Below are 285,546 nucleotides of genomic sequence, written 5' to 3'. Positions count from 1 at the left end.
GACACAGAGGGAGGACAATGTGATGAGACATCAAGAGACGAAGGCCATGTGAAGATGGAGGCAGAGACTGCAGTAAACCATCTACAAGCCAAGGAGCGCCAAGGACTGCCAGCAACCGCCAGAAGTTAGGAGACAGGCTTGGAAGGGTCCGCCCCTGGAGACTTCAGATGAAACCAGCCCGGCCGACACCTTGATCTTGGACTTCTGGCCTCCAGAACTGTGGGAAAATAGATTTCTGTTGTTTAAACCACCCAATTTGTATCATTTGTTATGGCAGCCACAGGAAACGAATACACAAGTTAAACAGATCCACTCCGATTTCTCGGAATTGGACACAAAATCAGATGTGACCTTGTGGTCTAAGCAGAGGGATGACAGCAGGCTACCCCCTCCCTTCCACGCTCTCCCCTGGGGCAACAGGGACCTCAGGAATCCCTGGGGGGGGGGGGCGGCGCGGAGCTGGCTGCAGGAGAATCTCCCATCCATCACCAAACGAGGCATGTCAAGAGTGTCAGGACAGGACAGGAAACCACTGTCTGGCAGGAGAAGCTCCCAGACTCCTTTAATGCTTAAACACCAGCATTTGGGTTCCACTGGGAAAGAAAACAAAAAGACTCTGATGAAGACAGTAGGGAAAAGGACAATACAATAGCATTGGGTGGACAGTTTCCATTTTCCCCACTGTCTCTGTTGCCAGTCCAACATGTTGGAACCCCTCATTTGTTACTGGGTGACTGCCTGCACAGCAATAAATCCACCTGTACCAACCCATAAATCTGCCAAAGGCAGGAGATGATTCTTAGTCATGTAAGCCTGTGCTCAGACTTCAGCCGGCTCAGCGGCCAGGTCCATTGGAGCCACTGGACAACAGCATAAAGGAGAGTCTCAGGCAACCTAACATGCCTGCCCTGAGGTCCACACAACTGGGTTTGGGTTTCTAAAACCAGCTCAGAGGGAGTGTCCAGATTTTCTCCAGAGAGGAGAGTATGTAATTTTAATTAAGATTATTGTTTCTTCCTTTTTAATTAATGTTTATAACATTGTTTTAAAAGTCAGTGTTGCAAGGTTTGTGTTTGTCACCACACCCCTTCCCACCTCCCATTCCCTTCCCCTTGAGTTACTTACTTTCAAGTCTCTTAACTGTTTTATTTTTTATTCTATACCTCCACATTTTTAACTAACATGATTACCATATTATTTCTTTTTTTTTTTCCATTTTAGCACACTTACACCACCACCCACCACATGCTCTCAGCCTCTTCCATCCTACCCACCATCTTCATAATTTACTTATATCATAATCTTTGGCCAAACCAATGTTTAGGGTTGGCATTATCATGACTCCATAAATGTCACAACTCAGCCACTTATGACACTAAGATTACTTTTTCTTTTCTTGTGCAACATTTTGTTTTTCCTGGAGTTAACTATTGCCTCAATTTTTTTATATACTACAGACCAGTAATTCCCCCAACTTTATCTGACAAACCTGAAAAACTCCTCTCAGCAAAATCACACACATCAGGTAATCATTCACATTTTGTTTTGTTTTGTTGTTGTTTGTTTTTCCAGTGGAGACATCCTTTCTGGAGCTCTCTGTCTTCCCGTTTGTACCTGGACGGTTGACCTCTTGGCTTGTGGCACAGCTCTCCTCCTGAGAGTTCCCTTCAACTTCAGTGAGAATCTCTTTGTATTTTTCTGTGCTACATACAGTGTGTCCTGTGTCCCATGTCTTTCTCTTTCTGGGTTTACTTTCTTGCTCAAGTGAAGCACATCCTCCAGTAGCTTCCTGAGAAAGAATGCATGTGAGGTACAATTTTTAAATCTTAAAAATCTTACATATTTTTAAACATCTTTATTCCACCCTTTGATTGACAGTTTGTATAGATAAAGAATTCCAGATAAAACTTTTTTTTTTAGAATTTTGAAGGCATTGCTTCATTATTTTCTGCTTTCTAATATTATTATTGAGAAATTCTGATACTTTGAATTTATCCCATTGTTTTTCCTCTATAAATATTAAGGATTTTTTAAATCCCCAGTGTTTTGAAATTTCAAGATGATGTACCTTGTTTCATGTTTTGTTGGGAAACTTGGTTCGCTCTTTCAATCAGGAAAGTTATGTCGTGCAGTTCCAGCAAATTTTTTTGTATTATTTCTTTGGTAACTTTTTCTTCTTTCTGCTCTTCCTTGAGTCACCAAGTCCAGAGCCTGTCTGGTTTAATTTCTCTGCAGTGTATGCATCCTAAGTTCTCTTCAATGGAGGTGGGACAGTTGTCTGTCTCTGTGGGATGGGGGAGGAAACCTTAGGGTCTAAGTGTTTCTTATGACATACGCTCTGTGTTTCAGTTCTACAGTGTTCAGCTAGCCCCTCACTCCAACCTTGGTGCCTCCAATTCTTCAGCCATTCTGGAGTTTTGCACGTCAGTTGCATGTGTAGGTTGGTGATCATTTTGGCAGGTAGTCTTGCTTCACTTTTCACTGGTCTGCAGTGCCAGTGCATCACTTACAGATTACATTTGGCTGCATGTAGCAGAACCCCATTCAATGGCTCAACTGAACAGCATTTTAATGTTCTTACCCAAACATCCAGGGCTAGGACAGCAGCCTGTGATGTTATCACGTCCCAGTTTCCTTCTGTGTTTCTGCTCTGCCATCCTCATCACGTGGCTTTCATCCTCATGGTCACAAAATAGCCACTCCACTCCAGCCTCAGGTCCACATTCCAAGAGACAGAAGGAGGGAAAAAAAAGAAAAGATGGTGGAGAAGGAGTGGCTCCGATGTAGGAATGCTATTTTCCCAGGATCTCCAGCAGACTTCCACTTACACAGGACCACATGGATCCCCTTAGGGACAGGGGCTCTGGGAAACAAGGCAATTGGGAGCATGATGGCCCCAGCCAAAACTGGGGTTCTGTCAGCAAAAAGAAGGGAGAAAAGATACTGGGGAGGCCACTGGCATTGTCTGTGCATCGAAATTTTCATGGACATCTCTGCCTGCTGTTTTTTCCTCTTCTACTCCCTTTGTTCTTGTGAGTTGACTTCTTACTGTTGCCGTGCTGGTGTTCTGGAGGATTTTTTTAAAGGATCTGATAAAGGTATATCTTCAATCTACCATGTTTAATCTGAAGTCCCTTGAAGAGCTCCCAGAAAAGATCAAGGGCCATTGAGCTAACTTTTTTCCTTATAAATGGGGGTACTTTATATTTTGCGTTGAGGAGAAAGAGAAATCTTTCTCAGTTGCTTTGGGGTTTATTCTTCTTCTCTGTACATTGCAAGGAAGAGAGCCACCTGCAGAGGTGAGTGTGAGTTCTCAACCCAGCTGTGCTGCTACTGAGCAACGTCAGGCAGGTCACATAACCTCTCTGGTGATGACTTTCTTCTTGATCTTTAAAATGAAGAGATTGGGTCAGAAGAGCATTTCCCATCAAATACTCCAGCAGGGAAAAAAAAAAAAGGTATTGCCAAAAAAGATGAATGGATACTGAGGAATCCCAGAGGCCCACATAAAGATGCTTGGTCATTAGAGGAATGCAAATTAAACCACAATGAGACACTACTACAGTCCACTAGAATGGGTATAATAACAATAACAACAACAATAATACACAATACCAAGTGCTGGTGAGGTTGCAGAGCAAATGAACTTTGCATAAATCACTGATAAGAAGGCGTAATAGTATAGCCACTTTGGAAAACAGGTTGGCAATTTCTTATGAAGTTAAACATAGACTCACCAAAGGACCCAGCAATTCTAATTTTAGATCCCCAAGAAATAAAAACTAATGTTTACACCAAAACTTGTATACAAATGTTTATGGCAGCTTTATTCACAATCACCCCAAACTGGAGACCACCCAAAGGTCCATCAGCGGGTAGACAGATAAACAAATTAGGGTAACACCAACAATGGATATTATTCAGCAGTGACAAGGAAGAATCTACAGACATATACATGCAACAACATGGATACAGTGAGAATGTATTATGCTGCATGAAAGAGCCACACATAGCAGCCCCATCCTGGAAGATTCCACTGAGATGACATTCTGGAAATTCATTCAGCAGAGACTGGAACCAATCACTGGTTGCCAGGGGCTGGGGCAGAAGCAGGAGATTGACTGTAAAGGGGTAGGGGGCACTTTGGGGTGGTAGATATGTTCTGGATTGCAGTGGTGGTGACACAATGGTGTGATTAGGCAAAACTCGTAGAACTGAGTTTTACTCTATGCCAGCTGTATCCCAATAAACCTGACTTTTAAAAATAAGTTGAAGTCAAATACACCTGGAGAAATGCTGCACCCATACTCCTGTTTACTGAGTCCCTGAGCAGGTGAGCAGTCAAGGCCTTGAGCAGTCCTGCAGGGCATTTAACCGAGAGGATTCAGCCTCCAAACCTTTTTCCAAGTGACATGCTTGACAAACGTCAAGATAGATGATCTCAAACCCCTGGCACAGACAGTCTGTGATCTTCAGGAGGTTTGGGCCACGCCCTCTCTGGAGGCGGCTCCGGGCAGCGGTCACCCAGCTTGGCATTTATGTTTCTTTGCGGAAGGCGGTCTCCTCTACCACCTTCACGGGCTGACTCAGGTCTTCTCCAGCCCAGGAAACGAGGAAGGAGGTCAGGATACCTGTGGGTCCACACCCTCAGGGAAAGGGCAGCTCCCACTGGGGAGGGATGCTGAGCCCCTGCCTGGGTACATCGCCGCCCCATCCTCGGAGTCTGATGCCAGCCAGGGACCATGACCACCATCACGAAGGTGAACGCTGGTAAGCCACTTACTCGTGGGCTCAGACTGTGTCCATTTCACAAGACCCCTTGAAGGAGGTGTGCGTGGTCTCCGCGTGCAGCACGGGGCTGCAAAGCCAGGACTCAGCACGTTTCCTTTAGACCCTCACCCTTGCCGTCAGGCTTCTGAGGGGGTCAGAGCCCGGTACCAGACAGGCCAGGACCGTCCTTCCCAAGGTTTGGGCCACCCGCCATGTGGGATCAGAGCAGGGCAGGATCCAAACCCCCTGTCCACTTCCCAATTCAACAGCCTTCCAGGTGTTTCCCAAGCACAGTTAGGGAGGTGACTCAGCCCACGCAGGGGATGCTCACACAGACGCAAGCTGCAAAGGAAAGTGCCAGAGCGCCTGGGCACTTTTCCTTCTCTGGCCTCACTGGACTGCTGTCGGGGAGGCCCTGCCCCCACCGCCCCACGAGGAGGCTGCCCCCAGGCCTCCTGCAGGCCAGTCCAACTGCTAAAATTAGTCCCAACCTGCAGCCACAATCCAGCGTGACAGAATCAAGCCAGAATCACATTTTCCACACCAGGCATCAGCACAGGGTGACAATGGAGATCACTGTGACTTCCCCCATCTTCCCTGTGCAGCCTTCCATAGACAAAGGGAAGCTTTCCAAACTGGACGGCAGCCCCTGGAGCTCACACCATGGCTCCAAACGCTTTCCAAAGGCAGGTCGGGCAGGACCATGGTGGCAACTAAGACCTGAGAGAGGAGCTAACTTCATACTTTTTTTCAAATGCCGTGACATTTATATCCATGCTTTTCTTATTTCTGAGAAAACCAAGCCAGTGACGATATGGATAAAATAAGTCTATAAGCTTGGTCTACAAAGGGATTCTTTCTTTTGCAAGACAAGTTCTTAGCAAGCAAACCTTTTGAGCTTTGAAAATACACTCAGTTTCTCAAAATCTTGATGGGCGTGCAACTATTTCATAAAGGAGAACAGATAACAGGTATAATACAAGCCCCTGATCAAGGTAGTATTTGCAAAGCTTATTTCCCCCACTTCTGGTGAATTAACTCCCTGTATTGTTTCCTAGGGCTGCCTTAATAAAGTACCACAAACTGGGGGCTTAAACGACAGAGATTTATTTTCTCAGGTCTAGAGACTAGAACTCCGAGATCAAGGTGTCAGCAGGGCCACGCTCCCTCTGAAGGCTCCAGGGGAGGGTCCTTCCTCGCCTCTTCCAGCTTCTGGTGTTTGCCAGCATCCTTGGCGTCCCTTGGCTGGTAGATGCATCACCCAGTCACACCGTAACCGAAAGCGGGGTCCAGCTGCTTGCCGCTTAAAAGCCAATAAAGAAGCAAGTGGTGGAAAGGAAAGTTTGCTTTATTTTGGATGCCGGCAACTGGTTGGGGGGGTGAGAGGGTGGACTCCTGTCCAAAGGCCGACTCCATCCCGACCCCGCCACCAGCTGACAATCAGGGGGCAAGAGTTTTATAGACGGAGGGAGGGGGCTGCATGAACAAACAGCACAGCCAGCTCTGACCGTCATCTTGAAACTGGTCATCGGTGGTCTGACCAGCGTCATCCTGATTGTTTTGGGTACAGTGAGTCTTCAGTTCCAGGGTCGGTTTGTTCCCATTTCCTCGAGGCCAGTTCTCGGAATTGCGGCAGCTGACGTCATGGCTACAGCCTGGTCATCACGTAGTTAACTTCTCCCAGCCTGTGGAGGTTTCAGTATAAGACAGCTCCCAGGACATGGCTCAGAATATCATCTATAGCCCTTGAGAAGGAGCTAAAAGTCCTTGACTTTGCTTAGTGACTAAACTTTTATGGTTTTGTCCTGTTTGACTGCTTTTCTTTGCTTCTGCATTTTCTCACTTCTCTAATTAACCTTACTCTTTGGCTAAAGTTTTTCCGCAGGCAAAAGGCAGGCAGAGAACATGGGGGGAGGGCGGGGGGAGTGGGGGTAGGACCATAGGGTCCCACTGCATTTCATCACGGCCGCCTTCTCCCCATGTCTTCACACCGTCTCCCTCCATTCGTGTCTGTCTCTGTCTAAATTTCCCCTTTTTATAAGGATACCAGTCATATCGGGTTAGGGCCTCACACTGATGCCTCGTTTTCATTTGATCACCTCTGTAAAGACCCTGTATCCCGATGAGATCACATTCTAAGATACAGGGGTTAAGAACCCCAGCACATCTTTTGGGGGTCACATAATTGAACCCCTAGCACTGCCTGTTTCGTCCTGGAGGAGCAGGGGGGAGGAGGAGGAGGGAGATGCGGGAAGATGCAGTGGGTGGGAGGGGTAGGAGGGAAAGCCCAGCCCGCTCCAGGAACGCCAGCTTCGTGCTGGGCCGACAACAAAGGCAGTAAAATGCAAAGCCAGGGCACAAAACCCTGACGGTGCCGAAGCTGAAGTGGTGAGAGTGATGTACCTGTGGGGGCACCGACGGCTTTTTGCGACTTGTCTAGAAAGCGATTGGGGTCTAACCTCGGTCCAGTCTGGGTCAAGTTCCTGGTGGGGCAGCAGGTCATGGACCCAGGAAGAGCATCTGGCTCCTCGGGCACAGTTCTGGGGAGACCCCTGCAGGTGGAAAGCCGGTGACCTTCCCAGGGGGCAAGCAGCATTCGTTCAAGGTTAAAGGTGGCAAGTGCCTGACTCTGACGGCTGAGCATGCCATGTTTACCGCCTGTGATGAAGCGGGTCCTTTCAGCAGCACCGCCCACGTTTTACAATCCAGGAGGCTGCCGGCCAGGTCTCGGGCTTCAGAGCCATGGGCCTCTCTGAGGTTAGGAAGCCTCAACCCTAAAAACTGGTACCAGGGAAAACACGCACAAGCAAGGCCGAAGGGGCCCGTCCGTCCTCCCTGTGCTCGTGTGACTCAGGAAGCATGATTATGCATTGAGTGCCTTTGTTCAGGAGCAGCCTTGAGATGGCAGGGGTCTCAGCCTGCTGGACACTCGTTAGAAATGGTGACATCTGAGCGTCAACACGACACCATCAGTTCCCGAAACTGGGCTCAGAGGGGTCACAGCTGATCCAGCCTCACGGACAATCTTGCCTCTTCCAGGCTCCTGACCCGTGTCCTGTGTCCTCCTGGAAGGCTGGCCAGGAGCAGCTGTCCACACCTGGTTCCCTCATGCAGGGCCTGGGAGGGGACCCGTGTGCAGGCGCTGTTAGGAGGGGACCCCAGGGAGCGCCAACGATGGGGTGAGGGAGGGTGAAACAGGCGGAGGAAAAACGATTCAAGACACAAGTGGAGTGGGTCAAAGTGGGCGCGGGCCTCAGAGTTGTCAGGCAGCAGCCTTACCCGTCCATCCCCGGCTCCCACAGTCGAGGGGTCACTCCTGCAACTCCAGGGGGGACCTGCACACCAGGTGGGCTCCTTGAGGAGAAGCCGGGCGCAGACAGTGAACAGGGAGCTGCAGCTGGGGCCCCCGCGGACCTGCTCGCACAGCGGCAGCTGGGATCGGGGGACGGGGCGCAAGAGGCACTGGGCACACCGGGCGCCCACGACGGCTCTTGCAGGCAGGGGTGGAGGTGGCAATGAGCTGGGTGGGCCTGGCCCGCCCCCTGCAGCGCAGTCCCAGCCTCCTGGGAACCGGGCCTCAGCCAGCAGGGGAGGCCACAGGGAGCAGGTGAAGGCAGGGAGGGGAGTGGGGTGGCCGCCTTGTCCCAGCTGACTCATCAAAGCAGGAGACACCCCTCCCTGAAGCCACGAAGGACCCGGGCCTGTGCCCCACTGTCACCAGCTGACCCCCAGCTGGCAGTGGGGGGCTTCCTGCCTGGTCCTCCCAAATGAGTGCCCACTGGATATGTGGTGACCGAAAATGCCCGTTTATTTCGCACCTGCTACGTGCCCAGGGCTCCTCCCACGGTATTTCATTGATGGTCCCGCATCCCTGCAGGGCGGGTAAGTGGGGGCCCCAGCTTCAGAGGAGGACACTCGGTTCAGAAGGGGTGGCATCTCAGCAAAACCCACACAGTGGGTACGAGGCAGGGCCGGTTCAGAACGCAGGGCTGTCCCGGGCTGTCCCTTCCCTCCACGCTCCCGGCCCAGCGCCGACTTGGTTTTATGTGCCTTGTCGACACCCTGCCAGGACACAGGCAGAGGGAGCACACCGTGGGAAAGCTTGTGAGGGCCCTGCCATGGTGTGTGTGTGTGTGAGTGTGTGTGCGCGCGCGTGTGTGTGTGCACGCACGCATGTAGTGGGGCGAGGGAAAACCGCATATTCTCAGAACCACCTGCTGTGCTTTGGTTCTCATTCAAACCTCCACAGGCACGAAGATCTCACAGACAGCCATGCCGGCCTCCCCAGCCATCAGACACTGCAGCATGTGCGGGTGTGACCATGACCCAAAGTTCAAGTTCTTGTCCATGAATAAGAATGTTCACGGCGCGGCCCGAGCCTCATGTCCCTGGTGTGTCTGATGCCTCCCAACACCTGGGTATGTGGGGCAGCCTCTCCCCAGACCTTAGCAAACTGGTGGCAGCCTCGGGTTAGGAAAACAGGAGGGAGCCCAGCCATAAAGCCACTGAAATCCTCCCCAAGTGCGGGTCTTGAAGCTTCTCTGCGGCCCTCTGCCCCGCAGAGTTTCAGTGGGAAATCACGGTTCCTAAGTGCACAATTCTGGAATAGTCAAGTACACTATAGAACTCTGTACTCTGGGGTATTACAACTTCTGAAAGTTACACACTCAGAGAAAGCGTGGGGGGCAGCGCACAGGACCCTGGCCTTCTGCCGCGCGGGCTCACGCTGCATCTGTCCCGGAGCCACCGGCCTCTCACCTCGGGGCTGAGTCCCACATGCCACACCTCCCAGGCTGCCTGATCAGCTGTCTGGGCTCACACAAGGAGAGACACTGGCTGTAGCTGGAGGGCGGAGGAAGGGAGAAGCATTCGCTCTAAAGCACACTCCATGGGCTCAGCTCCAGCCCCGCCCAACAGGCCTCTGTTCTAGCTTTTCCCTGGCAACACCCCTCCCTTCTCTCCAGCCAGGGGAGGGAAGGGGAGGGGGATGGTGCTCCCTGAGATGCTGGTCTCTGGGCTGTCTCTCCATCTAGGCTTGCCAGATTTAGGGGAGAAAAACAAAAGCAGGATGCCCGGTCAAACTTGAACTTGAATGTCAGATAAACAAATATTGCATAGGATATACTTGTACCCCCAAATTATTTGTTGTTTATCTAGAATTCACATTTAACTGGGTGTTCTGAACCTGACCACCCGCCCCCATGGGCTGTCAGCTCTTCTATCCTCATGCAATCAATTCTCCACCTTAAACATACCATGTTTTAAACATTTAGAGAGGTTTCTGCATACCTAGTGGGATGCTGACTGAGTTATGCTCAGGAAAAAAACCTAGATAGAAATACACTAAATTGTTAATAGCCCTTATCTCTGGTTAGTGGGCTTACTGGTGGTTTTTATTTTCTTGTTTATACTTTTCTGTATCTTCTAATTTTTTTCAACCCCTGTCTATTTCCCAGAAACTATTTTAATGATTCCACTAACAATTGCTCTCTCCTCCTTGGCCCCTGAGTCCAAAAGGGCAGCTTCTGCAGGTATGGGGGAGGGGATGGAGTGGACTTTGGCAGCTGTGTGTCCCGGGCCACATGAATAATTAACCCTCAAGAGGGAATCTCAGGGGTCTGACGACGGTCTGAGCACCCACAGAGATGGAGCTGTGATGAGAACAGGGATTGGAAAAAGCAGTTTGGGTGCAGTTCCCAAACTGGGCACTTGCGGATGAGGGGACTGTGCAGGTGGCAGCCCTGCCCGGTGCCCCCGTCACTCAAGCAGAGGCTGCTGACCACCAGGAAACGAGGAGCACTCAGGATGTTCGGGGGTGAAGTGGGCTGAGCTGCACCAGCCGAGGCGCACGTGTGCGGCAGGGACACGACTAACATCGGTTGCAGAAGAATATTCCCTGACCAAGTGTCCCCATCTTCCCAAAAGAAAAACGGAGATCACAAGATGGGTTGTGGATTACGACCGCATTTTTATTTTTTTAAAGGAAAAGGGTACGCATTCATCTGCTTAGAAAAGAATCTGCAAGGCTATAAACAAAATGTGGACTTGGCCTTTCTGGGTGCCTCACAGACTGGCCGCGGGAAATGAGGAGCTCAGCAGCCCCGCACCCGAGCCATGGGGCTGGGGGTGGGGGGCGAGGGGGCCTTCTAGGGCACTGCCTTCACACAAAACCCATCCCTCTGCATCTTCTAGCAAAATGCTCCTTCCACAGTTTGGGACATTCATCATTTTAATCCGTGCTTCTGCTATAAATCTCTTTATTGCTCTGTAGTCTGATACATCCTCTATTACTTACAATGCTTGACAGGCATCCCACAGAAATCATCGAAAGGAATGATGTGTTTTTCACTTGTTGGCCAAAGTCAGTTGATAAAATGAGAATTGCATATTTGTTATTCACTTCGCAAATTCAGGGAGTTGATCCAGATGTCATAGGATTAATTTTTCACTTATTTCTATATTAACCTTATAATTGCAAAAAAAAAAAAAATTGTATACTGTTGCTTTAATTCAATAAAAGACCTTAAAAAAAAAAAAAAAAAAAAGAGCAGGTGGCCCTGAAGCTCCCGCTAGGTCCTGGCCACTGGCTAACTCCCGTGGGCACCTCCTTCCGGACTGTGCCAGGAAAAGTGCTGGGCAGGATCTCAGAGCCCAGCCCTCACTCATTCCTCAGGGCCTGGTAGGGGAAGCCCTGACGGATTCAGGTCTTGCTGGGGTGTCCACTCGTGAGAAGGGGTTAGCCTCGCCCCTTGGGAACTGCTTGGACCAAAAGTGAGTGTGTGCATGTGTGTGTGTGTGTGTGCGCACATGGGGGTGGAAGGGGACACAGGCTGTCCACTGCAGAGACCGGACCCTTCAGGAAGCCCCCTGCTCCCTGTTCCCTTTTCTTTAAAGTGCTTGAGTCCGGCAGTGGCAGTGGGACTCTGTCTGGTCAGTGGTCAGGAAGGTGAAGTCCCCAAGGGCTTCTGGACAAGGTAATAAAAGAGCTGTGAGAATAGAAGCCCTTTGCTGCCTGCCCCTCCCTGCATTGTCTGTTGTCCTAGGAGTGTGTGATGACTGGAGCCCCTGCAGCCATCTTGTCACTGTGGGGAAAGCCAAGAAAATCTCTTCAACTCAGTGCCCTCCCTCCACAGTTCATGAGACAATTGAAAGTATTGCTATCAACTGTACTTCAATTTTAAAAATACACAAAAAAGTTTTTTTTTAAAAGAAAGTGTTTCTTTTGCCTCTGAGAGTTAGGGATTCTATTATTTATGGCCAAAAGCACTAGAGTCATACTGCTGACAGACAAATAAATGGCCAGGAGGCCAGCTTAGTCATTCTGGGTAGAATTTAGCTGACACCTGGCCTAACACCTACATACACAGATGCTATAAATGAAAACTTTGCCCCTTGACATTTCCTCAACTCCCCATTCCCACAAGACCATAAACTTCTGTTTGTGAAATGATTCCCAGTTGCCCTGGGGACCAGGACACCTGCAGTGGAGGCGGATTGTCCAGTGCGGTTGAAGGTTCAGTCTGGGGGTAGGGAGTAGGAAGGCAGATTCACCTGGCCCTTCTCTTTAATGGCCTAATTGTTATTATTCTCACACAATAGTCACTAATTCTTTCCCTAAGGTCTGGGACAAAGGCCCTTTTCATGTTGTCACAGGTCCTTTCTTTCTGACTCCTAGGTGTGCCTAGCAGGCATCTCCAAGGGCAGAAGTGGGCACTGGCTTAGCACCCCTAGGACAGCAAGGAGGGGGCCAAGGGGAAGCCTGCCCCCAACCTCACGCTCCACAGGACCGGACCTCGGCAGCAGGTCTGGAGGTGTAAAGCTTCTATTTATAGAACTCTCCAACCTGCCTGCCGACCTTCAAGCCATGAAGCAGGCAGGCAGGTGGGCAGAAACACTTATGAGGCACCCACTGAATACATCGTTCACCCAGCTGCTCCCGGAGCAGGAGAAGGTCTTGTAACATCTCCTGGATTAACTAACAAGCAAGCATAGACTTGGCTTCATCTAACCCCTTGTTCTTTCATTCAGTACATGTATAGAGCATCTTCCATGGGCCATTTCTCTGCTCGCAGGTGGAGGTGCCCATGGTGGGCAGAATAAAGCCCGCTCTCCCCCCCCGCCCCCCCACCAGGGATGGTGATCCTGGTCCTGGGACATGTGAGTGTTAATTTATCTGGTAACAGGGAATCTGCAGCTGTGCTTCAGTTAAGGATCTTTGAGCTGGGAGATTATCCTGGATTATCCGGGTTGGCCCACTGTCATCCCAGGGGAGGACAGTCAGAGGAGGAGACCTTTGGGGAAGCCAAAGAGGGAGGGATGCGATGGCCGGCTTTGAGGATGGAGGAAGAGGCCACAGGCCAAGGAAGATGGGCAGCTTCTAGAAGCTGGAAAAGGCAGGGAAAGAATTCTCCCCTAGGATTTACAGAAGGAACCGGTCCTGCTGCCACATGATTTTATCCCAGCCGGGCCCACATCAGACTTCTGACCTGCAGTACTGTGAGCTGATAAATGCGTGCTGTCTTAAGCCACTGAGCCCGCGCTGACATGTTACAGCAGCCTCGGGGAGTCCGCCCGGCCGCCCTCTCACTCCCGCTCCGTCCCCGGCTCCCGCCCTGGCCTGGCCCTCCTCCTTGCGCCTGACACCTTCCTCCTGCCACCTTCGACCTCCAGACTCTTCTCTCCCGATACGGCCTCTGAGCACGATGGTCCACTTTTAGGCCTAGGAGGGACCTTACAGGCCCCAACTGTAACTACCTGGATTTACAGCTGAGGACCCAGAGGCCAGGACAGGGAACTCAGTAGAGCCCGAAGGCCTTCATTTCCTCAAGTGCACACAAACACAAGGCTGCCTTCAAGAAAACCCAGCCCAGGAAATGAGGCTGCACTCGTGTCCCGAAAGGAGGCCTTTCCCCGCTGGGGAACACCCCTTCCCCACTGGTCACTCCTCAGGAGTAAAGACCAGGCTACTCACATCTTCAGGACCTGAATGCCACCCGCTCTCTGCAAGGGGCTGGTGGGCCTGACGCCTGTCCATCCACACCCACTGGACAAATGGCCTGACCCTGCTCCCCTCACTGGCTCTGAGCCCAGCAAGCCACAGCAGGACGTGTCTCTCCATGAAATACAGCCCTGGGGCGGGGGCGGGGACGGGGGCGGGGATGGGGGCAGTGGCGGGGACGGGGGCGAGGACGGGAGCCGGTGGGGGCGGGCAGCAGTTATCCTCCTTGCGTGGGCTGCGCAGAAAAGGGCCACGTGGACTTAGGGCGTTAACCCTCTACCCCCGCCATAGCCCACGTAGTTTGTTAGTTGAGGAGAGAACGGGCGTGGGGTTGGGGCTGCGGCCCCGCCTGCAAAAGCACAACTTTGTCATTGCGGAGGCTTCCTTTCAGCCAAACCTAATCCATCAAGACAAGTCATGCTCTTTATCTAAATGGTATTTTAAAATTTTAGGTTGTGTTGACTTTACAAGTTTGCTTTGCTTTTATGACTCTGTGAGAGCTATAAGTAAAGTAGCTTAAATCTGCATTGGTAGTTTGCAGGAATAGCTTTCCTCTCACCCAGTCTTCATGCTACCCGAGAGTATGAGTTAACCAGAGCTGCTGTAACAAAGCACATTTATTCTCTCACTGTTCTGGAGGCTGGAAGTCTGAGGTCAAGTGTCACAGAGCCGGTTCACTCTGGGGTCTCTGAGGCAGGGTCTGTCCCAGGCCCCTGTCCAGCTTCTGCTGGTGGCCGACAGGCCTTGGTGCTCCCTGGCCTGTAGACACACCACCCCATCTCTGCCTCCATCACGTGGCTTTCCTCCTGGGTGTCTGTCTCCGTGCTCCTCTTCTGGGTGACTAATCCCCCTTTGCCTCTGTCTCCTAAGGACACCAGTCGGCGGATCTAGGACCCACCCCAAATCCAGGATGATCCTTAAATGAATTACATCTGCAAAGCCCCTATTTCCACATAGGTCACACCCATAGGTACCGAGGTGCAGGACTTGGACATACTTTGGAGGGGACGCTGTTCAAGGCAGTACACCGAGGTCGAGAAGTAATGCTCCAGCCCAACCCGCCATCTTTCAGAAGCAGGAACAGGGCCAGGGAAGGTAGCGCGGGGGGCCTGGCACCGACCAGCTGTCCTCAGACCTCACCCCTGCAGCTGTTGCCCACGCGACTGCTTGGTGCCTCCTCCTCACAGGACTGTAGAATCCGTGTCTTCTGTTGGTCCAGGGATGTCCCTCTTGAGGGCAGGCCTGTGGCCTGAAGCTCTGGGCAGAGGGGCAAGAACAGCAGCATCAGAGACCAGGGTCGGGTCCTGGCTCTGCCCCTTTTTGATGTCATTCAACCTCTTTGCCACCGAGGCTCTGAGGGCTCCCCTTGGGAGTGTATAAACATGTCTGCTGGTCTTGGCTGTGGCCACAATCCACGAACATGTGTCCTCTGTCTCTACAAGTTCAGAAAACAGCAGTTAGCAGTTCACCCGGGACCTAGAAGCTGGAGGCCAGCCATCCCCATGAGGATGGAGTCGAGAACGTCAGGCCCGAGGCTGCACGCAGCCCATTTGTAGAATTGGCAGCTAAGGGCCGGGGGGGAGGGGGCCCACATCCCAGACAGAATGTGTCCCGGGAGCTGCTGTGTCCACAGCTCAGCTAAGCTCAGTTCACGGCGGGGAGGGCAGTGGGGCTGGTTATCAAGCAGCCATGATTTTTTTAAACAGCTTTACTGAGATACAACTCACACACCATACAATTCACCCCTTCCAAGTGTTCCACGTAGTGGCTTTTGGTACCTTCCCAGAGTTGTGCGACCATCCCCACGCTCAACTTTAGAGCGTTTCCATCACTTCCGAAAGAAACACTCTACCCATTCACTAACACCCTGCAATTCCCCCCCAGCCCCTAGCAACCAAAAATCTACTTTGTTTTTCTATGGACATGCCCGTTCTGGACATTTCATGTGAATGAGATCGTGTAACACATGTTCTTCTCACGCCCTCCTTTTCCTCCTTGCCACCCCCAACCCTTCACTGCTACCTACGCCCATCTGCCTGGCACCTGCCGGAAAGAAAATGACTCCTTTCTTGATGGGGTGGGGCACCTGTTACGAGTGGTACCTGTTACCTGTTCTTTGGTGGTTTGGAGGAGAGGTGTCTGGGGAGACGCCCTCAGCGGTTCCTTCAGTGCAGACACGCGGGAAAGTACCACAGGCAACGAAGGGCATCCTCCTACGGGGTCCATGCGGGGACCCGACACTCCTGGACGTGGGGTGCGGAGGCTTCGTGGAGAAGGCGGCCAGGACTGGGTGGAGGAGGGGGAGGGCGGGCAGCAGGACCAGCCAGGAAGCCCCTGGGGGAGGGGACAGGTGTGTGAGTGGGGCCGCTGGACCCTCAGGGGCCGGGAGGGAGGTCCAGGATGGTGACCGGAAGTGGGGCTGGACAAAGGCTAGAGTCTACCTCCACCCCGGGCGCTTTGCCACTGTGTCCTGTCCCAGCTCCCACTGGGGGCTGCAGCCTCTGCAGACAGGGGCCCTGTCTCCTCCGATTCTGTCACCCTCACGCCTCCCCCAGAGTCCTTGGCCCCGAAGTGGCAGCCAAAGACAAGAAACAAGCAACTCACCAGGCGGGAGAGAATCCTGTTCCCCTCATTTCATGGCTGGTGTTGCAAATGGCAAAGCATGTTGTCTTTGTAACGCAAGAAATGTAACCCCTTTTCTAATAGAATTATGACATCTGTGGGTTGCAGTAAAACTTATGGAATAAACTTACTTGGGAGAAATCCAAATTCTGAAGTATATAAAAATAATTTTTTGGGCGGGGCGAGGGATAAATTAAGAGTTTGGGATTAGCAGATACACACTGCTATATATAAAATAATAAGGACCTACTGTATAGCACAAAGAACTACATTCAATATCTTGTAATAATATCTTGTATAATGAAAAAGAATCTGAAAAATAACACACATATATAAAACTGAATCACTTTGCTGTACATCTGAAACTAACACAACATTGTAAATCAACTCTACTTCAATAAAACAAAAAACAAATTAAAAAATTTTAAAGTTTTATACTTTTCAAACAACCAAGAATTACTAGGAAGATGTTATATAAGTAGGGTTGCCAGATAACATATAGGGAACCCAGTTAAGGGTGAATTTCAGATAAACAACAATTTTTTTTATCATAAGTAGTCATAAATAATAAAGTACAAGTATAAATTATAAATATCCATAAGTTATTTATCAATTTTTGTAAGTCTCATGCAATATTTGGGGTATACTTATGCTAAAATTATGAATCATTTTTAAAATTTCAAATAAAATGTTAGTAAAATTGAGAAATGTAAATTTTAATAAAAAATTAATAAACTGTGTTACAGCTAACTTTTTAGCGTAAGGATGTCTCATGCAATATTTGGGATACACTTTCACTAGAAAATGATCTTGGGCCATAGGTTTGCCTCTCTGGGGCCTCGGTCTTTCCACGGCTAAGGTGTCAGTGCCGTCACCCACACCCCCATCCCCATTTAGTCAGGACCCTCCTCATCCCCTGGCTGTGGCCACAGTGGCCTCGGTTTGAACCAACAGGGTCAGGGCAGTCGGCCCCTGGCTGTGACGCTCTGACTCAGGCAGGCCAGGAAGCTTCCCTCCGAGGGGCAGTGGGTACGCAGGGAGCCCTTCCCCGGGGCTGAAGGTGGAGGGAGAGCCGGGCTGTGAGTGAGGACGATGGGGAGGCCACCCAGGAAGGCGTGTTCAGGTAGGTCGACATGATGATTTCCTGTGGCAGGTCCCAACGGGCCATCTCTGGCTTTGATGAATGAAGGAAAAATGTGCCCGGATCAGCAGAAGCGGGTTCCTGTGACTCGGCAACCTCAGCGGCCATGTGGTTGTCTGTATTAACCTCTTCCCTCCTGATGTTTCATCTCCAGAGAGGAAGCGCGCTCCAGGCCCCAGCGGCACTGCCAACCCACCCTGCGTCCCTTGGGAAGCCAGCACCTTCGGTTCTGTGGGTTTACCTGGGTGCCAGGTGGGGGCACTGATGTTCACCCAACGGAAGGGGGCTCCGTGGGAGCCTGGTGACGCTGTGCAGCCCTCAGCACCCAGAGCCGCTGGTAAGGGTGGGGGGAATGCGATGGCTAATTTCATGCGTCAGCTTGGTTGCACCGCGGTGCCCAGACATTTGGTCCAACATTACTCTTGATGTTACTGCGAGGGTGTTTTCGTATTTTTACATTTTTATTTATTTATTTTATTTAAAAATTTTTTTTGGCCTCACTGTGAGGCTTGCGAGATCTGACCAGGGATCAAACCTGTGCCCCCTGCAGCGGAGGCACGGACCCTAACCACTGGACCGCCAGGGAATTCCCACGAGGGTGTTTTCGGATGAGATGGGCATTTAAACTGGTGGACTTGGAGGAAGCAGATTGCCCTTTGTAATGTGGGTGGGCCTCACCCAATCAGTTGAAGAACTTAATAGAACAAAAGGCTGTCCTTCCCTGAAGAAGAGGGCTGCTGCAGCAGATGACCTTCAGACTTGAGCTGGGTCTCCAGCTTGGTGGCCCACCCCACAGGATTGGGACTTCCCAGCCTCCATAACTGCATGAGCCAATTCCTTACGATAAATTTCTTAATTTACGTATCTCCACATCCTATTGTTCTGTTTCTCTGGACAGACCTGACGAACGCAGGGCGCATCAGGCCTGCTCCCTCCCCCAAGACCAGGAGGAGAGGACAAGCATCAGATACGCAGCTCCCCATCCTCGGCCAGGGCTGGGAGAAGCCTTTTGGAGGGGGCCAGATTTGGGCCAAGTAACCCAGCAGAGCCCACAGAACTCTCCCAGCCCCTCCTGCATGTGCCAGCCCCACCCCTCTGTCCTCGACACCACCACGCCACGGCCAGGGCGTGGAGATCATTACTGCCGCCGCCGGTAATCACCAGGAAACTCCACCCGGCCCTGCACCCACACAGCGCTCCAGACCACCCAGGCCTCCTCCGACTTCTTGGGAGTATCTTTGTTTTGCCATTTTAGAAGCGCTCCTACAAAGGTGTGGTTCTGGGGGCCCAAGTCTGAGCTGCCGCCTCCCCAGGAAGATGTGTCCTGTGAGTGGAGACTCCAGTCACGCAGGGGGTCCTGTCGTGGAGATTTCCTCGGGGAGCGAGCCCAGCCAGCCACGAAGGAAACGGTGGAGGACAGGGTGGGGGGCGGGGACACCTGGACAGCCACCCTGGCCTGAAGCCCATCTCGCCAGCCCACGAGGCCTGGTCCTAATGGCTCATCCTATCTGTTGGGAAGAGCCCAGGCCGGGCCAGGATACTCCCTCCTGATTCCCAATGCTGGGGCCACAGGAGGGGGTGTTCTGAGCCACTGCTCAGCTGACTCCAAAAAGGGGCCAGAATTCACTCTGAAGGCAGCACAGGCTGCTTCCCGCAGCCCCTGTTTCCGGCCAGCATCCAAGTCCCTCCCAGCGTCCCAGCCCATGACACACCCCGGCTCATTGTCTGCACCCGCAGGGGCTTTCCTGGTCTCCCTGACCTCCCAGTACCGTCACCCAGCGGCCACCTGAGGGCTGACTCCTCAGGCTGGGGACCTCTGGGCCTGTGGGCTTGGTGGCACTGCCCTTTGTGACCCAGAGGACAAGAGATGGCCCAGGCTGCTTGGTGGGAATGTGGTCTGTGCAAACGATGTAGGAAGTGAAGGCGTGAAAGATGGACTGAACAGATGCTTTAGTCCAACATCTTCACGCTGCCCAGCTTCATGATACCTATAAGAGCGGCACGGCAAATCATAAAACAAGACGGAAATCAGCTTCATGATACCTATAAAAGCGGCACGGCAAATCATAAAACAAGACGGAAATCAGGGTAAAATATGGGCGCTCCGGGCACCACCCACCTCGTTAGCGGGACTCTAAGAGGAACTTGGACAAGCAGCCCTTTGCTGGCATTACTTCGGGTCCCGGCAGCCGTGAACTTGCTTCTGTTGAGGGACCTTTTTTTTTTTTTTTTTAATTTATTGAGGTGAACACGCACAACATAAAATTAGCCATTTTACGGTCATCGATTGGAAGCATCCAGTACATCCGCAGTGTTGTGCTACCCCAGCGTTTCCCGCCCTCCAAAGGAAGACCCTGGACCACTAAGCAGTTTTTCCCCAGCCCCTCCCCCCAGGCCTGACCACCACATCCGGGACATTTCCTATCAATGGAATCATGCAATACGTGACCTATGGTGTCTGTCATCTTTCACCAAGTGTAGTGACTTAGAGGTTCATCCACGTGGTAGCAGACATCCGCCCTTCCTCCCTTGTTATGGCTGGATAACGTTCCATTGTGTGGAGATGCTCCATTGGGTGGATCCCGGCATCCGTTGCTGGATACTTGGGCTGTTTCCCCCTTTGCTGGTTGTGAACGTGCTGCTCTGAGCGTGGGTGTACTTGCACTTCTCTGAGTCCCTGTTTGCAACTCTTTGGGTATATACCACCGATGGTTCTTCATAGTTCATGGACCTTTGGACCCTCAGTTTTCAGGTGTCACAGCTTGACCAAGAGCACGCAGTCAGGAGCAGGAGGCCAGGCCTGGGACCCAGGTTTCCGGCTCTCTCCCAGCAGAGGTGAGGCCGCCATGGTGTAAAGGAAGGGAAGGGAAGGTGCATCCACTCGCCTTAGCAGGTTCGGCAACACCCATCAGGCCAGGCCGCAGGTGGTGTTCTCGGCGGTGGGGCCCACGTTGCTGCCACCACCCACCAGGCCACGTGAACTAACCAGGTTGGTCCGCATGCTGGGGCGGCTAGAGGAAACCTGGTTAGGGCCGCAGAGAGCGATCGAGGTTCAGCCTCCCACAGACAGAGGGAAATCCTGAGTCTGGGTGGAGGAAGGGAGGGGAGCGGGAGGAACAGGTTCACGAACGAAGCCTGACCCAGTGACTCGGCGCCAAGTAAACACTGGTTATTCCCACTCGGGCTAAAGGAACGAGAAGGAAAGTTCCCTGGTAACGCCACCTTCCCAAGAAGCCACCGTGAGCCTTTGAGGGTGGGTTTGCATAGAAAGGAAAATCTGTGTGGACTAATTACAAAGTCGGTGTGTCAAATCTAAATCAACGGAGCAAGTCTTTGAGGTCGATTGGGTGGGCATCACGTATGTGCATCTTCCTTTCTCCCTCGTGAAAGCCGGGAGGTTCTCAGCTCCTAATTCAGGCACTGGCACTTGGGAAGTACTGAAGAACGCTTGTTGAATTGATGTTGAAAGTCAAGGCAGCTGCCCTAAAAAATGAAAGCAGAGCCCCTAGATTTCTGCAATTTGGGATCCTTCAGAGAGACGGGTCTCTGCCGTGACACCCTGCCTTTTGCTCTTTCCCAAGCCCCAGGGGCCCCTCTCATCAGAAAACCAAGTGTAGGCAGCGTTTTCAGACTCTTTCATGTTAGCTTGTGTGTTTTTAAAATCAAATCAGTAAAAATACACAGTGTAAAAAGTAAAAAGCTCAAGACAAGGAAACAGAAAACAGCCGTCCCCTGCCCTAGTGGTCGCCCACCACCCGGATCCAGCTCTCACACGGCGGGGCAACCACGTTCAAATCTTTAGTGTTCACCCCATCACACGTGTTTACTGCTGCTTGTCTGCTTTTTCTGTTTGATTTTAGGTCTTCATTTCTGACTGTGGAAGATGAAGATTTAGCCCTTTCATAACAGCCCCACCCATACCCACAGCCACCCAAGGTAGTTATGTCACCATCCACAATGAAATCAGAATTCAATATATATCCCTAAGAACCTCAGGTAATGGGATTATCAGATAATAGGTTTAAACGGGCATGTTTAAAATGATTATAGATGTAAAACAAGGAAATGAACACAGGTACTACTGAAAAAAAGAACAGGACATAGAAGGAATGAAGTAAAACTTTTAGAAATAAAAAATATAGTGAGTGGAATAAAAATGTCAATGGATAAATTAACTACAGATTAGACACAGCCCCACTATCACAAAGTCAGCTCCACTCAGCAGCGAGAAGATACAGCTCCTATTCAGGGGTCAGTCATGCAGACGGTAGCACAGGGAGATAAAAAGATGGAAATACAAACCGAAAGTTGAGAATTAAAGGAGAAAATTCACAGAGAAAATTCTAGATTGAAAAACCACCTTCCTTAGAGTGTTGACAGCATTGTTCTCTTGTCTTCTAGCTTGTCTTTTGTTATCTAGCAGTCCAATGTCATCTGATTTAGAATCCACCCCCCAGCCCCCGGAAGCTTCTAGGACCACCTCTTCATCCCCATCCTGACTTTCCAGAGTGCTGTGCTTTGGATGGCTGTCCACCCACACACTGCTCTGCACCGTGTGATGGGACTTCTCTAGCTGAGGGTCATGTCCTTTACTTTGGGTATGTTTGCCTCCTTCTCTATTTCTGGAACTCCTATCATTGGGATGTTGGGCCTCCTGGAATGATTCTGACCATCTTTCCTTCTTTTAAGACTTTCATTTCTCCCATCACATTTTTAAAATTTTCAGTTTCTGTTCTTTAAATGTTTACACACACACACACCTGTTCTGGTTTCCATTTATTTAAAATCTTCTGTTTTCGGAACTTCCCTGGTGGTCCAATGGTTAAGACTTCGCCTTCCAATGCAGGGCGTGCAGCTTCAATTCCTGGTCAGGGAGCTAAGATCCCACATGCCTTGCAGCCAAAAAACCAAATCATAAAACAGAAGTAATATTGTAACAAATTCAATAAAGACTTTAAAAATGGTCCACATCAAAAAAAATCTTAAAAAAAAAAATCTTCCATTTACTCTCTGAGATGATTGTAGATTTTTAAGTTTTCTCTCCATACTTTGTTTTCTGTGATTGTTTTCTCTGCTTGTTGGGCTGGTTGGGGGTGGTGTCTTTGTCTTTCTTGTGAGGGGCTCACTGTTTATCTTCCTGACACGAGTTAGTAAGTGATGTTTGGAAGCCCTGTGTGCGTGGGCCGGGTTTATCAATGAGCAGGTTTCTCTGCAGGATGATGGAGGGTGGGGACCTTTAACTGTCAGGGCCATAGATCTTTTCCTGCCTAGAGGTGCTGGGTGCTGAGAGAAGGGAGAGAGGCTAGAGGGGTGGGGGAGGTGCCATTCTCACCTGCGAGTATAGAGAATTGGCCTAATTTCCTCTCATTGAGTTCCTTCCCCCAACACCACTCGGGATACACCGGGGGTCACTGGGTCCAGGCATACCTGGTTCAGACGTGTCCCGTCTTTGATGGAGCAGGGGCAGGGCTGGGAGGGGTCTGCGTCTAAGGGCCCCCAGGAGGATGTTGAGCAGTCCTTGTTCCTGTCTATGCCCTTCAGAATCTGGTACCTTCACCCCTGAAGACTGACGTTTTTAATGTCAGATCAACACATTCAGTTGGCTTTGTTCCCGGAGGCACAGGGAGAGGCTGAGGGGCAGGGAGATGTCTCCTGTCCTGGGAAGCTGGTTGGTTAATTAGCAGGGCTCTCTCCCCACAGCCACCCAGGAAAGACCAAAGGAAAAGGAGGTCCCGTGGCCACAGCCCACGGAGGAGGCAGCAGTGTCCCCAAGAGCCAGCTTTCTCCCGAGCGGGGGCCACCTCCCCACCGACCACACTCACCGTCCCCGCCAGGTGCCATTTCACCTGGGGCTCGCTTTTCCAGTGGCCCAACCAGCCCAGGCAGTGACTCAGGGAGGAAGGAAGGAGGGAGACCTCATTTTCTTTGGTTGCCACAGAGGGACCACAGCTTGAGGAAACCTCCAGGCTCTGAGCCAAGCGGCAGCATCCAACTCAGACACGTGTCATAAAAAGTGGGTGTCCTCCCCCAGCACCCTGGACCCCCACACTCTGGGGCAGCACCCCGCAGACTCTGAGGAGCACCTTACTGGAGCTACATACAACTCTTCATTTATTCTTTTCCCTACACGTACTCGCAGGTGTGAAATGACCAGCAGGGGTGCCCCCTGCCCTGGCCCGTCTTGTCTCCCGTTGCACTGTTTCCTCATCCTCATCCAGCAGCCAAACGTTTTTCTTTTTTTTTTAATTCGAGCTTACTTCTTGTAGTGCAAACATCTTTATTATAGATGTTAGCACTTTCCAACAGCCAGGGAGGCAACTTACTCTTTGTGTAACCCCTTCATTACCGTGGTGCACAGCAGTTACCTGGGGGGCTCTGGAATGCTCTTCCCTCCCGCAGCCCCCCAGCGGCAGTCACCTGAGCAAGGGCATTGTTCCGTTACTCGGTGGCTTCGTCCCCTTCAATCAGGTGGGCACCCTCTTAGGTCCGGCTTGGCTTGGGGAGGGCAGGGGTCCTGGCTCTGTACCTCCCCTTCCAGGGAAAGTTCAGGAGCTAGAGATGACTCCTCTTCCCTCCAGAGGTGGTAGCCACCTCACGGAGCCTGGGAACAGGGGCTCTTCCCCCACTTCTGATGCATCTAGTGGGTGACTCCAAGATTCGCTCTCTGACCCACCCACTGTGGCTTGGAAGCCACTGGGTACTGTCTCCACGGCCTGGCTGATGGTGGTCCTTCCAGGACACCCCTGCCCTTCTCCCGGGGTTCTGAGAGGGGCCTGGATCAGGGACCCCTCTGTCCGATTCCTGAGAAGATGCCCAGACACACATTCCACATGCAGCTCAGGTCCCCAGGTGGTTCCAGCTCTTCTGAGGGCTCTCTGTGGGGGTCCCTGTGTGATGACACCTGTGGCTGTCACTATGCAGCCTCTAATCCACCTTTTCCAGCAGAAGTGTCCTGATTTTCCTCTAGGAAACTGCCACCCCCATGTTCCGGGGTGAGATTGACCAGCCTGACCCAGCCTGCCAACCAGAACGTTCTCTTCCCCTGGCTACCACAACTGGTCTCAGGAATGGCACTACCAGGCAGAGAGGCCACCATATTACAGCAATTCTGAGATGCCATGAATGATAAAATGTACCGTTACCTAAAGCACCTCCAAAAGAGAAAAAAATGCTGCCAACTTCAATTGTAAGATGCCATCTACTCTCTCAGGGCTGTTAAAATGTGGGGAGAAAAAAAAGTGTCTAAGTTTCTATGAATGATGTGTATTTGGGGGTTGGGAAGGGGCAGATACTGGGGGAAAGAAGCTCTCTTTCTACTGGGATCCTCGAACTGAGGTTGTTTAAGCTTGGAGATGCCAGGGCCTTTTTTTTTTTTTTTGCAAGGGGCCTGCCTGCCCCTTAATGAAACCAACACTGGGGAAGGGTGACACTTGTGAACACCTGGATCCAGCCATTCCTGACACTGGCCCATGAAGCAGTATATTTTTCTTTGCCAAGGGGGCCCAAAGCTATGACTAGCACCACTGCGTGGGACACTGCCCACCCGGTGCCTCTCCTCACTCAACAGTCACCATCAGGGCCACTGTCCCCTGATCACGATGTTAGTGCATGGACACAACAGAATGCCTGGAGCTCCAGCACCTGAGAAGGTCATGCAGGTCCTTGTGTGGCAGATCCTGACCCCCTGACCTCATAGGATAATTGTAAAGGAAAGGAGGAGGAGAAAGAGGAAGAGAGGGAGATAAGGATGGGAGGAGAGAGAAGGAGGGAGGGAGGAATGGAAGGTGGGAGGAAGGGCAGAAGGGAAAAAGGGGAGGGGAGGAGGGGAGGCCGAGTGGGGAGGAAAACTGGTCCAGGGTTAAGAGTCAGTTTTCCATAAGCGGGCCACCAAAGCGTAAGCTTAGGGGCAAGGACTGCTGAATGTCAGCGTCTGCAAATGCCCACTTTCTCTCTGCTGCCGTATCCACAGGAGGCCTTAATCACACTGCCTGCCTCACCCAAGACGCTGGACAGTGAAATACCTCCAGCAAACAAAGGCCCCGGAGAACTGGAACCCGGTACCGAGGCCTGGAAGACGGTGACTCTTGGCGAGTCAGTGGTGGGGGGGAAGGGCTCAAGTGGGAAGCCAGTTGTCTGCGGAGGGAGCCCTCCATACCCAGACACGTGTGCTGGCGGCCGTCTCGGGAACGCACCAGGAGCTGGCTGGCTGCCGGCCCCTGCCCAACGGGGATTCAGAAGGAATCTGCACCCGCCCACAATGTCCTAACCCTTGTTGGACACGGAGTCACGAAACAGAAGGGACACACCAGTCACGGTCAGGTGTCCGACCTCTCTGCTCTTGAGCGTGGCTGCAGGTGTGTCTCTAACAGCGACGTGGTGACAAGAGAGTCATGCAGCACCTGAGCCCAGGGGACCACATCCCCGAGGCCGGGGTTGAGACCTCTGCGACTATGTGCTGGGTGGGTCCCGTCCTGGTGATCCTGGTTGGTAACAAGGGAATGTTTGGTGCGGTGTCGCCCCTGGTTCTGACCTCATTCCCAGGCTGCGGGAAGGACTGCAGTGAGCGGGGTCACTGTGGACCTGGATGCCAGCGCTGGAGGGCACTGCCCTGGACATCCACTTGCTCCAGCTAAGAACCACTTCTCTTCCAGAACCTACCATCTCCACTTCCCAGAGCTGCTGAAGAAAAGGCTGGCAGGCCTTTCTGCTTTTGCCCCGGGCCAGGCCCCAGGGGGCACCATCTGGGGGTGTCCCAAGGGACCCTCAGCCCCAGGGCAACAGCAGAGCATCTGGAGATCAAGACTCACTCTTGTTTCCTCCCAAGAAGAGGCATTTTTTTTTTTTTCTAAAGCAGAAAATCTACGAAACATTCATGCAGTCCTCAAACCAGAAGATGCTCCTAAAATAAAAAGCATGGAACAGGGATCAGAGAAAAATGGGGGAAAGGCCCGACTCTTACGGGAAGCAAAGAAGGAAAAATGTAATGTTGTTCAACTATCTCAAGACAGGAAGGGAAGTGAAGAAGGTACACACTGGAAGAAAAGGAAACTTAAGCCAAACGGCAGAGGCTTAGTAAGTGAAAGTTCCTGCGTCTTGACTCCTGGCACAAAAGGATTTTTGAAAGAATCCTCGTTCCACGGACCAGGGAGCTCTCAGCTGGTGCACTGCTGGGCACAGGCAGGGAGGGACCTGCTGGCTCAGGCGGCGAGAAGGGACAGAGGCTGAGGGGGACAGCCAGCACAGCGGGGAGATTTGTTACACACATGGGGACGGGGCAAATGGGCACAATATACTGAGGACGATGGGGACCAACCTCCTCACTGTCAGAGGAAGCAGATACAAGTACGGAGAAGCTGGGATATACCCTGTGGTGTTGGGCCATAACTGAAGGCATCGATGTGAAATCATGGTTCTCCAGAAGATATGGGGACATGTATGTGTATATACATGTATGTTACACACACACGCTTTTCCCAGATCTGTCTCCTGAGGGACAAGAGGCCATGACACTCCAGGAACAATGAGCACATCTAATGCCCAGATCTTGGCTTCTAAATACCATTCTTCACTGAAGGAAACTGGTTGCCTTGGAGAAATGGCTGCTTCTGAGGCTGCGGTGAAGGAAGTACAAGATGTGCCTGGACCACCTCATTGTGTCAGAAAGCAAGAAGTGCTCGAAGACTGATGCGGATGCATCAAAGGGACACAAGAGCCAGTGTGAACTGGCCAAATCAGGGATAATCCCAACATCAAAATAAATGATAATAATCGGTCAAATAGGAATTCGTGAGCACATGATACAAATAAAAAAATTAAAAGGTAAGCTGTACTTCATACACAGTGTCACGTCTGTGGTATTTCTGCCAAAAATGCTTAGCCACCACTGTAAAGCAATTATACTCCAATAAAGATGTTAAAAAAAAAAAAAATGCTTAGCCTAGGTCAAATCCAGAAGAGACCTAAGACAAACCTAAGCTGAGGACAGTCCACGAAATTACTGGCTGTACCTCCCCGAAGGCAAGGTCATGAAAGACGAGACTGAGAAACGAGGGCTGAAGCCTGAAGAGTCTTAACGACTCAACACAGCGAGATCCTGTGCCAGGATGGAATGGAGCCCTGATACTGTGGTTGGCAGGTTTTTTTCCTATAAAGGACACTCTGGGGACAATCAGTAAACCCTTGAAAAGGATTTGTCGATTAGATGATAGCATTGTATCAATGTTCATTTCTTGATTTTGATAGATACACTGTGGTTACCTAGTGGCTACAGTCCTTGTTTTTAGGAAATACACACTGAAGTATTTAGGGGTCATGAGGCATATTTTCTGCAACCTACTCAGACAGATGGATGGATGGACAGATGGACAGGTGGATGGAGAGACGGATGGGGGGATGGATGGATGGATAAGTGCATGGGGGACGAAGAGATGAATGGATGAGTGGGTTGGGGGATGGATGGATGAACGGCTAGGTGGGGAACAAAGAGGTGAATGCATGAGGGGGTTGAGGGATGGATGGGTGGGTAGATCAGAAAGAAAAGGGAATGAGGAGGCAAGAGAGTTAAATGTAAACAAATGGAAAATCTACGAAGGGGACACCAGGGTTCTATGTACTATTCTTACAACTTTTCTATAATTTAAAATTATTTCAAAATGTAAAGTTAAGGGGAATTCCCTGACGGTCCAGTGGTTAGGATTCTGTGCTTCCACCACAGGGAGCATGGGTTCAATCCCTGGTCGGGGAACTAAGACCCCGCATGCCACACGGCATGGCCAAAAAAAAAAAAAACTTACAAAGAAAGAAAAACGATGGTGTTGGGAGCTTCTTCCCTAACGGTTCACACATGCGGAAGGAAGGTCCCGGGCTAAGGAGGCAGGAAGCCCGGGTCCACCCTTCCACCTCCTCCATACCCACCCCAGATCATGGGTAAATTCAGGGCACACAGATTGCCCTTCCAAAGGGCATCTCCACACCACACGTGACTGCCTCAAAATCTGGTTTTCAGAAATCAGATTATTCGAGCTCATGTATATGAAAATGTAGTCTCATCGGCTTCAAAAAGGTCGGAAGAGAACTTAGCTTTATTGACATCAAACAGAAGTTTTTTCTTCCACATGTTCTACATACAACAGTAGCACAACACATTAAAAGCACAAGGCATATTAAAACATAGCCAGTTCTAAGCAGTCCGGATATTTCCTGTCACAGAAAAGAAGTATCCTGCCCACAGATTCACATTAACATACATGGTACATTAACATCAATCTCTGTTTCATACACCAGTCCAAAGGGCATGTTTGCATACAGGGTCGGGTCCTGGAGCAAACTGACTCTAATAATAATATTGGCAGGCGGGTGCATGTGGGACACAGGTGACAACGAAAGAATGGGTTTTTACATCCAAGACCGTGAGGCTGTCTCCTGGAGCCGACTCAGGGGGGTCACACCCCAAAAGCTGAGGCCCCTGCACAGAGTAGCCGTTTGTAAAGCAGGTCAGAAACCCCCTTGGAGACCCTAAAACAGCATCACTCGGCACAAACCGCCACCCTGCCAGACTGACGGCTGAAAAGAAAACGGTGAGGAAGGTGGTTCATCTAACTAGGTAACACGGTTCTGAGTCCAAAACCGAGGCTGTCAGTTAATTTTTCTTGACTTTTAGACACTTGACTCTAAAGTTCAAACATTTTCTGCAACAAGAAATGAACTAGGGCAGGGAGCACTCATGCATACGTGTGTGGCCAGCCATGAGGACTGAGTGATGGACAAATCTGGGTATGAAAGGGCTGGTAAGATGACTGTTCTTGCTTTAAAAACCAACCTACCAGTTCACACTCGTGGCGCAGAAAGCAGACTATCCAATGAGATGAAAGTTGTTAACAGATCTGAAGCGACAGCTGACACTGTTTGTCTATTGAAGATATTCTTCCGTAGAACAAGGGTTCCACGAAAGACTTCTGGAACAGGCTTCTCTGCCTGCCGCTGCAAATGGAGAGAGAAGACACCGCTCCTCCCGCACGCCCGCCTTCCCAGCCGCAGGTGGCTCCGCTCACGATGGGGGGCTCACGGCCCTGTCACCGAGGGACCGACGGCAGGAGCGAGGGGTGCAACCAAATGCCTCCGACCCACTGTCCCTCTGACACCGGGCGCACCCGTGGGCAGTGGTCGCGCACGCTCCGATCAACCGCATCGGGATGGTGGGCAGGCGACGCCCAAGCAGACACTGGAGCAAATCCGGAGTCAGCGGCCACCCGCCTCCCGACGGCCCACTCGGTCGGCATCCCGCAGGCCGCAGACGGGGCGAGCGGAGCACGCGCGGGGACCGGAACACCGCGGGGGCCCCGGCTCCGGGGGCGGCAGGCTAGGTCTTGCTCCGCCGGAGGAGCGCGGCGGAGGGGCCGGGGCCGCCCTGGAACTTGAGGCTCTGCAGGTTGACGTGGGCCCCGTGTCTGAGCAGCGCCTCCACCGTCTTGGCGTGCCGGCCCCGGGCGGCCAGGTGCAGCGCGCTGAGCCCCTGCTCGTCAGACAGGTCACGCACGTCGGCGCTGACCAGCTCCTCCACCACCTCCGAGTGCCCGCCGGCGGCGGCCAGGTGCAGCGCCGTCTGGTGGCGGGGCCCCCGGGCCAGCACATCGGCCCGCTCCTCCACCAGCAGCTTGACGGTCGCCAGGTGCCCAGCGCGGGAGGCCAGGTGCAGCGCGGTGCAGCCCTCGGCCGTCACGGCCTCCCTGCGGGCGCCCCGGTGCAGGAGCAGCCTGGCGGTGCTCGTGTGCCCCGTCTCCGCAGCCACGTGCAGGGGCGTCTGCGCCAGCAGGCCGCAGACGTTGACGTCGGAGTGCAGGTCGATGAGGACGCGGGCCACGCGGTAGTGCCCGCGCTGGGCGGCCAGGTGCAGGGGCGTCCTCCCGTCCAGCGTCTGCGCGTCCACGCTCACCCCCGGCTGCTTGGCCAGCAGCTTGACGATGGGCAGGTGGCCCTGCCAGGCGGCGTAGTGCAGCGGCACCCAGGCGTCCTTCCCCGGCAGGCCCGCGTCCACGCCGCGGCGCAGCAGGATACGCACGATGCTCTCCTGGCCGTGCTGGCAGGCCACGTGCATGGGCGTCCGGCCCTCGCAGTCTGCCTCGTGCACGGAGGCGTTCTTCTCCAGCAGCAGCCGCGTGCTGCCCTCGTCCCCGTTCTGGGCCGCGAAGTGCAGGGCCGTCCACTGGTCCTCGTCCGCGGCGTTGACGCTGATCTTGCGGGCCAGCAGGAGCTCCACGACGCCGCGCACCCTCTTCTCCACGGCCAGGTGGAGCGGGGTGGAGCCCTTCCTGTTGGCGAGGTCGGGGTTGGCGTTGTTAAGCAGCAGCCACTTGACGCAGTCCTCCTGCCCGGCCTGCACGGCCAGGTGCAGCAGGCTGGCGCCCCCGTCCAGGACCAGGTCGACGTCCTGGGGCTGCAGGATCTTCATCAACCTGCTGGTGTCCCCGTTCACGATGGCATCCACGAGCTTCTTCTTCTGGACGTCGGTGGCGCCGAGATCTGCGGGGAGAGCAGGTGCAGGGGTCACGTGGGGCTGCCTCCCCAGGCCCGGCCGGTGTTTTCTACGTGGCCCCCAACTCCCCGTGGCCTCCAGGCCGCTTTTTATCTGAAATCGCTTAAGCGCTGTGCTGTCCATGCTGGTTTAGTTTAAGATCGAGTGGGGAGACCTCGGGCAGGGCAATGAATGTCTCCAAAGCGCTCTTTTGTCAACGTACAAAGTAAAAATCATTCTACCCATCCGGTAGGGTCGTGATTGGATAAAGGATGTAAAACCCAGGCCCCTGCTGGTGCTCAGAAAGGGCAGCACAGATCAGGCAGCAGCCCCCAACCCGCCGGAGAGCTGGCAGCTCCTACCCCAGGCCACCCCTCCAGGGCCCACCACCTGCTCCCAGCCCAACCTCCAAACCATGCCTCTTGTCTCAGCACCACCACGGAGGATGCTTTCTAGAATAATCCTTAAAGGACTGAGTCTCCCATCTTAGAAGGACTGTTATTCGCGATGTAAAGGTTAGATTTAACATAAAAATCCTATTACATTGTCGAGTTCCGATTTAAATGAAACAAGACGCCCTCACGTGAAACATTTTCAAGGGGCCCTGCGTAGGAGGAGGGGGCGTAGGGTGTATTAAGAAAACGGAATCAGCCCAATGGGGACTTAGTGGTTTAACGCTGGCTTCTGAGATGGGCCAGTGACTGATCCTCTCTAAGCATGAAGATGTCACTTGAGGGCATCAGGCCCCGAGAGAAAGTTCTACATCTCTCTCCGTGGGAGGCGGGTGCTTCTTTCTTTTCAGCCTCATCGCCGGCTGCTAAGCTCCAGCCCAGCCAGGCCTTCCCCACCTCTGCGGCTCTGTAAGGAGTTTCCTCAACCCTAAGTGCCCCCTTTCATCCCAAATATTCCACTCTAAAAGTTCCAGGAGGTCCACGGCATCTAGGAAAAGTCCTCATTCCAGGAGGAACTCCCCGATTCCCCAGGAAAAACAAGCTCCCCTTCCTCCTGGGGTCTGCACCCTTCCCACGCCCCTCTGGCCACCCCTGCACTGTAGCCCTGAGCACGAGCATGCATATTTTCCTCATGGAAAGGAAACCTCACCCGTCATCCTCACAGGCAGCAACAAGGGGGCTGCAGCGGGCACCAGCCCCCCACCCGAGGGCCAGCACCTGGGACAGGGCAAGGGCAGGGGAAAGCACCTTCTAGACAGAAAACCCAAGGTATATAAACAGGACCAGGGAGTTACAACCCCCAAGGACAGCTCGCCCATCAACATGCACGGCTACGGTAAATGGGAGCCCACGAATAAGAAAGAAGGGGGCTGTTTTCCCAGCACCGTCTGGGAAAGGGGGTACAGGGCTGACGTTACACGAGAGAGAGGTCTCCAGGGAGAGGGGTTCCATACATCCACTGGGCTCCCTGATGCAACTCGAGTCCTTCAACCTGCAAGCCGGAGGTCAGCCCCTGCACGCCGTGTTGGCACGGGCGAGACCCTCCCGCACAGCCAGGGCTGTGACTCACCCCTCTTACACCTAAGTGACACCCGCTCGGCCCACGTGCATCTCTGCATTTGCACTGACGCCCAAACCCAATCAGTGAAGGGCTGCAGAAAACACAGGAGAGCTACTGTGAGGTCAGGAAGCCGGACGCCTGATCCTTTTCAGCAGCTCACACTCTGCCCGGCCCCCTGGCCCCCCGGCCCCCCGTTAAGCTCATTATTTCCCAGGGACGGGTCCTCCACTCACCGCCCGCTGAAGGCTCCCGCTCGAAAGACAAGGACAGCGACCCTCTGGAGGAGAAGGCAGAATCCACCGAGGACACCCCGGAGAGCCTCTTGCCGCTGCTCGCCGACGGAAGTCTGGATTCGGAGGAGCTGCGGCTGAGCTCTTCCGGGCCCTCGAGGGTCTGGGAGATGCCCGAGTCTAGCTGGGACAGCAGCTCGGAGAGGCTGTAGTCGTTGTCAAAGGTCGGGGCAGAGGCTCGCTTGAGCGGGGTGGCCACGGGCGCCTGCAGAGACAGCAGACGGAGGGGCTGAGGCTCCGTGCGGGACCTGACGGGGCGGGCGGAGGAGGTGGGCAACACGTGGGTCCCCCGTGAGCCATGCAGGGAACTTAACTCCCGTTACCATGGTTCTAGGGGGCCCAGAGACCCTGCGCTGGGTCCACCCGGCGGGAGGACATGGTAAGAAAAGACGACGACGGGGACGGAACACCCGTCACCATGTGGGGCCCCGTCTGCGCAGTGACGTGGCCCCGAGTTATCCGGACGAGATGTGAATAAGCTGCAGGAGGTGAAGCCTGTGTGCTGGCCGTGTTCACCCAGGACAGGTCAGCGCTGATACGAAACGGAGGAAGGAGATGGGACGGGGTCCTAACAACCTGCCACCCTCCCCGGAGCTGTGCGAGTCTAGCTGGGGGGTCGCATGTGTACAAGCGTGGGGGGCAGGGGCCGAGCTACAGGGACAGCACGGCACTCCAACCCAACCCACCCTAACGGGCCCTTCCGAGGGCACTCTCCTGCCCGGCCGCGAGAAAGGCAGCTGGTGGTGAGGAGTTAGAATCTGCAGGTGACACGTGATCCTTCCCGGTTCCCGCCCACTTGTCCCCAAATCCTCCCTCTCCTCGGGAACTGCTAAGCTGCTCCGACCCAGTGGCCTGGTGCACTGAGTCACACCCATGCGCTGCGCCTTTCTTCCCCTCTTGGCCGGAGGGAGGGGGGACCAGGTCGCCTTCCCTGCCCCTTTGCCCTCTGACCTCATGCACACGCCCCTTCCTGCTCAGACAGTAGACACACCATAATTGCTTACTTATCTCCCGGCCTTACAGCACAGCCTGGGACGATAACACCAGATAACACCCAAGAAAGTCAGTTTAGCACGCTCCACTTTACAAGTGGTGAAGGTATTTATTTAGTGAGCATAGTTAGAATTTATCACATCTTACCTAACCTGTGTGGCACTCATAAAACAAAATGTTTACAGGCAGTTAGAAAGTGGCCAGATCCCCAACCTCGAGGTGCAAAAAGACAGCCAGACCCCCGAGCCCAGACCCCCACCCCAATCTGGCCTAGCAGGGGCCTTCAGCTCCCCTGCTTCAAAGAGCATCCAGCCGACAGCTACTTAACGTCAAGCGTGGGCCCACTCTGCCCTTTCCTAACCACAGACAGGCGATGGGGACGGGTCACTGTCAGGCAGGAAATCAGTCTGAGGCCAGCGCGCCATGGACCTGCCCCTTGCAGGCTTCCGAGGCCAGCTCACCAAGGCAGCAAGCTCGAGGCCGACCAGCTAGGGACAGGGGCAGGGGGACGGCCCAAGCCTCAGAACAGGGGGCGAGTGGTCCAGGCTGGCAGGGCATTTGCAGAAAAGAGAGACTCAACCCCCGAAGCCAAGTTAGGGGAAACCAGGCCCCCGGGAGGGTCCCCATTACCTCGGCCTCGGCCTCAGGGGGGTTTCTCACATCTGGGTCTTGAGTCGTCTCTTTCACCTCATCATCAGGTTTTTCACACAGGTCCTCGGTTTCAGAAGTGATTTCTTTTGGGGAGAAAACACAGAAGGATATACCGCCTCGACACTGACTTACACAAATGCTCTACTTCCACGTGTCACCTCGGGCTGGGACAGGGCAGGCAGCACCTGCAGCGTCCAGTCTCTTGACCGGTCAGCACTGCGGCCTCCCAGGCTGCTGGCCCCGGCCAAGCTCACGGCAACCCCGCAGGGGCCCCCATCGGCAACCACACGCAGGGTCTGGCCAGACCCCAAGCAGGAGCCACCGAGGCCCCGTTTCCCCAAGAAGCCAGGCCCGCCAGAGCGCGTACCCCGACGGCCCGGCGGCCAGCTCCTGGCGGGAGGCTCCCACTTCATTCACGCTGGTTTCCCCATAGGTTTTAAACGTCGTGATCAATTCCAACTGCGTCAGGATCACCCTCCTAGCCAAAGGACACAGCCGTTCCCCAGGGACAAGGCCCCATGAGAAATGCAAAGAGAGCCGCAGGTCAGCGGTCACATCGTCCCTAAAAGATGCATTGCTGCATCTGAGCCTGCAACACCAAGAGCAGGCTCCTGCGGGCCACAGCAGGCCACAGCCGGGGGCGGCCAGCTGGAGCTGACCACGCGGTTCCAGCCACCTCACCCCAGCCACAGGCAGGGGCCACAGGCGGGGGCCACAGGCGGGCACAGCCTGCGGGTGCCGGGCTCGCCCTGGTGCTCCTGTCTCTGGACAGCCTCCCCTGTCCTGGCCGTCGACTCTGTCACCTGGGACAGTGGCACGACCCTCAAGCAGCCAATGCTCCGGGAACCCTCTGGGGGCACTCACCTTGGAAGCTGGGCCGCTCCCGGGGGTCCCCGTGCCAGCACCTCTGCATGAGGCGCAGGAGGCTCTCGCAGGCGCGAGGCCTGGGTCTGCAGACAGGCGGCAGCTCGGGGCGGTGGCCCTTCACCACCTTCACCATGATGTGCAGGATGTTTTTCTCATCTGCAAAGGGAAGGTGCACAAGTCAGGGCAGCTCGTGGGGCTGAGGCAGGATTTCTTATCTTCGGGAGGAGTGACAACCGTGGGAAAGTTTGGGGCACGTCACCACCACCCACCCAGGAGACACTGTATTTCCTTTGCAAAGCACAGAGCATTCTTTAATCCTTAACCTTGCAGGGCACATCTGTCCTCTGTTTTCCAGGTTTTAGAAACTATCTGTGATCTACCAAATGGAATCACTGCCTTGTATCACAGAGCAGATCTTTCTGGGCATCGAACTCAAAGGAAAACCAAGTTCAAAGGAGAAAAATATCAAACGAGATAGGTTCCAAAGGGGTCCATGCCCACCAAAGGGAAGAACACTGATAAATCATGGAGTCACATCGCCCAGCCCCAAGTGGCCCAAATTGCCCTGCAGTGACGAAAAAGTCCTCCTGAATTTCTACCCCAAAGCGCAGGCCCCCGGCGGGCCAGGCAATGAGCCGGCCCGAGCGACAGGGCACCTGGCCACGCTGAAAAGAATCCAGACCACGGCCCTCCACCGAGGAGGAGACGGCAGGGAGACAGGGTAACGACGTACAGACAAAACCCTGCAAAAGACCTGGGGGCCACATGCTGACTCTGATCTGCATTCTTAGATCTTTTTGGTCAGACCAGAAAAGAGTGAGTAGCCCAGGTACTGGACTTTTCCAATAAACCAAGTCATGGTACTGAAACCTCGGGGCCGGAAATCAGCACAGTGGGTGCCTGGCAGGGGGAGGAAACCCACAGCTCTCGGGCCGGTTTGCTAACCCGGGGAGCAAACACCCAACAATTCTGGAGGCTGGTTGCCCCACAATAGGAATACACTTCACATGACCGAACTGTACACTTCAAAATGGTTCAGATGGTCATTTTTATGTGATGTGTATTTTACAATCAAAAATTAGAAAATTAAAAAAATATGTATCTGGAAATCACTACAACAGACAAACCTACAGAGACAGAAAGTAGATTAGTGGTCATCAGGGGCTGGAGTGGGCGGATGAGAGTGACTGCCTAACCAGCTCGGGGTTTCCTTTTGGGGTGATGGAATATTCTAGAACCAGACGGTGGTGACGATTGTACAGCACTGTGAATGCACTTAATGACACAATGTACAGTTTAAATGGTTAAAATGATAAATTTTATGTTATGTGTATTATATCGCACACACAAAAGAATGAGCTAGTACCTCACAAGAGTCACTGAACAGACCCCATCAGATCCGTGCCTCTCCCTGTATGTGAGCTGCACGTCAGAGCGCCTTGTCGGCATATACGAAAGCCTGCGATGAGGTGGGCCGTGGGTCTCTGTGCGGACCTGCTGGGCAGGACAAGGCAGCCCTGCTCCCCACCAGACGGCCCGCCAGCACCACGGCCCAGAGCGGCCCCGACTGTGATTCGCAGGCACTTCTGACACAGAGAAAGGACCACAGAGCACGCCCTCCACTGCTCGGGGAGAGGCAGTTGCATCACCCCTAGACACGTCCACTCACCTGCAAACGGTTTCTTCTGTGTGAGCACGCCCCAGATCACGATGGCAAAGCTGGAAGGGAAAAGGCACATCAGTGTCTGCGTGCCAGAGCCTCACGTAAAGCCAGAGGCCCCAAACACAGCAACAAGCTCGAGGAAAACCACCCCAGAGTCTTCGAGAGACTCAGAGAGAGAGAGGGGACACCAAGGTATTTTTCATGCATTTTTTTAAATGGGCAAATACTCTTATTGTGGAACAAGGCATGTGGAAAGCTCAAATGTCAGACAACAGACGAAACTCCACCAACTGAACTATGAGTGCAAACAGCAGGAGGGCTTCCTGAAAGGAACGCCACCCTGTCTCCGGACCATCAGCTCGTGGGGAGAACGGCGGGGTCCGCTTCACTCACACCATCTTCTTGCAAACACTGGGCCTCAAAATACCGACTACAGCTCTGGGCGTCTCGAGCCCACTGATGTCATCTGAGTGCATGGAAAAGATGAGGGGGCACTGGCCCTTTTTGGTTGTTAGAAATTATATATACTCGTGTGTAATATATATGTGTGTGTGTGTGTATGTATGTGTGTGTGTTACCTTTATATAATTTATATATTAATTATATATATATGATTACTCTGGATATACCCCAAAAGAGCTCAATCTGGTAAAATTTTTTAAAAAAACAGAACCAGAAGTCCAAGCATTGAGCTACCAGCCTGCACTGGGTTAAGAGCAGCTGTTTCCTGAAACGCCAAGAAGTCCCCATTGAAAATTAACTGAAATCTACAAGTTCAAAAGTTGAAACTCTCAACTCTGAAATAAACAGAGAATCTTATTCTCCCCAAACCCTCCAGGCAGGTGCCCAGCGCCCGGCGCACCACTCCCTGACAGACGTCCAGCTCAAAGCCCAGCAAAGCACATGCACCGGTGGCTACGGTCAAACCAGTCAGCCAGGACTCCAGGCGGTGTCCGTGACCCAAAGGCAGGGCTCAGGGTGACAGTCACATCGTGTGAGACAAGAACCACAGTGAGGGGCTTAAGTGCCTGCTGGCACCCGCCCTCCTGCTCTCCTTCTCCGAGAAGTCTGAGTGATTAAGACCTTTACCATATGGAAAAGGAAGGCGCCAAATGATTCACGACTGTTCTCTAGCACAGAAATCCCCGGTGCCAGTTTGTGAACAGCCTCTAGGGTGTCTGTGCTCCTGTCACGCGTAAGTGACGTTCAGAAGTGTGAGTTCTGGGCCACGGGGGACTGGATTCTGGAGCCTGAATCCACACGCAGACAGACACATAGACCACTTGGAGCAGCAGGTTCTCTCAGCAGACAAGCTATAGAGCCCGTGTTTCCTACATCCTACAAACACCAAAGCTTTCGTGGTGTGGGAGCTGCCGATCCGGTTGCATAACCGGCTCTAACTGACACCGACCATTAACGTTCTCCATCCGGGGCCAGCAGCGCTCACAGCAGAGAACTCCCGCTTGCAAGAAAGCCCTGGGGTAGCCCGTACCCTCCGCCTAAAAGCCCTTTCATTTGGACTGAACCTCTTATCTGGCGGCACCGAGGAGCCCCTGGCAAAGCCCCCCTTCAGAGCACGAGGAATCCAGGTGCAGAGCCCCTGGCGGCCTGGGGCTGCACGCCTGACACACACCTGTACACGTCGTGCTTGGTGTCGAAGAGCCGGCTCTTCTCCCGGATGCGCTCAGGAGGAAGGTAGGCGATGGTGCCGAAAAGGCCGTCCATGCTGAGGTCGTGCGAGTGGGACAGCCCGTTGCACTTGGCCAGCCCGAAGTCGGAGATCTGCAACGCAGCGGCGGGAAGGAGCTCGTCAAGCTTGGCTGGCAGCTTGCTGAGAGAGGCAGCCGGGGCTGCTGCTTTGGGACGTTTTATTAGCATGCCCTCCCCCCCGAACCCTGGCAACATCGGGAGACGGCGGAGACGGCGCGGTGCCCCGACCTGGCTGAGCAGCCACGTTCAGGAATCAGCACCACGGCTCTCACATCACCTGCGCTCCCCGGCGCAGGTGGGAAGGCCCAGCCAGCCTGGGAAGAACCAAGCCTGAAACCATTAGGAGCTTGATGGACAGGGGAAAAGATTACACTTGAAGGAAGGAATTCACTGGGAGAGGGAAGGCAAGGGAGGGGGCAGCCCTCAGAGGCAAAGCAGTTATGCAATCACACAGCTGGGCCGGCGGGCAAGCGGCAGCTGGTTCTTCAAAGGGAAATGCGCCTTCAGAAGCCCTTTAAAGGGAGCAAAACACACCCTGCCAACCTCAGCGGGGCCTTCTGTCCTCCACCTGGAACGTTCTAGGAACAGACACTCGCTGGCTCCAAACACAGCACCCAAACGACAGGTGTGACATACATCCCCTCTGCTGCAGGGCCCACCGGCCCAAGGGGCACCGGGACCCGGCAGCTCGGGCCCCATACACCTCTACCTCCGCGTCTCCTTAGGCCAAGGCGTCCTGAAGGCTCAGGGGAACCCACAAGGGGGAAGTCACTGCGGGGCGCCCGCCCTCCCCCCTGCAACCCGGGGTGTGAATCCAGAGCCCTCAGAGGTGGTGAAACGCTGTGTGGGATTAGGCCACACTCTCTGGCATTAAAGGACTCAGGATCCACGTGGGAAAACAGCCCCTTCAAAATTCTCCTCCGAGGCGCGTGGGTTTTTCTAAGCCTTCCAATTAACTCTGGGCTCCCCTCAAACACACCTCTGGAGTGAGGGGAAATGCAGCTGAGTCAGGCCCTTAGTTCTGGGCTCACCTGCCCACAAGGTGAGCCAGGGGCCTGGCGTCATCACCGCTGAGCAGGGCGAGTTTAGGACTGGGGACTCGCTCCTTCAAGGGGTCTCTGACCACATCTGCGGTGGGGGGGGGGGGGTATGGGCAGAAAGCCTGCGACACTGGACCTGGCCCCCCACTTCTGCAGTCAGGCTCTGCCCAGGGTGGGGCGTGGGTCCACACGAGTGAGGTCGGCCTGGCCATTTCGGGGTCCCCAGCAGCGGTCCGTTCTCTGACCTCCAAGAAACTTTCCACTCAGGAAAGGGAAATGCCAGTTCCCCAGAACGAACCCATCACCCCGACCCTGCAGCTCGGGACCGGGCACAGAGCAACGCAAGGTAACAGGTGGACGAGCGGGAAAGTTCCAGTACCAAACTCCCAGCAGCGTGGACGTGTCAGATTCAGGACTGCGGACGGACGGGGATGCGGGGATCCTGGCACCTGGTGCCCCACCCCCACGTTGGCAGCCTTTTCTTCTTATTTCTGCTGTTTTCAGGTACAGCCAGCTGCTTCAAGATACACACTTGATGAAAAGAAAATAAGCCTAAATTCTACGTAAAAGCTCCGGCATCAAAAGGCAAACTCAGAAATGAGAATTCTCTGATGGCCACCGACCCTCCGGCCCACGGGATTTCTCCACCCACCCTTTCTCACCTGTCCTGCCCAGGAAGGGCCTGCCTCGTCTGCCCCCGGGTTCCCGGACAGTGGGACAGTGGGACAGTGTGGCAATCCCTGAGAACAGCAAGCGCCCTATAATTTACAAACGAACCCGCACTTAGCGCCCGCCTCGGTACTGCCCGGAGCCAGTGCTCACAGGGGCCCCCGAGACATGGCCCTTCCCCTGCCAGGCCCAGCTGGATGAGACTAACAGAGACTAACAAAGGGCCGGGTCAGGGCTGTGCCACCTTGGAGTGAAAGGCCATTCTGGACCACAGAGAACAGGACCCTGGGTATCCCTCTGAATACAGCCTGGTCTGGGCAAAGTGGGCCCCAAGTATAGCTTGAGATTTTAAATCGAGTTATTCCATTACCAACTTGAAATGGGTTTACTACTGACGCTAAAATTAATATTTTAGTAGTGATATTTATCATACTTAATATTAACCTCACGTATTAATTTAATATTAAAGTGTCTTGAATACACTTTCCAAAAACAGGTGGTTGCTGTGAAATTTTCAGTTCCAATCATCCTACGTATGGACAAAAAATGTAGCCTCCAGGGACCAAGGGAAGGGGGTGGAGTGACAACTTAGGATCTTATTTCAAGATTCCAGATTAAAGTTGTATCGCTAAAAATAACCATCAACTAAAAACTGCCCAGAAACCCAGCGGCCGACCTAGAAGCTCAGATGAGGCTCCCGCTGAGCTGCTCCTGAGGATGAAAGAAACACCTCCTGTGAATATATTTTCTGCTTGTTTGGGGCTGTGCAGGGTGACTGCCCACCTGGTTAAGGAGCCACAGGGCTTCCCTGGTGGCACAGTGGTTAGGAATCTGTCTGCCAACGCAGGGGACACGGGCTCGAGCCCTGGCCCGGGAAGATCCCACATGCCGTGGAGCAACTAAGCCCGTGCGCCACAACCACTGAGCCTGCGCTCTAGAGCCCGCGCGCCACCACTACTGAGCCCGTGAGCCACAACTACTGAAGCCCGTGCGTCTAGAGCCCGTGCTCTGCATCAAGAGAAGCCACTGCAATGAGAAGTCCCCGCTCGCCACAACTAGAGAAAGCCCGTGTGCAGCAGCAATGAAGACCTAATGCAGCCATAAATCAATCTATCTATCTATCTATCTATCTATTTATTTTAAAAAAAAGGAGTCACAGAAGTGCATTCCCGACCTTGGGAAAGAGGGGCCGGTGGCCTGGCCACCTCCTCGGAGCTGCAGTGTCCCCTCCCTTCCTGTCAGTGGAGACTGCTCCCAGCCACCCCAGGTCCTTATTAACAAGCCACTTGGTCCTTTAAGGAATGTTCACCCACTTCCTAGAACTGCCACGAAGTGCCAGGCCTGCCAAGCCAGGGGTTGACAAGCGGAGGAGGAAGAAAGCGCTCAAAGCGAGGGGCCCCGGGAGCCAACGCAGAAACGACCGCAAGGACATCAGCCCCGGGCGCCAGCGAGCGGCACTCAGCGCCCTACTGGGCGAGCGCTAGGTCCTACTGTGTACCCAGCACCGGGGACCATCCCTGGATGAAGGTCAACATCCCGGCGTGGACAGGCCAGGAGGAGACTATGTACTGGCCACTCCCAGCACCCAGAGCACCAGCCCTCGCCGAGCGCGCCCACAGGCCAGGCGAGGAGCCCCCCAGCCACAGGGCCACCACCCCACCTGCCAGGGACGGAGCGCGCGAGGGCTGTGCTGCCGAGCAGGACGTCACCGCGGTCCTCAAAGGGCGGGCCTCCTGCCCCAAACATCCCACATGGCTGTTAGGAGAGCGGCCCGGACGGTGGGAAGGGAGTGAGCTGAGATACAGGCCCAGCTGGGCCAACTGCACTCCGGGACTCTGAAAGGACCACTCAAAGGGATGGGGTGCAATCAGCGGGGTCTCCCTAAGAAAGGCACGTTCTATTACAATGGCATCTCAGCATCCTTAAAGACGAGTGGAAGGTCTTCGCACACCTTGTACCCTAATCCAACTATGCCTCCTGCTTCCCCTGCCCCTAAAAACCCAGAACTCTCCGTGACTTTTCTTGGGTTGCTTCCTCCTCCTAAAGGCCCTCCTGCAGGTGCCCCCACTCCTGACTGGTCCTCTCCGAAGACCAGTCCCATCCAGTGGTGACACCCTCACCCGAGCTGGAGTTCCAGTGACTCCTCTCCCACTGCACCCCAGGGGCTGTCGGGACACCTACCGCCCGCTACCCCCTGTGCCCTCGTGCGCCACTGCGTGCCACCCGTGACGTCTGTGAGCATCTCACGTACGGCAGTGGGTCGGGTGGGAGCCCAAGGGCTCCAGGGCCGCAGAAGCTGGTTCTAACCTCTGCTCAGCCACCTACAGCTGGACAACACTGGCCCTCGATTTAACCCCTCTGAAGGGGCCACCGTCCACTCAGAACCTCCCCTGGCAGACGGGGCAGCTCCCGCAGACAGGGCCTTTGCACACAGTGGGGACCCCTCCTCACCCCCCTTTGCTTGTGCTCATTCAAGTTTGAGATCAAAGGTTTCACTCTGACTTGGTGCCCACGGACCCCATGCTCCTAGTCACAACTCTGTGACATTCGTGGGGGGCAGAGTCCACATGTGAAGCCAGCACCCCAACCGGAAGGAAACAGGACTGCAGGGGTGCTAGAACTCAGGAAGGCTGGGAACCACCCACTTGTTGTTTGTTTCCTCAATTTCCCCGCTTCACTTTAGCGGGAGGGTACTTCCAGCTTCTGATAAAATCTTATTATCGAAGGACACCGCCTTAAGGACACCTTGTCGTTAGTGTCCGACGTGGAAACCGATTCCCCCACTGGCCACAGGCTGGCTCCGCCGGAGTGCTGTGCCTGCCGCAGAGTCGGGGTGCAGGGGGGTGGGAAAGGATGCTGAGGGGCCGGAGGGGACCCCAGCCACGGCGTGTGGCCCTTCCTGATCCGCCCTCCTGAGGGACAGGGTGACCTCGGCAGGCAGGCGAGCCTAGAACCCACGTCACTGAGTGGGAAACCCACGGCTAGTGCCCCCCACGGTGCGACACGATGGCCCTCCAAGGGAGAGACATCTTCAAAGAAACACAAACCTACCACCCTAACAAGGGCCAATTCCAAGGGGACGGCACCTGATTGTAGTGATATTATCCCTCGTGCTTTTCTGCTTTATAAACTTATCAAAAAAAGAAGATCGGAACTCACAGGCCTTGAAGAAAGAGAACAGAATGCGTCCCTCCAGGGCCTCTCTCCACAACACGCCGCAGCCCCCATTTCCAAGCACCCCGAGGCTCCCATCACCCTGAGCCCGGGAACCACCAAGGGGAAACAGGCTGACCCAGCCTCACAGGGAGACGGCCGAGCCGAGGTCCGCTTTCCAATCTGATTTTGTACGATGGCCAATAAATCCACAGTCTCTTTTTCCAGGGTGCCCAGAACCTAGCGTCCTGATCCAGGATCTGGGGGAGTGACCCTTGTTCACAAGAGTCCATTTTCCAGTTACACACCTGTGGCGTTTACACCAGCCACACATGGCAAGACTGGGGATCCTGGTGCCGAGAGGGCCTCTGCTTTGCATTCTTTCCCGCAAGGGAACCACGTCCTCTTCGGCCCTCTCGCTGGCCCTGAGGGTCCAGCCCCGCGGCCCCCCACCCAGGGCATCCATCACTCCGGCCACCTGGCCCCCTCAGGTCCCTACCTTGACGTGGTAGTGGGCGTCCAGCAGGATGTTGGCGGGCTTGAGGTCCAGGTGGAGGAGAGGCGGGGACATGCAGTGCAGGAAGTTCATGCCCACGGCCGCCTCGTGGATGATGCGGAAGCGCAGGTCCCAGGGCAGCGGCTCGGAGGCCAGCAGCTTCTCCAGGGAGCCCGTCTCCATGTACTCCATGACCAGGCCCACGGGCTCCTGGCAGATGCCGTACACGGGCAGGATGTAACGGAACTTGGCCATCTCCATCTTCTTGGCTTCCTCCAAAAGTTCCATGCGCTCCCTGGAAAAGTTCAAAGACGTGAGGAATGTGGGCGCAGCGGTCACCTGGCCACAGGCACTGTGGCCAGGAGATAAGCAGCTCCACACGGCTGAGAAAATCACTAAAACGCACGTACATGTATGTACAAGTGCACGTATGTGCGCGTGCGCACGCGTACACACACACACACGGAGCTCACGTTAATGTCACACAATTAAATTCTAGGCCTTCCCACGTCTTCAGTCCATGGTTATTCAAACGCATCTACGCATCGTGGGGTTGTTGTAAGCGGGGAGGAGAGAGATCGCAATCATTATCTGAAAACCCTCAGGAAGCACTGAGCCAATGCAGGCTCTGAGCTTCAGATGAGGAGGCGGACATGGACAATCCCTTCTCTTGGGATGATGGAAGGGACGTTAAGGTTTGACCAAAAGCTTTAACGAATTATCCATCCAAAGAGCCCAGCCCCCTTCTTTGTGAAGCCCATCCCTCTAGCTGGCCCCATCATTCCTGAACCCTAACCCCGCACTGAAATTAACGGAGCGCTGGTCTAAAGCAGGGTCTGCAGACCGCTGCCCAAGAGCCACCTTCTTTTAAAACCATTATTTAAACTGTAGTAAAATGTACGTAACACACTACCTATCGCCGTAACCGTTCACAAGTGTGCAATGCACGGACATCCCATCCGTTCACGACGTTGTGCAACCAACACCACGCACTCCATCCAGAACTCTGTCATCATCCCAACAAACACTCTGCACCCACTCAACAGGAACCCTCCTTGCAGCCCCCGCTCCCAACCTCTCTTCCACTTTCCGTCTATGAATTTGCCTGCTCTAGGGATCTCACGTAAGTGGAATCCTGTAACATCCGTCCTTTAGTAACTGGCTAATTTCACTCATCATATGTTGTCCAGGTCCATCCACGCTGTAGCACACACCAAAACGTCACTCCTCTTATGGCTGAATATTATTCCATTGTATGAACATACCGCACTGTGTTTATCCGCTCCTCTGTTGATGGACAAGACACTTGGGTCGTTTTCACCTTCCGGTTACTGTGACTAATGTTGTACATTTATACACACAGGTGTTCAAGTCCCTGCTTTCAACTCTTTTGGATATGCACCGAGGCAGAGAGTTGCCTGGTCACGTGGTACCTCGGTGTTAAACCTTTTCAGCAACTGCCAAACTGCTGTCCACAGCCAGCCCCTGTTTTGTAAAGAAGCTCCGACTGGATGGCAGTCTCACCCATCCAGGTCCAGCGGGACGGAGGCTGTCTCCGCACTCGCGGCAGAGATGCGTAGCTGCAACGCAGACCCCGTGGCCTGCAGAGCCTGAAAGGTCTACTCTCTGCCCTTCACAGAAAGCCTGCAACCCCTGGTCTAAGGTCACTTCCTGGTGCAGCCTTTACAGACGAGCATCCACGGCCTTGGTCGGTGTCAGCGTGATGGGTCCAAGTCTCAGAGTGCACTCAGGAGAAGAGGCCAAATTCCACAAGGACAGGGTCTGGTCTGTTCTCAAACACGGCCACCGTAGAAAGCACCCAGGGAGCTGGCTGAAACGCAGGGCTCCGCTCCTGGAGAACGGGCTCTGGGTGGGTGCCAAGAACCTGCTTTCTAGGAAGCTCCTAAAGGAACAGTCTAGAACCACACAGCCTATGGGAGCTGGGAACTGAGGCAGGAAGCAGCCGAGGCGGCCTCAGGGACACCCCCCGCCCGAGAATGCAGATTCCCACACAAGCCCCCCAGCCCATGACCCAGGACAGCTCCGTTCCCCCCACAGGGGCTCTTCCGGAGCTTGGGTGCACCTGCCACCCCACCTGCCCAGCCTGCTGCAGAATCAGCAACTACCACAGAAAAGAGTCTTTCTTACTGATCTGACCTCCTCTCTGAGACCGCAGCTCACTCCCAGGCTTCCTTTACAGGTACGAAAACACTTCCCAGGGAGGAGGCGACCTGCAAGGAGGAACCACGCCGCACTGTTTACCAAGGTCTGCGGCACCCAGCTCTGCCTGTGGTGGGCTCAGCTGGACAGGACCACAGCGCCCCTGCCCACCCGTCCAGCCCCTGCATATGGGAGGGGAGCTCCCCATCCCGCCCTCCCCCAGGAGAACACTGGCCAAGGCGGGTGTCTCAGGGAGAGGATCCCTAGGTGCAGACCAGTGGTTCTCCCCTGGGGGCGACTTTGCCTCCAGGAGACATCGGGCACCGCGGCTGGCATCCAGCGGGTAGAGGCCAGGAGCGCCACCCTGTACCTTGCAGTGCACAGGACAGCCCCCCGGGCAAATACTTACCCAGCCCCAAATGCCAAGAGTTAAGCCTGACAACCACTGGAACAGAGCTCACGCATTTTCAGCCAAATTTAAAATAAACCACTAAAGGGACTTCCCTGGCGGTCCAGTGGTTAAGACTCCGCACTTCCACTCCAGGGGGTGCCGGTTCGATTCCTGCTTGAGGAGCTAGGATCCCTCAGGCCCATGCCGTGCGGCCAAAAAAAATTTTTGTAAATAAACCACTACAGTCTGGAATCACCCACCTAAGTACTCCCAGCAATTACTTTAATTTTAATCTGCATCCAATTAAAAATCACTTATTAACAAGTATTTACTGAGCATCCTCTACATGTTAGAACTGAGGACAAAAGAGACCCCTTCCCTGCGCCTTCAGGATATTTACCTTCTAGGGGAGAAGATGGAAAATCACCCCTAAAAAAAGAAGTGTAGTTGAAAATCCAAGTTCTTTGAAGGGGAAGTACAGGGACCTGGGGATGTTTAATAAAGGGAGTCCCTAACTCGGGTGGGCAAAGGGCAGCAGCGAGGGCTCGTAAGGTCGGTCCCATTCCTGCACCGGAGCCCCAGGCTGGGAGCAGCAGGGGCAGAGCGGCCACGAGGCACTCAGGGTGCACACCGGGGCCCTGGCTGCCAGAAGTGTAGAGAGAGGAGGCTGGTGGATGCAGGGCCCATTTTCGAGGGAGAAGCATTAAGGCCTGGTGACCGACTGGATGTGGAGAAGAGGGAGGTAGCAAGGATGACCTAGATGTCTACTGGGAATCACTGGGCGGCTCCCCATTTACGGAATCCGCAGGAGCGGGGCAGGCAGGGGGCAAGGGGATCAAGACTTTGGTTCTGAACAGGCTCAAGGAGCAAAAGAATCCCCCTGGCCTCAGGAAAGAGTGCGAGAGGTATCAGGAGTGAATCATGACGTGACTATAGAACAAAACTGAGCTTAGCATGACGTGCTCTCTTAGCACTCTGGTCAAAGAGCCAATGAATGCAAAACACGATGTCCACAAGAGCCCCCGTGGGGGTCCCCGGGCCGGGCTGAACAGTGGGTTCAGGTGCCTGGCCCAGGCCGGCCAGCGCCGGCTGCAGCCACAGTGCTTGCTGGGTTCCAGGATGACATGGAGGCAGACCCCAGCGCTGTGCCCGGTCCCGAGGGACACATGAAAAAGGAAAGGGCTGCATCAAGCAACATTTCAAAAAAAGGTAGTCATTTAAGGAGAGAAAACGGCACCCTTGGGGCCATCTCCTTTCTCCTCCCCGGGGAAGACCTCACGTCACCTACACTAACCAGTTCAACCACACTCCTAACACTCTCTCCCGAGCTGTCGCGGTGGGGATCAGTACCGCTGCCCGCTCTGTTTCCTATTTTAAGAATCAGTTTTGCAACCTGTCTGGTTCCACTGCTTTTATTCTCTTTTAAAGTGACCAGCGCGCCAGCGCTCCCCACCAGCGTGAGTCCGGCACACGGCGCCCACGCGGCCCTGGCACGGGTCCGGCCGCAGGACGGACAGAGACCTGCTTCCGCCAGGAGACCACGGGAGGGTCCCTCCAGGCCCGCAGGCTTCCAGGCACTACGGGTTCCGGAGTTACAGGCCGGCCACTCACAAGGATGGCTTTCTTCCGCTTTCAGCAGACATTCTGAGAGGCAGCCGGACCCACAGCTGCGGAGGATGTCGATTCCACTGAAGCTGAAGGTCTCGTTAAGTGAGGCTCCATTCGCCCAAAGGGCTACATAGGTCGGAGCCAGGTGACTCCTGACAGCTGAGCTCACTGGACTCAGAAGAGCCGCTGGCGGGAGAGCCCCGCCCCGGTGCACCGAGGTCAGCAGGTTCGCGGCTCTCTCCCCTGCCCCGGGCCCTCCCCACCGCACTGAGAGCCCATTTACCTTAGTTTAAAAACAGGGGGGCAAGCCACTGCAGCTGTCTGCTCCAGAAAGCTGGCCACAGCCGCAATGTTCTCAGACAGCCCGCACCCTTTCCGAATGCAATACCAGGAAGCTCGGCCCACGGACCACACATCCCAGGAGGAAGGCCAGCTATCCTGGAAGACAAGGCCTTGTTTCTAGGACAAATCACCTTCTCCGTGACAGCCCGATCAGAAATGCCTAAGAGCCGAGGACCCCGCCGTGGCTGCACCCCTGGGGTGAGGAAGGAGGTACCGGGATCACCCAGCAGGGGGTTCCAGGGGATTCCCCCCCCCCAGGGAGCCCCTCACTCAGGCCTGGGGAATGGGTTGGCCGGGCCTCCTAACCGCCCTCTTTGGTCGCGTTCAGAAGGGTTGGCACAAAAAATGTTCATCCCGTTTACATTCCAGTAACCACTGAGCCGAAATCCAAGCCTCCCCATCCTCTAGGCCTTTTTTCAGCTGCCCCCAGGATACCCCCCAGTACCCACTCCCCCCAACTCCCCACCCGGCAGCGTCAGCAATTCCACAAGCCTGGGCTGGGCCCTCTCCGGGCGCTGCTGGAGAAGACGGGAAAGTGCTTCTCACCCAGAATGAAACCACCACTGTGTCAATTATTTTTTTAAATATATTTTCCTCGAAGCGGTGTTTCCGGTTTATGCCGACGACAGCACAAAGGAACTGGAGGTGGATTACTGTGATGACTATTATCACTTTAGCACCGGAGAGATTTTCAAACCAGTCCCAGAGCCCAGGTGCGGGAGGGGGGCCGGGGGGCTTCAGGAGCCCAGCCTCCTCACGGCCGCACCACCATCATCAAATCCCATTCCACCCGGTGACGAGCGACGTTCCAGGCCACCCGAGTCCACGGACATCAGTCTTCATTAATACAACCTAAGAATGGTGACGTGCTAAAAGCGTGTCTACGATTAGGCACAATTCAGTAGGGCTGGCGTCATACTTCTCCTCTGTAATCATTCCCATCACACCTCCTTTCTCCCATTTGGGGAAGGGTTGCTAATTCCGTTTCCCAGCAGGAATGGGGAGAGCATCCCTGCCCCACCCCTCTTGGTCCGAGATGGAAAATCTAGGCATTAACAGGACCAAGTCGGGGTTCAGTTTGTTAAAGATACTTTCTCAACAGCACTTGCATCCATTCAATTTTTCTTCTCAACTGAGGCTGGCCAAAGCATACGTCCCCCACCCCAGGGAGGGCGTCGGGGTAGGGAGAGATAGGAGAAATCTCACCAGACTGATTATTTCTAAAGGACACTTTCTGGAGAAGCGGTGGGGTTCTCCTCCAGGCTCAGTCACAAATTCCAAAGACATCCAGCGGGCGAGGGAAGCTTTCTGGAGGCATGTACCTCGGAAGGGGGAGGAAACGGGCCCTGAGACAGGCCTGCTGAAAGAGGAGCAGCAGGAAACTACGGGAAGAGGGTCGGGGTAGAGGGAAGGGTGCCCGGTAACAAAGTGCTCCTCAGAGGGAGAAACCTGGGAACCACTTGTGGGAAAAGGCAGCAGGAAAAATGGTTTAATCATCCGTTACTGATGCCTCCCAGCCAGGCCTTCTCACTGCGCACCAATCCATCTATGTTCCCAGGGAGCCTGCGAGGGGTTCCCACACTGCTATTTTTAAAACTGACAAGAACCGGGCTTGTCCAATTGTCAGCTCTGTGCTTACAAACCCGGGGTTTGCTCGGGCTCGCCCTGACTAGCCGCGGCCGATCACCAGCCGCTGCCGGCGCTCAGTTATCCTGGGCTTCCTCTTAGCCAGGGGCTGGGGGCCGGAGGAACGGGCCTCCAAGGCTTAGTTCTCACCTAAAGGGGGATGCCTCCCCCGCAACTAGACTCCAGTCGAGCCTTCATGATCCCCTAATGAGGGTCAGCCAGGGTGGCTACACGTCTCCCCAAAGCTCCCAGATGTGCCCGGAAGGAGAGGGAGTGCAGATCAATGGGGTGTCCGTTGGGAACTCCCCGGGGGTGCCCCTTGGAAGCCCCTTGGCAGGTGTCTCTCTGCTCTCTGGGAACTTCAAGGGGTGTCTGGGACCGGGCAGCCCCTGACCGTCCACACCCAGAAGTACCTGCTCACATGGCCTGGGGCAGCCTGCTGCGGTCAAGGGGTGGCATGAAGACTGGGGCCAGGAGCCCCCAGCCTGCCCGGAGGGAGAAGCAGGCGATGAAAAGGAGCCTGACCCACACCTGTACCGGCGGTGGGTCCCTACGTAACCAGCGCAGGAGGCCCTGGGAAAGAACAGGTCAGGCCCTCATGGCAGGGGTGAGAGGCGCCACCCTTCAAACAGGTGAGACAAGGCTTAGCCGGGAGGGGTGCGGGGCTGAGGTCTGCACCCAGGAACCCCGGTAAAATCTTATTCCCCGCTCCAGGGAACATCTTGCAAATAGAAGGGTCAAGATGAGAGGCAGCTCATTAAAAGAGCCCCGAGGCCAACCTGCCAAACTCTGGCAGGATGGGGAGCACAGGAGCCATTTCCAGGTCTAGAGGCAACCCTGCAATGCAAGCGGTTCCTCCTGCACCACAGCGCACGTGACACAAGCGCCTAATGGGAATCTCAAACCAGAGAGAGTCAATAATTAACCTGGAAGACTCTTCTTTACAAGGAGCAGGGGTTTGACCACCCTCTCAATCAGAGAACCCAGCTCCCGCTGCTAACGCAGAACGCCGGCCTGCTCCACCCAGCCTGGCAAAGTGCAAGAGCTGAATCTCTTCCTGTTGGGCAACGCTGACCTCTACCCAGCTGTCCAGTACATGCCACCACCTGCCTATTTGGGGCAGGGCAGGAAAGCCTTCCAGGTTAAGGACAAAAAACTTTGCAACCAGGCAATGCAAGATCCTAAGTGGCCCGCCTCACGTGGAGAAACCCCACCTCCAACTGGGCCACCCAAGAAACAAGGGCCTGGTCGCTTGAAAGAACAGATCCTGAGGGTGCAGGCTGCTGAGTCAGCCTGGGGACGTGCTTGTTTACTAGGCTCTCCCGATACAAGACGCTGGTGCTAAAACCTGCGCTGATGAAGAAAACTCGGCCAGAAGACTCCAGCAGGCAAATAAATGTCCCCGAGAGCGTAAAAATACCCACACACCGACCGGCAAGAGTCGTGCCTTTCAGGCTCTAACTAGTGACTGGCATTCAAAGAGGTTTGGATTTCATCCAAATAGCCACGGCGCCCCTCCCGGCCTGAGAAGTTCCTGGGATCCGAGGGAGGCACAGCTTCACAAGCAGTTCACCTTTGCGTTAGTGATATTTGCGTGACACTCGTCACCACTCTACTGAAGTTTCCAAGAGACACTGTGCTTGAGGCTTAGAGCAAAAAGCCGCCAATAGTTCTGCTGTATAACCTCCCAGGCCAGGATGAAAACACAAAGCCACCAAGTGCACGGGGGGCTTCCTCCTGTCCGGGACCTGAGGGGGCACACGCTGCAATCCTCTGTGCACCTTAGTCCAGGGACACGCACACAGCCACCCCGGAGATAAGCATCACCACCATTCTGGGGGTGAAAAGCTGGAGTTCGGAGGCCCCAGCGCTCAAGAAGCCGAGGATTAGAAACCAGGTCTCTGAGACAGCAAAGGAGCCGCTTTTCTGAGCCTGTGTCTGTTGGGGGCTGACTGTACAGGGGGCTCTCCACACAGAACACAAGCACCACACAACTTCCACGTATAACGCAAACTTCACCAAAGGAGAGGTAATTTAAATGCGCTCAACCGAAGCTTATAAATTATTAAAATGCAACCGTAAATAGTGAACACCCCTCACCCAAAAAGAGCTACTCTTCAAGACCCTCCTCCCACCCCACCCCTAAAATTATACACACAGACCACAATCCACTGACCGAATTTAACTGGGGCAGCTCCGGTCCTTTCCAACTGTCTTCTTTAACTTGAGCACCTCTGTTACCGAGGGACAGGCAGGTGGCCTCCCAGTTTGGGGATGGGGAAACTGGGGTCCAGGAGGGCACTATGGTCCAGCCATAAGTGCAAGGCCGCTCCGCAGAGACTCGGCCTCGAAATTAAGTCAGCTAAAACGAGAGGGTACGGCCAGAGAGCGCTGAATGTTGGAACCTGGCTCCCCCCCCACCGGGCCGCCTGCCGGACCCCACGGCCAGGCCCAAGCCGGGTAACGCCGACGCTCAAGTGCCCGGGCGCCGAGGAAGCGGGCCAAGCCAAGCCAGGGCTTCCGACCGAAATAATTACCGTCTTACACCAATTTGTGCTCCAAAGTAAATTACTAAGTAAGTCGAACGGAGTCTAACTCACAAAGCCCAGATCCCCACACGGCACTTTTTCTAAGCCGGGCGCAAACCGCAGCGCCCGGGTGGGTCCTGGGCGGGCCGGACGCGCCTCCGAGGGGCGCGGGTCCAAGGCGCAAGGTGAGCCCGCGACCTTGAAATTCCGGGGCTCACCGGAAGCCAGGTAACAATGCCGGGCGCTGAACACCGTCTTAGGCAAACGCGGCTTCCCGAGGGTCCCCGTAGGAGCCGCAGCCCGGGGCAGCGGCGTAAGCGGTTAGACCCGCAGCTCGCCAAACCACCCCCAACGTCCCTCCGGCCGAGCAAAGGGCGCGGACCCCGCCGGGGGCTCACGGCCTCGCCCGGCGCTTGCTTCTCCTTCCGAGGCTGCTCCCGAGGCGACTCAGGTAGAGAGAACGGGAACGCCCGCAATCCAAGCACCCCGGCCCGGGCCCGCCGCCGCGCGCCGCCGTGAGGCCGGGCCCCGCCGCCCGCCCCGGCGCCGCCGCCCCCGCTCGGGCCGCTGACCTGTCGTCGACGTGCAGGCTCGGCGAGCACTTGATGGCGAGCCACGTCTTCCAGTGGACGTGGCGCACCTTGTACACCTGCCCGAAGCCGCCCGAGCCGACCTTCTCCCAGCCCGCGAACTCGCCCGCGTCGAACGTGCGCAGCAGCCCCAGAGCCCACGGGCTCCGGCTCTCGCCCGCCATGGCGCGCGTCTAGCCGCAGCCCCGCGCCGCCGCGGCAGCCCAGGTGCCCAGGTGCACGCCCCGCCCACTGACGTCACGTCCGCAACGCGCCCCGCCCCCCGGGCCGGGTCGCCGCAAAATGACCCAAAGACCGGTGAGGACCTGGCGCTCCCTCCCCGTGTGCTCAGCTTGAGAAGGCCCGGGCGGCTGTTGACCTGCGTGTGCGTGTGTGTGTGTTTAGATGATTGTAGAGTCATATGCAGTTGTAAAAAATAATTCACTCTGCCAAATGTTTCCCCAGTGCTATCACTTTGCAAAACTTTGCAAGAAAAGAAAAAAGTAGATACTTTGATACAATCCACCGGTCTTATTCAGATTTCCCCAATGTTATTTGTCGTTGTCAGTGAACAAGAAGTTCTATACAATGCGATCACCTGTGTAGGTTCGTGTATCTGTCACTACAGTCAGTTTATGGGACATTACATCACGCGAGAACCCCTCCCGTGGCCCTTTTATAACCGAACTCCCAAGCCCCGTCCACCACTAATCTTTCTTCTATTTCTAAAATTGTGTTATTTCAAAATACATTATGTTTGCACACAGGAATCACATAGCGTGGGAGATTTTGGAATTGGCATTTTGCACGCAGCGTAATTTCCTGGAGATCCACCTTTCGCTTTTTTACACCGAAGTTTCCACTTTGAGAGTAACATTTTTTTTTTTCCACTTACCCTAACAGCAAATCTAAAGTGCATTCCAAAGACAGCAGGGGTTCCCATTCTTTCCTAGAGAACGGCATCTTTTTACTTGTAGAACAGACCACTTGAGAAGATGTTTTTCCACCTTTGGGAGGAAAAAAAAAAAATTTCCCAGCCTGAATGCAACCTGGGTCAGAGGTCGGGAAGTGTGATTGCGAATTTCTACGCCTAAAAGAACACTCATCGGTGTAGACTGTGCAGTGAAGGAAGATTTATTTTTGGCCAAATGAGATGAATAATGGGGGCAGGACGGGGGAGACGAGGGGAGCATTTTAATGACGTCAGCTGTATTTTTATGTTAGTCACGGAAAAGGAGAGGTTGATCTTAGCCAGCACATAGAAGCCTCAGACTCAGCTTCCACAGACCTTACCTTCCCCTGGGCACATAATCTTATTTTAAAGCCAGTAATTGAACCCATTCTCTCCCGGGGCTTCTCTTCCGCGGGTGCTCACACATCCGAACAGGACGGTGCTTGTTGCAGGGCCTCGGGAAGATCAGGCAGCCACATCCTTTTCCATATAATCTTGAAATCACAGTCGGTCTCCTTGAGACTGGAGTGGCAAATGGTTATTTCAGGGCTTGTTTGTGGCAAATGTAACTAACATTTAAACTAACATTTTAAAAATAATCGGATTGAAAATATATAAAGATACCTTGCAATATATAAACATGGTCATTATTTTGGTGGGGAAAAAAACTGAGTAGAAAGTGAGTCACCGGCGCTGCTTGTGGCACCTTTCTCTAGACTTCCTATCACATCCAGAGCCTCATCTACAGGAAGTCCAGCAGCATCGGTGACTAACAGTCCACACAAGTCTAGTAATAAAACACACCAATTTCATTTCTTTAATCACCTGCTTGCTTCACTCGACACATATTTACCGAGTGTCTGCAGCAGGCTCAGCATTGAGCTCCTGGGCCAGCCCCCAGCTACAGGAGGGTGGGTCCAAAGATCCAGCCCCCAGCTGCAGGAGGACGGGTCCAAAGATCCAGGCCACAGCGGGGTAGACTGGCCTGGCAGCTCCTCCGACTTCACTAGCGTCCTCATACCGGCCACTCAACCCACTCTGACCGTCAGGTTTTTAATCTGTACAAGGAAAACAAAGTCCCTTGCAGGAATCGTGAAGACAGGTGAGTTCCAGACCCTGTGGGGTTATAGGAGAGTAATCGTTATTTATGTTAATGGTCATTGGTCATTGGCGGGTAAGGTTGACATTTCCAAGTATAAAAGTAACTTCCAATGAGAAACAGACTCATAGATATAGAGAACAAACTAGTAGTTACCAGTAGGGAGAGGGGCACTATAGGGGTAGATAGTTAAGAGGTACAAACTATAATGTATAAAATAAGCTACAAGGATATACTGTACAACACAGGGAATACAGCCCATATTTTATAATAACTATAAATGGAGTATAACCTTTAAAAATTGTGAATCACTATGTTGTACACCTGTAACTTACATCAACTATACTTCAATAAAATAAAATAAATCACTGATTTAAAGAGTTATAGTTTCAATATTTTAATGGTGATTTTAGCATTGTTTATTTTACTGTGTGAGGAGATAAACCTTCACGGTTACTCCATGGCCATCTAAGAAACTCCAAAGATTGTTTACATATAGAAGATATATGAGACTAAAGAGTCTAAAGGAAATTTTTTATAGTCTTATTTTCTTGTGCAAATATTTAACCTAAATACATAGCAAGTAACAGCGACGAACTAGGTGAAAAGATTTAAAATGAACACAGCAAATCATTTAAAAGGCACAAAATATAAAGAACCATCATTTTTAAACTGTAGATGTTTTAGCACTTGTAAGCTTTAAAAAAAAAATCCTAACATACCGTTTTATGTATGAGATCAAGCATATACAATTGAAATTCAAAACTGTTAACGTTAGCTTTCAAATACAATAAATCTTATTAGAATACTACATAAGAAAATGCATACTGGATTGAATTTGGCATCTTAATGAGCTGTAGCAAGTTTCTTAGTAAACAGAGAAACCTTATCTATAATTTTGTAAACATTCATATTCGCTGAAATGATTGAACCCACTCCAGTGTCAATAATTTTTATATCACTGAAAACTTCTTTTTTTAAATTTATTTTATTTATTCATTTTTGGCTGCGTTGGGTCTTCACTGCTGCGCGCGGGCTTTCTCTAGTTGCGGTGAGCGGGGTCTACTCTCCGTTGCGGTGCGCGGGCTTCTCATTGCGGCGGCTTCTCTTGCTGCGGAGCACGGGCTCTAGGCGCGCGGGCTTCAGTAGTTGTGGCTCGCGGTCTCTAGAGCCCCGGCTCAGTAGTTGTGGCGCACGGGAGTGCTGGTGAGTAGGGGAGGGGCAGAGAGGAGCGAGCCCCCAGGGATGCTGCTGGTCTTCCTCCCTAAGAATTCCTAGGTCCGCTTCCTCCTCCCTCGGGTCCTCGGCCTGCGCATCTCATAGGCGGTCGCTCTGGCTGTGCCCGGCTGTGCCCGGCTGCGAGGGGGTGTCCCCCCTCCACGTGGCCATTTAGCACGGCGCGCTGACCCTGCGAGCCGGTGAGGGGCCGGGAACTGCCTCTCCGTCCCACTGTGGGGTCAGGCCGACCCTGCGGGCCAAGGACAGGCAGGTGCGAGGACTCTCATGGGGCAGGGTCCCGGCGCCTTGACTGTGGATGGGTTTGCCGGTCCCTGAGCGGGGGGGTACCTGCCTCAGGATGGCGTCGGGCTCCAAGGACTGCGCATGGCAGTGTCGGTGGTTTATTACTTCTGGGACGTGTGTCTGCTCCGTCCGTGGGTTTAAACCTATCTTTGTCCTCCTTGGGGGTCCCCGGAGCAGCGCGACCCCTGACACAGCCTTCGTAGGCGAACGGCTCACTTAGGTCCTGGAGCCAAGCTGACCGTGTTCCCGGGGTCCAGAACGAAGCCAGCGCCTTTAATGTCCCCCCGCTGGACCGGCCCACAGGGAGGGGGCAGTGGAGCCCAGGCCACACGGCGGCATCCTCCCGGCCCCGCCCCTCCCCTCCCTCCTCCTCCCCTCCCTCCTCCTCCCCTCCCCCTCCTGGCCCCTCTCCCCTCCCCCATCCTCCCGGCGGCTCCTCCCAGCCCTGCCCCCTTCCTGCCCGGCAGGCTCCTCTCTAGGAAGGTGGCCTTGCTCTCCTGGAGCTGCAGCTCCTGCAGCAGCCTGCATGGCTGCTTTTGAGAATTCTCTGCATGATGTGAACGCTATTTGCTGCAAGAACATAACTTGTTCACTGCTGCCATTCTGCCTCCATTAATTCTGAAAAAGTGATTTGGGAGAAGAGGGCACCAGAAGCAGGATTCCTGGCGAGCATTTTCACAGCCACCCCAGGGGTCGGGGGACAAAGGAAGGAGGGGGGCCTGACTCCCAATTTCTAGCTTTTCTCAAGCAAATATGTTCTTTTTACCCAAGCCTCCCATTTCAGAGACCCCCTTCTCTGACGCTAGTGGTCCCATACCTGTCCTTCCTGGGTGTCTTCCTGTGAGGTCATTCACTGGGTCAGTGCCCTGGGAACAGAGCGTCCAGAGGCTCTCAGGTGCAAGAGCTCGGCATTAAGCAGATGCTTGTTGAATTACACTTGTAATACCGCTCTGCATGCTGGTCTTTAAATGCTGGGCTCCTTAAAGCCCCATCCAGGGGCTCTGCTCCCTCACTGGACAACAGAGCTGCTCCAGAGGGCCCCTGTCTGGCCCGTATTGGGCCTCTGCCCATCTACACAGGGCCAGGAGGCGCTCACCCTCCAACAGCAAGCTCTGGGCACCCGTGACCCCGGAACTCCTAGCCCAAATGTCCGGAAACCCACTCTTCACCCCCTGCATGGATCTATCCTCCAGAGGATGACCCCACTGCTGGTGTTAGCGCCCCACGCCTAAGGCATGGCCAGAGGAAGCTATTTGCTGGGGATGAGGGTGGACCTGGGGGTGGGCCCGGGAGGCCTCTCTCTGCATGCCACAAAGCTGGAGGGGGTGAGAAGGAGGAGCTGGGGTCTGAGATTTCCCAGCTGGACTCCGGCCCTCCAAGGTGTTGTGAAGGTGTGTTTGTCAAAGCAGAAGGACAGAATACATTTTATTTAACATTTTGTTAGCTTGATTTATAATTTTCACCAATTTTGACAATTAGCATGTAGATTTCAGTCTGTACCCATCCCCGGGAGAAATGTCTGCACGGTCTGATCACCAAGACACTAGCTCTTCCCTCCTGAGAGCCTCCTGAGGGAACTTCTCTTCCCAAGCCAGCCCCTGGGCCATTTGCTCATTTCCCAGCGGGGTCATTACAGCCCCGCTCCAGTCTTCACACTGCAGCTGATGCTTTGAAAACACAAAACCCACCTCACTGTTTTAGTTCGGAAATGGGCCTGCCTTTCCAGCTTCATCTTCTGCTCTCCGCGGCTCTTGTCCTTGGGCGGCCCTCCCCCACCCTGCTTCTCCCAGGTCCTCCGACTCAGGCTCCCCAGGGCCTTTGCACAAGCTGTCCTGTCTGTCTGGGAAGTTCAGCTGAAGCCTGGTTTATTCCCACTCAGCGCATCTCTCTGTTTTCCCGGTCACATACTTCTGTTACAAGCTCATGGGGCATGTGGCTGGGTGTATCATCGTGCTTACTGGGGGGTTGCTGATTAATACCTGGTTCCTCCACTCTGGGCCCCGTGGGGACAGGGCAGCCTCCCTCCCTCCCCTGGCAGAGGCCCCTGTCTGACGCGGCCCCGCCCAACTGTCCTGGTTCATCACTGATCACCATCCCTGTCTGTCGCAGCCACTGGCCTTTTTTCCCCAGCCCCTCTGCCTGTGTGGCTCCTGGTCCTGGGACGCTCTGGTCCTAATCCTCGGTGGGCCTCACCTGCCTTCATCTCTTTCTGTTCAGTGTCACCACCTCCCCTTCCTGTCTACAACAGCACTGACCCACTCTACCTGGACGGCAGCCCCTCGGAGTCACGCGGGAGGCTGGGGGCTTTGTCATCTCTCTGCTGACACTCACCCTTGGTGAGTTCGGTGACTCAGGATGAGTCCTGCTTTGCTGGCCTCCAGAGCCCCCAGGGCCTGGGTGGTATAGCACGGGCTCCCTAGGTCAGGAAGTCCCCAGACCTCCTCCCCACACGTACCTTTAGCATCTCAGCGTGCCTAGGCCCAAAGAAATGCCCGGAAGTTTTGTTTGTTAAGTTAGAATCAAACAACTTGAAAAGTATTTATGGGAAAACAGTCTGGCAGGTCCTCAAAAAGTTAAGCAAAGAATTACCATATAATCTAGCAATTTCCCTCCTAGGAATATACCCCCAAAGAACTGAAAACAGGAATTTGAACAAAACTTGTACACAGATGTTCACAGCCAGGAGGAGGCTAACCCCTGCCTCCCCACCCCCGTCCCCCCCCCCACCCCGTCCCTGAGCCACGCCCACCCCAGGGCCCGGGTCCTGCATGCACATCGCCTGCAGCAGCCTTCTCTGGCTGCTCCAGATCAGCCCTCACCAGCCAAGACTTTCTTCCCCAAGATGTCTATTTGGAAAGGAATTCTCCTTGGGTACGTCTCACACACACCCAGGTGGCTTTGCCAAGTTCTCAAGGGAGCGTCTCGGCAAGGTGGACTTCTGCCACCTGCGGGCCGAGCGTGGGAATTGCAACGGCGGCCGCTGGGGAATCAGGCTCCCAGTCAAACGGTCTGCCGGTCACTCGGCAGATCCTCGGGGTGCACAGCTTTGTGCCGGGCGCCGTGTAGGCAAGGGTGGCCGTGGCCTGGCTCTGGCCCCCTGGGTCCATCAGACGGGGCTACAGCGGGCAGCATGGTGGTGCTCGGGCTGCCCGTGGTGTCCAGCCCTGCCTCGCCACCTCCCAGCGGGTGACCGAGCTCTCTTGCCTCAGTTTCTCCCTCTGTAGAAGGAGGAGGGTGGAACTGAGGATCCCAACTTCTCAGGATTGTGGGAATTAAACAGACAAACGTGTCCCCAGGATCGTGTCTGCATGGCCTGTGCCAGCGTCAGCACGATTGTGTTTTTTTCTTCCTGTCTGGGCTGTTTTCATGGGCTTTCAGTGATGCACTGAAAACTTCTGCTGTTAATTCCATCTGGTGTATTTTCCCATTGAAAATACATTTCTGTTAAAATATTATACAATTTGTAAAAGCAAAACATTGGAAGCAACCCAAATCCCCAGTGATGGGGCCCTGGGTGAATTACTGTCACTCCTCCACATGGAGGAGAAGCAGGCAATCGGGAAGAGGGAGGAGGTCGGTCCCTAGGGGTGGTGCTGGGGTGATCACAGAGATCTCTGTGGACAGAGCAAGGGGGAGGGAAGCGCAAAGCGTACATTACAGTTTGTCCAGGACAGGTGGGGGATGGGAAGGCAGCCAGCCACCCATCTATCACCATAACCCATCTATCAATCAACTACCGTTCAATTATTTATCTGTCATCTACCCATCATAATCTATCAGCTATCATAATCTGTCAACTAGTTATCAACTATCTATGTACCTATCTAGCATAATCCACCTATCAATCAGCAATCATTCAACTATTTATCATCTATCTATCATAATCTATCAACTGTCAACTATCTATCATCTATCTATATCTATCTATCTATATTTTTAAAATAAGCAATAGGAGAATAATCCATAAGTATCGTTGAAGGATACCTATGGGGGAGGGGGGGTGGAGAGCAGGAAGACCTGGGGTGGAAACCCACCGCCTTTGGACGTGCCTTGTTTTAAAGGTTTCACTTTGGAACCATGCAAATATTTCACTTACTTACAAAACAAATTAACTTTTAAAAAGCAATCCCTAAAGGTCAAAAATAAAATACGACAAACCATGTGTATATCCTTTTGGAGGCCTGACTGACCAGAGGGGAGCTATCTCAAGTGACTTTGAAACATGGAAATTTGAAAGTCACTCCTGGGGAAAATACCCGAGGACAAAAAGAACGATGAGAAAGAGAGAAAAATCTTAGACCTTTCCCGATAATCATGCTGCGGGTATTATTATTTGGGAATGATGTGTGTTGAGGAAGAAAGCAAATGAGATATTCAGAGTCTGTTATTACCTGTGTTGTGGAGTTTTTTCGTTTTGAGAGAGTGGAAGTTAAGGAGCTCTGAACTTAAAGGGAATGTTAGCTCAGAGTCATCAGCAAAATTGATAAAATTAGATAATGTAAACATGCTGTAAATTGGGCTAGTTATCCATCATAATCTAAGTGCCTATTTGGGGGGATTGTTCCTCCAAACAGCAAAGGTCTCTCCTCCACTGCACCTTCTGTCAACTATTTTTATATAGACACAAAATTCCCATTTCTACCAAAACAAGAGGCATTGTATTTATTGCAGTGATCCTTTAGGCCATCCTGAGAATAAAAGGTGAGATAGATTATTCAAAGTTTACTTACAGTCTCTTAAAATGCCAAAGCCCTCCCTGCCTGATCAATTACTTCCATTCATGATCAGTGATGAGGTTATCATAATTTTTTATTTTTCGCTATTAATTCTAAAGGTCAACAAAACATATTCACTTTCTGAAATAACATCACGTTTGAAAGTTATCAGACAACAGTAGGTCCAAGTTGTACACGCAACGAATAAAATCATTCTGCAGAAATCAGGGTTTTCATGCTTTCAGTAACCGACTCCTGTTCGGACTCCTGATCCGAAGTTCTGGAAGGTGATTGGAGTGAAATCCCACCTGCTGGTCCTGGGACACTGGTCACGCGAGGTTCCCACGAGCTTACCTAGAGAGGCACTGGCAGTTGTAAAGCTGGAGAGAACTCAGATGAAGGTGACTTCCATCAATGTCATCCTTCGATTATTCTCAAACACACCTCTGCTTTATGGCTACTCATTTCATTTGTAATGTAAAGCTTAAACAAACGGTGCATTTTTAAAGGCTCCTTTTTGATTTGCAGAGAGAAAAGTCAATATTTATTATTAAAGAATGTGGCTGAAATACAAGACCTGTCTAGAGGGAAGCAGGGAAAAGATCAAAGGCGTGACTGCAGAATACATGGCAAAATTAATTAACTTTTATAAAACTTTATTCTGAAACTGCATTCCCTCCTAAGGTCTAAAGCACTTTTCTTTACCCTGTGTGTGTGCACGTGTGTGAACCTGAACCAGGGTCTCCCCACTCAGCTGCACCAGACCCCCTCCCCAGGGCACTGTCACCCAGACATGCCCACCACACCCACTGCCCATCACACAGATGACCCCACGTTCTACACATGGCATTCGGGGGTCTCTGGGCAAGGGACTGGTGACGGTAGCCCTACCCACACCCAAAGAACCTGCAAGTCTGGCAGAGATTTGAGGAACGCCTCCAGTGTGAGAGGCAGAAAATAATCAGAAAAGGGAAACTCAGAAGAAACAGAGCGAGTCCAGAGAAAACTGCGGGAAACTTAAAACAAGAGACCTGCACATAATCTCAGGGGAACAAGATGTTTGCACCTATGAAGTTAGGACAAGATGGGGTGGTAGGGAGAAAGATTACCAGAGAACCAGAAAGAACTCTTAGAAATTAACACACAATCGTAAAACTAAAAATTGAAAAGCCAAGGAGGTCTACCAGAGATTTCAACAAAAGGCAAAGAGATGGAACGAAAAATTAGAGTAGATCAGCAGGAAAGGGCCAACGTCCAACTCACAGGAATTCCAAAAAAGGAGGAGAGAGAAATGGAGAGATTGGAAAGTTATCAAAGAAAGAACACCGGGACCTTCCAGGACTGGCCTACAATATGTGCTCCACGTCCACAAAGTAAAAATGCGGAAGAGAACGAAAACAGGGAGGACAAGGCAGTCGAGCATCCGCCACTTCTCACACCTCATCTCCCAGCCCCGGTGGGAGCACTCACCTGAGACACCCCCGTCATATGATTTTATTTCTCTTGGGTAAATACCTAGGAGTGGGATTGCTAAACTGAGGGGGAGATGTACGCTTAACTTTAAAAGATACTGGCAGACAGTTCTCCAAGGCAGCTGAACCGTTTTGATCTCCCACCAATGCCAAGTACACACACATACACACAAATGCACACATACATACACACACAAATGCACACATACAACACACATATAGACATATGTACTTACATACATATATACACACACATACACATATATACATACCTATCTTATTTTATATGTACATACATATATGTACATCTTTTAACAAAATTAATAGACTTCATTTTTTTAGAGCAGTTTTGGGTTTACAGAAAAATTACACAGAAAGTACAGAATTCTCATATACTCCCGTCCCCCTGCACCCCTACAGTTTCCCCCATTATCAACATCATTATTTGTGTCCTGCATTTTTATAATTTATGAACCAATACCAGTAAATTAGTCTTAACTAATAATTTAAAATTAACATCTAAATTAAGTAAACTAATGTTAACATTTATATTAACTACACATTGAAAACAGGTGAATGATTTTTTTTAAGTGTCCCATTTTGGGATCAACTTTAAATACTTTCACTTTCTGTGGAAATAATTTCTTCTGCAACCAGCTAATATCTGCATACAAGTCAATAGCGAGCAGTAGGGGCAGAAGTGCGTACGTGGGCTGGGAGCCAGGTGCACCTTAGCCAGGTAAATATTGGCAGGCTGGAGCCCGGAGGAGACAGCAAGATTGGGCTATCAGTTCCCTGAGAGCCACAATACACCCTAGGGTTAGAGTTCAAGGAGAGATCCCTGCCTTTCATGCCAAAGGCTTCTATAAGCTCTCCTGGAGATGCTTTTGTAACTATTACATAAGAAACTACCCATTTTTTTTAGGAGTCTGGTATTAACATATACATACTACTATCTATCAAATAGATAATCAACAGGGACCTACTGTAGAGCACAGGGAACTCTACTCAATATTCTATAATAACCTATATGGGGAAAGACTCTGAAAAAAGAATGGATATATGTATGTGTATAACTGAATCACTTAGCTGGACACCTGAAACTAACACAACATTATAAATCAACTAGACTCCAATATAAAATAAAAATTAAATTTAAGAAAGGTATGGCATTTAAAATAAATCACCATTATGAATTTAATGGAGAAAATATTAAATTATATAACCTTTTGTCTTTCTCTCTTCTGTTGGCGTTGTTCCATATTGGTGTAAGATGTAAAGCAAAAATTTGATATTTTATTAACTCAAATTCATATGATCATTTTTGTATTTTAAGATCGCATAACATAAATCAGAAATGCTTTTCAACCTCTCCATCATATCTAAAACTTGAAGTGCTGAAGATCATTCTTTCATTCATTCAATAAAATCTTATTTAATTAAAAAAAAACAACTATCCCATTTACTTTTCTTCAAGCTGGTAAGAAGATTCGTGTTATAGTTAAGCATATGACACCTCCCAAGGTGTACGTTTCCTGTCTTGCTACCAATGTTCCCTGAGGACAACCAACCTCAGTTACTTTCGTCCAACTGTCTTCTTGGTTTTGTCCAGTTGTCACAGCAACCACAATTCCAGAGCCATTTGTCTCAGAGAGGAGACATTTACACAAACCACAGTGCATAACAGACAGCTTGCGTAGCTACCGAAAAGGAAATCAGTAGAAACGCGAAAACAATCCGGTTTATCTGAGGCAAGATTTTACCTCTTCAATGTGCAAAACCAAACAAAAGGCTTTGCAAGCCACCGCCATAATATTTGCATTACTTATTAAAAGGTAATTTAGTAGCAAAGATGTTTAAAGGAATGTCAACTGTCTCGAATAAATATACATTCTGTTTCCAACAAGCCCCAGCTATTTGTAGGGCGCTGTGGCATGTGTTAAAGCAGTGGTTTAAAATATCTTAACCTACAGCCCCAGTGGGCCCACACTTCCAGGACGGTCTCTACCTTGACGATGATTGGGGGTGGGCTCCGTGGGCCCCCTTCCTCCTCACCCCTCCACCCCCGTGCTGGCTTCCTATTCCCTTCCGTGCATTGACAAGGGAAGCTCGGACTGGATGGTCCCTACTAACTGCCAGGGGCTCTCCCTGGCCACTCAAAGCTGCAGGGAGAATGAAGCGCCCCCAACACTGCAAGCAACTGCAGATTGCCTTGGTCAGAGGTAGGAATTGAGAGAAAGAAATCGTAGTTGCTATGGAAACCATACATTTTTCTATGCTAAACTATTCAGCATCAAATCATGGGCCAGGTGCCAAAAAAATGAAAACCACCATTAAAAAAAAAACCTCGGGCTTCCCTGGTGGCGTAGTGGTTGAGAATCTGCCTGCTAATGCAGGGGACACGGGTTCGAGCCCTGGTCTGGGAAGATCCCACATGCCGCGGAGCAACTAGGCCCGTGAGCCACAACTACTGAGCCTGCGCGTCTGGAGCTTGAGCTCCGCAACAGGAGAGGCTGCGACAGTGAGAGGCCCTCGCACCGCGTTGAAGAGTGGCCCCCGCTCGCCGCAACTAGAGAAAGCCCTCGCACAGAAACGAAGACCCAACACAGCCAAAAATAAATAAATAAATAAATAAATAAATTAATTAATTAATTTAAAAAAAAAACCCTCATTACCAGGAAATTCAGAATATAAAGAGTCCATTTTTTTTTTTTAAAGATGAATTTGTCATTTTTTCTAGGGATTCATCTCGGTCTTTCTTTCCTCAGCTTTGGTAAACTCTAATTAATCAAATTCTGAAACTTGACTTATTCTTTACCCTTTTCAGAATAGACTAGTACATAGTTATAAAGTGACATATCTTTTTGAATGTAAGTTTAAAAATTTCCATAAAGTGATCTGTGCATTATCGGAAAAGTACAAAGCATTCTAACTCACCAGGCATTCTAATCTGGCTCCAGAGAATTCTCTTATTGGCAAAGTATTTGCTACAAGACTGATAAACACACGCTCTAAAATTAAACATAAACGCACCAAAAACTGAAACATAAACTTGTTAGTAAAGTATGGTTTAATAAAAGATTCTTTAAAAATATAATTCATATTTTTCCTGAAAATCTACGTGAGGTGAAAGTAAATACCAGTGAGGCCCACACAGAAAGCAGACTTGAACACAGATAGATAGAAATAATTAAAACAAAATAAAATTGCAATTACAACATTTTAAATATAAATTGTGATAATGGATCAGCAAATAAAAGTATTTCAGAAGACATTTCTACCTGCATTCTGATGTACTGTTAAACACTCATTTGCAAAAACACGCTAAATGAATATGAAGAATAAAAACCTATTCTAGGGTTCCCCTGATGGCGCAGAGGTTAAGAATCCGTCGGCTAATGCAGGAGACACGGGTTCAATCCCTGGTCCGGGAAGATCCCACATGCCGCGGAACAACGAAGCCCACATGCCACAACTACCGAGCCTGCGCTCTAGAGCCCGTGAGCCACAACTACTGAGCCCACACGCCACAACTACTGAAGCCCACATGCTCTAGAGCCCGTGCACCACAACTACTGAAGCCCACATGCTCTAGAGCCCGTGCACCACAACTACTGAAGCCCACGTGCCTAGAGCCCGTGCACCACAACTACTGAAGCCCACGCACCTAGAGCCCGTGCTCCGCAACAAGAGAAGCCACTGCAATGAGAAGCCCGCACACCGCAATGAAGAGTAGCCCCCGCTCACCACAACTAGAGAAAGCCCGTGTGCAGCAACGAAGACCCAACACAGCCACAAAAAAAAAGAATGTGTATATATGTATAACTGAGTCATTTTGCTGTGCAGCAGTAATTAAGACATTGTAAATAAACTATACTTCAATAAAAAAAGAAAATTGAAACCTTTGAAGGTTCATGGGGAAGTCCGAGAGGAGAAAACATGAAGAGAAAAGGCCGAAGGACTAGGGCAGGTTAAGAAGTTAGTTCGTGGGTTTAAGAAGTGAAAGGCTATTAGACAAAAGGCTATAATCACCTCTTCTTGATCTTTACCACAAGCAGAACAGGAATACCCTCAATTATCTGACACAAGGAAGGTTTTGGACAGAAACAATTACATTATGAAATCTCTTCCACTTGCCTCATTAACAATAAAATAAATCATGTCTGGGGGAGTTTAGCCATGTTTCTGTTATTGGTTTGAAATCAATTGCCGAATGGCAGCTCAGGGCTGTAAAACTTGCGTTGTTCCCAAGTTGAGGAAAAAGACGCTCTTCTGGGCTGTGAGTCACCGGAGCCAGGGCTGAGCCCGGGATGGAGTGGCTCCCAGTAGGAGTTTTGACAGTAGTAGTAGTAGTAGTGGTAGTAGTAGTGGTAGTAGTAGTAGTAGTAGTAGTAGTAGTGGTAGTAGTAGTAGTAGTAGTAGTAGTAGTAGTAGTAGTAGTGGTAGTGGTAGTAGTAGTAGTGGTAGTAGTAGTAGTGGTAGTAGTAGTAGTGGTAGTAGTAGTAGTAGTAGTAGTAGTAGTAGTAGTAGTGGTAGTAGTAGTAGTGGTAGTAGTAGTAGTAGTAGTAGTAGTAGTGGTAGTAGTAGTGGTAGTAGTAGTGGTAGTAGTGGTAGTAGTGGTAGTAGTAGTAGTAGTGGTAGTAGTAGTAGTAGTAGTGGTGGTAGTAGTAGTAGTAGTAGTAGTAGTAGTGGTAGTAGTAGTAGTAGTAGTAGTAGTAGTGGTAGTAGTAGTAGTAGTAATAGTAGTAGTAGTAGTAGTAGATTTGCACAGCAAGCTGGAGGCGACGGTAAGCCCTGGAGAGTCAGAAGTCTGCCTGCGGCTGGTGACTAGTCGGTTAGACTGTTTAGGCTTTGACCCCCTTGAAGGCAGATGGGGGGTGGGGTGAGGGTAATTACAGCCAGAGCGGGAAAGCTGAGCCACGGCTGACAAACAGTCAGATGGGAGCCAGTAAAACCATAATTTTTTGTTGCATCTGCAATTAAAAAGGGGAAAAAAACAGTATGGAGGTTCCTCAAGAAGCTAAAAATAGAGTTGCCATATGATCCAGCAATCCCACTCCTGGGCATATATCTGGACAAAACTATAATTTGAAAAGATGCATGCACCCCAATGTTTATAGCAGCACTATTCACAATAGCCAAGACATGGAAACAACCTGATTGTCCACGGACAGATGAATGGATAAAGAAGATGTGGTACCTATATGCAATGGAATACGACTCAGCCATAAAAAGAAACGAAATAATGCCATTTGCCGCAACATGGATGGACCTAGCGATGATCATACTAAGTGAAGTAAGTCAGAAAGAGAAAGACAAATACCATATGACATCACTTATATGTGGAGTCTAAAATATGACACAAGTGAACATATCTACGAAACAGCAACAGATTCACAGACATAGAGAACAGATTTGTGGTTGCCAAGGGGGAGGAGGGGTGGAGGAGGGAAGGATTGGGAGTTTGGGGTCAGCAGATGCCAACTATTATATATAGAATGGATAAACAACAAGGTCCTACTGTAGAGCACAGGGAACTATATCCTGTGAGAAACCATAATGGAAAAGAATATGAAAAAGAATATATATAGGTATAACTGAGTCACTTTGCTGTGCAGCAGAGATTAAACACAACATTGTAAATCAACTATACTTCAATACAATTTTTTTAAAAATAAAAAGGAAAAAAAATAGGCCTCCGTTTTAAAAAAAAGTCTGTACTATTTGGTGCCACGTTCAGATGCTGGTTATTTCGGGAACATTCTGATGAATCCCTGTGGGATGCTCTTAGTCAGAAGCCTAAGAATGTCGGCTTGGTGTGGGCCAGCTACACTGGTGTCTTCTTTTCTTAAGAGGAACTGTTTGGCCATTCAGGCAAAAATTCACAATGTCTCCAAAAGTACGGACACGGTTCTAAATATAAGAGAAGAAACCCAATTCCACACACATGACATTACAGATCTATTAAGACAAAGTTTCCTAACGATATTTCACTGGCAGTGAAGTCTACCCTTTGTTTGAGAAACCCCGCCTCATGTCACAGTGAGACGACAGCCATCTCAGGGGGCCATGGGAGGGATTGGCTGAGCTGACGTTGGTGGAGCCCCGAGCAAGCAGGAGTTCGGGCTGTCACTCTTCTTATCCGAAATTGACAGGCAGGGTGTTTAAATACAACTCCTTTCAGTTAGGTTTTTGCTGATGCTTATGAGATGTATCCAAACTGAAAATCTAGGGACATGCACTTCAGCTCCGTTTCTAAAGAACTCGAAAAATAAATGTCCAACCTACCAAAAAGATAACCAACCGCAGTGAAAAGATCTTTGCTCAGGATACTGAGATACTAAGAACACGAGGCATGGGTATTTTTTTCACTATGGCATTTATTAGAAATTTCCAGCGGGATGGCGGGGGATGGGAGGGAGGTCCAAGAGGGAGGGGATATATGTATACATATAGCTGATTCACTTTGTCGTACAGCAGAAACTAACACAACATTGTAAAGCAATCATACTCCAAAAAAAAAAAAAAAAAAAACTTCCCTTGTTCTGTTCCATTCATCATGTGTCTCCAATAGACTGTTACAGCAAGGATGCTAGAAAGTGATGTAGGGTGATTGGCATGCATGCGGGCAGTCCAGGGAATATGATTTTTGAAAACCATAAGGTGCATGCTGACATGTACTTCAGGGTCTGCAAAACTGTACTACAATGTTGGACGTGAAACCTATATGATTGTGTCAAATGAGTGTCTTCTTTACTGCCATTTCCATTATGTGATCATTTAACATAACGAAGAGCACTTGTAGTAAAGAAAGAAACATTTTCTGCTAAATGGTCACCTGCCATTAATCATTAAGCATGAAGAATCAAAAGGCTTGATTATTTTTTTTAACGTACATTTTTAAAAATTAATTAATTAATTAATTAATTAATTTTATTTTTGGCTGTGTTGGGTCTTCGATTCTGTGCGAGGGCTTTCTCTAGTTGTGGCGAGCGGGGGCCACTCTTCATCGCGGTGCACGTGCCTCTCACTATCGCGGCCTCTCTTGTTGCGGAGCACAAGCTCCAGACGCGCAGGCTCAGTAGTTGTGGCTCATGGGCCCAGTTGCTCCGCAGCATGTGGGATCCTCCCAGACCAGGGCTCGAACCCGTGTCCCCTGCATTGGCAGGCAGATTCTCAACCACTGCGCCACCAGGGAAGCCCTTGATTATGTTTTACTATTTGCTAACAAGGAGCAAAAATCATAACTTGATCAACAAAGTTGAAGAAGTAATTAATAATCTTATCAATAAAATCGAGTCATTGGAGATTAGGATTTCCAAGAGTCTCATGAAGACAGAAATTTCAAGTGATAATTCCAACTGGATTTAACAAAGTTGGGTTTTTTTGGGGGGGGGAGTGCTTCAAAGCTTTGGTGGTCACCCTTGGGGAAGACACTTGCCTATTAATCTCTGTGGGTCAGGCTTACTGTCGGGGGCGGGGGGGGGCTCAGGGGAAATGATGAAATGATGAGAAGAAGCGCAGTCCCCGCCCTTCCAGAACTTACTGAACAGCAGGGAGGCACAGATAGGAACAAATTCATAGAATGAGTAGCGAGTCAGTGTAATTGCCAGCTGGTGCGCACTGTGCTTGCTTGCTGTCGGAGTGGGAAATGAGGGCTTCTGGGGGATTCCAGGAGGCTTCTCTGAGGAAGTGACGTTTGAGCCGCGATCTGAGGGCCAAGCAGCATTAACCAAGCGGAGGGTCAGGGCGCTGGGCGTGCGGAGGCCCTGGGAGAGGATGGGGAGGAGGGAGGTGGGGCAGCCCCTGCAGGCTCGAGGCCGCGGAAGGGATCGGCGTGTCCAGGGAGCACCTTGGGTTCGTTGGAGGACGCTGACCTTGGTGCGTGGGTGACACATAGAACGACACCTTTACAAGGGCCAACGAGGCCACCATGTGGAGGACAGACTCCTGGGGATGAGCGGGGCCGGGGCCGGGTGGCCCCTTAGGGGCTGTCAGCTGGGAAGGTGCGGGGTGGGTGGTCGTGGGGATGGTGACACCCGGACAGATCCAGAGGCACAGGGGGTGTAAACGTGGCATGGTTCTGGGCTCCCGCCCATGTGAGTAGGTGGAGGGCAGGGCTGTGGGCTGTGAGTGGGGACAGTCGGAGAGCGCCAGGTTTGGGGCCGGGGGTCATGAACTCCGGGGTCAGACGTGCGAGCTTGATGGTCCTTGGCGACATCCAGGTGCTGAGTCCCTGTGGTTTCCCAGAACGGAGGACGGCAACGCACAGACGAAACGGCGGCCGCTCCTGACCGCAGCACCCTCACCCCCAGCCCCGGATCATTCTGGAGCCTCCGACAGGGCAGCCTTTGGATTTCTAGAGCATTTCCCGCAGCACCGCGGCCGTGCCTTCTCTTTCGTTTGTGACCTTGCTACCCTGTTTTGTGGCTAAAACTAGGAAGAGAGAATTCCTGGGGTTGAGGGCAAGCTCCAGAGGGTCCTGCGAGGGGGTGATGCATTGCACCCAGGGGGAGCTGAAAGGCCCACGTGGAACCGACAGTAAACAGCGGGCACCAAGTCCCGCGTCCTGCGTCCTCGCTCTTCCCGGGAAGTATGCTGGCCCGGGCTCTCTGCAAAGACTCAGGGTGGGTCTGTGTCCCACTGAAGGGACACCTTCCCATGGAGATGGGGGTCCGTCTCCCTCCTTATGGAGCAAATGTGGGCAGACAGACCGCTCAGCGAGGAAGAGCAGGAGGCTTGGTGCCAAGGCAGTCTGGATGTGGGGCGCCTGCCCTCAAGTGTTGTCTGGGTGCCAGCGGCCTGCACCTGGGACTGTAGGGCCCCGGCTCGGGGAGGAGAAGCCTCAGGTCCATGGGTACCAGGGCTCGGTGGGGAGGGGTGGTCCCAGCCAGCTCGCTGTGCGGGTCACCCAGGTCATTCTGCTGCCTGCAGCACACGCAGGTCAGATCATTGGCTGTCGTTCCGGGACCAGGACCTCCTGATGCGGAGGCGCTCAAGCCAGATGCAAACACCCACAAGAGGAAGCAGCCAGTGGCCCGGCGGTCTCCCCCTTTCTAGTGGAATTGGTTGCACATACAAGAACATGCTCACAATCTGTTGGATGTTGAGGGGGTGAATCCTATTCACTGGCAGAAGAATTAGCTGCTACCAGCTGTTCTCTAAGATACAACTGAAGTACCTACAACAAGGTTCTCGTAACTCAAATCCTTAGACGATTGGATGACACTCCAGGTGTTTCATAACTTTAAGGTGACTCTTCCTAACAAATCGGAACGTATCATTATTTGATCAATAAAATAAGGGACTGTTCCAGACCACGTGCCCTAAGAAACGCCTTGCTTACTAAGTTCTCCCCTCTCTCTGGCTGCTCACCTTTTTTTGTGTCCATTCTCTCCATCTAAGCTTTACGAAAAATGCTACAACCACTTGCTTTGTTGCTTTTAAACAAACAAACAAACAAACCCTTGCGAAAGCTTCTGATATCTCAGTATCTTGTTTACTTTCAATGTTTGGGTCATTTAAAATAATCCAAACGTTTCACAGGGTCTGAACTATATGGGAATTACAACCGTTCTCAAAATATACCAAGTGTGTCCACTACTTGGAACGGGCGGTCTGAGCAGAGGGCCAGCAGTGGAAAAACACAGCTCATGGCAACTTTTATTTGTCGTTATACGAACTAATGGGACACGAAATACACGTGACCTCTCAGCCTTGACGCCTTTCAAAATCCAACGGGAAAGTCACTGACACGGCCCTGAGCTGGGAGCCTCGAGCTCTGGCCGCTGTGACTGCGAAGTCCGTGCACCTGCCTCCCGGGCCCCGAATCCTCCAAGGCGGGTCCCTGTCGGTCACAGTGGAGGGGCACCCGGCACGAGGAACACGTCCCACTCGGGGCCCCCGTCCCCTCCTTGCCTCAGGGACACGCAATCCCGGGGGCCTGCTCTGCCAGGCTCACACCGTCGGGTGGCACAGAACGACACAACTTCACAAATTCACCGGCCAAAACCAAGCATCTTCTGTTTATTAATTTAGAATAACCCCGAGGGATTCACAGAGCTCAGTGGTCACAACGGCTCCATCTAATTTCCTCCTATGGATACAGCTGTGCACTGGGATTAGTTAAAAAAAAGTAAATCTTTTCCAACAGGAAACAGTGATAGAGGTGCAGAAGAGTCTACAGCTGATAACTCTTTTGGCTGAGGAGTACTTTCTATTTTTTATTTTTTGCTTCCCAGTTTCTTATATGCAAATTCATAGCAACTGTTTTAAGACAACACGAACCTATTTTGCCTCAGACAGTGACCCTATTAGACCAAATATTTCTACAGAAAACTCAGGAGTCAATTTGATTTTTACTTAAGAGTTCTCACTTATTGTAACAGGAAGTATGATTAAGCATCTGTGTAGTTAAATAAACGGCGGGAAGTACACTGGGGCCACACAACCTAAATCAGGTTCTTTAAAGACATTTGATGCGTTCTTACTCTAAGCATAAAAACAACTTCTCTTAAAAAAATAAAATTGTGATTTAAAAGGCCTTTGTTTCATAGGGGAGAGGAATAAAAGATAAATGCTAGCGGGTGTTCAATCATGTTTGGATTTTTTACTTGGTCATTCATCCCTTATATTCTGCAAATGCAAAAGGAAACGGTCAGAGATTTTTAAGAAAATACCTTAGGAACCTTGGCGCTTTTGATGATTCCACGGATACCTGGACCACTTACATTTGGAGAACAGAGACAATACTTAGAAAGTATATCACCCCCAGCCCAAGTTCATTTGATGAAACTATTATGTATAAAGCAGTTAATTATATACATAAATAACATAAAAATAATTATCATAAATTAAAAGTCAAACAATCTCCCACTACTAATTCAAGGGAGAGGTGCGAGTCGGGAGTTACCGGTGAGCTGGGTGTGGAGGGTGCATCCTGAAGCCCCTTTCACATGCTGCGTGGGTGATGAACTTAGTTCACGAAAGCATGTATTGCACAAATCAAAGCCTAGCCCCCTCCTCAAAATCTTGCGATTTGGAATGAAGCGAAGTGCTGAGAACGTTGCATTTTGCGTAACAGGTTGTCCGTAGCCTCACTAGCAGCATAAGGTTATTCTGCCTCGTTTATCCACCACTGACGGTCTCCCAAACAATGAAGGATCGGGGACAAATATTGATCAGGACAAAGTAAGGCAAACGTATCATTTCATTCTGGACAGCGTTAAAGCATCAGGAGGGTGGAAATCAAGCTTCTTTGCCCGCCTCTGTTTCCCTGGCTGGGCAGTGGGAGGGCTGGCTGCCAGCTGCCACCTTGGTGGCCCTGAGCCTCACCTGCCACTTCTGAGACGGGCGCACATGTGTGAAAGCGCGTCCCCCAGGGGAGCAGAGTTCCCGTCGCTCAGCACATTCATTCATTCATTCGTTAGGGGCACTGACGCTTCTACTGGTCAGCTAATAGCCTTTCTGCTTTCATACTACTTGGCAGGAAATAGCACTGTCTTCGTATTTCAGAGAAACCTATACCTTTCTTGGGTAAAGAGCCAACCTCATTCAACATTTTTATAGAAAACTGGTCTTGAAACACACCAACCTTTGGAATTAAAGTTTAAACAGAAAAAAGACAAGAATTTCTCCCCTGTTCTCTAGTGCAGGGGATTCTGTCTGCGCCTCAGCCATAATAAATATATTTGGATGGCAGAGAATCCTGAGACAACTCCAAGGAGCCTCCAGAAGGGTCAGCATGAGGCTCATGGCCCCGGCATCAGGGCAGCCGTGTAGAGCTGGACGGGGACCCACAGTCCCACAGTGCAAACGACTTCTGTGTGTTAAAGGAAAATAGAGAACGACGTGGCCTCCGCAGTCTCGATCACACAAGGTATGCTCGAGATGAAGTTTAAAAAAAAAAAAAAGGAAAGAGCCATGCTGAAAATCAATTCACGAATTCTATCACTAAGATGCCTTGGTCGGCGACCTCACGTGACCCCTTGCCAGAGAGGAACTCGTGAAGGCCAGAGGAGGGGCGTCCGCTCCCACAGGGCATCTTCCCACATGGCTTCAGCCCAAAGGTGCAGAATGAATTTGACTCAGCTCAAATTTCAAAGAGAGTAAACATCACTTGAACTCCTATCTGCTCATTAGCAAAAAATGTCCAGGAGCCAGGAGAAAACTGGCTACATTTTCACACAGTAGCAGAGCCCTAAAGGGAAAAATGAAACAAGCCACTTACATCCCTAATGACATACAGGTCTTACCCGGCTGCTCCTCTCTGGGTTTCCTTTCCCCAAACCCTGTGTCCATCCGCGTCCTGGGAGGGAAGCCTGGGGGCCTGGCCTTGCCGGGCAGAGCATGGGGCCTCAGGGGGACCTGCTCGGGGTCACTTCTGAGTTCAGCTGACAAGACTGTGATGGTTGTTGGGGAATTTGGAGATAATGCTGCAAAAGCTAAGTCAACCTTACTGATACTGCAACGTACGGTGTTTTGTTTTTTGTTTGGTATCCAGCAAACAAATCTCAAATAAAAACAAAAACAGACCACCTGTCTGTGGTTCTCTCCCCCAGGTCCCCGCCAGGTGACTCAGTAGCTGTACATCTGCGGCTGCTGCTCGGCCGGCACCGGGGGCTGGGCGGCCTGCGGGGCGGGGGCCGGGGGCGGCAGCACGTCTGTCTGGGGCACCGCCCGCCAGGTGAGCGGGTGCTGCTCGCCAAGCTGGCTCCCCAGGGGCGTGATGGAGTTGACCAGGGTGGTCAGGTTGATGAAGTGGGCCACCGACTGCGGATTCGAGGCTTCCGGCTGGGGGTGGATCTGGAGGTCGTTCTGGCGGTTGTGCAGCATGGCAGAGCCGCTGACGGTGTCAAAGGTCACGGTCAGGATGGAGTTGTCCAGCTGCAGCTGGCGCTCCGGGGTGGTCAGGTGCCCGACGGCCACCGGCTGGAGGTTGGTAAACTGAGTCCCGGCCGCGGTGGTGATGGGGGTCACGGTGATGTTGGTCAGGCCGACGGAGCTCGACGGGGTGGTCACATTGGGGTCACCCAGCGTCACCACCACCTGGAAGAGTCACGCACAACACGGGACCGTTAGTTCCTGCAGAATCGAGAACAAGAGCAGCTTCCTGTGCTGTACTTTGTCACGGAGGCCATCTCGTGACGCTGGAAATCATCACACTCCTGGCCCAAAGGGAGGAGGTAAAACACCTGCTGGTGAGAGATTAAACCAAGTTCATTTTTCCTGGAAAAAGAATTCTAGTGAAAAAGAGAAACAAGATACAGACACGATCATCGAGGCCATCAGCTGGAACTGAGAAACAAAGGGTTTCAGTAGCTAGGAAAAAAACCAGAAAAAAGTAATGAGAAAAACAGAGTGCATTCTTCACTGTCTCTTAACTTCTGTGAAGTGATGATGGTAAGTGGAAATCCCAACTGTCAAGGTCAGAAGGGCAGTGAACCAATGTGCAGTGCAAGAGCTAATGAATGAAAAAGAAGGCAATGCTCTTCCCCACAGGCAGGGATGAAACGCAGGAACGCCTGCAACCAGGATGACCAGGGCCAGTCGAGGGAGGTGCGGCGTCCGACACATGCCGACCAGGAGCCGGGGGCCTCGAAACCCCAGCGGGGAAGCTTTGGTTAAAAGCAGCAGACTGGCCGGCCGCACGCCGTGGCGTGCAGGGTCGGGCCCTCCCCGACTGGCCGGCACTCTCAGGCCATTGAGAACCTCCCCAAACTAGACACAGCCCCGTTCCCAACCAGGGAGGACAGCTGTGACTTCTGGGTCTAAGCTGGGAGACGCTCACGGGGAAACGGGGCACGTGCTGACCACGGCCAGAGTCCAAGCCCCCCACGCCCGGGGTCCCCAGCTCAGCACAAGGAGCGGCGACCTGCTGGATGCTCTGCACCGCAGAGTTGGTCTCGTCCCCGACGCCGCCCGAGAACGTGGCCTCCTTCTCCGAGAACTCGCTGAAGGCGGCCTCCTCGGGCCCCGCGGCGCCGGCCTCCTCCTCTGGCTTCTGCTTCCTCTTGTGAGTCCTCCTGGCGGCTTTCACGTGCTTCCCTTCCGCCAGGTCCTCCTGCTCCAGACTCAGTTCAGGCTGCAGGAAGAGAAGGCGCGACAACGGCGGCTCAGCGGGCCGTGTCCCCGAGGCGGCTAGCGCATCCCGGCCCTGTTCCTGGACACCAGGTGACCAGGCCTGTCTGCTGACTTGCACTTCTAAGGACGGGGGCAAGTTCCTGTTGCTTTCAGTTGCTTTTCTTTCAAGTGAAGGATTTTAGATCCAAGTCATATTTTTAAAAGCCGCATTTTGTGCTGAAATAGAAACATCTCTAAAAACAGATTTTTTTGAGCCACTGTTTCAGCCCTGTTGAGCTCAGTCTGAGACTGAAAAATGCTTTCACATCAGGACTCTCATCCCCTGGCTGAAACAAATTCACTGCAGACACAATCTTGGATCAAAATGAGGCTGACCGCGAGAATTGTACGGTCACCTTTTCTGGGGACAGCAAATAGGGCCCAGCGGTAATGGTGACCCCAGACGGGTGCCCTGCACATGTCTTCTTGAGCTGCTAAGTGTGGCCTGTTTTCCGACCTACAGCTGGGCTGGCCCAGCATCACGGAGGCTGCTGAGCCATGGTGGCCAGCAAGGTCACCCACCACCCCTCCTGGTCCTCGGCACCATCTGTGAGACTTGCTCCCACCCAGTGGCAGGCAGACCCTGAGGAGGCCTGCCAGGACACGGCCACTGAGGGGTTGCCCTGGTCAGGGGTGGGCGTGGTCCTGGCCCTCCGGGGCTGCTGAGGCGTGGGGCACGGCGGCTCAGTATAACCGGCCGCTGAGCGCCGCGCCCGAAGCTCCGTTGCAAAACACAGAGGTATAAACGTGATTTTCAAATAACCGAGAGCATGACACGTTTCCTTTAAAATAAGAGAAGCTCTTTATATAAAGGTATTGACTAAAAATTCCTTTTAAAAGTAAGTTCACCTAATACATTGAAAGTTATTTCGCTTCTAATCATCTAATCGTGCTAATAAGCTTTTCTGGAAACCACCTGTGATGGTTAAGTTGAAGTGTCAACGTGGCTGGGCTCGGGCGCCCGGCTGGGTGTCTGAACACCAGTCTAGAGGCTGCCGTGAAGGTGTTTTTCAGATGCGATTAACACTGAAATCGGTGGGTACTGAGTCATGCCGCGTACCCCCTGCAATGCGGTGGGCCTCGTCCCATCGGGCGAAGGCCTCGAGAGCGAAGACCGAAGCTCCCAGAGGAAGAGGGAACTCTGTCTCCAGAGGGACCTCGGGCACAGCATCAACTCCTCCTGGGTCTCCAGCCTCCGGCCCGTCCTGCAAGTTCTGGACTTGCCAGCTCCACACTCGTGGGCGCCAATTCCTTAAAATAAATCTAATTCTCTCTGTACACACATGTACACACGTGTACACACGCTCTCTATTGACTGTTTTCTCTGGGGACTGTGACTTAAGAAACCATCTATTCTCCAAAAGGAAATATGTCAGGATTCAGAAAACTGAAATTCTAGAAACTTTTACAGAAACTAAAAGGCTCCTGGGGTGATGACCAACCAATGAAACAGGAAAACGAGTGTGAAACGTGGGGTTTTTCCCAAAGGCTGCTCAGGACACCTGCTGGGGCCCCTCGGGTGAGGCGTCCCGGGCCCCGCGTGCACAGGGCTCACCTGGACGATACCGATGGAAGAGGCGTCAATGGTGGTGGTCTCGGGGAGGTGGTCCAGGTCGTCGATCCTCACGGCCAGGACCTAGGAGCGACCACAGGGCAGTGAGCCCGGGACACCACGCCAGAAGGCCCAGGCTCAGGTCAGGCGGGACCCAGACACGCGCTGACAGGCCGCCACCCTCAAAGGCGCCCACGCCCTCACGGGCCCTGCTCGGGACTTGAAAACCTGGATTCCACAGTCCCGTCCGGGCTCTCCTTCCCTCCTCCCAGGTCCCCTCTCTTCAAGTTTCTGCTGTGCTCTCACACACGGGGGTGTCACCTCGCCCCTGTCCATGTGTCACTGCACTGTCCACCACTCGAGGGTGGAGACTATTCCTTCCCTTTTAGTTTAGTGAAAACACTAACGTGCACAGTGCAGAATGCATAGTGTATTCTCACTCAATCTTGTTCTTTCAAACCGAGAGCGCAGCGGGATAAGACACAGTACAGGAAACCTGTCGAACGAGGAACCATCAAAAATGAGACATTTACACTGTAAACGCCTGACTTTTCTACCTGAGAAGTAGAGCAGTCCGGGTAGTTTCACTGGTCATTTCTGATGAAGTGCACCTGTGAGCTGCACTGGCCGGTCCCCAGCACACAGGCCCTTACGCCACGACACACGCCCATGGCCCACCCGGTCATCCCTGAACCTCATCCACACACCTGCTGACGCCGGCTGTACCGTGACTGCGAACACGTAAGTGAACAAATCACAGGTGGGGCGACGGACCCTGAGCGCAGAGAGAACGGAACCCCTGGGAGGGAGGTGTGATAACGGGGAGTTGCTGAAGAAGGGAAGTGCTGTGGAAAAACTATACGAGACCAGGGAAACCAGGAAAGTCTACTTGCACGGGCTCTTCAGCCAAATGGCTCTGCAAGCATCTTTACATTTTTGCTCAACAAAAATTAAGAACAAAATTATAGGCTATACATAGCGGGTGTGGCTCATTTAAGAAGAATGATGGGGAGCTGCATTTCCGGACTTAGGTTCCAAGACCAGGGCTGGGCCTTCTCTGAAAGGACGGCCAGCAAGGTGGTCGTGGTCATGTGTGTTTCAACATAAATGCTGACGTGGCGCTGAGGACCCAAGTGTGACTGCGATGCTGCAAAGCTGAGTCACAGCAGCCAGAAGCCACCAACTGTCCTCTCCCACCATCACGTCACCACCTCCATCATCGTCACCACCGTCACTGTCACCACCACCTCCACCACTGTCACCACCCCATCACTGTCACCACCACCACCACCTCCAGCACCGTCACTGTCACCACCACCACCACCTCCAGCACCGTCACTGTCACCACCACCACCACCTCCAGCACCGTCACTTTCACCACCACCATCACCTCCAGCACCGTCACTGTCACCACCATCACCTCCACCACCGTCACTGTCACCACCACCATCACCTCCAGCACCGTCACTGTCACCACCACCACCACCGTCACTGTCACCACCACCACCACCTCCAGCACCGTCACTGTCACCACCACCACCACCTCCAGCACCGTCACTGTCACCACCACCTCCACCACTGTTGCCACCCCATCACTGTCACCACCACCACCACCTCCAGCACCGTCACTGTCACCACCACCACCACCTCCAGCACTGTCACTGTCACCACCACCTCCACCACTGTCGCCACCCCATCACTGTCACCACCACCATCACCTCCAGCACCGTCACTGTCACCACCACCTCCATCATCATCAACGACGACCTCATCAGTGTCCTAGTCACACGGTCTGGAAGCTGATGCCACGAACAACAACCACAGGAGCATTTGCTGGCTTTGCTCTTATTCAGAGAGGAGATCACGCATGCAAAGTACTTTGTGTGTTTGAATTTTTTTGAATGTACCATTCACTCAAAGCAGAGGGAAAGACCATACCTTGAAGTAATAAAATCGCATCAATTCTGAAAGGTCTCAAATATGTGAAAGCAGTTTACGCTTAACACCTTAGCCGGCCTCCCCGGGACCCCCGCCCCCGAGCCTGTGCCCAGCACTGCGTGGCCCCCTGCCCCGCACCCCTGCACAGCCGGACCCCGGGGCGGCACCCACACGGCAGCAGAGCCCTCCCTCGGCCTCGCTCCATCTATTCCTCTCTGTCTGGCTTGTCTGCGTCCTACCCCTCCCTCTGTCTCCCACCCTAGACGGTCGGTGCAGGAGGACGGGGCGCACCCTGTCCGGCCGGTCACCAGCGCTCATCCCCACAGGCACTTAGCTGTATCTGTCTGAGCAACACAGAAGGAAATGACAGAGAAACATCAGAGGATCAAAGCGGGAAGAGGCTGAAGGCTTCAGAGACAAAAGGGACGGAGGACAGAGCCCCGACAGAGGAGCGCTCTGTCTGCTGGAGTCCCCCCCAGAGCGCTGTGCCGCCGGCATGGTGGGTGTGACAGGAGGAGGCGCAAGGAGGTGGCCGCACAGAGGGGCAGGCTAGGAAGTGACGTCAGCCAGACGAAAGCGTCTGCCGAGCTGCCTTGCACCCGCAAGGCCTCCCGCACCCAGCAACGCGCATCACACGACCCGTCTGCAAAAACTGCCGTGCACGCTGTTAGCACGTGTAGCCACAAACACCCACACGTAACCAAGAAATCACTCCCACACGTCACGAGCCCCCGGGGGAGGCTGCAGCGCCGGCCCTGGGCCCCGAGACCTGGAGGGCGCTGTCTGCCGACACTTCGGGCTCCTGCTCCCAACTTTGTTTTTCTAGGTGGAAACGCTAGCTGGCCACTCGGTGAAAAAGGCCAGGAGTAAGGAGAGCGAAGCTGGTGGAGCCCCAGCTCCTCGTGCTGAGCGGCAAGAGGTCGGGGTCAAGGTAACGCAAGAAAAAGACGCACTTACCACCCAAATGAGGCAGAGGGTGCTTTTATAATTGCGAAAGTAACCCACGTTCACTAGAGGAAATTATTTAAAATGGAGAACAAGATAAGAAATAACCAAAACTTCAACGCCAGGAGAAGACCACTGTGTAATGTTTTCGTCCTTTCTTGTTTCGCCCACCCCATTCATATTACATAGATGAGTATCCCATAAACACACACAACGTGAATGACATACCGTGTATACACACGCAGTACACGCACGGTGTGTACGGCTCTCTTACAACAAACACTCACACTTTCACTCAGAGTTCTCTGTAAACACGTTACATTCAGGCACATCACTAAACTACCACTAACTTAATCACATTCCGCTTGCTGGACGTTGAGGGGTCCAAGTCGTCACTTATAAAACACTGGAGGGATGGTGCCGCTACCCCCCGGGAGGACATTCCTTGGCCGGGCGCCCGGCTCACGCCCGCCGCACGGGCATTTTGAATCTGAGAACCTCCGCTAATTCAACGGAGGAAGGATGGCACCTTCTACTGTTAAAGGCTTTCTCCTGTGTCTTAACCACAGGTGTTTCCTTTCATGAATCTCCATGGACACACTGGGTTCTCCGTGTTCTTCTCATGGAATGCATATTACCTTTAATGTTAACAGTTTCTATCTGTTAACGGTAGTAATATCTTAACACATTTTTTCCGTTTTCCCTTTAGAACCTACAGAAGTTCTAAATGTTATGCCGCTTAGTCAAATCATTTGTTCGAGACTTCTTTCACCGCTTTTGCGCTTAGAAAGTTCCCACCTTTCAGTGATATAACTATTTTCCTGTACTTTCTTCTAGCTTTTTCAGTTTACTTCTTTTTAAAAAGCATTAAATTCTCCAGTGCCCTGGACCTGCCTTTAGAACCAGCCCCCGGGTGAGCCAGGGTCTATCTGCCTCCATACAGCTTCTCCCGCTCGGTCCCCAGGGCCACCTTCTAATCAGCCCCTAACACCACACGGAGGCTCCCCGTCCTGCATCTTTTTTAGTTGCCCAAAGGGAGGAAAGGGGGAGGGGTCAGGGTCGTCCTCCCGTCTCGTTGTAACTCCAGCGAGCATGTAATTTATAACCTCAGCAGAAAACACGTCCCAGGCTCTTCCGTTCACTCACTCGTTCAGCGCCGTCGGCGCACCGGCAGAGGGGAGTTGCCAGGCCCAGGCCCCGCCTGGAGGAACCACGGGCCAGCGAGGGGCAGGGATGGTGAGCCAGGGCGGCGGGGCCTCTGAGCAGGAGCCGCCACCAGGCAGAGGGGCCGGGCCTGCGTGGGGAGGCGGGGGGAGGCAGGCAGAGGGCCGCCCCGCCCAGGCTCACCTCGGGGTGCTTGCGCCGCATGTGTCTGCTCATGGAAGCCCTGGTGGACACCTTGGTCCCGCACAGCTGGCAGCTCTGGGCCTCCACCTTGTCGTGGGTGAGCTGCACGTGCTTCTGCAGCATGTACTCGGTGACGTACTTCTTGTCGCACACGGAGCACGTCCACTGCTTGCCCACTTCCCACACGCACGGGCCGGAAGAGAAAGCACGGGTCGTGAGCGGGGTCAGCCTGTGCACGTGCGGCCAGGGTCGCCGGCCGGGCCACCCACCCGCTGGTCAGGCCGCGGGACAGGCAGCGCGGCCTCCTCCCCTCCTGGAGCCCAGTCGCTACTCCAATGTCCGAAATTTCAAGTTTCGGACAATGTCCGAAAATTTTAAAAATTCAAAATTTTCAATGTCCGAAAATTCTGATGGGCTGAGTTTTTGGGGGCAAGGGGCCGTCGTTAAGGCAGAACAGCACCAAAACATCTGAAAAAGCCTATCACAGCCATGCCATGCCCACCGCGCACGCTCCGATGGCCTCAGCGGAGACCGCGGCGGGCGGCCGGCCGGTCCCCAGGTGCCCCGCTTACCCGTGTGGATGAGCTTGTGCGTCTCCATCGTGTTTCTCTCACTGAAAGTTTTTCCGCACAGTTCGCACATGAAATCTTTAATCCCTGCAGAAGAAGGCACACTTAATTTCACGTTTCACGAGTGTTTTAGCTACACACAGAAGCTGTCTTGTCCTTGACACATTTCTGTATTTGCAGAAGCTGCACAGGAGGTAAACTACCAGGAGAGAGCAGACAGTAAATGCTCATTCCCACACGCGACCCGCACGCTGTGGCTTGAAAGCTACCCTACGGCTGGCACGCAGGCGAGCTCCTTCCGCAGAAGGGGTGACAAGGACAGTTTCAGCCCGAGGCCCACAGACTGCCACGGAGTCTCAGCAGAATCCGATTCAATGAGCTTACTCTGCACAGCTCCCGACCAGGGAAGGCAGGGCCACGTTTATGACACGTTTAAGGCTTCCACCGGCTTCATTCCAGTCCTGAGTGTTCAGATCAGTCACTCGGTCTGGGGTGAACACCCTGCCTGCCTGCAACCTGGCAAGGAAGCATCAAGGCATCGGACTGTTTCTCTCCCCAAACTGACAAGAAGGGAATCCTTAGAATGCCTTTGAAATAAATGTTTCCCCCCAAATGGAAAACTAGGTAAGTGATTTTCAAGGTCCACTCATCTCGGACTTATCTTGGCCCTGTATTCAGCGAACCCCTCGTATGGTCACCGTGGCTCTCGGAGGCCAGAGGCCACTACAGCCCAGCAGGTGCAGTGTTGTGAGACCCGAGAGGAGGTGCAGGACCCAGTCCCAGGGGGTGAACGCTTCCTAGAAAAGGGGAAGCGAAACGGATGAGCTTCCCCAGGAAGAGGAGGGCAGCACACTTTTGTGAAAGCCCAGTGCCCTGGGGGCTGGAATTCCAGGAGGACCCAAAGCAGACCTGAGTGGTGGCCTGGACAGCCCTGGGGGCAGTGAAAGCGGTGGGCGCACAGGTAAGCTGGGCCAGGCAGTGGCAGGACTCAAGTCCATTTTAGGGAGAACGCGGAGCCAACCAGAGGCTCCTACCAGAAACTTCAGACACAACTCCATTACCCAGGGATACCCGTCTCTCACTCCGCTGTCCATCTTAATCCTCTTATACACACACGTTCATCCATACACAAATGTTTTATAAAACAATGAACTCATGTGTTGTAGAGGCTGTTTTTTCTCCCACTGGATCATGAATGTCTGTGTAAGTTAACATATGATTCCATCACTTGCAGGAGTGCACTGTCCCTCATGGTGAACACACCATAATTTAGCCACTGCCCTACTGAAGGACACTGAAGATGGCCCAGTCTCCTGTCCAGACGACAGGATGACCAGCGTGTACACACACCCCGGGCCCCTGTCTGATGGTTTCTCCCTCACACGCTCCTGCAGGGAGACGGCTGAGTGGGTGGGAAGGCGCTGAGGACAGCTAGCTGGGCGGTAACCTGAGCTCCGTGAGGGCGCACAAGGATGGAGGGCGCTTGCAGGGACCGGGAGCTCCTGAGAAACCGGCGACCTAACCAATCCACCCCCGAGAGCTTGATCAGGAAGCCTGGGGCCTGCTGGGAGCTAAATACCATAAGGAGCGGCGGCGGCTGCTTCCCGAGCTGCACCTGCACCGCTGAGCTGGCCCCTCTCCGCGAGAGCGCAGCGGCCGGGGGCGGACTCACCCGTGTGCCGCTTGTAGTGCTTGAGCATGTTGACCTTCTGCGCGAACTTGCGGTGGCACTCCCTGCACTCGTACTCCTTGATGCCCTTGTGCAGCTTCATGTGGTGGCGCAGCGCGTGCTTGGTCTTCATGCCTGCGGGACGGAGCGGAGCGGGTCTTCGGGGGCCCCCGCCCCCCACAACACCCGCCCCAGCCCTGCCACGGACCCCAGCAGCGCACGCACCCTGCCCCCTCGCCCCGGCAGACACAGGTCTGGGTGAGAGCAAAGAGGAGGGACGGGGCACGGGGGCTCGTCTCCGAGAGGACCCCCTCCACCAGCGGTGAGGGGGGCCGTGTGTCCTCGGAGGCCAGACTTAGGGGGTCGAGGCCGACTTCCAGACGGCCCGTCTCGGCGGGTGCCCGCCCAGCCCGGACGGTCAGTGCTCCCAAAAACAGGAGCTGTGGGTGGATGTGCAAATCTAACCACTGTGACCCGACTGAATCATCTGGTAGGCGGCTCCAAGTCGCCTGAAGTCCGCTGCTGATCTTGGTGATGTAAATGTTAACTAAGATTAGATACTTTAAGGTCCAAACACAGACTTTCCATCTACGTTCAGGTTAATGTAACAAAGTCAACATTTGCGGAAAGGAGCGAAATATGCTAAAACCTCCCTAACTCAGGTGCTGAAGAAGGAAAGACCCTGGTTTAGGGTTTGAATCAGTGGTGGAGGGTCTTAGGCCAGGAGACCCACCAGGTGAGCAGTGCTGGACAGGAAGGGAGGGCTGCAGGGTCTGTGGGCAAAGGGCGCCTGGGGGGCAGCCTTAGCAACTCATGGTGCATGAAGTGTTTTGAACAAATCTTCCTGTGTATCCTCGACCACTAGTGCTATACGTGGAAACACAACAGGCATGGCGCACGGGCCTCTGCTGCCAGGTGACGGGACTCTCATTACTTCTATAGCCTCCCACTTGAATAAGACCCAGTCAGGTCCAGAATTTGGTGGGAAAATGTAAAGTATTGATAATAATAAGCAAGGGCATTTCCTGCAACATCACTTGGAATGATAAAAGACTGCACACCAAAAACCCCTGAAGATATAAATTAAAGGGTCTGGTTGTAGGAATCCACAGGATGGAATCCTATCAAGGTTTTGAGAGGAAAATTAGGGCAATATTTGCCTGATATGAAAAGATCACCAAGATGGATATGGAAGTCAATAAAAAGCAAGGTATGGAAAGAACAGGTAAGCACAAGCATCTGCTTGTATGTGCCAGTGATCATAATATGAAAGTAAAATGACCACTGATAGTTTAGGATTATGGAAAATAAATATGGTAACCCACGTATTAACACCTGCATTGTATTTAAAGTATTCAGAAGTCATGAAAGAAATCATGAAACTAAACATTAAATACATTTCAGATATAAAAATGTACATAACACAAGACGTGACACTGACCTCAGCGCCCGCCCTGGGCACCCCTCCCTGCCCTTCCAGGGCCCACTGAGCAGACTCAGGTCCCAGGTGTGGTTGCCCCCTGCCCAGCTGGGGGGACGGCCCACCACACCTGTCTACCTACAACCCTTCCCACCTCTACCCGGCTCTAGCTCTGTGGGAAAGGGGCTGGAATTGCTGCGGCAAAGACGGGGCTGCAGCTGGAGCTCCAGCCAGCACGGCCAGCGCTAAGACATGCATAGAAACTTCTAGAAATGTCCGTGCACAACAATCAAATGCTGCTTTTGAAGAGGGTAACTGAGGTCCGAGGTGGGAATAACTTTACTTTGCATATCCACTTGTGTAAAAGAAATTTTTTTTTTGGTTAGGTGCCTGGGTTACTTTTTCAATAAAACAATGTACACACTGCACACAGTTATTTTGGAGAACAGACAAGAAACTGTCACCTGTGCAGAGAGGGACTGGGGGCCGGGGGTGGGGGACTGTGCACTTTCTGCTTTTCTCTGCAGTTCTTTTAGCCTTCTACATATAATCTTATTTTATGAGGCTAACAGGGGTTTATCCAGTGAGCGGAATTAGGGGGCATTTGTGTTTTCTTCATACTTTCCTAAAAATCACATAAAGGAAAAAGGTAAAAACTTTATGGAATATTAAATTTTTTAAAAGACCCTCACAGCAAGGCCGATGAACTTGATCTGTCCCATATCTGAAGGAGGGTGGCACTGCCGCTCTCCACCACACAGAACACTGGCGGCCACTTGAAAGCACCAAAGATCCGCTGCCCCCAGTCTTCCTGACAGTTCTGGTTTGTTTTCAAACAGAAATGGGTTAAAATTGTACCATGTACTGCGATTACCTTGCTTTTCCTCATTCCACTTACTGATGTGAGATATTTTATTAATAGATTTATTATCGTTTAACGCATTTCACCTGACTGAAATAGAGGTCCCAGTCATCACTGATAACAGTACATCACTGTCTTAATGCACAGCTGGGCCTAGTCAGTAGTTCCAGTCGGCAGTGGAGGATTTTGCACCTATACTCAGGACGTATGAGGGTTCTCGGATTATCCTGTACTTCAAGAATTATGTGTGGCACTGTTTCCCTACTTTTAAAACAGTTTACTTGCGCTTTGATTTCACCCCATCTCCCTGCCTTTGGACGGCTTTATTTTTCTTGCTGATCCCCTTCGGGTCTTATCTTTCTTAGTAAATGACTCGGGTCTGGGTGACCCCCCGTGTGGCCTGGCCGCCCCTCCTGCCTGACGGCCAGGTCCCCCCACCTCCGTGTGCCCGCTCTCGCCTTCGCCCCTCTCCCCCCACTGAGCACACAGCCTGGGTCCCCCACCTGCCCTCACCTTTCCCACACTCGGCGCACAGGTACTCGCGGATGTTGTCATGCACGCGCATGTGCTCCTTCAGCATGTCCTTCCTGGCAAAGGACTTCCCACACTGCTCACAGGCGTGGCTTTTCACACCTACAAACCAACAGGTCAGACTTTCACAGCAGGAGATCCGCACCCACGGTCACCGCGTGGCGGCAGTGACGGGGAGAAGTTCGGCCCCCCGCCTGCAGCTGGAGCAGTGCCCGCTGAGCCCTCCTTCCCCGGTCTCCGCGAGGACCCAGAGGGGGCAGGGGCCGAGCTGGGGGGGAGCGGTGGCAAAGACGGACAGAGAAGCACCGGCAGGGAGGCGAGAATGACCGCTGGGCAGGAAGCAGCTCGGGCCCCTGCGTCCTCCCAGGCACGGTTACCTGTGTGGATGAGTTTGTGCCGCTCCAAGTTCCCGATGCTGTTGAAGATCCGCCCGCAGATCTCGCATGGGTGGATGTACCTGAAACCAGACACAGGCTCAGGACGGCCCGCACAGCCTCACGGGGCCGTCAGCGGCCGAGTGCACCTGCCTGAGCGCCTCTATCAGCAGGTGGGGCATAAAAGGTGCTATGGGGGGGACAAGGGACCCAGAGACTTCAGCCTCCATCTGGGCTGAATCGTCCCCCTCAAAATTCACATGCTGGTGTCCTGATTCCCAGCACTGCAGAATGCGACGGTGCTTGGAGACGGGGGTCTTCACAGAGGTGGCTAAGTTAAAATTGAGGTCCTCACGACAGGCCCTAATCCAGTGTGACTGGTGCCCTTATAAACAGGGGCACAGAGACACGCACAGAGGGAAGGCCACGAGGACACAGGGAGAAGATGGCAGCCGCACGCCAAGGAGAGAGCCTGGGACAGATGCTCCCTCACGGTCACAGAAGGAAGCAGAAGATCTGCTGCATCTAGAACGTCCGGCCTTCAGCACTGAGATAATACATTTCTGCTGCTCAAGCTGCCCAGTCGGGCAGACTACTCAGCTCTAAACAGGGCTGTTGCCTGACTTGCTTGGACACACAGCGCTGATCACGGGCTGTAGCCAGATGTGGGACTGACACTCATGAAACCTAATTACTGTGGGGCAAAGGGGCTCTGGTCGTACGTAGGCAGGGCCTGCAACGCGGCCCCCCGTGCCGGGGGTCCGGGAAGGCGTGCAAGCTGGGAGAGGCCTGATGACCCACGAAGGAGCGAGGCCAGTGCTTCCCCCAGACCCGCCCAGGGCTCCCGGAGGAGAGACGACTTGCTCTACGCTCCGGACGGCTGATTTGAGCACCTGACTCTCTGCAAGGAAGCCAGCCCTCCCTCCGCACCACCCTAGACCAGGGAGCCCCTGCCCGGGGGGCCTCACTTCTGCACGTTGGGGTCAGGCAGGTTCTCGCGGTGGATGACCATGTGGGCGTGGTAGGTGGCCTTCAGGGCGAAGCGCCGGTGGCAGATGCTGCAGCCATAGCCCTTCTCCTTGTGCACCTCCATGATGTGCTTCAGGTACTCCTTCCCGCGGCCGAAGGTGAGCTGCGGACAGGCACACTGCTCACGTGCGCACGCAGCCCGGATCCCCGCGGCTAACGAAGCGCCGCCGCCACCCAGGTGCCCTGGACACCGGGGAGAGCCCGCTTCCCAGCAGGAGAGGGGGGACTCCTGAGAGCAGGGCCAGCGGGGGGTGCATAAGCAGCAGACTCCAGGTCCTCCTGGACCTCCTGGCAGGTCCCGCCCCCCCCGCAGGCTTCCAGAACCCCCCTCCTCTCCACCTACCTGACCCCATCTCTCCCCCAGGCCTGAAGGCCCTGACAGGTGCACGGCCAGGGAGAACACAGGGACCTGCTCGGCAGTGGTGAACCACAGTTTCCTGAGCAGTGAAGCCGCAGAGACCACGGCCGTACAGCAACCTGCCGAAAACTCACCGCGCCCCCAGCCTCTAAGCAAGGGTCCCTGCCATGTGGGGGGCAGGCGGAAGAGAGAGGAGCCCTGGCCTGCGCCCACCTTTGTGGACACGGATCCCCACTGGTCAGCCACACAGGCACGTGTGGACCAGACTGATTCTGAGACAGTGGTCCCCTGACGGCGGTGAGACCCGTATCCACCATCCCTGAGAAACAACGAGACCTGGGGTGCCTTCCAGGACATCTGTGAGGCGCCCCCCATGCCAGAGCCTCTGCGGGCCGGCAGCCCTGCAGCCCCAGGGCTCGAAGGCTGCAGGTCCAGTTACCTGACACCTTTTGCAGCTGTACTTGTGAGGCTCCGAGTCTGCACTCTCGTCGGAATTGTCATCATTCTCTTCCGAGGAGATCCCAATCTTGCCAATAAACTCCTCCCTCTGGTGGTCATCCATCAGCGCGATGTCCTGGAAAACAGTCACCCGGTCCAACTTCTAACATGCTTGGTGCAAGCTTTAACCGGTGATTTGCAGACCGGATGCAGAAACCGTGCCCTCGGGTCACCTGGGACAGCCCACCCCCCGACGGTAGTGCCGTCAGGCCCCGCTCGCGTTCAGGTGACTGTGAACACCAGGGCTGGAGCTGCTGGGAACAGCCACCGAGCTGGGCCGCGTCACCACCGACCACTCCCTCCTTCTCCCTGGATCGGCACTTCTTCCGCCCACCCCCCCGGAGCCATGACCCCGAATCCTCCCTCCTCTCCCCACCACACCCACAAGCTCCTGTCTCACGTTCCTCAAAGGCAGGGAGGGAAGCAAATGCCCCCCGTCCCGATCCTCGACCCTCGTTCTTCTCCCGGGAGGTACCTAGCGTGGAGGGGTTTTAACGCGAGCCCTGCAGGTGGGCTGCAGGAGACACAGCAAAAAGACTCCAGAGGGCTCACCGGAAAAGCGGCAACGTGGCCACGCTGACCACGAGGGCCAGCCCCGCTCCCCCCACCCCCACCCCGTGCGGCCCCGGAAGGGGGACGCCAGCTCACCTTAAAGTGGACGTGGATGTGATCCCGGAGCACGTCCACGCGGAAGAACTTGCGCCCGCAGATCTCACAGGTGTACTTCTTGTCGCCGTGGGTCAGCAGGTGCTTGTTCATGTTGCTCCTGCAGGAGAACACCTGTGGGGAGGAGAGCCGGGTCGGGGAAGCCTGCCACCTTGCGTGCCCGGCCCACTGGGAGGCCGTAACCGGGCACAAGAGCGCAGTTTCTCCCCAGGGTTTGAGCTGCAGCAACTCCTCAGTGTCTGAGACACAAATAATCACGTGGTGCTAGAATCATGACCGTTCAACCGTTTAAGTTGGTGTTTCCATTATAATACAGAATTAACTGTTGTCTAGTCTTCACCATAAACGGCATTCTGCTCAATTTTATTCAGCTCACTTAGATATTTCACTAGGATGGGGGCCTACCAAGAAGACTAAGTCACAGAAACAGCTGCAGTTTTCTGAAAGCGGATATCAAAAAAGAGTTATGTCCTCAGTGGGTGTTCCGTATTTCATGCACAATTCACACCGCCTCCCCCAGTTTCTCAGTGCTTCCTGTCTAAAGTGAGGAGTGTGGAGACTCGGTCATTCACCCAGTACTCATCCACTGGGTGTCCCCTCTGCTGCCCACAGGCGCGGTGCAGCCCTGCGTCCACCAGCAGAGCTCAGTGGACAAAAGCGGCAGCAGAGACGACCCCCAGGGCCCGCACTGATCTGAGAGTCTTTGCCCACACGGCCTTCGCCCAGTGGCCGAGTAACCTGGACAGCAGGCCTCCTTAGAGCTCACCCCGACCACGCATGGTCTCAGGAAGAGAACACGCCATGAACGAAAGGGAAACGGTTCACGAGGAACAGAGGCTAACGCCTTCACGGGACACTGCTTTTCAAGATCTGCAGGTGACTTGGGGCCAACAGCCCTGAGACCACAGCCCAGGGAGGCTGGGCGGGAAAAGGAGTCAGCAGGGCAGGAAGATGGGCCTCCAGGGAGGGACAGAGGCTGCAGGTGTCTCCCGGCACCTATGTTCTCCAGGCAGGCGGGGCTGGAGACAGGGGATACTTGGAAGCAATGAAGAATTCAGTTCTAGAGACATTCAGGCTCTTTCACCGCCTGCCTGGACCCTCCGCGAGTGTTCAGTGAACATTTCACAGAATAAAAGGTGTCTGAATGTCAGTCACACAGCTGGCTGGTTTCATGTACACCATCTCCCAAGGACATGGAAGGGACACGGTGCCACCGCTCCTCAGAGCCGGCGGTCAGTGGGCAGAATGAGCGGGACACGTGAACACGGGGCAGCCCCCACCCACCCCTGCCCGTGAGCGGCCCGGCCTGGCCACCCGGGCTCAGGCGTGTGTTCCGTTACCCCAGCTCCCCCTCCGCCTCCAGCCCCCAAACCCACACTAAGTCAGAGCCCCAGCGCGGAGCCCACAGGCCACACTACCCTGCGGACCTGTTGCTTTGTGGTTTGAAAAAAATCAGGAAATTTCCCATAAAAACACGGGTTTCCGTTTTCTCTTGGAAAGGTCAAAAGATCTGGCAATGCTGCCACGTGCCAGCTGGCTGGGCCGAGTCACAGATGGCCGTCCGCCCGGGCCATCACTTCTGGCGGCTGCTGTCGCTCCAGGGCCACGCGGCTCACGTGGGCTGTGCGTGGCTGAGAACCTGGGCGAGCCGAGTCACGGGAGGTGAGTCTAAGGAACGAGCAACCTCCAGCCGAGACCAGGCGTTTGTGCGCAAAGACCACCGCCCTCTCACGTGGTAAACTGACGTGGCCTGGAGGGCAGCGCCCGGACAGGGTTCCCTGTGCAGGGCTGACGTGGCCCGGGGCTGCTCGGATGGGGAGTGCACTCCGGACGTGTAGGGCCTGCTGAGGAGTGAACCCCCTCTGACGGCCAGCCCGACGCCCCGGACAGATCTGCTCGCTCGGGGCGCCGGCATCCGTGGACCGGGCACGGAGCACACGGCTGTGGCTCGGTCAGGCTCCCACTGGGAAATGCTGCAGGGGGACCGGCGCTGACCAGGAAAATAAACCCGGACATCCCGTCTCCGCCAGAGGCACGTGGCTCGGGGTGCTGGAGATGGAGTGTTCGTGCCGGGGTGGCACTAGTGGAAAATCGTGGCCGAAGGGAGACGAGGATGAGCTCCTTCCTCCACAGCAAGAGAGCGGATGACCAGAGCACCAAGTGAGGGGACGCCGTGGCTGGGGACACCAAGTACCCACTCGATCGTAACGTCCCCCCTCCCCCGCCACACGCAGCGCCTAGAGCTCTGAGTCTTCCCCTAAGAAAGGTGAGCTGTGCCCCGGCCCCGGCCCGAGCCTGCGTTACCTTGCCGCACACCGGGCATCCCGACGGCTCCTTCCTGTAGCGCACCAGGTTCTCGCCACCGCCGGCCTCCACGTCTTCCCTCTTCACCCGCCGCACTCCTGAAACCCCCCGCCCCCCGCCCGAGAGAGTCAGTATCCACGAGACCTTCCCACATCAGCCAGGGTCACCTCCAGCTGACGGAGGGCAGGGCTGCCCACGGGTGGGACAAAGGAGCGAGCGGGGTCACTCGTCCATGACGCACCAGCGCTCCGACACGGGACCCGGGAGGGAGGGCAGGCGGCCTGCACCGCCGACTCCGGAACCCGGGCCGCACCTGAAACTTGGAAATCCAAGGGCAGCAAGTGTCTTGAGCTTTCCACGCAGAGGAGTCAGAATGAGCTACTGGTAAGGGAGGTATTTGTGCTCAATCTAAAGGCTCAAGGGAAAGGCGGGGTTCTCAAAGGCGTCTGTAAGTAGGAGGGCATTTTTAATAAAAAGATACTAATATTCACCCTTCAAATTAAATCAGCCCAAAGAGGATCAAGGTAAAAAGTCAGAAAATAATAAAGTTTCTGTGGTTTTAAGGCATAAGTGTTCACAATTGGGATCGAAACAGACTTAGGAGTTCTCAGGATACAGGAAATCTATGAATAAAAGAAAGAGAGAAGTTCCTTCTCATGGTCTCTCTCTACACCACTGACCCATCCTTCTGGGACATTCCTGCACAGCTGGGCTCAAGAACGGCCAGCACGGTGGCCTGGAGACAAGTATGTCACTTCCCAAAAAGCTCCCAGTGGCGTAAAGCACACAGGTCTGAACTGGGCGTGGATTACGCTTCCGTATAGAGGGAAAAACCACAGAACGGCCACACAGCATTCGCTCATTCCCGAGGAAAATGATCTGAGTGTGTCAGCTGTAAAATGTTGTAAGATAAAGTTGTAAAATGCAGCCCACGTATCTGTCAATCAGGAAACACCTGACTTCTGGCAGTAATGGCGGCACTTATGGGCCCGCCTGGGGCTTTATCATCAGGGTCCGGTTCAACCAGCCCAGCAGGTCGGCACAACGGCCATCCCCACAACACAGGTGAGGAAACCGAGGCCCAGCAGCATGACCAAGGCCACCCAGTCACTAAGCGGACACCAGGCGCTAAGTGCAGCACCGGATCACAGATGGAAGGGGGTGGAGCTCATGAACCCACGTGAAGAAGGGCCAGGTAAAAAGGCAGAGTGCAAAGGTGCTGTAGGACGTGACCTGACTCCAGGCTTGTTTTAAAAGCCATGAAGACACGTGTACACGCACGGCTGTGTGCGATGGTCAGACTTCGTGTACAACTTTGTTTTCTGACCTTTTTCCCCCGACAAGCATACGTTTCATTTACAATTCTTTGTAAAATGATTTTTTTCAAACTTTTATAACAAGGTGCTCTGGTCAGTGAGTGCTGCTTACAGAGGCTGGTCAGCAAGAGGGCAGGGGGTTTTAGGGTAAAACACTAAAATGTCAAGATCACTAAACTACAATGCTATTTTGAAAGAGGGTCCGTCTGAGCAGGCTCTTGGAGAAGGCCTCCCCGGTAGGGCAGGTGCTCAGGACACACCTGTGGCCCGAGGTCCCCGGTCTCTCTCTTCTCTCGGGGCCCCTGCCTTCCCCTGCACAGCTCAGGGTCTGCCCTGTGGGGTCGCCCGCAACCCCCCCTCATCCCTCATCGTGCTGCCTCCCGCCTTCCCCCCCATTAGCGACCCCACTGAAGTCCACCTTTCTCCTGCGCTGGCCTCTCGTAAACCCACCACACGACAGGCAGCCCCCAGGCACCCCAGGCCCACCGCAAATGGCGAGGGTCATCAGGGGCCCCTGGGGAAACAGAGGAACAAGGGCAGAATCACTCACGGCCCCAAACAGCCTCCGCCTGAAACGTTCCGTTCCACGCACACGGCTGAAAGCACACCACACCCCATGTGAAATTTCATACACTGCTTTTCTCCTACTTTCGTATGGAAAGCATTTTCTCACAATATTAAGTTCTCTGAAAACAAAACGTTTTTGGTGACTGATAAAATTCAGTCCTACAAAGAGTCTGGTTTTCCTAACCTTCCCCGCTGTGGAGCGTTTGGGACATTTCCACCCGTTCCCACTCGCACGTGATGCTCTAATCCCCCATCAGGACCTCTTGATGCCCGAGCTGATCCCCATCAGGTGGCGCCTCGCCAACAGGCACCCACGGAGGCGGGGCCAGCGTGAGCCCCGCCCCCGCCCCGGCAGGCGCACTCACCTTCCAGGTGCCTCCGCTGGTGGTCCAGCATGACGTCCTTGCGGTAGAACATTTTGCTGCAGACTTCACAGGCAAACTTCTTGTCCCCGTGCTTCTTCTTGTGCTTGGAAAGGTTGCTGTTGGTGGAGAAGAATCTGAAACACATCTCACATTGGAACGTCTTATCATCTGTCGAGGAAGCGGGGAAACACACAGCGACTTTTAGGTACATGACACTGAGTATAGGCTCAACATCATGGCCGTGGGACCGGCGAAGAGGCACAGAAGGAGGGCGGGGCCGGGAAACAGCACCGCCTGAGCTGACGAAGCCCCCCTGCCAAGCCAGGCCTGAGCAGCGTGCAGAGCAAACAGGTAGCTCACCTCCTTCCTCCCTGGTGCCACTGGTCTCCCACAGCATCTGGGGATCCGTGGCTGGACCACAGCTGTCCTGGGCCCTCACCCCCTCACCCAGCCTGACCGCAGCGCCGGCCCCTGCTTCCCCCCGCGTCAGATGAGCGGCATCCTGCCCCGCCCCACCGCTGCCCCGAAGCCCACCCATCACCTGCCCCTCCTCTCCCACGCGCCCTCCACAGGCTCCGCCCCCATCGCACAAAGACATCCCCAGTGTCTCCCAGCTGTAAACAAAACCGTCTGGTCCCTAGGTCCCCTTTGGGAGACGTGCACCCACCCCCAGCAAACACGCCCTCCCCACAGTGAAGCCTTCAGAGATACCCACAGCCCGGTGTCCCTCCCCAAAAGTGGCCAGACTGCCCCACTAGGGCCTGACAGTCCCCACCCTGCTCTCTCCCTCCAGGTGCCCAAGGCAGACCCTGGGGTGTCCTGTCCCCTCCCCCCGGCCCGGGGGTCTGCCCCCCGTGAGCACAAGCACAGGGGCCATCAGGGCACTGCCCGGCCCTGGCACCTGTTCAGCTGTCTGCCTTCGTCCCAGCCACCCGGCCTCCGACCCTGGTTTTGGGGGTCTCAGGGCCTCGCCTAGCGCTCTCCTCTCAGACTTGTCCTCTGCCCTCAACCCCACCACGCCCACCCTGCTCCTGCCAGGACACGCAACTGCCCACGGGTCCGTCACCTAAGCCTTAAGCCCCAGAAGGCGGCCCTCCTGCAGCGCCGGGAGCACCGTCTCGTGTCACCTGAGCGGGTGGGCGTGACAGTGTGCGTCCCCCTCCAGAGCGAGGGCCTGAGGTCACACCGTGCCACCCTCATTTCTGGGCCTTTGGCTACAGCCCACTGAGCACTTCCCGCAGTCAGTAAACGTTTGCTGAACGCGCAGATCCCGGAGGCCGGAGGCAAAGTTTCGTTTTCTACAGTGATTCTGACTGCGGTCATCACTCCGCCGCACAGCGGACTCCCGTGTCCGGAATCGCAGCCTGGGCGCTGCTGACACGCCGGCCGGGTCACTGCGGGAGGCTGTCCCGTGCCCTGTACGTTGAGCAGCGTCCCCCAGGCAGCTGCTCCAACCAAACCGGCTGCAGACTCTGCCCAGTGTCCCCGGGGACTCAGGCCTCAGCAGTTTAACTTCTGCCAGGCGGACCCCGACGTGCAGCCCAGGTGGAGGCCCCGGGGTATATCCACACAACCCCTGCACACGCGTGTGTGTGTGTGTGCGCAGTACCTGTGCTTATCATGCAGACATTTCCAGGCTTATTTTAGTGGTTACATCATATTCCACCCACTTCACACATCGCAATTTACTGCATCATTTTTGATATTGTGGGTAATTTAATGATCCTTTTCCTACTAGATTCCCTCAGCGTGAATCCTTAGGAATGAGATCACCAGAGACAAGGGCGTCTGCCATCCTGCTCTGTGAAGGGCCGCCCCTTACAGGGCTGTTCCATCAGATCACCCGAGACCCCGCCCACCCTGCGACCCCTAAACCACACAGGTAAGCCTCCCTCCTGGGCAGGTGGCCTCACAAGCCCAGGAACCCGACAGCCATGGAAGGGCCAGCGTGGCCCTTGGACTTTCGCTTCTTCTCTCTAACGGGTCGAGTCCCTCCCAGCGTACGGAGAGGACCCACCTCTAACCAACCCCAGCAGCTCCGGTGTGGCCTTCGCCGGGTGACGGCAGCGCTGGAGCAGCTGTCCGGGCCAGGCTGTCACCACGGTGGCTTTTCCTGCCATGGCGTCCACATGTCACCAGTTCAGGAATCCAGGCAGGTGCTCGACGACAACCTTCTCCCACCCGTAATCCCTGCTGCCCTCGAGGTCTACACTCATGTTTTAACAAAATGCAGCAACTGAGAGCAAACACCTACTATGTGGTGGACGGTCAGGCTCTCAGCATGGCTGTGCCCCGCTCTGTCCGCCCCCTGCCCGGCCAGTGCCCGCCTCACCTCCACACGCTCACGTGAACTGCTCGCCCCCTGCCCCAGCTGGGGGCTGTTCTAATCCTCAGGCCAGAAAGGCTCTGCCTCTCTGCTAGTTCATTAAAGGGAAACACCTGCCCTCCTGATGGCCGTTAACCTGAGGGGCTGGGAGGCGTGTGCCCCAGCCGCTGGTTTCCCTGGTAACTGATGAGCCAACCTGATGTCAATTTCCCCTATAAGTGGCAGCCTCCTTCTCCCCTGAGGGGGAAGATCTCTGCCTGACGCGTGCTGCCTGCCCTCTGCACGTGGCGGGGTGTGGCTTCAGGACCTTTGTTTCAGACCTGTAAGGTTCCCCCGTCCAATAAACCGTTGATGTCTCTGTCGCTGTCTCTGGGCCCTTTCTTTGGTCTCGAGGTTGGGCAGCTCCAAGGCTTGCAGGCCTGGGGGTGCAGCCCAACACGTGGGCTCTGGTGAAGGAGGGGGCGCAGGGTCACCCGGGGAGACCCTGTCTTGCCTGAGGGCCTGGACGTGAGCCTCTGCTCTTCTCCAGCTCCCTCAGGAAGGTCGGGGGCAGACGAGGGCCATTTAGATAAGCTCCACCCGGCCTCCTCATACCCATGACAGGCCCTGCTCAGTGAAAGCTTGAGAAAAAGCCCAGCAGACCCATCATTTCAAAGCTCACACAAATCCCTGACTTAATGGTCTACAGAAGACACATTCTCCTAACATGAACACTATAAGAAAGTACAACAGCATGCAAATAATATATTACACAAATGACCTCAGCTCCCAGGTTTATCCTTTGTCTTCCATCCAAAACTTCTGACCTTTGAAATTGGAGAGAAACTGCATTTCAATTCATTGCTGCTCTGTTAACTTCTATATAACAAAGACAGACGAACGTCTGGTTTAACAGAACTTTTTGCTGACATGTAGCAACTGCTGCTTTGACTTAGTACCTTCTGTTTCATTTGTGTCCAGAGAAATAAAGATGAAAAGAAGAGAACTTGTCTGCCTCAACCTCCAGCGGGCCTCAGCAAACACCCGGGCCGGGAAGGGGCATTGCCCTCCGCTCTGACGCCCACCCACTGAGCTCGTGCAGAACCGAGCGTGGCCACACGGAGCGCCATCCTGCCTGGCGACAAGCACAGCTCGAGGATCCTCTGACTGACATGGCATCAAAAGATCGGTGGATTTCCCCCAGGTTTTGGGAACACCTGGGCTGCAGAATGCAGGTGGCGTAGCACCTGGAAGTGCACCTGGAAGCTTCCAAGTCCACTTCATGCCGTGACTGATGCTCAGGGCAGCCGGAGCTCAGGTGAGACAAGACTCACCTGCCACTCAGAAAAGCCCCGCCCTGGGAGCGAGGCACTGCGGACGGAGGAAACCAGCCGCAGTTTCCAACAGGAGCCCTCAAAGCGGAACAAGCAAATGAACCAAACGAAGGGACACGGCAGAGGCTGCAGGAGCGGGTGCCGGCCACGGGCAGGGAGGGGCAGCGGCGGTTTAGGTGACGGGGTAAGGGTGCCCTGAGATGCGGGCCGGCCGGCACCCTAACAAGAACCAGCACAGCGATACAGAGTGACCGGTGACACACACAGAGGGCTCGACAGGAAGGGGGTTTGGAACCAAAGGTTAACCTGGCAGGTCTCTAAGCCAAATGCCACTGGTACCCACCCCCCAGGTGTGCGACGATGCCGAGAAGAGGGGGCCGAAAAGACAACAGCGACCCTCCGCCAACCCCATCCTCCCTGGGTGGGGACACAGCCGCCCGCCTTCCCCCGCGGGGCACAGGGCAAAGAGCCGCGGGGACAGGACACGGGCCTCCCCTGCCGGCCGGGTTCCTGCGCAGCCGCCCCCTGGCTGTCCACGGGGATTTACACATCACGTACACTCGCCAGCGGCGCGCTTGGCCAGACACGGGGCCTGAGCCCCTCGGCCAGGCCCAGAGACCCGTCCCCGCCACGGGCTGGTCCAAGCACGCCGGCTTCAGCTGCATGCAAGCAGACGAGGGTCCGTGTCACGAGTGGGGACTGGGGACAGCGGCAGGCTCAGTGGAGGCCGCTGTGTGCGAGGGAGCGGCAAGGCCCTCGCCTGGACCCGGGCGGGGTCCTCGGAGGGAGGAGGGCGGACGGTTGAGGAAGCTCCTGCCGACAGCGAGGCGGAAGCCCACCCCCCCAGCCGGGACCCCACCTCTTCAAGGACTTCTCACGGGGTCCCAGAGCAGCCCTACCGCTCACCATCCTCGGCCACCATGAAACCCCCCTGCTTCACTACGGGCTCAACTGTGGGCCATACGTGGCTGCTTCTGAGGAATAACAGGATGTGGAATAAATCCCCTTTTAAAGGGAAAGTTTCGGTCTCTTTAGAGTAAGTAACAGCTGCTTGAAGCACCCCGAACGGAGGGGAACGTTACAGGTGAGGATGCCTGTTAAACCCACCTTCACCCTCTGCCGGAACACCTGGTTCCCACCCCGCCAGGTACCTGCGCCTCAGCGCCGGGCGGGGCCGCTCACCTGTCCGGCAGTTGTGAAACTCCAGCGCGCTCTGGATGCGGAAGGTCTTCTCGCAGGTGCCACACCGGTACCTGTACTCGCTGTCGACCTGGTGGGGGGGGGGGGGCGGGAAGCGGGGGCAGCTGGGACGCACCCCCTCAGGGAGCTGCTCCAGCCACGGGCCCTTCCCCCCGCTACCCTCCTGCCCAGCGTAGAACGTGAACCCTGCCTGGCCGTCCCCCTGCCCTGGAAAGGGAACCCCGCGTCCAGGTGACCTTGCTGCCCATGTGGGCCTCCCGCTCGGCCCCGAGCCCTGGCGGCACCCAGCCAGGCCCGGACCCACCTCGGCCGCTCCGGCGCCCGCTCCCTCTCCCGTGACTCTTTCGTCAACGTCAACGGTCTGCTTTCCTCCGTCACTAGACAGAGCAGTGGTCCTTCACCCACCTCGTTCCTGCTGTGCTTGTAAGAGACGTGCTGCTTCAGACTCTCCTTGCGGCTGAACAGCTTGGTGCATTCCTCGCATTTAAACAGCTTGTCGCCTAAGGGACGAGCAGTGACAAGCCGCGCGCACGCGCCGCTGCTCCAGATGCCCTGAGGCCACGTGCCCGCCCGGGACACGCCGCCCAGCTCCCCGCGCCGACGTCCGCGGGGACTCACCGTGGGAGCGCACGTGCCTGCTCAGGTTGCTGCTGTTCTGGAAGATCTTGCTGCAGATGCTGCACTGGTAGATCCGCCTGTGCTCCCCCAGCTGCCGGACTAGCTTCCGCCGGATGCCGTGGCGGCTCGAGAGGACCAGGCTCCTCTTGAGGGTGATGCCGCTGCTCTGATGGTGGGGGAACCTGCGGGTGAGACACACACGCTGTGAGACGGGGGAGACGGGGTCGTCGGAGAAGAGAGGTCAAGGTCACAGTCACCTGGGAGCGAGCCCCTGTCAAATCTTCCTAGCCCGGCACGAGAGTGGGGGGCCGTGCTCAGGCACACCCCTGCGGCTCTGGGGCACCTGGAAGGGACAGACACCCTGAACGTACAGTGGCACCACTTAGCTTTTCCTGTACCGGCCACTCAGCTCCCTGGGCGTTAACTCCGGCCACCAGGAAGCCTGGAGCTCAGTTTGTGCGCTGACCAGAGTGACCATAACTGTTCTCTTTTCTGTCACTTGCCTCTACCCTGTTTCATATTTTCCCTGAACCTGATTTTTCAAACTTCTTCTCCCTATTAAATGTGTTTCTGACGGTAAGTTACCGAAACCCTCTGGGCAATAAGACAGAGTATAAATAAGTAGGTCAGGGTCACCATTTCTGACACTGCTCTGCTCTGTTTTCAGTTTTTCCCCAGCTTTCCAGACCCTACAGGACCAGGCGCATTTTGACCCCGTGGGAAAAGGGCTGGAAAAAAATACTGCCACCAGCTTATTCAACTTTAGGGCAAAAAACTGCCTAAGAATAATAACTAAAATACAAATATTTTCCTCGTTCATAAAAAGAAGAAACACACAGAGCAAGGTGTTAAATTTACAGAAATTTAAATACAAACTGTTCTATCATAGCAGCATTTGTTCACAGCAGTCAAAAGGCAGAAGCAACACAAGTGTCCTTGATGGAAGAATGGATAAACAAAATGTGGTCCATCCACATGATGGAATGTTATTCTGCCTTAAAATGCAAGGACAGTCCGACACCTGCTACAACACGGATGAACCTCGAGGGCATTATGCTAAGTGAAATAAGCCAGTCACAAAAAGACAAACACCGTGTGAGAACACTTATATGAGGTCCCTAGAGACAAAGGTACCTCCTCTAAGGTCTTCACAGAGACAGAAGGCAGAATGGTGGGTGCCAGGGGCTGGGGAGGGGGTGATGGGAGTCAGTGTTTTTAGTAAGTATGGAGTTTCAGTTTGGGGAAGATGAAAAAGTTCCAGAGATGGATGGAAGGTTGCACTGCAATGTGAATGTATTTAAAACCACCGAATCGTACACTTAAAAACAATTAAGATGGTAAATTTTGTACTATGTGTATTTTACTACAGTAAAAAATATTTTTCAAAATTTTAAGCTAGTTTCACAGTGGATGCACTATTAACCCCCCTGGGCTCCGGAGTTCCTGCTGCTTCCCAAGCACATGCGTTTCCTACAAGAAGTAAACCATCCCCTCTCATCTGCCCTTCCCTCTGGAATGGATTAGCCACCACGGCGCCTTTGCCTGTGAAGCCGGGCCCACGTGCTGCTCTGGGACATACTTTGGCACTGAGCTGGCGTCGCTGGGGGTGGTGGCCAGCTTCCCCAGAACCAGCTCCATGATCCGCTCGTCCGGCGACGCAGTCACAGGCTCGACCTCGGTCATGATCTCTGCCACTTGCTCTGTGTGGAGGGGACAGGACAAGCCGTGTCATCACCAGGGCCAGGGATGGAACGCAACCCAACCAAGATGACAGGCCCAAGGGGCCACAGCCAGGCCAACGCTGCAGACACAGATCACAAGATTGACACAGGGGAAAAAAAAAACAACTAGCAATAGTTTAGAATCCACACATTTACCTACAGATTTAGAAAAGCAAAATATTCTTCTTAACTCAAAACTGGAGTTATAATCTGTGATTAAGTCATGACACTATCTCAGTCCCTTTTCATACCACCTAAAACCAAAACACTTTGATGTACAGTGGGACCTTATAACCTAACTAAATCTGTCCTGACAGAGATTTGGAAATATTAATTTTTATGATTACACAAGCCATCTTGAGTATGTTCAAAAGCAGATCATCATTTTGTACAAGAGTCAAATATCAAATAACCACAGTAATAGGGAGGGACCCAGGCCTGAACCTCTGGACAAATGAAATATGGGACGGTTACATGAAAAGATTTAGCCACTTCACCTACTATGACGTCTTCCTAATGCAACTTAGAATTAGTGAAATAATCATTTAATAAGCTTTTCACCTCCTTCTCCTTTTCTCTGCTTGTTTATAGAGAAGTAGGGAAACTGTCCAGGGGAAGTTTAAACCACTTCTCCTGAGAATATTATGTGAGGGCTGCTCCTCTGAATTCTCTTTGATTCCAAGAAAGGATAAAAATTTCTTCTCACTCTCGCAGAAGAAATCCTGGGCTACAGCAGACAGCAAAAAGAAAAACTGCCCAGCGATCAGTAAGGAAGGTAGTGAGGGGACGCACTTAGTGTCTGAGCATCATGTCTGGTCCTTACGTGCGAGACCCGCCAGGAATCCTCTGGCACCAGGCACTTCTGGCAGGGGCCACGTGAGGGCTGAGGGGACACGGCCTTGTGGGAATCCCACACCCGAGAATGAGGGCCCAAGTTCCCTCCAAGCTCAACGGAGGCTACCGTATAGTCAGAGAAGGGCTTTAGCCACGGCCTGGGAACCAGCTGCACGCCCGTCCCCAGGGGACGAGGGAGCAGACGGTGGGGCGTCTACGTGATGGACCAACACAGCTCAGCAGCAAAGGAGAAGCCGGGGGACCCCAGTGTGGACGAGTCTCCCCTACACGCCGCGTGGGAGATGCCGGGCACAGAAAGAGTGCCCAGGACGGGAACGCCAGTCCACGCGGAGACAAGCAGGGAAGCGGCTGGAGGGGATGGACGTGTTCTCTGTCCTGATATCCGGCTACACAGGTGGACCCGCTTGTCACAGGTCACAGCCGGCACACCCTGCCAACGGCACTGCGAGTCGCTGTACGCGAAGAGCCGCTTCAGCAGAAGAGGAGGGCTTAGCCTTCGCCTCCGTGTGCGCTCTGTGCCGAGTTTTGCTACCCGGCATGGAGGCAACATGGCCTCAGGTCCCTGGCCATTCCCTTCACTGCTACCCCAGGACCAGCACCGCCTGCGGGCCCCGCCCTCGGGACCAGCCTCACCTGTGGGCTCCTTGCCTTCAACAATAACTAGAGGCTGCTCTGGTTTGGATGCTTTGGGTTTTCTCCCCCTTCGAGGCTTTTTCTTCTGCTCTTTGGCGGCACTGACACTCTTGGGAACTGCGGGAGTCTCTCCCCGGGGCACGTCTGCTTCCTTTTCTGCAGCCGGATCCTGCTGGCCGGCTGGGGGGACGCTTTTGGATTGTTCCAAATGGCCCAACAGGTGCTCTGCAGGACAGGGAAGCAAAAGCATAAGGCAGGGTGTCCGCTCCCAACCTCCATTTTGTTTGTTCTTAATTTTATTTGCTAATAGTGTGCCCTCTGCACAGGCAAATAAACTTTATTTCTTCTGCTTTGAAAACAACAGCATTTCCACGCACCAAACGCAACAACCATTTTAAAAAGGTAGTTAGGCAATAGAAGCAGGGCAGTTTGTAAAATCACGCACAGTTTTGTAAAAACTAAAAGCATGGGTACACGTGTATGAGCAAAGGGAAACTGTGGAAGAACACAGCAAAAAGGTAATGTGGGTCTCTCTATGGTGACCTTACAGGCAGTTTTTATATTCTTCTCAAAGCTTATTTAAGCTTTCTAATTTTTCTACAATGAATATATAATACAATTATTTTAAAACGTAGCCTTTGAAGAGGAATATTGATAAATATTCAATTCATAATGAACAAAATTGTCTTTAAAAACACTGCATGAAAGCCAAAAACCTTTATTTTCAATGGAAGAAACCTCAAAGACCTCCCAAGGAAAGATAACTGGACCACACACAGGAAACAGACAGGGGTGGCCATGCTCCCTGAACGAAGGTGAGCTGGGCTCAGGCTGGCCGGAGGGCAGGACACCAGCAAGAGGGCGGAGGAGTGACCCATGAGACAGATGGGGACTGGCGCCCTCAAGCGACCACTGGCGCCCGCCTGCACATTCGGCCAAGGACCGATTCTCCCCATCGACAACCTGGACTGGCTCACACAGGCCTCGGTGTGAAGTGGCGGCTATCTCCCCATTTGTTCCACACTCAGGGCCACTGTGCAGGGCGAGAGCCCTCGAGGGGCCAGGGAAGGAAAGGGGTGAGGGAATGAGGGAAGGAAAGTTTTAATGCAAACAACGTTACGTGCTGCGTGTCACGGGAAGGGTTTGGAAGTTTGGCCACGTAGCAGAACAAGCTAACGATGAGGCCACCCGGCTGCAAATGCTTGGGAAGGCTACAAAAATAGAGACTGCCCCCCCACACCAAACTAATGCTCTGCTGCGCTTCAGAGAAAGAAAACAAGATCCCTCGCTGCCAGACACGCGGAGAACTTCAAGCTAAAGCACAGATCCCAGGAGGAGGCCTGGGAGACACAGGCTGCGAGCTGAGCTCCTCCCGCAAAGCCAGGGAGCTCCCATGTGTTCTGCCACCATCCCAGAGGGATGGCGAGGAAGTGACAGAGCACGTCGGGGTGAGCGCAGCACGGGACTCGCTGGCGTCTGGCTGGGCAGGCGCCTGCCCCTTACCATTCAGCAGCTGCAGCTCAAGGAAGGCGGCCGAACACACCTTGCACACCCACCGGCTGGGTTCCGCCTCCACTGGCGTGCTGCTCTCTGGGGTGCCTGCAGCTTCAAAAGACAAGGGGGGCAGGTGGTCCAGCAGTTCCTCTCTCTGTGCAGCCCAGGCCAGCGCAGGGCACACCTGCCCTCATAGGAGGTGCCGTGACAGCGGTAACAACTGCCACCGCTTGGGAGCGGGTCCAATGCTCCAGGCACCGTTCTCGGAGTTGTACCTACACGGACTCGTTCGTGCCTGTGAACGTCCCCATTTCACAGATGAGGAAGCCGGGCACAGAGCACCGGAACCAGAGCCTGACGCAGGGCTGCCACCAGTCACGGAAAGGTGGCCTCCTCCCAGAAGCCAGTCTGGTGGGGCCAGACACCATCCCCCCATACAACTTCAAGAAAAGAATGCATGCTACGGCCCACATCGAATTCCCCAACCTCTCACTGGCTCATGTGACGAGAAAGGACGGAACCCCAAACAGCCAGGCCATGTGCCCTGGTGTGGCCACGGCTCCTGCCCAGCGCCGGCCAGCAGAGCTTTCTGCAATGACAGAAATGTTCTGTAACTGCCGGCCAGGGGGGCGGCCACGTGCGCCGAGTGCCCCTGAGGAACTGGACTTTCACTTTTATTGAATTTAGGTTGAAACAGCCGCCTGGGGCAGGTGCTTACAGCGGGGACAGTGCCCCTAGCCCTCCCGGCACCCCCGTGGGAGTCTGGGGGGCGGGGGGAGGTGACCAGGGTCCATGGAACACAGAGGGAGCCCCTGCCTGCACAGGCTCCTTTTCAAAAAAAACTACCGATGCTCTTGCGAGACCTCGAAGTTGGGGATGTAATGGCGAAGAACCTTTGTACTCTATTCCAAGTTAATCACTAAAGGGGTGCTGCCTATAAGCTTAAATTATACCTACTGGCCCCTCACTGGGAACCCTGCCTCCCAGGTAAAGACAGTTAAACTAAAACACCTTTGTTTGGCTCACAGGAAACATCCTGGCCAGGCTCACCTGTGAATGGCTGCAGGAAGGAAGAAATTAACACATCCCCTGACCGGAACCAGGAAATGCCTGATTTTATTCCCTCCCCTTTTAGTATAAAAGCAGCCTGGATTCTAACTCAGATGGTTCTTTGGGACACGAGTCCACCATCTCCTCGGTCTGCTGGCTTTCCAAATAAAGTCGCTATTTCTTGCCCCAACTGGTCTCTCGATTTATTGGCTGCTTGTGCGGTGAGCAGGACGAGCTGACTTGGTAACAGGGACATTCTAAGTGAATGTATGTTCGTGATTTCCCGGCCCGGGGAAACTGATTCGCTAAACCCCACGTGGCAGCCTGTCGGGGCTGGACGGGGGCCACCAGCCCTCACCACCACCTCCACTCCCGTCTCTGTGCAGCTTGTGTTGACACGGACGACCCACAGCAACCCTCCGGGGCCACTCACAAAGCAAAACCATCCAGAATAGTGACTGCACACGCGTTCAGAACCAGGAAAAGGCACACCTCTGTCTGTGTCAAAAACCAGCGATAAGGTTGCAAAGGATGGAAGAAACAGACGGACACCACTGTTACAACCGTTCGCATGCATTTTCTGAGTGTCCGTAAGATAACAAGAAGACAGAAACGTAACTGCAGTATGAAATTTCTGGTTATACCAAGACCAGAGCAGCAAGAGTGGAGAGTGCACGGCGCAGAAGCAGGGTACTGTTGCGGGATGTGCCCTGCGGCCCGGCCGCTGCTCTCCTCTGCACGCATCTCTGGGAATCCACTGAACAGCATCAGGAGGAGATCGGGGACAAACGGAACAAAGGGCCAAACTCTTGTATCTCACTCGCCTTCCCAAACACACATGGTTCTACAGAGGGCAAAGCACTCTTGCACAGGAGAGTTTCAGAGAAGGAGGCTGAGAAGGGGTTCGCTGGCAGCGGATACTCGGGAATAAAGGCAATTTATTTTAATCTGAGTGAGCTGCTCTCTCTCCACCACGAGGTCCCTGCCCAGGAATGGAATTCACGTAGGCCTGACCTGTGACCTGACCTTCGGCAGGAAACCCATCTCTTTGGCCCCGTGTCCTGAACGCTAGGTCAACGGGACTAACTAGAAGAACCAGTCATGACTGCTGTCCTCCCACCGAGGGCAGTACTCTAGTTTCCAAAAATTACCTTTAAAAGATAAGACGTTTTAAGAAAAAATGAGCCAGCAATCAGAAGGCAGTTCCTGATCCCAATCACTCACACGTCCAACAAAAGAGAAGTGTCTATGCAAAATGAAACAGCAGCTGGCAGTGGAGAGACAGGGAGAAGGCCCACAGCAGGACGGTCCGCAAAATGTGTAATGAAGATCAATCACGTGGTACATCAGCCTGTAAAGCAGGACCTCAACAGGCAGAAGTGCACGGCTTTTTAAACGACGGAAAAGAAATGGCAGAACTACAGGGACAGAGGGTAGATGCTGGTCGTCAGGGGACGGAGTACAGAGCTGTACAAGGGAACCTTCTGGGGTGCTGAGAACGCTCTGTATCTTGATTGTGGTGGAGCTCACACAACTGTAGACCTCTGTCCAAACTCTGAACTGTCCACCTAAAATCGCTCTTATTGTTTGTTAACTACACGCCCACAGTGCTGGTTTTTGAAACTATTAGAAAATGCTAATCAAAAATGCTAAGAGGGGCTTCCCTGGTGGCGCAGTGGTTGAGAATCTGCCTGCTAATGCAGGGAACACGGGTTCGAGCCCTGGTCTGGGAAGATCCCACATGCCGCGGAGCAACTAGCCCGTGAGCCACAATTACTGAGCCTGCGCGTCTGGAGCCTGTGCTCCGCAACGAGAGGCCGCGATAGTGAGAGGCCAGCGCACCGCGATGAAGGGTGGCACCCCGCTTGCCACAACTGGAGAAAGCCCTCGCACAGAAATGAAGACCTAACACAGCCATAAATAAATAAAAAATTAAAAAAAAAATGCTAAGAGTCGTTACGATGCTGATGTTATATGTGATTTAAAAGTTCCCCAAATGTTATGAAATGTATTTATATTTCATTTTTTTCACTAGAAAAGTGATTTTGAAAATCTGATGCTGACAGCTGACTCTGAACCCCACGCACCCGCCCGCTGAGACCACTGGGCTACCTGGGCCTCCTCCTTCATCTGCCAACGGGCCCAGGTGTGTGTAAAGAAAAAAAATCAGCCTTAATGTGAGCTCAAGGAGAACATGTAATTAGAAAAGTAAATCCACTACCAGAAAAAAAAAAATACAGATTAATTTTTGAAAGGAGTGTGCCAGGTAGAAGGAAACCCACTTCCCTCTGTGTTTAAAAGTCTACTCTGGGGCTTCCCTGGTGGCGCAGTGGTTGAGAATCTGCCTGCCAATGCAGGGGACACGGGTTCGAGCCCTGGTCTGGGAGGATCCCACATGCCGCGGAGCAACTGGGCCCGTGAGCCACAACTACTGAGCCTGAGCGTCTGGAGCCTGTGCTCCGCAACAAGAGAGGCCGCGATAGTGAGAGGCCCGCGCACCGCGATGAAGAGCGGCCCCCGCTCGCCGCAACTAGAGAAAGCCCTCGCACAGAAACGAAGACCCAACACAGCCATAAGTAAGTAAGTAAGTAAGTAAGTAAATAAATAAATAAATAAATAAATAAATAAATAAATAAATAAATAAATAAATAAAATTAAAAAAAAAAAAAAAGAAGTCTACTGTGCCAGTCTACAAATTGGCCGATTTCTATGACAAAGATGTTCGAAGCAAACTGAAAAGAGAGAGAACCGATGAGCCTTCGCAGTTCCGACGCTCACCTAGAAGGTTTATGAATAATGCAGGGCAGACTGCTCCTTGCCCACAGGCCCCCTCGTGACTCTTCTGGAGCAAACTGGTTCCTAAGGCCCCTTCACCTTGCTCTGACCCACCCCATGGGGCTAAAGGTGCAGCGCTGGCCACAAAGGCCCCGTGTGATCTCACGGGTGCGTCCAGACCAGAGGCGGGACGGGGAGCGGCGTCATCTCATGAGGGGCAGAGGTGAAGCCATCTCCCTACCTGTCAGACCTGGACAATCAGAATCATGCAGAAAACCAGCTTTCCACGGGTTTCTAGGCCCCTCTTCACAGGTCTTATCTGCTCCCGTTACTGAGAAGTGGGCACCCAGGAACCCAGTACTCCCATTGCACGGCTTCCAATGGGTGGTGTGTTCAAAACACACACCTGAGACTGCCCTGGGCCCTGGGCACCTGGATGGGTGGGGCTGCAGCAGGGTTCCAAAGTCTCTCTGTGCCAGGAGGGGACGTAAGGGGAAGGGGCCTGGGGAAGGGGCTGGGCAGGAGGCCAGGGTGGTAGGAGACAACGTGGGGGTCCTAGGGCAGCTGCCACGTCCCCAGGTGCAGCAATGGTACTGGCGCCAGCAGCACTGCCAGAGCCAAGCGGTCACTCAGCAGGGGGCTCTCCCAGGAAGAAAAGAAACAAGGAACCCAACTAACCAACTAGTTAACAGTAGTCAGTAACTTCCATCGCATTGCCAAGAAATATGTGCTTGCCATTTGTCCCAAAACAGAAAGTGAAAAAAATCATAAAAGTTATTTCTAAAATTTTAGAGTACCTCAGTTGCTTATTTATTTCCCCAATTCAGAAGCTAGTTTAGGGTGACCACGCTGCTTGCCTGGTGTAATTACTAACAGCGCCCAACGTTCTCAGAAGCCCAGAGGAGGGCTCACAGCTACCCTAGCGTCCCACTTGAGAACGGTTAGAACGGAATCAGGAGGCAGGCATTGGACAACACGGTCCTGGGCTAATTTCATGAAGATCTAGGCTCTCAAACGCAGCCCCAGATTAAAGAGCCCTCCGGAGGCAAAAAGCCAACAACAACTGGAACTCTGATAAGGGGAGGTGACCTCTGTGTTGACTTTGACCTTGAGAGCCATGAGGGGCATGCGTGCCACCTCCAGGACACAACTGACAAGGTCAGACCCTACAAGCCAAACCCTGACGTGCAGTCTGGGCTGGTCCCGGGACACACACGGGGTAAGGAATCCAGGACACGAGAAAACCAGGTCAGGAAGATCCTGGTGACCCTGGACAGCACCCGGGGAGTTGGCCTCACCTCGGTGGTTGAAAGTGACTCCTGACCCCGCGGAGTGCCACTGCAGGTGCCTCCCAGGGGCAGGGGCAGGACCAGGTACCCGGTTTTAGCAAATCCTAGAGGGTGGGGCTAGAGCAGTCTGGTGAAAAACCCTGGGTCTCTCCAAATTCTTTCTGCCCCCTTTACTATCAAAATAAAGAAAGGCCCATCAAGCCCAGTCTCCCTCTGCAAATATCCCTGGGAAGATGCAAACCCTCTACGGCCACCAGACCCCACGTGCAGCCATCTGTCACTCCCGGAGCACCCCCCAGAGGCTCCACGGGCCACCATCACCCAGCCAGCCTGCAGTGACTGAAGAGGGGTCCTGGAAATTCACGTCCGCCTGGAACCTTTGGGTAGGGTCTTTGCAGAGGTAACCAAGAAAAGATGGGTCAGACTGGTTGAGGGTGGTCCTAAATCCAGTGACTGGTGTCCTCCTAAGGAGAGAACCCAGAGACACAGGGAGAGACCTAGGCAGGGATGGGGTGGTGCAGCTACAATCAAGGAACGCCAAGGGCTGTCGGCAACACCGGAGCTGGGAAATACGGATCTTGGACTTCAGGCTTCCAGACTGTGAGACAACACATTTCTTTTGTTTTAGCCCCGGTGTGTGGTGCTTTGTCTGGGATGCCTCACGGATCCTTCCCTCCCTCCCTCCCTCACACTGCCACGTGAGCCCACCCGGAGCAGCTCCCAAACCTCCGCCACGATGCACACGTGGGACAGACCAGAACCTCCCAGACCTGTCAACCCCCTCACTCTACGGAGCCGTCTGTACCCCGTGGTGCTCGTAATGAGAGGGATCGTCTCCTTGTCAGAACCCTGTTGTTTGGGGGTCGGAAGGAAAGTCAGTGTCAGCTTCTCCCCCACAGGAAGTAAACTTCATGGCAGCAACAAGCATGTCTGCCCCGGGCAGTACCAGGTGGAGCCGCATGAAAGCCCTGCTCTCCCAGGCCACAGTGCCACGTGTGAGCCACTTCACGTGGTCCCTCAAGGTCAGGTGGAGAGGATGAACACCCCAAGGACGCACAGCGTGGGTAGAGAAGATTTAAATTCATCGGCCCCCTTCACGAGGTGATACCCCCGACCCCAGGTCAGCAGGACATGCATTCTGATTTGCTTTTCCAAAAGGATGTGGGTGAGTCACACGTGACTCCACTAGGTCTTTCTTTGATGACACATGCTTCACAGGCACACACGTGCGTATACACACACGCATGCACACGCACACCCCGACCTCCGGGAAGAGGCTGCTGGAAGGTGGCCAGCGCCAGCACTGGAGCCAGAATCCGGGTTCAAACCCTGATTCCTTCACTCTTTGCACTGTGATTCAGGGAAGGTCCCTTACCCTCTCTGTGCTCCGTTCCCTCTGCCCAAACCCAGGGGCCACAACCTGAACCCCTGGGACTAGGTGGGTGAGTGATGCTTGTGAAGCCGCAGAGCTGGGGGCAGAGCTGCCCGCCAGCAAGCGCCTGGCTTGGGGCGAGCTCTTCTAATGGTTTCTCAGCCCGGATATTCAACAAGCAGACCTACAGACCCACCCCGTGGTGTCAGGACCGAGCCCTCGGTGCTCCCCACGCCCGCCGGCCCTCCCGGCCCGACTCTTCTCACTAACACCAAGCTGCTGCGTGCGGCCAAGGGGCCGTGGGTCCCCACGGGGCGGCAGAACGGCGGACGCGCTGGGGACAGGGGCCCCCACGTACCGTGGAGCCCAGGGCAGGCCTGCCTCAGCATGGGCTTGTCCATCCTCTTGGCGTAGAAGGCCGCGTACCACACGCGCAGCTCGGTGCCCGGGGGGATGTCACGCGAGGTGGTGAAGTACACGTCGCTGCCGTGCTGGAAGGCCGTCAGGTTCTGGTGCCCGGGCTCCGCCGCCGGCCGCACCAGCATCATCCAGTTGCAGTCGTCCTCGTTGGAGGTGTCGAAGCACACGGGGTGCCCGTCCTTCTGGAACACCTGGGGGTGAGCGCGGCCCGCCGAGGGGCCGGGGCGGGGGCTGGTTATACACCGGTGTGCGTGTCAGCATGTGTGTGTGTGTGTGTGTGTGTGTGTGAGTGTGTGTGTGTGTGTGAGAGAGAGAGAAGGGGGGCTGCTGAGTGACCAGTCTGGACGGCACCACATCAGAGGCCAAACCGTGTTCCATACAGACCTATTTAGGCATTTACAGTGGTGGGAGGGCAGAGGTAGACCCCTGAACAGCTCAGGCTGATCACAAGCAAAAGGGAAGCAGGAGACACAGCAAAAGGTCAGGTGTCACTGGGAGACCCAAGTTCTCCGAATGGCTCAGGTGGGAACTGGGACGCCTAATTTCTACCTGTGGTCCAGGTGGGCACCCGGACGCATGCATTCTGCTGCACGAGGAAACCTGAGTTCTGCTCCTAGGCCAGCAGTTATCAGGAGACCTGAGTTCTATGCGTGGCCTGGCTGGAAACTAGGACATCTGAGGTCTACTTGTGGTCCAGGTGTAGAACCTGGACACTCAAGTTCTAATCAGTTTTCAAGTGGGCATGAAGGCACTTGAGTTCTACTCCCGGCCCAGGTGTCATCGGGACACCTCAACTGCAGGCATGGCACAGGTGGGAATCAGGACACCTGAGTTCTACTCCAGTTCCAGACGTCATCGGGACACCTGAACTCTATACCTGGCCCAGGTGTCATCGGGACACCTGAGTTCTACACGTGGCCCAGGTGGGTATCAGGACGCCTGAGTTCTACTCCAGTTCCAGATGTCATCGGGACACCTGAACTCTATACCTGGCCCAGGTGTCATCGGGACACCTGAGTTCTACACGTGGCCCAGGTGGGAATTAGGATGCCTGAGTTCTACTCATGGTCCATCTGGGCATCAGGACACCCAAGTTCTCCCGGCTCTGCTGCGAGTGTGGTCAGTGACTTTAGCAAAGTTCCTCGATCTTTATAAGCTGTGCCCTCATCTGCAAAGCAGCACCACTGTTTTATGGATTAAATGCAGGCAGGGACCAGGGGAGAAGCTTGAATATTTTGAAGTTCAAAGTAACCACATGGAATAGGGGGTTCCTGTCTGCCATTTTCTGATGCAATCATTGCTTCCTCGTTGTAGGAAGAAATCTCCCCACTCTTCTGGGCTTCTCCTGTAGGGGCTCCCCACTGCTAAGAGCTAGAGGCCCTCTTTGAGGATGGAGCACTCGGAAGCAAGGGGAGGGGACAGAGGGGTCCACCAGGTGCCTAACGACCCTGAGCCGGTGTGGGAACTGCTCCCTTGCCCTCCCTCCATGGGCATAAAGCTGCCCCCAGCACCCAGGTGCCCCCAGCACCCAGGTGAGCCTGTGCTGGAAACAACTCAATACGAGACACAGACCTTCAGAATCTGAGTTGCTGAAAGAAACCAAAACAGGCACAAAGGACTTTTTCAAAGGGGCCTCGGCCAACCTCGGGCCCACAGCGATTATGTGCATCAGCCCCAGGCCTCTTTACCTCACTCCTTCACATAAAATAATGTTTCTTTCTTTTCTTTCTTTGTAAACAAATCAAGTGCCTTTCCTTTCGCTCTGCTGTGCTGAAATCTGCCTTGTAAACTCAGTTCTCCAAGGACTGGCGAAACTCCGCGGTCACCTAGATCATCTCTGTTCTGAAACACGTGGGTCTCTGCTAAGGGTCTCCAGGGAAGCTCACCTCTCGGGGTAACCGTTGCCTGACCAGCACCTGTTCCTCTCCGTTTATTTCACAGGTGTTTTTGAAGCCTGGCTGAGGCTGGGCGTGTACTGGGTGCGGGGACAGAGCTGTGACTGACACCCACGTCCCTCGCCTCACGGCGCCTCCATGGGTCTCACTTTAAGTGATCCAAGCCCTCCCACCGATTTCCTTCCATTTCGTTTTTCTCAGTGTCATATAAAAGCTGTCATTTTCCAGCCTGATGTGCTTTTCAGAGCTGCCAAATTTTGCACTGGCCTCTCATCAAGGCCTCGACAAGACACCTTCCTTTCAGAAGAGCCTTGCAAAGTATCCTACGCTCTGCACCGGTGTGAAAATACTAATGCACCCCTGCAAAAATGCTAATGCACCCCTGTAAAATCCACAGAAAGCCTCCCTCCTAAAGCCTGCACTGGGGGTCTACTCTTGCATATGTTTTAAATAGATTCTCTTTAACGTCTTGCAAAATACTAACTTAACTCTGATGCTCTTGTGATATAAAAGCAAACTAAAAAATATCTGAACATTGTCTTGGAAATTCAGCAGAACTATAATACCTAGAGCTGTTTCCAAGACATTTATGAATCACTGGAACTCAGCGGGCATCACCCCATCTGCACGAGGACGGTCACAAAGCAGGGGTTCTGCCTCCCCCACTGGCCCCAGCTTTTACCTTCAATGGAAACGCAGACTCCTTCTCCCATTTGGCGACTCTCCTTGACTCAAATGGGCCAAACTGCGTGCGCTTGACGAGCTGGGTCACAGCAAACACCCCCTCGGCTCCATCTTCCAGGCGTCTGATCTCCAGGTTGGAGGGAAGGGATGACCTAGAAGTAGAACAAAGCAACAGACTCTCGGCCCCGGGCATCCACTGACCGAGGTGCCACACACACCAGGGGACAAGAGAGTTAGGATGACAGAAAAGGTCACTCTCACTGGCCACCAGAGTAGGCGATAGAGGGGCGTTGACTCGAGGATGTGTTTAAAATCCCCGCCCAGGAGACAGAGCCGATGCGTGTGTGTGAGCACACATCCTAAGTGTGGGCTTCAGTCAGCCAACAGAGAGAGGAGGACCACAGAGAGACCACAAAGAGGTGCCATGTGTAAAGTACCACGGGGAAGACAAGAAGTGCCACCGCATTCCAAAGACCAGAAAAGCATTTCCAGCCAGGTTGCACTGGGCTGGTTTCATCAACGATGTGGCCTTTCTAAGTAAACTCGGAGAATGTCAAGGATGGGGCACGCGTGCCAGCGGGAAGGCATGTGGGCTGGGACCCTGCGTGAGCCAAGGCCAGGGCCAGCCTGACCCACGTCGGGAGTGGGGCGGACCCCCAGCGTGCCTGGAGCACACACCCCTCACAGGAGCGAGCAGGGGGGCTGAGACGAGGAACCTATCACAGAGGGACCGATGGCTCCCACGGGAACTTTGTGGGCAACAGGCAACCACTGAAGGTTTTTGGAAGAGGGCTCATCAGATCTGTACTTCAGGCGAAATTAGTAAACTCTTCGCTTTGTGCAGGGAAGTCACAGTAAGACAAGTAAATAAAGAGGCTGGGAAAACCAGTTGGGCGGCTTCTGGGAACAGCGTTGATTAGATGGCAATTTTAGCGCCACTACATGCCAGGCCCTAAATCAGGTGTAACGATCACAGCAACTTTCCAAGGGGCAGTTATTCTCTCCATTTTACAGATGAGGCAACTGAGGTGCAGACAGGCGCACGTCTCGTCCGGGTTCAAACAGCTACTACATGGTAGGTGGGGCTGTGCCCCTCCCCGCCAGGGAAACATGGGCTGGCAGAGCTACGGAGCCCCTCGCCAGATCTAGGCGCTCGTCCAGAAGCTGCCACAGCTTTGCCTGGCTGCTCGCATCCCGGCCCCTTGCCCACAGTGGGCACTTGTTAGACGGCAGGCCTGGGCTCGGACCCCAGGGGAGACTGAACAAGCTCGGCCGTGGCCGCTCAACGCACAAACCAACTCAGCCCGTCAGCTGAACCAGGAACTGGATAAAAGACATTGACTCTGAAGTGTCTGCAACAAGCCTCGGCGCATCCTGGCGGCAGGAGACTCAGCTCACGGTGGGACGGAGATTTCGGACAGCCTCACACGTGAGGACAACCCTTCTCACCGAAGTCTCTCCCACTTCTTCTTTTGCTGTTCCTCCCCCCTTTTCATAGACACGCAGACCACCAGGCTCTTGCAGCAGGTGACATGCCGAAAACCCTGTCTGACGGGCGGGACGATAAAAGCAGCTCAAGGTGGTCACTCACCTTGCCCTGCTTAACACAAAGGAGTCTTTGACCATGACCACTGGGCCCAGCTCGGGACATTCAGAGTCGTGGTACTGGCTGCAGTCTTCACACCCTGCGAACAGACATCCCAGCGTCAGAGGGGGCGTTGAGTGGGGAGGGAGACGCCCACAGATCATCGCGCAGCCTGGGGGTAGGCGACAGTGCTCCCCACGAATGCAAAAAGAGTGCAACGCAGGACGTGCGCCCCCAGGAGGAAACCCAGCTCCACGGCACGCCGCAAAGTAGGCCAAGTCCGCTCTGTGGGGACGGAGGACAGCGGTGTCCCCAGGGAATGAGCGTAAATGAAAATTCACCAACTTAGCCTGTTTATCATAAATCTAACATGTTGTAAACCTCTTTCTAAAACCTGGGGTTACTTATCTGAGTCAATCGCCACCCCTGCTGAGTGCCCTTTGCTGGGAGTTCTCAGAAAGATGATCCTTTTAAAACTGTACCCGGCAGCACATTTCTCGTGCAATAAATCGTGGTTCTTAAAACAAGTAAGACCACGTCTAAAGGAGACAGCTCTTCTCTACTATAAAAACCAAGCGTGGACGTGGTTTTGCCTTCCATGGTGAGGATGGGCCACGGGCCACTTACAGATGAACATGATCTCCTCGTTCCCATCTTCAGCCATCGCCACCACCTGTCAGGACAGAGCGCTGCGTTAGTGATCAGCTTTTGGCCAAAGGCATTTTTAAAATTGAAGTATAGTTGATTTACAATGTTGTGTTAATTTTTCTGCTGTACAGCAAAGTGATTCAGTTACATTCTTTTTCAGATTCTTTTCCATTGGCGTTTTTAAAGACAGTTCCTGCTAATGGCCCCCTCGAGCCTGTGTAGGGACTGACTTTGTGCTTTTTAAGAAATTTTTTATTTTATTTTATTGGTCCTGCCACGTGGCTCGCTGGATCTTAGTTCCCCGACCAGAGATTGAACCCGGGCCCCTGGCAGTGGAAGCGTGGAGTCCTAACCACTGGACCGCCAGGGAAGTCCCTGACTTTGTGCTTTAAAGGCAACAGGCAGCAGGGTCCCCTTTATCGTGGGTTCGGGTGGGGACCTGGAAATGTTTTCTAACCTAGAATGATGCTGCTTTTCAATAAGCCATTGATGTGAATGGCTCTGAATTAGGACGTCTTCATGAACTCAGGCTTTCATCTTTCATATCAGCCATCCATTTCCATTTGTAAAATAAATATACCACTATTTTAAAAAGCCAGTTTTCACACTGTTGCTTCTATTTTTTCCTCCCTCACGGGACTGTGAATTCCTCCAGGGTAATCACATCTCACGCGACCTCCATTTTTTTCCACCTGCTAACCTGTGCGTGACGCCAAATTTCTCTCGGGGGGACTAAGCACCGCCTGACATGATGGAGGAGAGCCTGCCTGCTCTCCACAAAACCTTTATCACAACCGGTCGCTTCTATCTCCTATTCAACCTTGAGGTTCACCTCCATAGCGGGCAGCTGCGCTCAGGCCCCCTGCATATTCGTGGGCGATCTGGACGTGTTCAGATGGGGCCTCAGATTCCCGATCTATAAAATGGAAATTAAAATGCCCACCTCATGTAGTTTTGGGGGGAGCATAACGTGAGATACACCCCGTATGTGCCACTCAATAATCATTCCTCTTCCCTCCCACCCCTCCATCCCCAATTAAGCTAACTCAACACATCCTTCCTGCATCCCACTCCTGGCCAAGCCCGAGTGTATCACTAGGTACCTTTCTGGGGAAGTACGCAGGCCAGCACTCCACGAATGCCGATTCCAAACGCCCTCTGCCCCATTCCCATCCCGGGAGCTTTTGAAGAATGAATAGCAGACAAATGCAAAGTCCAAATGAAACCTGATTTGCTGAACACATGATTAGTTGAAAGGTCCACCAGAGAAGAGTGAATTAGTTATAAGGAAACAAGGCAGAGAGATGGCGTTTCCAATTTGCCCCTAAAATGCCAAGGACCAACAGCCAGGGCATATTTTTTCCCCAAACACAGCACAGTTTCTTCTGTTCCTGGGGACACCCCTTTACGTTACACGATGCCTCATGTGGCCTCAGCACGTTTAACTTGGTGTTTCCTGGTTGATGGGCTCCACGGGTGGGGTCAGGGGCCAGTCTGGAACGGGGGCAACGGCTGGTCACGGAGCAAAAGGAGAAGAGGGACAAAGAGGCAGAGGAAACACATGAAAACCCGCTTTCATGAGCTGCTGAGGTGCCCCCAGGAGCTTGAGAACCGTCTGTCCATCAGCAGGAACCCACTCTACCCACCAACACCAGCTCACGATCAAGGAAGTTCTGCAAGAACAGTGGGTTCTTAAGGGAGCCCTCAAACTGCCTACAAAGCTGGCAGCATCGGAGGGTGCGGACAAAGGGAACCGCTCTGGCCTTCCTCGTGGCCCAGTGTGGCCACCTCCCCTGTGCCTGCTTCTGGTCTGGCCTCTCAAGGCTTCCATGTCTTGGCTATTGTAAATAGTGCTGCTGTGAACACTGGAGTGCATGTATCTTTTCAAATTAGAGTTTTCTCCGGATATATGTCCAGGAGTGGGATTGCTGGGTCGTATGGTAGCTCTATTTTTAGTTTTTTAAGGAACCTCCATACTGTTCTCCATAGTGGCTGTATCAATTTACATTCCCACCAACAGTGCAAGAGGGTTCCCTTTTCTCCACACCCTCTCCAGCATCCGTTATTTGTAGACTTTTTAAAGATGGCCATTCTGACTGGTGTGAGGTGGTACCTCATTGTAGTTTTGATTTGCATTTCTCTAATAATTAGCACTGTTGAGCATCCTTTCATGTGCCTATTGGCCATCTGTATGTCTTCTTCGAAGAAATGTCTATTTAAGTCTTCTGCCCATTTTTGGATTGGTTTGGTTTTTTGTTATTGACTTGTATGAGCTGTTTGTGTCTTTTGGAAATCAAGTCGCATTGTTTGCAAATATTTTCTTCCATTTCATAGGTTGTCTTTTCCTTTTGTTTATGGTTTCCTTTGCTGTGCAAAAGCTTATGAGTTTGATTAGGTCCCATCTGTTTATTTTTGCTTTTATTTCTACTGCCTTGGGAGACTAAGAAAACATTGCTATGGCTTCTGTCAGAGAATGTTTTGCCTATGTTCTCTTCTAGGAGTTTTATGGTGTCATGTCTTATATTTAAGTCTTTAAGCCATTCTGAGTTTATTTTTGTGAATGGTGTGAGGGTGTGTTCTAACTTCACTGATTTACATGTAGCTGCCCAACTTTCCCAACATCACCTGCTGAAGACACTGTCTTTTCTCCATTGTATAGTCTTGCCTCTTTTGTTGAGATTAATTGACTATAGGTGTATGGGTTTATTTCTGGGCTTTCTATTCTGTTCCATTGATCCATATGTCTGTTTTTGTGCCAATACCATGATGTTTTGATTACTGTAGCTTTGTAGTATTGTCTGAAGTCTGAGACTTATGCCTCCAGCTTTGTTCTTTTTCTTCCGGATTGCTTTGGCAATTCTGCATCTTTTATGGTTCCATATAAATTTTAGGATTATTTGTTCTAGTTCTGTGAAAAATGTCACAGATAATCTGACAGGGACAATTAATCTGTAGATTGCTTTGGGGAGTGTGGCCATTTTAACAATATTAATTCTTCTAATCCAAGAGCAGGGGATATCTTTCCATTTCTTTAATAATCTTTAATTTCCTTTATCAATGTTTTATAGTTCTCAGCATATAAGTCTTTCACCTCCTTGATCAGGTTTATTCCTATGTATTTTTTTTGGGGGGGGGATGAGATTTTAAAAGAGATTGTTCATTTTTTACTTTCCCTTTCTGATATTTCACTGTTAGTGTGAAGAAATGCAACAGATTTGTTTGTTAATCTTGTATCCTGCTACTTTGATGAATTCGTTTATCGGTTCTAGTAGTTTTTGTGTGGCACCTTTAGGGTTTTCTATATAGTATCATGTCATTTGCATATAATGACAATTTTACCTCTTCCCTTCCAGTTTGGATATCTTTTATTTCTTTTTCTTGTCTGAGTGCTATGGCTAGGACTTCCAATACTATGTTGAATAGAAGTGGTGAGAGTGGGCACCCTTGTCTTGTTGTAGACTTTAGCAGGAAGTCTTTCAGCTTTTCACTGTTGAGTATTATGTTGGTTGTGGGTTTGTCATAAATAACTTTTATAAAGGAGCCTCTTGAAGTCTGTGTTGTGCTGGCAAAATCCCTTTGGTGTGCAGAATGCTCCTTTGCAGAAGGGAAGTCCAGTCTCCAGACTTCTCCAACAAGTAAGAAATCCCAGAACAAGGGATTGTAAATAGTACTGTTGCAGGGAAAATGACAGAAAAATATTCAAAGTGTGAGATGCAGCCATTTTAACCACCGATCCTGGGGAAACTTACTTATACCAGTGGTTCTCAGTGTGGTCCCTGAACCAGCAAACAGTAGCACTGGCAGCACCTGGGAATTTCTCAGAAATGCGAATTCTTGGGCCCCTCCCCAGACCTGCTGGGCTGGGGCCCTACACTCTGTGTATTTGCAAACCTCCAGGTTATTCTGATGCAGCTCAAGTCTGAGACCTGCTGCTTAACCTTCAATCCTTTTAACACTTACATGATTCCTACCGCAAAAAGCAAACAAACTAACCACAACAGTGATCACTGGGGGACCACAGTAATCATGTCAGGAAACCAGATTCGTCATGAGGGTCAGCTAGGCTTAGACCAGGAGTATCTGTGTGTAACTCGGTGGGAAATGGGGAGCGAGGGGAGATCTGGGGCAGATGTTCTCTGTGACAGCTGAGGTTTACTCGGCAGCCCCCATGATTACAACTGTTAAAAACAATTCTGAAAAAGAAGACTAAAGTGAGAGAAATCAGTTTACCTGTTTCAAGCTTAATTATAAAGGACAGTAATAAGGACTTTGGTATTGGTAGAGGGACAGACACACAGATCAATGGAAATGGAGAACAGACTCACAGAAATATGCTCAACTGATTTTGGACAAAGGGGAAAAGCAGCTCAGTGGAGGAAGGATGGTCTTTTCAGCAAACGGTGCTGGGGCAACTGGACATGCAGAGGCAGGAAAAAAAAAAAAAAAAGAACTGTGACCTCACATCCCACACAAAGATTAATTCATAATGGATCAGAGACTTAAAACATAAAACAGTAAATTTTTTTTTAGAAAAACAGGAGACAATCTTTGAGATCTAGAACTAGCCAGTTTTTAGACTTGTCACCAAAAGCAGAGTTTATTAAAGGAAAATTGATAAATGGGACTTTACCAAAATTTAACATTTTTGCTCTACAGAAGATGCTGTTAAGAGGATGAACAGACAATGTAAAGACCAGGAGACATTTTTGCAAACCACGTAACCATATGCAGAATATGCAAAGAACTCTCAAAACCCAACAGTAAAAATGCAAACAAGCCAATTAGAAAATGGGCAAAAGACATGAATAGACATTTCATCAACAAAAACACTGGAATGGCAAATAAGCACATGAAAAGATGTCCAACATCATTAGCTGCCATGGAAACGCAAGTCAAAACCGCAAGGACACCACTACACACCTTTCAGAACAGCAGGATGCTGGCGGGGATGAGGAGACTAGGACATCTGTGTTCGCTGGTGGGAGTGGAAATCCATTTGACAGTTTCTGATAAAACCAACATGGCTTATGACCCAGCAATGGCATTGGTGGGCAGTTATCCCAGAGAAATGGAAACTTACATCCACAAAAAACCTGTACACAACTACTGAGGGTAGCTTTATTCCTAACAGCCCAAACTGGAAACAACCCAGAGTCCCTCATTGGGTGACTGGTTAAACAATCTGTGGTCCATCCACAGCCTGGAATACTAATCAGCAACTAAAAACATGAAACTACTGACACACACACAACCAATCTTGATCAATCTCCAGAATGCTGCTGGGTGAAAAAAGCCAATCCTCAAAGGTTACATGCCGTATGATCCCATTCACATAACATTCTTGAAATGACAAAATTATTGAGAAGGGGACTAGAGCACTGGTTGGTGGGGGTAAAGGAGGGAGAGGGGTGGGAGGAAAGAGGGGGAGGCTATAAGGGGGCACCAGAGGGCTCCTTGCGGGGCTGGAACATTCTGTATCTGGACTGCACCAAGGTGACCATCCCTGCTGCCACCCGGTACTGGAGCTGTGCAAGATGGTACCACTGGGGGAAACTCGATGAAGGATACACGGATCTCTCTGTGTTCTTTCTTATAACCACCTGGGAACCTACAGTGATCTCATCAAAATCAGTGAAATCAAATCACTGTAGTTCAAAAGCAACTTCCAGCACAATGAGTGGGAACGGTCTGGATCCTGGGGGAGATAAAGCACATATGACTTTTATCGGACAACTGGGTATCTGAATACTGACTGGATATCTGACCACATTTTGACCATATTAAGGAACCAGTATTAAATGTTTTAGGTGGGTAACAGTACTGTGGTTATTTTTAGAGTCCTTCTCCTGTAGAGACACAGAGTGAAATATTTACAAACGCAATGATGTGAGCAGGGCTTGCCTCACGGTCCTACCGGTGGGGAGTGCTGGACGGGGTGGAGGGGGCGGCCAGACCTGGGCGACAGCAGCCGAGCTGGTGATGGACACGTGCGGTCGGCTGTTGCCTGCCTGTCCACTGTTTTGTGTGTTCATACTAAAGCTATTTGTAAATGGTGCCGACACACTCTTCCCAGGTCCTCCTCTTCTGCTGACTCTGAGTCCTGCCCCCAAAGCCGGCCTTGAACGCACGCCAAGTCCACTGAACATCTTTTTCTTCACCTCACTTGACCTCTGGGTCACACCGGATGTGGCTGACTGCCCTCCCCTCCTCCACAGCCACTCCTCTCCCGACCAACCGCACTGAGCTGCTCTCTCCCGGTGCTCCGCCCCCCTGGGGAATCCTCCTCCACCACCCGATCGCTGTCTTGGCTCCCACGGGCTCAGCACTGGCCCCTTGTCCTCCCTCCTCGTGCTGGACCCTCTTCCCAGGCAGTCACACCTGCTTCTGTGGCTGATGCTAATACCACGTGGGTGCCGGTGACCCTACTCGGGGCCCCACACGTACACCCCGCTCCCCGGCCGCACCTCCGCCTGGAAGCCCGCAGCAGCCCAACGCACCAAAACCAAACTCCGGGCCACTCCCAGCTTCCCTGCCTAGTGCTCCGGGGGCCACGGGAGGCCGAGTCTGGCTCTCAGGCAGGTGGTCAGGGACCAGGTCCCCTCCTACGGCTGCGAACGTTCATCACCCAGAACTTGGATGCAGGCAGACACCCTGCCGCCACCCGCAGCTCAGACAGCCCAGAAACCTCACTGGACCGTTGTCAGTTTCACACAAATTTTCTATAAAAACACAGCGCAGTTCTACAGATCACCTGCCACTGGGAGTGTTCCCCAGCCTGCCGCTGGCCAAACACCACCCGGAGAGGAAAGAGAGGGTAAGACGAGCCTCCCCCGCATCGCAGCACCGACCAGCTCGATCCAGATTCCCCGGGAAACAGGTCCTGGAAGGGGAACCATACACCAAACGTGGGACAGAACACTCTTTACAGCAACGATCGCTCAGATTCCAAGTCCTCAAAGTGCCTCCTGTAGGTGATCGGACAGTGTTCCTCCTTCCGAGACAGGCTTACTTCACTCAGCATCACGTCCTCAAGGTTCATCTACGTTGGACTGTGTGTCAGAATGGCCCTCCCATTAAAGGCTGAATAATACCCCATCATTATTCACCTGTCGATAGACACTTGGGTCGCTTCCACGTTTTAACTACTGTGAATGATGCCGCTATGAACAAGGGGAAAATACCTCTTCGGGTCTCTGCCTTCGACTCTTTTGGGTCTATATGCAGAAGTGGACTTACTGGATCATACAGTAATTCTACATTTAATTTTTGAGGACCCACCATACTGTTTTTCACGGCAGCTGCACCATCTTCCATTCCCTCCACACCCTCACCAACGTGTGTTATTTTCTGGGTTTTTTGACAGTAGCTGTCCTAGTGCGTGCAAGGTGAAAAGGAATTTTTTTTTTTTTTGGCCTCACCGCGTGGCACGTGGGATCTTAGCTCCCCAACCAGGGATTGAACCCTGTGGTGCCCCCTGCAGTGGAAGCAAGGAGTCTTAACCACTGGACCACCAGGGAAGTCCCGATAAGGATTATTTTTAAATGTGATCTGCAGAAGCTGGGGTTTAGAAAAAACAATCAGATTTGAAACACCGGAAAATGAAAACTTCACAATTTTAAAAGACAGGTAGCTAAAAATAACTCACAGAAAAAGGCGTTTTCAAGAAGGTTGTTGATATAAGTGTGAAACAAAGGTTATCGCTTGTTAATCTGGCTGGGCCTTCCCAGGCCGTCCCTGGCCTGCCTATGTGATGGCGGGGGACGGATAAAGGACAGAGGTGATGAAGGCTGAGGTCCTGCAAGTTTGCTATTGGCCCAGATGACTTAGCAGTCCCTCCTTGTCAGTGACCAAAGCAGTGGTCTCAACAGAAATATAAGGTAAGCCACACATGGAATACTTTCTAGCTCTTTAGTTTTGAAAGAATTACAGGAAGTTTCAAAAATAGCACAGGGAGGTCCCCTGAACCCTTCACTCGGTTTTCTCCAAGGGTTATATCTTACATAACTATGTGTATCACATACATAGTTGGAGAGCGTAACTGCAGCACACTCTCAAAACCAGGATACTGACCTTGGCACTGTGCGTGTGCACGCAATTCAATGTCTTCTCATCACAGGTGTAGGCTCATGGGACCACCTTCACAATCCAGATTTAGGAATGTTCTATCACTGGAAAGACCTCACTCATGTGCCCCTTTATAGTCACACCCTGTCCCCTGACCATCCCTAACCCCTAGCAACCACTAATCTGTTCTCCAACTCTACAAACTTTATCATTTCAAGAGTGTCATATAAATGGAACCACACAGTATGTGGCCTTTTGAGATTGGCTTGTTTTCTTCACTCAGCATAATGTCCCTGGGTTGTTACATGTACCAATAGTTCATCCCTTTTACTGCTTCTCACTCCATGATGTGAGTTTAACCACTCACTTACTGAAGGAGCTTTGGTTTTGTCCCCATTTTTGGCTATTACATATAAAGCTGCTACGAACAATTGTGCACAGGTTTTTTTGGACATAAATTGACATTTCTCTGGGATAAATGCCCAAGAATATAATTACTGGGTCCTATGTTAGGTGGATGTTTAGTTTTTAAAGAAACTGCCCCACTGCCAACGTCTGAAAGATCCAGTTTCTTGGCGTCCTTGGCAGCATTCGGTGTCACCGTGTTTTATTTTAGCCGTTCTCACACGTGTGCAGTGGTATCTCATTGTGGTTTTAATCTGCATTTCCCTCATGGCTAATGACATAGCACATCTTTTCCTGTGCTTATTTGCCACTTGTGAATCCTCTTCGGTAAATGTCTCTTCGTGTCTTTTGCTCATTTTCTAGTTGGCCCCTTCCTGTCCCACCGCCCTTCAGGTCTGACTCTGGCTGCGTGGGCCTGCCTTCCACTGTCACCTGGGATTCGTTTGTCCTCTTGGGTGTGGAGCTCTTGTTTCCTGAGCCCCCGGTGCTTCCATCTTCTTGGTTTACTCCTTTGATCTGGGGAGCACATTTTCCAATAGTTTCCTTAGAATGGTGCCTGGGAGGTAAATCTCTTGAGAGGACTTGCCTGTCTGCAAATGTCTTTACTCCAATCTCACGGGCCAGCTGCTTTGCCTGGTACGCGGTGGTTTTCCTGAGGAAGGTTGAAAGTGAGACTCTATCGTCCTCAGCTTCCAATGCTCCAGCTGAGGAGTCTGATGACTTTCCAGCAGGCAAACCCTCTGTATGTGACTCCCTCCCCCCAGATCTCTTAGACTGTTTTAGCTCCAGGGCCCTGAAGCCTCACAGTCTGCCTTGGTGCTGAGCTCGGGCCGGCCCTTTCAACCTGGCTCTCCTGTCCTGCAGTCCTCAGATTTTCTTGCGTTATTTCTTTTATAATTTCTTCTGTTTCCTCTTTCTGAACCTCTCAGTTTCATCAAAGATGACACCTGTTTTTCTGATTTTCACATCTGGTTCTTTCGGAGGGATTTCTGAGCAAAGGGGGCAAGAGAGGTCTGCATTCTGCCATCTCAAAAATGGAAACTGAGTTAACATTGACCTTCTCAGGCTGATGAGAGCTCTAACGGGCAATCATCTTTTGCTTAACAAAAAAAAAAAAAAGAGGGGAATGTGAGGCCTGATTCTCACTTAATAGGCCTTGTGAGACAGACAAGATATTTTAAAACTAGGCACCCCGGGAGCTTTGGTGGTGAAAAGATCCTCACACATTCTCAGCATAAGGGCGAGAGCACAGTGGAAAGAGAAACCACAGAGAACAAAGTCCAGAGAAGTCAGATGTGCAGGAGAAAGGGGCCCAAAGGCCTTGAGTTACAAAACACTGGGAACCCTCCGTCCCCAAGACAGACTCTCCGTCCAGCAGGTAGGGCCCCTTCCCCCCGACAGCGAGCAGGGAGTGACAGCTCTGGCACATCATCCCCTGCAGGTCCTACACACGAACCATGATTTAGGGACACTCGAATTATAACATTTGCCTCTGGCCTCATCATGGTGGAAGGCCATTTACTGAGGGTTTTCTGATGGTACCTGCAATATTTCAGCGCTTAAGCTGGAGAAGCAGATGGTGCTGAACGTTGAAACAAGTCAAACGGAGCCCTAACATCCAGCACCCCTCAGGCGAAGAAAGCCGTCATCTCTGGGAAGCCCACGCTTCAATTTTCTGTAAGTTTGCGGAAACATGACCCCACAGGCTCTGGGAGACTCCAGGGGAGCATCCAGAGTTGGGCTTCCTCAGATGCTATTAGGAGGAGAGGCTTCAACTGGGCCCCCACTGTGACCCTGAGCTGTCCCCAGTGCCGTGACAGCCAAAGGTTCCTCACCACCCCAAAGCATCCATGAACAGCCTCCCAGCCGCCATGACCCCCTCCTCTTGTTTCCTCCTCCAGGAACTCCCTCCACCTGCCAAACTCCTACCTAACCGTTAAAACCTAATCCAAATAGCCCCTCCTCTCCAAAGCCCTCTTGGCCACACCTGTCACTCACCCCACAGGCACACTGCAGCCACGTCTCCCCGGGAGGCCCCGCCCCACCTGCACCTCCCTTATTACACACCTGTCTCTGCTGCAGAGTTACGCCCCTGGATTATTCACACCAGCCTTCAACAGAGCTCACTCGTGAAAACAAAAAAGTTTTAACTGTGGCTCTAATGCCGCACTTCCGTCTCCGTTCATTGCAAAAATCCTGGGAGGGACTCCGGCAGCTTCTCTCTTGAATGGGAAGAACTGCCTTCACGGCTCCACCAAAGCCCTCCACTGTGGACTGCCTCCCTTTCATCCCCTAGGCAGCATTCAACTCCTCCCCCTGGAAACCCTTTCCTGCGAGGTCTCCTGGTCTTTCCATCCCAACCGCTGCTCCTCCCGAGGCCCCTCTGTGTTCCCATCTCAAGCCGCCACGGTGGGGCAGCCCAGGCCGGCTCTTCGGTCCTTTCTCCATCCAGACCCGGCATTGACCCGCCATCACCTCCCATGCCCGAGTCCACCCAGGCCCCTGAGCCCACCTGACGCATGGTTCCATGACCGACCTCTTTGCCAACAGTCCCACAAAAGTGTTTTACAAAATGCTATTTCCTGCCCTTCAGCTGACAGTGTAAGCTGCTCAGCCTTACTTTAAACAGCTGCAAGGGACGTAATCTCCAGCATATTATGAATATTAACTTCTTAAAATAAAACTGCTATGTGGCTCTTCTAAACACATCTATTGGAATCGAAACACCACAGCGTGATACCCACTGCCATCCGGTCACAAGGCATGTGGACAAGCTCTTCTTCATCTGTCAGGAGGCTCACGGCACTTCTGTCTTTACCATCGTCTGTTTCCATCACCACAGATGTTAAACCCAATGTGTTATGTTTGTGCTTGAAATGACTATTGATCACCTTTTATGCATACAGATCAAATTAGTCTTGATTTCCTATGACCATGAGTTTGTGCTAATTTCTCCTGGACTACGCTATCGTTCCAATAACTGGGACACCACTGATCAAAATGGAAATACTGGCCACACTGGTGAACAGTCACCTAGCACAGAAGCTGGGTTTAATGAGATAAATAGGACGTTTCCGCCAATCCAGTCACGTATCATGGAATTCAATTCAACTCTGTTCCTACCCTTCGTTTTTACAGATATGAGTGCAGGAAACCCTGCTCCCACAGACAAGTAGTTGGGACGGAAGAGCTTTGTTATAGTCGTCGCTCAGCAACGACCCCCTGCCGAGGTCTCCCATGCACCGTGAAAGCCACGTATTTGTGAGCTGACCACGGCCCACACCAAGACTGGGGCTGGGGGTCGCCATCTTCTGGACAGTGGGAGGGACCCTTCCTTAGGAAGGGAGCACTTAAGGAAGGTGAGGACCAGGACCATGGGCCCTGGGCAAGGGTTTCTCCCACCCGAGGGGCAGTTTGAAGATGCTGCTGGTCTACCAGGTCCTGATTCCCTGACCACCCTTCAACCTGCACACCTGTCACCTGCACCTCAATGAATGGCACCTCCTGTCACCCCCTGTACATTACCCACCCAAACCAGCAGCAAGGCCTGCCTCGCTCTAGAAATACTCTTTGTCCTGTCACCTCATTTCCCCTCTGCCCCCACCCTGTTTCTACGGGAACCTTGTCGGGCAGCCACGGGGTCCTCTCTAAAAAGACACAGATCCTTTGGACCCCTGCCCCAAACCCCAGTGGTGTCCGCTTGGCTCTCAGGGTAAACTCTGAGTAGAGTACAGCCTGTGCCACCCTCCTGTGCTGCCCCAACTCGGCCACACAAAGCTTGCTGCCACCCCAGGGCCTTTGCACTTGCCACGTCTGCCTGTGACACCCTCACCCCAGATCTCCACTGAGGGCCTCGCAGCACTGGTTTCCACTGAAATGTCGCCTTCTCAGACAGACCTTCCTGGTCCCCACTGCCCAAGTGTGCCTACCCCTGCCCATGCCCCGCCTCCACCTGTCACCCTTCCTGCCTTCTTCTACATACTCTAACCACTGCCCACCTCCCTCCCTCCAGAGCATTCGGTCTACCAGGCAGGGCCTTCCCTCTCGCCCTCTGCAGCGCCCGGCACGTTGATAGCGGCTGGGTGGATGGCCGACGAACACGCGCACGCATGAACCATGTGAGATGAAAGACAGGTATTGCCATACGTCACAACTGTGGAAAGGAGGCTGAGAAAGCATTTGAGTCCTTGCCCACAATCTCAGCCTCTCAAATCACATCTGCAAGAAACAGCTGCCTTCAATCTCCCTTAAATCTGCAAAATGGGAGAAGTGTTCTTCCCCTGGCCTTCTACACAGATGATGATATCAAAAGAATGATATATGAGAGGTATGTCCCAAGCTAACGGAGTTCCTTCTCAAATATAATTATTCCCAGAAAAGCTATTAGCCTTGTAATTGGAGGTGATTTTTAAGTTTACTTATTGGTCTTCCGGAAAAAATAACTATTCCTTCTGCTTACAAAATCGAACATATTGTATTCTTTGTGGGCACCTTTTTTGCAAAAATATGAATCAAAGATATAGGAGAAAAAAACTTTATACAGGATAAATCTTACTATCTTTCCCTTTCAAAATTCAAACTATAGTCCTATTTCTTAACCATTCACCATAAGGCAGTGATGTCAAGGAAATCCAGAGAAGCAGAGTGGAGCCATGAAAATGTGGAAAATGTGAAAATGTCCAGGTTTGAAACAAAATATGGTGGTGCTGTGTGTGTACTGGGGGTGGTGGTGGAGGGGGGGAGACTAACTTATAAAAACAAAGTGTCTACATCATTACACTCTCCAGGGAGAGTTCTCACTGTTGCCTTTGAAGATCTGTCACAAAACCACTTGCTCATTTACTTTTCGTCCTTAAAAATACGTCCAGGAACCAAGCTGGGTTTCTCCAAATTTATCTGGTGAGTCCAGATTCTATGAGAGTGGCTTAAGCAAACGTGGTTTTTGTGGGTTGGCCGCTTAAATATGTACACGGGTGCACGTGTCTCTGATCACACACTTGTTTCTACCATTTTAATCTACCGTTGGTGGGGTAGGGGGGCAATTGCTGAGCTTCTGTGGGGAAAAAAAAAATCTCATCTACTACCTTAAGAGCTTAATAGAGATAAACACATAACAACTATAGCTATCAGCACGGTGGATATTTCCATAATGCGTTTTCACTTGTCTTCTCAAAGCTGACCTTCATCGCGAATACCCATGCCCTCGCCAGAGGCCACATGGCCGGCTGGTCCACCTGTCCGCGCCAGGGCGGGGCCAGCGCGCCGTTTCCCAGCACAGCCACCCACCCCGAGGGCGGGCACATGTCACCTGTCCACGGATTTCACTACCTTGCCTCTGCCACCCAAGGGTTTACACAAACAGGATGCAGGGTGCGCGGGGCGGCGGCGGGGGGAGGCTGGACAACCCGTCGCCCGAATCGTGGGGTCTGCCTTGCTAACCGCAGGAGCGGGGGGTCCAGGGACCCTCCCCATTCGCCCCCGGGGGCTGGGCCCAGGACGGGGGAGAGTGACATCACGAGGCACCATCGGCGACGAGGGCGCCCGGGGGCGGGACCGCGGGCCGGGGGCCGGGGGCGGAGGACCCCCAGCGCCGCGCCCACGGGCGAGCGCGGCCCCGGCCCCGCGCCCCGAGCGGGCGGGCCGGGGGGAGCGGGCGGCGGGGCCCGCGGCGGGGCCGGCGGCGGGCGGGCTGGCGGCGCGCAGGGCGATCCCGGAGCGGCTCCGGGAAATCCAGCCGGGTTTTGACTCCGATCGCCCACGGTGCCCGCAGCCGGCGAATGTAACAAAGAACAGGCGGCATGGCGGCTGGACCGGGGCGGGCGGCGGGCCGGGCGGGGCCGGGGGCGGCGGGCCGGGCGGGGGCGCGCGGGGGCGGCGGGCCGGGCCGGGCCGGGGCGGCGCGTGCGGGGGCGGGCGGTGGGCGCGGGGCCCGGGCTTTACCTGCCTTTGGAATGTGCAGAGCGGGATCGGATCCGGACTCCGGGTTGCGATCCGCTCCGGAAACTACGCAGCACCGGAAGCCGGGGGGCGGTGGCGGGGCATTGTGGGAGTTGTAGTTCTCCCGGGGCGCGGGCGGCGTGGACGCGAGAGCGTGGGAGCGGACGGCCTGGACGGGAGAGTTGGGGAGCTGGCGGCCTGGACCGGGGGTGGGCGGCCTGGCCTGGGGAGCAGGCGAGCGGGCAGCGTGGACGGGAGAGCCTGGGAGTGGGCGGCGTGAACGCGGAGCGGACGGCCTGGGCGCAGAGGCGGGCAGTGTGGACGAGGAACGGTGGAGCGGGCGGCATGGACCAGCGAGCAGCAGGGCGCGGGTCGTGTGGACGGAGGAGAAGGTGGCACAGACCAGCGGAGCGGGAGCGGCTGCGGTGGACGCGGACCGCGTGGACGAGGGGGAGCCGGAGCGGTGTAGACAGGACTGTGGCAGGGCATGGGCGGGGTGTACAGGGCAGTGGCGAGGCGTGGACGGGGCGCGCGGTGAGCGAGCGGCGTGGATCCGGATCGGCGGGGAGAAGCCGGGCGGGTTCCGGCTGCCCTCTCCCCGAGACTGGAGGGAGCGTCAGGCGGCCACGCGCGGCCCCTTAGCCGGTGGCGCAGCCGGGTCCCGCCACCCCAGGCAGCTTTGCGCTGGCAGCTCGCGCAGGCCCCCTACCCACACCCAGTACCTTTCTTCTGATGGCTCCGTCGAGCCTGAATTCCCTGGAGGGGGCTGGGAGGGTTAGGTGAGAGCGGGGGTCGAACTTTTCTTTAAAACAGTTCTAAGATTTGCTGCCCAAGCGTAATGATTTCTGGATCTAGCCCATGGACTGCTGCCATTCTTGGTCATCTTTCTGTCCACTCAGTGAACACTTGGAAGCCCTTGCTCTGCCCCCCAATTTCATGAATCAGAGCAGCTCGCTGGTGAGCGGAGAGCGGGGCATTTCAATCCAGGCCCTGTGAGTCCCCGAAGTCCCCGCCGTAACCACTACCCCACACTGCTCTGTGCAAAGTTTGCGCACGGACCCAGGCTGCGAAATTGAGGCGAGAGAGCTCCCTGGCACTGAGTGTTTCTGCCCCTCCCTCCACCCCAAGCTTGGGGACTGGTGTGGCCTCCTGACCCCCACCAGTCACAAAGTATTAGAAATAGAAGGGACCAGAGGGATGGCTTATCTAGTCCTGGCCCTCTCATAATCAGAGATGTAAGCTATCTTGTTAATTTCTGCCTGGCAAAAACCTTCGTTAACAAAGTCAAAGAGAGGGGCTGAAGTGAGGGAAATGATTTGAAATTGATATTAGAAAGGGCTCGTTCCCCTCATATATGTAAAGCTCTTAAGGACCATTAAGAAAACGATAAAGAACCCAACAGAAAAATGAACAGTCTATGAACGGTGCACAGAACATGCAATGGCTCCTAAGCATAGGAGGTGCTAGTCAACTATATTGTTGCAACTATGTATGTAAGCAAAATCACAGTGAGATCGTTTTTATCAATTACATTAGCAAAGAATTTTCAAAGTTGAATAGCATGATTTTGGAGAGACTGTGGAAAAACAAATGTTCTCATCCTTTCTGGGTGGGAGATTTAACGGGTACAACCTCCATCCGGGCCATTTGTTAATATCCACAGAAATTCTAGATGCACATAGCCTTTAGCCCAGCAGTCCCACCTGCAGGAATTTATCCTTCAGCCAGACTCACTTGTATGAATTGGTCTGTGTTAGAGGTTGATCTTTTTGGCTTGTGGGACCTTAGTTCCCTGACCAGGGATTGAACCTGCACCCTCGGCAGTGAAAGCGTGGGGTCCTAACCACTGGACCGCCAGGGAAGTTCCGAGGTTGATCTTAAGTGCCCTGTGATCAACAGGGCACATCCTCAGGGAGTGGGGAGGGAGCCTGCAGAGTGTGGAGTGCTGCCGGGGCTCATTTCGCCACCCCCCCCCCCAATGCTTGATGTTCTGCAGTGGCTTCCCAGTGGCACTCACGGTAGGTGTGCACCACAGCCTCCTACACCTAGATCACCTCACCTGTGTCCCCTCACCTCCACCCTGCTAGTGCCCCCCCCCTCCAGTGGTGAAGTCCTAGCCCGCCGCCAGGCTTCTGTTCCTCCAACACATTCCCAAGATCTGCACTCATTCCCACTATCTTGGAACACATTCCCAGGTTCTCCACCACCATCTCCCCATCATTCAGGTCTTTGCCCAAATGCACCCCAACTCCCAAGAGCCCCAAACTGACCACGACAGCTAATGTGCTGCCCCCACTTACACACCCACCCCTCTGGTGACATCACTCACAATTCTCATCCCAGATGGCTGGTTCTCTGGTCTCTGCACACTAAGTATCTACTGGCATATAGGCACAAAAGCAGGTCGTTTATAGAAAAAAGTGTCGGGACAGAGCAAGAGTGGAAAAGCAGACAAGACTTCAGCCCCCCCTAAAGCCATTTCTCATAGCAATGCATGCAGCCCAAGGCTGGGTCCACATTCCCCAAGGTCATTGCATCTTCAAAAGAAATCAGCTTGTTCATCATATTCTGTCTGTGAGGGATGGAAATAATTCCTTTTAAGGCAGATTTGTAGCCAAAATTCTAAAATTTAAAAAAAAATGGTTTGTTGCTGAAAGTGTCAAATTCTCATTGTTAACAACTAATGCAACAGGACTTCACTGAATTCCAGGCAGAAAAAAAGGAAAACCACCTATAAAGGATGTCGTGGAGGCAGTCGGGGAAATGTGAATATAGACTGTGATACTAGATAATAGTATTGCATTGATGTTAAATTGAAATTTTTAAACGTTAATGTTAGATTTCCCAGACATGATCATTGCATTGAATTATGACATGAAGATGCCTGTGTTCTTAGAAAAAGTCTTCTGAAGAATTTAGGGTGAAACATGATGTCCTCAAACAATAATTGATCGATTGACCTATAGATGCTGGATAGAGCAAATGCAGCAAAACTGGGGAATCTAGGTGAAGGATATGTAGGTTATTCTGTAGGTTTGGAATTTTTAAAAATAAATTGGGAAAATTAAAAAAAAGAACATAAACAGGGAAGAACCTCCCTTATTGTCAGTGGATTTTCCTTCCTGAACAGAGACTAGCTATGACGTTAAGATGTCATCAGTTTACCGTGTGGCCCCAGATTGGGTGTCATGCTCTCAGTCCTGACATTGGCCTGCCTGACACGTGTACTTTCCAACTAACTTGTCTCATCAGCTCTGGTTTTTTGTTAATTTAGATATAAAACTCCTTTGCTAGGGGACATTATGGATGTACATATCCTAAGCTTCACTTCTTTACACCACCTTTAGGTTCTACTTTCAATCTGGCTAATTCTTCCCATCCAGATAAAGAGAGAAGTAATCAGCAAATAATCTCATTCCTACTATGTGCAAAGCAGTGCATCTCACTTTCCATCATTCTCACCCACAACAGGGAGCATTAAAGTTCAGGAGAGACTACATAAGGCCACAAGTCCTTGGTCTCTCCAGTTGACACAAGGTAGTAGAGACTTGTGGTCATGAACATGGATTCTCCAGCCAGACAGCTTGGCTTCAAATTCTGGTTCTGCCACTTATCAGCTGTGTGATCTTGGGCAAGTTACTTAACCTCCCTCCGCCTCAGTTTCCTAATCTGTAGAGCAGAGATAGATCATAACTCATGGGGTTGCTTCAAAGAGTATAGGAGTCAGTATCTGTTAAACACTTTGCAAAATTCCTGGCACGTAGTAAGTGCTCAGTTAGTATTGGCTATAATCACTGTGCTGTCGAGTCTTTCTCTCCTGGCATTTCTCTAAAATGCCAAGTAACCCAAGGCATCTAAGCAAGCATCCAACTTTATAAATATTGATGACATCAATATAATGAATAGTTTTGAATGCCTGGCACATGCAGGGCACAGCTTGGCAATTTGCATTATGGACAGTCATGGTTACAGAGCCAAGGTGAGCAGTGGACAATGGTGAAAGTTGGTGCTTCAGGGGGTCTGGCCTGGCAGCTTTCTCTTGAGGGCGGGCACTGTGCAAGGTCCTTCATCCTGGTGGCCAGCCCTCTGTGGTGAGCGAGCTGCATTTTCTTTTAATAAACGATTTATTGATATGTACACACAGCACCCTATAATTGTAGGAAGTGACCGAGGTCAAGAGCAGCACGTTTTTTGTCACGTGCCGCCCCTCCATGTCTGGCTCTGTCCGCTGACCCTGGGCCCTGGTGAGTAGGGTAGGATGGGTGTAAGCAGACTTCCTATTTGAGTTTATATAAAGCTGTCTGCTGATGTCCATCATTGCTCTAAGTGGGCACCATCCTAAACCCAGGGGATGCGGGCACCTACATTCTTGCTGGGGTGCAAGTCTAGGAGAGAGTGAGATGGGGCCAAGCGACAGGGACTGAAGGATGCCGATGGAAGTGTCCTGGGGCATCCGAGGTGGCCGAGCACTTCATGCAGAAGGCGGGGCTTGTGTCTGGTTAGATCGGAAGAATAGGGAGAAGTGTACCCTGGGGCCGAGGGGTGTGCATCCCAGAATGACCAAAGGTGGTTGAAGTGGATACATTTGGGCTGTACAGAGAGGATTGGCAAGAGCAGTGTGCACCTGCAGGTGACCGGCAGGAGGTCAGGCTGGGAAAGCCGGCCATCCAGCAAGTCCATCCAGATTCCTAGGGTGTCAGTGCAGAGTGGACCACCGGCCACACAGGAAGCAGCAGTTCCGTCCCAGGCCCCAGGATACCTTAATCCCAAACCAGACGCAGCACCATCGCCACCTGCCACGTCCAGAGCAGAGAATCTGGAGTCTGAGCCCCGCTAACACTGGGGCTTCGCATGGGCAGACTGTTCCTCTGAAATGCAGAGCTGTGCGTCAGTCTCAGCCCTCAAGTGACCACTCCACACCTGAAAGGACAGGCAGGGTCAGGGCAGCTGCGAGGAAGGGTGGGGGGACAGGTGAGGGGCTGGGGTGGGTACCAGTTTTCTAAGTGCCGGGTGCTTGGGCAGAGCAGGGGGGTGAAACTGATGGCAACGGGGAAGCTGATGACCAGGAGAGACGTGAGGCCTGCAGGGCCGGTGCAGGACACTGTGCACCCCTCCCGGCCCCTGCCCCGGCCCCACCCAGTAACCGTGGAGGAGCCCACGCCAGCCTGGATGCCAGCCACCCCAGAGCCCCACCTGGCATATGCCCCTCTGACCCCGTGCAGGTGTCCACTGTGCACCCACCCTCGGGCGACTGCTGGGATGGGGCGATGACAACGGGGGCGATGGATGGATAAAGGCTTCACGCCCCAAGGGGACGGCACTCCTCATAAGGTCCCTGGGGATCACACAGGGTCACGTGGCCACTGGGGGACCCAGGCCAAGCAGACCCTGACTGGCAGCACCTACAATTCGCCAGAACCCGAAAGTTCACGGCAGACATGGACGGTCTAGTAAATGATTTTCGCCCCAGGCCTAAAGCGGCTGCTAAGTGACTTACAAATCACCTAAGAAGAATGTTAGGAGGATGGCTCCTCGTTTAGCCAGCTGACCAGGGTGGCGCCTGACAAAAGAAAGACCAGGATTCCGGAGCCTCAGAGAAGCCGCTGGACTTTGGGGACAGCGCAGGACTCAGCAAAAACGACTCCATGTTTAGTGTTGCATGGGCACGTTTATTTCCTTCAAAGACCGTTCGTGTTCCAGCCACACCTTCCCCGCATGAACCCGACTGCACAGGCCTGGCGCGGGACTGCAGTCTGTTTTTAAAGTGCTTCCCAGGGATACAATCATTGTCGGGTAAAGTCATCACCACACTTGGTCATCAAGCCAAACCTCTCCACATACCTGGAAAACCTCTTATTTTCTTCTTTAAAAAAAAAAAAAATGTCGCTTTGATATGATATTGGGGGAAAAAAAAGCTACAAGCCTAAATTATAAACGGCACATCACTGACCAGCTGGCAGCTGGGTGAATGGGGCAGTTTGTTGTATTTCAAATGCCTCCTCATCCAGAAGGTAAGAATGCCCCCCCCCCCCCCCCCCCCGCCGCAAAAAAAAGGAACCAGAGAGGTGTAAGCTGAGTTTGCTTCGCAGGATAAGCAGTGCTGGCGTCCCTGTGCCGCTTGCTTTGGTCATCATGCCTTCGCAGGTTTGGAGCAGCAGAGGCAGGGCCTGGCGTCAGGGTCTAGGCCGGCGCTGAGACCTGTTTTTCATCTGATGGAGTTAAATGTTCTGACTTCGAACATCCACCAACCTACACTCTTAGGTTTCAAGAGAGCCAAGATGGTTACTCAGAAAACATCTGAATTGAGTGGCAGCAGCGTAAATTAATCTTTCCCTTTCTGTTCAAGAAGCAAATCTGCAATATTCTTCTATAGGAGTGGCCAGTGAAACAATCAAACACCTGGTCAAGCACCCAGCTTGTGACTGGTTGGCAGCGGCAGGCCAGGTAGCCCTCTCCAGGAATCGAGGGCCACTTGTGAACTTAAACTTGAGACCTGATTTAAATAAAGTGCTCGGTCTAAACCTTCTTCCTCACAGCAGGTTTTCAGCTGGAACGATGAGATGGGTACTTCTGTTGATGCTACATGAAAACATACACGTACACCTAAAGGTCCGTTTCATTCCTCTGCAAGGAACACAGGCTCGTCCTTGAACAAATCCAAGAGAAGCGTTGACAGCTCATTAAAACCAACGTGACCAGCTGGTTCCAGACATACAGACGCACATTAACATTAGTGCTCGCGAGAAACTGCTTTCAAAACACCACTCTGCAAAGATTTCATCAAGACAAAACAAAAACAAAAGCCCTCAAAACACTCCAGCATGTGGAAAAGGTAAGGGAATAAGGTGACTTACAAATGAGTAGGTCTTGCATTTGGTGTATAATCTAGATTGATGTTTGGCCTTAATGACATTTACTTTGACATAAATATCCTACACCATTAAAAAACAGATCTGGATAAACAGCTTGGAAAGGAAACATTCACAGTATCGATACAGCCCCTGTTCTCATGGTGCTACCCTGACCCTGCGCTTCTTTTTTCTCATCCTATTCCCTGCTACGTTAGTGTCCTCCGTAACTTCAGAAAAAGCCATTTGACAGTGACTATGTGTGTGTGTCTGGAGGGTGAGCTCTGGGATTGACTCAAATGTACAGGGTTCTTGACGTGCATCCAACAGACACCAAGAAACATGCATCTCCCCAGCAACACTGTCCCCCTCGTGTTAATCCACGTGCTTCTCATACACGGGGTGGACGCAGCCCACCCAACACATTCCCAGGACCCTGAAGAGGTTTCAAGTCACGAGGAAGCTGAGAAAGCACAGCCCCGGGTAAAGGTATGAAGCAGTGAACAGAACACTCATGGGGTCATTCAGGAATGGGAATGGCTAAGACTTTTTTTTAGAGCGAGAAAGTTGAATCTAAAACTCTTGACACCTTCACACTTGAATAAATCGAGTCCATCTGAATTTCCAAATCAAAAACAAATTGTACTAACTACTTCTGATCAGTGCCTGAAATTCAACACACAATATCCTCTTAGAATTAATTCTGGAATGTCACAGGTTCTGTCGACCACATGAGAGAGAACAGTAATCCTTCAAGTAGAACAGAACATTAACGAGACTATCGGTTCCAAAAAGACTAGTAGAGATTACTAGCCTATGGGGACTAACTTGGTAGAAACGTACTATATTTTGGAATACCAGGTGCTAATTTACAGTGATTACAATTGGAGTATAATCTTTAAAAGCAAACTATGCTGAAAAAGTCATTTTACAGTTACTTGATAATTCTTGGGATACCTAAGAATTTTAAATGTGCATTTTATAATAAAATCCTTAATGTAGTTTTCTAATCTCTCTCTCAAAAAAAAAGGAAAGGAAAAAATTCTATAATTTTGATTTTTATAAAGGTTTTTGCTCATCCATGGCTCTCTTGCTCCTGAAATATATGTTTAAGGATTCACAAGAGCAGCTATAGGAAGGAACTCACCCAATTTCACGTCTGTGACAGAGGCCAAGTTTTCATTATAGCCTTTAAATCTTATTGGAGGAAAATGAATCTTACTCAAAACCTTTCACCCTGATAACAAGTGCTTTTTAATAAGCATGTCTCCTAAAAGTGTTTCATCGAGAAGGAGTGGACAATGTGAAAATTGTGAATGAACCCCAGGGTAACGGCGTACAGATGAGGAAAGTGGTTTGGAAGACACGTAGGGATATTAACATCATGTGCTGAACTAACTGTTTTTTCCACTGGGAATCAAAACAAGGGCATCCCAAGAGTTGCTAAACACAGCAGAATTCTGAAGAGCTCATAGAAGAAATGTGATGCACATTTGGCTCATTTGTTATTAAACTTCCATTCCTAAGACTCACACCTGAGACATAATTTCCTCTTTTGCCCTAAAAGTACTTTGTTTCGGCTATGGGCAATATTTGGCAAACCAACCTTGGACTGAAGAAAAACCATATATGTGTGGTGCCCATGTCCCTCTAGCTGTGGCTTATTGCTCCTAACTTCATCTTTTGGCTTTTCTGTGAACAAGGAGGCCGGACGGGAGAGAAACATTCCATGTGTTGGCTGCTCTGTTGGTATTATTACAGCTCTGATGCTATAGAGAAAAATATAAAAACCACATAAGGATTTATCTATCTCCCACTCGCAAATAGGCTCAAAGCAAACTTAGAAAAGTGTTCAGCATAATATGCATAGGATATATTTAGTATTTGCATAATTTTTCAAGTTATATGGCTAATACCAAAGGCAAATGTCTTCCTACGTTTGTCAGTGTTTCCATTCCCATGGTAATTTCTGTTTGCCTGCGTCCCACCTTTCAGTACTCAGGGCCGCCTGCACTTTTTATTCTGAGCAGCCAATTAGGAGAGGTGACCCATCCATTCCGTTCACAGTGACGACACAGTGGGGCCCTCCTCTCTGTGATGTGGTCCAGGCACGGACCAAAGTTAGAGCGTGGAGGGCAAAGCCTGTCCGCCTCACCTGCCCGTCCACAGCCCCTTATAGTAAGTTCCACAGTTCACAGTGGTAAATATCCTTCTCCCGTTTAACTTCAACTCTTAGACGTGAGCACCGCCCACGCCGTGAAGCCGTCGGGTGTCGTGGCTTCTGGTGGCAAATTGGGCTTTGTAGGTTCTCTCCGGGGGAAACCTCCTGGCTGGAGACTCAGATTGTTGAGTTTTTTCTTTCCCCTTTAAAAGATGAAATTGTTGGAAAAAACCCAGCTAGACTGGGGACAGGGAGGCCGTCCACAACTCACGGACCCTCTGGCTGCGTCCTGGCGGGTGGTTTCGGCGGAGGGTCCACGTCTGCAGCATCGCGGGGAAGGAGGGGCGCGCCGGCCTACGGGCAGGGGTCCAGCGGGGCGCTGTTTGCGGTGCTCTGGCCCCGGTGTCTGGAGAGCAGCTTCTTGTTCAGGATCCGGGCCAGCGTCGCCCCTTTCCTCCGCGGCCCTGCCGGCTGCTGCAGGAACACGAGGTCGTTGTGGGACTGGCTCAGGCCGGGGTCTTTCTGCTGGTGCCGCCGGCGGAAGAACAGCTTCGCGCCCTTCCTTAAAATCCCTCCTGCAAGAGCAAGGCACGGGGTCAGGGGGGGCTGCCGGTGAAAAGCCGGGTGGGCGACGCGTCCAGGAGGAAAGGAAGGAAGGCGGGTCCCTCCAGCGACTCTAATACAAGGCAGCCTGTGACTGCAGCACGCCTCTCTGTCGGCACAAGAAAGGCAGCTGGGTCTGGCCTGAGCACAGCACAGGTGCTTCCAAGGCACAGTGAGCAGGTCTGTCACTTGGAACCCATTCCCAGGCAGGCATCTGGATCCCTGACTTTTAGAGATTCCCCTGGCCTTACCCACTCCCCATCATAAGAAGGCGTATAGACGGCAGAGCAGTGCTTTGTGCCCCAGGATGCTCGTGCTATTGAAACCAAATTCAGGACCCTGAGAATACGGTATTCACTTCCTTAGGAAATTTAAATAACATTTATTCTTCTGGGGAGGAAGATCTTTTACAACTCCAGATCCAGCACGTGTATATCAGGCTAAGTCACGTGAAATGTCTGTTACTTGATCACTTTAGACCTAAAACCCTCCATTTTGTTTGCTTTGACCTATCTGTATATGACGTCAAGTGGTGGAATATGAAATAGAAAAAAAATTAGCAGCAGCAGTGATTTCCACAGCAATGGCTCCTTAAAGGTTAAATGCCAGCTAACATATCAATGGCCAGAGCCCACTAACCTGCTTCCATTTTCAGAAACTAGTTTCACATCCTATGAACAAGGCCCAGGGGGATCAGGGGGCCCTTCCAGCCAGGCTGTGAAACCCATGACCATGTGCATGTAGGCGTTAATGACTTTGAAAGAAGAATGGCCTGACCATCTCAATAAGGAGCTTTATAGCTAATTTGGCAATTCATTCTTTTCATGACAGATCCAAAGAATACTTCAACACTTATGACATATGCAGAAACCATCCTGGTTTATCCAAACGGGAGGCTGGAAGGCATCACTTTGCTTTTCTACATGAAATGTAAGGACAGTTGTGGAATCTGACCCAGCCTTGTCCACAGACCTTTGCATAAGCAGCACTTACCTCGGGAAAAACAGCAGGCCCGTGACTTTAAGAGGCCATTTACTGGACCTGACCTTAAGGATGCATGTCCGAGGGGATATACATATATATATATGTATAGCTGATTCATTTTGCTGTACAGTAGAAACTAACACAACATTGTAAAGCAACTGTACTCCCATAAAAATTTTTTTAAAAAAGAAATTTTCCAATTAACAATGAAGAAAAAAAAGATGCGTGTCCTACTTGCTCTGCCTGGGTTAAGCAGCAGAACGCAGAAGCTCAAAGCTCCAAGGAATGGGCCGAATTTAATTTGGTCAAAGCTGTCCAAAAGATTTGTTTTTCATTTGCTCTTTGGATACAACCAACCTATTGCGAAGACTCATTCGGACATTTTCTACCATTATCTAAAGCTGGGAGGCGGTGTACAGGGGGGCTGAGGAAGGCTGGAAAGGGATGAAGCAGAAGGGTGAGTATAAAAGTGTCAGTGGCTTTAGGCTCAACGGGCTTCTCCTTGGGCCAGAAAGGTCTGTTCCCGGAGCAGTTCAAATCCCTGTAGGATGCAGCGTATCTCAAAAAACCACCGGGTAGGGTGTGTTGCGGCAGGGGTCACCACCACCCACGGGGCTTGACTCTGGACTCTGGCCAGTCCCAGGGGCAGATGCAGTGATGCCCAGCGGTCAGTGTCCCAGCATATCGCAAGTCCCGGGGCCTCCCAGCCTGACCAGGTTACCTCAGATCAGGGGGACCTAGGAGGTATTTCTGATCTCTAGGTACCTGCTTTGGGTTAAGCTTGGAGCCCCCAAATAGCACGTGAATGGGGGGCTGTCACATTGGAACAGAGGAGAGGAAGGAAGGTCTGATGGATCTATTCCGTTAACCTGGACCCTAATGCCACACCCCACCCCCATCTCCCCGGGGCAGGGGGCAGGGGATGGAAGTGTGGAGAGGGGAACAGACCAGTCCATCCCCCAGGCCAGCTGCAGACCTAGGGATGTGGAAGCCCGACAGAAAGAGGATCTCCCCTGGAAGGCTCCATCTGCAAAGCCCATTTCATACGTGTCCCTGTGCTGAAATTCAGTCTGGGGTCTGGAGCCAAGGTCTGAGGTGTGAGCAGGGGCGGTGTCATGGGTTGGATTGTGTCCCTCCAACATTCTTACGTTGGGGTCCTAACCCCAGCACCTCAGAACATGACCTTGTTTAGAGATACGGTCACTAAAGAGGCAATTAAGTTATAGTGAGGTCATTAGGACAGGTGCTAATCCAGTATGACTACTGTCCTTATAAAAATGGGAAATTTGAACAGAGACACGCAGGGAGACACCAGGTGAAGATGAAGGCAGAGCTCAAGGTGATGTTCTACAAGCCAAGGAGTGACAAAGATTGTTAACAAACCCCCAGAAGTTGGGGGAGAGCCTGGGACAGATTCTCCCTCGTAGCCTCAGGAGGAACCAGCCCTACCCACACCTTTATCGTGGACTTCCAGCCTCCAGAACTCAGAGGAAAGAAATTCCTGTTGTTTAAACCACCCCATCTGCGGTACTTTGCTACAGCAGCCCCAGGAATCTAACACAGACAAGAAAGGGGAGGGGAGGATCTGACTTAAGATGAGGGTCCTGAAGAACCAGCCACGTCCTCCTGTTTATCCTCAGACCCTGGACGCCCCGCGGAAGATCAGGGCAGAGAGCAGATGCTAGAGCAAGTCTTCTCAGCCCCAAGACATGCTGGAGTCGGGCAGCAACCTGGAAAAACTCCAGACGTCCAGGTCCCAGCCCTGGGGAATCTGATGTGAGGGGCTCTGGGGAGACATCTGGACATCAGCATCTTTCAAAAAATCCCAGGTCTTTCTAACATGCAGCTGGGGCTGGACACCACCCACCAAGGTCTGGTCAAACCGCCATCAGTACTTGGTATGTGGAAAACACTCTGCTAAGGACACAGACGTCAGCGCCTGGGACCAGACGAGAGGGCAGAAGGTAAGCAGTGCGTTCACTCTCTTTTACATAGTTTCCTGATGCCCCTTCGCGTTTTAATATCTCAGGGCCGTGCGGGACGGGGGGCGGGGGCATGGCAGCCTAGCCTGCAGGCCACCGCACCCGGTTCTGAGGGTCTGGCTTTGCACCCTGGATTGAGCGAGAAACCAGAACACAGGAACAGGCGAGGGGCAGCTGTGCTCAAAACTCCTTAAAAAGGGAGTCTGCACACTTCCGAGCGGTCGCTTTCTCTCGTTTAAATGACATTGCACCTGAAACGCCTAAACTTCGAGTTCTCGTCACATTAACATAAAACAGCAAGGACTTGCGTCCTGGGAGCAGAGCTGGTAGAGGAGACGTGTTGGCCATAACTGTTTAAACGGCCCTGCCGGCCGTGCTTTGTTTCAACAGCATCCCCGCCCCAGCCAGACAGCCCCACGTTGGCTGCGCTGCCCCGACAGGCCTGCAACGCGGTGTTTCTGTTCTTGGTCCTCACGCCCACCCTCTGGAGCAGGTGTGCTGTGTTGTTAACTCTGCCTGTTCCGCGTCACCGCCTGAACCGGATGCTGTCACGTGTGCCCTGGTGTGCATCGTCCTGAGGTCACGTGCATGGCTCACCAGGTCCACGTTTCCCCTAACTTGACACCACTCGTCATGGCTTCTATGGGGACGTGGGCTTCTTGGACAGAGGACAGTCATGTGAGGGGAGACACAGAGGTTTGCAAATCTGCAGGCTGGAGCCCCGGTTATGTCTCCCAGCCACCTCTGAGGGCGCTCTTATCTCTCGCTTACAAATAAGGAAGCAGAGACTCGGAGGGGTGACGTGCTCTGCCCTACAAAGCCGTGCTCTCAAGCCTGGCTCTTCCGTGCTGCTGAGGATGGCGTCTGAGCTGGAAGTGGCCAGTAGGCGTCTGGAGCGCCGGTCTGCGGGTGGCCGCTGGCGGAGCCTCTGGAGGGCGAGATGGATGCGGCTCTCAGAGGGATCGCAGAGCAGAGCCCTGCTCTCTGGGAATGACTCTGACAGGCTCTCCAGAATGATGTCAATCTCCCGAGAGGCATGCTGGCGGCCTGGGTAGGACAGAACATTCTAGCAATGTGAGCCCATCTCCAGGGTCCACAGATTAACTCATCAAACATGAAGAATAACCAGCACAAACAGAGGTTATTCCATTTTCATGACTAAATAAAAATGTCATCGTCCGTTGAAACTTGGCCAATAAAGCACAACGACCTTTGGGGTAAGTAACGCCGGAAGGACAGGGCCACAGGTGGGCTCAGTGGACGCCAATCTGGCCGCACCGCAGGCGAGTGTGAGGTCGTAACTCAGACGGGCGAGTGCCCCCTCGGCTGCTGGTAGGCGGCCGTGACTAATGGACATCGGAGCTCGGTTTCCTGGGCCAGTTTGCCCAGAGCGCCCAGTGACTCCATCCCAATACTGAGCTGAGTGCTGCAGGGAAGGCTCCTGGTCGACGTGGTCCAGATCTCCCATCAGTGCCTGAGCTCTAGGAGACAACCCGGAGTGCGGTGGGTGGGCTTCATCCAATCACTGAATGCCTGAGAACAAACAGGAAGGCTCCCGGGGCGGAGATTCTGCCCCAAGACTGCGGCACCAGCTCCTGCCTGCCCTGCAGATTTCAGACTCGTCAACACGAACCGGTTCCTTGAAATACAGAACCTATTGGTTCTGCTTCCCTGGAGAACCCTGACCGAGAGAAGAACTCTAGTTTGGTATGTCACAGTTGACTCTGGGCCCACAGAATCTGTCACCCTTTGCTGATAGGGAAATTCACATCAATGGGGCAAGGCAGCTGGGGCCGTTTGGATTTAATAAGCCCACCTCCTTCACTCTGGGCTACCTCATCCACCCAACAGGCAAGAAGCAAGACTCAGACCTCACTCCCAATCTTAAAGATGCCTGAAGGTAAGATCTGGAAACAGGTTATGTGAAATTTAAGGCAAATAACCAAGTCTTAGATGGGACAGGGAAGAGAAAAAAAATCTTTCCCGGGTTCTAAAAACAATCATAAGACTAAAGGTTAATAAAAAAAACAATCATAAGGCTAAGGTATAAACAAATATATGAAGGAATTAAAAATAATTATTCTAAATTATAGCTTTAATATTGCAAATATTCCCAAATTTATTCCCACTCATCTCAGTTTAACAGACGTAAATTGCTCATTGAAAAATGCATCTTAACATCTTATAGGTAGGAAAACAGTGACCAAAAGCAACCTTATAAATTATAGTTTGTTGCCCAAAGAACAGCTTTAGATTACAAGGGGAACCACGAAAGGCCCAATTACAGAAGTGACGACTTTTTAGAACCAAGGACAATTAAGGGAGTCGGTCTGCCTGAATCTCTTGGCGAGGTTGTTTTGTCGCGTCAGCTGACACAGGGATGCCTTCCCCTGAGACAATAGCCCTCTACTACCAGACCAGGGCACTTTGAAGGAGGAAGATGGGAAAACTGGCATCTGGGGACAGTCAAAGTGGAAAGCGATGGGAGGGAAAAGGAAGGGGGGAGGGGTTAACTTCCGGCTCAGTTATGATATGTGCTTTTCTCATAGCAAGGCTATACTTAATTAAAAATATATATATAAAAAACAAAAATAACTTACTGTGTAGGCAATTAATTCTGGTTGGCATAGCGATCCTCTTAAGTTTAAGGGGATGAGCAGGAGATGGAGAGAAGGAAGAGGTGAAAAGAAAAGTTTGCAACAGCAAAATCAGAACGAGAGACGGTAAGAGTTTGAAGCATTTGCGTTATATACAACACGTGACGTTACTGTGCAGGGTGCTTGGCAAAGTTTGTTTTTGTTTTCCTTTTTAATATTTTTCAGAGTCTGCACCAATGCTTTTGTTCTTACTTGTGGTAAAATACACATAACATAAAATGCACCATCGTAGCCAGTTCTAAGTGTAGAGTTCGGTTGTATTAAGTACATTCACATATTTGTACCAGCACATCAATGCTTTGTTAAGCTAAAAATGAAACCAAATTGGAGGAATGCATTTCCTGTCTTGCCTGCATCATAACCATATGTACAAGGAACAAGGACTCTCCAATCAGCAGAGGTCCAGGGGAGTTCTAAATAGGCAGTCTTGGAAAGCTAGAGCCAACTCCTTCCTATGACAGGAGATGCAGGTGGTTCTTGAACTGAAAAATAGGCTTCAGTTTACAAGGCAGAGAAAACTCCACAGAGCTGCCCCCTAGATCACCAGTGTGGAAAAAATTCTGGTGGAAAAGAAAAACTATTTGGTACCCATAAAGCGTAATCACCTAAGGTTCTGACAGTATCTCGTAGAGATGCCGAGTGCAAATCTCTCAGGAAACAATGGAATGAAAAGCAAGTTTTAAAACGCTGCCAAATGTGTCCCTTTAAAAACTCCCGGGTCTGTGCAGCGCTAAGAGCGAGGTGCATGACTGCTGGCTCAGCGTCCGCGCGCGGCCCCAGCTGCCAGGCCTCAGGGTGCAGCACAGGGCACGCCTGCCGGCACCAGGTCCCCAAGAGTGAGGGTGTCACCCACCTGGCCGGCGACGGGAGAGGAGCAGGGTGGCCAGGACACAGCAAGGACGGAAACCCAAGGGAAAGAGCTCCCCAGAAGGGACAGCAGAGGGAGGGAGGGAGGGAGGGCAGGAGGGACGGGAGGGAGGGCAGGAGGGACGGGATGAAGGAACGGCGGTCTCGGAACGGACCTGGGGTGGTGAGGCTCGGCCTTCCAGAATGAACGGACGGCAGGAGGGAGGGGCGGGTTCTGTGAGAAGAGGAGGTGGGCTGCTGGTCCATCAGGTCACAGACGGGGCAGCCCACCTGCACCCCACCCTGCCCAGCGCCCACCTGCCTTCCTCAGGTCCCGGTGAGCCCCCTTGGGCTGCTCTGACCCCAAGACAAAGCCGAGGCCGGGGGGCGCATGCCGGGCTGTGGACCAGCAGCCGGGCCACCTTTTCCATAACAGAAGCCAGGGAGCCACCACAGAGCGCAGGGCTCACCCCCACGCTGCTCCCGGCCACCCGACGGGGCGCTGGGGATAAGGCGCCAGGAGCGGGCAGCGGGCAGACAGAGTCCAGTCTTCATCGCAGGGTCTGGAAATCACATCCAGGAATCCTGCTCCGTCCTCTCTCCCCTCCTCTTCTTCTGCCTCCACCCCGTCTGTCCCACTCTGCTCCGGCGAGGGGGTGGGTCATGGGGGAGCCCAGGAAGCGAATGGGAAAGAGGAGGGCAAGGCAGGAAGCCGACCTTCCCTGGCAGGGCTCTCGGCTCGGGCCCGTGGACACTGGGGCCATGTGATGCTGCAGTGGGGTGTTGAGCGCCACCCCTGGCCTCCACCCACTGAAGCCCCAGCACCCTCTGTCCCCAGTTGTGCCAACTGAAACGGTCTCCAGCCATGGCCAGTGTCCCCCGGGGAGGGGGCACGATCGCCCCGCGTAGGAACCACTGGTCTGCGGCACCAAGAACAGAGCAGCAGGAGGCAGAGCAGCTCCAAGGTTCCCGACCCGAGTGGCTGAGATTCCTAATGTCTACACTCGCGGGGGAGCCGGGACTTGGTGCAGAGTTGCACCCAGGACTGCTGGTTTGGCTCCGGCCCCTGCCTGGGCTCTCCCGTCCTGTCCTCTGCACTGGGCTCTCCTATTACCGCCTGGACGGTGGGGTTCTCGGGGAGGTGGGCACACGTGGTGGGCACATCCCCATTCACAGAGGAGGGAGCTGCGACTCAGTGAGTCTCGAAGCCTCACATCTAGAACTGGCCCGAGCCTCTGGACTATATTCCCTCGGCAAGTATCTTCAGGTCACCATCGTGCCAAAGCACCGTCTGGGAAAAACTGCACGCGCTGAAGACATTTACAGATTTAGAGCACTGATTTAGCGCTAATGGGAAACAGTCGCTTTTCCTAATGCAATGATTCCCTCACCACTGCACACATATTAAGTTAATCGGCTAATTTTCTAGGGAGCTCATCTCCCCATGGACCCTGTTAGGGTCGAGTGGGGACGTCTGGTTTGCTTTCCGTTGGAGGGAGGGGTCTGAGAGGCACACAAGGGGAGGGGTGCCCATCTCGGCAGCTGAGGGAGCCCCGGTCTCTGCCCGGCTGCCCTCTTTGGCTCCATCGTGGTACACAGCTCTCGATGACCCCTCTCAATGCTCTGGATAGTTCTACCCCTGCGGGGAGGAGTGCCCAGACAGAGGAAGGGGCGCTTCTAGCCATGAACACAAATTGCCTCCACCAATGAAGAGAGGTGACCCGGCCGCTCACACTCGGAAGGATTCTGAATACAGCCCGCACCCCCTACCCCTGCCCGTGGGCTCTAAATGGGCTCAGATGCTCAGCGCAGGTGTTCCTGTAGGTGTGGGGGCGCTGAGGATGGGGTGCCCTTGTAGAGGAGAAGGGAAGGAAAGCAGAGGGTGAGAACTTGCTTAGCCTGGAGACTAGTAGGAGAGCAGAGCCGCGGGGTGGTGGGGAGTGGTGGGGAGTGAGGGGGCATGGGCAGGGAGGGCACGGGAGGGGCTGGTACCTTTACGCTTCTGGGAAGCGCCCGGCTCCAGCTCAGACACACTCAGGGAGCTCTCTGACCGCTCATCCCCAGCGGGCTCCAGCGGGGCCTGGCCGCCCCACGCCCCGGCCGGTGGCTCCTTCTCCGAGTCCCAGGAATCCAGCTCAGTCTCCTGGGGCTCCAGGGCCAGCCGGGCCCCTGCTGGGGTCTCCTCCTCCTCCTCCTCCTCCTCCTCCTCCTCCTCCTCCTCCTCCTCGGGTGGGGCAGCGGCCACGGCCGCCCCTGGCTGGCCCGGGCCATCCTTCTGGCGGGTGCTGTCCATGGAGGCCGCGTAGTCCAGCATCAGGGAGGCGCCGTTGTCCTGAGATAGCGAGGTCTACCCGGGGGCGAGAGACAGAGTCACGGTAAGGAAGATGCCAAGGATACTTGGAAGGAGCTGCGGGCGAGGAAAAGCCTCAGCAGCCCGGTCCGAACATCCTGGCTGGCGGTTTCAGCGTCAGAAGGCGCCCCGGCCCTCCAAGGAGGCAGCTAAGGGAAGCATGGGCTGAAACGCAGTGGACGAAGGTCTCCTGTGGCAGAGGGTCGGCCCGAGGTCGCAGGCTGGAGGGGTCTGGGGGAAGAGCATCCTTCCTACGTATGGGATGGCAGACAGGGTGACAGAGGATGTGAGCTCTGGAGTGCCAGATTCGATTTATCTTTAACCTGTGTTCCTACAGCATTTTTGTGTTTCCTGCAAGGAGGAAGTGACCGCTATGCACTTTGTATCCTAAGAATTATATTTACATGTAAAAGAGATGTAAGTGCTTGGGGGCTGGGAAAGTGGTTCGCTGGAGGGCAGGGAAGTGACTGCAGGGACATGGCGGGGGTACCTGGGGGCCGGTCTGCTGTTCCTGATCTGCTTGGCAGTTGGACAGGGGAGTCTGCTAAGTGACAGGTGACAACTGCCCTTTTCTGAGCCAAGTCAGGAGTGCCCGCTGACTCAGTTTGGGACAATTTTATCATCAGCAAAGATATTAACTGCAGTCGGTTGGATGGACTAAATGATCTAGAATAAAATCTCAGAGAAGGCACAGAGGAGGAGACGGTCACGAGTCTTGTCCTTATTTCACTCATTTATTTATTCATCCTAAAGAAAACCCAACCATTGGGCCAGGCGCTTCCAGAGACGCCATCGCCCCCTGCTGGCTGCCTCTGGAAACGCACTCAGGAAGCCCAGAGACTCACCTGGCCCCTGGACACTACGGCCACATTGGTGACTCACCTCTGACACCTCCCAGGACCTGTTCTGGCCCCTCTCCCAGTAGCCAAGGGGTCAACTGTCATCATGCCCTCCCGTCCCACCCTCTCATGCCCTCAAAGTATCAACCCACCCTCCGTGTCCAAAAATTCACCTTCCTCATCCCCTCCCAACTACCAAATGTCCCATCCACCCCTCCATTGCTCACATTCTCCTTGCCTGTTCTGAAATGTTAAAAAGAGTAAGGGGGGGGCTTCCCTGGTGGCGCAGTGGTTGAGAATCTGCTGCCAATGCAGGGGACACGGGTTCGGGCCCTGGTCTGGGAAGATCCCACATGCCGCAGAGCAACTGGGCCCGTGAGCCACAATTACTGAGCCTGTGCATCTGCAGCCTGTGCTCCGCAACAAGATAGGCCGCGATAATGAGAGGCCCGCGCACCGCGATGAAGAGTGGCCCCCGCTTGCCACAACTGGAGAAAGCCCTCGCACAGAAACGAAGACCCAACACAGCCAAAAATAAATAAATAAATAAATAAAATTTAAACAAACAAAAAACCCTTAAAAAAAAAAAAAAAAGAGTAAGGGTCTGTAATGTGGGCCCTTGCCTGCCCGGGGTCCACCAGGGACGCCTTGCACCCGCCATGTGCTCTGGACAAAGGTCACAGAGCAGGAGAAGGAAGGCATGGGGATCAGGATGAGTTTTAAAACAAGCTTCGTTTCTCTGATTCTGAAAGGCATAAACATTCACTGCAAAATGGAAACGGTTTGGAAATGTGTGATGTGTGAAGTGAAAGCTCCCCAACATGGGGCGGCCATGAGGGTGGAGGTTCTGTCCCAAAGGGGAGCTGACATCATTGCTGGTCTTTCTCTTTCAATAATTTGTCTTCACATGATTCACCCACCTTTCAACAACCAGAGCATCCCCGGTCAGAAACGTTCACGTTTCCTTCCTCAACAGGATAAGCTGCATAAACGAAATACCACGAATAGCCCCTCGTAGGTGAGGGAATGTAACCTGACACCTGGGGGTGGAACTCGCTGGCGCTGATCAAGGGCTGGGGCCGCGCGGCTCACCTTGGAGACCCCAGATATGATGATGGTGCTCTTCTTCCGCGGGGATTTGAGCTTCAGCTTCGAGGACTCGCTGAGCTGTCGGATGGCGACTTCGGCCACCGGGTCGGCACCGTTCAGCACCAGTAGCTCTGCCGGAGGAAAAGCGGACGTGAAGCACATTAACAAAATCTGAGGCTTTGACAGGAACTTCCGGGGTGACGGATTTGGTCTTTAAGCAGGGGTTGGCAACTATTTTCTGTAAAGGGCCAGGCAGTGACTTTGCGGGCAGCTGGCCTGTCACAAGTACTCCACGCTGACTTGGAAGCTAGGAAGCAGAGACCGGACGTAAAAGTGTCCACGGCTGGGTTCTGGGGAAACTTTACGAGCAGGACAGGTGATGCCTGGGTCTGGAGCTGATGCTCTGTGGTTACACACGCTCACCGAGGTGTGCGCTTCAAATCATGCACTTTAATGAATGTAAATATGACTCGATTGAGGTGAAAAACAGAAACCTCTGAGCTTTGGGGAGATTGTGAACTTTGAAAGGCAGCGCAGCTACTCCCTGGCCCTCCCAGGAGTGGTCGAACACAAAAACTAGTGTTCAGGGCGACCGAGGGCTGGTTCACAGAAGCTGCTTCTTCCCAGGGTTAATTCCACACCTGGGCCAACATCCGGGGAGTGCTTAACACGGACCTGCGCCCTGCAAAGAGCTCCGTGCACATTATTTCAGGTAATTAACCCCAAGCCCTCTGAGGGAGGTGCCTTTCAGTTTCCATCTGAGAAATGGGGCAGGTAGGAGACAGCCAGGTGGGCGGCGGAGCTGAGATGCCCGGCCAGGTCTCTCCCACTCAGAGCTGATGCTGGAACTCACACTAAGGTGTCTGCTGCTGCAGGAAAATGAAAAGGACAATGGGATTAAGGGGCAGGAGGTTACCAGGAACTTTTTCTCAGTTTGGCCTCGGCCTGCTGACAACAGATGCTACATTTTTGTGTGTGTGTGTGTATATATATTTTAACGACTTAAAGCGTACACTGATATCCCACAAAAGGAAGATCAACTTTTTTTGGTAAACATATACACATAAAATTTTATGATAACTTTCAGTTAAACAACAAAAAAATTTATGATATCAACTCAAAGTAGTAAAGGAAATTTTACTTCCTGAGAATTTTTTTGTACAGAAAAAAATTTCTCAACTTAGAACTTCCTAGAAAATGTCTAGGTCAATGCCAGGAGGGTTTGGAAAGACCTTTAAGAGAAGGCCAGCCCAGCATCTTTCTCGGAAGTAGAGGTGGATTTGCTTTCAAGAAACTAGGCCTGTTGGAAGTGATAAAATGGAAGAAATCCTTTAGGAATCGCTGGATGTAAGATACTGTTAAAATCTCTGTAAAAACACAGATGCTCCATTTCCCAAGGCGGCGGCGAGGGACCAAGCGGCTGAGAACTCTGCGGCTGCCGACGCGGGGGGAAGAGCGGGACGTGGTGAGGACACCTGGGGAGAGGGCTGCGCTGTGAGTCCCAGGCCTTGGGACACCAGTCGGGGGGTCGCTGAGCCCAGAGCTTCTGTCCGTCCTCAGCGAGCCCGGCCAGGCGCCAGCTGGGCCTGAGGAAGCAAGCTTGCAGGGCTCCTGGCTGCACGGTGCGGGCCGGTGCCAGCACCCACAGACCAGAGGTGGAACCACAGCGGGGACGTCAGCCCGGGGTGAAGGGGCCCCCGTGGTACAAAGCAGAGCTGAGAAAGGGCCCCCGGGAGCGGCCAATGAGGGGCATTGCTTCTGTCTAGGATTTTGCAGTTGGGGGGACCCTGCAACTTCTAAACAACCAGGGAAGCTCCCCCAGGGAAAGAGGCAGTTTTCCACTTCCGCCAGGTTCAGAGGACACACGGCCATCCCAAGACAGCAGCCATCAAACGAGAGCTGCGTGCCCACTGCCTGCTCCCCCCGTCCTCTCCTGGACATTGGCAGGATCAGACACAGGACTCAGGGGACGGGGGTGGGGAGAAGCTGCCCACCCGGCCCTTCTCAGCCTGCAGGTCACACGTGAGCGAAGGGAGAAAATTTAACCCCCAAATTTAGATTATGCTCTGATTCCAAGAGACAGTGACACAAGCGGCCATGAAAGTGGGAAATCTGCATCCAGAGTTCCAGGGGAAACGAATCCTATTAAACAGGTTTCAGGGGACGGTGGGGGACAAAATAAATTGCCTTTATGATTATGTCCCCTGAGTCCTGCTTATTTTATGACATCCGTGTTAACTAGTACGTTGAACAAGAGAAAAAATAACATTCAGAAATTTTGCACAGTGACGCACAAGCTGGCTTTTTGTGCTTATTTTGTCCAAGTGTTCCCTAAAACTTAAGGCAGGGATGCCAACGCCACCCCTGGTCTCCCATCGACCTGCATTTCCCTTTTCTCCTTCTAGTTCCTCGCTTACTATATTAAAACACCTCTCCCCAGACTCTAAAAAGGAAAAGCGTCCTTCTCACCAGATGCGGGGCTCGAGGGCAGAGCCTGAAGGAGCTGAGCGGGGACCATCTCGAGTGGCCTTGCGTTACCTGTATCTGAGGAAGAGAACATCTTGCTGACGGGGGCGCCGTGGCAGGAGATGGCCTGGATGGAGATGTCCTTCTCGATGACCTTCACCTTGACAGGTGTTCTCAGGGGAGATTCTGCCCGGGAGAAACCCTGATTACAACAGCCCGCCGAAAGCTGTCTGACCATTACAGTTACTGGAAAGTGAAATCACACCTCACTTCAACTCTACTTCATGCAGTTGAAAAAGGTTAAGAGGCAAACCTTAAGATATTTTTAACAACCTCTCTGATTCTTTTTTTGGGGAGGGGAGGAATGCCCAAGACGGGCATTGGAAGCCCAGGATTAAATAAAATTTCAGAAACCTTTTAATTAAGCCGGAATTTCACTTTCTGTTTTGCATTCAAGAACAGTGCCAAGTGATTTATTCTGGGATGATAATACTTTTGTACAGGCAGGAACACATTATAAGTTTTAAAAAATAATAAATCATACACTTATACAGAAGTTGTCTCCAGGGCAGTGGCTATGGGGACAGGTACAGAATTCGGCTAGATCTAAAATGACTGCACATCAAGCCTTCGAATGAATGATTTTTAACATAAGAAACTCTATGTTGGCCGCGCACATCTAATGTTTCAAGATAGTGTGCTGTCCCCACGTAAACGTCATGGAGTACTTAATGTAACGAGATATTTCATCTAGTATCTAGATTTTAGCTTCAGAATTCACTACAGGTTTGAACCTTGCTTTGGCATGTCATGTGTCTGACAAGACAGAAAGATAATTGTCTGAAAAAAAAAGCTATGCAGAAGCCTTGCCAATTACCATTCTTCCCGTACCAGGACATTTTCTTACAGATAATCCTGCAGCCTACAGCGCTCTGCAGTTTATAGAGGCAAGACGTTTACAGGGGAGGCGTGACTTCAGAGTTCCTGCGGGGAGGAAACTCACCGGAGCTCAGCGGGGACGCCCTCCCTGCATCGAAGCGAGGCTTGGTTTTCACGGCAGTGACAGTAGTGACCACGGTCCCGCACGGCATTACCGTGCGGTCTTTTTCTATCTTTGCAGCAGGAACAGGTGGAGGCATTTGCCAGGATTTCGCTTCACCGGGTTCGATGTAAGAAAACTGCAGAGAGGGCTGGTTACATGCTTTGTAGTCAGTGCAGACGGACACCCCGCCATGGCACGCTGCCTGCCTTTCAATAACCTCTGATTTCTTTAGCTGTCGCTTAGTATCACAAGTAACTTATAATTAACCGATTTCCCCAGAACTGACACAGGATGATGAGATCCAGGCTCAAACCCAGCCACTCAGCACATAATGATGGGAACAAAAGCTGGAGGACCAAACGAAATAAAAGAGCCCTTTCTGGATTAGGCCTGCGTGAAAGGGCATCACAGCAAGTTATGTCAGGTAGACAATGAAACACAACCCTGGGCAGGAAGCATCCCATTCACGTCTAGAAATGCCTGGGAGGAAACATCAGGTCTCGGACAAGCTTCTTGCTTTATGTTGAAGCGAGAGCAAGACTCTGACAGACATAAATGAAGATGCCCCTTTTCTCAAGTGGGTCGAGCTGGGCCTTGGCATCGTAGAGAATGACGTCATACCTCTGCAGTGACCGAACCCAATGCTGAGCTGCCCGAGGAGGACCCGCTGGTCAGCGTAAAGCTCTGTGGCCCAGAAGGCTGCTTCTTGAACAAATCCAAGGGGACAGTCGTCATCGCCAACAGAGCTAAAGAGACAGGGGACAAGCAGGGAGCATCGGGGGTGTCTCCGTGGGAACAGGACGCCCGCAAGCGGCGGCAACCAGAACCAACTCTGGACGCGCGCCCCGCTCACTGGGAAATGCTCCCGTTTCAGAACGTTCTAGAAAAGTCAAGGTCATAAAAGACAAAGGAAGGCTGTGGAACTGTTCCAGACCAAGGGAGGCTACAGATGTGACGATCAAGAGGTAGTATCTGATCCTACACAGGACTGGGAAATACCGCTAGGAAGGACCTCAGGGGCTTGGCTGATGGAAACTGGAATCTGGGCAGTAAAGAAGTGGACCAATGTAACTCAGGAAGCTGGTAACTGTGCTGTGGACAAACAATATCCCTACTTTTAGGAAATACGCACTAAAGAATTTAGGGTAAAGGGCCAGGATGCCCGAAACTTACACTCACATGGTGCACATTTACCCTCGGGGTGGGTGTGTGTGTGTGTGTGTGTGTGTGTGTGTGCGCGTGTGCGTGTGTGTGTGTGTGCGCGTGTGCGTGTGTGTGTGTGTGTGCGTGTGTGCGTGTGTGTGTGCAGACAGAGAGAGCAAAGTGAGAGCAACCAGCAATTGTGAGTACAAATGATAAAGGAAATGGGGCAAAATGTTAAAAATATATGAGCCTGAGTAAAGGTTATATGGTTGTTGTTTGTTCTGGTTTTTTTTTTAAGTTTGAAATTTCATAGATCCCATCAAGCTGGACTGGAATGAAATTCCAATGGAGCCAGCGGGGGTGGTGCCCCAGGAATGGATTAGGCAAACAGTGGTTCCGCCCTGTGTTCAGACCACACGCCCTCTCTTGGAATGTCAGTTCTTATCTCAGGAGCATCCGAGTTATCTCTAGACTACAGAACCAGGGAAAGTGCCTCAAAAATCCTTGCTAATAACTAGGAGCTTGAATTGTTTTTTCCCATGCCTCTGTAACTTTAGGAGGTAACCAGATGGCTTGGTTTCACAGCTGAATAAGCCAGGGAAGGGTCACCTCTCCCAATTTTGGTACGTTCATAGGGATTTTTAAAAACCTAACAAATACTGAAACTACTGATTTACACACATACACACACAGGTCCATGTTCACTTTAGTGATTTTTACCTCTATTTGTTGCTGACTTGTATCTAAAGCATGTGTCCAAGTTACGCTGCTGTGGCTTATTCTATACGGAAAAGTCAGCTGTAATTCATGGAGACAGAGAGAAGAAGGGTGGGGGTCAGGGGCTGGGGGAGGGGCCTGGGGAGTGAGTGTCTAATGCAGACAGAGTTTTGGTTTTGTAAGATGAATTCTGGAGATGCATGGCAGTGATGGTTGCACAACCATGTGAATGCACTTAATACCACTAAACTCTACACTCAAAAATTGCTAAGATGGTAACTTTTAAGTTATATGTATCAACACAATTAAAAACTGAAGAAAAAAAAAAAGTAAAAGGTCCATTAAGGCTAAGAGTGTTGAGAACTGCTCTAAGCCAAGAACTGTTGAATAAAAGATTTTGGATATTTGTTTAAAAAAAAAAAAAGAAAAAGAAAAAGAAAAGAACCAGTTGAATACACTCTTTCCCACAATGTTTGACCTTGCTAATAACAGAATGGACTTTCAACCAAACATTCCCTTGGGAAGACCTGGAGTGGCTTAGGGGGAGGGGCCGAGGCTCTGCTGGGTCTCCCGCCCTCCCCACCCCAAGGCCCTGGTCAGGGCCGCTGGATGACCCTTCCAGAGAGCGGGGTCTCCGTCCGCCTACTGACCACCCACCTTCTGAGGATTGCCCATCCTCTGAAATCTGCAGGTGCAACTCCCTCGACTTGGCATTCAACTCACTGTGGAAAGGAAGAAGGGCCATGAATCCTTAAAAATGCTTTACTATTTTCTTGAAATAGTATTTTTTTTCCTGATGATAGAAAGGAATGCAAATCACCATCAATATTTAAGAAAGTGCAGAGATATATAACCAAAATACAAAGATTATCTGCAACTTCACCATCCAGAAATAGTTACTGTTAATATTTGGTGACTAGTCTCCTAGGGTTATCCAATGGGACTTTCTGAATGATGGTGGAAATGTTCTGTAGAGCTGCTATCAAATTCGGTGGCCACTAGCCACATACGGCTATTCAGAACTTGAAATGAGGCCACTGCAAACTAAGGAACTGGGTTTAATTTTGTTTACTTTTAATTAATTGAAATTTAAAGAGCTACATGTGGCTAGTAGGTACTGTATTGAAAGACATAGCCATATAATTGTCTGAAAACAAATATAGAACATAACATACCTCCCTCCTCCTTTGTAACCTATTTTTTTCACTTAAGATATCATGGACATCTTTCCATGTCAATAACTACAGAGCAACATCCTTTTTAATAGGTGTCTAGTATTCCACTATCTGGCCTTAAGAGATTTTATTCAGCCAATTCCTTAATAACCAACCCTTAATAATGGGTTGTTTCCAATATTTTGTAATTATAAACAACCTGAGATAAATATCCTCACACATATATCTTTGCACACACTGTGTGGTTATTTCCTTAGGAAAAGAGCAATTGCCAATCAAAAGGTACATGCATATAAGAGATTTTCTTTTTTTATACATATTGATGACTTCCAGAATGATTATTCTAATATATACAGTATTTCCACTGGCCTTTCGCACTTTTTCTTTACCAACCTGTAAGGTGAAAAACAATCTCTTTTGTTTAAGTTTGCATTACTTTAGCTATTTCTGAGATTGAACATCTTTTCAGATGTTTCTAGCTATCTACAGTTCTTACTTTTGCTTTTCTAGTACAGAAATTTTGCCCAGTTTTCTAAGAGAGTGCCCATATTTTCATTAATAATTTATAAAGGCTCTTTATATTATATATGGGACACCTTCTTCCATTACTTTTTCTAATTATTTATTGTTTACGTACCAGAAAGTGATTGATTTCTGTATTTTTGTACTCAGCTACTTTACTGAAATATTATTTATATTAGTTTTTATAATATTATTATTTCTACCCTATATTCATTATTTCAAATAGTTTCAATTGATTTTCTGGAGTAGTCTAAATATGCAATAATATTATCTCCAAGTAATGATTAGTTTTGCCTCTTCCTTTCCACTACTTGTGTACTATTTCTTTTTCTTATCTAATTGCATTAACTAGTACTTCTAGAACAAAACAGTGGGTATCCTTCTCTTGACTTTAGCGGGACTGTTCCTACTACTTATCACTTACAGTGATTTTTTTTTTTTTAATCTTATGAAAAAAGTGACCATAAATCTTGTTCTAATTAAGTTTTAAAAATTAGAAATGGTTATTAAATGTCACAATATCTTTTGGGCATATAGAGAAATAATAAGTTTGTTTTCTCCCTTGATCTAGTGACACAGTGGATTTCATTAATAGATCTCCTCACATTAAACCATCCTTGCATTTTCGGTATGAACTCAGTTGGTCTTGGTGTATTATTTTTAATGTGCTACTGGATCCTATTTGATAATACATTACTCAGAATTCCTACATCATAATTTATAAGTGGTCTATAATTTTCCCTTTTTCCGTTCTCTTTGTCAGATTTTGGTATCAATCAGAAGTTTCCTTCCATTCTGCTCTGGATGGTGTGTGTTTCTAAAGCAAGTGGAAGGCCCAACAACAGATCTCTCGTCACAGCAGGGCGTGGGTGTGTCGGTGAGGAGTGAATCGATACTAAGAGCTGCCTTCAAAAAGAAATCCATGTCTGACTTACAGCTTCCTCAGACGCTTAATATACTTCTTTTTAACTTTTTATATTTTCTTTTTTTCTCCCTCACTCCCTCCCTTCCTTCCTCTCTCCCTCCCTTCTTTTGTATGAACAGTGCTGCAGAATGGTTTTAGAATTTCGCAGTCTTGAGTAGGTGTGGGCATGGAAACCCGGGCCCCTTACGCACAAGGTGAATTCTTCTTCCCAAGTGAGGGTGGTAGTGTTTTTCAAGAGGGTGCTGGAGAACTTCTGGACGGGATCATTCAGCTGAACTACACATACTGGGTTAATGTTGCCTGTAATCAAACAGAGGGGCACCGTATTGGCTTTTATTTTTGTTTTCTAGTTGCATATAAAAGAAAGGCTGAATTAAATGTCTGGTCTTGGCTCACTGGACCCTTGGCTCAGAGGGTCCAGTGTTCCTTTCATTTGCCATTTACAAACTCTCAAAGCACCTCATCTGGGGTTACAGATTCTATTCTCACTGGATGTCCATAGCCCCGGGCTGCCCCAAGTGCCCCTGCTCCCCCCTCGGTTCTGACTGTGGGCACAGCTCTCTGGTGGGAGCCCTCCCTGGGGGCAACATTACTCCAGCAGGGATGTGGGCCCCACTTTGGACAAGACTAACAGCTTGGAAAAGGAAGGGCATCTGGGGTAACTGCTAAATTTGGGGATACCTCACAGAGAACCCACTTCCCTCTTACAAAGATGTAGGTTTTTATACCTAACTCAGCTCAGTCAAAACTTTTTGAGGTATTTGATCCAGATAACAGGACATTTCACTAGTGAACAGTTGTGTCTGCTTCGAGGCAATGCTTGCCCCATGGCAGAAAGCCGTGAATATACTGTGTAATCAATAATCAATGGTAAAGGACTGGAATGTGTTGGCCCTTTACCGTGTACCAGGTGGTGTTCGGTGTTCTACACACATCATCTTACTAATCACCACAGTCACTTTCAAGGAGAGACTCCGACTCAGATGGGGACCTGCTGGCAGAGGTTAGAAATTGGGACCCCAACCCTGGCCGACTGGGTCCCGGGAGCCCCTCCCGGCTGCTAAGCGGCGTGGCCTCAGGGGGCGAGGTGTGAGTTACCAAAACACCACCCATACCCAGCTTCATTCGCAGAGTTTCTAGGTAGCTCAGTGTGTTCTACCTGCACTTCTGGAACGGGAGGAAACTCCCCACAAATAATCATAAGTAACCCCGATGTTCTCAGACAATACAAAGAACTCATGGCTACTCTTAGCAAAAACCACACCACAGTGGAAAGCTGTGTCCGGTCCCAGGCTACTCGGCATCCGGGGTCTCGGCAGTGACTCGGAACCACCGAGAAAGAGTCACCGGCTCTGCAATGTTTCTGTCTTGTCTCCACAGCAGTGTCTCTGGGCAACTCAGGGTCCCCGGTGGACCCAAAGCCCGCCGGACACCCATGATCCCCCCACGTGGCACCCCCTTCCACAGGAGGAAGCAAAGGCCACGGACAACCCACAAGGCACCTCCTCCCCTCTGCTCACCCTGCCGACGGCCACATCCACAGCCGGCCGGGTGCCCTGCCCTCACCTGGGTGTCCCTGCAGCGCCATCACCCACCTGAAGCACCAGGATGGCTCATCAGCGAGGCTCGGATATTCTTCACCAATAGTTTGAGCTCATGAGCCCTTGGAGGTTTGGGAGGGCAGGATTCCTGAGTAGATGAAGTGCGCTGCAGATGCTGCAGAAAGGAAAACAAAGCACAGTGAGCCGTGGGAAAGAGGGAGTGGCCGCTGGACACCTGTTACAGGGAAGGAACCTTCAGGAAAACCTTCAGAGGGAGCCTGGCCCCAGGCCTGCTCCGTAACAACTGGGGAGGGAGGGTCCCGGTCACCCACAGCTGCTTCCCCTGCTTGGGAGCACTGTACATCCCACAGAAAGCAAGCGAGGGAGTTGAGCGTTCACCCAGAGAGGACTCCCCTGAATCTCACTGTGGGCGGAGAAGGGGCCACGCGTGACCCAGGGCAGGAGCTTGAGACAGAGTGGGGCGCCCTCCCTGGGATGCAGGGGCCCGCTGCCCACCAGCACTAAGTGTGACACCAGCCAGGACACTGGCTGCTTCCCACCTCCTGGCAGGCCTGCCACCCACGTGGGGAGGATCTAAGTGTCATCCAGGTGTCACGCTAGGGACAAAGCAGGGGCAGGTGCCCCTGGAGTCTGCTTCATCACCGTATCCTCAAATGGGCATCAAGGTGTTTCCAACAGAGAGCCTCCCCAAGCTCGTGGGGCCTCACCTTCAGACCAGCCTTTCTCAAGCTAGCTTCCTCCTCCCACTCATGGCTACGAGTGTTATTTACAAGGGGCTCCTTAGGTACAAACGTTTGGGAATCCTGGAAAAGCTTCTCCGAGACATCACAGGCCTCTGCACAGCGAGAGCCTTCCAGGGAGGGATCCTCAGAGCTGATTTGACCTCAGAGGGCTTTTGGGGGGGAAGCTTACTAACATCTCAAGCGACTGTAGTGTTCTTAGGTCACCACCTGGAAAACATTATTCTGAGCCAGGGCCTTGCCCACTGTGAGCTGCAGGTGCTGGGAGGCCAAGAAGTAACCCCAGAAGTCCTCAAGATCCAGGTCCCTGAGCACTGGGGACAGAGCAGCCGACATGTCTGGGGTGGAGATGCAATGTTTTCTCAATTGTGTATGCGTGATGGCTAATCTCATGTGTTGACTTGACTGGACCATGGGGTGCCCAGGCATGTGGTCAGACATGATTCTGGGTATGTCTGCGAGGAGGTTTCTGCCTCAGATTTACATTTAGATCAACAGACCGTGTAAAGCAGATTGCCTTCCCTAGTGTGGTGGGCCTCGTCCAATCAGGTGAAGGCCTGAATAGAACAAAGGGCTGACTCTCCCTCAAATAAGAGGGAATTCCTCATGCCTGACTGCCTTAGAGCCGGGATATCCATTTTTCCCTGTCTTTGGACTTGAGTGGAAACATCAGCTCTCCTGGGTCCCAGCCTGCTGGCTTCTCCTGCAACTCTTGGGGCTTGTCAGCCTCTGGCATGAGCCAACTGCCTAGAATAAGTCTCCTTATATATATAAATATATATATTTTATACATAAATATATAATTGGCTCATGCAGTTATGGAGGCTATTTTATACACACACACACACACACACACACATCCATTGGTTCTGTTTCTCTAGAGTACCCTAATATAATATGCGTGTTATTTTGATACATACACTCTACAAATTTATTTAAAAGCATTATTGAATTTATAGTAGTCTTGGTCCCTTTATTTTCTGAATCAATGTATTCTAAAAAGGCAGTACTATTTTGTGAAGTTTCTCAAATTTTGACATTAAAAAGGTATAGTCATATCCAAAACAGGCACCTCTGATTTGAACTAAGCCACCAGGATAGAATTACTGAAAGAGAGAACGGCCAAGCCTCTGCTCTCACCCCTGGGAAGCCTGGCCTGACCCCCAATCTCTGGGGCCAAGCCCCACCCGGCGGCACACCCCTGAGAACGGTGCACGCACGCCCACAAACCCCTCCCTCTGCTTGTCTGCTTACTCAGATGCCCCTTCTGCTGCATCAGGTTTCTTATGTTCTGATAACCTTCAGCACCCAGGGCGAACCACAAAGCACTGTGATCCCCTGATATCTGTGCAGTGAATCAAAGAGATTTTGTCTCCAGGCTCTACACAGGCACAGTGGTGATGCCCTAACGGGAACCAGAGACCAAGAGCCTGCATCAAAAGATCATATTAAAAGTTATACTTTAGGGACTTCCCTGGCTGTCCAGGGTTAAGGCAGAGGGTGAGGGTTCGATCCCTGGTCAGGGAGCTAAGCTCCCACATGCCTCCTGGCCAAAACACCAAAACATAAAAAACAGAAGCCATATTGTAACAAATTCAATAAAGACTTAAAAAAAAAAAAAAAGTTATACTTTCACAATGACTTCACCACCCACTATATAATAACAGTGGATATTCTACTATGCCACAAAAAAATACTGGAAAGACATAGGAAAAATAACTTTAGGGACTGTAAATGTATGTTTTGCAGAGTCATCACGAAAAGATCTCCTCATGATTGGGAGAATTAATTCACCTCAAGCCAAGGTTTTTAGATGTGTCGCCAAAAGAGATGTGCGGGACCAAGCCCAGGGAGGCTGTCCTGGGCGAATGCCCTGGACGTGAATTTAGCCAGAGAATTAGCACCTAATCAGGCGGTGGGGAGGGCCCCAGAATGGGGAGGGGGGTCGTCAGCATGGGAAGGACCCCACAGAGGAGATGGCCTCATGTGTCCACACTGCCTGAGGGCGACAGACCCCCAAGAGGCAGTGTGGACGGAGGCTGTCCCCGTCCTGGGCTAAAAGTCTGTGGGTCCAGTGTGCTTCCTCTGCCCTGCCTCGGGGCAGTTCCCAGGTACCTCAGTTCTGGAAGGGTGCGATCCCAGACAACAGGCTCTGGGGGCACAGCAAAAAGTCAAGTTCTGGTCCCTAAAAGGAGAGGATCTGGGCTACTTCGGCTTGGACTCTGCTGAGTGGGCCGGACACCTCTTCCTTCCCTCCCGTGGGGCTTCGGAACCCTGTGCCCTGAACTCAGAGCTTTGCCCCAGACCATGGTCATCACCCACCAGCAAGCTCTACCACGACAGGGGTGGGCAGAGGCAAGGTGCGGGGGTGGGGAGCGAGCATGGAAATGCACACAAATTCTCCAAGCGGGTGGACTGCGGTCCTTCAGGGGGTCATGAAGCACCCACACCCCGTGAACTGGTTTACCTGAACTTCCCTCACATCCGTAGGCTTTGTGCTCAGAACCACTGATGGGGAGGCAGAGCTAACCAGGTGCTTCAAAATATCCTTGAGACTTTCAGAGACTGCATCTGCCCCAACCGCCTGGTCCTGCCGAAAGAGGAGGGAGTCACCAAACCATCTCGTAACCAGGCACGTGGACAAGTGGGCAAGCAAATGCATGGCTCTCCGGATGTCCCTGGGACGAAACAGACTTGGGGTCACCAGGGCTCCAGGAGATCAGACTAGGACAGTGAGACGCTCACTCATTCTTATCTTTGTCGATCTCAGAAGTCATTCATCCTCCTTGTTTTTAAGTTAAAGATAAGACATGTGCAACATAGACATGTGTTAACATTTCTGTGGCTATCTTTTCAGTCCTTTCCCGTAAACATATAGGCACATGTTTTTTCTTTCTTGCCTGATGTTTGATTGATTTTTTTTTTAATTAAAAGGTAGTCAAGGGACTTCCCTGGTGGTCCAGTGGTTAAAACATCACTTTCCAATGCAGGGGTTGCGGGTTCGATCCCTGGTTGGGGAGCTAAGATCCCACACGCTTTGCAGCCAAAAAAAAACAAAAAAAAAAAAACAAAAGCAGAAGCAATAATGTAACAAATTCAATAAAGACTTTAAAAATGGTCCACATCAAAAAAACTAAGAGGAAAAAAAATAAATGGTATTCAAGTAAATGGAAAGGGTCAATAAAAATGAAGACAAGCTTGCAGAAGAATAACAGAGCAGGATGACTTACATCACCAGATGTCAAGCTCTATAACGCTACAATAATTAATACCCAACAGAAACGCGCTCATGTGTTCTAGAATGTTCACAGCACCACTATTCATAATGACTCCAAACTGGAAACTACCTAAGTATCCATCAATACCTGAACAGATACACAAGTTATGGTGCAGTCACACAACGGAACACCACAGGGCAATGAGCACAAACAATGTACAAGCACACACAATGACACAGATGAATCTCACAGACATAATGTTAAGTGAAAGAAAACAAACACAGAAAAACACATACATAGTACTGCAAGATTCCTTTATTTAAAGTACCAAAACAGGCAAAACTAAGCTAATGCTGCTTGTGGGCAGAATTCTAAGATGACCCTCAACGAGTCATGTTCTGCATCATCCCCTCACCTTGAGGCGAGGTGGCACCTGTGACTTGCTTCCAGCCAACGGAATACGGCAAAGTGATGTGATGGCCAAAGGTTATGTTATATACAACTCCCTCTTAGCAAACCAGAGCAAGAGATTCTCCCGCTAACCTCTAAGAAGTCAGCTTCCACGTGTGAGGGGGCCACATGGCACAGAACTGCAGGGCTTCAAGGAGCTGAGAGCAGCCCCAGCCCACAGCCATCAAGGAACTGAGGACCTCAGTCCTACAACCACAAGGAACCGAGTTTTGCCAACAACCATAGGAGACTGGAAGAGGATCCCGAGCTCTAGGAAGGGCAGTCAGCCCAGACCGTGATGACAGCCCATGAGAGCCCAAGCAGGGGACCCAGTTAAGCCTGGACTGACCGACAGATACTATGAGGTAAATGTGTGTTGTTTCACGCTGCTGGGTTTGAGGTAATTATTAGTTGCAAGCATAGATAACTCATACATGTTAGAAGTCAGGAGCACGGTTACCCTTTGCGGGGGCTGCAGGTAGTGAGTGGAAGCGGGTAGAGGGGGTTTTCTGGGGAACTGACCCTGCTCTGTTTGTTGAGCTGGGTGCTGGGTTCTCATGAACGGTCAGTGTGTGAAAGCTTCAATGAGCTGCGCGCTTACAATATGTGCACTTTTCTGCATGCCTTATCTCTCATTTTTTAAGCAAGGAGGATCTAGTTTTTAAAATCTCAGTTAAAAGCCTTGTTTAAATATAATAGCTTTTGTTTTGAACTCTTAAAAGCTGGATCTGGCTGGACACTTGCTAAAGGAAAACGGCAAACTCTGCCAGCTCTGCTGGCATCCACGCCATCATTCCGTGGTTTCAGGAGAGCAGCTGCGGTGTGGTGAGCGCCGGGCCATGATTCTGGCTCTGCCATTGACGGCTCCAGGGCCCTCGGTGCCCCTCGCCACTTCTGGTGTAAACGTCCCCACTGTGGGGCTCCAGCCCCCGCTGCGCAGGGGGATGGACACCAGCAGGACTTGATTTCCACCAGGACCACAGACCTACTGAAAAATCTTCCAACTTGCGGGGCTGGAAGTGATTTCAGAAATTGGTCTGTGGTATCCCAAGGACAACCAGCTGGCCAGGCCTTGTTACAGCAAACTTAGGCCAAATCTGCCATTTATTGAAAATCTACTCTCTGCCAGGAACTCTAACCTAATAATAATCGAAATGGCTCACATTTACGTCACTCTTAGGATGTGTCAGGCTCGATGCTACGCATTTACACATATTAACTAGTTGAATCCCCACAACCACCTTGAAAATCATCATCCCCATTTTACAGATGAGGAAACTGAGGCACAGAGAAATTAATTAACATGTGTGGGGTCTCGCAGCTCATAAGTGGCAGAGCTGAGAGTTAAGCCCAGGCACTAAGGCTCCAGGGTCTGCACTGAGAACCGCTCTGCCATCATCTTTCTCTTATTGCAATACGTTCTTGATACACTTATTTTTAAAATGAGGTGAATTCACATAACATAAATGTAACCATTTTAAGGTATGCATTTCAGTGGTGTTTAGTACATACATACACGGTGTTGTAAAACTATCACCTCTATCTAGTTCCAAAATATTTCCATCACCTCCAAAGTAAACCCTTTACTCATTAGCAGTCACTCCCCAATCCTTCCCCGCAACAGCCCCTGACAGCCACTAATCTGCTTTGCATCTTCATGGATTTGTGTATTCTGGGTATTTCATAGGAATGGGATCATATGACATGGTCATTTATGTCTGGCTTCTTTTACTTAGCACAATGTTTTCGAGGTTCATTCATAAGCTAGCACATATTAGTACTCCAATCTTTTTATGACTGAAGAATAGTCCATTGTATGGATGTGTTGCACTTGGTTTATCTATTTCTATCTTTTTTAACCCGCCCATTTCTCCTCACTTTACAGAGGAGGAAACCAAGGGGGAAAGATGGGTTCTGGGGTGCTCAGGGTCCATCACATTTTAGATCCGCAGAGCAGATGACTTGGGGACCTTCCTTTATAGCTGTCCCCCTGCCCCCATGCCACCTCAACTGCCAGGGGCCCAAGGGGTTACTAAGCCCACAGGACCCAGCTCCAAGGGGCTGGTTTAATCCCACAAGATTACTTCATTGGGAAAGTCATGCTTCTCATTAATATGGGGAGCCCATGGTTGGCAGAGAAATGTACAGGGCCTTGTGGGGAGCAAGGTGTGAAGACTGCATACAGCATGCCACTGAGTGGGTTAAGAATGGGGCAATAAGGTCCATTTTGCAAAAAGAAACCTAGGATGGGTAAACGAAAACGAAAGAGACAAGCGAGCAGAGAGCAGGGGATGGATGGGGTGGAGGGGAGAGGGATGGAGACTGGACTTCTGCACACAATATTTCATGTAATTTTGACTGTTGAACTATGTTAATATTCTGCACGTTCAAAAAATATGTAAATCAACAAAGATGGGGGACAAAACCGGAAACTGTACTAACAGAAGCAAATGCTTACATCTGCTTACATTAACTCACATCAAGTTGGTAACGTAACCACACAGAGGAAAACACTTAATTTGAGTAGTTTTTGAACACAGAACTCAGTACCCCCTCGGCGGGATACACTCTGCTATGAAGACCAGCAGAGCAATCTTGAACTCTGGAAGGTCTGATGTCAGAGGTGGCAGGGGAACAGTTTACAGAACCGTTCTGTGTGTACTGTAGGCCTGAAAAAGCAGTGCCATGTGGGGGAAAGCAGATGCAAACGTGGGCGGGAAGGAGAAAAAGAAAATAAACCAGTGACTAGGGAAACACTTAACATGTGTACTTTGTACAACTAAACGGTCAGGCAACAATTCCACTTCTGACGTATGCAAGGGAAAAGAATTACAATTCAAACTTCTTAGTCTTAAAAACAAACTGCCTACACCTATATCAAGGCACAAACAGTTATAATATTTATGGACAAATTATTAAATTTTGAACAATCTTTCCAGCAACTGAAAGTGACAGCACCCACGTGACTCAGCAGGCCCCTCCTGCTCCCAAATTCACTTCCTCACACCCCCAAGACCACAGGAAGCGGGGAGATCACCTTCAGACTTGAGATGCAGCTTTGCAAAAGCTGTGGAGAGAAAGGAGGTGGTGGCCTTGGAAGCCAGGCTTTGGACTCAGGCTGAGCTGTAGGTGAGTGGAGCGCCCTCACAGTGAAGGCAAGCGTCTGAGGGTCAGGGGTGATAGAACGGTGAGGAAAACCTAGGTTCCATCACTGCCATGGTTTTCAACCACTGCACACAAGTGCTGCACACAAGTGCTTTAAAAAATCCCCGGTCCAATTAAACCTGCCTGGGGGACGGGGCAGGCTTCAGGATTTTTAAAAGCTGCCAGGTGACTGCAGGTGCAGCCCAGGTGAGAGCTGGCATTAAATCCACGGAAGGCCCTCCCCACCTCCCCTACCCCCCACCCCACCCACCAACGTTGCCCCATCAGTGCCCTGTGCATTCCCCGGGATCACACATCAGACACGCATTAATCAGAGGCTCCGTCTCCCAGAGCAGGTGGTCATAATGTGCCATGTTTGCACATACACGAGGGAGGAATCACAGTAACTCACGGACTGACCTCCCCCGGTGCCTTGGGCTGGATCGTAATGGCCATCTCTGGCGCGCTGATGAAGGACCACTTGATCTGAATGTCTTCTCTCTTCTCCTTCATGTGGAGCTCCAGCTATTAAAGAAAAAAAAAAAAAAAAGATTGGAGAACTGCTCTCTTCACTGGAGCCTCAAAATGTGTCTGTGTGTTCATTTGTTTTCTTAGACCGTTATTTATCGCCTCGTTGGCATACCGTGTGCTTTCAAAATGGAAAGGAGGGTCCCAAATCCCCTGACCTCCCCTTCCCCGTTGTGTAGCCCACCCCGCCCTCTCCGGCGCCTTCCTCTGCCTCAACCTGTCACTTGGAGAGGAACGTCAGGGTCGGGGCTAAAGGCCAGGTGCCATGAAAACCCTGCAGCCTCTTGATGACCAGCCCTCTGCTTTGCAGCTCTCTCCTGAGAGCCTCACCAAGGCATAATGGAGCCGGAGGGACAAAGAGAAGGGAGCCGGACGCCTTGTCCAGCCCCACACGCTGACACAGCCCCCGAGGGTTGTGTACAGAGCCATCAGCATTCTTATCCTCTCTTGCCGGGGCCACTACACAACCTCCACTTGGACTCTGATCTCTCCCGATGCCCCTTCCGGCCCTACCCATCTGTTGTGGCAGAATAACGCCTGCTCCCCCAAAGATGTCCACACCCCAATCCTTAGAACCTGTGGATATATTACCTCCCGTGGCAAAAGGGACTCTACAGGTGTGATTAGGGTAAGGACCTTGGGGTGTGGTGACAACCCTGCATTAGCCCAGTGATCCCTGGGGAAGCATAGGAGCCCTTAAAAATGGAAGAGGAAGATAGACGAGCATGCCAGGGAGATGTGACTGGAAGATAGAGAAAGATGCCAGGAACCCAGGAGTGAGGTCGCCTCTCGAACCTGGGACCTTGCCCTTAGCTGACAGCCAGCAAGGAATTCGACCCTCAGTCCTACAACCATAAGGAGCTGAATCCTGCTGATGACGGGTGAGCAAGGAAACAGATTCTCCCCCGAGAGCTTCCAGAAAGGAAGGCAGCCCACCAACACCAGGATTTTAGCCTGTGTTGGACATCAGACCCCCAGAATGGTGACATGATAAATGTGTGTTGTTTTCAGCTAAGATTATGGTGATTTGTTTCAGCAGCTAGAGCAAACTAATACGCCATCCTTCCTTCTTCAGCTGGAGACCCATTCTAAAGCCAACATCTTGACCCTTCCCACCTCCACGCTTCCGCCCCACCACCCAGGGAAAGGGAAGGAGAGAATGGCTTTAGACTTGTTTTCTCAGTACTCAGTACTCTCCCTCATGCTAGCAACTAGCATGAGGTAAGAGAAATGATGCTTCCCTTGCCCTATAATTCTGGGTGACTCTCGCAAAAGTGCACTTTAATTTCATTGCCACAGTCCCCGAGTCGCTCCCACCAGGTCGGGGAGAGGGCTTAGCTGCTCGTCTCTATGCATCTTTTATCTGAAGAACAGCAGAGGGGGGGAATGCTTCCTGCCATGAGCATTAATAACTCACCAACCTCTAGCAGCTGCCTCTGCTCTGAGAGGTAATCCACAGGCTGCTTTTAAACTATGGTAAGAGATCAAAGATACAATTGTGTTACCTGTATCTGAGCTGCTGAAAATGGCACATAAACAGCATCTCAGAAACTACGTTTCCTCGGTGAATGTCTGTGGTCCTTGCTGGACTCACCCCATCCTGAAACGTGTGTCATGTTGGGTACGTGTGTCCCAGACTTTAAAATAATCTTCTAATCACATTGTCCAAAAAACTAGTCGGGGAGTAGGAGGGCTTTAACATCTGACAAGTCCGCGAGGTCAACTTAACCTCTTCGACTCTCGGAAAGGGAATGTTACCAGGGTAGGGGTGGGGAGGCTGGGTTTCAGAGAAAAGCCATTTAGGGAGCCAGAAATTTTTGTTTGCTCTGGTTGTTTAAAACCATGTCTTTTAAGCAAAGCAAATGGAATATAATCTTCCCTTGTGGTTGAGAACCCTGAATGATTTGCGCTCGTTCCCCAAATTAGCAGTCAAGCACAAGGACAGAGGAGAGGGAACAACTTGAATCAGCAGTGACCCCTGAAACAGACCCAGAAATTCACAGTCTTTACACACCGGCTAAACAAGAGCTTCAGTGAACTTCTGCTTGTGTGTGTGTGACATGCTATCTGATGGTTTAGGCATCCAGAAGTTTCACTAACAAGTCTATTATAATTATTACATATGTCTCTATTTATAATTGCTTTATGTATAATTATTAATGTTATATATACAATATATAAAGATATCAATCATAAAAGTTATAATTATGTAAGTCTAGTATAATTATTATAATAATGTCTATTATCCAAAAAATAATGGTAGTACTCATCCTTTAACATATAAAAATAATAAGGGGTCTTTTAAAGCTGACTTTTTCAAACACTAAAAGGAGGAATGCCAAGTCCAGCCCCTAAGCTGTTTTCCAAGCTGCAGGAGACTTCTGAGGTCTAGTACTTGATCCTGAAATAGAACCACTTTCCTCCTCTCAGATGCCATTTACCTTAATCTAGCAGTCGACAACACCCTTGATATGCTTCAGTGCCTTGAAAAATACCGTATCTCCCGTATTTGATGGATGGGAAACTCTGAATTCGTTATATATACGTGTACATATGTGTGTGTGTATATATATGTGTCTGTGTATATACCTATGTGTGTACATATGTGTGTGTGTGTATACATACACCTATTTCACACACACTTTATTTCCTACAGAGACAATATAATATGGAAGGTGACAGTCCGAAACTTATGGAATGAACGGTAATTAACGCAAACAGGAGCATCCATGTCTGTGATCGCACCCCTCTCACCCTGCAGGTTTATGAGAACTGTTTTCCTAGGACTCGCTCAGTCTCCCCAACTTTACCTGTAGATGAAGCGGGGAGAGCCGCACACTGTAGAGCGGCCGCCCCGTGTCCTCGGACGAGGGTAGCCCCACGCTGACCAGGAACTGGATGGTCTCAGCCACCACATGACAAAACACCACCTAGAGAAGAGGCCATAAAACCACGGAACTTTACGCAAGAGAGAGGAGAGCTTGCACCTTACCCATCTTCGTTTCACTGAACAAAATAATCTGGACTCTATAAATGAGCAAGGACAAGAATTCAGAGTTTCAAATATGGAGGAATATCCAGACTCACACCTTTTCTATTATGCAGCAATTTGAAAACTAGAAGCAAAATTTCAGATCTTTTCTTCCTGATGGACTCCTGGGAGCTCACTCTGGCTTGCCCAAATCTAGTTAGGATCTTTCCACTCATAAAGATTTTTTTCTTTAAACATGGCTTTGTTCTATTTCTCCATGCAGCTGATTTTAAACTGCCCAGACAGTTCCACATTCACATGGAGTGAACGCCATTAGCCACCGTCTCTCACTAAAAATGGGCCTTAAAAAGAAAATTTCTTATGGATGTTACAAGGAAAAAATAAAAAACGTACCCAGAACACAAGAAATTGTTTCTATTTAAATACATTTTAACCTATTGTGGTTTTCAAAGAGGCAGGGATAATTCAAAGAACGAATAAAATATTAAACAGTTACAAAATGATATAGCCTTAACAAAAATAGAATTATAAAATGAGCTCATTTAAAGACCTACGAGACAAAATAATTACATCAGGAATAGACCTGACCATATTCCTGACATAAATCGCAAAGCATTTTAGAGGGATGAGTGTGAAAGCTGTTGCCTCACAGAGGAGTATCGAGTTTCTGCCACAGAATCCCCCTGCTGGAGCAGACCTTCCAGAACGAGGGGTCGGCCACCCTCCTGGCAAGATGCCAAGCAAGCCCAGTGTGGGATGACCACAAGGCCAGGTGCCAGGTGTGCAAAGGCAGGGAGGAAGGGCAGTGGGAGAGGATGGAGGGGGTCCAGCAGGTGGCCAGTGCGTCTGGCCAAAGCCGGGTCGGCAGAGGCTGAGAGTACGGCGGGATGGATCCCACATTCCCAAGGGAACTGCTGACCCCACATTGGATGGTGTCACTTGGGAAGAAAGGAAAAATGCTTTTAATTCTCTGGTGGATTTAGAACCTAAAATACCAAGTAGAAAGACTGTCAAAACAGTTACTTTGTCGGGGTAACTGCTATGTCACAAAGTTCAGACTAAAAACATGTCCCCCCCCCCCCCCCTCGCTGATCCCTGGCTAACCCTCTCCCCGACCCTCTCCACTCGGGGCCTACCTGCCCCTCCAACAAAAACCTGACCTGTACTATACCAGGCCCCCAGCAAGGGGCCCATTTCCAGCGTCCACTATAAATGCTCTGGACAGTGCAGGGCTAGAAAAAGAAAATCTCGCCTTTACCAAATACTGGCAGAGAATTGCACAACCCTTATTTTCATGCGTTCTTGTGAAGTCCCTCTCAGAGGACTGATCTATGTGGATTAGTGCTATATCTTCATCATGTTATTGCATCTCCAGAGTTCATCAAAGGGTGGAACAAAAAAAATGTATAAGAAATGTCATCTATTCATTTTAAAAATAAATGCTCTATAAACAATCCTTTGAGAAGGAACTTGTTTTTGTTTTTGGCCGAGCCACGTGGCATGCGGGATCTTAGTTCCCCGACCAGAGATAGAACCTGGGCCCCCTGCACTGGGAGCGTGGAGTCTTAACCACTGGACCACCAGGGAAGTCCCAGAAGGAATGCATTTTGATGCCGGATGAGTTATACACACAAGTGACATGACACGGAGAAAATTCTCTGTTCTTTGTCTCAATAGCGGAGGCTGTTTTACTGCTTAAAATTAAAAACCAGACAGTGACTGGTTGACTTCTTCTTTGGAAACGTCTATACTGAGCTAATTAGAATGTTACCGAGAAAACTGACAGCTTCATTAGCGCCCTGACTCAAGAAAGAGTTTGGTTTCTGTTTGTACCCAGTTCTACAAAAAGCTACCCCACTGCCCCATTCCTGATACACAGATAGCCCAAGCACCTGGTTAGAAGCAAATAAACAAATAATCCAACAAAGATTTTAAAAGACTTTAAAACTTCTAGAATGCAAGCCTCCAAAGGTCACAATTACCATTCAAGTCACATCAGGAAAGTAAGTGCAATCACTAAAAATGGGACATCTAAAGGTCTGAATGCCCTTTCATAGAGACCCCCCCCGGAGGGTCTTCCCTGGCCCTATGGCTTTCTGGCCCTCTAAATAACACCTGTCATACAGACCAACCATTTCTTGGCCATTCTTTAGTATATTCAGCTGGAAAAACTAATTAAATCAACAATCTGATCAGTTTTGATACGGCCAAACGAAATGCCACCACTGTTCCTGTGGGTCCAGCTGGAGGGACGACCATTAGGTCAAATCCATGTCCAGGGCCAGGTTCTGCCCCCGCCTCTCTGAGAGGAATAATGTCCCATTTGCCAAATGGCTGAGAACAAAATGGAAAGGACGCTTTGAAAATAAGTAATCTTCTTTTAGTGCATTAAGGTGTTATCCACAATGGGGATTAAATTCTCTCAACCCAGGCAAATAGCGGCAAGGCTGTCCGCATCCCCAAGGGGTCCCCTCTTGGAACAGCAGAAGGCAGAATCACCTGATGCAAGGTTAAGCAGACCCTTCCAGCTAGTGCCAGAGCATCCAGGGTTGACTTCTACCTAAATATGGACGAGCGGGTAGAGACCCTGATCTTGACCCTAGAGTCTCCCTGCCCCAAACACAATCGTGTTCATGAGGCTCCCTTCTGAAGTTTACAAGTCAGCTCCTTGGAGCATCCCAATTATACAGGGCTGTTTAAATATGGCTGTCAAACCTTTAATGTGTGGGCCTCCCCCCGAAGCAGTCTGATATCGGTACTGGATTTTTAAAGTTAAACTGAAGCGATGTCTAGCTTCTGTGGTAGAGGCCCTGGAGCAGGACTCCACAAAGCCAAGATCTGGACACACAGAAGCGAGCTCCCTTCAAAGTAGCCAGCCACAAATCCACCTGCTTTATTCTTGAGATTTTGTTTCCCAAAGCAAGCAAAGAAATCCTCGATTACACAAACCATTTCAAAAATCACACAACAGAAGGCTGAACCGTGTATTCAGATAAATCCCCTTCCTCTCTACATAGGAGAGCCTTTCATGGGGGGTGGGCGGGCTCCACATGGGGAGGGTTTCGAAGGTGCAAGTCTTTAGCCCAAGGAGCAGCTGCGCTGACAGGTGAAGGGTCAGGGTCCCTGGTCCACCCCCAAGGGTCAAGAGGGGAGGCAGCTGAGGGAAGCATCTTCAGGATGTGAAAGTGGGCACATTTCGTTATAACTGCAGGGAGGCCATCAGTCAAGGTTTTTTTTTCTCTCTAGCCTCCAGACCTTAAACTCAGTCACACACCTATGCAAATAGGTCTTATCTTCAAACTATATTCCTTTGTTTAGACAGGGGCCCAAAGAATTCCAGGCCTAGGTAGTCCCAGGTTTTGCTACTGCTTGCCAACAAGAAAGTCCTCAGAATCTGTCAATCTCACCACACTTTTCCACTTTCCTTTTCAATTAAGCCTCTTGTATGATTGCCTTAGCTCCTCCTTCTCTGAGAACACTCTAGAGAACTGGAAATAATGTAATTACTTTTGTCTACAAAAGAATTAGGAATACAGCTGAGAAAAAGGACCTAAAAGGTTTATGTCACCCAATATATTTCACTTCAATCACGCTATATGACATCGTGCGGGAAAGAACTCCAAAATAAAAATGGAAGTAAAGACCCTTCACTAGTCCTTCAGAGTTCCCAGTCAGATTTCTTCCCCAACTCTGCAACCCAGTCTTGGCCCTGTAAGTATTCTTTAAGATGGCACGAGCCTGATAGAAAATATTAACTTCTACTCTGGAACAGACTCAATTTAAAAAGTAAACTCCGTCAGAGCTGACTATTCTCAGAACATCTATAAAGTTAACCCTACTTGCCCGCTTGTTCACAATACCTGGCTGAAGGTGTATTTCTATAAGGACTCTCCCAGTGAACAGAGGTGAAAAATGCTGGAAACAAGATGGCAGCCAACCCCAAGGAATGCTGGGTAGATGCTCTATTTCATCCCCTCGAGGGGTGTGCCTTGGACCACACGGGCTCTGATACCCCACCCCCAACTACACTCTCCATCCCTTCTCTTGTTGGGATACTTTAAAAAGAACAACGAGGCTTTTCAGTAATAGTATACGACCAGAAGGTATTGTTACTACACCATGTGGTTTAATGTGAGCGTTCCTTGGCTTAAAAATCCAAGAATGTGCTGTTCTCCTCCATGGACTCTATGCATTAAAAGACATATACAGGACACTTCCTTTAAAATGAAGGCACTTGGTCACACCTCCACCCAATGCCGCTGCTCTGTGTGTTCCAACTCACAAACAAAACCCCAGCTTACCCGAGGGTCCTTTTACCTGGTCTTCACCAGGCGAAGTACCTGAGGGCTGACTCAGCCCAGAATTCCACATGCCTCTATCCAAACAAACAGGTGGCCCTCCCGGAGACACTGCTCCCATTCACACCTCAAAGGGCAGGGCCTCCAATGAGGAATTTCGCACCTGCCCTTGGAAAGACCTGGCGTCAAAACAATTTCACAACCTGTTAGTATTTTAGCATAAATACCAGGCTAATGGGGTACCTGGAATTTCAAGTCATGCAAAGCCAAAAAAAGAGTCAACCAAATTTCCTATTTGCAACTACGACTTTGCGTGCTCTACCCTTGCAAAGTAAGGGGTCCACCAAGGTCTGGAAAGAGCACAGCAGTGCCCAGAAGCTCCCAGAGTATATTATAGTATATGAATGCATAACAGCCTTAGACAGAAAAAACCCATGTGCTCACAATATACAATTCATCCCAGTGACGGCTGTGGGGTTCCCCAACATACACTGTGGAATAAGATTCCGGGGGAAATTCCATGCAATTTCCCGAGGTCTGTTTGTTGCTATGGTTTTACAGAAGCAAGGGTTGGTTAGTGCCTTTCAGTTCCTTTTTTCCCATTTTCACCGTCTCTTTCCTGGGAGGGGGGGGGTGGGAGCTTAAGTGAAATGATAATAATAAAAACGTAAATAATAATAGTAACAGTGCTGTTTATGGTGTATTGCGGTTGGAGCTCGTTTCTGGAGGCCGACTCGGGTTCAGTTCCAGCCTCTGTTATTCAGCAGCTCTTAGTTCCCTTGCCCGAGTGCCCCAGCCTCTCTTGGCCTCAGTTTCCTCCTCCGTACAATGGGCACAATGCTTCCTTGGGCAGAGAAGAGCTGTGGGCACTAATGAGAACAGACACGGCCCTTATTGCCCGACGGCATCAGAGCTACCACATGGCAGGGGCCCTGCAGGTGCTGCACAGGCCGGGGCCGGGGAAGGATTCATCCTTTACAGACACAAAGCCCGTGGCTCAGAGAGGGCCTCACACCGAGAAGGCCAGCGTCACTGCAGTCCCCCAGCAGCAAGTGACCCTTGCTTTGCCTGGCAAGCCTTCCACATATACATCCTGTTCAAAGGGACACTCACTATGCTTGCTAAGTAAATGTGTGGCCTTTGCAGCGCGTGCCTATCCCAGCACAACACTCCTAACCCTGATTCACGTTTGGAGAGCTCCCAGGCTGCCCTTGTAGACCTCACGCCTTCACAAAGCTTCCGAACCCACGCATTTGCCCTGGAGGGGTTAAGTCTGCACCCCAAGAAGGAAGAGCTAAACTAAGTTTGCTCCTTCTGGGTCAAACCTCTCCTAGGACATGAGGAAAGAGAACACAGCTGAAACTCGCTGCTCTTGTGTAAGAGCGCAATTACAGTCTGGGAGAGAGAAATGTACTGGGGGCGTGTTGAGACTGGAAGGGAGGACACAGAGAGCCCTGGAGAGAAGATGAAGGGCAATGCTCTCCTCCACAAGAAGTGCTCCACGGAGAATGCCTCTCGGTACCGAGCCCTCACTGGGCCTGCCACCCGGCTAAGCTGAGCGTGTGTCTGCAGACCATGAGCCCTGGAGACCCAGGGGTGCTTCCAGTCGCCACCTGGAAAGATGCCCGTCCACAGGAGCACAGGCGTCCTGCCCTGCACGGGGAGAACTCCTTTAGAAAAATGCCCCTGCCCCAGCACAGCTTGCCTCTTGGAATAAATGTCTGGTCTTTGTCCTCAGTTCCTGGCACACAGCTCCTAAAAGCCTTGGAATCTCCGGAGTGATAAGAATGTCTTTTGTATGCTAAGGAGATGACTGGTGGTTTCGGGCCCCTAGATAACATCAGGATGGGGACTGGGGCCCAGAAAGACCAAGGCGTGGTTAGAGGGTAGCAGCTTTGCCACCTGGACTTCAGGGGAGGGGATGGGAACTAGAGAGGGAACACTCACCCATGCCTGTGATTTAATCAGCCATGCCTCTGTAATGGAACCTCCAGAAAACCCCTAAACAATGGGGTTCGGAGAGCTTCTGGTCCTGGGAGGGCGGTACATGTGGAGAGCGTGGAAGCTCCCCACCCCTTCTCCCCTCCCTGTCCCAGGCATCTGCCATTTGGCCGTTCCTGAGCTGTGTCCTTTATTAGACACTGATAATAGTAAGTAAAGTGCTTTCCCGAGTTCTGTGAGCTGTCCTAGCAAATGCTCAAGCATTTGGAAGGGGTTGTGGGACCTGCCGCTTTATAGCCAGTTGGTGGGTACAGGTGGCCCAGACTTGGGGTTGGCGTCTGAAGTGAGGGGCAGTCTTGGGCTGAGCCCTTAACCTGTAGGGTCTGTGCTGTGTGGGTAGTCAGTGCCAGAATCGAGTTGAATTGTAGGACACCCTGTTGGTGTCCAGAGAACTGGAGGACTGCTTGTTGGGTGCAAGAAAAATCGCACATATTTGGTGTCAGAAGAGTCGTGAGTAAACTGCTCAGAAGCCCCCAATTCAGCCACGGCTGCCGGGTGTGGAGTGTGCATCTACCACGGGTCCTGCAAGGTGACTCAGATGCTCTAAGCTATGCAAGACCCCACTCTCTGTGCAGCACGGGGGGCGGGGGGCTTGCTGATGAGCCAGGTTACTTGCAAAGGTAGTTGCTCTGCCACATGGGGGTCTTCGGGGGCTGCAGGAGAAAGTCCGAGCACACGGCAACTGGTAGGCAGGGGAGACCCGGTTCTGTTCTGCGAGGGTCGTGCCGGGAGACTCAAGACCAAACCCAAGCTGGGAAGATGTTCACGAAGGGAGACCAGAACCCCATTCTCATCTACTTGATCGAAGACGTGACTAGACACCAGACCCCAGTCATCCCTTTCGTTACCTCAAATGTCATCCACATGCCCCCTGTCAGGACTGAGTGAGAGGGATGAGAAACACAGACCCTGACACTCTGGAGGGAGCGTGGAAAGGGGAGGGGGATGTCATTGAATCTCCCGTCTGCATTCCTTGGACACCTTCTGAGTCCTCAGGCTCTGCTACGGTTCTTCCTTTCTCAAGAATTACACAGAGCAGAGAGAACACATGACGTTGCTGGCACAGGATTCAACCTAAGTTTGGAACCCATGGGGGTTGTTTAGATCCTAAAAGGAGGAAGACACCGTCATCAGCGTCCTGCCCGACAGGCAGCCCTAGAGCACGAGCTCCTGGGACAACGCCTGTCCTTCGTTTAACGCAGGGGTCCCCAACCCCGGGGCCGGTCTGTGGCCTAACAGGAACCCATAGCAGGAGGTGAGCGGCGGGCGGGCGAGCGAAGCTTCATCTGCTGCCCCCCCAGCGCTCACATTACTGCCTGAACCCTCTCCCCTCCACTGCTTCCCACCCCCCATCCGTGGAAAAGTTGTCTTCCGCAAAATCGGTCCCTGGTCAAGAAAACACAGGAGTCAAGAACTACGAAGAAACCTGGAAAAGAAAACAAGATCGTGTGCACTTTCCCAGTAGTTTACTGGGTAAAAAGCTTCCTAGAAGATAGTGTGGACAGCCGTCCATGGTCCTATCCGGGGGGAGCAGAGGAAGGAAGGCTGAGAGCAGAGAGGAAGAGGGCAGACCTAAAAAAAAAGCTTATGCACTTCTATATATTGTTTTTAACTTTTTGACGGGTATGCACAATTTCTGTAATGGTATTAAAACAAACACAGTTTAACTGTCCACCTTCCAAAGGATGCTTTTCTGGCACTATATACCAAGACCTTTAAAAATGGTCTCTTGCCATTTCCAATCTCTGCTCCCTCCCGGCACCTCCAGGCCAGCCCCTGAGATCTGTCCCTCTCTGAACGCTGACAGTGTCAGAAATCAGCAAACAGAAACTGTCCACCACAAAGGGACCTGGGCTCTATTTGTAATAATAGGGCACTCACTGCACAGGGGCACTGCCCAAGCAGGGGCCTTGGGTAGGTGAGGCCAGCAGCGATCTGTCCCTCAGTCCCCCAGCCTTTGAAACTTAGGCACTGGAGCATCTGCCCGCAAGGCCCCTTCCAGCTCTTATGGGCTGTGCCGCTGTCAGCATCCTGCCTTGTGGCCACCAGTTTCCTCCCAATATCTTCCAGAGACTTCTCCATGCTTGTTGCAGGGGTTATGGAGCTCTGTGACCCCCGTATCGGCCAAGGGTGGGGAAAGAGAGCTTCCCTGCGCTGCCCGGGCAGAGGAAGCTGGGCCAGCCCCCGGGCGACCAATTCTGGAATCCGTGGTGGAGCTGAAGCGTTCGTACCTACAAGCTAGGAACGCCACGCCTGCCCTGGAGATACTCCCGTTCTTATGCCTGAGGACTCAGGAGACAGTCCCCGGCAGCTCTGCTTGCTGTACTTGAGAAAAAGAGAAAACTACCTAATTATCTATCAGTGGAAGGTGGAAAAAGCAGCCCTGGTCCACCCAGAATCCTGAACTGTAGTTCCAGCTAATGAACTAGAGAGACACAAATCAACCTGGATGAACCTCCAAGCTGTCATGTTCCATAAAGAGAAAGCTTCTTGTGAAACTGTGCACACAGAACAATAAACGTCTGAAATGCAGAAACAATGCTCTAGCTGAGCCAGGGAGGAGATACACAAGAGGTGGGGTTCCAGGGGGCTGGATGTGAGCTCCTTCTGGGCCCGGGGCCACCCAGGTGTCCCCTCCTTGCTGTCTGCTAATTGATATGCATTTAATTTGGTAATAAAATAGAGAGAGATACAAGGGTAAGCCTTGTACCTAAGAGTTCCTCAGCACTTCTACAGATGCTTTTTGTTTAAAAAAAAAAAAAAAAAAAAAAAAGAACTTACAGTTATTTATGGTATTCGACCAGTCTAATAAGTAACTTCAGCATGTGAGCTGTTAGCAACTATAAAATAAACTCTACGTGATATCTAAATGACTCAAATCTATATATCGTGTTACGGAAATTACTCACATATTATTTATATAACTATATGTATAAATTTAGATATAATTCACCCATTTAAACTATACAATTAAATGGTTTTTAAATATATTTCACAGCGTTGTACAAACATCACCAGTCTAGAACATTTTCGTCACCCCCCCCGAAACCCTGTCCTGTTCACCGAAGCAGTCCCTGTTCACGTCCCCTCAAGCATTACCCGGCCCCAGCCCCTGGACACCACTCATCTACTTTCTGCCTCTACTGATTTATCTATTCTGAATATTTCATATAAATGGCACCTTATGTGTCCTTTCATGTCTGGCTTCTCTCACTTAGTGGAGTGTCTTCGAGGCTCATCCACGTGGGAGCACGTGTCAGAACTGCATTCCTTTAGGAGGCCAAATAATACTCCGTCGTGTGGCTATGCCATGTCTTATTTATCTAGTCATCAAGGTAATGGATCAGATTGTATTTATTTTTTTGATGTAAGGTGTCTGGCATTTTCAATAATTCCAAGACAGAAGAAATTCCCCCACCCCAGCTCTCTTTCTTTTTCAAGCTGAGGATCTGCAATGCTGTGTCAATCTCTGCTGCACAGCAGCGTGACTCAGTTATCCAACCCCGCTTTAAATCTGCTTCCGCGGTGAGGGGAGGCCCAAGGCAGGCGACGGCGCCCGGCTCACCTTCTCCTGGGCTGACTGGGCCACGCTGGACACTTGTCCCATGGCCAGCTCCAGGGGCCGCTGCAGCCGGTCCTCCTGGAAGCAGAGGAGTGGCGGGCCCTGGAACGGAAAAGCACGGTGAGGAGACGGGTGCAGTGCCAGGCGGGCTGGCTGCTTTCTAGAGGCAATGACGTACTTGCCGCAAAGCTCGGCAGACCTCAGAAAATGTGGTCTGACTTCTTTTGGTTCAATCCATGCCTCTAACTAAACAGCAGCAACGGGCCAATATCAGTAAGGAACGCAGGGACAGAACCAAAGATGTCGCAATAAAGTCGGCAAAGGATATTCTGAGAGCTCGTGTTTACAGTGTAAGGGGAGAAGCCCAGGCTCCTGGGGTGGACGGTGGGTCTGGAGATCAAGCCCAGCACCTGGCCAAGCACAGCAGGTTCAAGAGCTGTGCTGCCCTTCTTCTGGGAAAGCACGCTCTCCGGTTTCAGAGAATCACCTCGCCCTGCTCCACGGGGGTGCTGGCACTCTACTCAGGGTGGCCCCCTTCTCCTCTCCCACTGCCCAAACGGTGCGTGAGTGGGAACCCGGGCGGGGGCACTGGGAAGCTGTGGCTGCTTCTCCCTGGAATTTGGGATTCCTTGGCTGGAAATGACCTTGGGCCGGGGCCATGCCCAAGGATCGGGTTCCTCCAGGGCTGCCAGGCTCCTGCCCTCCAGGGTCTCCTGGTTCAACCCCGTCCTCGGCTCTGTGCATCCCCATAAGCTTCCAGAAAAGTCCTCTGTGGCTTGTCACCCTATGTCCATTTTGGTTCTTGCAATTAAAATCTCCAAGTGCAAGACGTGCAGGTAATGAATATGACCACAAGGCAACAAGATTGATGTCTCATAAAAGAACAAATCAGGCTTGGATTGCCAACCAAGTCTTGGCCTTTTAAAAGTAAGTTCTCTTGAGAAGCTGAACACTTATGCCTGCAATACGACCCCGGAACGAAACTCTTCTTAAACTCTTTTCCGGACATGCTCCAGAAAGTACATCATCGTCAAGTGAGCTCCGATTGACTGGTTAAAAAAGAGATTCAGACCCACAACTTCCCTCCGTATCTCATCTATTTCCGAGACTCTCAGCTGCAATGTGCTGGTTCCAACTACAAGGCCAGATCAAGGGTAGGGAATTAAAATGGTACAAAAAGGCACGAAAGCTCTCCTGGAAAGTGCAGTGCAGAGGAACAAGAATGAAGTCATCACGGGGCTGTTTCTTAAGAATTCCCAGTGATCCAGAGTAAACCTACAAGGCACAGAACATTGTCATTGACATGCTTCTAACCTCACCCTGTCTTAGCAATATTGATCTCACCCCCTAAGAATCAACAGGGAAGAATTAAATCTACTTCTCAAGCGTGATGAAGTCATGCTTTGGGGGCTGCTCTGCTGACATTCTCCACGGCTAGAGCTTGTATGACCTGCCGACCAGGGGCTTGGGGATGACAGCACGCTGTGTGCCAAGCTGCGTGGCAGGAAGAACAGCACCCAGCACAGAGCCTAGCGCCGGGCAGGGAGCCGAGCCCCCGCGGGAGTCGTTACAGCTGCCGGGACTGCGCCAGCCTGAAGACGCCACGTTGCCTTAAGCAGCCCCGATGCCACCTCCTGCCCCTGCCCGTCAGGAGGTGCCATCTATGCCCTCTTATGTATGACAGCTTCTGAACGAAAACCCTGGAAATATTTTGCTAGGGAAGTTAATGTCAAGGGGCGGTCTCGCAAAGGAAATATATTATGAAGTTAAAATAAGGACCCAGAGGTTCCCCTTCCCTTTCTGCTTGATCCTTGAGTTTCAGGAAGCCTGGCGTGCATGCAGCATGGCCACAAACTCCCACATCTCTGCACCCTGTCCGTGGGCAGGCAGCCCCGTTCCGGACTCAACTCCACTCAGACTAGAGCAAGATTTTACGTCCACAGGAAAAGCAACAGGCAGGAATTGCCAGGAAAACACTGAGAAAGAAAAACAAGAGACTAGCTCTCCTAGACATTAAGACGCACTCTAGAACCTCTGTAATTCAAAGTGTGAACACACAGACGACTAGTAGGGCTGGAACAGGATGTCCACAGTAGACCCCAACACATGTGGAAACAGTATGTGACAAAGGTTGCATCCCAAATCACTGGCGAAAGATGGATTTTTGAAAAATCTGGATACGGGAGGAAACCCAGATAGAATGCAAACCTCACTCCACTACAAGTAAAGAACACAACCACGCAAAGGGGAGGGAAACAGATCTAACCTGAGAAACTGAAGAAAACAGTATCCTGGCTGCACATGAATGCTAGAATCTAGTCAGTAAATGTGTTTCTCATGGGGATACAGGTCAGCAATTCAGAAAGTAAGTTATGTGTAAACTAGAATTGACCAAATAAATATGTTACAGAGAGTAAGTCCCAGATACCTCACTCTTGGAGGAAGAAGTTAGAGATAAGGAAAGGGGAAGATGAAAATGAACTCTGTGCCGTTGACCTGGAATCCAGGATATAGGGATAGTTGTGGTTTTGAAGATGCAGACAGAGAGATGTGTGCACATGAATGTGTCAGCATCCACATATACATTTCCTAGGTCTGTCCACTAAGAGGGTCTAGAAGCAATGAGACCCCAGCAGTAATGAGCACACCTGATGCCCAGACCTTGTTTTCTAAACACTTCTCCAGGAAAAGGAAGCAGAGCTGCTTAGAAAAGTGGCTGAATCCAGGGCCAGAGAAGAGGAAAACAGAAGACGAGCTTAGAGCAAACATCTTGTGGAACCATCAAACAAGGAAATGCTAAGAAAAGAAAAAAACTATGTGTGTGTGTGTGTGTGTGTATATATATATCTCCGTGGAAGAACACAAAAGAGCTTCTAATGGCCAAAACAAGGACAGTTTAAGCAACAAAATAAATAGTGATGGTACTGAATTATAACCCATGGAATAAAATAAATACCCATGAGTCCATACTGATGTAAATAATCAATTAAATATATAGATGGAGAAGTGGCAGCTCTTTCTTGCAGTAGAATTCCAATGAATAAATGTAGAAGGAGACAGGGAAACAGAAAATAATCATTAGGCAAACTCCACAGAAGTCAATGGCTGCAGACTAGATACACAGATGGATGGCAAAAATCAGTGAGTGAAAGTATGAGGGGTGACAGGATTTGTACAATCTCAAAGTATCTCCCGAAGTTATGTGGTAACTATAGGGGGAAAGGATAAGAGGAGACATAAGATGTAAGAAGAGAAACTGGCGGAAATCACCCTAACCAAGGAATGAAGGCCACTGCTTCTCCCCAGCGGTAAGCCACACTGACATCATGCACCCCGTGATGCAGTACACTGAAAGGGGTGCATCACTTCTGCGGTTTGTATAACTGCAGTCCAATTGTGTGAAAACACCAAATTGAGGGATATTTGGCAAAATAACAATCAATACTCCTCAGCGTTGTCAAGGTCACAAAGAAACAAGGGAATACAGGGAAACTGTTACAGCCTGCAGGAGACAAACGCAAAGCAACAACTCAAGCCATAGAGGACCTGAAAGGGACCCTGGAACAATAAAAGAATACTGGTGGAAAGCCGGTGAAATTCAGGCTGTTGCAAAGTCACCACAGCCTCTGCTGTTGCAGGCTTGCCCCGCATTCCAATTATAACTACCGTACCCCTCCTTCCCCCCCAGCCTGAGTGAGCCAGAGTCCCCTAATCAGCCACTGCTTTAACCCTGTCCTGTCTGGGCGGGAACAGATGCCTGAGGGCAACCTACATGTAGAGGTGGAGCCAAATCCAAAACTGAACCCTGGGAGCTGTGCGAACAAAGAACAGAAGGGAAATTTCTCTGTGCAGCCTCAGGAGCAGCGGAATAAATCCCCCCAAGCGACTCGAGGTACCCTGCATCTGTGGAATAGCTGAACAGACAACGAATCAACCCAAAATTGAGGCAGTGGACTTTTTGAGCAACTGTAGACTTGGGGTTTGCTGTCTGCGACTGACTTGTTTCTGATTTTTATGTTTATCTTATTATAGTTTTTAGCTCTTGTTATCATTGGCAGATTTGTTTATTGGTTTTGTTGCTGTCTTCTTTTTTTTAATTACTTTTTAATTTTTTTATTTTAATAATTTTTTCATTTTAATTATTTTATTTTATTTTATTATTACTCTTCTTTCTTTTTTTCTCCCTTTTCTTCTGAGCCGTGTGGCTGACAGGGTCTGGTGCTCCGGTCTGGTGTCAGGCCTGAGACTCTGAGGTGGGAGAGCCGAGTTCAGGACATTGGAACACCAGAGACCTCCTGGCCCCATGTAATATCAATTGGCGAGAGCTCTCCCAGAGATCCCCGTCTCAACACTAAGACACAGCTCCACCCAATGACCAGCAAGCTCCAGTGCTGGACGCCCCATGCCAAACAACTAGCAAGACAGGAACACAACACCACCCAATAGCAGAGAGGCTGCCTAAAATCATACTAAGCTCACAGACACCCCAAAACACACCACCGGCCGCAGCCCTGCCCACCAGAAAGACAAGATCCAGCCTCACCCACCAGAACACAGGCACCAGTCCCCTCCACCAGGAAGCCTACACAAGCCACTGAACCAACCTTACCTACCAATAAACAACGGGAACTACAAACCTGCAGCCTGTGAAAAGGAGACCCCAAACACAGTAAATTAAGCAAAATAAGATGACAGAGAAATACACAGCAGATGAAGTAGCAAGGTAAAACTCCACAAGACCAAACAAATGAAGAGGAAATAGGCAGTCTACGTGAAAAATAATTCAGAGTAATGACAGTAAAGATAATCCAAAATCTTGGAAACAGATTGGAGAAAATACAAGAAACGTTTAAAAAGGACCTCAAAGAACTAAAGAGCAAACAAACAATGATGAACAGCACAATAAATGAAATTAAAAATTCTCTGGAAGGAATCAATAGCAGAACAACTGATGCAGAAGAATGGATAAGTGACCTGGAAGATAAAATAGTGGAAATAACTACCCCAGAGCAGAATAAAGAAAAAAGAATGAAAAGAATTGAGGACAGTCTCAGAGACCTCTGGGACAATATTAATCATACCAACATTTGAATTATAGGTGTCCCAGAAGAAGAAGAGAAAAAGAAAGGGACTGAGAAAATATTTGAAGAGATTATAGTTGAAAACTTCCATAACATGGGAAAGGAAATAGTCAATCCAGTCCAGGAAGCGCAGGAAGTCCCATACAGGATAAATCCAAGGAGAAACACGCCAAGACACATACTAATGAAACTATCAAAAATTAAATACAAAGAAAAAATATTAAAAGCAGCAGGGGAAAAGCAACAAATAACATACAAGGGAATCCCCATAAGGTTAACAGCTGATCTTTCAGCAGAAACTCTGCAAGCCAGAAGGGAGTTGCAGGACATATTTAAAGTGATGAAAGGGAAGACTCTACAACGAAGATTTCTCTACCCAGCAAGAATCTCTTTCAGATTCGACAGAGAAATTAAAATCTTTACAGACAAGCAAAAGTTAAGAGAATTCAGCACCACCAAACCAGCTTTACAACAAATGCTAAAGGAACTTCCCTAGGCAGGAAACACAGGAGAAGGAAAAGATCTACAATAACAAACCCAAAACAATTAAGAAAATGGTAATAGGAACATACACATCGATAATTACCTTAAATGTAAATGGATTAAATGCTCCAACCAAAAGACATAGACTGGCTGAATGGATACAAAAACAAGACCTGGATATATGCTGTCTACAAGAGACCCTCTTCAGATCTAGGGACACATACAGACTGAAAGTGAGGGGATGGAAAAAGATATTCCATGCAAATGGAAATCAAAAGAAAGCTGGAGTAGCAATTCTCATATCAGACAAAATAGACTTTAAAATAAAGACTATTACAAGAGACAAAGAAGGACACTACATAATGATCAAGGGATCAATCCAAGAAGAAGATATAACAATTGTAAATATTTATGCACCCAACATAGGAGCACCTCAATACACAAGGCAACTGCTAACAGCCATAAAAGGGGAAATCGACAGTAACACAAACGTAGTAAGGGACTTTAACACCCCACTTTCACCAATGGACAGATCATCGAAAATGAAAATAAATAAGGAAACACAAGTTTTAAATGATACATAAAAACAAGATGGACTTAATTGATATTTATGGGACATTCCATCCAAAAAACAACAGAATACATTTTCTTCTCAAGTGCTCATGGAACATTCTCCAGGATAGATCATATCTTGGGTCACAAATCAAGCCTTGGTAAATTTAAGAAAATTGAAATCATATCAAGTATCTTTTCTGACCACAATGCTATGAGACTAGATATCAATTACAGGAAAAAAAGTGTAAAAAATACAAACACATGGAGGATAAACAATATGTTGCTAAATAACCAAGAGATCACTGAAGAAATCAAAGAGGAAATCAAAAAATACCTAGAAACAAATGACAATGAAAACACAACGACCCAAAACCTATGGGATGCAGCAAAAGCAGTTCTAAGAGGGAAGTTTATAGCAATAAAATCCTACCTCAAGAAGCAAGAAACATCTCAAATAAACAACCTAACCTTACACCTAAAGCAATTAGAGAAAGAAGAACAAAAAAACCCCAAAGTTAGCAGAAGGAAAGAAATCATAAAGATCAGATCAGAAATAAATGAAAAAGAAATGAAGGAAACAATAGCAAAGATCAATAAAACTGAAAGCTGGTTCTTTGAGAAGATAAACAAAATTGATAAACCACTAGCCAGACTCATCAAGAAAAAAAGGGAGAAGACTCAAATCAACAGAATTAGAAATGAAAAAGGAGAAGCAACAACTGACACTGCAGAAATACAAAAGGATCATGAGGGATTACTACAAGCAACTACATGCCAATAAAATGGACAGCCTGGAAGAAATGGACAAATTCTTAGAAAAGCACAGTTTTCCAAGACTGAACCAGGAAGAAATAGAAAATATAAACAGACCAATCACAAGCACTGAAATTGAGACTGTGATTAAAAATCTTCCAACAAACAAAAGCCCAGGACCAGATGGCTTCACAAGTGAATTCTATCAAACATTTAGAGAAGAGCTAACACCTATCCTTCTCAAACTCTTCCAAAATATAGCAGAGAGAGGAACACTCCCAAACTCATTCTACGAGGCCACCATCACCCTGATACAAAACCAGACATACATGTCACAAAGAAAGAAAACTACAGGCCAATATCACTGATGAACATAGATGCAAAAATCCTCAACAAAATACTAGCAAACAGAATCCAACAGCACATTAAAAGGATCAAACAACATGATCAAGTGGGGGTTATCCCAGGAATGCAAGGATTCTTCAATATACACAAATCAATCAATGTGATAAACCATATTAACAAACTGAAGGATAAAAACCATATGATAATCTCAATAGATGCAGAAAAAGCTTTTGACAAAATTCAACACCCATTTATGATTAAAAACTCTCCAGAAAGTAGGCATAGAGGGAACTTACCTCAACATAATATAGGCCATATATGAGAAACCCACAGCCAACATCATTCTCAATGGTAAAAAACAGAAACCATTTCCTCTAAAATCAGGAACAAGACAAGGATGCCCACTCTCACCACTATTCTTCAACACAGTTTTGGAAGTTTTAGCCACAGCAATCAGAGAAGAAAAAGAAATAAAAGGAATCCAAATCGGAAAAGAAGAAGTAAAGCTGTCACTGTTTGCAGATGACATGATACTATACATAGAGAATCCTAAAGATGCTACCAGAAAACTACTAGTGCTAATCAATGAATTTGGTAAAGTAGCAGGATACAAAATTAATGCACATAAATCTCTTGCATTTCTATACACTAATGACGAAAAATCTGAAAGGGAAATTAAGGAAACACTCCCATTTACCATTGCAAGAAAAAGAATAAAATACCTAGGAATAAACCTACCTAAGGAGACAAAAGATCTGTATGCAGAAAACTATAAGACACTGATGAAAGAAATTAAAAATGATACAAACAAATGGAGAGATATACCATGTTCTTGGATTGGAAGAATCAACATTGTGAAAATGACTATACTACCCAAAGCAATCTTTGGGTAGTATCAATGCAATCCTTATCAAACTACCAGTGGCATTTTTCACAGAACTAGAACAAAAAATTCCACAATTTGTATGGAAACACAAAAGACCCCAAATAGCCAAAGCAATCTTGAAAAAGAAAAACAGAGCTGGAGGAATCAGGCTCCCTGACTTCAGACTATATTACAAAGCTACAGTAATCAAGACAGTATGGTACTAGCACAAAAACAGAAATATAGATCAATGGAACAGGATAGAAAGCCCAGAGATAAAGCCACGCACATACGGTCACCTTATTTTTGATAAAGGAGGCAAGAATATACAATGGAGAAAAGACAGCCTCATCAATAAGTGGTGCTGGGAAAACTGGACAGCTACATGTAAAAGAATGAAATTAGAACACTCCCTAACACCATACACAAAAATAAACTCAAAATGAACTAAAGACCTAAACGTAAGGCCAGACACTACACAACTCTTAGAGGAAAACATAGGAAGAACACTCTTTGACATAAATCACAGCAAGATCCTTTTTGACCCAGCACCTAGAGAAATGGAAATAAAAACAAAAATAAACAAATGGGACCTAATGAAACTTAAAAGCTTTTGAACAGCAAAGAAAACCATAAACAAGATGAAAAGACAACGCTCAGAATGGGAGAAAATATTTGCAAACCAAACAACTGACAAAGGATTAACCTCCAAAGTTTACAAGCAGCTCATGCAGCTCAATATCAAGAAAACAAACAACCCAATCCAAAAATGGGCAGAAGACCTAAATAGACATTTCTCCAAAGAAGATATACAGATTGCCAACAAACACATGAAACATCACTAGTCATTAGAGAAATGCAAATCAAAACTACAGTGAGGTATCACCTCACAACGTTCAGAATGGCCATCATAAAAAAATCTACAAACAATAAATGCTGGAGAGGGTGTGGAAAAAAGGGAACCCTCTTGCACTGTTGGTGGAAATGTAAATTGATACAGCCACTATGGAGAACAGTATGGAGGTGCCTTAAAAAACTAAAAACAGAACTACCATATGACCCAGCAATCCCACTATTGGGCATATACCCTGAGAAAACCATAATTCAAAGAGTCATGTACCACAATCTTCATTGCAGCACTATTTACAATGGCCAGGACATGGAAGCAACCTAAGTGTCCATCAACAGTGGAATGGAGAAAGAAGATGTGGCACATATATACAATGGAATATTACTCAGCCATAAAAAGAAAGGAAATTGAGTTATTTGTAGTGAGGTGGATGGACCTAGAGTCTGTCAAACAGAGTGAAGTAAGTCAGAAAGAGAAAAACAAATACCATATGCTAACACATATATATGGAATCTTAAAAAAAAAAAATGGTTCTGATGAACCTAGGGGCAGGAAAGGAATAAAGACACAGACGTAGAGAATGGACTTGAGGACACGGGGAGGGGGAAGGGTAAGCTGGGACAAATGAGAGAGTAGCATTGACATATATACACTACTAAATGTAAAATACATAGCAATTGGGAAGCAGTTGCACTGCACAGGGAGATCAGCTCGGTGCTTTGTGACCACTTAGAGGGGTGGGATAGAGAGGGTGGGAAGCAGACGCAAGAGGGAGGAGATATAGGAATGTATGTATATATATAGCTGATTCACTTTGTTATATAGCAGAAACTAACACAACATTGTAAAGCAATTATATTCCAACAAAGATGTTAAAAAAGAAAAAAAAGTAGGGTCTTCAGTTTCATTAAAAACTTTTGTTAATTTCTTGTACTGTTACAATGTTAATATCATTTTATTATAAAATATAGTAACATTGTGCCAATATTAATTTCTTATAGGTTACAATGATAATATCATTGTACTATGAAATATAGTAACATTATACCAATGTTAATTTCTCATATTTTTTACAATGTTAGTATCATTATACTACATTATAGTAACATTGTACCAATGTTAATTTCTTGGTTCTGCTCTTGTGCTATGGTTATGTAAGGCTGGCTGAGGAAAGTATGGAAACGGAATTATTTTTGAAACTTCTCTCTAAATCTAAAAGCAGTAAAAAATTTAGTTTTTTTTTTTTAAGGAAGATGTTACAAGAAAGCAGCCCATCTTTATTGACTCTACTGACTAAAGGCCTCGCACAGATCTCATCGCATCCGGAGTGGATGCTGTTTTCCAGACTGAACCCAAACTTATCCTCTTCCACAGATGAAGCACAGAGAGGTCAGGGCTTGCCCAAGGTCACACAGCCCCAGAGCTGCCTTCCAGCCTAAGCAGTGGTCACACAGCTCTTCCGAGTGGCTCAAGAGGTCCCTTCCCTCCTCAGCAACCCAGGAGGGGCTGACAGGAGTGGATGTTAGCTTTGGCTGCATTTTAGTTGACACTAACAGTACACCCACTCTTCCTTCCCCTGAATTCCCGTCTTGCTGAGAGAATGGGTGAATGCAAAGAACAACCTGAACTGGCATCTATTCCTCGTTTCTATTGACAGTTTGCAAAGTCATCAGTGAGCCTCCTTTAATGTTGATTCTTTAGAAGTGAAAAACAAAGTACATTAAACAGCTTGTTTGGCCCAGGCTTGGCCAGCTCCCAAGCAAGGGAGGCCTGTGTCCAGACGGGGTGATGCGCATCTCCACCGTTTTTCCCCCTCCAGCGACAAGTTTCTAACAGGGGCTGTTATTCATGCTCCAATCGCCACCTGGCCCAAGCCAGCCGTGCGCTGGGCACTGGGTGCGCTGTGCCTGGACGGACAGGGCTCTGGCCTCCCTCACAATCCCGGGGGCTGATGAGGGCACCAGTGACCACAAGGTCCTGCTGGGGTGAGGGTGGCGCAGCATCCTCCAAAAAATGAGAAGGTCAGGGACCCCTGTGCTGAGACCTGAAATACTGACAGGAGTTAAATAAGCAGAAAGGTTAAATAATGTTAGAGACGCAAGAAATGCCTTAGCGGGAAGATCCCACACAGGAAAGAACGCTGAATGTTTGAGCAATGGAAAGGAGACCGGTTTGGGGGTCAGGTAGAGAGTGCCTTCCCATTCTTACCAGCTGACTTATACTGTGACCACCATGGGTGGTCAAGGAGCTTGAATTTTTGTGAGGAGCGCTGGAAGGAAGCTCATTATAGAATAAGGAAACTCCCAAGTCTTGTCACTTTGTTTACTTTTCAAATTGTCACAGCTCCTATACAAGTCAGAGCTATTAATAACATGTTCTAAGTTCACAGGACATCTTTTTTTTTTTCCCACAAAGACCACAAATTGTCCTACAGTCTCGGTCATTTGCATTTAGAACATTCCTCTGAAAAAAATCCTGGGGCAAAAGACTAAAGAGACAAACAGCTCTGTTAACCCTCCCCACCCGGGGCCTGGGCCTGCTTGAGTGGCCCATTTCTGGACAAGTCCAGAACGTGGCCCTCACTCTCGGATTGCTGCTCTCCGCATGTGGTCCCAACAGCATCAGCCCTGGGAGGAAGGCGCTGTCCAGCCCACCGGTAGGGGGCACGGGACCATGGGCACACTGGCTTCCATAGCTGGTGACCTGCTGTGGAAACGGCAACCCTGGAGCCACCAGGTGGGTGTCGAAGGTGTGGACCATTGCTGGGGTGACTGTCACCCCAAACCACTTTGTAAATGTTCATGTAAATGCAGGGGAACCAAAGGGAAAACCTCAGCTGTTGCCTTTAAATAATACAACATTAGTTCCCAGTCTGGTGACTGAGCCAGTTCTGGGATCTTTCCGTTCTCTGGGACCGAACTGCCATCAGATCAGCTGGAATTAGGTGTTTGCAATGCCAGAGCGGAGAGACGTTGTTGGGTGAGGGGGACCTGACTGACTGACTGGGGGCTGGCTTACGGACACTGTGTGTATCCAGCAGCTTCTCACTAGCGAGGAGCTAGCTTGGGGAACTTGTGAAAAATACAGTAAGCTCCCTGCGCCCCCAACAACTTCCTAAGTCTGAAGCGGGGGAGGGAGCAGGCATGTGTATTTTTCCAAAGCTCTCTAGGCGATTCGCCAGTGTTCCCCAAACACCTGGCATCAGCCCGACCAGCTGGCAGAGCAGCCACGGTTTCCTCACCTGTCTCTCCAATTCACCATCCTAATTATTCAGAGTGAGGGTTGCAATCCCAGGGGCCCTCTGACACAGGGAACCTGCAGTGCCACAGTCACTGGTCATCCGGGGCCAAAGGAGACTCCACAAGCTACTGACCCACCCTCAGCTCCTAGGAGATAGGAGCCCCTTTGTTAGGGATGATGCATTAAACAATCGCACCCTTTTATCCTTTCTTGCTGGACCTCAACTAAAGGAAACATTTGGGTCTCAAAGTCAAGTTTGCTGTCCATAGGGGACCGTGACTGCAGATGTGGATGGCCCATGAAGAACCCCCAGCCCAGGGTCTAGGTCAACCCTGGCAAGTCTCTCTAGCCCATGGGCCTCCGTCTCCCCTTTTGGAGAAGGAAGAGGTGCTGCGAGAAGGGTTTAGGGTTCCTTGCAGTCCTAAAATACAAGCTGGGGTAAAACAGAATGGGAGGAGTCGCTCCATTCAGGAGAGAATCCCACCTTGCACGGAAGATGCTGGAGATGCCTGAGTTACTGCCAACCCCCCAGCGATAGGCAGAGAAGTGGTCTCCTCCCGGGCCAGGGCAGACAGATAACAGGACAGGGTGGGGGCAGAAGGGGGACGCTAAGCTGTGGCTCGCTGGGCTGAGTGCGGGCTTGGAGTGTCAACCCTAATCGGGGATTAGTGGAAATCGTGTTGGAGGGAGGGCAGAGGGAGGCTCCGCAGGGCTGGCTGCCAGGTCAGGACAGCCGCTGACGAAACACCAGGGCCTGCTCACCCACGCTGTCATGAGTGTCGCAGTCGGGATGGCCCAGGACAGGGGAGAGGTATGCCAAGGCCAGGGCAGGAGTTCCCCAGATCCTATCAGCCTGCAGAACGTTCCATCTGAATTCAAATCAAGCAACATTTCCAGGCACCAGGGAGAGCAAAGTGACACCACCAATTCCTTCCCCCCATAACACACACACACACACACACACACCTGACACCACAGTCAGACCCAATCTGTCAGACCTCCTCCCATAAAACACACACACACACACACACACACACACACACACACACACCTGACACCACAGTCTGACCCAATCTACTGTCAGAGAAGACTCAGGGCTGCCTTGAGCTTAAACCCAGTACATTATTGCCCCTTCCGGGCAGGAGTTCTGGAAAAACTGGTGTCTAAGACTCTGCAGTGCATGGCGAATAGCAGAGAACGGAAGGTGCAAAGGAGCCAAATCTCTCTCCCCGCCCCCTGAGCCAAGGGCCCTCTCTCCTCCCCCACACAGATTCAAGTGAGTAGGGAGAAAGGTTTGCCTCCGAAACCTTCAGGTATTTTCTTCAGTTCTCAGCCTTACCCGGACGGCTGCAGACAAATTCCAGAGCAGGGATATTCTCCTTTCTCTCTCAGTGCTCCAGGCACGAGGGTAATCTGGAAGCATTCTATCGAAGGCAATCATAGTTTCTAAGCCAATCAGGAAATGTCAGGGAACACGGCAGAATGGTTTAAGCAGGACTGCCCCAGCCTTACAGGAGGGAGGCTCGTGCCTCTGCCGGACCCTCTCAGGAGTCCCAGGGGGGTGACCAGGACCCTACAGATCATGCACCCAACACCAACATGCATGTTACAGCTCACGAAAGGCTGAGAAGCAGAATCAGTGACCCACGTCATGCCCCCTGTCTCATCCAGCTGGGACAAGACTTTCACCCGCTCACAACTCCAGTCTGCAGTGTACTCAGCCCTGGAACCCAGGCCCAGGACGCCAGGTCAACCAGGGGTCAATGACAGCAGCTTCGTGGGGAAACAAATCTGTGTTTGCTCACATAGGTGAGGTCACATGGCTTCAGGGGCTCCCACAAGAGGTGGGGTGGTTCCCCTGAAGAGCTGCCCAGTTCTGGCGGCCGGGGCACGGACTCCAGGCACCGAGGCAGACGGCAGTCAAATGACCTTGAAGGCTTTTTTCATCCAAAAGTTACGGTTATTTTTTTCTTTCCCCCCAGGGTTCAGAACACGGTCTTTGGTTGGATTTATGCTCATTCACACTCAAAAGCTATTTTGTTTTTTAAATCCGTGGCTATGTGAGTAAGTCAAGGCCATGCGCAAAGACCAGACAGAGGGCCCACCATGGAATATTTTGAAGGTTGATGGTCCAGACACACAGCATTCACTATTTCCAAAGCAAAGCGCCACAGGCTTCTCCACTGAGTTCCCAAGCAGGTGGAGGAATGTGGTACACCTGGGAGCCATCAGGACAGGCGAAGACTGGCAGGTACCCCAAACCCCCCAGGCCCCCATTCCTCCTATGGAACACCTAGACATAGCAGACGCCAGGAGCTTGTCATTAAACCAAGATGTCTTAGAAGCAAAAATAAGTCACCCAGCCATCAACCAGACAATGAACGTAACCACAGGAGCAAGAGGCAGCCGGGTTCAGTCATAAGCCCCTGAGCTGTGAGGCAGGAGATAGGTGGGTTCAAACCCCAGCTCTGCCACCCACAGGCTGTGTGACCTTGGGCGGATTACTTAACCTTTCCAGACCTCAGTTTCCCCACCTGTAAAAGGCTGACAACGCCTTTGTCGCAGGAGTTGTGAGGATTCAGAGATGACAGAGGTACCTGAAGCCCCCAGTACATGTCTGGCGAGTGGCTAGCCCTCAACGGTCACTAATTTTAAGCGCCAAGGAATGCAAACCTTTTGGAAATAACATGCTGGGCGAAATTCAGCTCTGTACGTGGAAGCATATTTGGTTCGCAGTTATTCAGGTGCAAAAGCAGTTCAGTGTCCAACTGCATATGGGAATCCACATGGGATGCCAGGAAGGGCAAGGGATGCCAGGAAGAGGCTGAAGGGGAAGGGGCACCCTGAAAAGTCTCTCCAACAGCCAGTCTGTCCCTCCAGTGGAGCCTAGGGCCTGGCACACCTCATGTCTGGTTAATAAAATCTAATCATTTTGCCTTGCTTCCCCATCAAAGGTCCTCCAGTCTTCAGGGGTCTTTCTCCTAACTTTCAAGGATGCTCTGCCCCTTGAATCAGTCGAGGGCTGTGGCGAGCCTCCAGGGAAGAAGAGCTCTGCTCTGAACCCGCACCCCGAGATCACCGCGCCCGACCCCGCAGCACGACCGGCCCTCACGGAAACTCACCGCTTTCCGTTTGGCCTCCTCGTTCAGGGCGGTCACCCAGGCGGCCTGCCACTGGTTCCTCCAGCTGCTCAGCGCCAGGATCCAGGCGAGCAGCGCATCCGACTCGGGGCGCTGGCCCTCGCCGGGCTCCGCCGCCCGCCTCGGGGAGCGGGGTCGCGCCCTGGCCAGCGCCCACTGCGCCAGGTACAGGCCCACAGTGCCCAAGGCCACGACGAAGAGCGCCACCAAGCCCAGCCACTGGACCTCACCGAGCCACGAGTCCAGGCGGGACATGGTGATGGCGCATACCCGGCGCGCCTCGCCCCAACTTCCCAGGCAGCCCCTGGCCGGGCGCACAACCCGCGGGCGGCGAGCTCACGACATCAGCTCGCGGCCGGCCGGGGCTCGCGGGGGGCGGGGAGGGGGCGCGGCGGGCGGATCCGGGCGGCTGGCGGCGCGGGCCCCGGGCGCCGGGAGGCCGGCGGGCGGGGTGAGCGGGAGGAGAAGCCCGGCCGGCTCACGACGGCCACGGCCCGGGACTGCGCCTCTAACCCCGCACCCCTGGCAAATGGGGACGCGGTGTCCCGCGTTCCCGACTCGGGCGTCTGGTAGTTCCCGGGGCTGTGGCGGGCGCGTTTCCTCCAGCGCGCCGCCCCAGGCGTCCCGCCCGCGGCCCAGCGGCGGCCGGAGAAGGGGCGGGGCCGCGGGGCGGGGGAGGGGGCGCGGCCTGCGGGGCGGGGCCGGGGCGGGGCCTGGGCCTCCCCTGCGCCCGGGTCGTCCCCGCCGCTCACCGTTCCCCGCTCCCCGCGGCCCGCCCCGCCCGCCCCTTGAAAGGCCCGGCGCCCAGCTCCCCTGCCGGCCCCGCCCCCGCTGCGGCCTCGGCCCCGGCCGGCCGTGTGCGCGCGCCGCCCGCCCCCTCCGGCGCCTTCGCCCGGACCGTGGCGGCGCGGTGGACGCGTGTGCGCCCGGCGCTGCATCCTCCTGCGCGGACCTGTCTCCGGCGTGGAGACGCGAAAGCGCGGGACTTTCCAATTAGTCAGCCCAACCCCAGGGCTACAGTGGGGCGGGCTGGCGGGGCTTCCGTGAGCGTGTGTGCGCGTGTGTGCACGCGTGTGTGTGCATGTGTGTGCGCGCGCCTGTGCGTGTGAAAGGGTGATTTCTAGGATCGCCATCTGCCCACCAGCAAAAGACAGTTGTCTGGTTTTAACATACTTGGAAAGTCCCTAGAAATCCACCACTAGCACCCTAAAGTCTGGAACCTCGCTTTAAGAGCTGCCATGATCACTGCTGGGAGGGTCTCAGGAAAATGCCCATTAAGAAGTTTGTGTGCGCGCATGTGTGTTGCGCGTTCCCTGTGCCCCTCACCTTGCAGTCAGCCCCCATCATTAGGCAATGCCTCAAAACACTAGCCTGAGATTCTCCAAGGCCTAATGCAGAGCCTGAATCATAAAATAGTGATTTGCTTGTAGTTCTGCGGCGGTATGAAGGGGATTTGACCTTGAACTGGGTTGGTTAGACCTGAGCACTTAGCCTTCTCTTACCTAGCCAGGGTCTGCCTGTCTGGTTGGTAACATCGGTGAGGATTCTGGCCCCGACACTTCTGGCCCCGACACTGCAGCAGAGGCTCCTCACTGGTTCCTCCCCAGCCCCTCCCTGCCGCGGCACTGGGTAAAGAGAAACCTTCCAACCTGGCTCAGAGGGGAGATTGCTAAGAAGACAGACTAGTTTGGCCGATGGAGGTTAGGATCTGGATCTGGTTCAGAGGCTGATGGCATTTATTGACACCTATTTTGCGAAAACCCTGAGAGCAGTAGAACAAAGAGAACCACAGATGCTGTGATGAATCTGCCCTAGTTACCAAGTATTAAAGAGGAGGGTGACGTGCCAGGCTGGAAAGGGGGAGGTTGGATGTCGTGGCGTTTGAAAAAGTGTGTGTGTGCAAAGTCCCTGAGGCCTGCATGTAGCTCAGTACCCTAAGTCCTAGAGTGTGGGCCCTCACAGGAGAGGGTATTTCTGGCTTAGAGACTGGAGGCCAGGAGATGAAGGTGGGTGAGGGTTTGTTTGTTTGTTTTTAAATTTATTTTATTGAAGCATTGTTGATTTACAATGTTGTGTTAATTTCTGCTGTACAACAGGGTGATTCTGTTATACATGTATACATCCTTTTTCATATTCTTTCCCATTACGGTTTATCCCAGAAGACTGAATATAGTTCCCTGTGCTCTACAGCAGGACCTTGTTGTTTATAGGGTGGGTGAGTCTGACGCTGTGGGAGCAGTGGGAGGGTGAAGGAGTGTACGCCCGAGGGCCCGATTTTCTTTGAGAAGGAGGAAGGAATTGGGAGGTAGGAGGACTGACAACCCCAGTGGGGAACAGGACCAGAAGTCGGCAGGGAGGGGAATTCATCAGGCTGCCCAGGTGAGCTGGGGCCGGGGAGAACCAGCCCTTACTAGGCAGGTCCGATATTAGAAAGTGGAAATAGAATGATCCTATCAACTTCCTGCGAGTTATCGATCCTTTAAACTGTAAGTCACCCTTCAGCCCCCGGGCTGTAAAGCATTGGGAGGAGTTGCTCTCCTTTTCTCAGAAATCCCTTCTTATTTGGAAGAAACATCTTATTATTTTCTGACCTGTAGCCAGATCTATGCAGTTGAATAATCCAAGTCATGCTGGCCCCGTTGCCAGAATAACCTGGATAACTGGATACCCAGGGCTCCTCGTCTCCCTGTTCGACGGTGAGTACAGGTGTGCGCATGTGCACTGGCTGTGTGGCAGGTAGGAGACAGCCGTCCCCATCCCGTGTGACTGGTGGAACCAGTCTCATTCCTCTGCAGCCGTGTTTCTGAGGCACGCTCACCCCACTGGCACATTTAGGGGCTTTGTCACACACTGTAAACTAACAACCACCCCGGGTTTAGAATTTGTCACACTGCTGTAAGTTTTTTCAAAGGGAAGGTAAACATATAAATATTGAACTACTTCCGTGTAGAAGCAAAGTGAGGGGAAATGAGGAGCATCATGGGCTTACAGGAAAATGCAGTTGGCCAAAACGTGCAATAGGAAGGAACTAAAACACCTTGTAAACCTACGGAAAAGAACAAACTCCCTTTATTTCTGCTCCGGTGCCCGACCCCATTCATCCACTGCCTGGAGTGGATACTGGACAGCTCAGTCTCCAGGAAGAGTAGCATTTCACCACCGTCACCCATGGTGACAGTCCCTGCTCCTAGTATGTTGCCCTCTCCTCCACCCCGTGTCCCTTCAACCCAAGGAGCCAGACTGCAGCTCTGCCCAGGAAGGACACTCGTCACCCACCAGACCTTCCAATGGATCGGGGTCCATCACACTCTACACCAGCGGTTTGCTGCTTTTAACTGCTCCTCACAGGAAACTACCACGCTCTGAATCCTCCAAGCGCTTGCACTGAGCTTCTGTGAGCAGGTGGGGCTGGGGTCTAGGGGTCTGGGTGCAGGGGAGGGGCCCACGGGTGCTGGCCGTTGTTCCCAAGCCAGTCACTCATACTGTGGCCCAAGGGAAACCGTCTCCACATCAACCTACTGGATCCCCCAGAGGCAGCCACCTGCCTGGAATTCTCTGGAAGGCATGACTCTGAACCTGGGACCAGGTGGGTCCCATTACTGCATGAGGAGACAGCAGAAACTATGTTTCCAAATTCCTCTTCGGAATGTTCCACAGTAACTGGTTGTGAGCCTGCACACAGGAAGCAGGAGTAAAGGCTCCTTGTTCCCTTTGGTGGTTCATCTCCGCGTCTTCCGTGGAAGCTTTTTTTTTTTTTAACCTTCTTCTTTTTTGTTATTATTATTATTTTTTATTGGAGTATAGTTGCTTTACAATGTTGTGTTAGTTTCTGCTGTACAGCAAAGTGAGTCAGCTATACATACACATATATCCCCTCTTTTTTGGATTTCCTTCCCATTTAGGTCACCACAGAGCACTGAGTAGAGTTCCCTGTGCTATGCAGTAGGTTCTCATTAGTTATCTATTCTATACATAGCATCAATCCCCATCTCCCAATTCCTCCCACCCACCCCCTTCCCCCTTGGTGTCCATACGTGTGTTCTCTACATCTGTGTCTCTATTTCTGCTTTGCAAACAGGTTCATCTGTACCATTTTTCTAGATTCCACATATAGGCATTTAATATACAATATTTGTTTTTCTCTTTCTGACTTACTTCACTCTGTATGACAGTCTCTAGGTCTATCTACGTCTCTGCAAATGGCACAATTTCTTTCCTTTTCATGGCTGAGTAATAGTCTGTGGAAGTATTTTTTTTAATTATTTATTTATTTATTTATTTATTTATTTATTTATTTATTTATGGCTGTGTTGGGTCCTCGTTTCTGTGCGAGGGCTTTCTGTAGTTGCGGCAAGTGGGGGCCACTCTTCATCGTGATGCGTGGGCCACTCACTGTCGCGGCCTCTCTTGTTGCAGAGCACAAGCTCCAGACGCGCAGGCTCAGTAGTTGTGGCTCACGGGCCTAGTTGCTCCGTAGCATGTGGGATCTTCCCAGACCAGGGTACGAACCCATGTCGCCTGCATTGGCAGGCAGATTCTCAATCACTGTGCCACCAGGGAAGCCCTGGAAGTATTTTAATGTTTCCCTCTACCAAGCCCAGGAGGTTCTATGATGATGTTACGTTTTTTTAAATTAATAAATATGTCTAGTGTCATATATGTTTCATAACTACAAAGTTATACTTATTAATACTAGAAAATATCCATTCTCATTGAACCAGATATTCTTATGGGCTTTTAAAAATACTTAACAAAAAATTGGGATAGATACTTACTTACCAAAAATGTCATTGAGTTTCCAGTTCCAATCTTACATTTCTAGAAGAGGAAAAGGGCAGGTCTAGTTTGTCTCTGACTTGGTGGGGATGCTTCTCCCTCACGCTGCGGCCATTTGCATGATGGTGAGGAGGATGATTGCTTGAACTATCGACTTGTGCCCGCACTGCCCCAATGGACTGATGGACCGGAGCCTGGGCCCCAGCGGGGCTGTGATGGGAAACCTGGGAAGACAAACGTGCAGCTTCCTCTGGCAGCGCTTGATGGAAGACATTCCGAGAATTCCTTCTTAGCAAAACGCTTTTAAGATTTGGCTCTGCGCCCACACCCTCAGCAGTGGGGTCCGTGGGGACATTTGACCCAATCTCCTAGGCTGCCTTGACAGGACTTAGTCATTTCCACAGTCGGAGGCTCGGGGGCTGGGGGCCATTTCCTGTTGTGCCTGGGGGTCGAGGTCGGGGAGGTGGGGGAGGATGGGGCAGGGGCGGGGGAATGCAGGGAGACTGCTCCAGGCATTAGAGGCCTTGGATCCTCCTGCTGGTAATTTTCATGGTTTTGTGATGCCTTCCCTGGGAGAAAGGAAGCACCTCTGCATAACTGTCTTAACCCCAAATCACAGCATCAGGAGGGCTGTGAGAAAGTTTCTGAGTCTGAAGATCAGACCGCACACAAGTCGCCCCGGCTGCGTGAGCTGGAGATATGGTCTGAACTGCATGCCCCCTCCGCGAGGTCATAACTGCACCTGGGGGTGGGTCCCCATACAGGCACCTGGTGTGGCTGGGCGGCTGCAGGCACTCAGAGCAGGCACACTGAGGAGCTGCTCCACTTGAGGGCCTCACTTAATTTTCATGGCAACGTGAAGGATGGCATCATCCCGTGTTAAAGGTGAGGAAGCCGAGTTCAGAGAGGCTGAGTCACTTGCTCAAGGCCACACAGCGAGAAAATGGCAGCGCCAGAGGTGGCCCCCAGGTGGTGTCGACCCCAAAGCCCGTGTTCTTTCCATCAACGATTACAAAGCAAACAAATTCTGCTAAAAACAGAAACATGTTAAAAGCTGGAAATGAAGGCGTCCCATTTCTCATGTGCTCGGGCAAAGATCTGTCTAAAGAAGATGAATTGCCTTTTGTGTTCTGAAGTCCAGGAGACACGGATTCTTTCAAACCCAGAGGGGAAGGAAGTTCATTCAGGGGTCATTCATACAAGAGGGACTTGTATGGCGCTTCTGCTGTGTCCCAAGCCCTTTCTGGGGAAGATGGCAGGGAAGTCAGCCAGCCGTCCTGCGGTGCCCACCAAGGAGGGCCCGACCCCCCTGCCCCCAGCCCTGCAGGGCCTTCCAGGCCGTCCACCTCTCACCTGGAGAGTGAGCAGTCAACAGGATGCCCTCATTCCCCCCGGTGATGGCCACTGAGGAGCCTGAGTCATTGGTGCTTCATGGGGGGCGGCCTGTGGGGCAGAGGCAGGGCCTGGCAGCCTAGAGCCTGCCCTGGGCCACCCTGATGACGCAGTACCTGTGACTCTCTGTCCACACTGGGTGGATGGAGGAATGTGATCCAGATGGCAGCTCCATCGCAGCCAGGTGGCTCACTTAAACCTCCTGTGTGACTGCCCAAGAGCAAGGGGATTTGGCCAGTTTGCTTGCACCCAAGGCGAGGACCTACATTATGAATGAAAATATTTGACCTCGTATGTTTTTATACACTGACAAAGTCCTTCTGAGGAGGCAGCCACCTACAGGGTATGTTTTCCGTGACTCGAAAGAATGCTGCCCTGCGCCTGTCCACTGATGTCTGAAGTCACGCTGTCGGAGAGTCAGATGTGTCTGCAATATAGAGGTCAAGTTCATGGGGGGTGGGGGGAGGGGCGGCCTGGCGGGAGGGGGCGCCAAGGAAGAGAGAGATGAAGTCACTGAAGACAGACATCGCCCCCTCCCCCTACCTCGTTGGGACTTTGCTGTGGCTGCATCTGAGGCGCCGCCGTGGGGTCTTCTTGCTGGGTACTGGCTCCTGGGCACCGAGGGGCGCTGCTCCTTCCTTCTCAGAAGGAGCTGGCATTCTCCCTCTGAGCTGGCATACCTGGCGCTGACTTCAGAAGAACGCGGACTTGATGTATGGGACGGTGCAGCCGCGCAAGGGCGCTCTCATGTCTGCTCCCAAGCCCAGCAAGCTGGAGGGAGGGCCGTGGCTCAGCCAGCCCATGTGAGACCTCGGGAAGCTTCTCCCATCCCCCATCAGGGCACGTGCCGTATAATTAATATTTTGCCTTCGTTCTGGCCCCAAATTTTCCTTTGTGCTATGTATTTGTTTGAAAAAGCCTTACTGGCACAAGGATAGAGGCAAGAAAATAACAGGAGGAATATTTAGTCTCTTTGGGAGTTAAAGGAAACTACTATTAGAGGGCTTTTAAAACAACCCAAAGACACCTACTTACCTACAAAGAATTGATGTTCTAATTACAAATGATTATTATCTATTCCAGCGGCTCACCGAGCAGTCCAATAAGACAAAGTGAACAATTTTGCTGGTCCGGAAAATACTGGAGTCTGGAAACAATTGATCTAGTGATTAAAAGAGGAAAACACAAATGCCTTCTGTTTGCCTAGCTCTCTGCGATGATTCCTATAACACGTAACTCAGCAAGGACCGCTTGGCTTGAGCAAAGCTAGACCTGGAATCCAGGTGTTCTCTGTGTGGTCCTTCTTGCTACACCTGTGGGCCATCCCTGTGCAATTAAAGAGCGAGTCTTCACACAGATTTATTGCAATGTCTCATTTTTCACCGATTCTGATGGAGTCATCATCTTCCCTTGCCACTCGGGGTGGGAGGTGTGACTGTACCTGTGAACACCTGAGATCATCACACGCATCTCTTGTTGCATCATTTCCTGCAGAGTCACCTTCCAGAAGCTCTGCCAGCTCCCTCTCCGGGGGCCCCGCTGAGCCCAGGGACCCGGGAGCCAGCAGAGCTGGGGTGGGGAGGGAGGCAACTCTGCAATTCCAGCTTCCCTCAACGTCCACTCCAATTGGCCTGACTCTCCTTGAGTTAAGGCAGGGTGGGGGGGGGGCGGGGTCACAAGGATGAAGCAGGAACTCTAGGGAGGGAAGCAGCTGAGTCCTTACCCTTCAGGCTCTTCCCCAGGTGACAGGAAGAAGGCAGCTGATGGGTCCCAGCAGGAGAAACAGCCCCGCTTCAGCCCCACCCTTTCTGTTTGTTCAAACACACAATAATCCTGCCTCGAGGGTGTTTGCGGCACTGCAATTCCTGATTATTCATACATATACTGTTTTTTTAGTATTTCTTTTTTATTGAAGTATTGTTGATTTACAGTGTTTCAGGTGTACAGCAAGTGATTCAGTTATATATATGTATATATATATATATTCTTTTTTGGATTCTTTTTCATTACAGATTATTACAAGATATTGAATATAGTTCCCTGTGCTATACAGTAGATCCTTGTTGTTTATCTATTTTATATACAGTACTGTAGTGTGTATCTGTTAATCCCAAACTCCTAATGTATCCCTCCCCCCTTTCCCCTTTGGTAACCATACGTTTGTTTTCTATGTCTGTGAGTCTATTTCTGTTTTGCAGATGAGTTCATTTGTATCCTTTTTTTAGATTCCACATATAAGTGATATATGATATTTGTCTTTCTCTGACTTATTTCGCTTAGTATGATAATCTCTAGGTCCATCCATGTTGCTGCAAATGGCATTATTTCATTCTTTTTTAGCGCTAATATTCCATTTTATATATATATATATATATATATATATATATATATATATATATATATGCCACATCTTCTTTACCCATTCATCTGTCGATGGGCATATAGGTTGCTTCCATGTCTTAGCTATTGTAAGTAGTGTTGCTATGAACATTGGGGTGCCCATATCTTTTCAAATTGGAGTTGTCATCATTTCCAGATATATGGCCAGGAGTGGGATTGTTGGACCATAGGGTGACTCTAATTTTAGTTTTTTAAGGAACCGCCATACTGTTCTCCATAGTGGCTGTATCAATTTACGTTCCCACCAAAGTGCAAGAGGGTTCCCTTTTCTCCACACCCTCCCCAGCGTTTATTGTTTGTAGACTTTTGATGATGGCCATTCTGACTGGTGTGAGGTGATACCTTATTGTAGTTTTGATTTGCGTTTCTCTAATAATTAGCAATGTTGAGCATCTTTTCATGTGCCTGTTGGCCATCTTCATACATATATTGTTTTAACTCCATGCTTCTGTGTCCAGTAAGATGGGGGGAAAAATACCCCGAGAACCATCCTGCCTCCACACATGGAAGAATGCTGCGGGGAGTGACACCTGCTGCCTTTCAAACGCACGGCTCAGCTTGACTGGAAAACAGCCAGAGTCCAAGGCTTCCCCAAAGGAATAGGAAGAAGCCCAGGGTGATTTCCCATGCAGCCACCAGGACAGGGCAGGGCAGGCTTGGAGGTCTTTGTCACCAAGGAGCTGGGGGTTTAAGGCCATGGGGGAGAAGGTGAATAAGAGCAGGTGGAAATGAGGCCCCTCCCCCCGTTGAAGGAGAACCAGAAAAAGAATGTTCTGGGGGTAAAGGATGATGTCAAGGAAGCTAGTCTACATTTATTAAGTGCATGATCTCACGAACCCACGCAAACATTTCTGTAAAAGGGTTGTCACCTGTGACGCCCAGGGCAGTCGCAGAAACCTCTCACACGGTGATGTCATTCATCATTACCCCAAAGACCCTCAGCTAGACTGCTTCATGGAACATAGATTCCAAGTGAACAGAATCTTTGAGAAAGTTGGCAGCTGAAACCACCCAGAATCTTAGCCAATACGATTGAGCATAGACTAATCCAGGGTAAAAATGACCGGAGACTCTTTAAAGGGAATTGAGACCATGAAGAAGGAAGAAGATGCGTTTTGATTTCAGCCCTCACAATGCTATGAGGTGGACATGATTACCCCCATTTTGGGGTAGGGGCCTCCTGTCCAGAGGGCCCTGCGTTTACTACTGACACAGCTGAGCAGTCACGGGTGTGGCCAGGGCACTGCTGCTCCCACACACTCCCCCTGCTCACTGAGAACAGCCTTGGGGAAGAGACGTGACCAGGAGCAGCGAACCTCACACATCGGCCCCCCTGGATGCGCCCTTGGGACCCCTTGGTCTTTAGCCCGAGCTGTTGTAAAGGGCTGGTTGATGTTATTTGCTCCAATGATAAACTCCCACATATTCATTCAAAAAATATCATCAAAGCTCCTCTCAAATGAGAAAATGCACAGGCTTCATCGGGAGCGCTCCAGATGACGGAATTGTTTATGCATCACTGTTCAAATGCAGTATCCACCTCGACCGGGGATTACTTTGCCTTTTCATTTTTAAAGTTGATCTAAGAAGTTATGCAAAATTGAAAGAACAGGAAAGAGATGTGGTCTATGTGAAGTTCTGTCGCTGCCAGTGGCACGTTTAGTGTGGAAATGTGCCCCTCTGAGGGGCAGAGCGATGGGGAGCTATCCTGCTCTGTGTCCTGCTCTGAGGTCCAGAAATGATGGATGAGAGTGACCCAGATGCTGTCTCCTCACCAAAGTTTCCCCTCCCTCCCAGGACGAGGTAGGGAGTACACCATGGGAGATGATTCCTGACGCTGGGTTTATGAGATTGAAAGATTCTGGTTAGAGGTGGTGACAAAAGGAACATCCTTTTTTGTTGGAGAGAGCTAGACTGGCCATCACTGAATGTGGTAAGTGAGAGTCCTGGACCAGGGGGACAGCCAAGGAGGCCATTAGAGGAATTGTCCTCGTGCACGAGGCCAAGTGGCGGAGCTGGCCCATCCATTGTATTTAATGAGCTCGGTCCCAAGAAGACCAAGGAAAGAGGGAGCAGGTGGGAGAGATGATGCCAGGTGAGCCTGGAGGCAACCTCTCCTTCATCCTGTAGCTCTGGGACCAGCCACAAGAAGGCAAGGACTCAACTCAGCTGAAACGACAGGGGAGACTCAAACGTCCATTGATGGATGAATGGATCAACAAAGGGGTCTACCCATACCATGGAATAGCATTCAGCCACGAAAAGGAATGAAGTAGTGACACACGCTACCACATGGATGAACCTTAACTTGTGATGCTAAGTGAAGGAAGCCAGACACGAAAGGCCACATAGAGTGTGATTGCCTTTATATGAAATGTCCAGAACAGGCAAATGCATAGAGAAAGAAAACAGACTTCAGTGGATGCCAGGAGCTGGGAGTGGGGAGGAATGGAGACTGACTCCTCATGGTTATGGGTTTCCTTTTGGAATGATCAAGACATCCTGAAATTAGGGTGATGGTTGCATAACATTGTGAAGGTGCTAAACGCCACCAAATTGTTCACTGTAAAATGGTGACTTTTATGTTATGGGAATTTCACCTTTATTAAAGAAAAATCATAGCGAATGAATTAAAAGGAGAACATAGTAACCTACCCATGGTCAGTGATGGTTCTCTGTTAAACACGATCGAAGAAAACGCAAAGGGAAGAGTCGCTCATTCATTCAGGCAACGCATGCTTACTGAGCACTTGCTTTGTTGGAGAGGCAACATACAAACACAATTTAAAATGTTTATGCAACAACAGAAATCTTCCCGCCCTCCGACTTCTCTATTTGTGCCCCAGTGGCATCATTTTCTCTCACAAACACGCCAGAATCATCTTTACCAGCCTCGTTTCTCCAAACCTGATCCCATCCCATCTGATGGGTCAGAACCAAAATCCCATCCTTTTCCGTCTAAATGCAGCTTCTTGCTTCCCTCCTCCTGGAACCTGTCTACAGGGCTCTCCAGCCAGTCCTCCCACGGCTGTGTCGCTTTCTCCTTCATGCCACCCTGCCCCTACCTTCTGACCACCTGCTGTGGCTACCCGCTCCCCAATGCATGCACCTTCCAGGCTGGGTGACCTTGACACTTCTCCTGACCTTCCTCGAGCTCACCTCCCCTCGCAAAGCAGACACGTGGATGCGTAGCTCACCGGGCCGCCGGGGGGCCTGGAGACCCCAGCAGGTGTAGAGCTCCTGTACAGCGCTGGGCGCAGGTGAGAGCACATGCTCAGTCCCCCTCCACTGTCCATTCCCCCGACCGGTCCTCCTCTAGGTTACAGCCCTCGGCCTGCGCTCCCCGCACGGCGTCTCTCCCACGTGCTGTGTCCTGCCTGGGACCCGAGCCTGCATGCCCTCCGCTGTCACACCTCCTCTACCGTGCTGGACTGTCATGGGGATCTTCACAGATGTATCTGTGTGTGTGTGTGTGTGTGTGTGTGCACGCGCACATGTGTGTGCACGTGTGGCCCCGCTAGACTTCGAGTTCTTTTAGGACTGAGACCAGAGTCCTCTGAATTCTCTCTGCAAGAATCTGCAGGTATTCTGGAAACATCTCTTGATTTGGATTAGAGGTTTGTAGCTCGAGCCCCAGAGTTAAGTTGGATTTAGGGCTGCCGTCTGTACCTGAACCCAGGTGTGCACAGGTCCTGCTCCAGCCAAGTTCTCCAGGGCTGGGCTGGGTCTGCTTTCGGGGACTAGAGGCTCTGTCCCCGTTCTTGGCCTTGGTCCTTCCCACTGCGGCCAGGGTTGTCTTTCTGTGATGCCGACGGGCAGGTAGAGCTGCTTCCCCTCAGCCTGGAAGCGATGCCAAATTGTCCCTTTCTCATGATCAGTCTGGGCCCTCCCCAGCCATGTCCAACCTCCTGCGAGGCCCCCACAGACCCTAGACCCGTCCGATGGTTTGCATAACCCAGGCCGTTCTCTGCCTGCAGCTCCCCCCATCCCCTCTCCGCCTGCAACCATCTCTCCTTCTTCCAGGATCAGGTCCAAGTCGCCCCGTAACAGGAACTGTCACATGGGGGTTAAGACCTCAAGCTCCAGGTCAGACCAACTGGGTTCAGATTTGGACCCCTGTGATTTTAGGCAAGTAATTTCATCTCTCCGTGCCTCAGTTTCCTCATCTGTACAAAGGGGTTATTATTCTTCTCTCCAAGAGGACTGGACAAGCTAACACACGCATGTGAAAGCACGGTGCTGGCAGCAGCCCAGCTCCCAGAGCCTCGCTGTTGGCTCCGTCCAGCCCTCTCAGCACCTCTCTTGTGATATGCAAAAGCGGGCATCACATTTTCTGTGTCTCCTTCCCCCAGGAAGGACACAGAATTCCTGTCCTCTGCAGTGTCGTACCCCAGCACGGAATAGGACACAGGTCAGAGGGCGCAGGCTCAATGGATGTTTGTTGTATGATTGAATGTGTCGACTGAAAAAAATGCATGACCTACAAGTTGAGAGTTATGTTTTATTCTGTGGGGAAAACAGGACTTAAGCCCGGGACACGGCATCTCAAATGGCTCTGAGGGACCGCTCTGAAGAGGTCAGGGTGGAGCCAGGATATAGGGGAGTTTTTTCAGCAAAGACCAGGTAGTTGGACCATCAAAAGTTTACTGTTAATTAAAGAAAACCAGACACTTCAAGTTAAGAAATTTAGTGCTTTTCTATGTATGGGAAGATGCAAGAGTATGGGCTCACTGAAATCATTTCTTTGATATGCACCTCAGCTATCTGGGGCCATATCCTGTGCTTTCTCATCCTGAGTTTCCTCAGGGTGCACCATCCGGGGACGGGGCTGGTGGTTGCGGTGTCTGATGACCTGATGGCGGGCATCCTGTTTCCATCCTGAGTTCCCTCAGGGCTCCCCATCTGGGCAGCTGTAATGTGATGGCTTGATGGCTGCAACATCTTTATTTACTGATATGGCAGGCAATAGTTTTCATTCACAAATGAATGAATGAATGAATGAATGCAAGTGATAAAGATCAACAAGCAAGCTTTCAAGGGAAATTTGGGTCGTTGGCCCAGAATATAAAGTCACCCTGTTGGTGCAGGACAGGGACGTCGCCTGTGTCTCCTTCGGGGAGGGCGCGCTGGGCGCAGGGCACCGCAGGGGTGGGTGGAGCAGAGCCCTCTGTCTCTCGCAGGACCTCGGGTGAAGAGCAGGTGCCGGAACGTTCAAACAGAACCAAGGCCAAGATCCCAAGGTCTGAATACACACCAGGGCCCACAGGCACCCAGGATTTGCTCCCCAGAGGTGGATGGTGAATGACAGGCCGAGTGTTGTCACTTGTTACTTCCGGTCACTACAGGTGACTCCGTGTCCATGTCCTCTCCTTACGAGCGTTCTTGGGGCTTCCTGAACAGGGACTCAAATGCAAGGCAGCCTTAGTGAGCTGTTTACAGCCCCAAGTCCTGAGTTGGGATGTTTGAATGCTTTCCCTGATTCGAAAAGCTTCTGCTTAAAATAAGTGTGATTTTGGGGTCAAAATCGAGGGTCGTGCCGTTATCCTAGCTCCTCATCAGGGGAAGTTTGAGGTTATTCATCTTGATGTAGGACGGACAATAAACAGATTTAAAAATCAAAGATCTCCATGCTACATTTATTTTACATCCATAAAGCCTGGAAACTTTAAGTGAAGGAGCCAGCCTGTGGCCTCTCTGCTGTGTCTGGATATCTGTTTGTCACAGACTCACACACACTCAGTAGGAACTGCCCTCTTTCTCACTCCCAGGGGTTCTGAGTACCCCAGGGGCCACAAGGTCCGCTCCACTGGACACCCCCCTCGTGCCTTTTTGCACTGCACAGAGGAGGCCCCGGCAGCAGCCTTGGAGGCTGAGACCCCGTAGTGGATTCCTATGACTACCCCTGACTTCCTGTTCGGTTGCTCAGGCTGCTCACTGCACAAGGACACTGGGTGGAGAGGCGCCTGGGGCAGCCGTGCGTCCTGCCTGGAGGAAGGGGCATCTTTTTCTAACACACACAGCGTGTCCGTGTGGGCCGGCAGCAGCCCCCGCTCCCTGTCCTCCCTGGGCTGCACGGGGCTCAGGGCCTCGCAAAGGCAGCCGCGCTGGCCCGGGTGGCAGAGACCCTCAGAAACTAAGGCTGCACAGTCTGTTAGCAGCCTCGGGGCAGGGAGGGTGTTCTTATTTTAAGGAGAGAAAAGCTATGCTCTGTTTTGTGCTGGGTAGGAGGGGAGAGAGCTGGGTGGGCACCACAGGTGAAGCCGCGAGACAAACAGGGTGGGGCTGGGCGGCTTGCTGGCTTTCTCCCGGGGCACCGCTGGGCGCCTCAGCTTCTGGGCACTCACGGACGTCAGGTGCACGGGGCGTCAACAGGTGCCTTTGTGGAGGCCTGGAGACGTGGTCCCTCGTCTCACACGGCCTTCCCCTCGTGGCCCACGGCTCACCCACGAACCCTGGGAACACGGCTCCTCCTTGCAAGTGAGAGTTCGTACGTTCGTTTTGGAAAAGCAGGCCCTTTCCTCCGGGTTGTGCCGCCACCAGCCTGCCTCGCTCTCCGCGCCCCCCTCCCGCTTTCTCTTCCTGCTCTGCGCGCAGGGGTGGAATCCTCGGGCCTGAGATGCTCCTTCCCACCCTCTTCTCCCGGCAACATCATGGTTTCTCATTCGGTCCCTCAAGAGGCCTCCTTCTGGCACGCCGGCCTAGCTGGGTCCCCTGGGGAGATCCTTTGGCCCTTTGGTCGGACTCACTCCACGGTCACCTGCCCTTTGAAATCCTTTCCACGCTTGTAATTTGTGCGGGTGTCTTTCCAGTGGCGGGAGAGCCACACCAAGCAGCGTCTGTGTCTGAGCTGTCAATCACCCATCACGGGAGCCTGGGCCCCCATTACAGGCCTGTAGAGTAAGTCCCCAACATACGAACGAGTTCAGTTCCAAGAGTGCGTTCGTAAGTCCAATTTGTTCGTAAGTCCAACGAAGTTAGCCTAGGTACCCAACTAACACTATCGGCTACATAGTACTGCACTGTAATAGGTTTATGATACTTTCCACACATATAATATGTAAAAACAAACACAAAAAATAAAGAGAACATTTATAATCTTACAGTACAGTACCTTGAAAAGTACAGTAGTCCAGTACAACAGCTGGCATCCAGGGGCTGGCATCACGTGAACAGGCAAGAAGAGTTACTGACTGGAGGAGGGGGAGGAGGTGGGAGATGGTAGAGCTGAAGGGTCGTCAGCAGTAGGAGACGGAGGGCAAGCTGCAATTTCACTCACGCCTGACGTCGACGGCACAGGTTCTGGTTCCTTGCTGGATTCAATTCTATCTACCTTCTTGAAAAAGTGATCCAGCGATGTCTGGGTAGTAGTAGCTCTCTTTTTCTCGTCATAGATGACACGGTGGCACTGGATTGCATTCTGAACGGCTGCTGCAACCTTCGTGTACTGTTATATGTTTGGGTCCCGTGCCTCAAAAACTAACAGTGCCTCCTCAAATAAAGAAAACGCCCTTGCCATTTCCTGCATCGTGAATCTCTTCGGTTCTTCAGTTACTTCTTCTTCCTCTTGCCTCTCTTCGTCCTTTCTCTGGGCCTCCAATTCCATCAGGTCTTCGTTAGTAAGCTCCTCGTGTTACACAGCAACAGTACCGTACAGTAAAGTACACAAAAGCACAGCCACTGGAGGATGCACGCGTGTGACAATGTACGCCGGACACGTGAACTAACTTAGGTGATTGGACATGCGAACGCACGTTCACATCTTTGAAAGTTCGCAACTTGAAGGTTTGTATGTAGGGGACTTGCTGTAAATAACTGTGGACCAGATTAGAGATGCACTTGAGAGCGCCCCTGCGGGCCCCCTCTTTGAGGACAGATGGGCTTTTGTCTGTGTGAGAACACAAGTCAGGGCCTTGAACTGTCACAGCAAAATATTGGTAGTAAATGTCACACAGAACTTGGTCCATCAGGCCCTGGTCCATGAAAGTCACCAGGGATGCAGGGAGACCCGCAGGCGCTGGGGCCACCTCGACATCCAGGATCGGAAAGACGACTCACAGAGAATCAGGTGCTTACCTATACCTTGAGCAGCCTTTCCTCTGGGATTCTGAAGCTCCGTCTTGTTTTAAGTTAAATTGTGAGAAAAAAAAGTACCTCGTTTCACCCCCCATGAGAAGAATCTCCCTGAGTTAACATTAATGATGGACCTTCAGCTTTTAATAGGGTCTAATCTAAAGACGATTTGTTTGAAGAACATTTCTGGTCTTTTAAAAACACAGAAGACTCGGTTAGTTCACCAAGGACCCTTCAGTTAAGTAATAAATTTCTCTTTTACCACCAGCCCGGTGTCGTCCCCCAGTTGAACATGAGACATGACTGTATAGGAAGCCGCTTGCGGCTCCCCAGCTGCCTTCTGGCTCAGAGGGAAATTGAACAGCGGCCGCTTTTCACGGACTTGATCCCCATGTATTCTGGATCAGGTCTCGGGCTTTTCGTTGTTCTGGTTTACGTTCAGTTTACTTTGCTAAAGTCCCTTATAAGCAGGGAACTACACTACAAGGTACAGAAAGAGAAGCAAACCTCTAAACCAACGCATTGGGATTATTATGGAAAACAAAATTCTGGTAGCAGCGGGTGCTTGCTGACACAGGCAGTGCCGGGGACCCTTCCAGCTTTTCCGGGGGTCACACGGGGGCTCGGTGTTCTCTTGTCCCAGGAGAGGAAGGAGGAGCGTGGATGCCAGCGAGGGTTAGAGGAGGATGTTGTGATGACGAGCTCCAAAATTAACATGCGTGGAAGCAGCTATTAATTATAACTTGTTTTTCATTTCACATATTCATATTTCCAGTTTAAAAAGTCAGTGTTTGCTCTCTTATTTTTAATTTTTTTAATTTTTTTTATTTTTATGGCTGTGTTGGATCTTCGTTTCTGTGCGAGGGCTTTCTCCAGTTGCGGAGAGCGGGGGCCACTCTTCATCGCGGTGCGCGTGCCTCTCACTATCGCAGCCTCTCTTGTTGCGGAGCACAGGCTCCAGACACGCAGACTCAGTAGTTGTGGCGCACGGGCCTAGTTGCTCTGCGGCATGTGGGATCTTCCCAGACCAGGGTTCGAACCCGTGTCCCCTGCATTAGCAGGCAGATTCTCAACCACTGCGCCACCAGGGAAGCCCCTGCTCTCCTATTTTTACATCAGCGCCTGAGCACCAGCAGACCCTCTGCGTTCTTATTATCTTCTTGTTCTGTTCAAACTGACCCCCAGACCTGCCCGCTCCAAACCCCGCACTGCCAAAATGTTGTTTCTCACACACTTTTGAAGGTGTTTCTGACGCCCTAGCACCTACTGGGGTCAAATGGATTCTAGGATCTCGGTTAACCAACTCTAACTCTCTTCCAGTGCGTGAAGTGGTTCTGCAGAGTCCTTGTTTTTTCCTGCTCCCACGAAGTTGTTGTTTTTTTTTTTTTGGTTTTTCATTTTGGCGTTGCCCATGGTCTATTTGATATTCTTCCAGCTTTTATTTTATCTGCAAATCTGATCAACGTCAGTCTGACTTGAAAGTCTTTGGACAGAGAAATGGGGGTCAGCACTGGCTGAGGCCTGAGAAAGATGGAGAATCCGCCAAGAATGGCCTGGTCCTCGGCCTCTGTCTTGAGGCTGGCTCTCCGAATGGCGGTGGGTGTGGGCTGTACACTCGGATCCACTTCTCCATCCTCCCTGCAAGCCCCTCAGGAGAGGACTTGATTAGTTCCTGGTTGTCAACCTGATACTGGATCCACAAAGAAAACGAAGCTATTTGTTCTCATCCATCTGTCCATCCATCATCCATCCAATCCATCCAGCATCCAGCAGCTGGCCCCGAGCCTGGTGCGGTGGTCCCCGCTCTGAGCAACGCCCGAGGCGAGCTGCAATCCCACCCAGCGTCAGGTGCTTTGGGCGCCACCCTCCCACCCTCCTCCCTCTCGCCTCAGCCCTGCCTGGAGCCCACTGTTCCCGGTGGAACACACGTAAATCTTGAAATGACAGAACATCAATATGCTCCGGGCCAGCCCTGACCAGTGGTGACAGGAGACGCAGGGCAAGCACTCCCCTCTTCATGTCTTCCTTCTCAGAGGCCCCGTCTGCCTGTCTTCAGAGGCGTCCCAGCAGGAGGGGCCCCTGGGCCTACAGCCTAACTAGCTTGATACCGTACCTTCTGGGGCGGGGGGCCCTTCCTCCCAGCCTCCACCTGTTCCCTAGAATAGCTTCCAAAAGTGAAACACCAGGGGGCAGGCTCTTGTCCCTTGGGGAGACCTGAGGAAGCTGCACAAGGGCTCCCGGTCCAGAGGGATGGACAAAGTTACCCCCGAACCATTAGTTACCGAACAGTGTGCATGGGGGCCACAGAGGAAGGAGAGCCCGACTGCTAGGGGTGGCTCTGCGTCCGGGAAAGTCTGAACAGGGTCTTGAGTGTCAGCAGAAGTCAACAAGCCTGAAGAGGAAGTAGGGCGGGAAGGCCAGGCACAGAGAGGGGCGGGCACAGCAGGGAGTTCAAAGGCCAGGAAGTGAGAGCAGGCCGCCCTGGGCTTCTGGCTCCTGCAGCTGATGTTTAACATGTTTGGTGGGACCCCACGGAGAGGAGTTTGGAGATGCAGGCAGGGCCTGGCCGGAAGTGGCCCTGCTGAGAGTCGGCTCTTAGCCCTAAAGGGATGGGGAACTGGCCAAGGGCTGAGCAAGGAAGAGTTTGTACAGTATGTCACCCAGAGCCTCGTTAGGCAGAGTGCGGCCTGGGACCAGCTGCTGCAGCATCGCCTCGGAGCCTGTAGGAAATGCAGACTCTCAGGCCCTGTGGAAGCCAAGCCTGCACTTTAAGAAGAGTCCGGAGAACTTCAATGCACATTAAAATGTGAGAAGTCCCGTCCCAGGACACTTTGAAGCGGATGCTCTTGGCCGGGTGGGCACTGCGTCCTGCGGGGCTCTGCGGGCAGGGATGAGGAGGTGGGCGAGGGATCAGGGGCACTTGGTGAGGAATCTGGGGAGGGGGAGGCGGAGGCAGGGACGAGGCGACCGCCGGGCCTCTTCCACGGCTGGGGGGGAGAACCGTCATCGAGCCGCAGAGCTGAGAGCACGCTGGAGGGGAAAGGGAGGTGGATGGTGGACTCCATGTGGTGATGCTACATCTTAGGTGTCTGTAGTGATGGGTCTAGAACTTGGAAACCAGAGACGTGCACTGGGATTGGATGGTGGTGACCCGGCCGGCTTTGAGTCTCTGCTGGTTTCTAAATCCTCGCAAACCATCTGCTTAACGATCCGTCTGACGTGCTGTCAGGGGTCAACACCAGCACTGCCAGATTGAACTTTCTGGGAGCCACCTTGCGAACACTCAGGATGTTTCCGCTTCCCCTTTCATTGCACCTTATATTAGAATCTCTGAGTGGGGCCCCCTCCCCACATTAGCACCCCTCTTCCTCACCGGTTCTGAATAAGCTGGGAGTGAAGTAACCAGTAAACAAGGGAGCAGACTGGCATCGTTAGTGCCGGTGAACCAAGTGGACCGCTTGGCCTGGGTCTCTTAGCCGAGCCCCCAGATCAGGCAGGTCCACGCGCCCGAGCACAGGCAGGGCTGGGACAGACCTGCTTCCTGCGGGCAGCTGGCCCTCTTCTTGCCGGGGCAGCGGGCCCAAGGGCCGCAGGAGGCCGGGGCTCACAGGAAGGAGGCCTGGGGTTGGGAGATCTCCCCCTACACACCTGGCTCTGCTCGCCCAGCTCCAAGGACAGGGATCCTCTTGTCACATCTGCCAGCTCGGCGGCATCTTTGTGTTGACCCACCTGGGCCTGAGGACCTGACCCGAATAGTCTCCTTCTCCGGCTGCAACCCAGTCCGGCTGAATGTGTTTAGTTTGGGGACCGCTGTTGAAGACGAGGGATGAGAAGCAAATCAGAATAGAACGCGGCCCCTAGAGCGGAGGGGTGGGCACTCTCCCAGGCTTCCAGTCTCGCTCAGGGACACCCAGGAGGGCCCAGTTCTGCTTCTAGCTGGTCAGCCAGGGTGCCATCATCGTGGGAGCTCTGTGGAACCTCCCTTGAGATGAAGGGGTGTCCCTGGGGTCCCTGTTTTCCTTCCCCAACTGCGCAGTGCCGACAGCCCACCCCAAGCCGCCTCCCAACTTGGAATGTGCCTCCTGCCCTTGGCTGGCTTCTCCTCCTTTTAAAAATCTTTTTTTTTTTTTTTTTTAAAGGAGGCAAAGTTTTTTTTTTTTTTTTAATCTTTTTATTTATTTATTTATTTTTATATTTATTTATGGCTGTGTTGGGTCTTCGTTTCTGTGCGAGGGGCTTTCTCTAGTTGCGGCAAGCGGGGGTCACTCTTCATCGCGGTGCGCGGGCCTCTCACTATCATGGCCTCTCTTGTTGCGGAGCACAGGCTCCAGACGCGCAGGCTCAGTAGTTGTGGCTCACGGGCCCAGTTGCTCCGCGGCATGTGGGATCTTCCCAGACCAGGGCTCGAACCCGTGTCCCCTGCATTAGCAGGCAGATTCTCAACCACTGCGCCACCAGGGAAGCCCCTAAAATCATTTTTTAAAGTAGCTTCTAAAATCCCTTTAGCCAACTTTCTCATCTGAAGAAAAACAGTGAATTCTAAGGAAATTCTCACCACCTGATGAAGCAGTTGGGCACTTGATCGGTGTCTTTCAAACCTGCCTCAGAACCACGTGCTTGTTTAAAATGCAGGTTGCCAGGCGCCCCGGGCACAGACAGTGAACGGTCGCGGCCTGGCTGCCCCCAGGTGGTGCTGTGTCAGCAGTATCGGTGCCACTGGGCTTGTTCGAACGCCGTCAGGAATGCAGAGTCCTGGGCCCGCCTGGGCCTGGGAGACAAGGGTTGCAGTTAACGGGGTGCCAGGCGAGTTGATCCACACTGACGTCTGAGAGGCACTGCACTCGGTTCCCACGTCAGAACCTATCAGGGGTGCCCGGAGAGCTGGCACAGCTGCCTCAGACCTGGGGCTCGCCCCCAGAACTCTAATCGGCCTGCGGTGGGCCCAGCATCGTGTACTTTATAGTTACGTCGTGAACGTTTGCTGCAGTATAATATACCTGAAAAGGTGTACGCATCTTGGGTTCAGCTCCGCGGCCCCCACGTAACCCAGATCAGGAATCTAAACAGGACCAGCACCTGGGGCCCAGGCACGGACTCCCTCTCAGTCACGCCCCGTCGCCTCCTGCAGAGATAACCGGGTGATGACGGCTGACAGTCCAGGGTCTTGGCTTTGGTTCTTCTAGAAGCTGCGGTGCTTCCCCTTCCACACAGTGGGGCTGAGCTGCCCCTTCCACAACGCAGTGTACAAGTCCATCGTAGGGACACATCAGGCTACCCTTGGGGGACGACGGGTCGCTTCCCGTTTGGACTATTGTGAGTGTGCACCTGTTTCTTAACAGTTCCCGTGCTGATTTTAACGTAGAGCCACCGGCCTGCACGATGCTTCGTCCCCTCCTGGCACGCAGTCCCCACCCCATTCCCACCCGCTCCACCTTCGGAGCCCACTGAGTGGCGCTGGCAGCAGCCCTTTCGTCTAGTCTTGCATCCAGCTGCCCAAGGATAACAAATGGCCATTTCCAGAAGCCTCTGTGTTCCTCCAGGACAGCAGGAGCTGTGATAAGTTTTCAAGGCCAACCTCATTTTCTTCAAGTCAAGAGCTCTGACAAAAAACGATGCGAGCTTGTACCCTCAGCCAAAAGGTTGCAAGCGTCTGGCCGGGGAAAAAGGCTGCAGGGCCATCTCTGCCCACTCTCCCTGCTCCTGGCAGGTGGACGGCTCAGGATGGAGGTTGGGTCCCAGCGCCAGGGCGAGTGTAAGGCGAGGAAGGCACTTGTCTGGGTGCAAAATTCAAGAGGACGCCAAACACTCAGTAATCAAGTATAAACACAGTCTTAATACAATATTTAGAAAAAAATCAAAATTAATGCAAAAAGTCCATGATGAACAGAATATCGACATTTTAAACAAAGGCCATTGCTGACCTGAGCCATACTGGACCACAGGCAAAAGAAAAAAATGTGCACCATACATGGTCTTACTTTTTTTTTTTTTTAACATCTTTATTGGAGTATAATTGCTTTACAATGGTGTGTTAGTTCTGCTGTATAACAAAGTGAATCAGCTATATATATACATATATATATCTCCTCCCTCTTGCGTCTCCCTCCCACCCTCCCTATCCCACCCCTCTAGGTGGTCACAAAGCACCGAGCTGATCTCCCTGTGCTATGCAGCTGCTTCCCACTAGCTATCTATTTCACGTTTAGTAGTGTATATATGTCCATGCCACTCTCTCACTTTGTCCTAGCTTACCCTTCCCCCTCCCCGTGTTCTCAAGTGCATTCTCTACTTCTGTGTCTTTATTCCTGTCCTGACCCTAGGTTCTTCAGAACCATTTTTTTTTTTTGGATTCCATAATATGTGTTAGCATATGGTATTTGTCTTTCTCTTTCTGATCTACTTCACTCTGTATGACAGACTCTAGGTCCATCCACCTCACCACAAATAACTCAATTTCCTTTCTTTTTATGGCTGAGTAATATTCCATTGTATATATGTGCCACATCTTCTTTATCCATTCATCTGTCGATGGACACTTAGGTCACTTCCATGTCCTGGCTATTGTAAATAGAGCTGCAATGAACACTGGGGTGCATGTGTCTTTTTGAATTATGGTTTTCTCAGGGTATATGCCCAGTAGTGGGATTGCTGGGTCATATGGTAGTTCTATTTTTAGTTTTTTAAGGACCTCCATACTGTTCTCCATAGTGGCTGTATCAATTTACATTTCCACCAACAGTGCAAGAGGGTTCCCTTTTCTCCACACCCTCTCCAGCATTTACTGTTTGTAGATTTTCAGCAAGATCCTTTTTGACCCACTTCCTAGAGAAATGGAAATAAAAACAAAAATAAACAAATGGGACCTAATGAAACAAAAGCTTTTGCGCAGCAAAGGAAACCATAAACAAGATGAAAAGACAACCCTCAGAATGGGAGAAAATATTTGCAAACGAAGCAACTGACAAAGGATTAATCTCCAAAATTTACAAGCAGCTCATGCAGCTCAATATCAAAAAAACAGACAACCCAATCCAAAAATGGGCAGAAGACCTACATAGACATTTCTCCAAAGAAGATATACAGATTGCTAACAAACACATGAAAGGATGCTCAACATCACTAATCATTAGAGAAATGCAAATCAAAGGTCTTACTTTTTTTAATGGCTTGGGTTTTTTCCAGAATATTAAGATAATTGAAAAATATTGAAGAATGGAAAGTACGTATACTGAAACGCATGACATTATTTTAAGTATTTTACTAACACCATAAACAGAATTTATACGTTTCCTTTTCTGGTTTTAATGGAAAAAAACCTCATCAATAGTATTTTCAAAATCTACTTCTTTGCTTATCTCATTTTTAATTCAGTAAATGCTATGTCTGACAATCTATCTAAACCAAGTGATGATCAAAAATAATTTAAAATTAATATTAAATATTATTTTATGTATTAAATAACATTAAACATCAAATACTTTAATGATATAAAAATTATCTAAAATTGTCACTTGATCAAGAGAAATTACTATGCATGGCAATGCTCTCATTAACATTAAATATCATTATTATAAAATATTAATGTTAGATAGCATTAAACATTTAATGTTTTAGTACCATTAAAATATTTAAGAGTTGTCTGTTGCTGGGGATCTGATGCCTTGAGGGCTGTAGTTATATTTTATCCAGTGTTTTAGTTGTTTTAGGTGGGGAGGCAAATCCAGTACCTATTATTCCATCTTGACCAGAGTGGAATTCCTCTATAACTTTGAAGTTTTCCTCCATATTTTCAAACTTCTTGTCTCTTTGTGCTGATTCTGTGTAACTTTTGTTAGTTCTTTTTTTTTTTTAATTGAAGTATAGTTGGTTTACAACTTTTCAGGTGTAGAGCAAAGTGATTCAGTTAGACAAACACATACACACATATATATACATACATATATATATTCTTTTTCAGATTATTTCCATTTTAGGTTATTATAAGATATCAAATATAGTTCCCTGTGCTACAGAGTAGGTCCTTGTTGGTTATCTATTTTATAAATATATAGTAGTGTGTATCTGTTAATCCCAAACTCCTAATTTATCCCCCCACCCCTTTCCCCTTTGGTAACCATAATTTTGTTCTCTATGCCTGTGAGTCTATTTCTGTTTTGTAGATAAGTTCATTTGTGTCATATTTTAGATTCCACACATAAGTGATATCATATGATATTTGTCTTTGTCTGTCTGACTTACTTCACTTAGTATGATAATCTCTAGGTCCATCCATGTTGCTGCAAATGGCATTATTTCATTCTTTTTTATGGGTGAGTAATATTCCAATATATATATACACATATACATATATGACATCTTCTTTCCTCTGTCGACGGACATTTAGGTTGCTTCCATGTCTTGGCTATTGTAAATAGTGCTGCTCTGAACACTGGGGTGTATGTATCTTTTCGAATTAGAGTTTTCGTTTTTTCTGGATATGTGCCCAGGAGTGGGATTCCTGGGTCATGTGGTAATTCTATTTTTAGGTTTTTAAGGAACTTCCATACTGTTTTCCAAAGTGGCTGCACCAATTTACATTCCCACCAACAGTGTAGGAGGGTTTCCTTTTCTCCACACTCTCTCCAACAGTTATAATTTGTAGACATTTTGATGATGGCCATTCTGTAGATTCTGTGTAATTTTCTTTGGATGTATCTGCTAGTTCATTAATTCTCTTTGGCCATATGAAATCTGTCCTTTGACCCAGTTGTCTTAGTCCATTTGATCTGCTATAACGGAAAACCACAGACCAGGTGGCTTATAAACAACAGAAATTTATTCAGGCTGGAAGTCCAAGATCAAGGCACCAGCAGATTCAGTGCCTGGTGAGGGTTCTTTTTTCCTGGTCCACAGATGGCGTCTTCTCACTTTGTCCTCACCTGGCAGAAGGGCTGAGAGAGCTCTCTGGGGCCTCTTTTATAAGGGCACTAATCCCATTCATGAGGGCTCCACCCCCGTGACCTAGTCACCTTCTAGGGGTGCCACCTCCAAACACCATTACATATTCTTATGTAAGGCATGGGGGACACAAATATTCAGTCCACAGCACCATTCATTGAGGTTTTTTTTTAAAATTTCAAATTATTATTTTTTCTCTAGACGTTCCATTTGTTTCTTTCTCAAATATACCTGATCAGTCCCTATACTGTCCAGTTATTTGTCATCTTTATTATTTTACTTTATTATTTTAAAATGTTTCATAAATATGTATTGTGTACCTGCCCTATGAGAGTGTAACACCTGCAGTTTCCGGTGGTCTAATTCTGTTGCTGGTTGTCACTGCCAAATCTCACCCAGGGGGCCTGCCTCCTCACGTGTTCACTGTGAGCTCTTGGCTTGATCTGCTGGAATCATGAGCACCTATATTTGGGGTGCTTTCAAACAGAGGAGACTATTGTCTGATTCAACTGTGAGCCTTGGGTGACATGGACTTGAAACTGAGTATTGGGGGCCCCAAGACCACGCCCAGGTTGGGTGGTTTGCTAGGACTCACAGGACCCATGGACATGATATACTGCAGTGAAAGGATACAAAGCAAATGCAGCAGAGGGGAAATGTGCATGAGGTGAGACCCAGAGGAAGCAGGAGCAAGCTTCCTGGTGGAGCCATGTTCCTTCAGCCCTGAGCGTGACAGCACATCACACCTCACACCTACCAGGGATGCTCATTAGTGGCTTGGTGCCAGTTGTTCTACTGGGAGCTGGTCATGTGGCACCTTCTGCCCAGCATACCAAAATTCCAGACTCTCCAAAGGACAGCAGGTGTTCAGCATAAACCGTATTGTTTGTACAAACAGCTGAGGCACAGTGAGCTGCTCTGGCCCTTGCACACTTCCTAAGGAGGGCAGGCTGGCTGCGGTCACACTTTCCTGCACAGCCCGGCTGCCCCGCCCCACAGTCCCAGCTCCCCCACCTTGTCACTGCCCAAGGCTCAGCATCCCCGAGAGTGATGCCAGGGGCGCCCACCCTCAGGCAAGCCAACTCTCTCCAGCTCACGAGATGTTTTGCTTCTTGGGGGTGAGCTGGAAAGGGGGCTTGGAAAATCCCCCTATTTCTTATGGGTCTGGTAATTCATCAGAAAGTGTGTCCTATCAAGAATCCAAGTGCTTCCATGCAGGAAATCTCAGAGCATCTAATTCATCATGCATCAGAAATAAAAGTGTTTCATAATTATTTTTTAAAAGAATTTTAAAAAAACCCAATAAGAATTCCTGATCTCAGGTATCAGGCTAAAAAATAAACATAAAGTTGGGAGGTGATCATCCACTGAGTAATAACTTCTCTAACAGAAAGTTTGGAAGCCCAAGTTCCGTCTCTCTATCTGGGGAATCTGGCTCTCTTGGCAGCTTGCATGGTTGCTGGCCTTGCTCTTCCTGTAATCAGGGTCGATTTATCCACTAGGCACAGGGTTTAGGGTCCATGGTACTTTTAGGGAACCACAAAAGTGTTTTTATGGTGACCACAAAAATATTTTAATTTCTTTGAAAATAAGAAGGAAAAAAAATGAGGTTTTAGCACTGAAGAAAATGTTTTAACTCACTTCAGCCTGGGTAATATTTTTCTTTTTTAATGAAAAAGATATTATATTTTAAATATAAAATATAATTTTTAATCTATATGTTTCTATGGAAGAAAGGTTCTCCCGAAGTGTCTAGGCTCAACAAAAGTTATAATGTGGCCCTGTCTTCAATGTATTAAGAAAATCACTTATTGGGAACATACTATATTCCTAGTATTGACACTGGAAATATGGTTATTTCAAAAAAAAATTTCCAAGTTGTATATATTTTAAGACTGTTCCAGAGCTCTGGTAACTCTTTCAACTGTAACTCTTTGGACCAATCAAAGTAAGTTTGCAGGGAAAGAGCTTCAGATCCTGAATTGGTAAACCTTTCCTTAGTGGTTGGCTACAGCCATTTCCAACTATTCAGTGCAACAAATTAGGAAAAGTTCCCTGGATGTTTCTAACATTCTATGGGTGAGTAGGTGGCTAGAAACAGAGCTCAACTCTTCTTAGAGACCCAACAGCACTTGATGAAAATGATTTTATTTTAAATGAGAGGGCTATTCAAGGCTATTTTGTACTTTAAGTTCTTTTACATTACAAAAAAACAGACAAAAATAACATCAAATGTTACAAACTATTCAGTAATCCATCTTTGGTCTTTGATTTTGTGAACAGAAACAGGTTCTTTTTTTGAGGGGGGGTGGGTGCGCCACGTGGCATGTGGGATCTTAGTTCTCCATTCCCTGACCAGGGATCAAACCTGTGCCCCCTGCAGTGGAAGTGTGTGTTTTAACCACTGGACCGCCAGGGAGGTCCCAGAAGTGGTTTCTTGATAAGCTCTTTGAACTGAACTTGGAGACCCAACTTGAATGCCTGTGAACACCTACTTTTCATCACTTGAGACCATTAGAACCAAATCTCTGCTTCCTTACACACCAAATTTCTGTTTCGAGGGGAACAAATTAAGGTGTCATTCTGATGTGTTTATCACATGAGGGAGAAGAATAGGTCTGGCGTGCCTGCCATTTTAACTACTTATCATCTCTGCCATCAAAAACACTGAGGATTAAAAGGGACAGCTCTTCCCTCAGCCAGCAAGTCCCAGGCCCCCTGGCCTCCTCCTATAGAGGACACCTTGCCACCCAGTTATCCGATGACCTGGGCAGGACAAAGCATCTAACGGTGGGTTGTGACCCATTACCAGATTAGGAAATTCACATAACGGGTTGTGACCTAGGTTTTTCACTATAAATGAATAAAACAGAGGCAGATTTACTGTGTGGCTAATGAAGCTAGGCTCCAGGGCCCCTCACTTGTGCAGGCCACCTCGTAAATTATCCTACTATGGCAAATTGTATAAAAGTGCGACCAGGAACATACTGATCACAAGAGAGAGGTCTGTCCGTTTCCACCCTGACATCCCCTCTGCCATCATTTCTTTTGCGATGGTTGGTGTTGAGGTGAACATAGGCTTTTTGAGACCTGACTTAAAGGTAAGCTGAGGAGGGGACAAGTTTAGTTTGGATTTAGTGAGATGTATATGTGATTTTTTGGTCAAGTTGGAGAAAATTTCATTTATGAGCTGCTTGGAATTTGGAAGAATTTTTCAGACACACAGTGCTAGACACTTTAGGACATGTTAGCTAAGCTATTAATAATAAAATAACTAGTCTCAGTTCCCCTTCTGACCAAGATGGAGTAACAGGACTGCATTTACTGTCCTGCTTGAAACAACTGAATTCCAGACAAAACATATGAAAGAATGATTTTCCAAACATTGATCATCAGGCAACGAAGAACAGTGACCACTGAGGGATGAGAAAGAAATGAGGTAAAGCAGCGTCTCTGACTGAGGAGCTGGGGCCACGAGTCCAGGGAAGACATAGTGGCTGGGGTTCAAGGGGAGACGACTAGAGAGGAGAAGCCTGCCCAGAGCGGCTGCTTGACTCTTCAGCGCCTACTGATCAACACATGTGAGGAAACTTCTGACGCCAGAAAAGAGCCACCCGAACATATTAGAGGGGACAATCCCAGAACTCATGCTGCATTAAATAATTCATGGGACATTGGGCAGAAGGGGTGTATTTGCCTCAGCAGTGGAGCAAAATTAGCCCTAGATTAAATGCCACTTGGATCCCACTTAACACGGTTTAAAAACAAAACCTAAATGGATAGAGCTGTTTCCAACTAAGCTAATTATGTCCCCCAAACAAAGTTCTAGAATATTTATAGAAATACAAAAATACCCAGCACCCAACAAGGTAAAATTCACAATGTCTTCCATCCAAAAAAAATTACCAGATATGCCAAGAGGCAGAAAACTGTTACCCAGAATGAGAAGAAAAAGAAGTAAATTGAAACCAACCCAGAAATGGAACAGATGATAGAATTAGTATACAAGGACATTAAAAAGTTGTTATAACTGTATTCCATATGTTCAAGAAGCTGGAGGAAAGATTGAAAATGTTAAGTAGAGACATACAAGATAAATGTAAGATCCAAATCAAATTTCTAGAGATGAAAACTACACCAGATGGTTAATGGCAGATTAGACTTTGCAGAAAAAAAAGATTAGTAAACTAGAAGCACAGCAATAGAAACCATCCAAAATGAAACAGAAAGAACAAAAGGGAAAATTTTAATAAAGCAACAGTGAACTCTGGAACAATTTCAGGTGGTCTAATAAATGTGTAATTGGAGTTGTGGAAGGAGAGAGAAGAGAGGGCAGGAAGGGAAAAAATATTTAAAGAAATAATGGCTGAAAAATGTCCAAATCTGATAAGAACTATAAACTCAAACACCTAAGAAATTAAACGAGCCCAAGTGTGCATGGGCATACACACACACACACACACACACACGATAAAAGTACATCATGGTGTGTCATAATCAGATTGCATAAAATTGGTAACAATGAGAAGAGGAACCAAGATGGCGGAGTAGAAGGACGTGCTCTCACTCCCTCTTGTGAGAGCACCAGAATCACAACTGTCTGCTGGACAATCATCAACAGGAAGACACTGGAACTCACCAAAAAAGATACCCCACATCCAAAGACAAAGGAGAAGCCACGATGAGACGGTAGGAGGGGCGCAATCACAGTAAAAACAAATCTCATAACTGCTGGGTGAGTGACTCACAGACTGGAGAACACTTATCCCACAGAAGTCCACCCACTGGAGTGAAAGTTCCAAGCCCCACGTCAGGCTTCCCAACCTGGGGGTCTGGCAACGGGAGGAGGAATTCCTAGAGAATCAGACTTTGAAGCCCAGTGGGATTTGATTGCAAGACTTTGACAGGACTGGGGGAAACAGAAACTCCACTCTTGGAGGGCACACACAAAGTAGTGTGTGCATCAGGACCCAGGGGAAGGAGCAGTGACCCCAGGGGAGATTGAACCAGACCTACCTGCTAGTGTTGGAGGGTCTCCTGCAGAGGCGGGGGGTGGTTGTGGCTCACCGTGGGGACAAGAACACTGGCAGCAGAAGTTCTGGGAAGTACTCCTTGGCATGAGCCCTCCCAGAGTCTGTCATTAGCCTCACCAAAGAGCCCAGGTAGGCTCCAGTGTTGGGTTGCCTCAGGCCAAACAACCAAGGGGAGGGAACCCAGTCCCACCCATCAACAGTCAAGTGGATTAAAGTTTTACTGATCTCTGCCCACCAGAGCAACAGTCAGCTCTACCCACCACCAGTCCCTCCCATCAGGAAACTTACACAAGCTTCTTAGATAGCTTCATCCACTAGAGGGCAGATAGCAGAAGCAAGAAGAACTACAGTCCTGCAGCCTGTGGAACAAAAACCACATTCACGGAAAGATAGACAAGATGAAAAGGCAGAGGGCTATGTACCAGATGAAGGAACAAGATAAAACCCCAGAAAAACAACTAAATGAAGTGAAGATAGGCAACCTTCCAGAAAAAGAATTCAGAATAATGATAGTGAAGATGATCCAGGACCTTGGAAAAAGAATGGAGGCAAAGATCGAGAAGATGCAAGAAATGTTTAACAAAGACCTAGAAGACTTAAAGAACAAACAAACAGAGATGAACAATATAATAACTGAAATGAAAACTACACTAGAAGGAATCAATAGCAGAATAACTGAGGCAGAAGGATGGATAAGTGACCTGGAAGACAGAATGGTGGAATTCACTGCTGTGGAACAGAATAAAGAAAAAAGAATAAAAAGAAATGAAGACAGCCTAAGAGACCTCTGGGATAACATTAAATGCAACAACATTCGCATTATAGGGGTCCCAGAAGGAGAAGAGAGAGAGAAAGGACCAGAGAAAATATTTGAAGAGATTATAGTCAAAAACTTCCCTAACATGGGAAAGGAAATAACCACCCAAGTCCAGGAAGCACAGTGAGTCCCATACTGGATAAACCCAAGGAGAAACATGCCGAGACACATAGTAATCAAATTGGCAAAAATTAAAGACAAAGAAAATTATTGAAAGCAGCAAGGGAAAAACAAAAAATAATATACACGGGAACTCCCATAAGGTTAACAGCTGATTTCTCAGCAGAAACTCTACAAGCCAGAAGGGAGTGGCATGATATACTTAAAGTGATGAAAGGGAAGAACCTACAACCAAGATTACTCTACCCGGCAAGGATCTCATTCAGATTCGATGGAGAAATCAAAAGCTTTACAGACAAGCAAAAGCTAAGAGAATTCAGCACCATCAGACCAGCTCTACAACAAATGCTAAAGGAACTTCTCTAAGTGGGAAACACAAGAGAAGTAAAGGACCTACAAAAACAAACCCAAAACAATTCAGAAGATGGTAATAGGAACACACATATCGATAATTACCTTAAAAGTGAATGGATTAAATGCTCCAACCAAAAGACACAGGCTTGCTGAATGGATACAAAAACAAGACCCATACATATGCTGTCTACAAGAGACCCACTTCAGACCTAGGGACACATACAGACTGAAAGTGAGGGGATGGAAAAAGATATTCCATGCAAATGGAAATCAAAAGAAAGCTGGAGTAGCAATACTCATATCAGATAAAATAGACTTTAAGATAAAGAATATTACAAGAGACAAGGAAGGACACTACATAATGATCAAGGGATGAATCCAAGAAGAAGATATAACAATTATAAATATATATGCGCCCAACATAGGAGCACCTCAATACAAAAGGCAACTGCTAACAGCTATAAAAGAGGAAATTGACAGTACCACAATAATAGTGGGGGACTTTAACACCACACTGACACCAATGGACAGATCATCCAAAATGAAAATAAATAAGGAAACAGAAGCTTTAAATGACACACTAGAACAGATAGATTTAATTGATATTTATAGGACATTCCATCCAAAAACAGCAGATTACACTTTCTTCTCACGTGTGCACGGAATATTCTCCAGGATAGATCACATCTTCGGTCACAAATCAAGCCTCAGTAAATTTAAGAAAATTGAAATCATATCAAGCATCTTTTCTGACCACAACGCTATGAGATTAGAAATGAATTACAGGGGAAAAAAACGTAAAAAACACAAACACATGGTGGCTAAACAGTACATTACTAAATAACCAAGAGGTCACTGAAGAAATCAAAGAAGAAATCAAAAAATACCTAGAGACAAATGACAATGAAAACACAACGATCCAAAACCTATGGGATGCAGCAAAAGCAGTTCTAACAGGGAAGTTTATAGCTATACAAGCCTACCTCAAGAAACAAGAAAAATCTCAAATAAACAATCTAACCTTACACCTAAAGGAACTAGAGAAAGAAGAACAAACAAAATCCAAAGTTAGCAGAAGGAAAGCAATCATAAAGATCAGAGCAGAAATAAATGAAATAGAAACAAAGAAAACAATAGCAAAGATCAATAAAACTAAAAGCTGGTTCTTTGAGAAGATAAACAAAATTGATAAGCCATTAGCCAGACTCATCAAGAAAAAGAGGGAGAGGACTCAAATCAATAAAATTAAAAATGAAAAAGGAGGAGTTACAACAGACACTGCAGAAATACAAAGCATCCTAAGAGACTACTACAAGCAACTCTTTGCCAACAAAATGGACAACCTGGAAGAAATGGACAAATTCTTAGAAAGGTATAACCTTCCAAGACTGAACCAGGAAGAAATAGAATATATGAACAGACCAATCACAAGTAATGAAATTGAAACTGTGATTAAAAATCTTCCAACAAACAAAAGTCTAGGACCAGGTGGCTTCACAGGTGAATTCTATCAAACATTTAGAGAAGAGCTAACACCTATCCTTCTCAAACTCTTCCAAAAAACTGCAGAGGAAGGAACACTCCCAAACTCATTCTATGAGGCCACCATCACCCTGATACCAAAACCAGACAAACATACTACAAAAAATGAAAATTACAGACCAATAGCACTGATGAATATAGATGCAAAAATCCTCAACAAAATACTAGCAAACAGAATCCAACAACACAATAAAAGGCTCATACACCATGATCAAGTGGGATTTATCCCAGGGATGCAAGGATTCTTCAATACATGCAAAGCAATCAATGTGATACACCACATTAACAAATTGAAGAATAAAAACCATATGATCATCTCAATAGATGCAGAAAAAGCTTTTGACAAAATTCAACACCAATTTATGATAAAAACTCTCCAGAAAGTGGGCATAGAGGGAACCTACCTCAACATAATAAAGGCCATATACGACAAACCCACAGCAAACATCATTCTCAAAGGTGAAAAACTGAAAGCATTTCCTCTAAGATCAGGAACAAGACAAGTATGTCCATCTCACCACTATTTTTCAACATAGTTTTGGAAGTCCTAACCACGGCAATCAGAGAAGAAAAAGAAATAAAAGGAATACAAATTGGAAAAGAAGAAGTAAAACTGTCACTGTTTGCAGATGACATGATACTATACATAGAGAATCCTAAAGATGCTACCAGAAAACTACTAGAGCTAATCAATGAATCTGGTAAAGTAGCAGGATACAAAATTAATGCACAGGAATCTCTTGCATTCCTATACACTGATGATGAAAAATCTGAAAGAGAAATTAAGGAGACACTCCCATTTACCATTGCAACAAAAGGAATAAAATACCTAGGAATAAACCTACCTAGGGAGACAAAAGACCTGTATGCAGAAAACTATAAGACACTGATGAAAGAAATTAAAGATGATACCAACAGATGAAGAGATATACCATGTTCTTGGATTGGAAGAATCAACATTGTGAAAATGACTATACTACCCAAAGCAATCTACAGATTCAACGCAATCCCTATGAAATTACCAATGGCATTTTTTACGGAACTAGAACAAAAAATCTTAAAATTTGTATGGAGATACAAAAGACCCCGAATAGCCAAAGCAGTCTTGAGGGAAAAAAACAGGGCTGGAGGAATCAGACTCCCTGACTTCAGACTATACTACAAAGCTACAGTAATCAAGACAATATGGTACTGGCACAAAAATAGAAACATAGATCAATGGAACAAGATAGAAAGCTCAGAGGTAAACCCACACACCGATGGTCAACTAATCTATGACAAAGGAGGCAAAGATATACAATGGAGAAAAGACAGTCTCTTCAATAAGTGGTGCTGGGAAAACTGGACAGCTATATGTAAAAGAATGAAATTAGAACACTCCCTAACACCATACACAAAAATAAACTCAAAAGGGATTCGAGACCTAAATGTAAGACCGGACACTATAAAACTCTTAGAGGAAAACATAGGAAGAACACTCTTTGACATAAATCACAGATAGATCTTTTTTGATCCACCTCCTAGAGTAATGGAAATAAAAACAAAAATAAACAAACGGGACCTAATGAAATTTTAAAGCTTTTGCACAGCAAAGGAAACCATAAACAAGACGAAAAGACAACCTTCAGAATGGGAGAAAATATTTGCAAATGAATCAACGGACAAAGGATTAATCTCCAAAATATATAAACAGCTCATGCAGCTCAATATTATAGAAACAAACAACCCAATCCAAAAATGGGCAGAAGACTTAAATAGACATTTCTCTAAAGAAGACATACAGATGGCCAAGAAGCACTTGAAAAGCTGCTCAACATCACTAATTATTAGAGAAACGCAAATCAAAACTACAATGAGGAATCAACTCACACCAGTTAGAATGGGCATCATCAGAAAATCTACAAACAACAAATGCTGGAGAGGGTGTGGAGAAAAGGGAACCCTCTTGTACTGTTAGTGGGAATGTAAATTGATACAGTCACTATGGAGAACAGTATGGAGGTTACTTAAAAAACTAAAAATAGAATTACCGTATGATCCAGCAATTCCACTACTGGGCATATACCCAGAGAAAACCATAATTCAAAAAGACACAGGCACCCCAGTGTTCAATGCAGCACTATTTACAATAGCCAGGTCATGGAAGCAAACTAAATGTCCATCAACAGATGAATGGATAAAGAAGATGTGGTACATATATACAATGGAATATTACTCAGCCATGAAAAGGAACGAAATTGAGTCATTTGTTGAGACGTGGATGGATCTAGAGACTGTCATACAGAGTGAAGTAAGTCAGAAAGAGAAAAACAAATATCGTATATTAACGCATGTATGTGGAACCTAGAAAAATGGTACAGATGAACTGGTTTGCAGGGCAGAAGTTGAGACACAGATGTAGAGAACAAATGTATGGACACCAAGGGGGGAAAGCCGCAGGGGGGTGGGGATGGTGGTGTGCTGAATTGGGCAATTGGGATTGACATGTATACACTGATGTGTATGATGATGTGTTTTATACATAAAGTTGATGACTAATAAGAACCTGCTGTATAAAAAAATAAATAAAATAAAATTCAAAAATTAGAAAAAAACACGAAAAACTAATACTAAACTTTCTTTGGGTTATTTGTATGGAAATATGTTAATATAAATATTTCAGACATTACATGAAATTCCTAAAAACCTTATATGTTCTGGTATAAAGTTATAAGTCATAATTCTAGTTATTACTTTAAAATGTATATCTCAGAAATAACTAAATTTCCTTGTCAATTGCATTATTATGAACTTTCATCAAATCTTTAACCGTGGTCATTTTTAAGTCTTTTGTCATTTACAGACAGTTCTGGATGTACTCTGATGCTTTTGCAAAAATGTTCCTATAAAAGGGTTTCATTTTCAAGGAATTCATGGAAAAGACTCTGACAAGTACAGGTTTCTGGTAATTGACTGTACTGCTGAACTGAATGGATAAGCCTTTCGAGAACTCTAATGGAAAACTGATGAATTCATAAAATTGCTAAGAAAAGATCAAGATGAAAAAAAATTAATTACATGGGACTGAGTGAACTGATGAGGATGATTATAATTTTTGTGACTTTCTGTTTGAATAAAAAAGAAATGTGATGTAAATTTATCTAAAAGAACTTAATGTAAAACAATGCCACTCTTCTCACAAAAAAAAAAATAACATTTGATAACAAAGAGAAAAACTTAAAAGCAAAATTGGTATATTATGTATATGGGAACAAAGATAAGGAGAGCAGATTTCTCACTGGAAATAATTCAAGGTAGAAACAGTGAAGCAATATCTTTAAAGTACTGGAAAAAAAACCCTATCTATTCTAGAATTCTATACCCAGCAAAACGATCTTTCAAAACTGGCAAAATAAAACCTATAATGGAAAAGAATTTTAAAAAAGAATATATACATATATATGTATAAAAGAATCACTTTGCTGTACACCTGAAAGTAACAGAATATTGTAAATCAAATATATTTCAATAAAAAATAAACAAAATTGGCAAAATAAAGATTTTTCTAGACATACACAAGCTGAAATAACTTAGCACCAGTAGATCTTTTCTACAAGAAATATTAATGTTAATGTCCTTCAGGCAGAAGGACAATGATATCATATGGAAACTTGGATCTGCAGGTGAAATGAAGGGCTCAAGGAATGGAAACTTATATGGGCAAATATAAAGACTTTGTTTCTTATTAATTAAATTGCTTTAAAAATGTAATTGACCATTTAAAGCAAAATAATGACAATGTATTGTGGGGCTAATGACATACACAGACATGAAATGTATGACAACCGAGCACAAAGGCTGTGAAGCATATACTGTCAATTCTTGTATCACCCATAAGGTAAGGTAATTAAAAAACATTAATGAAATCATAAAAACTCAGTTAATCCAAAAAAAGAAAACAGGGAACACAGAATAGGTGAAATAATTAGAAAATGAATAATAAGATGGTAGATTTAAATGCAACCATAACAATAATCACCTTAAATGTAAATGATCTAAATACCCTGATTAAAAGACAGAGGATGTCAGATTGGATTTAAAAAATCAGTACCCAAATACATGCCTACAGGAAATATACTTTAAATATAATGACACAAATAGGTTACAAGTAGAAGGACGGAAAAAAAAATACCACGCTAAAATTAGTCAAAAGAAAGTTGGAGTAGTTATATTAATACAAATGAAGTAGGTTTCACAGTAGATAAAGAAGGTCATTTTAAAAATGTTAAAGGGGTCAATTAATCAACCCTGTACACTTATGCACCTAATATCATAGTGTTAAACTACATGATATAAAAACTGATAGAACTGAAAGGAAAAAGAAACAATTATAGTCCTCCCTCCCTCCCTCCTTCCTTCCTTCCTTCGTTTCCTTTCTTCCCTCCTTCCTTCCTTCCTCCCTTCCTCCCTCCCTCCCTCCCTTCCTTTCTTCCTCCTTTCCTTCCTTCCTTCCTTCCTCCTTTCCTTCCCTCCTTCCTCCTTTCCTTCCGTCCTTCCTTCCTTCCATCCTTCTCTCCTTTGTTAAAAGCCATAAGGTAGATCCCCACGTGGACGGCAGTCAGCCTGAGGGTGGAAAGCAGGCCCAAGGGGGGCTGGAGATCGGCTACATGGCAGGGAAACTGACGTAACGGGAGCTGAGTTTCTCACCGTCACAGAGGAGAGATACAAACCTGGAGAGAGGCGGCCAAAGAGCACATCGTGTGGTATTGGATTGGAATCGAAGCTATGGATGTGAACTCACAGATTTCTGAATATGTCAGTAGGTCTACAGGATTCACAGATAAATTCAGACGCGTGTGTGTGTTTCCCCCTTTAAGCCTCTGTCCACAGAAGCGCCTGGGAGCACCCACACGTTATTTAGAATCAGCAGGCTCAACGCCCAGATCCTGGTCTTCAAACACCATTCTCCACTAAAAAGAATCAGACTCTCCAGGCTCCGGCAGAGAAGGGATGAGATGGGTCTGGAACATCTTGATGTGTCAGGAAGTGAGAAGATACTCAAGGAATGAAGGGGACATGCCAAAGGTCAGAGAAGCCAGTGTAACGCTCCCACTGGCTAAATCTAGGATAACCTGAGCATGAAAATGAAAATAAAAATGGTGGCAACTGATTGTAACCCATTGAATAGAACAGGAATCCATGAATCCACAACACATAAACAAGTAAATGAACAAATTAATTTCTTGCAGTAGAAAGCCCACAGATAAATGAAGAAAGAATGAAGGTTTGAGAAAATCTCCCTTTGGAAACAATTATAAAAATAATTCAGGCAAGACACAGAAACATCAACAGATGCTAAAGTTAGTGGGTAAAACTGAGATGAATAATGGGATTTTACATAGTCTCAGAACGTCTCCCTGCAAAATATTAACAACAAAGGGGAAAAACATAATGAAGAAACCTGGTAGAAAAGATCTCAGTTGAATGATTAAAATTAATACCACCAGCAACAGGACAAACAGGCGTCGCATGCCACCTATAGGCTGACATGGAAAGAACACGGCCTCTGTGACATTCTGGTACAAAAATGCATGACATGGTCTCATCATGAGAAAACACCAGACAAACTCCAGTTGAGGGAATCTACAGGATGACTGGTCCACAATCTTCAGAATGATCAAGGCCATAAAAGTCAAAGACAGACTGAGGAATATTCCAGAGTGAGGGAGACCAGAGAGTACTGGGCTATCTGAGAAGGGGGCGGGGGAGCAGGGGGCAGGAAGGGAAAGTCAAAAATAATATGGGAGGAAAACGAGCCTGCTGCTATTTTACAGACTCTCAGACACACGTGCGCCGTGCTTCACATGCAGTGAGTACCAGCATCAGTTATTCCCACAATACTAGGAAGAGCTGTCGATTAGCTACTGCTACTCCTAGGTTTACTGATGAACTTACCAGGCAACTGGCCACACTGGCGTGACCTAACGGGCACTTTAGCAGTGCTGGGCCACACACCCAGAACTGCGAGAGCAGCACAAGGGTGATGCGTCTACACAGTTCAAGGGGCTCATCAACCTAAGACCTGCTAATGGAACATTTCCATTCCTCCTCGGGCTTACTGAGAACCATGTAAAAATTAAAATACCCTCTGGGTCTCTTACTGAGTAGCTGAATCAAAATATTGTGGGGAACATATGCAGAGGTATTCAGGAAGTCTCCTTCTAATATTAGCTGAAAATCATCAGTCTGGTTGTCTTTCATCTCAGACAAGATTTTTTTGCTGCATTTATTTATCAAATACTTAATAGACCCCTTCCCTTGCCTGGCCCTGGAGATGAGGATGGATAATAACAGCCCCTGCCCTCGGGCCCCTCCCAGCCTCGTGGCATAAACCATACATGGTTAGACGGAGGTGGCAAGGGGAATGGCAGGACCGTGCCCGGGTCTTACGGGAACACTTAGGAGGACGACTACTTTGGGCTGGAGTGAGGAGTGGGTGGATAGGGGAAGGAAGTATTTTCTGGAAGAAATGATGCCAACCACAGTAAGTGGGATCTAAGACATTCAGCTGGCTGAAAAGCAGGTTTGCATTACTGTGAGGTCAACAAACGGACCCAGGGACCCTACTGCAGAGGGTAGGGGCTGATGGCCGACCACCATAGCCAAGTTCACGCTACAGCAGGGCTACACCAGGCTTTATTTTTAAAGTGCTTCTGTGACAACATGGGGAACATTTTCCCCAGACAAATGCTGTGTAGGAGGAATACCTGCCACTCAACTTCCACGGTTCACAGAGCCAAGATCTGGCCTCTGGCTGGGGAAGTATTCCATGTTGGAGACATGGTTTTGTCACCACAAGCGTTTGCCGTCTTGGGTGTGTGTCTAAGACCCAGGATGCAACAGGAGTGCCACAATCCCAACCTCAAAAAGCCGTGATTACTAAGAACAAAAGGCAAACCTAAGTTTTTTAAACAAAACAAAATTTGGTGGCAAATTGAATAGCAGGGCTAAAGCAGATTAAAATAAAGATTAAACCACTTATTCCTGGTGCAGTGTGTTCAAGAAACTTTTAACCAGAGGCTCCCAGGAGAGGCTAGTTTGGGATATCAGGCGGGGAAAACAAAACCACGGGAAGAGGCGAGGGCAAGCCCAGATGGACGGATTCGGCATTGGTCACCCCAACTCTTCACTTACAGGGAAAGCTAACAGCAAAGGAGTGAACACGTCTTGGTGTTTTGGAAGAGCTAGATTAGAATGATAAAAGATACTGCTGCGTGGAAACCCTTAAAACATGAAACAAAACTAGTTTATCGATTGCTATGCTGAAATGTCAACACAGGGTGCTTAACACGTTCCTTTCATGCATTTACCCCACAATCAGCTTAAAAACTACTCATCTGAACAGTAAAAAAAAAAAAAAAGGTGGATAAAGATTGCCGCTTATGGTTTTTTTTTTTTGGCCTCGCCACGTGGCATGTGGGATCTTAGTTTCCCCACCAGGGATCGAACCCACGCCACGCCCCCTGCAGGGGAAGTGCAGAGTCTTAACCATTGGACCACCAGGGAAGTCCCCGATGGGGTTTTAATTATCATGTATTTGTGGTGCCCAAGTAACTTAAGCTTCAGTGCAAATTTCATTCTACAAGCCACCTGGAGCGGTAGGGGAATTAAATCTCTCTCACGACTCAAGTGGCTATTCATACTACCCAAAGAGGAGGGCTTTATCTCATAAATTAAATTTTCATAAATTTAAACTCTATTAATTATAAAAGTCCAAAACATCCCAATGAGACCATGATTCAAAACAAAATACAGTACAAATTTATTGACTCCAATCAACCTTAGTCAAGATTTAAGCAAAGTAAACAGATAATTTGATACAAATAAGCAATGGCTTAACATTAGGTAGAAGTCCTATTTTACTATGAGTTTTCAGTCCAAAAAAGCTTATTCCTAAATAAAATTGAAGAATGATTTCTCTGCTGAGCCATATGACAACAAAATACACACAGTTATAAAGCCACATCTGTTTTTCTTTTAGCAATAAGCATTCATTCAATGAAAATTTTGAAACTGCCTTGATTAATGTCAATAAGAAATGATCACCTTTTGAGAATTAGTATTAATCAAGTATAACTTTGTGGAAAATCTGGACAGCACTAATAAATGACTAAAGAGCACTGAATTCAATTGTTTTAAAGATTTACAGTAAAATACTTTGGTTCCCAAACGACTGTCTCTAAATGGAATTTTTAAAAAACCTGACATTGACTCATTTTTTCTCTTCCAGAATCTAAACACGGACAGTGAGTTTTCCCCCCAGTCACGTGGCAACGGGGCGCCCTAGCGCACACTCCGGGAAGCACTGAGCGGGCACCCCAAAAACTATGCAAACGTCAAGTTACTTAAAGTGCTAAAGCCACAAGAGAAAAACCTATTTGTAAAACTTAAAAAAAAAAAAGCCAGTGTTAAAGAACTTATTAAAGAACATGTGCTAGCATTATTTAAATCAATAATGCTTTTCACAATTATTGCAAAAAACATCAGACACATCAGAAATTGATAAACTGACTCGTAACATTCCAATATTAATTACTGCAATTTATAAAGAAACCTGTTATGAATGACATTATTTTTGCAGTAAGAAAATGAAAATAACTTTACTTCCTAAAGTTCCAGATTTTGGCTGTACACACACACATCCCCCCACCCCCACACACACACCCACACCCACACCCACAGTTTGAGGGAACAAAGGCCAACTTGGATCAGTCCATTCCTGTCCCTCCCTCATCCGACTGTCCGGCTGGCCTGATTACACCTCTTTTCTCCACCAAAGGGCACATTTTATTCTTGTCTCAGTTTCTACTCTTAGCACCAATGGGTGCTGTGTGTGGATCAGACTATCACCGATTAAGTGCTGGGGCATATTTTCAAAGAGAAGGCCATGATGATCTGTTCCCAAACAGAAAACCAGGAACCACATCCATCTCCCTACAAATGCAGACGTCACTGTCGAACTGTTAGCTGTATATTTTGACAAAATTATAAACGCATACTAACCACAACTAGTTTTAAAGGTGAATATTCTATTACTCTTTAGATATTTTTATTGTAAAAAAATGCATATGATTTGTTACCTCCATTGCTTACTTGGATAAAAACACACTTTCTGTGGTGTTCCTCCCTCCCCCAAATGAAGAAAACGATTCAATAACAAGTTTTCAGATTAACAAAGAATATATTAAAACATCTGACATTCTTTCCACAATTGCATAAAAAAGCAGGCATCCTGAATACTTACAAGGAATAATGAGCTTTCTACATTTTCAAAAATTAATTACAATCAGAAAAAAAAATTTTCAAGAATATCTTTACTAGCTAACATGTTTCAGCAAGAAAAGGCCAACTTGTCTTATACCAAGTATTTGCCTACTGGCTGAGATAAACATTCTTAAACAGAACTTTACTGAATAAAGCAATTTACGTGTCTTTCATTATTTTACATCTTAACATTTAAAATAGTTAAATGAGTGGAAGCCTATTTTGTGACCACCAAAATAAACTCTTTCAGCCTGATGCTTTTAAGGTACAGTATAAAAAGTAATAGAAAAACCAGAACTGCATTACAAATGTTTTTGGTTCAAAATTTTCTTTGAAATCTTATGTTCCTTGCCTGGACAAAAATGTGAACAAGACCAAACACTGGCAATTTTAAAAATCTAACAGATATGCAGAGCCTATATTTAGATCAAAAATATTTTTTATTAATTAACGTTATTAAAAAATCTTCAAAAATGTAGCATAAAGGTTCAAGTCCTGGGACCCTGAATTTACAATGCCAAGATCCCATGTATCATGGAATTACTAACCCATCCTTCCACAGCCGTAAGTAACGATTACTCTGAAGGAAACTGGCTTTTTTTGAAGTGATAGCTACCAGGACGATCAGAGTAAGAAATACCACATTATACAGGCAGTGAGTTCAAAGAACAGTAATCCATCACATAAAATCACATGCTTTCGTTTTGTCTTTAAAATGCATAGATTTCTTCAAGAAAACATAAAGATGGCAATAATCAATAACTGCAACTTGATTTTATTTTACTTTCTCCATCAAATTTAAGAACAAAAATAGGAAGTAACCATATTCGGGGACTTTTGATAGTTTCCAAATGAAAGAATAAAAGGCAAAATTTCATATGTAATTTCTACAATGTACAAAGTCAGTTAGAATTTTATAAAAATGCTTGTGTTTCAATAAAAAAGTAAGAATCCCCTTCCTACCGCTGGTATGGAATGCGGGTTATGGACTGATGAGTAGACTTCTGCTAGAGCACCAATTTAAGCACTCAGCAGATTACTTCTCAGTCACAGTAGCTGACTTTCTTATTTGAAAGAACAGCTTGCAAAAAAATTAATAAACTTGGAGGCTTAATCCATCATTACTTTGAAAGAATTTAGGGGTTTCAACAATATTTCTGCTTTTATATATCTCACTTCCCCACCCCTGTCAATGAAATAAACTTCTTTTCCTTTTGAAACACCCCACTGAACTTTGGATTACACCTACCGAAAGGCTTTGAATTACAATTTACACAAAATTAAAAAAAAGAAAAAGAAGCCCAAGCCCTATGGGCCAAAATAAGTAGCAAACACTAATTTTGGACCCTTGATAGTACTTTAATACATATTTATGGACTATTAAGCAATGACTTAAAGCAGAAAGCAGAATGGTTTCACTGTGGACACTTTACCACCATAAACTCCAAAAAATTCTAACAGAAATCACAAGACAAAGAGGCAGGAAAATTGATGATTGTATATATTGTTCTTGAAAAGCATGTGGAGACTGCAGTGTGGCTTCCCCCTCTGCTTCAAGTCTCTGAAAGTAAACGGTAATTTGGGATTTAGAGCAGCTGTACTCACTCCGGGGGCTTGGGATCTATGTAAATATATGTCCTGACCTTACCTGTTATCCTAATGTTGTTAAATTCAAAATTTGTGCCATATGCTATCTTTGTTTTCTGTCCCAATACACTGAGAGCTTCAATTTGTGACAGCACAAACCAGAGGAAAGCAAATACGCACAGCCCCTCGATGCTGGTCTGAATTCCGAGCCGTGACAGAGCACTTTTGGTTACCATGCCCGCCACTACCGAAGCTTTGGAAACTGACGTGGAGGGCTTCCAGAAATCTTAATGTTTTCATTTCCCAAGTCTTCCATCACTAATTATATGAAATGACCCAAGAACAAGTTTTTGTTATTTTATAAAAATCTAAGTATTACTATTGCTGATTTATATTTCTCACAATTTTCATACAAAAAAGAGTTCTCAATGACCACAAAATACCAAATATTTATTTTTATCAAGTGTCAGGATAACTTATTAAAGTTGAGGTTTATCATTTTTTATTGCTTAAGTATTCTAAGATCTTAATACTGCAAACTACTCCACTTCGTTCCGATACATTTTCGACTTACAAACACGGCTGAGATTTAACCAGAACTTAGGCGTCTTAAGAGAATCAAAAGAAGAAATACTTGAACAGTGTTTCACTAATTGCAAATCAGTAAAAACAAAAAAACCCAAACCACCTCAAGTAAAAGATTATACTGATACCATGGAATGAGGAACCATGCAAACGACCAAGAACAAATTTCAACAGTAATGAAGTCAAGTCATCCTGTGACTGTAAGGTCCAGGAGCACAAGGTTTTTTGGAGTTTTTCTAGGTTGAGTAAGGACACTGCTGATGAATATCAGTTTACCTCAAACTTATATTCAAGCATGACAGTTTGCAACCTTTATTACTCCTTTCGGAAAGACACTTTGTTCCTTATGACACAGTTCAGGACACAGGCTGAAATCTGGTGAGGGGCTCCGGTCTCCCAGGAGTGAGGCGGGCGGCCTTTTAGCTGTGGGTCTGCTCGTGGCTCCAGAGACTGAACGCCGTCTTGAATGTCCTATGGCAGAGCTTGCACATAAACTGTCTTTTAAACGTGATCGCGGAGAGGGGTGGCGCGTGGTAGAACAGCGTGTCTGACTCCCGGGCCGCGAAGAGCTTGTCGGCGCTGGGAGCCGGGTTCTCGGGCAAGCCCGTGGGGCTGTCGGGCTCCAGGGGCTGGATCTTGGGCAGCGGCGGGGGCAGAGGGGGCGGCGACGGGGAGCCGGTGGGGCCCGGGCCCACCTCGGGCTCCCGGTGCGCCGGGTCCTCGGCAGCCTGAGCCATGTGGGACTGGAAGTGACTCCAGAGCCGGAAGTTGGTGCGGAAAGCCTTGTTGCACACGTGGCAGATGAAGGGCTTCACGGAGCACAGCAGCTCCTGGTGCCGCTCCAGCTGCTTGGGCGCCGGGAAGGTCTTGCCGCACTTCTCGCACGGCCACAGGTCCTTGGGGGCGGCGCCGGGCTCGGGCGCCTCCTCCTCGGGCCCCTCCGCCGGCTCCTCTTTGACCTGGACCTTCAGCGGCCTGGAGAGGCTGAGGTCTTCGGGGAGGCAGGGCGAGTCTTCCGGGTCGAAGTTCACAGGCTCGGGGCCGTGGCCGCCCGCGGGGTCGTCTTCGGCGGCAGTGGTGGTGGCGGCGGCGGCTGCGGCGGGGTCGGCCCGGCCGGGTTCGGGCAGGGCCTGCGGCCGGGCCGGGCCGCTGGCCTCGCCGTTGAGGTCGGGCCGTGGCGGGGAGGCGCCCGCGGCCGGGGCCATGCTGTTCTGGTTGTGCACCTCCACCTGGTGCCGCCAGATGCTGAAGGCCGACTTGAAGGTGCGCATGCACTCCAGGCAGGTCAGCTTGCGGTACTCGCACTTGCCCTCGTGCTCGCGCTTGAGCTCGGGCGAGAAGAACCTGAGGCTGCAGTAGGGGCACACGGTGGCCGTGCGGCACAGGCGCTCGTGGCTCCCCTGCTCTAGAAGAGAAGAGAGCTTGGCGTTACAGAGGCGGCACAGGTAGAGCTCCGAGCCGCCGCCCGCCGGGCCCGCGGGCGCCGCGCGCTCCCTGGGCCTGGCGGCCCTGCCGGCCCCGAGGGCCTTCTCTCCCGGGTGCATCTTCACGTGCTGCTTGAGCTGGGAGAGGAAGCGGTGGGCCTTCCCGCAGGCCGTGCACACGTACGCGCCTTTGGCCCGGGGCCTCAGGCTCCTCTTGATGGCTTGCACAGGGGAGCCGCCGGGGCCCTGGAAGCCGGGCCGGCCGCGCCGCAGCTTCAGGATCAGGGCCTTCTTAATCTCCCGCTCCCTCACGATGTCGATCAGCTTCCTCTGGAACTTCTCGTCCAGAACGGCGTGCGAGCTGGCGGCCGGCGACGGGTTCTTCACGATGCCGTGCTGCGTCTGGCAGTGCGTCCACACTTTGAAGTTGGTGTGAAAGCGCTTGTGACAGATGTCGCAGGCGTAGGGCTTCTCGGGGTTGTGGTACATGTTCACGTGCCGGTGAAGGCCGGCCGTGGATCTAAAGATCTTAAGGCAGTGTTTGCACTTAAATTTTTTGTTTGGCCTCGCTCCCTCCAACTCAGCGAATTCGTCCTTGCTCAAGCCAGAACCCGGGAAGTCGGCCTCGAGGAGAGGCGGGCCCGAGCGCTCCTCGCCGGGGTCTCCCGCGCCCGGCGAGCCCCGGCCCTCGGCCTTCGGCTGCTTGGCCGGCAGCCTCCTGTCCGCCTGGAACCGCCTCTTGGCCGGGAGTCGGCTCGCGTCTTGCCGGTCGTCGTCCGCCTGCGGGACCAGGTCCCTCGTGGCGGCCGCGGCGTCCCCCACGGTGACGCGGATGATGTCGCCGGGCTCCGGGGGGCTGCGCGGCTCGGCCTTGACCCGCACCTCGGGCCCGGGGGCCGCCCCCGGCCTCTCGGCCGGCTGAGAGGCGCTGAAGGACCGGAGGCGGTGCGGCTGCGGGGCCGGGGCCCGGGCGTCGGGGGCCGCCGCCTCGCTCGCGTCCCTGGAGGACGGCGCCCGGGAGAAGGCGCCGAGCGCGTTGCCCGCCGCGTCGGCCGAGGCCGAGCAGGAGCCCTGCGGGGGCTGCAGGTCGGCAGCGGGCGCGAAGACGGGCACCTGGCTGTCCATGGACAGCGAGCGGCGGAGGAGGCTCTTGACGAGCGGGCCGCTCCTGTCCACGGCCTGGGCCCCGGGCGCCGGCCCCGCCGCCGGGATCACCAGCCCCAGCCTGGAGTAGTAGAGCAGGTTCCGGTCCTCGCCCGGCCCGCCGCCGCGGCCCGCCTCCTTCAGCAGGAAGGGCGTCTCCGGGGCGCCGCGCAGAGCCAGCACGGGCGGCCGCGGGCTCCGCAGCGCCAGCTCCACGGCCACGCCTCTGGGGAGCGCAGCGCTGGCGCCCGGCCTCTCGTCCGCGGCCGCCCGGTCCTGCGCGGGCTTCAAAGGCGGCGCCGCGGCCCGCTTGGCCAGGCCGCCTCGGCTCGGCTCCTCCGACGGCCCGGCGAGGCCCGCGGGGCCATCTTTCGGCCGAGTCTTCTCGGCTGCCGCCACGTGGTGCGCTGGTTCCGTGGGCTTGGAGCCGGGGGCCTTACTGGCGTTGGCCTGGACCGCGATGCCGGGCGAGGGCCGGGGAGGGTGGCTCGGGTCGGCTGGATTCTGACTCACGGTTTTCCCCGGGGCTTCGTTTCTACTTTGACAAACGATGACGCTTCTCTTTTGAGAACTGTTCTCATCATCTTCTGCGAAGGGCTTCTTTCTGTTGGGACACGTTGGAAAGGGGGCCTGGGGCGTCTTAGAAGCGATGTTGGTCAGAAAGGAGATGCCCAGGCTGTAGCCTAGTTCCTGCACAGCAGCAAGGCTGCCCTTCTCCACAAATAAAGACGAAGAATAGATGTAGTTCAGCACATTGTCGAAAGCATCTGGCTCACAGAAGTCCAGCTGGAACACAGTCTGGGACTCGTTCTCCTGATTTGTGAATAAGCTCTGGAAGTACTCACTGCTGGCAGCCAGGACGTTCTTATGCGCGCGGAACTTCTGGTCTCCCACGATCAGGAGCACGTCACACAGCTGCCCTTTGAGGCGCTCCTCGTTGAGGGCGCTCAGGAGAGAGATGGCGTGGGCTGGGTTGATGTAATGCAGCAGCCCCTCCATGCTCGGGCTTACCTGAAAGACAAATGTGCGATCACCGTGAACAGGGCGGTGAGAAGCTCCCCCAGATGAGGGCTCCTCAAGGGCCCGGAACGTCAGCTGTCTTCTCACAGGTGCCAATGCTTAGCGGACTGTGGCCCAACAAGAGGTTTCTGGATGAACAATCTTACTTAAATAACAAGGAGAATATACAGAAACAAGTCTCATGGCTTAAGTAGGTCATCAATCATTAAAACTGAAGAATTTTAAGAACTAAGGTCTGTAACAGGCATTTCCATACCAGCAAAAAGGCAGCTACAACTTGGCAGGTACGTTGAGAAGCAATATTTGAAAACAAGGTTTATTATCCATATTTAGGGCCCACATCCGTTTGAGGCTTAATTCTATTCCTTATTGGCTCAGAGAGTAAGTATGAAGTACCGAACCCCACAGAGTCCGTAATTCTGAAAGGAAAGCAGTTTTATTACTGGATATGATTAAACACAATGTGAATTAACAATAGGCTGTAAAGTAGAGGTCTCAAAAATAGGTGAGAATTTGGAAAGAGGAAAATCATTTGCTAATTACTATTGCATCAAAGTGTTTAGCAAAGGTTAGAAATATTAAAGAATAAAGAAGTTTGTTTTCTTTCTTATGCTAAACACCTTGCAATCCGAATACTATTTTCTTACCAAATTACACTTTCAACAATAGCACAGTAGAAGCTTTAGCCTGGATCTAAACTTAATTATACTAATTCTAAACTAAGGGGTTTGACTTGAGATTTCACTGAAACTCTCTTCAAATCTAAAGGTGAGATCTAAAGGCCTCCTGGGGGGGCTGGTGGCGGGGGTGGGTGTCTGCCGAGAGGCTGGGGTTGAGATCCTCCCTTGTGGTCCCCTAGCATCTCAGATTAGCAGGTCCCTCACGTGAGACGGGTAACAACTGTGCCCTCCTTTAGGGCTGCTGCGAAAATTACATGAGCCTGTATGTCATACCTAGTAAGGACTTGACAAATGTGCAATTAATTTTCAGAAACTGCAGGGTTAATGGATATTTAATTCAGCATAAAAGGGTGCAGATTAACCCTCTGACGAAGATGAAGCCATTTCACACAGAGAGGACGCCTGACTCTCCAAATCTGACACTTCCCTCAGGCTGCTGCTACGGTAATGTCTCGTCTCTCTGGGTTGGTTTTATAATGCCATCTTGTTCTTTAAAATAGTTATGACATTTATTTTTTAATATAAAATGGATTCAGAGTAACTAAGACTATTTGGACAGTTTTATCATTCCCTAGAGGGTGAGCTAGAGATACACCAAACACGGTACCCGCACGTTTGCAGGTTCTCCTCGGGCTTCAAAGGACCAGGCTTTGCTGGTCAACCAGCCTCTGCGCTCTTCAGGAGAATCTGCAGGGAAGAGTTTCCCAGGCCACCACCTGGAGGGACCAAGCGTGATCCCTGGTCTTCTTCACCACTGATCTGGCTCCTGTTGAGGTACTGACTCCACTTGACTGGAGATGTGACTTTGCTTCCAGAGATGACGCCTGGAGCCCGTCCACAGACAACTGCCTTGGTCAGCTTGCACCGAGCTGCGGTTCATTCTTGCCTGGCATCGTTTCACCTTGATGGTGAGTGCTTGAGAAGGAGATTTTCTCTTCCTTTTTTTTGACTAGCTATTTAAATTTCTCCCTTAATCCTACTATACTGTCTTTGTAATCACACATCTATTTATGTGCAAAGAAACCCCTGTCATCATTTACAGAGGTCAGCAGAGAAAAAAATAAGCTTATAATGCCACACTCATAACTCAGCCGTGTTCTGAACACTATTTTTAGTGCAATTAATTTTTGAGACAGCTAGTTCAGATGTTGCCACAGGGAAAAGCAGCAGATGCAGAATCAAAAGCTTGGACAAGTACTTTTCAAAAGGGTTTCTTAAAATCAATTTAGTGGTCTGAAGTGAACAACTGAAAAAAATGACTAGGGCAGAGTAGAAAAGTCCGAATGTCTCAAATGTAGTAAGGCTGACTACGATCTTGTGAAACTTTCACAAGTTATATGCATACATTTCCACACATGTAAGTGGGCACTGGGGTGAGATGTACAGTGGTCCCTCAGTATCTGCAGGGGATTGGTTCCAGGACCCCTGCGGATACCAAAATCCACAGATGCTCAAGTCCCTTATATAAAATGGTGTAGTATCTGCCTATAACCTATGCACATCCTCCCATATACTTTAAATCTTCTCTAGATTACCTGTGGGTCAGAGTTAAGACAGTTTGAAGGTCAGTGCTCTAACCTAATCAACCTCTCTGAGCCTCAGTTTTCCCCACCGTAAAGTAGGGATAATAATGTTACCGTGAGAATCAGAAAAGAAAACCATAATCGCTACCATTTGTTCAGCACCTATAACACACTACAAATTTTACCAGAACTTCACGACATTCCCCTATTCACTCACTCAACAAAGTGACATTTCAGAAGGCCTGAAGGACGCAAGGATGAGCCATGAGGATCACTGGGGGAAGAGCAAGCATATAGGCACAGGGAAGAGACGAGGTAAGAGCAGGGCTGGCGCAGAGCTGAAGCAGCCGTGGATGACGACACTGAAGGAGCCTGAGGAGACACTCTGCAGGGCTGGGGGGGACCGCTGGAAGGACTGCACTTTTTACCAGGGCAGCTGTTGGAAGAGTCTGAGAAGAGGAATGACGACAACCTGAATTTTGTTTCAGAAAGATTCCTCTGGCTATGTTGCAAAGAATGGACCATGGGAGAGGGTGTAAGCTGGGAAGTCAGCTAGGAGTCCACCGCACCGATGCAGGCGAGACAGGACAGTGCCCGGGGCAGCGGGGCAGTGGGGCAGCGGTGGAGGTAAAGACAGCCATTAGGGTTTCTGGTGGACGACTGCAGAGGGAAAGAAGGTGAGGCGTTAAGGGTGTCTCCAAGGTTTCTGCCAGAGCTGGAAGGATGTCTTTCCTTGAGATGAAGCTTGGAAAATTGGTTCAGAATTTTTTCAGGAATTCAGTTTAGATGTTCTGAATGTGAGCAGGGACCTGGTCACTAATGTACCCTTCACGAGCATCCTTTCCTGCTTCACTTCCCCTGCAACCTTTCCTGTGCTTCCTGGGATCCCTTCCCAAATACACATCTACACTTGAATCCTTGTCTCAGGGTCTGCTTTTGGGGGAACCCCAACTAAGAAACCAAGGGACTGCGTGAGGACTAAACCGAGTGAGATTTTCTACATCCCTGGACGTGAAGCAACGCTAATGCACATACCATCTGCCCCCTATTCCTACAGGCCAAAAAACCCGCATTTTCTCACTTTTCATTGTTCGGAAAAGTTTCCTTCTTTTTCTTCCTTCAAATTATCGTGACCTCTATTTTTGTTCTAAGTAACTGCTTCTAACCCCTAAACCACAGGCTTCCATACTTTTTGAACGAAACAGGAAATTAGGGAAAAATAAGTCACAGAGTTGAGTTGTAAGAGGAACAGCCACTGTCCCTGAAAAGTATTTGGAATTTAAAACTATTCATTTGACTCTAGCCTTAATTTATAGTCATCAACGAGAGCGCCTGCTTGAAAAGTGGCTAAGCATGTCCAAATTCCTGATAACCAGTGCAGAACGGCTCCAGGTATTGATTTTTCCATACCATTCCCTAGACACCGATCGGGCACGAACAGCAGCTAACATCTGAGCGCTTACTCTGCCACGTAGCACTGTGAACAGTTTTCAGGCTTTAACTCAATATTTACACCAACCCTAGGAGGTAGTACCATCATTATCCCCATTTTACAGTGTGAACAGTTTTCAGGCTTTAACTCAATATTTACACCAATCCTAGGAGGTAGTACCATCATTATCCCCATTTTACAGTTGAGAAGGCTGAGGCACACAGGGTTAAGGCTATGTGCCTGAGGCTCAAGTTTGCACAGATAATAAGGAGCAGAGCAGAATTCACACCAGGTGACTTGGCTCTGGAGGCCATGCTCTTCACCTGCACACCATACCAACCTCTAATTTCCTCTTTTAATTCCCACATAAACATCTGAGCTAGGCACTGCCATCATCCCTGTTTTACAAATTAGGAAACCGAGGCATCGAGAGGTCAGGTAGTGTGGCTAAGGTCACCCAGTCAGTTAACAGTGGGGCTGGGAGTCGGGCCCCAGAGCCTGGATTCTTGGTCATCACGTTACACACTTCTCATGGTCGGGCACCGGTCTAGTATGTGCTAGAACTGGCCAGACAGGGAGGGTGGCAGTCTGACAAGCATGGTCCTGCCTTACGGCTCTTAGTCTTGCGTGGGAACAGGACAAGTCAATCCACCACACACTCCGGTGTGCTAAGCACCAGGGGGCAGGGTGCAGAGGTACAGATGGAGTACAGGTGATGGCACTGGATCCAGGTGAGAGGAAGGTCAGGGAAGGGATTCTACAAAAGAAGTTTCCTGAACAGGCAGGAGTCAGAAAATATGGGAGTCAGGAAGGAAGCGTTAAGGACATTTCAAGGACAGGAGCAGTGTGTCCAGTACACAGAGCCAAGACCAAGTGCCTGGCTGGAGCAAAAGACACATGGAGGGGAGGGCGGGTGATGAGGCGGGGGAGGGGGTGGAGGCATGAGGCCCTGGGAGCAAAATTAAGGCCCCCCAAGGGTCATCGGAGGACGGTGACCTCTCCCATCTTCTTCAGGAGCCCAGGACAAGGGCTCTAGGTGTAAAAAGCCCTTGCTTTTACCTTGTAATTCAATCATCAAAGCTTAACAATGGCCCCTTTCCTGGTCTAGCTGCAAACAATTAACATTTTGGACTTCTGTGTTTTAATGACACAGTAGGTATATTTATTGAGCTTCACAACTTCATTAAAAATATAAAATGCTACACTAAGAACGCAGGCAAAAACGGGGGTGAGAATCACGACTGCTGCGTGTCACGAGATAATCCAGAAAACCCTTGGTAGCTGGTGGATGTGCAGACTGAACGCTCAAGGCCGCCTGCTTTTCTGCTTTTCAGCCTCAGGTGAGGCCAGCTTTGGTGCTGGAGGTACCTTCTCCTCCATCAGTCTGCTGGGTCATCAAACTCCAATCTCTCGTGGGCGCTCAGGACCTCTGACTCACAGAGGACAGCGCATGCCGGGTCTGCGGGCTCTGACGTGGACACGCGCGCTGCCGCTGCATCCCCGGCCCCTCCTGCCCACCGCTCGTCTCCATGAGCCTCCAGCGCCCGAGCTGCCGCCACCACTTCAGTCACGGTGGAGACCTTGGTGCTCTTACAAGAAAAGTGGGTGAAACATGGAAGAAAAGGCCCCTTTGCCACAGAAAAAGCTGGGAGGAAATCCCCCAGGAAAACCAGCTCCTGAAGCGGGGCGGGCTTGCTTACCACTTGGATCCCTGCACACAAATATCTTCCCAAACTCTGCCGAAATTGTTTCTATTTCATGTTGTTTCCTGATATTTCAAAATGAGAGAATCTTTACAGTTCACAATTCACGGCCGTCACTATAGCTCCACGGGAAAGACTTTCAAATTAGTCTACTTGTCTCAAATCCTGGCTTTGCCACCTGTTAGGTATGTAACCTTGTAAAGATCACTCAACCTGAGTACACGTTTCCTCAACCTGTTCAATGGGGTAACACTGCCCACCACACAGGATTCTTACGAAGAACAAAAGACGCCGTATGTGTGCAAGCTCCTGGTACATATAGTGTTTCCCGTCTGCGCGCAGGCACTTTCCTTCCTCTTCTTCCTTTCCTGAACGTTTCCATGGTAGGACAGACATGTAAGACTAAATATAACGAAGCATACAAAGAGTGCTGCGAATTCTGTTTACAGGAAGCAGTTAATTTGGCCGAGGGGTGGGAGGGTCGATGAGTGAACAGTGGGGACCTGAGGGAAGATGGGGGACTCATTGCTTACCAGACAATTATAATGATATCAATACTACAGGTTCCACTCTTCACCATTCTACTGTAGATACTTTCCAGAAACATGTATCTAATAGTGCCAGAGCTTAAAGTCTCCAGAAGCCCCTGGCTTGAATGAAGTTCCAATTCCCTAGAATGGCTACGGAGCACTTCACAACTGGATTCCAGAAAACTATTTCATACCACCACCTCAAAGTCCTCAGGTGCTGAGTGCTAAGAGGGGCAGGGAATTCATATCTTAATATAACGTAATTCAATGCAAATAATTCCCTCTTTATACCAACTGTAGGAAGCTGAGGTTTTTAAGGAGATGGAGGAAAGGTAGGCAATTCTGGACCATAGAACATTCCGGGGGTATAAACAGAAGCAAAGCAGAACTAGACACTTGGATAAAAGGACACCAGGAGGGGAACAATGGGCGCAGAAGGGGAGATGAGAAGGGACCAAAATAACCTCACCAGCTTTCGAGTTTTGGAGACGAACACTCAGGCTGGTATCAGAGCTAAGGTACATTGTAAATCAAACTTGCTCCAAGACCAGCCCACAAAACCCTTACCACCAGATCTATAGGAGAATCTCTCTTTAATACAAACATTAATGTGAAACTGAACTCTGGGCACACAATCCTTTGGAATGCTGGAGATTGCTTACATAGCCCTAGCCATGACACTGGGCGAAGGAATGCATAGAACACAAAGCAAACACGCAGTTAGAAAAACAAAGCATCTACGTTTGGCTTCGGGATATAAACACACCCCCCGCTCACCCCCGACCCTCACCTCTGGGTCTAGCCTGACTCTCTCCGTTTGATTTTACTATGAGATGGTGGCAGGCGGGCGGCTCTGAATTTACGCCTCATCACGGCTCACTTGGCGACAATGCAGATGTGCAGACACCCTCGAAAGCGCCTGGGAGCTCAAAGCCAGCCTCGCCGACCTGACCCTTCAAGGGCAGCGACGTCACCCCTGGGACCCCATCTCGCCACAGGCTTAGTGTCCCCCGAGGAGGGCTGGTCTGGTCTAGGGTGCGCGCGCCGCCCCACCCAGCAGAGTGCACCCCGGTGCACAGAGCTGCCTCCCGTTGTGCCGCTCCTGCCGAAGCACCCGGTCCCGAGGAGTCTGAGGCGCTGCGCCCCCCTCGCTCAGGACCGGGCGCACAACCATGCCCAGCCCGTTAGGAACTTTCTCCTTTGGAATACGGGCTGAGAGCAACAAAGGCAGCGCTGCCGGAGCGGGTTCATCTCAGCCCTGGCCTCAGGGTGCAGCCGGCAGCGCCCGCCACACAGGCTCCTGCAGTTACCTTGGTTTCTGTGCTTCCCGGCCCAATTCTCTGTCTTTCCTTCAATGTCAAGAGCAGCCCTCTCTCTACCTTTAAGTTTCTTTTTCTGTTCAAGCTGGCCTGGCAGTTTCTGCTCTTGTCATTAAAGGACCCTGACTAATAAGATTTCCAAGTGGTATTCGTCCTTCCCGTCATGCCCTCCAAATCCATCTTGACTGAGCTTCCGAAAAAAACCTTTGGTCATTAACTGGACGCACACATTAAGTATTACTATTATGAATTCAACTTCTTTACTGAGCCCCTATTATGTGCAAGTCACAATTAGACACACGTGAAATACAGGGTCGCACAGGACAAGGCCCCCACTTTCCATCGGGGTAAATCAGACGATGAACAGGGAAACAAGTAAAAAAAGATAACTTTGGACTGTGCTAAGAGCTACAATGGAAATAAGTAGGGAGCTATGACTGGGGGGAGGTAACCAGGGTTTGGAGGGGATGGTCGGGAAATGCCTCGATGTGACAGTTTAGCTGAGACCTAAGACCTGAGTAAAAAGACATAAAATGATAAAAACGAAGGTTCTCCATTAGGTTAAAATGCAAAACTTTAAAAACATGGACTTCAAGGCTCTGTAAATCTGGTTTCAAACTACATTTTAAATTTTCTTTCCTTTAGTTATCGCCTCATGATAACTTCCTGCTTCAGATACTTTGTCTCTGAGACACCACCCGCAGGTCTTGCTGCTTCTGTCACCCAATCTGCAATGTCCCAGATCCCCCCTAACCCCGCCCCCAACACCACTCAGCTGAACGTTACTCACCCTTCAAAGCTCAGCTCGAGGCCATTTCCTCCATTAAGCCTTCAGTCATGGGCTGGACTGTCCCCTGCGATTCCTAGGTCGAAGTCCTAACCCCCAGCACCTCAGAATGTAAGCGTATGTGGAGACAGGGTCTTCTAAGAGACCGTAGGTTGTAATGAGGCCTTAAGGGTGGGCCCTAATCCAACGTGACTGGTGTTCCTGTAAGAGGTGGAGATAAGGACACAGACACAGAGAGGAACCATGTGAAGACAGAGAAGACGACCGCCCACAAGCTGAAGGCTGGGGAGAAATCAAGCCTGCCAGAGCCTTCATCTTGGACGTCTAGGCTCCAGAACTGTGGGAAATACATTTCTGGTGTTCAGGGCCCCCAGTCTGTGGTGCTCTGTTACGGCAGCCCCAGCTAACTAATGTACACACCTTCCTTGACCACTGCAGTTTATAACGAGCAAACGCCTTTCCACTGCAGTATTACAGAGGGACACCATTTACGCAGTGTTTACTCAGTGCCGTATACTCTAAGTTGTCTCTCCCCAGCGGAAATGTAAGCTATTTAAGGACTAGAAATCTATTTAGTGTCTTCTGACACTCTTTGCAATGCCCAACGTGGTATCTCACACGACAATAATATCTGTTGATTTTTCTGTACTCTGACACTCTGATTAGATGAGTGGAAACCGTGCCTTTTATTTGTTTTCCTAATGCAGAGCTGGTCCCACCAGTACCCTTCAGAATACTATATTGATTCTTCCATTCCTCCCTAGATAAAATGCAAACTCTACAGACTGGCACGCAGGAGTCTTCATATTCTGATCACAATTCACCTCTCCACCCTTACTGGACAGCATGAGGGTCGGCCGGCATCTACCCTACAAACCTGCACACCCAATTTCCACCGACTATCTTTCTTACCTTTCCTTTACTTGGCTAACCTCTACAGAAAGATCCAGCTCAAACGTCACCATCTCTACAAAGCTCTAGTGATGTGCTCCTGGCCAGCAGCTCAGCCATCTAAGCTACCACAATACTTTGTCTCCTCTGCAATAACACAACTATGTTGAATGATCTGCCTTTATATCTACCCTCTCATGAGAGTCCTTAAAAGGAAGAACCCTTGTTGTCAGCTGTGTATTCCTAATGCCTAGTGCAGGCCCAGCAGGTACCTACTGGCCAAAGAGAGAAACCATCATTAAGGCTCGAGGCCTGGGCGGGCTCATCTCTGCTGCTCCAGCATCCGGCACAGAGAGCAGCGCGTGGCAGCGGTCTTCGCTTTGTGTGTGAGCGCCTGTGGCCTTAGCTCCTACCAGCCGATGACTCCCAACTCTGTATCCCTGCTGAGGCTTCTCAGGACTTGTCCATCACAGGGCAGCCCTCTTGTCCAGGATGGCACCTAGGACCCTGCCTTCCCACATCTGCCCGTCCCCACACATTCCCTGTTTAGTTCGGTGTGCTGCCAGCCAGCGGGTCTCCCAGACTGGAAACCTCTTCTCTTTCCTTTCTAGCCAGTGACCAGCCCCTGTCAAGCCTTGCTCGTGATCAGCTCTAGCGTCTGCTCTCCTCATCCCCACCGGCTTTGGTTCCTCCAGTCATCGCCCCTCACCCAGAGACCCTCTCAGTACCTCGGCCCCTCTTTTGTTACACACCTAACATGCCCTGCCATGAACACCGTCAGGTTCCTCAGGGGCGGGGGTCATATCCTTTCCAACTTTTATTTCCAGAGAATGAAGCACACTCTACACCGAACAGTGTAAAAAGGAAGAATAAATTAGATGCAACGTTATTTTTAAGTGAACCAATGCCCCCCATGTCTACTTTCTTTTTACCATCGATATTTACTGGTACTCATATTTAAACGTCATGACTATTAGTCATTACGGTGGATGAAGGATTTACTCCAAGCACCAGCGGGTAAAAGTTTCCAAAAGCAACTGTCAACGAGAAACCTTTCTGACACGGATTAACCCACTTTCTTCCGAACAAGGAATCAGACCACAACGCGCGCTCCCCATGGATGACGCAGGGTCACCGCTGTCAACAGTCCTGGACGCTGCGGAATACCTGGCGCCGCCAGATGCCAGGCGTGAGCGGGGCTGGTGGCTCCGGCCCGAAGACCCCAGGGTGCTGTGCACTGCGCGGGCTCCGGTCACCGCTTCCCCCACCTCCCACTGCCAGGCCGCCCCGCTGGAGAACCTGTCTCTACGGTCACCCCTCTAAACCGTGCTGCCGAAGCGGCGTCCTCCAGAACCGCGCGGCGCTGCGGTCGGAGCGCGCAGCAACCGGGGTGGAGGGCCAGGACCGAGGGGCGCTCCCGCGGTCACAGCCATGCTCTCCCGTACGGGGCCCAGTGAACGCGCGCCAGGTAAGCGGTCTGGGCGAGAAGAGAAAAGATCTCGGGGAGTCCGGCCAGCAGAGGTCTCTGGGCGGGGGTCTCCAGCGCGGCCGGTCGGCAACCTACGCCTCCGGCCGCAGGTTTCGGACGGGGGCTTTCCCGAGCGGCGGGGGAGGCCCTCCGCATTACAGCAGAGACGCTCGGGGACAGCGCTGGAGAATCGGGGAGACGGGTCCTCCCGGGGGTCTGCGGGGGGCCGGCCAGGAGGCGAGGCGGGGCGGGGCAAGCAGTCCATTCGGGTCATCGGTTGGATGTGCCGGCGGCCGCCAGGCGGGGCTCGAGGGCCGGTGGGGCGAGGGCGGGGGCGCGGGCCGCGGCAGGTGCGGGGGTCCCCCCGCCCCGCAGCTTCCGCGTACGCCCGCGCGCCCCGGCAGACACCGGCCGGCCTCCACGGCTGCCCGGGATGGAGCACGCGCCCGCGGCCGGAAGGCGCCCCAACAGCCCGGCGCAGGAGCGCCGGGCCCGGCGAGGGAAGCCCAGTAAGGGACGGAGCGTGCGCAGTGGCGAGGGCGAGGCCAAGTGCGGGCAAGGAGCATGCGCACTGTGAAGGCACAACGGGCTACGTGGGAGCCCGGGGCATGCTCGGTGAGCGCCGGGCCCGGCGCACGCGCAGAAGCGCTCCGAGCCCGCAACCCGCCGGCGGAGAGAAAAAGGAGGAGAGAAATCACCTCAGAGTTACGTCAGGAAAGGCCGCGTTTTGCGGGGAGGCTGTGGCCTCCCACGGGCCCCGCAGTTCTCCTAGGGCCAGGGGCCTGACAGTTACTCACCGGCCTTCAGCCCCGAGGCAGACGCCAGGCCCCTTCCCGCTCACACTCGGCTCGCGCGCGCCGCAGCCGCCGCTGCCGCTGTGATTCCATCCATCTTGAATTTGACGTCATCCCACACCAGGGATGAGGTCATCGCAGGCAGCGCTCGTCACGTGCGCGGCGCTGTGATTGGCCGCTAGGCGCAGGGGGGCGGGGCGAGGGAGGTGCGCGGCGCGGGGGGCCGGACGAGGGCGGGCCCGATGGCAGCCGGCTCGCCGCCACCGCCGCCGGGTCCTCCCGCGCGCGCCTTCCGCCCGGTGTTCCTCCTCCCGAGCCGCACGCGCTCGCGTCCTTCCCCGGCCCGAGGCGGGGCGCGCGTCCCCCGTGGGCCGCCCTGAGGGGAGGCGGCAGCGGCTGGAGGGGCGCGTATCGCGGTGGCGCGGATCGCGCTCTGCCCGGCGGTCCCGGTGGGCTTGGCGCCGCGGGGACACGCGCCGGTGGGCTCGCCGGGTGGTGCCCCTTCCCGGCCCGGCGCGCTGCGGCGGCGCCTCCGCTCGGCCCTCGGAGGACTGTTCTCCGACGGCAGCCCCTTGGTGCCCGGGTCCAGGTGCATCTCGGCGGCGCGGACGCCTCTCGGCGGGCGTGGAGGCGCGCGGCGCGCGGCGCGCGGCGCGCGGCGTGCGACCTGCCGAGAACCGACCTGGGCGCTAACATTTCCTCCCAGCTGGGCGGTCCGATCGCTGGGGACCGCTCGGTGCTGACTTGGGGTGGACGGGCCTCCAGGTTCACCCCGCCTGAGCAGATGGGGGTGGCAGCTCTGCTCTTCAGCCTCGCGTGGCATCCACTTGTCAGCTGCGTGTTCACAGACGAAAACCTTCACTTTTAATAGGCATTGGCTTAAGCGATCGCTAGGCAACTAACTTATTTTCTCTAATATTAATTCTCAATTGCTGTCTCCTAGACTGTCGTTTTCTTGCATGAGTATTACAAGCCCATTAATTAGAAAACTCACTTCTCTCTCATTCAAAACCAGAAAATTAGTGTAACAGAAATGCCAAACTGTAAACACTAACTCTACAGAAGGGCTCTGTTAGGCAAGGTAAACAAAACAGATTAGATTGGAATGGAGAGGAGACTGCGTGTTTTTCTGTTTTTTTGTTTTTTGGCCGGGGTGCATGGAGGATCTTAGTCCCCCGACCAGGGATGGAACCGGTGCCCCCTGCAGTGGAAGCGCAGAGTCCTAACCACCGGACCGCCAGGGAATTCCCGAGACTGCCTTTTAAAGTGATACTTTTTAGGACCAATGCTTAAATTCCTGGCTTTTAAATCCATGTTGTTTAATATTTTCCAAATGTCAATTTTAAGATAAATTTAATTTTTTGAAGTTGAGTTTATACATACGACCCTAGGTAAAAAAATTTATGAAACGTCTGAGGAACGTGTGTAAGGAATAATCTTGCATTAGGTTGATTAAAATTAAAAACGTGTTGCAAAATGAACAGCTCTATTGTCAATTGTTTTCGTTCCACTAATTTTAAGAGGACGCAGTCTCAAAGGAAGAATCTTGCACCTAAAAGTTTTCTTCTGCAACACTTTAAAAACTTGAAAAAGTGTCTTTGTATTTTGAACTGAATGGTGGCGAAGCAAAAAGTAGCTTTGAACTAAAAGAACAGTGTCTTTCAAAGGACCTTGAGTTTTAGGGTCCCCTGTGGTTAGGCTGGGTGAGCACACATAGTTGTCCCCACTTTACGGGTGAGAAAACGTGTACCAGCTGTGTAGCCAGAACTAGAAGCTGGGTTTTCTAGTTTTCAGCGTACTGTACCGTATGCCAAAAGCAATCGTCTTCTGCCTGCATCCCTTCCAGCTGCCTCAGGAAGATAACACGTCGGTGTCTCCTCTTTAATGATCAGGCCATTTCACTAAAAGGGGCCTGACTGCTAAATCCAGCAGTTTGTTCAGTTGCCTCTTTGGTTTGTGACCCTACCAATTGCTCCTTCAAACCCACTCGTTTCAGTGATGCTTCATGCCCTTGGATTTTCTTTTCTTTTTCTTTTTTCTTTTTTGGCCTCGCAGCACACGGCTTGCGGGACCTTAGTTCCCCGACCAGGGATTGAACCTGCACCCTCGGCAGTGAGAGCGCAGAGTCCTAACCACTGGACTGCCAGGGAATTCCCTGCCCTGGATTTTCTACCCGTTATCTGACCTCTGGTTCTCAGCCTCCTGTGTCAGCTCCTCTGCCCTAACTGTCCTCACACTTCGGGTCTCCTGACGTTCTGACCGTGGCCCTCTTGTCCCACTCACCCCCTGCAGCCCCATCCATCCCTGGGACGTGAGCCCAGCTGCCTGAGCCAGAGCCCCTCCCTCATCACCAGTATTCGGCCCGTCACCAAGTCGGGGCCATCCACCTCCTGGCTGTACCTCTGAGAATGTAACCACGGGCCAGTCCCCAACTTCCTAACTGCTCGCCAGCCTCCAGGATGTCCCTGTTCAATCCACCCTCGTGCTGCAGTTCAAGTGATCTTCTTAAAAAGCCAAAGGTGTCATGCCACTCCCTTGCTTAAGTTGCTGATGGCTCTCTATTGCTTTAAGGATGACATTCAAATTTCGTAATGTGACTGACCAGACTGGTGACAGCCCGCCTCTAATCCCGTGTCCCCCGGCACCCACATGGACACACGTCCTCTCTGAACAAGTCACACTCTGCCTCTCACCTCTGAGTGTCCTTGTGCGTTGTCCTCTCCCCTGAGCTGTTCCTCCCCCTGCCCTGTGCACACTCAGTCTGCCCTTGATATTTTTATCTTGCTGGTTCACGTTCCTTCCTCCAGGACTCCCCCAGCCCCCTCCCCTGTTATCACTCACCCTCATTATGTGTTTGGGGCCCCCCACTCTGTGCTCCCATAGCCGCTTGTGTAGCTTGTTATACACTTGTGCACTTGCTATTGGATTTGCCTGCCAGCAACCTCTCCCCCTCAGTGGGCTTCCTGTTCCCCTCTGCCTGCCCAGTGCCCAGCATGGTGCCTGACCTTGAGTTCATATTTTTATTGTGTGTTATCCATACACGGATGCATCCCGGCAGGATTTCTAGCTCCATATATGTGTGTATTTATTTACACACAATTCACATCATTTATCTGGCCAGCTTCTTGTTAGATATCACCGTTTGGATAACCTACAGCTCTGCGCTCACATAGCTCAACTTCCTATGTTCTTTCTGTCTTCCCTTGAAGCTGTTCTTCCTCCCCTCTCCCCGTCCTACTTAGTGGGGCTGCCCTGTCACCCCAGCCAGAAGCCTGATGGTAATTTTAGACTCTTCTCTCTCAGTGTCTGCATTCAGCCGTCACTCAGTCTTATCAATCTACCTCTAAGCACCCCTGATCTGTCCTCACCTGCCCTCCTGCTGCTGTTCCCTGGCTCCAGGGCCTCTGGCCAGTCATTGTAACCACTCATCCAAGTTCCTGCTCCGGGTTTGCGCCTTCCCGTCCCAACCCAGAGCGTTTTTAGTCCGATTTATCTCTCTAAGTGCAAATTGGATGTTGTCTGCAGCCTCAGTGCTGGCACGACCTACAAAGTGGAGTGGAGATAGCTCTGGGCGTCCCCCCTTCACCAACTGCTCCAGCCACGCATGGCTGGGACCAGCACTGCCCAGATGCCCTTTTCCTATTCAGCTTGCTGGCAGATCCCATTTCTCCTCTAAGCTTCAGCCCCAGGCCTCCTGCCCCTGTGCTGCGGTTGCTTTGCTGTGACATCTATTCATCAGTTACTGGCTGCTAGCAGGTCAGCTGCTTCACTTGTGGGCTCTTGGTGCAGAGACTGTGCCTGTGAACCTGTGTGTCCCAGAGCTTTGGGCCTGTTGCTAGCGCTGTGTCCTGGGCCATCTGCCCTCGATGGCCAGTTTTCCCTCAGAGACTGTGTCACAGTGATGTCTGAGTCTATGTCAGTAATATCATAACTCGACCTGTTTGTATTTCTTGTACCAAACAGCCTTTTTGTAAATTGGGGTTTAAAAACATAAGCCTCTACATATTTGGAAGTGGGAAGTTTTTATTTATTATTATTATTATTTTTGACCATGTGGTTTACGGGATCTAGACCCCCAACCAGGGATTGAACCTGCACCCTCGGCAGTGGAAACGCAGAGTCCTGACCACTGGACCGCCAGGGAATTCCCTGGAAGTGGGAAGTTTTAACTGGCTGTGATTCTCTGTTTCATTTTGAACTTGTGCCTAGACGTCCAAATTTGCCCAACCTGTAAGTTGAGGGGTTGTCCCTTAAAACAGGTTAAGGTAGAGGGTGGTGGATTCATCTTCCGTGGTTTCTTTAACAAATTACCCCAATCTTGATGACTTAAGACAACAGAAATGTATTCTTTCATGGTTCTGGAGGTCAGAAATCTGAAATCAGTATCACTGGGCTGAAATCAAGGTGCCAGGGGGACCGTGCTCCCTCTGGAGGATACAGGGGAGAACCTCTTGGTGGCCTCTGAGCTTTTGGTGGCTGCTGGCATTCCTTGGCTTGTGGCCTTTCTCTTATAAGGACACTTGGGATGGCATTTAGGCCTCACCCAGGTAATCAGGGATCATCTTCCAATCTCAGGACCTTTAACTTAAACACATCTGCAAAGACCCGTTTTCCGTAATAAGGTCACATCACAGGTTCCAGAGATTAGGACCTGATGCTTTTGGAGGCTACTATTTAACCTACTACATGTAAAGGCAGTGTTCCTGTTTCCATGGCAGCCATGGGGGAAGGTCTTTGAAAAGCACATGATGATGTAGAAAAAAAGAGGAAATGAGATGTGGTGAAATGTTAGATTCTGTGTGAATGGATTATGACAACCACCCTCATGGTGTATGCCATATGAGATGCCCAGTGAGCCTCAGAACTGGGTGGGCCCCGGCTCTCTCTTGAGCATGGTTGAAACTGGGCTGGGTTGAGTGTCAATTCCACTGTGTCCTCACTGTTGAGAAGCGTGGTCTTTGCACATCATGGTAAGAAAAGGGAGGGTACCAAACTGAAGAACCCCCCGAGTAGAAGCTTCCGCCCGCCGTGCCCTTTTCTTTCGAGGTAGGACCTGATCACCCCTCCTCTCTCTTCCCACCACCCTGGTCCTTAAAGACCTAGACACCTCCAGGTCCTCCAGTTCGGCTGACAGTTGCCACTGATAGTAACTGAATCACATCAGCACCTCAACGCCAGTTCCTAGCAGCCCTTTTGCCTTCAGCAAGATTGGGAGAGGACTCGTGTGTCTGTGTGTGTGTGTGTGTGTGTTTAATAGCAGTTGTAATTCTGGGTATTTGATTATGAAACGTGCAGTAAGAACATGGATTTACATGGGATTTCTTGTGTGCCCTTGCATAAGCTGCTCTCATGAAAGATGGGGAGGAATGCAATTCTTTCAAGAGCTGCACCGTGGGATTCCTTTGGTAGAGGAAGACGAATCCACGTCCCCAGGCCGCGGAGCGGGGTGAAAAGTGGCAGCCCCTGCTGAACAAGTGTCTTCCCTCAATCGTGATCAGACCCACTGGGCTACCCTGCCCTTTAGAATGACCATTGCCGTCTACACCCCAGGAAAGTGAGGCTCATAAAGGCCAGGCCGTGGAGCGATAGGAATCAGAACCAGGGCAGACAGCAAAGGCTAAGACCTGCAGATAAGCTGCTCTGAAAATATTTCAGATCTGTGGAGGCATTGTTAACTGGTCAGCCCTTATCTTCCTTTTCTTCTAACGGGGAGGGGTAACCCAGGGCCCAGAGCTGAGGTTAGATGGTCGGGGCGGGGAGAAAGGTGTGTGCAGTCGGGAGACCTAGAAGGAAGCAGGAAGCTGAGGGACCTGCCGTCCACGGCCTGTGCTTGATGAGTGAGTTGGCGGATGAGCTACATTTTCTGTGAAGAGTGAGGTGTGTGGGGATGTGGATCGGGTCCACCGCTCGGCCATCCCTCCTTTTCGCCCTCCCTGCCTTCAGCATTATTATCTACGTGCCTGCCATGCCCCAGGCTCTTGGACTGCAAAGATGAATACCAGGCGGTCCCTGCCCTCAAGGAGCTGGCATCCTTTCTGGGGAAACAGACGTGCCCTGTCAGTCCAGGTGGTAAACGCTGTGGGACCCGTGTGTGCTCAGAGCTGTGGAGCCCAAGGCAGGCGGTTCCACCTCTCCCGGGGACCCAGATGCAGGGCGGGCCTGAGGCAGGAGGTGGCCCTGCCAGCCTCTGTCCTCTCTGTGCCACAATGAGAGCTCTGGAATCAATCAGCCACCCGCTTCCCGTAAATGGCCACGAGACAAGGCATTCCAGCTTCATCCCTGACACAGGCTGTGCTGGGTCCAGCGCAGGCACGAGGGAGCGGACGGCCGTTCTGGATTTCTAGACCAAGACGCCAGATTGTGGGAGAAAAACGAACTCAGCAAAGGGTATTGGTGGGGCGGCCCTTCCCAAACAGCAGTTTGTTCTGGGTATCTACGAGCGGAATGGGGGTGTCTCTCACCAGGACATCCCAAATGGCTGACTTTGTCCCATTTGGACCTCAGGCTTTGTGTGTTTCCGCGCACAGAGTGAAGAGAGGGCTAAAAACGCTGACTAAATTGATCTGACCCTGAAGCCATTTTTAAAAGATCAGAGATGCCACTGTGTTTTGTTTCTTTTTTCCTTTTTAAAAAAAAATCTTGGAGACTTTAAAGCTTTGCCCCTTTTCTTTTAGTAAGAGTCAGCGTCGTTGACCCTGGTCCAGAACATGAGTCACCCTATTGAAAAAAGAAATACGAACGTGCATTTAAATTTGATTTTAAAAGTACTTACTGTACTTAATCACCTCCAAGATGCCTTTTGATATTTGTCATGTTTTATGCTATACATTTGACACATTTACGCGTCTTTAATAGTTCCCCCCCAATTAATATTAAAATAGCAACTATAGAACTAGACTTGATAAAACATTATAGAACTTGGAGTTTGCTTACGAAGCACTCATAAAAACTGGGTCAAATGATTTGATCTGCTTTCTCCATTAGAGATAATCCCCCCCTCAGTATGTGACTCTATTGATTTGGTACCCCGTCTGGTTCTCTGATATCTGTGAAATGACTACTCCTGAAAATAGATGCCCTGTCCCTTTTATGCTTGCTTGCTTTCTTAATAAGGCAGGCAAATCACTGCCAATGTTTTAACACTTCGAAAGTTGATAGGTGAGGCTGACCCATGACCAAGAACCACAATGATGTCATCTGAGGTTTTAACCAAGCCTGCGTATTTAATTCACTTGATGTATCACCGGCTATGATAAGTCTAGGATTCTCAAAGGATGCTTGGAAAGATTCCCAAGAAGTTTTGACTTATAAAAATCGACTAAATTAAAAAAATAAGGTATTCAGAGTATGTGATAGGGAGGTAAGCGTGAAAAAACGTTTGGGCATCCCTCTGAAATCTGATTTCCTTTTCAGATTTAGTCCTCTCCTTGCAATCAACGGACTGGAGTGATTGATTTCGTCATGATGGCATGCTTACCGAGATACTCTCACCACTGTATCGTCAGCAGTGTAATAATTATTCTAAAATTAAGTGCTGTGATCTTTCTCCTGGGCTTGAAGTTAGCTCATCAGAATTCTGAATTAAAACTAAAATCCCCTCCCAGTGCTGCAAGAAAGGGGACCTCACTCTTTTCATTGTCTTTCAGTGCCTGCTAGAGTCAGTGGCCTATCTTGGGCTCAGGTACCAAAAAATCTAAGTGGCCACCAAGATAATTATACTATAGTATACTATAAGCCATCAGTTGTTTTAGCAGGTCTAAGCTAACTTTCAGGAGAGCATTGCTCAGATAATGTTTTTAGCGGGGTCAGATCCGTATAAAAAGGTAAAGAGATAATAAGCAAAAATTATACCAGTGATGCCTCACCAGACATATTATAAAAACAAAGTGTCACCAAGCATAGCTGAGCTGTTGTGCAGATGCTACTGAAACTGACACGCCTGCAATTCTGCAACTTGGTATCAATTGCACAATAAATGAAGAAGCTTCCCTCAGCGGAGAAACTAGGGCTTAATTCTGCAATTAGGAATGATGAACCAAGTGTCACTGATCACAGTGAAAGAAAACTTGAGCTGCGGTGATTTCAATAGACATGGCTGGTCTGGCTCAGACGCGGCCACAAGAAATGCAGGGGGTGCTGATTTTTTTCTTTTTATTAAGGAGTGCACCAAGAGGCAGAATAGGCGGTGCTGAGAGTGTGGTGGTGGGATTGATCAGTCCTGGGTTCAAGTGCCAGCTCTTCAACTGAATAACCGGGTGGCCCTGGGCAAGTTTTTTATACATAACCTCTGCAACCTGCAGTCTCCTCATCCTTCAAACGGGAGTGTCGATAACACCTCCGCAGGTCATGTATGAGGATTAAATGAGATAACAAAGGTCCTCCTTAGCACTGCCTAGCATATAGTAAGCGTTCAATGAGAATTAGGCATTATTGTTGTTATTTCTACTCCTTCCTTAGAGAACTACTTAAAGCTATTCCAGGGGAAAATAACTAGATCTAGAATAAGTGCAGATAAAAGTGTTCCCGGAGGAGATGGTGAGAATGACTAACAAGATGCATAGGGTGAAACGGAATCAGCCTGGGATGATCCTGAATATGAGACTAAAAAACAGTGATGCATGGGGACGTCCCTGGTGGCGCAGTGGTTAAGAATCCCCCTGCCAATGCAGGGGACATGGGTTCGATCCCTGGCCCGGGAAGATCCCACATGTCACGGAGCAACTAAGCCCGTGCACCACATCTACTGAGCCTGCGCTCTAGAGCCCGTGCTCCGCAACAAGAGAAGCCACTGCAATGAGAAGCCCGCACACCGCAACGAAGAGTAGCCCCCGCTCGCCTCAACTAGAGGAAGCCCGCATGCAGCAACGAAGACCCAACGCAGCGAAAAATAAAAATATAAATAAATAAATAAATTTATTTTTAAAAAAATGATGCAGTGATATCACTTGTATGTGGAATCTAAAATACGGCACAAATGAACTTATCTACGAAACAGAAACAGACTCACAGACATAGAGAACAGACAAGGAGGAGGAGGGGTGGAGGAGGGGTGGGGGAGGGGTGGATTGGGAGTTTGGGGTTAGCAGATGCAAACTATTATACACAGAATGGATAAACAACAAGGTCCCACTGTAGAGCACAGGGAACTATATTCAATATCCTGTGATAAACCATAATGGAAAAGAATACGAAAAAGTATATATATAGGTATGTATAACTGAATCACTTTGCTGTACACCAGAAACTAACACAACATTATAAATCAACTATACTTCCATAAAAAATAAATTAAAAAAGAAAACAGTGATGCAGATTAACAAAAAAGGTCACGAAATAAAGACAGATACGACCGATATCATAATAAATTGATAGAAGTAATGTGCTCAAAATCGCATGTGTTCCCATTTGAAAATAATAATGGCAATACAAAAGCCAGGGAAACCTATAAATTGGTACGTACAGAAAAATGCGAGGAAATTCCATACAAATCTATAATATTTTAAAAGTAGGACCTTAGGAGATGTTGCTAAGTAAAGAAGTACTAAGTTTGGGCGAGGTGGGAAGTTCCCGGCTGTGCTCGGAGCGAAGCCCTGTTAGGGATGCCGGGCTGGAGTGTGAAGCGACCCGTGGCAGGTGGGGTGGGTCTGATCCGCGGCCCTGGGATGCTTCGCTCCTCCGATGCTTTACCAAGGTAACCCTGATGCGCGCTCACCGAGCCAGCTCAAAATTATTTTTGGTAGTGAAATTCGTTACTGAATTACAGTAATTATAAAGTTGACCACGGAGTTGTAATGACAGGGGAAACAGACATTCATTGATAATCAGGAAATTCTAAATTAACTTTCAGGGCTCTGCAGTGCACTGATGACCCAAATGGTTTCACGCAGAGTAACTGGAACTCTGGGAAGGATCCGACAGTGCCTGCGACAGACCTTCCGTCGTCCTTGGTCTGGGGCACACGGTGTGCGAGTGCTGCGTTGCCTCACTCCAGAGCAAGTGAGCGGGAAAACTCCTGTCCATCTGTCAAAGGCCACCTTTGGGTGTTGCTGCTCTGACTCTCCCAACAAGCAACACCTGGGGGCCTGGGACACTCCTCTCGTGAAGAAATGTGGGTTTACATGCCTGTCACCAGGCTGAGGTTCTGAGCTCCGCAAGGGCAGAGCCCACGTCTTCCCCAGCGCGCTCGTTTCTCAGCGTGAAGACGCTAAGCAGGTGGGCGCCGGCCCCAGGGGGGCTCCACTGACAGTGGATGGAATGGGGTTCCCTTTTACAGAGCAGCAGAGACTTTCTGGGCTTCTCTCTGAGTCTTCTTCCGACCACCCCAGGGCACTCATGATAATTACATGCCATTAGGGGGCATCAGTTATGGCTGATGGGTTATGAGCAAAAGTGACGTTTCTCACCAACAGCTTTTATTTATTTATTTTTGGTTGCGTTGGGTCTTCATTGCTGCGCGCGGGCTTTCTTTTTAGTTGCAGCGAGCGGGGGCTACTCTTTGTTGTGGTGCGCAGGCTTCTCACTGCGGTGGCTTCTCTTGTTGTGGAGCATGGGTTCTAGGTGCACGGGCTTCAGTAGTTGCGGCGCACGGGCTCAGTAGTTGTGGCTCGTGGGTTTAGTTGCTCCGCGGCATGTGGGATCTCCCCAGGCCAGGGCTCGAACCCGTGTCCCCTGCATTGGCAGGCGGATTCTGAACCACTGCACCACCAGGGAAACCCTCACCAACAGCTTTATCCAGGTGTTCAGTGAGTAAGTTTACTGAGCATGGGCCAAGGGGTGGGGGTTGCTTGTGCTGCTGGTGGGGTACAGAGATGCACAAGGCTCAGGCCCTGTGTTGAAGGAGCTCAACTGGCCAGTGGTGTACATGAGGTCATCAACATGAAATACAGCGTGGTCAGGACACTTGGAAGGCGCCTGTGTCCCCATTTCTGTTCACACCCCTCCCCCTGGGTGCTCCTCAGTTCACTCCAGTCTTCCTGAGTCTCCATCACTTGCCAAGGTCACTGGTAACCTCCACGTGACCAAACCCAACAATCACTTATTTGTCTTCTTTCTTCCTCCCTCCCTCCCTCCCTCTCTCTCTCTCCCTTTCTTTCTTTCTTTCTTTTTCTTTTTCTTTCCTTCCTTCCTTCCCTCTTTCCCTCCCTCCCTCCCTTTCCTTCTTTCCTTCCTTCTTTCCTTCTTTCCTTCCTTTCTTTCTTTCTCTCTCTCCCTTTCTTTCTTTCTTTCTTTCCTTCCTTCCTTCCTTCCTTCCTTCCTTCCTTCCTTCCTTCCTTCTTTCTTTCTTCCTTCCTTCCTTCCTTCCTTCCTTCCTTCCTTCCTTCCTTTCTTTCTTTTTCTTTCTTTCTTCTGCACCTACTTCATGCTGGGCACTGTTCTAGCCCTTAGGACAGATCAACAGTTAAAGCAAAGTTCCTGCCCTCACAGAGTCCACACTGCACTTATGTGGGCCCAGCTGGTGCCCACAGGGCTGAGGGCTGAGCATGGACAGGTGCGGGCTCTGTGAGCCCATGCCTTCCCTTGGGCGACAAGGACACAGTGAGAGACTTTACCATCGGGAGAGACATGTCCAGCTGGTGAGCCTGAGTGCTCTGCCGAGGACTGGAGGGGAGGAGAGGGAAGAGCCTGGAAGCTGTGGGTCTTCTGCCATGTTTGCGATGGGAAATGGAAAGGGCCTGAAATAAGACAGCAGGCATGGTCACTGATGCAAACATCCAGCGGGGAGATTCCAAGGCACTCCCTGGGTTTGCCAGGTGGAGAGGGAGGGAGGTGTTCCCTAGGGCCCAGTCACGACCTCTGCTCCCCCTCTTCCACTTCCTTCTCGTGCCCTCGCGCATGCCATTAGCTCTACTCTGGCCACTGCCCCACAGCCTGCCACCCCTGCCTGTTGAATCTTTGCTCTGGCTGCATTAATTAATCCCGGATTAATTAACTAACACTCGCAAACATGGCAGAGTCTATCCAGTAAGTAGCTTTTGTCTCGGATGGGAAGGGATTCAACTGTATTACACATATGCTAAGAAGGGGTTAGTCATCTGTTGACGGTGCTTTTGAAACCCATTCTGGAGGCACGAGCCCTGCCATGGTCTGGGTGGGCAGCTTCCCAGAGCACGCAGAAGTCCAGGAGATGCACTTTGAACGCACGAATCAGCAACTCATGGGAAATGTGACTTTTTAAAATGGAGAGCGACTGCATGAAGTCGTGTGCATGCCGGGAAATCAAGGATGCGTGGCAGATACAGGCCTTCACCTGACAGTGTCAGTGGACGCACCCAGGCTGGGAAGGCCTTGGGTTTGAGGAAAGATGCACTCGGAGGACCAGAGAACCAAGCCAGGGCCTGCAAAAGGGGTGCAGCGGAGCGGGCTGGCAGCCAGGCAGATGGATTTAGGGCCTTGGGGATAAGCAGGCAGGAGGCAGGCTCTAGCACCCTGGGATTGGGAGCTGGTTCATCCAGGGATGGAGAAGTCCCTCCAGGGTCATCAGCCATTGCGGGGAAGGGGCTCCAGGGACAGGGCAGGGTGAAGCCTCCACACCAGCATCATACAGAGGACGGATTCCAATGACAAAGCGCAGTCGCCCTGCAGGTGGTCGGAGGAACGTTATGTCACAATAGGTACCACCAGGTCTGGCTGGGTTGGGGAAGGGCGGGGTGTTGTTGCCAGGCAACGGGTCCCTGTGTCCTCCGCCTCCCCATCCCCAAGCTGGGTCCCACGCATTGACACATGCCCAGCACTGCGTGGGACTGCCACAGCGGGCCTAAGATCACTGTCCCACTTGCAGTGACCACACAAGAACTTTGAGAGACTGCCCCCAGCAGAGCGGCCCCAAGCTCTTTGGCTCTCTGGGTCCAGAGGAGGTGAGGAAGCATCTGGAAAGAGAACCAGGAACAAGCAGCCTATGTATGAATAGAACCTAAAGTGGGGTGGAACTCAACAGTGGCAGTTAGGGATGTCCTACCATCTCTGGACCTTAGCAAGGCACGCGAGGCTGGGCTGATGCAGCTCAGCCTGTCTCTCCAGCCCTCTGAAGCCTGCAGGCGGGCCAAGATGCCACCAGGTAGAGCTAACTTCCGCTCAGGGAGCTCACACAGCTTCTCTCTCCTCCCTCCTCCTCCCTGGAATGTCCTCCCACCTAACGCCTAGCCAGCTCCTTGTCATCCTCCCAGCCTCTACCTGGTGTCACCTCCTCTGGGGAGCCCTCCTTGACCTCTGCACAGAGCTAAGTAGTTTTTCCTCGCTGTTCCACTGGGACTCAGTTGCATTCGGGGCCCGGCACTTATCACTTGGAGGCAATCGCAGGTACCTTCTCACCTGTCCCCGCACCTTTTCTTCCTGCTTGCAGCCCCAGGGTTTAGCATCCTGCCTGGCACGTAGAGGAGCTTCATGCTCTTGGAGACCAGATGAGGGATGAAGATCAAGGAGGAGTAGTGGGAGATGAGGGTGGAAAGGACGATGGGGCCGGGGGTTGGGGGTGACACAATTGGATTGACGTGTGGGGAGCAGATGGAAGTTGGGAGATAGTCATAAGCTCTGATGGCGGTGGGCAGGGCCAGGTCGGGCTGGGTCGCACGGTCAGAGATGTAGGGGTGGGGCCTGGTCACATGTACAAGGTAGCTGAGAGCCGGAGGCCTGGAGCAGGGATGGAATGGAGTAGGAAGCTGTTGGGTGGAGGCAGAGTTGAAGGTGGGAGGGCGGTGCTGGGGCGCGAGGCGGAGGGGAAGGGCTGAACGTGTGTGGTCAGGTCTGACCCAGAGTTCTTGATGGTTCTGGTGGTGACGGCACATAGTAGCTGCTCAGTGAATAGTTGTCCAGTGAAGGCACTCACGTCTCTCCTGACACGGCTGACTCACTTTCAAGTCTAGGTGTTGTGCTGCCCGCAAGGTGTCTCATTGGGAATAACCCTGGAGCTTCGTACGGAGACCACGGTGCTGCAGAGAGGGTGCTTCCAGATCCAGAGGCTCAGCTGTGGCGACAGAAGAGGCCCGTCCAGGGCAGTGCAGAGGCGAGTGCCCTGCTCCCTGAGACCTACGGTCGCATGTGCATTCAGGCGGTTTTCTCAGGTCCCCGGAGAGCAGGAGTCTTGGCCCTGGGGGAGCCCTGGGGCCCTGGCCTGCTTCCCTCCTCCTCCACTCCTTCTTAGCACCCCTGAGGACGCTGCATCCCCGGGGCAGGTTTGAGCAGGTATTGGGTGTAGCCGTGTCCCCAAATACGTCCACTTCCTCAGCCCCGAACTTGTGACCGTGACCTTATTGGGAAATGGGGTCTTTGCAGATGTAATCTAGTTAAGACGAGGTCATCCTGGAGTGGGTGGGCCCTGGATCCGATGACCGGTGTCTTTACCAGGAGAGAGCGATGTGGAGACACTCAGGTGCCCAGGGAGAAGCCCGTGTGAAGACACAGGCAGAGATTAGAGTGAGGTAGCCACAAGCCAAAGAAAGCAGAGGATTGCTGGCAGCCCCCAGAAGCTGGCAGAGGGACGGAGGGATTCTTCCCTAGAGTCTTCAGAGAGAGAGCACAGACCTGACGACACCTGGATCTTGGACTTCTGGCCTCTTGAACTGTGAGAAAATAAATTCCTGTTGTTTTAAGCCACCAAGCTTGTGATACTTTGTGGCAGCAGCCCCAGGACAAGAATACATGCTGGACCACTTAGTGCTGAAGAAGGAGGCTCTGGGTCCAAACTGAGTCACATCCCCACCCTGCCAGGGATGAGCTGTGTGACCTTGAGTGAGTTACTTAACCTCTCTGTGCCTTGGTCTCCCCCTAGGTTGTTGAAGGGTTGAGTTAGCGAGTCTCTAGTGTTAGACAGTGGACAGGTGCCCAGCATGATGTAAACCTCTAAGAGTATGAGTTACTTGTTTCAGAATTTGTTTCCTGTTCAGCTCACTGCTAGTACTGGCTCTCAGGGCATAGCCTTGTTCTGTGCCATTTTACGTGTACTCATTCTATACACCACAGACCGGGTGGCTTAAACAAGAGAACTTTGTGCTTTCACAGTTCTGGGGGCCATAAGTCCCAAATCAAGGAGCTGGCAGGGCCATGCTTCCTCTGCGGATTCTACGGGAGGGTCCTTCCCGCCTCTCCCAGCTTCCGTGGGTGCCGCACTCCACGGCCCTCCTTGGCTTGTAGACACAGCACTCCAATCTCTGCCCCGTGGTCACACGGCCTCCCTGTGTGTCCTCTGTGTCTTCATGTCTCTCTCCTTACGACCCCAGTCATTAGATAGAGACCAGCTCATCCACAATGACCACATTTTAACTTGATGACATCTGCAAAGACCCTGTTTCCAAAGAAGGTCACAGTCACGGATATTGGGGTCACAGTCACCAATAACGCTGATATTGGACTTCAGCATATCTTTTGGGGGACACGATTCACCCCACCACACTGCCTCTTGTGAAAACTTCTAAAAATGGTGGGGACACTATTTTCACTCCAGACACTTGAAATAGCAGATTTTTAAAAATGGATTTCACAAACAAGCACTGGGCAACCACTGAAGTATGTGTTAGAGCAGGTGGTGGCTGCTCCTATGTGAGGTTTCATCAATAGTTGGGGAGAGTGCAGGAATTAACCCACGTGTGTGTGCACAGAAACTTCTTATAGTTTGACTTTATGGGATTTACTCATTCATTTGTTCATTCAATGAATATTTATTGCATTCCTTTGCATTCTAGTGTCTATGAAAGGTAAAATGGGATATGAGGCCCTGGTCCTCACCACCATCATCTCCTGGGAATTGCTGGTCAGCTTCAAGCAGTGGGGAGCCCTTTCCCCTGTGTCTCACTGCACAGTTCCTCTAACTCTGGGCCAGCTTTTTCCGGCTTCAACTTGTCCTGAGCTTCTTTCTCCTCTAAACGTCCCATTTTCCATTCCGAATCGAGCTGGTTTCCCACAACCCTCTCCCTGTACCCAGGAGGGAGACACACGTGATCTGAGCTTCTGTTAGTGTCTTGCTTGCAGCTGGATCTGGCGGAGCCTCCGTGCCCATGGATCCCTGCCGTGGGTGGACAGGACAGCCACTTTCAGCATTGTTCTTCAGACGTACTCACCACTGTGATTATACAAGCTACACATGCACACGGTGACCCAGGTATTGGTGGAATTCAGAATCTTCGTGAAGGGAAACTTGTAAGTTTTGCACAGCAAAGGAAATGATAAACAAAATGAAACGACAACCTACAGACTGGGAGAAAATATTTGCAAACGATGCGACCATCAAGGGCTTAATTTCCAAAATATACAAACAGCTCATACAACTCAATAATTAAAAAAAAAAAAAAAACCCCAATCGAAAAATGGGCAGAAGACCTAAACAGACATTTCTCCAAAGGAGTCATACAGATGGCCAAGAGGCACATGAAAAGCTGCTCAACATCACTAATTGTTAGAGAAATGCAAATCAAAACCACAATGAGCTATCACCTCACACCGGTCAGAAAGGCCATCATCAAAAAGTCTACAAGTAATAAATGCCAGAGAGGGCGTGGAGAAAAGGGAACCCTTGTGTACCATTGGTGGGAATGTAAATTGGTGTAGTCACTGTGGAAAACAGTACGGAGGTTCCTTAAAAAACTAAAAATAGAGTTACCATATGATCCAGCAATCCCACTCCTGGGCATATATCCACAGAAAACTCTAATTTGAAAAGATACATGCACCCCAGTGTTCATAGCAGCTCTATTTACAGTAGCCAAGACATGGAAGCAACCTAAATGTCCATTGACAGATGAATGGATAAAGAAGATGTGGTATATATATATGTGTGTGTGTGTATATATATATATATATATATATATATATATATATATATATATATATACACACACACACACACACACACAATGATTTCATAAAAAAGAATGAAATAATGCCATAAAAAAGAATGAAATAATACCATTTGCAGCAACATGGATGGACATAGAGATTGTCATACAAGTAAGTCAGAGAGAGACAGGTATCATATGATACCACTTATACATGGAATCTAAAATATGACACAAATGAACTTACCTATGAAACAGAAGCAGACAGACATAGAAAACAAAGTTATGGTTGCCAAAGGGGAAGGGTAGGAGGAGGGATAAATTAGGAGTTTGGGATTAGCAGACATAAACTACTATATAAAAAACAGATAAACAACAAGGACCTACTATATAGCACAGGGAAATACATTCAATATCCTGAAAAAAAGAAAAAAAAATCTTTGTGAAGGGAAGAATAGCCAACGTCATGTGAATAATGAAGTGTCAGCCATTTAAAAATCTCAAACAAGTGCCGTTTTACAAGAAAAATAATAAATGTAGTGTGTTAGGGTTCTCCACAGAAGCATAACCAATAATCAGTAGGGTAACAGTGTGTGTGTGTGTGTCTGTGTGTGTGTCTGTGTATCTATATATCTATTGTATATTGAGAGAGAGGGAAATTTTTTTTTTTAAATATTGACTTTTTTTTAAAAATTTTATTTATTTATTTATTTATTTATTTATGGCTGTGTTGGGTCTTCGTTTCTGTGCGAGGGCTTTCTCTAGTTGCAGCAAGCGGGGGCCACTCTTCCATCACGGTGCGCGGTCCTCTCACTGTCGCGGCCTCTCTTGTTGCGGAGCACAGGCTCCAGATGCGCAGGCTCAGTAATTGTGGCTCACGGGCCTGGTTGCTCCGCGGCACGTGGGATCTTCCCAGACCAGGGCTCGAACCCGTGTCCCCTGCATTGGCAGGCAGATTCTCAACCACTGCACCACCAGGGAAGCCCTAGAGGGAAATATTTATTTTAAGGAATTATTTTACACAATTATGGGGGCTGGTAAATCCAAAATCTGTAGTGTGGGCAGGCAGACTGGGGACTCAGGGAAGAGTTGCAGTTTGAGCCCAAAGTCTGTTTTTGGCAGAATTCCTTCTTCTTTGGGGGACATTGGTCTGTTTTGTCTTCAGCTGATTGGATGAGACCACCCCCTCCAATACAGAGGGCAACCTGTTTTAGTCAAAGTCTACCGATTCAATATTAATCTCACCCAAAAAATTACCTTCACAGAAACATCTAAAATCATGTTTGACCAAAATCTGGGTACTACAGTCTAGCCAAGTTGACACATAAAATTAACCATCACATATAACTAATCTAGTTTTTAATTTAGTTTTATTTTTGAAAATGAGTTAAGTTTTTGTAAACCTCCCAGTTAAAATGAACAATGCGAGAATGAGAATAGAGAAGCCTCACCATTGAAGAGAATGACACGTGGGTTTCTCAGACCTTGGACGCAACGTCTGTGCAGGACGGATGTGCGGCCGTAACCGTGCGTCATCAACAGACACTCCGGCTTCATTCCCACCTATGTACAAATGATCAGGCATATACGCCACACACGCCCTCTTCACTTACCTTTGCGTTTTCCGTTATTGCTTTTTTCCCTGATGAGGATGAAAATACAATGGAATGAATGATAGTTAGTGATAACATGGCAATTCATAAGCATCGCAATGGCCTAGAGTACCGCAAGTGTCAATGGCGGGCAGGTGCACTGGACACATGTGTCACAGGCTGGCTGGATGCCTGACGGATGTGAATCAGGAAGTGCTGGGGGCTGTTGAATCATTCCTGGGCGCGGGAGCCATCCTGGGACTTGTAGAAGGTTGAGCAGTATCCCTGGCCCCTCACCCATGAGATGTCAGTAGCAACCCTCTTAGTTTTGACAACCGAAAGCATCTCCAGAAGTTGCCCAATGTCCTCCGGCTGGAGGGGGCCCCAGAGCATCAGGCGTGGGCAGCAGGAGCCAGGCTGTGTACGGGGTGGGAGGAGCGTGGGGGGGTGGGTCACTGCAGGCTGAAGCTAAGAGGCCGCACAGACTGTGCACAGAGAGGACAATGACCTTGGTGGGGGACAGGAGCCCAGGAGCTGCAGGGCTTGACGCTTTCATGCTGGGATCCTGTATGCGGTTCCAGAGGTCTGGGGAAGTCCATTCTGGGTCCAGCCACACCCTTCCCCTCTAGAGCCTTAAGGTGGCCTTGCTACAGGGCTCCTGTGGCCTTCACTGCCGGAAGAACTTGGTTCAGACCAGCTGAAATGGGCCACCCCTGAGGGTCCAGCACCAGGCAAGCTTCAGGTTCAGGGGGTTCTAAATGCAACAGCTGCACGGTCCACACTTTCTTCCCCACTCAGGAGAGCATGTGAACACAGGATTGGAGAGGCACCTACAGCATCCACGAGAGGACTTCATGTACTCACAAATGATCCACGTGCCCAGGTACTGCTGGGATCTTTACCCCGAGGAGCCTTCCCAGATTGGCTGCATGTGTCCTACAGAACCTCAGGGATGCTCAGGGCGTCCTAAAGGTGACATGAAGGAAAATGATTAGAACTGACAGGTTGAGATGCCTCCCACCCCGCCACTCATTAGCAGCCGGAATAAGAAAATGCAGCTTCCATTTCTAAAAATGGACTGAGCAGACTCCAGACAAGAGATACAGACCCCAAATGAACACGTGAAAAGATGCTCAACATCATTAGTCATTAGGGAAACGAACATTAACATCATAATGAGATACCTTACACACCTATCGGAATGGCTAACATTTTAAATGCCGACAATATCAGGTGTCAGCAAGGATGTGGAGAGACTGGGGCTCACACACAGCGGGTGGGAACGTGAAATGTTACAGCCCCTTTGGAAGACAGTTCGGCAGTTTCTTCTGCAGTTAAACATATGCTTTCCTCAGTGAGCCCTCAGTGTCACGCCCAGGGGTTTACCCACGAGAGGAGAAAACATCTAGCAGCTTTATTACCCAAACTGGAAACAACCCACATGGCCATCACCTGGCACTTGGATAAAGAAGTAGTGGCACATCCATACAATGGAACACTCCTCACCAGTAAACAGTTACCAAGACAGGAACGTGACGACCTCAGAAGCATTATGCTACATGAAAGAAGCCAGACACTAAAAGCTATGTACTGTATGCTTCTATTTATGTGACATTCTGGAAAAGGCAAAAATATAGGAACGTAAATCAGGAGTGCTGAGGGGGGGAGGTGATTGACAGGGAAGGGACAGGAGGGAACTTTCTGGGGTGATGGGAAAGCTCTATATCTTGACGGATAAGAGCTGTACACCTGAAAATGATGAATGCTTTTATTGAGATATAATTGATATATAACATCGTATTAGTTTCAGGTGTACAACCTAATGATTTGATATAGGTATATATCACTAAATGAGTAAATTTTATCATATGTACATTTTACCTCGATAAATCCATCTTAAAGAGAAAAACATAAAGAAGGCAAAACAAGCTCTCCTTCAAAATGTGTGAAGACTCAAGTTCACAGGGTCCTGAAGTCTTTTGAAATCGTGCCGTTGAGGGGGGGCAGGTTTTGCCACCCCAAAATATGCCACTTTCTCGTGATTACTTTGGGCTAAATGCAATCAAACCCGCAGCAGATTCAGGAAAATTTCTATACCTCCCCCTCTGCCTACTTACACTGCAGAGGGGGAATATACCAGGAAGAGAGCTCTCACCAGGGATGCCTTTTTACCTGAGAAACTTACCTGCATAACAGGGCAACCTTTGTTTTCCAAACATCTCCTCTGCCTTCCTGTGAAGGGCCCTCCTCCCCTTGGTGTCCCCAGACCCCACCACTTTCCTTAGCTCAAGATGTTATACAAGCTTCAGTTACCTGGCTGCCTTTTGAGTCTTCATATCTTTCTGGGGCTCCCATACGTAAGTCATTTTCTTTCTTTGTTTCTCCTGTGAATCTCTCTTATATGGATTTAATGATCAGATCAGCCAAAGAACCTAGAAGGGCAGAAGGGAAAACTTTCTTGCCCTGTACTATACTCCCCTGAGAAGCCTAGAGGAAGACAGAGTTTCAGAACAATCCCTCCTAAATCTTTTCGTTTCTGGGTTTTAGGTTTGGGGCATGAGCCCCCTGATCTGTTATAAACATAAGACATAGGAAGGTTTTCTGGGACTGTGCTGGCGTCCGTCACGCAAGGATTCTTCCTCCGACTCTTTGCTGAACCTTCAGTACAGACACTTAATTTTTCCATAAACAAGGATGTTAGGAAAGGATATTTTTGGCAAGCATTGCTTCAGGAGACTTGTCCTCTTTGGATATTTCTATACACAGAAATGTGAGTGGTGAGATCACTCGTTTTGGCGAATATTTTTGAACTGAAGAGTCAAAACCATTGCTATGATGTTTATATACCTTGAAGGAAAACATTAGCTGGAAAACTGCATCTGTTGGGAGCCCACGTTCAACCCTGAACCTGAGAATGGGGAAAGCGAGATGGTGGTGATTGTGCTGGGCGGGGCTCTGCCTTCCTCTGCCCAGCCTTTGTCCCCTCGCTTCTGTCTGCCCCAGGCTGGCCGCACACGGGAAGAGCTGCCCATCCCTTGGTTCCCGGCACGGCTTACGAGCGGGCCAAGCAGCGGGCCCTGAAGATCAGCCTGGGAGCCTCGGACCTGTCCTCAGGTTGTGGGCCTGCCCCCCTGTACTGGCCCAGACCCCGCTCCTGCCACCTTTGGGATTTTTCCTTGGGAGGTTCAGCCGGGCTGTCCTCCTGGGTCAGGTCAGGAGATGCTGTCCTGGGGCTGGTCGTCCCCCTCTCTCTGAGGGCTTGAGCAAGTCGAGTCCGGGCAGAAGTGGCAGGTCTCAGCCCGGCCTCCAGACCTCAGCTGTGGCCTCTGGACCAGCTTTCTCCAGATGCCTGCACGTGGGGACCCGAGCCAGTGGCTCCTTTCCTGGATGCGGGTGCAGTGATACGCGGCATCTGGCCATCGTTCCTTGCGCACAGCTCCCGCCCACGTGGGCGTTCCTCGGTTCCTGTCCACACGGCCCCTCCACAGCCCACGGCCTCGCCCCGAGGGCCCCACGCTGGGGGAGGCCTGAGATGGAGGGTTTGCAGGGGAGACCTGGGCCTCTGAGAAGCTGATCTGCTGCTGCAGGCCCTTGAGAGCACACGGTCCTGGGCTACGCTCCACCCGGGGTTGCATGAAGGTGGGCTTTCCAGGTTGTCAACCGGGTGTCCTACGCGTTCAGCCGCTGCTACTTTTTAAAAAAATGTTAAAGACATTTGGGGAATTCCCTGGCCATCCAGTGGTTAGGACTCCGCGCTTTCATTGATGGGGGCTCGGGTTCAATCCCTGGTCAGGGAACTAAGGTCCCACGAGCCACGTGGCATGGCCAAAAATAAATAAATTAATTAAAAATAAATAAATAACTAAGAGATTTTTCTGGAACGGTTTTAAGCTCACAGCGATATTGAGAGATTCCCCATATACCCCCTTTCCCCACACAGGCCCAGCCTCCTCCATTACTGCCACCCTCCACCAGATGGTACATTTGTCACCACTGCTGAGCCTGTATTGCCACATCATTATCACCCGAAGTCCATGGTTTACGTTAGGGGCCCCTCAGTGTTGCGCGTTCCCTGGGTGAGGACACGTGTGTGATGACGTGTATCCGCCCTAACAGTATCCTACTGAGTACCTTCACCACCCTGCAAATCTCTGTCCTCCACCTGTTCGTCCCTCTCTCCTCCCCAGCCCCTGGCAACTTCTGATCTTCTTCCTGGCTCCAGAGTTTTGCCTTTTTCTTCCTTTTTAAAAGAGCACCTCAGATGGAAATCACTTGAAATTTACAGAAAATTGCAAGTATGGGAAGAATACAAAGAATGTCCATCTACCTTTGACCCCGTTTGCTTGAGCCTTTGCTCTCCCCCTTTACATACTTACATAGATATGGAGCCGAATCATGTGAGAGTAAGTTACATGCATCACGAGCCTTACTCCAGAATAATCAGAATATGCCCTCACGTAAGCACCGGGTCAGATGCTCGGTGAGAGGTCACTGGGAAGCTCTTATCCCACTGGAAGATACGCCCTCTCCTTCTCCATTTGTCTTTCTTCCAGAAACCTTGTCCTACCCCCATCTACCTTTCCTGGGGTCTGCTCGAGTTCCCTGTTCTGTGCCTCTGACGTCTTACTATCAGATGGCCCATCCTCAGCCCGTAGCCCTGCAGAACTGCCCTGTACAGTTGTGCAGTCTGTGTACTGCATAAAGGCTCCAGGTGAAGGGGGCCACCTTCACTCTGCTCATGGGCTGGATGCCCATAGAGTTGCATCTGCCCTGAGCAGTGGCTTTTTAAAATCCACACAAAGGCATCATATAGGCCGGGAGAGGTAGGTAAACAAAAGTGTTCTAGAAGGTGGGAGTGATCCACAGTGTCCAATGCTGCTTGCAGAGTCAAGAAAGAGGACAACTGGAAAACAGTATGGAGGTTTCTCAAAAACACTGAAAATAGAACTATCATATGACCCAGCAATTCCACTCCTGGGTATATATCCAAAAACAAACAAACAAACAAACCCAAAACACTGATTTGAAAAATACATGCACCTTGACGTTCATAGCATTATTTATAATTGCCAAGATATGGAAGCAACCTAAATGTCCATTGACAGATGAGTGGATAAAGAAGATGGAATACTACTCAGCCATAAAAAAGGATGAAAATTTGCCATTTGCAGCAACATGGATAGACTTGGAGGGCGTTATGGTAAGTGAAATAAGTCAGACAGAGAAAGACAAATACTGTATTGTATCACTTACATGTGGAATCTAAAAATTCAACAAACTGGTGAATATAACAAAAAAGAAGCAGACTTAACAGATGTAGAGAACAAACACGTGGTTACCAGTGGGGAGGAGGGGGAGGAGCAATATAGGGGGTGGGGGGTGGGAGGGACAAATCTGGAGTGTAAGACAGGCTCAAGGATGTAGTGTACAACATGGGGAATAGAGCCAATGTTTTGTAGTAACTCTAAGTGGAAAGTAACCTTTAAAAATTGTATATAAAATTTTTTTAATTAAAGAAAAAAGAAAGAGGCCGATCGAGGATTGAGCTCTGCATTGAGCGACAGTGCCGTCACTGGTGACCTTGAGATTTGCTTGGGGGGGAGTGGTAGAGGTGACAGCCTGATTACAGGTGGTTCAAGAATGCAAGGCAAGGAATTAGGACAGCAAGAGTGTGTGTGTGTGTGTGTGTGTGTGTGTGTGTTGAGTGGGGCTGGGGAACAGAGAAAGCAGCATGGTGTCCAGACAGCATGTGAAGGTCAAGGGTTCTGTGGTTTTACATATGGGAAAGAGTCTAATTGCTGGGTGATTATTTTTAAATGAAACAATACACGAGAAAGCACTTAGGACTGTGCTTGGCACGTAGAAAGGTTCAATCAGTGTGAGCTGGGACTGCTGTAACCGCAGTGGCAGAAACGTTTGTGGCTTCCTCGTTGTATCGGGGAACTCGGAGCCCTGAGCTTTCCTCCTTCAACACCCATCTCTGCTCCCTAACAGTGGGATGGACATCTCCCCCTCGCCCACAGCCATGGATATGGCTTTTAGCCTTGAAGAGAGAAATCTTTGTCCTCCCCATGGCTGGGCTAGGACTAGGGAAGGCCAAAGTCCCAGAACCAGAGGCAGGTGAGTGTCTGACAGGCAGGCTGAGATGCCGAATGGGGGAGTGATGTCTAGTCCTGATTCAGGGACAGAACAGAGTCTCCTGGCAAGACTAGGAGAAGAGGCCATCCCCCATTGACTCGTGTGGGTTTCGGTCAAGAGTCCAAGTATTTTGAGAAAGTGCCCCCATAATCCTAGCTCATCAACTTCCTCCCCGTCTCCACCCCACCCTCGTCTCATCAGTTCCTGGGTGTACGGGCCGACCATAAACTCCAAACACACGGTGACATCATCTCATACTCATCGAGGTTGAAGATGTCCCTAATGACATTCTCCATCCTCCACATGCTTCCAGACGTGATGAACGCCCTGGGTACCAGGGTGCGCGATGCATGACTACGGGCATTAATTTTGTCTCTTTTTTTCACCGTGAAACATCTTTTACCATTTTAACTGTGCAGGCTTAAAAAATTTCTTTTTCATATAATAATTGTCTGAGCTCAGAAGAGCCAAGAGTGTTACTCATTGTCACCAGAACCCAGATGGTATTTTTATTCTGTGCTCAAATTGGCTTCTGCGTTTCTTTCCAGGCCCTGTAAGCGCCTTAAAATTTCCATTTATCGGGTCAAGCTGTTCTTTAATCAACCAGAAAGTGCAGGACACACGTATGACTTTGTCTCTTTCTAACTGAGACAAAGGAAGATTTTTTTAAAAAGCATATATCAATGTATATCTATTTTAAGAAGAGGAAAGAAATGAGTTTGCTTCTAATACAGGCATCCCTGGGTATCCTCAGGGGATTCGTTCCAGGACTTTCCTTTGATACCCAAATCCGAGGATGCTCAAGTCCCTTACAGTCGGCCCTCGGAATCCGTGGGTTCCGCATCTGCCGAGGCAGAGGGCCAGCTGTGCTTCCATCATAGCTCACACTTAATAAAGAGCGGTTTGCAGGTGGCTGAGGAAGACAGAAGGTAAGCTGAGTCTGGCTGAACCTATGTAGAGCGCGTGTCTCGGCCTTCCCTGTGGGCAGGGCAGGGACAGGGCCCTGGGGAACATGGCAGCTTTGGACTCCTGGATTAGAAAGGCACAGTTGCACCCGCGAGGATGGTTCGCAAATCAGTTCCTCTTGGTTCCCAAGAAAAAGTCGTAGGACTCCGGAGATGGACAGGGGCCTGGGGGTCTCTAGGTCCACCTGCTCACCTTTTAGGTGGGAGTCAAGCAGTCCAGCCCGGGGGCAGCGTCAGAACCAGAACTCAGACCTTTGACTCTAGGGCTCTTTCTCCAAGGGTAGGAAAGGCTGCAGAGAGCCACTGCCTGTCTCCAGCCTGCTGGGAAAAGTCCTCTTCCATCCCGCGATGCAACATCAGTGTCAGGTTAAAGCTGGGCCTCTCATGGGAAGGTGAACTTGATGGAGGAGGCCACAGTGCTGGGGGTCCAGGACTGGGCCGACCTGGTCCTGCACTTGGCTTTCCTTTTCCCAGCTCTGGTTGTCTTTGCAGACACTGGTGGTGGTGCCACCTGGCCCCAAAGTCGTGGAGTGTGGGACGTTCTCCCTTACCCTGCAATCCGGCTGCCAACCATTTCCTTCCCAGCATTCGCAATGCATAGAACAGTAGCGTGATTCTGTTGCCCACCTTCGATTTCAGGTCTCCTGGGCCTGCACAGGTGAGCTGTGTTCCTATCCCTGTAAACTTGGAGTCCACCTAGGGGACTGGCTTTGCATTAAAAGCAAATAAGCAAACAAACAAACAGTCAAGATGCGGTCAAAGTGCAGCAGACCCAGGGCTCTGGCTGATCTGAGAGGCTTAAGAGGCCTCAAGAAACTGAAGATTAGTACTTATTTCAGGATAAATGGTCCAAAATGAGAGCTCCTGCACTTACCTAAGAAAACGACAGAGTCCCTAAAATTAGTCCATTTGTTTTTCCAGAAACGCCAAAAGCCTGGTTGTGCAACACAATCACCTTTTGAGGCATTGAAGCTCTGCTCATTAGAGCTTCCAGGAACCAAGCATCTGAAAGAGATACTAATGTCTCTCTGCTCTGGTGAAACACAGATGAGTAGGAGAAATAGTCTGAGGAAATACTGAAGTGTAGTTCCACTAAATTATTAGCAGTGTCTTAAATAGAGAATGGTGACCTGAGTCCTGGTTTGAGGGGTGTTATGGGCTGAATTGCGTCTCCTGAAAATTCATATGTTGAAAGTCTTTACTTTACCCCCAGTATCTCAGAATGTGACCTTATTGGAAGTAAGGTATTTAAAGAGGTGATCAAGTTGAAATGAGGTCATCAGGGTGGGCCCTAATCCAATCTGACTGGTGTCCTTATAAGAAGAGGAGATAAGGACACAGACACGTACAGAGAGGGACAACTGTGTGAGGACACGGGGAGATGATGAGCATCTACAAGCCGAGGAGAGAGGCCTCAGAGGAACCAGCCCTGCTGGTACCTTGATCTGGGATTTCCAACCTCCAGAAGCACGAGAGAATAAACCCTCCTGTTGAAGTCGTCCAGTCTGCAGTATTTTGCTGCGGCCACAGCTGACGGATGGGGTGGGGAGGACAGTCAGAAACAGTGTCTGACTTCAGTTAACACTCCCACCAATGCTGCAAGCTCCAAGCCCAGGGTCACCTGCACAAAGTAATTGCTGATAAACACCTGGTCACTACTGATTAGTCAACAGATGGGACCATGGATGCAGAAACTCCATCAATGTAAAAAAAAAAGATAGATTAAATCTTGCCACGCCTCTCTCCATCTGCTCTAGCTTTTATCAACCTCCTTATACACCTAGGAAAACTATGCCAGCATCATCTGCAACTTTGATCCTCTTCACATGTTTACTATGGATGTAAAGGAGAGACCGGCAGTGACCATCACCTTTACATCTTTTCAACAGGGTAATAAGCATCTGTGAGAGATTGCTGGTACCCACCCCCACGTCTACCCTCCCTCCCCTTCCTTCTAAGTAATTTTATTTGAGGTGGCAATGTGCTTAGCTAAAGGACTGCCTTTTCCAGCCTCTTGGCCCTCATGTGATATTCTGCCAAAGAGATGTCCATAGAAATGTGGGAATTCTGGTAAGTCTCCTCCAAAGAGAATAGACACTTCTCTCACAACCCCCTGCTTCTTTCTTTCCACTCCCTGGAATGTGGATGCCACGGCTGGAGGTCCAGCAGCCATCTTGTTCCATGAGGTGACTCTGGCAAGGGAAGCCATGTGTGGCAGGACAGAAAAATAGAAGCAGCACAGGGGTCTGTTGACTTCATGAAGCTGCCGTATCTGCCCTGGAATGTTTGCTTTCAGACATCTTTTATGGAAGAGTATTAAACCTTTGCGCATTTAAGACACTGTTGTCAGGTCTTTGCTATATTCAACTGAACTGAATCCTAACATTTTCCATGGACCAAGATCAAATGAAGACTCCTGGGTACAAAGACATTAAAAAAGTACATGAGCATACATTTGGTGACTAGAAATTCCACCTTCCTTTCTGCTGCCCCGTGGGGCCTGAGAATCGTTGAGTTAA

The 285,546-nt window shown here is 50.5% G+C and overlaps 5 protein-coding genes and 1 long non-coding RNA gene across 37 annotated transcripts in view; all 6 read right to left on the bottom strand.

Moving 5' to 3' along the window:
* Positions 1-29,749: 29,749 nt before the first annotated feature.
* RIPK4 (receptor interacting serine/threonine kinase 4) lies at positions 29,750-53,698 on the bottom strand. 3 transcript variants are annotated; one of them, XM_082393535.1, is made up of 9 exons: positions 49,793-52,333; positions 48,528-48,682; positions 44,089-44,380; positions 38,651-38,799; positions 37,024-37,073; positions 35,352-35,510; positions 34,467-34,570; positions 32,787-33,048; positions 29,750-31,049 (listed from the first exon to the last, which is right to left on the bottom strand). In XM_082393535.1, the coding sequence occupies exons 1-9, from the start codon at positions 50,081-50,083 to the stop codon at positions 29,890-29,892; spliced, it is 2,622 nt and encodes an 873-aa protein (XP_082249661.1). In that variant the 5' UTR covers positions 50,084-52,333; the 3' UTR covers positions 29,750-29,889. The 3 variants fall into 3 exon arrangements, with proteins under 3 accessions (XP_082249661.1, XP_082249662.1, XP_082249663.1); XM_082393536.1 differs by lacking the exons at positions 48,528-48,682; positions 49,793-52,333 and adding an exon at positions 53,313-53,698; XM_082393537.1 differs by lacking the exons at positions 48,528-48,682; positions 49,793-52,333 and adding an exon at positions 52,389-53,221.
* A 19,367-nt stretch (positions 53,699-73,065) lies between these two features.
* Positions 73,066-131,849, bottom strand: PRDM15 (PR/SET domain 15). Of its 8 annotated transcripts, XM_082392892.1 has the most exons (25): positions 127,389-129,162; positions 118,078-118,293; positions 117,357-117,402; positions 116,736-116,829; positions 115,143-115,296; positions 112,504-112,756; positions 105,669-105,770; positions 104,166-104,390; positions 102,536-102,656; positions 100,957-101,138; positions 100,744-100,838; positions 100,321-100,408; positions 95,500-95,667; positions 93,252-93,349; positions 90,930-91,061; positions 90,223-90,357; positions 89,365-89,528; positions 88,400-88,479; positions 88,005-88,124; positions 85,213-85,344; positions 83,544-83,627; positions 82,972-83,147; positions 78,745-78,825; positions 76,942-77,151; positions 73,066-76,115 (listed from the first exon to the last, which is right to left on the bottom strand). In XM_082392892.1, exons 3-25 carry the CDS (start codon positions 117,391-117,393, stop codon positions 75,645-75,647), a joined length of 3,402 nt encoding a protein of 1,133 aa, XP_082249018.1. In that variant the 5' UTR covers positions 117,394-117,402; positions 118,078-118,293; positions 127,389-129,162; the 3' UTR covers positions 73,066-75,644. The 8 variants fall into 8 exon arrangements, with proteins under 8 accessions (XP_082249018.1, XP_082249016.1, XP_082249019.1 ...); XM_082392890.1 differs by lacking the exons at positions 118,078-118,293; positions 127,389-129,162 and adding an exon at positions 131,791-131,849; XM_082392893.1 differs by lacking the exons at positions 118,078-118,293; positions 127,389-129,162 and adding an exon at positions 131,791-131,849 and having other exon boundaries at positions 105,669-105,764.
* LOC309629162 (uncharacterized protein) lies at positions 78,834-80,827 on the bottom strand. 3 transcript variants are annotated; one of them, XM_082392898.1, is made up of 3 exons: positions 80,454-80,827; positions 80,350-80,415; positions 78,834-80,311 (listed from the first exon to the last, which is right to left on the bottom strand). In XM_082392898.1, the coding sequence occupies exons 1-3, from the start codon at positions 80,649-80,651 to the stop codon at positions 80,000-80,002; spliced, it is 576 nt and encodes a 191-aa protein (XP_082249024.1). In that variant the 5' UTR covers positions 80,652-80,827; the 3' UTR covers positions 78,834-79,999. The 3 variants fall into 3 exon arrangements, with proteins under 3 accessions (XP_082249024.1, XP_082249025.1, XP_082249026.1); XM_082392899.1 differs by having other exon boundaries at positions 80,353-80,415; XM_082392900.1 differs by having other exon boundaries at positions 80,350-80,388; positions 80,460-80,827.
* Positions 131,850-137,431: 5,582 nt separating the features above from the next.
* Positions 137,432-198,662, bottom strand: C2CD2 (C2 calcium dependent domain containing 2). 9 transcript variants are annotated; one of them, XM_082392413.1, is made up of 15 exons: positions 197,922-198,661; positions 182,631-182,729; positions 172,585-172,704; positions 169,667-169,771; positions 164,902-165,024; positions 161,728-161,848; positions 160,324-160,432; positions 158,168-158,232; positions 156,272-156,396; positions 155,612-155,786; positions 154,681-154,794; positions 152,146-152,273; positions 149,857-150,211; positions 146,962-146,998; positions 141,308-141,367 (listed from the first exon to the last, which is right to left on the bottom strand). In XM_082392413.1, exons 1-14 carry the CDS (start codon positions 198,192-198,194, stop codon positions 146,973-146,975), a joined length of 1,938 nt encoding a protein of 645 aa, XP_082248539.1. In that variant the 5' UTR covers positions 198,195-198,661; the 3' UTR covers positions 141,308-141,367; positions 146,962-146,972. The 9 variants fall into 9 exon arrangements, 8 of the variants coding, with proteins under 8 accessions (XP_082248534.1, XP_082248541.1, XP_082248536.1 ...); XM_082392414.1 differs by lacking the exon at positions 141,308-141,367 and adding an exon at positions 146,456-146,817; XM_082392408.1 differs by lacking the exon at positions 146,962-146,998 and having other exon boundaries at positions 137,432-141,367; positions 197,922-198,660.
* A 22,069-nt stretch (positions 198,663-220,731) lies between these two features.
* On the bottom strand, positions 220,732-257,731 carry ZBTB21 (zinc finger and BTB domain containing 21). 11 transcript variants are annotated; one of them, XM_082393074.1, is made up of 4 exons: positions 256,383-257,447; positions 256,060-256,149; positions 254,420-254,617; positions 239,158-246,433 (listed from the first exon to the last, which is right to left on the bottom strand). In XM_082393074.1, the coding sequence occupies exon 4, from the start codon at positions 246,419-246,421 to the stop codon at positions 243,275-243,277; it is 3,147 nt and encodes a 1,048-aa protein (XP_082249200.1). In that variant the 5' UTR covers positions 246,422-246,433; positions 254,420-254,617; positions 256,060-256,149; positions 256,383-257,447; the 3' UTR covers positions 239,158-243,274. The 11 variants fall into 11 exon arrangements, 6 of the variants coding, with proteins under 6 accessions (XP_082249200.1, XP_082249201.1, XP_082249202.1 ...); XM_082393075.1 differs by having other exon boundaries at positions 256,475-257,447; XM_082393076.1 differs by having other exon boundaries at positions 256,607-257,447.
* A 16,713-nt stretch (positions 257,732-274,444) lies between these two features.
* The window catches only part of LOC309629178, a 15,471-nt gene continuing 4,369 nt past the window's right edge, over positions 274,445-285,546 (bottom strand). The window contains exons 2-5 of one of the 3 annotated variants that reach the window (XR_014244909.1): positions 278,238-278,356; positions 276,789-276,890; positions 275,784-275,974; positions 274,445-275,317 (exon numbers count right to left, since the gene is read on the bottom strand). This is a non-coding gene — a long non-coding RNA (uncharacterized lncRNA). Of the gene's footprint in view, positions 275,318-275,783; positions 278,357-285,546 lie in introns of all 3 variants that reach the window. The other 2 variants (XR_014244908.1, XR_014244907.1) reach the window with 2 other exon arrangements.

This window comes from Balaenoptera borealis (assembly GCF_965194805.1).
Source record: "Balaenoptera borealis genome assembly, chromosome: 5".
Classification (NCBI taxonomy): Eukaryota; Metazoa; Chordata; class Mammalia; order Artiodactyla; family Balaenopteridae; genus Balaenoptera; species Balaenoptera borealis.
The sequence above is the reverse complement of the archived record's forward strand: the minus strand, read 5'-3'. Positions and strand labels throughout refer to the sequence as shown.

Bases quoted from the DNA above. Each gene is read 5' to 3' on its own strand.
- LOC309629162 (XM_082392898.1), bottom strand. From the start codon at position 80,651: ATGGTACATTCAAAAAAATTCAAACACACAAAGTACTTTGCATGCGTG. The intron at 80,416-80,453 runs GTGGTGGTGACA...ACAGTGGTGGAG, and splicing joins TGACGGTGCTGGAGGTGATG to GTGGTGGTGACAGTGACAGT. The intron at 80,312-80,349 runs GTGGTGGTGACA...ACAGTGGTGGAG, and splicing joins TGACGGTGCTGGAGGTGGTG to GTGGTGGTGACAGTGACGGT.
- ZBTB21 (XM_082393078.1), bottom strand. From the start codon at position 246,421: ATGGAGGGGCTGCTGCATTACATCAACCCAGCCCACGCCATCTCTCTC.
- C2CD2 (XM_082392408.1), bottom strand. From the start codon at position 198,194: ATGTCCCGCCTGGACTCGTGGCTCGGTGAGGTCCAGTGGCTGGGCTTG. The intron at 160,433-161,727 runs GTGGGTGATGGC...GTTTGATTACAG, and splicing joins GAGCCATCCTGGTGCTTCAG to GCAACATTAACCCAGTATGT. The intron at 158,233-160,323 runs GTGCGTAAGGGG...TCCTTTCCACAG, and splicing joins TGGGAAGAAGAATTCACCTT to TGAGTTGAATGCCAAGTCGA.
- PRDM15 (XM_082392890.1), bottom strand. From the start codon at position 117,393: ATGGCTGAAGATGGGAACGAGGAGATCATGTTCATCT. The intron at 90,358-90,929 runs GTGAGCTGGCGT...ACTGTTTTCCAG, and splicing joins ACATCCACGTCCACTTTAAG to GACATCGCGCTGATGGATGA. The intron at 85,345-88,004 runs GTGAGGGCAGGT...TCCGTCCCGCAG, and splicing joins GTGCGCCGAGTGTGGGAAAG to GCATGAAGACCAAGCACGCG.
- RIPK4 (XM_082393535.1), bottom strand. From the start codon at position 50,083: ATGATTAAACCATTTTTCCTGCTGCCTTTTCCCACAAGTGGTTCCCAG. The intron at 44,381-48,527 runs GTAAATGGGCTC...GAACTTTTCCAG, and splicing joins CCCCCTGTTTTTAAACTAAG to GGAGCGCATGGAACTTTTGG. The intron at 35,511-37,023 runs GTGAGTGGACGT...TTCCCTTTGCAG, and splicing joins ACAGAAGAAACCGTTTGCAG to ATGAGAAAAACATCCTGCAC.